This window comes from Thermobia domestica, chromosome 9 (assembly GCF_964235325.1).
Source record: "Thermobia domestica chromosome 9, izTheDome1.hap1.1, whole genome shotgun sequence".
Taxonomy (NCBI): domain Eukaryota; kingdom Metazoa; phylum Arthropoda; class Insecta; order Zygentoma; family Lepismatidae; genus Thermobia; species Thermobia domestica.
Window position 1 is genome coordinate 86,563,697 of NC_137462.1, and position 240,007 is coordinate 86,803,703.

Genomic DNA, 240,007 nt, shown 5'->3' on the forward strand with positions numbered 1-240,007 from the left:
GATACAGGTCATTCACCTTACAGGAAAATCCTCACCTACGTTTCACCCACGTACCACCTAACGGTACAACACTTTCTCTTGTAACCCATGCTACTTACTTCTGCAAGAGGCGGCTCTCCTTTGATGTATAGAAATCTATACCTTCCTAGTTTCGTCCTAATTCATCCTCTTTGATACTGGGGGATTCGGAGTTTTAACCCTTTTCTTGAGCAAGATATTCAAAAATTACCATTTAAATTTTACCATGTTAAGATATTGCCACGATTAACGCTTTCATACCCAAGGATACAGCCCTAGGATTGCTTGATAATATTTAAAATGACTACAATTTAGAGTTCGACTGACTATAACTGTTCCAGCACATTATCAGCATAATCTGTACCCCTCCCTCATGCACAAAATATTTCTTAAATCAAACACAATTACTTCTACTTTAATTTTTACACTACATTTAGACGAAGTTAGGAAATTGAAATGAAAAGAAATAAATTCTATCTTGAAGCCTTCAATGGGTTTCAGTTCAGGATAAACATACAAATAATGAAAAATATTTTTAAAAAACTCTGTATGTAATTACTTCCGAAAATTTGAATAAATCGTATTTTGATTAGTGAATTTCTGCAATAATTGGAATTTCATTGAAAGCAAAATCTCAAAAGTGACAAATACGACATCTGGGCTATTTATACAATCAATTGTTCTTTAATGTTATCATATGATCTTTATAGCAATAATATATTTTTGGATCAATATTTCGTTCACTCATTTACTAATTTACAGAAGCTTTGAAGATTCAAATAATTTTTAATTATAAAGTTAATTTTATTTTTAATGGAATTAATAAATAGATTTTCTTTAAGTCTACACCCAGGATAGTCTACACTTTTTGCCTTATCTTGGTGTCAGGAATCACCTCCCAAACGTTGTCGGTGTTGATTTGAAACTCCCTGTATATATATATAGTGAAACGGTGCACAAATGCTTCCTTTCGGAGTTACAGGATGCCGAAAACGTAAAAAAATGAACTTCCTCTGGTACTTCTGCAACAATTTTTATAGAGATAGTTGTTGAGTAGTTCCAATTAAATGAGCGTAGTCAAACTGCCTGCATAAAAATTGTTGCGTGACTACCTTAGGATTCTGAATCATGCATTTTTGGATAGGACATATATTAGTTCCTAAGTGAAGTCTTGACTAGACTACGGTAGGTCTCATAGCTTTGGAGCTATGGACCTTTAAATTTCACTTTTTCATGTTTTCGGCAGCATTTAACTACGAAAGGAAGAATTTTTGCACCCTGGTTGGTCTATACATTTGTCTTATCTTGGTGTCAGGAATCACCTCCCAAACGTTGTCGGTGTTGTTTTGAAACACCCCATATATATATATATAAGAATAGCCTGGTAAGGTGAATGTAGGGGGCGCTGAATTCTATTTCGCCCCGGGCGCTGTAATATCTAGCTACCGGTTTGATTGTTAGTGAGTAACTACATTCAGAGTTCGAAATGTGATATGCGTCAGGAATTCACAACCTGTTCATTTAATTAAATGATTTCGATGGTACTGATACGCGTACTTTTCCTAAGGCAAATTTACCTAATTTAATAGTGTTGCCACGACACGAGACGAGACGATGTAGCCTTTCTCGTCTGGTGTCGTGCAAATGGCGTCTCGTATTGAACATTTTGTCTGTCTTGTTACGAAGTCTACGCTCGTTATCGAAACGATACACGAGAAATATCTTATCTCGTGGCATCACTAGTGTTGCTACGATATGATACGAGACAGTTTAAAATCGCGACGTGTCTCGTGAGAATATAGTTTCGTCTCAAAGTGTCACTACTTAAAATGCATTATAGAACTGTCTCCTCAATAAATGTTTACATAGAAATTTAAACATTTAATAGGGTAGTCTGTTGTGAAACACGTAGCTAGAGGGGAAACTTCTATAATGCATTTAAGTACAGGGTGCGGCACGTAAAACCGGCCCGTAAAGTGAACACATAAAATGAAATGTAATGTATTGAATATGATTAACTACAACACATAAATGAAATGCAATGTATTGAATATGAGTACTCACCTTCACAGCAGGTGCTGAAAGTGTCCTCCGCCTACTTCAACACACATGTGAGCACGATTGAGGAGATTAATATATACCCTTGTCAGTTCTTGTGTTGTAATGCTATTGGTGACATCCTGGATCCTGGTCTTGAGTTCTTCAATTGTGTGTGGATTTGTTTCGTATACTCTTCCCTTTAACAGTCCCCATAAGTCAAAGTCACACGTGGACAAGTCTGGTGACCGAGGAGCAGGGGCGGACTGGCCCACCCTGCTACCCTGCAAATGCAGGGTGGGCCCCCTTTACCAATTTTAAATAGATGTGCTCAATTAAACCTACCAGCATCAAAAATATGGCAGGGTAACTCCCGCAAACTTGTGTTTTCCATAAAAAAACGTAAAGTTAAACTTTCATGAATAGATCTTATTCTTCTTCACGTTTATCGACTTGAAAAGGTTCCGTCTATGAGACAATCAGGCCCTAAAACATTGCGGGGTTTGTGATACAGCAGCTGTTAAAAACGAGCACGTTAACTATTACTTTTTTTAAATATAAGAAACACAGTAGATTTCAGGCTGTTATATGCAAGTATGATGATATTTTAAAGAACCATGTTTCAGAGGCGATTATGAAGAGTCAAAACAGAAGATTGCGCCAAGACAAGTGTGGTGAAGGAAGTTCACAAGGAAGAGGCTCACTAGTAACTTTTTTGTCGAAGATATTTTTCGAGAAGTTAGTAACCAATCTTGTTCTTCAGATTCAAACTAATAGTGTTAACGAAATAAAGCAGGCTGGTGCATTTAGTGTTGAAGTTGACTGTACCCAGGACATTAATGTTATTGAACAGTTAGCATTGTGTGTTCGGTATGTGCTCCATGGTGAAGTAAGAGTGAAACTTCTGAAACTAATTCCTGTCGACAAAGCTACTGGACTGGGTCTTTACAAACAGATTGAGGATGAACTTAGTAAGCCGAAACTGTCAACGTCACATATTGTAGGCTGTTCTTTTGATGGTGCAGCTAACATGAGTGGCCAGTATAACGATGTCCAAGCACAGCTCAAAATACTTAATCCGAATGTTCAGTATGTGCATTGTCTCGCGCATGTTCTAAATTTGGTAATGATAAGTGCAACAGAATGTTGCAAAGTCTCAAAAGACTTTCTTGGGTTACTTCAAATGACAGTTACTTTCATCTGCGATTCATATAAAAAAATGCAAGTGTGGATTAAGTACAATGAAGAAAACTCAAGTGGTAGACAGCTACTTTGCCGATTACAAAACATAAATCTGACAAGGTGGTGGAGTAAAGATCGAGCTCTAAAGTGTATCTTTGATGATTTTTCGACACCTTTGCAAGATCGGAAGAGATTCATGACGCTGCTTCAATGTCTATTCACTATTGCAAATATGAGTGATTTTCAAGCAGAAGTCACATTTAAAGCCAAGCGTTTGGTTCAGAACTGGTGTAAATTTGAAAACATTCTTGTGGCTTTTGTTTTCAGCCAACTTTTTCACCTATGTACACCTACTTCACAGTATTTGCAAAAATCTGGTTTGGATTATCTAACGGCTACAAAAATGATTTGTACGTTACAATCAGACTTAAAGCAAAAACGGAACGTGTTTTGTTCTATTGAAACTAAAGCTATGGAGTTTGCAAAGGACTTGAAAAGGCAATTGAAGGATGCAGGATACGATGTTGCAGTTGAAACTGCTCTCCTTGCAAAGAGAATACCAGTAACAACTCTTCAAGCAGACGAGCTTTCCCATGATGAGGCAAGAATTTTAGATTCTCCATCAAAAGTGTTTCAGATAAACGTTTTCAATGTTATTTTCGATACTGCAATTGAGCAATTATATTCTCGGTTTATCTGCAATGACAGTCTCATGAAGGACATTGCATGGCTGGATCCTACCCGTTTTCATGAGAAGTACTTTACAAGAACTACCTGATTCATCTCTCAATACTCTACCACATTATTGCAAAGTGGAAAGAGAACAAATTCAAGAGGAACTGCTCCAATTTGCTCGTCATTATAGGGACTATAATCCACCAATATGTAAAAATCAGGATATTTTAAGAAATCAGCATGGCAGCGAGCAATATGCTCATAATAGTGAAAAAGAGGAAAATAAAGAAGAGGAAGATAATGAAACTGAGAGTGAGAAGGAAGATGAATGGAAATGCAAACCTGCAAGACAGTGTAAAGTGTGTCTAGTTTGTCCACTGCACCTGCTTCACGAATTAAATCTTTATGGTCCATTATATCCATCGTTGTATAAAGCGTATAAGTATGTTCTAACTCTATCGTGTACCCAAGTATCATGTGAAAGAATTTTCTCGATTATGAAAGTGATCAAAAATGGGTTGCGTTCATCGCTTGAACAAGATTTGTTGGAAGACTTTATTCTTTTATACATAGAAAGATCATATACGTTTAATTACGACAAAGTGATTTACGATCTTGTATCTAGCTCCAAAGAATTAGGTAGATATTTGAAATTGTGAGTGTAACTGGGGCATAATGAAGATATTAATATTAGGATACATTTCTGGCATTCATATTAATATTATATTATATTAGGTTACAGTATGCAATTCAGTAGAAAATTTCAACCAATTTGATATTAGAGCTGATTTATGAGGAAAGAAACTTACATTATTTCTGTCAGTGCTTTAATTATTTAGTGTTTCAAAGTTGACTTGAGATTAGTTTTTACTTATTGCACATGTATATATTTTTGGTTTTCTAAAACATGACACTCATTTGTTTAAATAAATGGTTTAAATTCATTACATAAAAAACAGTAGCACTATATAAATAACTGAAAGCACCAATTCCGGTATTGTGTGTGTTTACAATAAAAAATGATAATGCCAATTACACTGTATGAGTTACGGTACTATTAAAATGTTCCTACTTCAAATTTTTTGTAATTAATGTTTTGCTTTTGTATGAATATATGGGATACTATTTATGGGTTCGAAGATGGACTTTTATATGTAATACATATGAAGAATGCCAAATACATTTTTTACATTTTTATACAGTGGGCCCTCATTTCAGTTTAGCAGGGTGGGCCCTTTGGTTGCCAGTCCGCCCCTGCCGAGGAGGCCACAAGCCTTTGCTGATTGTCCTCTCTGGTGTAAACATCTCATGCACAAGGGACAATGATGAAGCTGATGTGTGGCATGTTGCACCGTCCTGCTGAAAGTAACATAACTGACGCTCCTCTTCGGTCAAGTGTGTATAAAACTCCTCCGGGATTCCCATATACACGTCACTGTTCACTGTCGTCTCAAAGAATATGGGCCCAATAACGCGTGTGAGGGAAATGGCACACCAAACACCAATCTTCTCATCATGCAAGGGTACCTGGTGGATTGCGTGTGGATTTTCTGTCGACCAATACCGGTTGTTTTGGGAATTTACGTACCCAGACAGGTGGAACCACGCCTCGTCACTCATGATGAGCATTAGTGGATGAGTGGCAACACGCTCGGGTATCGAATACGGCATTATCACATACTGACACTCACCCGGCTTAACACAACGAGGCCTTTTTCTCAACTGGTTTCCACAAGTTTCACTGGCTGCGGCTGCACGTGACTGCTGCAGGTCACGTAAGTCGACCCGACCTCGACACGCCATCTCTTGGTAGGAAGGTAGATTATTTAAGTGTTGCCAAAAACACAATATACCACAATATTACGACGGGCCGGTTTTACGTGCCGCACCCTGTACTAATGCCATGAGACAAGACAATCATTCGTGACGATAATGTGAAAATTGATTATAAAATTCCCTAAATTACTGCTTTTAAGAAATAGAATTTATCGGAAAGCTTTCTTTATGCACCAATGACCATACAGAAATAATTACGAAACCTTTGCAAACAAAAATGAAGAATAGCAATACAGATGAAGAATAGCATTTTTCTGACTTTGATATCGAGATGAGATTTAAACGTTTTTCACACACAAAAACAATTATAATATTTAAAAAGTTCTGTAGACGAGCCTCGAACCACCTTCACTCACATTTGCTAATTGGTTTGACGTTCTCACACTAACAAACTGTGCTACTGACTTCTTATACAGGTTATAGGCCTGTTCTACTATAATACAAGACAAATTTTCATTATAATCGTGTTCCAATTCGCCCCTTTTGATAGATAATTTCCACTGTTTTTTTTTATTTATATGTAGTCTGTATGTTTTATCTGAATGTCTTATGTCCGCATGGATATAAGAAATGTTAGAAAAAATTGATTAAATGTTTTGTTTGTGGATATGAATCCGCATTGTTCTCACTGTAATGACGTAGAGGTCTCAGTTCTACGTTGAATTATAGAACTCCCTCTAGGTCTTGAAAAATACCCTTTCCAACGGAGTTGGTAATTTCCGTGTTTTCGGCCAAATTAAGGATTTTTGCTTCTAATTTCTTTATTTTAAAATAGTGTTGAATACGAATATTGAAAACATATTTGTCATTAACCTATCCTGCTGTGGAAACCTTCCAAAATTTCGAACATATAAAGAAAACGGAGATATTTTCAAAAACGTCAGATTAAAGATACGCGTTACTTATTTTGCTCACATTTGTACATTTACAACAATCGTATCACTACTGACCCTTAAAATAATACAAGAAAGCCTATCAGTAACAAAATCAACCCGTTTAATTGCTTAAATTCATTCGTGAACGAAAAACTCTGGTCCTAATTGATTTTTATTTCCTTGCCCAACATAACTTTCAGACTGCACTGTTCCTTTTTCTTGGTATCTAACTTCTGAACTCCTACTAGGTTCATCGTATATTCTCTAGCTCACCCGTTACGGATTTTAACGAGCTTGCTCTACGAAGACTTCTTATATTCCATGTTCCAAATCTCATGTCTATTCTACTTTGCTGAGGTCGTGCTAAGTTATCAGTGCTCGTCCCAGGTCTTTGTGAATGTTTCTGAACAAGTTTATAGGATGAGGCTGTTAGCCTCACGTCAAACTCCTAAGCTGGAGGTCCTTCTCTTGTTTGTACGCGACTTCTTATTCAATACATTCGCAGCTAACCTCTATATCTAGGGACTTCTTTCGATCCGAAACTTGAGGACACGCTATGTCGTGGTGATAGGAACCCACGTTACATAAAAAAATGTTCATGTTTTTTAAACAAAAAGAAAAGTTTCGTTAATTACCCTATAATGTGACGTATGCAATTTCCCTGAAAAATTCCAAAAGGGGAGCTTATCAGGAAATGATTTTTTGAGAAGCTTTACAGACGGTTTTATTCATATTCTAACAGATGACAATATTCCGTTAGTAACGGTTATCTGACAATGTGTACGGTATTTTGTTAGCAACGCTATAATATGGCATAAGGGGTACCGTAGTTTTATTCAGAGGATCTGATCAAAATCTGCTCTATCAATTTTGTTCATATTTCATACACAATTATTAAAAGCTATATGGCAGGTGTCATTCCAAGTGAAAATCAACAAAGTGTAATTACTCTTAGGATTTTATTTCAGACGGTTTTGACAAGTATTGCTCGTGTTATTTTCTTCGCATTTTATAAATAAATATTTCATTGAACAACCCTATACAACATTTCATTAATAGTCATTTCTTCAGAATATATGAACAAGTAGTTTATTTTATTTTATTTTTTTGCCGGAAGTTTTCTCGAAAACAATTCAGCCGAATTTGTTCACATTTCTTAAAAAATAAATAAATTCAATATCAATTTATCATGTTCGTTACTGAATTCTGTGTGTATGTCTATTATTTGCGGATTTTTCAATTTTGAGCCCTCCATTCAATAGAGTATAAAAAATTATTTCAAAAAAATTATGGAATTTTTCGCGTTACTCTTACCGTTCCTGAAATGTTGACCCAAAAAAAGTTCCGATTTCAGGAGATTTAAGGAGCCACATCTCGGGAACCGTAAGTCATAGAGAAATTATATTGGTGTTGATCAATACATAACAGGATGGTGGACATTTTCATACAGTCCGAAAAAAAATAAAATGCAACATGATTATGTAAGTTTATTGTGAAACTACGCCTAACACTGCAGGCAATCAACATAACGTCTAAGTGGCACGAATCACACCAGGAGAAAACTTGGCGTCCTCCCCTGCACATTTATTTTGGAACAAAAGACTTCGTCGTTTCACAATAAACTTACGTGCTCATGTTGCAGTTTGTTTGCTTCGGACTGTACCAAATAGTAACCGGTGGTCAGCGTTCCCCACATATTGACCAAAAAGGTTCGGATTTCGATAGATTTACGGAGTTATAGCCATATCTCGGGAACCGTAAATCATGGAGAGATGATATTTTGCAAATTTTTCAATTTTGAGCTCTCCATTTTGAGCATTTCTCCGTAAAACAACGTATCGTAGAACGTTTTAACAGAACTCTAAACAAAACATGTGAAAAAATTTGGTACTTAAAGAAATTATAAATGGATAGATATATTACAAGAATTATTTAATGAGTATAATAATAAAGTACATAGAACCACTGGTATAAAGCCTGTAGAAGTTAATAAGAAAATTTGACTCTTTTTAAGTTTGTTCTGGCAATGCTCTTGAAGCATTCTCAACTGGTTTCTTCTGAAAATATCCACAAGAGGTATTTATTCTTGTAGTGAGGTTTTCAGACAATTTTCTTCGTATTTTAAAAACACATTAACAACTGTACAATGCCTCATATGTCATTTCACTGAAAATCAACAAGGAGTAATCTTGTCCTTGGTGTGGAGGAGGTTTACTCTTGTGCGTGAATTTTCTTTTAAAGTTTTCCGAAAACGCCTATTACAATCCGGTTCATATTTTATAAGTAAATCTTTTTAGTGATAATTGGAACATTGCTTGATTTAATTTAATAAATAAGAGGAAGAAAGTTTAGTGGGAAATTCTGTATTTTTTTATTATTTTAATTATGCATTTTAATAGATTTCTCGGATATTATTTAAATAGTTTTAAATAGTTCTAATAATACTTATTTAATCTAATCCAATCTGTTTCCATTAAAGAACCATTAACTAACCATCTAACTCCATTACTAAAAGTAGTAATAAGGGCTCCACAGTTTTCTTACTCAGGTTAAGGAAAGAAAAGTTGAATTTATAGTAATTGTTTACTGCTTCTCAGTTCTTGGAAAAGTCTGAATAAGTGTCGAACTCAGTTACTCCTCGTAACCTTAAAATTGCGATTTGGCCTGGAAAAGTAGAAATTCTTATATACCTCGGTCAAGATAACCTCTGTTCGGGAACCTAATATGTTTAAAAAAAAAAAAAAAAAAAAAAAAAAAAAAAAATCAAAGAAACCCTAAGTAATAGGAATATTGGACACTTTTAATACTCGTAATAAAGACTGTAGACGCAAATCTTGAATACGGAGGTGGGGGTAAGATTCTCTTCAACAATGTAGGAAGTACATGAAATGTCAACAATCATATACAGGAAGTTCGAATATGTTACCTGGATACTATATATCGCCTTAAGTGTGATACTACGATTAGGGATTATTAAAACACTTAAAACTTTATTACTATTATTATGCCCATTCGTTGGTATTCTGACACTTCGTATCACTCAAACACACCGATATTTACTTCAGAAGTGGGAGAGAGTATAATTTAGGTGGAGTCATTGGCATAGAGGAATAAGTGATTATCCAAGGCTACGATGAACTCTACTCCTTGCCGTAGTGATTTTACAAGCCGTCCAAAAGGTTAAAAATAAGTGGCTAGACTATTACAATTATCTTAACAGCCCAGCAGCGATTTCACTCCGTGTAGCAGTAGCTGGCGAACAAGTAAGAAACGATTCAACTTTTCCGGTATTGAAAAAATATTAACCGACATTTCAGAGCGTCTTTACTAGATTTTCTACCAAAGACAAACGCTTATTTCACACACATTAACCTTTTTAGGACGAACGGCTCACAGCCTCAGTCAGTACTTTAAACCTCCATAGTTCGGCTCCCAATTAACCTAGAGACATGATTTAGGTGTCTGTCTCCTCAGGAAAGATGAAACTTTCTAACGGTGTGCATTTCATTTACTTCGAGGGTCTCACAGCGGAAGGGCAGGGGGAAATTTGGATGTTTTTAGTTCCCTCTCCCCCTCAGCACTTGGGAGAGGGAAAACTTGTCCCTAGTTGTCCCAGAGATATAAGCCATACCTCGTTGGAAAGTTTATGGGACACAGATTCCAACGAGGTAACTTTCGTGCTCCCCCCCCCCCCCGTGCCCATCCTCTAAAAGGAGTCAAAACAGTCGAGAAAAAATAAACTTTTTCGACGTTTGCGGCAATACTGTTATTTGTAGTATGCAAAGGAGGCACAAAAGTTACCTTATTGGAATCTGTGTCCCTTGTACTTTGCAATGAGGTAGGTGTCGTATCTCTGTGACAATTAGCAGCATTTCAAGAGCAGCGAACGTCAGGGTAGACGAGAGTCCATCGAAAAATCTACACGATAGTTTAAGTAGGTACAATGTCCCGAATTTTTTGCTCCGTTGTTATACGCCCTTCATTTTTTTTTGTACAATCGTCACCAATGTCTGAGATCTTTTTTGCTTGTGTACAACAAATAACAGTGTTGCCACAAACTTCGAAAAATGTATTTTTTTTTCAATTTTTTGATTTTCTTGTCTTTTTTTACGGGTTGGGCAAGGGGCACAAAAGTTACTCTGTGACAACTAGGGTCGTCGCTAGGGCTGCCAACGTCAGGGTAAACCAAAATATATTTCGAAAAATTTGTACAGGGTGATTCACGTAGGAAACACGTTCGGAACTTGGTATTGAACTTTCGCCTTTCATTTTTTTTACATGACTGTACCCAATGCTTGGCGTATTCGTGAAAATATTTTTTCCTAAATACGACAAGAAACAGTGCTGCCAGCCTCTCAAATTTCCAAAAATAAAAAGTCTAATTTTTTTAAAAGAAAAAAACATCTTTTTCTAGGGTTTGGCACGAGGACACAGAAGTTAGCTCGTTAGAATGTGAGTTCCATCAGCTTTCAAGCTATAGTTCGTGTCCCTGTGACAATTAGGAGGGATACCAGGGCTGCGAACGTAAAAGTGTACGATTTTCTTGAAATTCCTATCCATCCTGAAATGAAATGAAATCTTTGAGTTTTACGTCCCGCGGTTATGCCGGTTAGGCTAAAGGAGACAGTGATTATGAGAAATGAATGAAATAGTGGAATGAAGAAAGTGGGAGGAAACGGGAAAACCCCGAAAAACCCACGAGCACGGTGTTTGTCCACCACAAAGTCCACACGGCGCGAGCTGGCATTGAACCAGGGACCCCAAGCACCGGAAGTGAACGCTCTACCACTGAGCCACCGTGCCCCCCTATCCGTCCTGACTAGTAACGCTGAAATGACTAGTAACGCTCCCAATGTCGTTTTAAGTTCAAATTCAGCCCATTGACAAAAGGGCGAGGGGAGGGGATTAAAAATAAAGTATAAAAAATGACTAAGATTAATGTCGAATTCACACTTTTCAGGGTCGGGATTCTGCTACTAGTTTGAAATGAATTTTGGAACGTAGTTAATACCTAGGTCAAGCTGTTTTTAATAATATCAATTTGATTAAAGGACGTATGGTAAAGTGTTTCAAAATTTATGCCAAAAGTGGAGCGCCTTTTGTATTATCATAACACTTTCAATGAAATATTATTCATTAAGGGGGAAAGGAATTTAAATATTTTCCATAAATCTATTCTTTCAGTTTTACGTCCCACGGTTATCTCGGTTAGGCTAAAGGAGACGGTGATGATGAGAAATATGAAATGAAGAAAGTGGAAGAAAATGGGAGGACCCCGAGAAAACCCACGTATGCCGTGTTTGTCCACCACAAAGGTCACTTGGTGCGAGATATAAATCTATTCTCCCCGTGCGAAAAATGAGAATTTCAGCTAATACATATATATCCACAAAAGGGCTGCTGGAAAAGTTTTGGAACTACTAAGAGTGGCGCTACTGTTCCGTTATTATAAATTCGGAAGAATAGACTATTCTATGTTTAAATTATCTTAGTTTGTTAAACCTATTCGTTTGTTTTCCACAATAGTTCGACGAAGTAGTTTTATGAGTACAATGGAGATGTTTCGTGAGCATTTTCGTGTTTTTTTTTTTTTTTTTAATTTTTATTTCAAACGTAGTGTAACACTAAAACAATGCATCGAGGGATTTCATTTGGCTTTTGGGGATGAAGCCTTCCAATAGAGTTGTACAATTGGTTTTCCGAATTCCAGCATAGTCACACATTTCTCAGTAATGAATTTCGTGAATGTCGTCCATCCAAGTAATGCTGCTAATAGGGGAGCCAGCAAGAGAAGGTCTTTGACAGCTCGCAATGACGTTGCCACTACTCACGTGTCAAGGCTTTTTTCGGTGCATCTATAATGGTAATGTAATTAATGGTGTAAGACAGAATGGCCGTGGTTAGTAACACTAGTACCAAAGTAGGAGTTGCATTGACCCAATGTATGTAATAAGAAACGTCAGAGACCATCTCTTGTTGGCCCTGCTCTAGTAATGTTGATGCTGTGGGTGAAATGATTGAAGGATATTCCTGACATATTGAGATTGAGACATCCTTGAACACTGATATTAAAGTAATACATATGATTTTGATGGTAACTTGAACGTACGGAATCTTTCAAGCTGTTGGATCCCACATTACTTGATCGAAGCTCAAAAACAGGCTCACATCAATTGGTGTAAATAAATACACAAAAAATTCAATTGAGGTAAGTCAAATTTGATGATCTACATCGTTACAGGGGACGAAACTTAGACTTACTTACACGAACCCGAAACTAAACAGCAATTCATTGTTTGGATGTTTCAAAGTGTGCCGAAACCAATAAGAGGCGTTCATTCGAGGATTGCTGTTAAGTAAATGATTCCATGTCTCCGGTTATACCGGACAAGCGACCACCATAGCTTTAAAAATCGAAGTTACTGTAAATACCAAGTGGTAAACAATTTGTTTGTCAGAGGGCATCAATGAATTGAGTAAAACAAATCCAAATCATCGCATCTCTCTCCATCACAACAACGCTCAGTTTTCACTCAGCACACCGAATCGTTAATTTTTTGTCCTTCAAAAATGTCGAATTAATGACTCGTTATCTGTACTTAATTGATTTAATATCTAATGATTTCTTTTTGTTCACAAAAACCAACAAAGTAATTTTCAGAATTTCACATGTGTTTTTCGATATTGATTGCAGAAACTTTTCTAGCAGTTTCGTATATTATATATACGAGAGGAAAAGTCAAAAAGTAAAGGGACTTTTGTGAAAAGGTACATTTATTCTAATAGAAAATTGAAACGTACATAATTTTTCTACATAATCTCCCAGCACTTCCAACGCACTTTTCCTAACGTTTCACATTGTTTCATTCCATTAAAAAAATGTTTTTCGGTTGTACCTGTAACTAATTTGCACCGCATCAATAACTTTTGCATCGGTTGCAAATCATCTTATCCATAGTGCTTCCTTCAATCGTTCAAACATATGAAGATCGCTTAGAGCCAGGTTTGGACTGTATGGCGAGTATAACAATAATTCGAATCCCCACTTCTTTATTGTTTCGACCGTTCGTTTGGCAGAATGTGACCGAGCGTATTCCACGACGTTTAGATCTGATTGCAGATTTCAGTTTAGCAAGCAACACATAAATAGTTCTCACTGTTCAGTTTCACCTCTTGGGGTGGAATGAACGGCTACCACATCTTTTATGTCCCACAATAGTGTTAGCATAATCTTACCAGCTGATGGTTGACGTTTAAATTTCTTAACTTCTGGTGATGGTTTTTCCAAACCATGCTCGCAGCCTTACTTTCCGATTCATGATGACATACCGAAGTTTCATCTACAGTAACGATTTGCTGTAGAAATCCATCTCCCTCGCGACCATAACGGGCCAAATGTTTGCGAGAGATGTACAACCTTGTGCCTTATGCTGCGCTGACAATTCTTTCGGGACCCACCTTACACACACTTTCCGCAAATTTAGCTTGTCATGTAAGATGGGATACGCTGAATCATGACTGATATGTAACGTATTGGCGATTTCGTCTACAGTGATTCGTCTGTTTTCCATCACCACACCCTCAATGACTTTCAAATTGTCCTCAGTCGTTGACGTTGATGGCCTGTCCGATCTTTCCTCGTCACTTGACGGAGTTATTTCTTGTTTGAAACTCTTTATCCATTCGTAGATCTTGCTTCGCGATAAACAGCTGTCAACATACTCTGCTTGTATTCGATGAATAATTTCCGCAGGTGTAACACCTCCCGCAAACAAAAATCGAATCTCTACCCTCATTTCCTACTTGGTACAGATCGCCAATGGAGCTGCTATATTTAACAGTCTGCTACACTCCAATGACTAACGCGGGAATAAGTGACACGTTGCAGACGACATTAATTCAGCGATGGATACTAGCATGGTTACCAAACCCTTGTGCGGGAAATTGCCAGTCCCTTTACTTTTGACTTTCCCTTTATTTTGACTAATTGTCAGTATATATAGGGTCATATAAAAAGTCTCCGCGGATTTTCGGTTCAGTTTTGAACAAAAATATTTCTTTATTGAAAATAAATTTTAATCAAGTACATGTTGACCATTGTTATCTATGACCTTTTGCCATTTTTCGGGAAACTTCATAATTCCATTGGTGTAGAACTTCTGTGGTTTATCGTCGAAAAACTTGGCTAAGTGATTTTCAGCGGCGCTTCGGTCGGCCATTTTTTTTCTTTTACCATCAAGAGAGTTTTGCAGAGACCGAAACAATGATAGTCAGATGGTGCAAGGTCTGGGCTATACGAGAAATGCACCAAAACTTCGCAACCGAGTTCCGTCAATTTGATCCGAATCATCAAAGATGTGTGTGGCCACGCATTACAAACGCCGCAGAAACCTATAGTGCTATAATCAAGTTCAACTGTAATTGCTTCATAGTTTTTCGCACAGATTACTTCATCTTTTACGATTTTGTTCAACTTCCTGAGGTCAAAGAATGATGATGATAAGCTATAATCACCTACAGGAAATGAACTTTTGCATGGCGAATTATCCAAATTCATTGAGTTCTGCAGATTATCTCAATATTTCATATTTGTATCCTGTAGTTTCGTAACAAGGGGAAAATTTATATAATTGGGGCTTACTGCATGCATAACGTCAGAAGTCGGAAGAAGAAAAAACTATCTTTTACTTAATACCACTATTATCGATATAAAAAGGCAATCTCAAACTGATGTAACTTTAATAAATAAGTTTGAAATAACACAACAGCCACACAAGAGTCCAGGAGCAAGTGGTACAAAATCGCACCGCACATCCGTGCGATTTTAATGGTACAATTGTGAGCCATATTTTTTCTGTTTTGGTATGCATTAGCTATGACAAATTTAGATGTTGCCAAGTGAAAAAATTCCGCAGGCCAATATGGCGACCATTTCAAAATGACGGCTGTATTATACATAAAAGTGTTCGTATTTCGGTTATTTGTCATCCGATTTGGATTATCTCTTTTTTAAATTGCAAGTCTACATTGGAGTAATATTTTTAGTTATTACACTTATTGTGCTATCTGTAGTGATTTTCCAGCTTTAATAGAAAAACATTATTTTTACCTCTAAAATTCCCTTTGTATTCCCTGTCTGAGTTACTTGTCAACGTATCTTGGTAACTCTATTTTTAAAATTACGTGTATGTTTTAGAATTTATTTATTGCCACTAGGCTATACATTTCACTTTAAATATAGTTTTTTTTTTTTTTTTTTTTTTTTCGAATTTTAAAGGGTGCAATATGCACGTTTGTAAAGCAATGATCCCTAATGTAAGAAATACAAAGAAAACCCATAAAAATGATAGAATGTACAGTATGTTTTCATATTATAAATCATATATTCATTCTTTTTTAAACTCCCTACCACAGAATATTTCAGCAAGTGTACTGCACTGCTCACATATAGCTAATTTAAGATACGTTACTGAGAGGAGCTAAAACTTATTTCCTTCACTCTCATCATTTGATGAATGTTCAGCGCATTTATTGTTCTCACAAATGTAAATGTCAACATCTCCACACATGCACAAATCAGCGCACAGAAGCAAGTGTTGTCGACAGGAGCACAATTTAGTCAAACATTGACTTTTATGACACGAACATTTCACTAGTTCAACTATAGTAGATGGAGCAGGGGGAGCTGCAGTCATCAGAGGAACGAAAACACCATTCTGAATAGCTCAGCCATAACCATTGTCAGATGAAGGAAGTTTAAGATTTGCCACAGTATCATTTTGTTACAACATACATTGATAATGTGCTCGTAGTATGGCAAGATGAAGAGCTGGCTGTGTTGGAGGCATTTTCTCGGATCCAAAACACTTTCTGAAAAATAATCCATCATGCATCACTAACAGTTGAATTCTTGGCATTGGGGATGTATAACATACAAACTTTTTTAAGGTGCTGAAAATGGATTGAGATGATTTATGTTCCAATCCCATTCCGTAAAAGCACTGAACCATGTGGAATCGCACGTTTGGAGAGTCTTCCAGCAAGAGATTTTGTATTTCCCCACAAATCCACCAGTTGTATCACACGTCCGAAACCAGCCACAGAGGTTTGGGGGAGCATGAATATTTTAGGGGGGGGGAGTCATCAAACATTCTCTTACAAATATCTAAATTGTGTTGTTTGTATTGAGGTTTGGAGGGGCCACGAAAGGTTTAAGGGGACCAGGCCCCCTCTAGTTGCGGGTCTAGTATCACAGCCAGAAAGGCATGGAATCCTAGAAGGGCATTGACTTTTGCTGATTCTAGAGATTCATACATTCTTCATTTCTTCTGACCAGTTCCAACAACACACGAAGCGTCAGGATAAAGCATAGAGTAGGTCGTAGAGCAAGAATTACAACATCGGTATCAGCTGAGTAGATGTCAATAGAAGCTGCACCTCGGTTTTTTTGCATCAACAGCATGAAGTATGATTTTCGTATCTACTTCTTCGTGAGAATTAGATAGGTGCTTTACATCACAGCGTGAAGAAGCCACTTTGTTACCTCATGCAAGAATAGTTTTTAGATTGTTCTTAACGCACCATGCTACCATCGTGTGTGCTAAATACCCTTCATTTCAGATTTAGTTGTCTTCATGTGACAAGAGCATCTTCATAGGAACGCTGTTAATTCTGTCGAATCAGTAATATGGTAAGCGGTTCTCAAACCATCAGCTAAACGCTTCACCCTTGTCTGATACTTTAGTGACATTGGTAAATCGTATCTGTCAAACACAATTTGAACTTCATCATATTTGTGGAAATAGCTTTTCACACTACTGATGAAGCGATCAGCCAGATCTTTACGTGTCATGATAGATGGTTGTTTATTAAGGCTTTGCAGCAGTGCCACTCCATCGAATATTGCAACAAACATTCCAGAATGAATCACAGAAGTTGTGTGTTGATCTGCAGTCAGTCAGTCTCCAGAATGCATAAAAGATAGCTCTTGGTGGTAACAGCATTTGACTTTCTGTGATAAAGAGAGCACGTGGAACAACACCAAGTTCGTAGTTACTGATTGCATCCTTAAGGTTCACAGTTGAACCTGAACCTGATGGCTTAACATAGGGTTTATGTTCTTCGTCCAACATGGGAGGTGATATCGCACATCTATGGAGTTCCCATCTTCTTGGTTGATGGCTGTATTAATTTTTATTTGAAGTGTTTCATTTCCACTTTTCTTTATTGCATAACTGAGGTTTTTCTGAGACTGATCAGATGATAGTTTTCTGAGAGAATTTCTTCGGGTGTGAGATCCATTGCAAAAGAAACACTCACTTTTATTACATGGAACTCACTGAGAACGTGCCAACCTGGAAGTACTGGATATTTCTAATTCCATTGGCTCGGACAGAAGACAGGTTCTGTTTTTCAAATCTTTGCAAAAACGGTAAAGTTTACTGAGGTTGGTGGTGGCTTGGAAGCAATTCCTATGCCATGAAGTCTTTCGCTCAAGTAGGATGTTATTCCTCGGATCCTTCCAGCTGGAGTCACACAATGTTCGTCACAGTACTGAGCGCCTTCTCTGGTATAGTTTAGCATTTGTTCGTGTGAGATTGGATTTTCAACTAATTTTTCCTTGGTATTGGTTTGGCAAATTATGCACAAACTATACTCAGTTTATAACTTCGGAATTTTTAAAGGAAGTGTGTCTTGATCCATCGTAATTTTCTGATTTTAAGTTCCACTTCTTTTGAAGTCCCAACGATCAACGTCTTCTTGGTGTTTACCTTTATCCACAATTTTATGGTTCAACAACTTTCTCCTATTGGAAACTCCATCATTATGCACTCCACCACACGACACTGAACTGAGCTGCACTACATTACACTACACTTCAATTTCTCGCGAGTTGTTATTAAATCAAGGACTTTAATCTGAAGTCACTACAGTAACGATGATCTAGGAAGCATTTATATACACAAGATTATAAATATGAATTAACCTAAATATTATTACACCTACTAAGATCGGTTTAATACTTTAATATTCCTTTAAACTTAAACAATATAATGTAAATGTAAACTAAAACAATTAAAGAACAATATAACGTAAATGTTGGTTATTATATTTTAAATAATCAATAACTTGGAGCACATTACATCGTGCCATCTATTGTCCACATTTTTGAGAGTATGTTTTCCTTTTAAAACTGGAAAACCACTACAGATAGCGCAATTAAGTGTAATAACTAAAAATATTATTCCAATGTAGACTTCCATTTTTTTTTAAAAAAAAAGGTGATTCAAATCGGATGAAAAATAACCGATACGAACACTTTTATGTATAGGTCAGCCGCCATTTTGAAATGGTCGCCATATTGACCTGCGGAATTTTTTCACTTGGCAACATCTAAATTTGTCCTAACTCATGTACAACAAATCAGAAAAACCATGCCTCACAATTATATCATCAAAATCCCACGGGTGACCACTTGCTCCCGCACTAAAAACTGCTAAGTGAGCGTTATGTTAATCTTAGAACCAATCTCACACTTTAAGTCAACACTAAAGCTGACAGAATATGTCGAATCAAGCCATTTAATGCTTCAAACTAAAATAGATTTACCCAAAATTAAGAAATTAAAAAAAAAAAAAAAAAAAAAAAATCAAAACAAGAACGGAATCTGTTACCGTGCTGGTCAGGGGGATTACCTTTATATAATTTTTCTTAAGTTTTTTTTTTTTTTAACGAAATCGTTTTATTTCTTTCTGTATATACAAATTATATTTATAAATAACTGGAAAACTTTTTTCTGCTTACATAATAAAGTTCTGACAAAAACTTACAAAACTATCGACTGTTAACCCTTTCGAGCCTTAATCGAACAAATTATATAAAAAACAATGTCTTTTTATTTTATTTCAAATCACAGTCCCATTAAGATAGTAGCTGTGGTCACTTGTGTTTGTGTTGGTGATGAGGCTTGTCTCACACTCATTTCCCAAGTGTCCAAAAGCTGTGAAACAGAAAAGCGTGTAGGCAGCTTTCGGATTCTTGATGATAGAGCTGTTTGTACGGTCGACAGGAACTGAGTTGCACCTGTTGAACGAAGAAAGGAAAAAAACAATATATGATGATTACTGAACACTGCACCAAATTTACGTTGATCTTAAAAAGAGAATTAAAAAATTAATAAATAAATGAAGAGCTAAGCTTCAAATCTGGACGAATTCAAATAACATCTATAGAAAGCTATTTGCCAAAGTACCGTATTTGCAAGAAAAATAACCGCTTATATGTTGTATAATATCTATTCATAAGCTTACATAAGATGAAAGGGATAATGCATTAAATTGCTTAATATATTTCTAACTAGCAGCGTTCACCCCGCTTCGCTGCGGTCACCCCGGAACGCAATAAACTTTGTTACTTAGATAATTTTTACTTTTTCGCTTTCAAGTGATATGATAAAAACCATAGAAGATTGCAGTAAATGTTAACATTATATCGCCTGTCATTTATGTTAACCCGCCCCGCTTCGCTGCGGTCACCCCGGAAGTTTTCGCTTTCAAGTGATATGATAAAAACCATAGTAGATTGCAGTAAATGTTAACATTATATCGCCTGTCATTTATGTTAACCCGCCGAGTGACACGGTCATGCGGGTTGCATATAAATACGTTTATTTTTACCTATGATGAACTAACAAAGGATTTGTACGTTATGGACACTTGAATGGTCAATTATCTCAAGACACTGGTAATTAAAAATTAAAGTGATATGATAAAAACCATCTAGGGTCCAAATCCTAATAACCCCCCAAAAATAAAAGAAATTGGTTCAGCCGTATTAGCGTGATGAGGTAACAAAGGATTTGTGCGTTCTCTTTTATATATATAGATTGTTGAAAGTAGGAGCCATCACATCCAACGAGTTCATAAGTTTTCTACAGAAACATTCTACATCAATTAAGATTAGTAATCATTTACTTTACAAGTAACCAATAAAAATCGCAGTCCCACCCTTTCTAGTACACTAACTTCGTGGAAGTTGTAGATAATTTAACTCAGTACTTCCACATCTGCCTTTTTTATGTACTTTTTTAAAACTCTTCAACTTGATTTAATAAATAAATAAAACAAATTATTCATTTCTCGAATCTTCACAACTTATCGTTTGGATTCTTCACGTGAAGTAGTACGTAACAACGAAAAGCACAAGAGAAAAATTAAAATAAAGATTCCCTAATAAACTTCTTGTACACACACACACACTGCCCCTTCTTAAGGGACTTACCTACCTTCCTCACCACTTTTTCTTCTTTGATGAAATAAATAAATAAATAAATAAATAAATAAATAAATAAAATAAAATAAAATAAACAAGCAAATCACTCAATATCACAATTTCTACAAGTAATTACAAAACAAAGTAACTTTAACATTTGCAAAATATAACTAAATTAACTAACATTTGCTTTCTGGACCTTGTATATAGGACAAAAACTTGAGTGACCAACAACTATAGCGTCATAAAATACAGGTCCTGATTATATCCGATTTGCAACAAGAGAGCTGGAAACTGATATTATCTCTTTTACAGCACTTTGCAAATAGTATCTGACTTGCTTTTTAAACATTTGATTTGCAATTTCTATATCTATAAGTTATTCACTAAAATTAAAAAAATAATGGGAAGTGTGGGGCTGTTTACAATGTTCTCAACAACACCCTATATTAAGAAATAGAAGTTTGTATATACGTAGTTCATTAGGAAACCCGTATTTTAATATTATTCGTTTTACTTTCCCACAAGTGAATTCTTCATTTTTCTGGAAGACTCTCGAAGTGAAAATTTTAAACATCAGATTTTTCGTAGAACTGAAGAATTACTAAGGAGCACGGATTTAAGGCAACCCATACTGACAATATTAAGGTATGTAAAGTTTAATTTGTATTGATCCTTAACGCTTTAATATTTTTATAAAGAAGTTTAGTGAGTTTTATTTTACTGTTAACTTTTCTGCTTCTCATGTCACTTCTATATTATATATACTAGTTCTCATGAAAATTAATTCAAATTTCAAATTTCTAGGAAAAAGTATTATATTGGCTCGAATATAATACAATATTTTTTAGTATAAAAATAGTTTCCTAAGAATTTATTTGTATTATAATTGTAGCCTAGCACTTTACACTTTTAAAAGTTTATTTTATACTACACATCTAAATCACTTTCTAGCAATCGTACTGTGCCGTTGCGTGACTCAAGGTCTGATGTAAATAGGAAATAGGTAATGGTAATGCGACATATTGTGGTTCAATTTGATCTGACACCTGCAACTTGTTACTGATATATTTTTACATGCTTCACGGGATATTCAAATAAATTCGAGTATACAATCATAGTACTGAATACGGAGTGAACCACCAGAAGAAGAAGGTGCAACAAAGACTGGAATTTAAATCTTGGAAAAAGCTTTAACTTGGTTTAAGTTCTCCATTACATAATATTTTCAAAGCGTGTAAAATAATTTACGTTGGGTATTTTTATTTTTCCATTAAGGTGGATCACTAGATGTTCTCGGTGCTATGATAAACGCTGCTTGAATAGTGCGGGCTTGCCAGATAGTGTCGAGTGTTTACTGAAACGAGATAATATAGGGAGTAATAGGGAGTAATCATGGAATTCTGCCTAGATACTTACTTGCGAGCTTAGTTTTCGACCCTTACCGCGATTCCGCTTCTGGAACTGCAACTCTAGAATCCAGGAATTTTCTTATTGTGACTACTACAGTAAACGTACAAATTTGGCAACAACGTATTATGGCATTCTGCGCAATTTCATCTCAAAATCTATCTCATTAAATGTAAATTAATATTTAAATAAAATATGAAACATAACACTAAAACGGTCAAGCAATATATCTATTTCATGATAAGATTGTTACCTTATACTTTACACATACAAATAAACATTTCATAAAACGGAGCACTTCTAGTATAATCTACCAGCAAATGCTATCTTGTGTGCTTACTATAAAACGAATCAAATATTTTCTTTTATTTGTTACATTTTTCGATATCAGGAGACACAACCAAATGAATCAGTGTCTTGTGCTGTAGCTGAAACAATACTCTATCTTATAGTACAATATTTATAACATGTAACGTTTCATTGCGCAGTAGTTAATGGAATGTGCTAAAATATGTACTGACGTCGGGTAGTGATCCACCCTAAAATAAAAACATAAAAAAAAAATGGGGTCATATTTTATGCGAGATCATACTATATTCAGGTCAAAACATTTCGTATACAATCGCTGTAGTGAGTACTTCATTTATGACTTAATTTCTTTATTAATATTTTGAACATATATATTGTTTGAAATGACGTAAGGTACTTTATCGTACGACATGCCAAAAATACATATAAAAGCATTTTTATCAGTAAATATTCGAATACATTTGTAGAAATAAACTAATTTCTAATTGTGAAGAGGATAGTACTTTGTAATATGAAATACAACTAATTAATATTTATATGAAAGCAATACAATTAAACCAGTTACTTGCTGCCTATTTCATAAACTGGATTTCTCATACAAACAATAATTTAAATTCGAGGGGGCAGCACAGAACCATATTATGCTATACCAAAGAGTAATCCAACAACTTACTGTACTCCTGAGTGGTTATGTCACATTTCGGCGGACTCTTAGGATAATCCTCAGGTACAGTCACTGATATCGGAGGAACACAGGGTAAGTGGCGGTCATCAAGGTAGCAGATCAAACGGACTGAATGGGAACCATGATGCTGAGTTGGATCGAGGCTAACCTGTAAATGATATATATAGCATTTACCTTAAGTAAGAAAGAGTTTGTAAATATTGTCTAGTTTATATTTTCACCAATGATATCAATTCTCATGTGAACAGTTTTGAATTTCTTTTCGGTTATAAAGTCCTACAAATTAAGTTCTCAAAATTTTATACTATTACAGAACAAATTACCTACCTTTTACTCACGTTTATAAACTTCGTTGAATAACTTACCTGCAATATTTTCATTTTATTTACTTTCAAAATTTGATTAGCTTAAGACTTAAAATAAATAAGTAAATAAATAAAATAAAAAATAAAAGTATACATGTAAACAGAAATAAAATTATAGTAAAACCTATCTACAAATAGTACATTTCAAATAATACAGACAATATATATATATATACATATATATATATATATATATATATATATATATATATATATATATAGGGTGTAAAGAAAGGTTGTTTACAACACTTGGGAGATGATTCTACAGATGAAAAAAAATAAAAATGTCTATGTAACACAATGTCCATCTCGGCCTCCTAACCGAGTTACGGACATCCAAAAGGGTGGGAAAATGAACTTTGGAGGCTAATTCTGGCAAAACGACAAGAGATAGAAGGGCGGTGTTAGGCGGCTCACACAGACTCTCAACATGGACTATCCAAAGATACTAAGATTAGATATGTACAAGGCGAGCGCAAGGGATTCCCCAAAGGAGTTGTTGCGATTACAGTCATGGGTGCCCGCAGGGTTTTTCCGAGGAGACGAAAGCACGATGTTTCAGAAGACGGGTACAGGGAGGCAAAACTACCATTAAAAAGGTAATTGTGCACAATGAGTTCTCACATGCAGGGATAATTTAACAAAATCAGGGGCAATTGGAGGTTCCCATGTCACATTTCCAAGGGCCCCCTCCACCCACTCCCTCTAGGAGTTGATCAAGTTCATTCATTTGCACACACACACTTTAGGGATCAAAAATATTATTAGACTCATATATTTAATTTCATGCCCAGATGCGTATTTCTCAAGATATTCCACTGTCCCGACATTTCTGTTGCGTTGCTCGATAAAACAGAGATTTTGCGATTACAGTGCCATCTATCGAGCAAACAAATATGTTGCAGGTAAAGATTACGTATTTTTGTGTGTAGCATGTGAATCTGCACTACCAACTGGGGGGGTCCCATTTAAACTTTTCAAGTTGTCCCCCTCTGGCCCCTTAGAGGGCGCCAAGGAGCATTGATTTGCACACAGTTAATTAGAAATCGAACAAATATTTGACACGTATTTTGTTTCTTCATGCTCAGACGTGTATTTCTCGAGATATTTTCCTGTCCCGATCTTTCTGCTGCGTTACTCAATAAAACAGATTTTTCGCGATTACAATGCCATGTCAAAAATACACAAAAATGTTTCCAGTAAAAGTTACGTATTTTTTTGTGTGTAGCATTTGAATCTGCTAATATATATGAGAGAGAGAGAGAGATCTTTTTTGTTATTAGTTATTTTTTTATTTTTTTGTTTATAATGTATTTTACTTCTAAATTATGACGTACTATTTAACGGTGCTTAGTATGCTTTTCCAGTTGCTTACGATATGTATGTAAAACTAAAATTGTTAAAAATAGCGTGTGAAAAGGGTGTAAGTAGGCAGTAGTGATAATTTACTTAATTTTCGATCAAAAAGAAAAAAATCGCCACCTATTGAGGGAAAAAACTAACCTTGAATCGCTGATCGAGACGTGCAATCTCGCCTTGGAGAACATCAGCAATGTCATTGGATGGCTCTTCTAGCTTCTTTTTCTTTGGTAGCGGCGGAAGCATTCTAGAGTTAAGTAAAGAAAAACCATATAATAGTAATAACAAGCAAAACTAGACGTAAACCACTAAGCTTATTGGCTGTTTATAAAGAATCAACACATAAAAACTGCATTCATCATTCATAAGTGAAGAGTATTTATACGATGTTTCAAATTCAGGCGAAATTTACCAGCATCGGATATTTTATGGAACAGAAACACGGAGGAAAGGAAACTACAAGTTGAAACCTTATTGGTCTCATGTGGAAAAACTACATAAGATGTTAATTTCGAAGAGTGTGTCCATAACATTATTGTTATCCTATAATCATGCTTAAAATCACAGTTGATTGTATGAAAACCATAGCATGCCGATACCATAGCACTCCTATTTATGCGAAATAGGTCATACCATGCTTATAGTATTCGAGATTAAATTACTTTGAAAGTGCATTGGCTCATGGGCTTCAGTTGTGTTAATACTGTTGCAGAGGTCTCCAACAAAATTTAATAGTGAAGATACTCGTAATACTGTAGCCTCCTTAGTTCGTAACATTGAATGATAATGTAACATTAAGTTTTCGCTTGAAATATGCAATGTATGTCGACTTGAAATATGCAATTACCTAACGGTAGTGTCATTTGAAAAAGTATAATTTTATATTGAGTAGGCAATACTCTTCATATACAGTACATAGTACATCTACAGGGTGTCCGAGAAGTCCTTCCCTGATTACAGAAATTGATAACTCAGGCTAGAAATAAGATAGAAATATGAAACTGGTGTTGAATTGTTTACAAACTATAAAAGTTTTTGTCTGTGTTAGGTTTGTTCTATTTTACCAAGTCTCAATTTTGTTTGTTTTAGGTTTGTAGGACGTAAGTAAGAAGCCCAAGAAGCCATGCCAACCAACCAGAAGAAGGCACAGTGTGTCCTGTGGTACCATGAGACACGATCACCAACCAAGGTGTAGAGACAGTACCAGACAACATTTGGGAGGACTCCACCTGATGTCAAGAGCATTAAAGCCTGGTATGAGAAGTTCAAGAACACAGGGTCGGTTGCTGACCTTCCGAGGCTATCCGTCCGTGCCTATTTCGATAGGACATTTCCTGGGCGATGGATTGGTCGTGATGGACCAACAGCTTGGCCTCCACGCTCTCCTGACATAACCCCATTAGACTTCTTTTTATAGGGTTATGTCAAGGACACGTGTACCAGATCTTGAAACCCTGCAGCAACGAATAACCACAGTCGTTGCATCGATCCCTCCAGTGATGTTGGCTAATGTGTGGATGGAAATTGAATATCGCCTAGATGTGCTACGTGCTACCAAGGGTGCTCATGTGGAAGTGTACTGATGTGACCAAAACTTTTATAGTTTGTAAACAATTCAACACCAGTTTCATATTTCTATCTTATTTCTAGCCTGAGTTATCAATTTCTGTAATCAGGGAAGGACTTCTCGGACACCCTGTATATGGTTCTGTTTGACATTTGATGTATGAATAAGTACTGTTTCAAAAACTTACTCAGGCAAAATATTTCGTAATAATAATTTACTGAAATTAAAAACTAATAATATTTTCGGTTATAATTTTTAGTTTATAATTTTAAAAATATGTAAATAATTTGAAATTTTATTACTCTATTACATTAAAGTTCATTGATCAAGTCAGAAAACAATGACACCAATATAGGGTTTAAAGAAGTCCCTTAAAGGGTTATCAAACTAACGAGAAAAAAAAAGGCTTCCCGCATTGGTTTATCTTTATGAAGTTGCTCCTTAGTAAATTATTATTTTCATTTTGCTCCTTTTGCCCGTTCTTCTAGTTTGTATTTCGAGCCACTTTACCTGAGACATCAAGCTCATGTATTGGTGAAAATTTAAAATCAGCAATCTGTTTAACACCAGATAATTATTCAGGTACAGTTACATACTTATATGAGTTTTCAAATCTAAGCATCTAAAAGAGTGGCTATTACTAAATAATACATACTTAATTTCAGGTCCAAAAAGAGCTTCTAAAGTAGGTCCAAATGTTCTTTGAAGTGTATGGTTGATAACTGGGCTTTGCAAATTGCTACTAACAGCTTCAACCAATGGGCTAAAGATATGGTGGTCTTTTAGACCCTGAGGGGCCGGAGGAGCCACACTTCCTTCACCCTGAAAGTAAAGAAAAATCAATAAATTAAGCTCGTTTACATAAGATTTTGTTGTTGTTGTTTTAATGGTGTAAACAATCATCATAACTATTCTATTAATCAGATCTGAAAGCAAGTCTCCAAGCTATCTTGCAGTCATTGACAGTCACATAACTTTTAAAAATCCCAGGATATGGAGGTATTGCAACTAAGTTTCATCCTTTCCATTAACGTCTTAATAATAGTAAAATTTTGGAAGAGCAACAGCCAGGCAAAAAAACTGAATTGTAAACAAGAGTGTTTAATCTAGGAAAGAAATATAAGCTGTCGGCAGATATGACCATCATTCAATACAGTAAATTTCTGAAATCATGCTGAACGATTTATTTTCTTATTATTATTAGGACAGTTTCATAACATTTGCTTTCTTTCTTTACAATAGTGCAGGGTTTAAACAACCATCTTAAACTTATTTTAAAGTAATCCCCTTTCAATACCTGTAATGTCAGTAAAATAGGGCATAGTAGTATCACATACACTGATGCAAATGCGTTTAAGAACACCACATGTGCGTGGCAATATTAGAACAAAATCTCCATGCTGATCATGGTCTCTGTAGAGAGAATTGTGCTAATATTTTGAAGGTCGTCGGAGTTTAGATATGTATGTGAATCCATTGCATACATGGATCGTAACTACCTAGCATAATGTGGAAAAGTAATATTTAACTTCTGAAAAGTAACAAGACATTTAGCTACCTTGTAGGCAGGATGGTTCTGTCTCGAAATGATAGGTCTTAAAGGAACATTCGCCTTGTGGTTTTTTGAGAAACCATTTGTTATGGGCAAATACAAATCTGCAATTTTAAGTAAACTATCTGCTGGGTTATCCAATATCTGTGACGAAGCTATAGTTCGGATTTTAATTCTGACTATTTTTTTGTACAGAATTAGTTGTTAGATATGAGTAGTTATCGACAAGGACCTTGTGGGAATTAAAATCCGTGCACAGAACTCCAGGGAAGAGCAGAAATCTAGTAAGTTAATATATATATATATATATTCAGAAATTAGAATTTCAAGGAAGTAAAATTATTCTAAAACCTAACAATACATTGCATTAGTCCTCATAAAAAAAGCTTTAGTGTGAAGTTTGTTTTAAAGTAAAAAGATCTTCAAAGGGAGAGCGTTCACACGCAAGGATTTTTATCTTAAGTTTCTTGACATCTCAGTTTTTACTTTGAGGACATGAAAGAGTGAAAAATGACATTCTGAAAAATTAAAAGAGTTCCTTTCCATATGAGCTATTCAAATCTGCTCAAGGAAGTAACAGAAATAACAAAGATTACCGAAACAGTTTACTATATTTAATAGTACATTCAACTTAAGATATACTAAATGAAACGAGTAAATTACTAACTTATTTTTTTATTTTTTTTTTATTTTTTATTTATTTTTTTTTTTACTTATTATTACAAATATTGGTCTGTATACTTAAGTATGTATTTCAAATGCGAAGTGTACCGAAATGCACATCAAATTCCCAATTCTAGAATTCAATGAAACTTTCAACAAATCTTGAAAATTGACCTATATACATACTAAGGGTAGTAAAATATCACCAGGGAAATTATCCGTACACTACAATTAAACGTAAATTGACGTTGCTCAAAAGAATCTCTAAACCTCACGATATTTAATAATGAAATTTTTCCAGCTGCTTTCGGTGAACTCTCTTTTTTGGATTTAACTGCAGTAGAGCCATCAGGTTATTCGAAGACTCATTAATATTCTGTTACAAACCCTTTAGTTGAAAAAGTAAAAAACTTGGTATAGTTTTTTTCCCCCACTCAGCGAAGGAAATTAAAAATAAATTTCTAATTTAACTTCCCGAAGTTATGCTCTTTAGACTAAAAGAAAATGTGACAATGATGAACGAAATGGTGGAATGAAGAAAGAGGGAGGGAACAGGAGAAACCCGAGAAAATCCACGCTCTCGGTGTCTGTCCATCACAAAACCCATTTGATACGAGCTGGGATCGAACCAGGGATCTACTTAGCGAAGGAATCAGTCTCTACGTTGGTTCCTGCATTTTCTTTATATCCATACAGGAAGTTGCATGCCAATACAAGTCCTCCATGGAAAAGAAAATGAACTCTGAAGACAAGCAATTTAAACAACTGGAACAGTCATAACAATAATACGAGGACACTAAATTATATTTACACTATTTACTCACCCGCTTGAGATCCAACTTCTCGAGCACCACTTCACATTTCAATAATGTTTCTAATGGCATTCTTTTACTAGGATTAGAAAGAATTTCCAGTAACTTCTTCATTTTCATTAGCTTCTCGACATCTACAAGAGAAAAATTTATTGGATGATTTGAAAAACTGCATCAATCTTGAGACATATATTACAATCCATAACATAATTGACAGGTATTACATTTACTATTATCTGAAATCTCTGATTTTTTCCTTAAGGGCTACGGTAATTCGTAGAATATCTGATTCAAGACCTCATTAATCGCAATGCTGAACAGAAAAAAATAATAATTCAAGGTATTTAAAGTTCAATCATTTTATGTAAACAACGTGTTTAACGAAACGTTAGAAAACAGGTTGGTTGCCTTAAGAATTCGAGTTCACTCGACCTTCTGTCTGATGGTCTTACAAGCTACAGAAAGTAAATTCACCTAAAAGGCTAGTTTGTTCGCTCACCTGTTCACGACAATCCCTTCCTCCACCTACGGTTGTGCTCGATGTGGTGGACACGAGTCTGGACTATTGCCCTGCAACGGAATTTCCACTGAAGCACTGCTCATCGAAGGTGTGTGAGGGGAATTGTAGACCACACCGCTTGACAAGTTTTCCAGAGCCCCGCTATTGTGGTGGGATGCCTTCGCGCGAGGCCTTGTTTCAGAAGGATAAAGGCGCAGAAATCGATCGGCGATGCATCTGGTGACTTCACAGATATGGACGAGAAGGGTATAACAGACACACCAGTCTCCGTGGTCATACGCCAATAATACGCGACAGAACTGCGAGCAGTGTGACTGGATGCTTTGTCCATCTGGATCCACACTTTCCGGGTGTCCCTGCCATATAACTGTGGAATGTGCGCTGCGTATAAAGGTTCCATGATGTTCGTTTGAAAGAGGTTGCATTCACCTTGGCCTTCGAATTTCCACGAAGTATTGGCAACTTCCCACGGGTGCAGAAACCTGCCACCCCACCATGCAGCCTTTCGAAAACTTCTCGCGATATTCACGGACGAACTCGCCGCGGCCCCTCGCATCATGTGGTGAATAAAAAATGGCCCTGGGCTCATTGGTGTCATCAAGGTAGATCCAGGATTCATGAAGAGTGACAACCCATTACCATTTGTCACCTGAGAGGTACTGTTCATACAACTTTCTTGCGTTCATGAATCTCTCGTGAATGTGTCTTGGTGATAACTTATGCTCCATCGCCTTATGACGTTTTTCAGTCCCAAATTGTCCTTAATGATACCACACACTGTGCTCTGTGATATCCTGCATGAGGTGGCAAGGTTGTTTTGGGTGGGTGGGTTCTCCTTCACAACCGATGCCCTGATGTTTCTTACAACGCTGGTGTCCTGGCTGGACATGCCAGTTTCCTTTTCACTCTCACGACTTGATCTTGATATTTAGGGCCGGTGCATTTACAGCGCTGGCTTACCCTTGATACTGTACGCCTGCTGATATTGTTGCCCCTTGCCGCACATATTTTCACAATCACTGACGCATTGAATTATGCATTGGAAAGTGCACATATGTACCCTTTCCAATAAGGTGTCACTTTAACAGACATAATAGCTGTTCGCCACAACAACATCCACACAACGTTGTACGTGACTCACTACTGGATCCACGGGCTACTGACGCTGTGCTCGTCATCAGCTCTGTAGCATTGGCCACCTTAGGTGAATTGACCTTCTGTATGATGATAAAAATAATGAACCAAAACTGCATCAAACGCCTTCTAACAGCTATAACATGTCTTTGATTGATAATATAATACAGTGGTTCCCAACAGGTATGTCATGCAGTTCCATAAGTGTATCACGGAATTTTAGAATTTAAAACTCAAGAAGTATTTAATGATTAGTTAAAATCAATTTTGAAACGATGCCTCCAGCGGCAGCGATTATACTCAGTACTACGGCAATCGAGAATTTTAGTTGAATTTTATCGCTCATTCCCATACTAAGAATTTCTTTTATATTCCTCACTGCTTTCCCTCATATTCAATAGATAGTTAATTATATAATATATTATTAATATTTCTTCATTGTTATTGTAGTTTTCTCTTTTCTCAAATCACCAGCTTCCGATTCTCAGTCCGTTGACAGAAATCTAATAATCTGTATTCCGTGAAGTGACCCAAATTTTTCTACATTCTCTGTAATTTCTGAACAGAAATTGTTAAGTTTAAACTTCTTAAAATTATAAACAATGAATGCCTATTGAAAATTGAGATGTAAAGTAACTGTTGTTTTCGTTGCTTTCAACTATCTATCCCCTAAACTTTAGTAGCTTAAAGAGGTTTCCTGGTAGAACGTTTCTCTTTGATTCAAGTGGTTTTGGGCTTGATTCCCGCTAGAGACTAATGCTTTTTAACTCGCAAGGTATAAATCATAGTATGCTAAACTAAATGAATAAGTAACTAAACTATTACAGCAACAATGAAATTATAACCGCTACCAGGTTATAGAAGGAATTTTTGTGGACACACTGCATATTTCGTAAAGACAGTTATTATTATTTTCGATTTGTACTTTATTCTGCGACGCATATAAGTTCTTTCTTCGGTGGGAATTGCTTCTTTCCCACACAATTGGACAAAAAAAGTCTTTCATCGCTTTTTCATATATATATTTAAAATAATGCTTTTGGTGAGAACATTTCAGTTAGTGACAAACCATTTCAGTGTTTCTCCCTGACTTATTATATGCACAGTATATATTCTGCTGTTTTTGGAACTAAATTAAGTACTTTCTTTAATCGCTTATGAAACATTGCAATAGATTAGAGAAATACTGGCTGACCAGATGTTCAAGTGACCAAAGTGGCACCAACTGCGATGCTTTTGCAGTTCGTTATCTGTACTTTCTCACGCCAGAGTTATCGCAGTGTCTCGTGCATTGTAGGCAGTAAACTAAAATTAACATAAATTGTTTTCTATACTCTGTTTGTATGTGCATACAGGTGAGTTAACTGAGTGATTTTTGGAATGAACTGCCAACACTTCAGTCGAGCATAGCAGCCCGTACCTTGAGCTTTGGTGCTCAGGGAGTTTGACTCCGGCATTGTATGCAGCCACCACGCACGTTGCGTTGGGAATCAAGTATGATTTTGTGTTAAGGGGCATAAGCTATTAGCCGGCGAAGGATGTTTTCTTACGGCTAGCCCCCAACTAGTGAAGTCCCAGGTCCGCAGACCTTGTGCGTACATGTCAGTTATATACCGTCCTCCAACATCAGCATTCTACTTTTTTTTTTTTAATTTGCTGAAAACTCATCTTTACGCTTCAGGATTGTTTGGCGCAGCAACTGGATTCCTCGTGGAATTGTCCCGACAACTTTTCCCCAGTGCTAATCCCCCAAGTGCGTCAATGGTGTGAGAGAAGCATTTGCAGTGAAATCTGAATTATAATCTCATATATATATAAAGGGCTACATTGCATCAAAAAGGCAAAGTGTGATTTCAGTGATGAAAATCATTACACATATTCTGTGTTGTGTTGTGTTCCTTCCTCTTCGTTATTTTTTTTTTTTTTAATATATTAGTATTCTAATAAATAAGCATAGTGTTATTTAATCTAGGGTGTTTTCGTTGTTTGTGTGCGTTGTGGTCTGGATGACCGTCTGATCGTCCGTGAGGTTTTCGAAACGAGACACCCGAACCTCTCGGCGCCTAATGCTCATCTCATCATTGAGACCGACGAGCGATTTGGAAACAATTTGTAACCCTTCTTGGAGAGGTCCTTCATCGTCCTGTTCAGGTAAGTTCCAGTCTCAGGAGAATACTTATTGGTAGGACCACGAACAACGAACAGCGACCAGATTACACGAGTTGGTTACAAATAAATGTTCACCCAAATAGAGACCTCGAATTGAAATGGTTACAAAATAATCGTATTTTATCACTATGAAGTGGTTTCATATTACGCACACAATTATAGCTTCTGTTGTTGACATTTTCTACGCAATATTCTGATTTCGAAATTATGAGTAAGTTGTAATTTATATTTTGAATGAAATTACCCTAGATATCAAGAAAACGTGAAAAAATTAAGGAATAAAACTTTGATTTTATTATGTAAAATTTACTAATGGAACATTTAATATTAACTTAACACCTCTTGCGAGAACCATGAGTGAGTAGTTGCTTACCATCGTTGCCCATTTTAGCAATCATTCTTCGGAGAGGTTCAATGTATTTTCTAAGTTGTCTCACTTTATCCAGATAGGCTTGTTCTTCTTGGGTGTTACAGGGACTGGGAGTTGGTCCTCCTTGGCTTGGCGTGTTCAAAGAACTACTTGGAGAAGGAGCCATGCCTAAAAAGAAAAATAAGTGAATGTCTTAAAATACTTCATATTTAGTAGTCGAAGTATCCACCAGAAATATTACAGGTATCATATCCATTCACAGGCGAATATAACAGATTATTAAAATATTTTATTTGAAGACTGAAGCCTTATAATTTCTTTGTTAAACGTTTTAGTTCCCTCCAGTGTATAATTATGTAACCTGTCAATTGACTAATATTTTTTGACATATTACCCTGTCATTTTTATAATATTTTCATTGTTTTGAAATTGTTCTCAATAGTAGAACAGAAAGACAAATATCCAGAAATTAAACCAAGCACATTACTTAGTTTTTCATAAATACTGTCTCAAATTTTGACACCGTTTATTCAACGATAAGACGTGTAGCGGTGGGAATATGCAACGATGGAATGTGGCGATTACGATAATCGTGTTGCAGTCGTAGCTCTGCGCAAGGTGGGCATGGATTTTCGCCTTCCTGAAACTCCTGCAAATCAGTCAACAACCGGCAGCGTAATGGCAAACCGCACTCAGTGAGGACACTACAGGCAGTTAAAGCCTTAGCTGCAAGAATACGTCGAAATTCCTTCAGGATTCAATCAGTGATGTTCCGAGATATATCCATTTCGAGACCAACGAAATTAAATCTTTCAGTTTAATGTCCCACGATTATGTCATTTCGGCTAAGAGAGACGGATGATTAATGTAAATGAATGAGATGGAAGAATTGGTGGAATGAGAATACTGGTGAAAACGAGGGTACCCCCCAGGAAACCCACAGAGACAATGCTGTCCATCACAAACTTAATTGGCCGGGGATCGACCAAGAGACCCTATGCACCAGAGGTAAGTGCTCTATCCCTGAGCCACCGTGCTCTTCAAGACCAATTATGTCACAAGTGCTCAATCACGACCTGAGACTCAGAGCCTACAAACAACGTACAGATCACCTCCTGAATTACGCCAGCAGAGCGTGGTGAAAACCAAACGTCTGCTCAGGAAATGATCACAGGACAATTCTCTTTTCCGAAGAGAACCTGTTCACAGTTGAGCAGAACTGGCTACAAGTCAACGTCTCAGATTATCTCCACATCAGACCGTCCTCTAGCAGCTCTAAACACCCGCTCGACTACAAACTGTAGTCAGTGTTTCAATCAATGGTCTGCAAGAAGAGACACACCCTAATCTGGACACCCTGAAGCATGCTCTCGTAAAGATAGCCAGCCATTTCCCCATCGAGGTTGTTCGCAATTCCATTCACGAGTGGCCCACTAGACTTCGGGAATGCATCCATGCTCAAGATGGACATTTTGCAAACTGATTGGTGCTCTTCATGCTCCACACTTTTATGTATCATTTTGCAAATGGATATTAATATATCGTCAATACTATGTCTGTGTTTCATTACCAAACCTCTGACAGTATTCATGAAGTAACTAGGTACATCAGTAACTTCAAATAACATAACATTTAAAACTAATAATAATAATAATAAATAATAATAATAAATAATAATAATAATAATAATAATAATAATAATAATAAAAACAGTTATATATTATTTCCTATGAGGTTTCGCTTATGAAAATAAAACAATAGTACAAAATGACTGATGACTAAAACCTCCTATTTTCATCTACTATTACCTGACCAGGATATTAGTGCGATTTTTGGCGGTGGGCGCTGCTGTTGTGTTTACATAGGTTTCAAGACAAGCTCGGAGGGACAGGGGAGCAGACAGTGTCACTCTGTAGTGTATCCAAGGGTTTTTAAAAGTTGTACTTTAAATGTTATAGTAGTCTAATATGTTTGCGCTTAATAGAGAACGCCGAAGTTATATAATTGTTATTGAATGCAGATGTATTGTGTATAATGGTATAAACATGAAAATTAGCGGTTTAACAACATAGCACAATTGACAATTCAGTGAGTTTCTACCGTGTATTAAGCAGATTGTATAAAAAATTGATTACGTTTTATTTGATTTCATTATAAAACAGGAGCAACCCGTAACACGCAAGAATGATGATGTCAATGACAAGAAGATTAATGTAGGATTTATAGCTTAGAGACTTGCGCAATACCTTGTAACTGTAAGTTTAAGTCAAGTTAAGGTTAAGTCTCACGTTACTTGTGTTTGTTTTAATTGTATGTTTATCGGTTGACAATAAATTATTTTCTCGAGTTTTGGACGGGGAAGAATTCCAATATGTTTCCATTCGAGAACTGTGGAAGTCCTCTCCGTTGGTCAATTGGCGGGAATGCGGCGTAGGATCCCAACTGCGTACGAACAAAAAAATCAGCTCAAAACCTTTTTGGATCTTATGCAGTTTGGATCCTACGCAGTTTTGGTCCTACGCCATTCCCCTGAAATAATTGGTTTTAATCATGCGCTCAAAAAAATATTTTTTTAATTATCTCTTTAATTTGTTTAGCCTGTGCAGCTACCAATTAGGGTTATATTCATGGACTCCGCACGACCGAAACTGCGTAGGGTCAAAACTGTGTAGGATCCAAACTACGTACGATCCAAACTGTGTAGGATCCACACTGCATACGACCAGGGGCGTCGCTAAGGGCAAAAAGGGAGAACCTCTCCTCCCAAAGTCATAGACATCTGATCGAGTTGGCATTTTCTAAGTTACCTAGTTGTTGTGACAATTCTTTTACGACTTGGCAATTGGCACAATTGAAAATTTAAATAATTAGTCTAAGTTTTTGCCTAGGTGGGGCTTGGTCCCAGATTTACCAACTTCTGAACAAGTTGGCAAATTAAAATGCCTAGTTGGCAGTTATTACTTAGAAGACTGTCGTTACGTTCAATTGACTTTCTTCGCTTAGCATTTTTTTAGTTACCCAGTTGCGGTGAATTATCACTTCTTTTACGGGCTTGGCAGTTGGCACAGTTGAAGGTTTATGTAATTATACTAGTTTTAGCTAGGTGGGGCTTCGTCGCCAAATCCAAAATTTGCTCAGCCTACGATTTCGCACCTCATAAATCTACAAACATACCGAACTTCCAAGTTTTTATTCTGATTTCAAGTACGGTACCTAAAACATGAGATTTTATGTTTCCAAAAAGTATATTTAAATTTCATTTAAATTCCATTCATTTGCGACATCGCCATTTGCGGAACCTGAGAAAAACCTGTTTAAGTGCATCAGATGCGACGCTTGATGGATATCTGCAATATATAACTAACAAGGAGAAGGCAGACTTTTGTAAGTGAACTTCGGGGCCATTTTTTGCGAGGAGGTAGTGCATATTTAAAGAGTTAATATTACAAACTGGGAGAGCGCAGTGAGCAAAAATAAGGGAGAAAAACCGTCTTCAAATGTTTTCTACTCGCCACATATACTGTTCGACGCGCAAATTTATCAAGTGACGGCATGGCAGAGTGAGTAAAGTGTGCAACTCATATGCAAAGGGTCCCGGGTTCGATTCCCGTTTGAGTCAATCCTTGTTTTGTTTTTTGCTTTAACTAATAAAAAATACCACTTGTAACTATAAATAAAATATTAATTCATTATATGTTTATAATGAATAAAACAATAGAAATTTTAAAATCACTTCTAAAATCTTTCAATGTTCCATGTTAACTAGCAAGAAAATTTAATTTATTCCGTAAATATACTGATATCACGAGTTGTATTATGATTACGACAGTCAACGGCGCCGATTTCTCTGTAAATTTAGGGGGGGACATTCATAAAAAAATACATACAACAATACATGTATCAATAAAAAATACATATTCATAAAAATACATGGGACCCACATGAGCTTGGGGGGGCGGGCCCCCATGATCGGCGCCCTTTGACGACAGTCGTTGTGTAATAAATGTTCTTGACGCTTTGTGTTTACATCTGTTGACAGTGTACGATTTACAAAGGAGTTGAGGGGGCAAATTCCCTTTGCTAATACTGGATGTTGCTATAACCAAAGCAGATTTCTCCCTCATTCCCCTTGTAATTCTCACACTGTCAACAGATGTAGACACGAAGCTTCAAGAACATTTTTACAGAACGACTGCAGTAACAATAATATTTACGGAAGGGATTAAATTTTGTTCCTAGTTAACATGGAACATCAAAAGAATTTAGAAGTGATTGAAAATTTCTATTGTTTTATTCATTATAAACATATGGTGAATAAATATTTTACTTATAGTTACAAATGCCTACTTTATTGGTTGAAGCAAAAAACAAGAAAAAAAGTTTGATTCGAACGAGAATCGAACCCGGGACCCTTTGCACTTGAGTCGCTGATTCTTCTCACTCTGCCACGCCGTCACTTGATAAGTTTGTGCGTCGTACGATATATGCGTCAAGTAGTAAACTTTAAGACGGTTTTTCTCCGTCATTTTTGCCCATTGCGCTCTCCCAGTTTGTAATATTAACTCTTTAAATGTGCACTACCACCTCGCATAAAATGGCCCTGAAGTTCACTTACCAAAGTGTGCCTTCTCTTCGATTCTTTATGAATCCACCTGCGTTGGATGCTTATAATATGGATGTAAATAGTTACTTATACTCTATGATTATTAAAATATCAAAATTGAACTTACTCTAACATAAAATTTAAATTGGTTTATTGTTCGAGTACGAAAACAACTCACTAGAGTTTTAGTTGTTTTACTGTGTTTGTAATAAAAACAATTTTAATGGGTTGAATACTATTGCGCAGTACCTACAGCGTGCTTTTGAACTCATGTAAATTGCCAACACGTCGTACAGGGTGATTCATGTTCTAGAACTGCGGTCCAGGGTTCTTTGAAGTTAACATGTTCTAACTTGCGTAATAATTTCATACTTATTTTTTTTTTTTCAACACGTTTATCGTTCAATTGCATTTTTGACCATGTTTATTTGTTATGTCTTCTCCAGAGTTAATGATTGTCAACTATCGTCTCTGAATATGCAAAGTGTTTACGAATTATTTACATAAGTTTATTATATGCTGCTTCAAAAAGCAAAGTCCATTTTAATTGTTGTGTAATGGAAAGACGTTTTACAATCTACCAAATATGTAATTTCGGCTAGTAATCCTGAAACATTCTTTTTAATTTAATCTTAAGTATGCAAAACACATTTGGTTTACTTTTTTCTAAGTGTAATATTTTTAGTTCATATTTTTTATTTGTATTTTTGACAGTGCAAGGAACCCATAAGAACCATTTTAATATATATGTTTGTTTCGTTAAGAAAAATGTCTACGCTTTTGAAAATTACAACAAATGTATGGCATAAATAAATAAAGTGATAGTAAAATGATAGAGAGAGAGAGAGAGAGACGCAAATAACATGATGGAGTATATGAAGTAAATGCGACGTATATTGTAATATATGAATGAAAAAGGTGATTAAACTCATTTTTATGTAGAGGAAAGTGGGGAACCGGATAAGTAAGATTTGATGTCTTGCCAAAGTCAAGATTGGTAGCAAAATATAATGAAAATCAGTACAATTACTCTTCACTTATAATTCGTGGAGACTACAAAAATGTGATATATTCTGCCAATTGTTTTATATGTGTTCTTCACAAATAATAATAATAATAATAATAATAATAAATAAAATAAAATAAAAAAACCACCCGGAAGTACCCTAATGGTGGGGTAAAACAAGATGTACATGATAATCATATGGGAAATGAATTTTTTTTTTTTTTTTTAAATAGCCTACTCTTGTATTATACATGATTGATCATAAGGCTTATTAACAGAAGTCACACATAAAGGCATCGTCTTCTTCATCCGCACCGCAGCAGTTTTCGTATGTCCTTCTTTCAACAGAGAAGAGAAACTATATACTCTGCCACGACTCTTTTTTTCTATTTTTTTGACAAATTGTGTACTTTGTAAAAGCAATGCGCGCAAAATACATATTTTTATTGTATTTTTTTTGTTAATTATTCTTATTATCATTAGGGTTTTTCACAATATAAATATTCGTATATATAAATATTCACCACCGGGTTTCACCTACATGTATCGAGTATGAAAAACATGGCATCGCTAAACTAATACAATTTTATGGCACAGTTCATTACTGCTACGTAAGTCCGCATGAAATGTGCAACAAGGAGTAATAATTACCTATTCTGTCACTATAACAATCATTGCAATCCCGTCGACCGTTGAAAGAAAAACTACGGTAAACACAATACAAGACGCTGATGCTAGTAGCACCGGGGCGAAATGTCCGTTCCTTCTTCACTGGTTGAATATGGTTTTGCCGTTCCCCTCTAGAGAGCAGCACTCGTGCAGCAGAAAACACGGTACCCAGTTTCACCCCACTTTTCCATATTATATATATCGGGTAGACCATTTGTCTTGAAATGCACTTGTAACTTGTTAACTAATGAATAGAAAACGATGAAATTTTGCACCATGCAAATTTCGGCAGGGGGACATTTTCTCACGTACTCCTCGATACCACCAAATTAACAATGTTGCCAACCCAACACAAAATTATATTTTTCAAACGGCAGTACGTCAGGTTATTACAAATTTTAAGTCTACATTTAAAACAAAAACAAACAATATCACACTTATTGTTCTGCGTTACAAACTAAGGAAGCTACAGCATCACAAACATTCACAAATATAAAAATTTTATAGGCCTCTACAAGAGTAATAACTCAAGTGAGACGGACGGGACAATATATATCCAACGTACGTTAGTACACTATATACTGTCATGGTATGACGTATTTCGAATAAATACGAACAAAGCTACAAGGATTTGAAAATTTGACTTTAAAAAACTTTATTTCAAAAAGTCCTCAGGTAAGTATCACATCTAATTATACAGATTAGCTGCAAAACACGTAAAGATCATAATGTTGTTTACTGCAATTTGATATTTTAAGCCGTTTTAAGAATTTTTTTATTATTGTTAAAGTTGTCAACTCAGCTGAAAATCTTGTAAATGCGAGAACTTGTTGTTATTACACCTATCAGAAACTGCTGCTGAGACGTCAAAGAAAGATAGAAATTCAATAGTCATTTTCAAAATTTCTTGCAACTACGTTATTTTAATATTTCCAACTTTAACAATAACTATTATATCTCCGAAAGTTTAAAATATCGAATTCCAGTAAACGGCATTATGATCATTACGTCTTTTGTAACTAATCTATGTAATTAGATGTGATACTTATCTGAATACTTTTTCGAAATAAAACCTTTTTAAAAAGTCAAATTTTCAAATCCTTGTAGCTTTGTTTGTATTTATTCGAAATACGTCATATCATGATAGTAATATGCTGCACTAACGTACGCTGGATGCATATTGTCCCGTCCGTCTCACTTGAGTTATTACTATTATAGATGCCTATAACATTTGGATATTTTTGAATGTTTGTGATGCTGTAGCTTCTTTAGTTTGCAACACGGAACAACAAGTGTGGTATTGTTTGTTTGTTTGTTTGTTTTTGTTTTAAATATAAATTTAAAATTTGTAATATCCTGACGTAGTGCCGTTTGAAAAGAAATTACTTTGTGTTGGGTTGGCAACACTGTTAATTTGGTGGTATGGACGAGTACATGGGAAAATGTCCCCCTGCCGATATTTGCATGGTGCAAAATTTCAGCATTCTCTATTCATTAGTTTACAAGTTAGAAGTGCGTTTCAAGAAAAATGGTCCACCCTGTATATATTCCACCCCTTCCATGGGAATAACGTCATATACAATTTTTGTGACATTACTTTATCCTTTTCAATATCTTCATGCGCTGCGCAACTTGAGTTATATGAACCTAATAGTATAAAGGAGTGCTCCATAATATTATGGATTGTAAATATCCAACACGTTGTACAGAGTGATTTATATTTTAGGGATGAAGTCCAGCGTTCTTTAAAGCTCACATGTTCTAATTTGCGTAATAATTTCATACTTATTTTTTTTTTTTTTAACACGTTTATCTTTCAATTGTATTATTGTTCATGTTTATTTGTTATGTTTTGTACGGAGGTAATGCTTGTTAACTAATCTGGTATCAAATCCTTTCGAAGAACATTGTACAGTTGTTGTTACGGATACTGGTTGTGTATAAATAGGGGCGATGAATGTTTTCAAAGTCGGCACTAATCGTAGAAGAGAAGGAAGAAAACAGTATATTGTAATTTTTTGTTTGTAACATATAAGTTATGTATGGTGTTATTCTTAGTGTAGTAAGAGTAAAGAGTAAATTCACACCAATCTTATGTTAGAGACCTGCACGGGCCGGGCTTGGGCGGGCCGACTCTTGTTATTTCTTTGGGCCGGGCCGACACTGTTATTTCTTTGGGCCGGGCCGGGGCCGATCAATTGCAATTCTTTAATAATTATTGACTTTCGTTAAACGATAATTGGAATAAAGCCAAACGTTGGAGAAGTGTGTCCGTGAAAAATGTTACAAACAATGCAATAGCTATTTACAGTTTGTGTTGCTTAGCGGCTCCACTTTCACTATAGAGGATTGCAGGCATTATGCGGTAAATTGAGCTCTGATCTTGACTTTCACTGAACTCAAAATATAAAAAGAAGGGGTGGAAATGTTTTGCCTGTCGCTAAACAATATTGCCATCTTCACTTTATGCTAAAAATCAATTAAGTTAGAATTTTGTTACAGGGAATGGAGTTTTTGTTCTCTCGATGACAGGCAAAGTTCTAGGAGGCAATGGTACCATTCGGGAGGCAAGTGTCAGATTGTGAACCAGAGTTTAGAAAATGTTTCTGAGGGTTAGGTCAAATTTAGTACTAAATTTTGAGAAAGATTCGGGCTCGAGCTAATTTTTTTAAAAAAATTATCGGGCCGGGGTCGGGCCAAAAACTTTTAATATTTATCGGGCCCGGGCCGGGCTTGGGCCAAGAATTTCGAAAAACTTATCGAGCCGGGCCGGGCTCGGGCCGAAAATCTCCAAAATTTTTCGGGCCCGGGCTGGGCCGGGCTTAGGTACGTTCGGGCTGGATTGGGCTCGGGCCGAAAAATTCGGCTCGTGCAGGTCTCTATCTTATGTATTTTATTTGGTGAACTAAGAGGAATTGTTGCATTACCATTTTTTTCATTATCCATTCATTCCATCAGTTCATTTTTTGTGTTATAATCGTTTCCTTTATGTAACATACAAGTGGCAAAGAATTACTATTTTAATGCCATGATACAATATAAGCAGAAGAAAAGTAAGACTTGTAGATATAAGTAAATGACAGATAGTCATAGATACATAATCAAAAACAATATAAATAAGAATATATCTTCCCAATCTTGTGAAGTTCATGCAGGGGCCCAGGGGGGACGGACCCCCAAAGGTTTTCGACCAAGTAATTTGGTACTTTGAATTTGGTAATTTTTTTCCTCGGAATAAACACCAATTGCCTTTCATGTACTATATTTCAAACCAAAATATGTCACTAAACAGTTCCTAGACAAGCCGTGTTCGCCAACGTCATACTTATTCTTTAAAAATGTTTGCATTTTGGGGTGCGGAAATCGAGTTTTCCGAGAAATCTCTTCAATTTACTACTAGTTTATCCTAAGGTTTCCTTTGACAAGCACATTCAAACAAACAAACAAACAAACATACACACACACACACAACATCGAATTAATAGTGTTTGGGGTAGCTGAAACGATTAGTGACACTATCGTTTCAGCGAAGCTCAAGTTCAGCCGAACGGACCTGGAAACAAAGGAGCACAAGGAGGGGGGGGGGGAATCTATTTTAGCTCGGTCTACGACCTCGCACCTCATGAGTCTACAACCATACCGAATTTTAAATTCCTATTCCCATTTCAATCGCGATATTTTGTCTCAAGGAAACGTCCATTTAAATAATATGGAGTTTTTTCTCCTCCCCATTAGACTCCCTAAATACTGAAAATATTCACTTTTCGGAATTTTCCTGCGGGTTAGTCCCAGACTGCTACAATCATGCCAAAGCTGACCATTGGGACCCTACCTGAAGTGCCCAATAATTTTGGGGGCCAAATCATGTCCCATTTAAATATGATGGGAATGTTTTTTCAGTTGCCCATAAAACCTAAATAAAGTTGGATTTTCTTTTATTTTTGTTGATTTACTTGGATGATGCTATCAGAAACGTACAAGGACACCAACTTTTAAGTTTTAATTCCAATTCTAGGTACCTAAAACATAAAATTTTAGGTCGAAAAAATCTCCCATAAGAATAACATGGGAAAAAAATTTCTCCTCCCGATTAGACCTCCTAAAAATTAAAAATATTCACTTTCTCGAAGTGTCCAATAATTTGGTGGCCAAAACATTTCCCTTAAGAATAACATGGGAAATATTTTCCCCGTCCCATTAGATTCCTAAAAACACAAAATATTCACTTTTCGGAATTTTCCTGTGTGTTACTCCCGGAATGCTACAATTTTTCAGTTGCTCATAAAATCTCACTAAATTTGGAATGTTTTATTTTTGGTGATTTACACCTATGATGCTATCGGAAACGTACAAGGATACCGACTTTTAAGTTTTAATTCCAATTTTAGGTACCTAAAGCATAAGATTTTATATCCAAAAAACACCCATAAGAATAACATGGAGAAAATTTTCTCCTTCCCATTAGACCTCCTAAGAACTAAAAATGTTCACTTTTGGCACTTTTTTCGGTCGGTCATTTCCGGAAATGAACAAACATGCCAAATTTGAAGTTTCCACGTTAACCAGAAGTATGCGTTATTTTCTGTCAGTTCATATAGTTTTATATATTATATATTTATACAATTTTATGGCGTTAGCGGCATCAACAGCCTTAAGCTCGTCATGTTTGAGGAATGACGTCTCTCGGCGAGCACAGAATCCGGGGAAGGGAAGAAAGAAATGAAGACGGGAAGGAAGCGGCATGGGACCTATATGTGAGGTACCATCCTGGCATTTGCCTGGCGTGAATGAGGAAAAACCAGGAAAAACCTCATTCGGGATGGCTGGCCTGAAAAAGCTGTACACCTTTTCGACCTAGTAGTCCTACTGGGAATCGAACCCGGCACTGTTAGCGACTACGCCACAGGAACTGCAAATTGGAATTTAAAAAGCAATTAAAATTTGGTATTGTAAGGTCTGGATAGGGTTGTCTATAAAAATTACAATAAATAAATAAATAAATAGATAAATAAATAAATAAATAAATAAATAAATAAATAAAATAACAGTTTAAAACTTTAGTTGTGTTTTATGGGGAACTGAAAATCATTTCATGTTATTTCAATGTAAAGCATCCCAAGGTATTTATGGAACATTTTCTACACCCAAAAATGATTAGGCACTTCCAGTAGGACTACAATGATTAAATTTGGCAAAGTTTGTAGTCTCCTGGAACTATATAGAAAATTTCCAAAAGTGAATATATTCCATTTTTAGCAGCTTTAAAGAAAAAAATGTGTAATTTAAATAACTTTTTTGATGTATAAAATCTCATATTTCACGTACCGTAATTGAAATCGGAATAAAAACTAGGAAGTTTGGTATGCTTTTAGGTTTATGAGGTGCGAGGCCGTAGGATGAGGAAATTTTGTATCTGGCGACAAATTCCCACCTACTTAAAACTAGACTAATTACTTACCATAACATTCAACTGTGCGAGCTGCCAAGTAAGTCAATTGAAAGTAATGGCACTTTCAAGTAAATAATAACAACAACGCATTTTAATTTTCCAACTTGGTCAGAAATTAATAAATTTGGGATGAAGCCCCACCTAACAAAAACCTGCAGTAATTACATGAACCTTCAACTGTGCCACCTGCAAAGTCTACAAAAGAAGTGACAATTCACAGCAAGTAGGTAACTAAGAAAATGTTAAGCTAAGTATGCCAATTGAATGTAACGACAATCTTCTGAACAAGGCATTTGCCAACTTGATCAGAAGTTGGTGACTTTGGGGGGAGGCTCCCCCTTAAGGACGCCCCTGTTGAGACAAGACTTTCGGTTAGCTTTTCCGGCCCTCTTGAATAAGTCATAGTCCCCCAAGAAAAACTTCCTGAATACTCCCCTGTATGATTGTTTAATTATATTTGTCACTATTTTATTTGTCAGTTTCGTTTCTATGCAGTTTGGATCCTACGCAGTTTTGGTCCTACGCCGGTTTTTCCCAATATTACTTCAAAAAAATATTACTTAATATTTTGTGATTATAATTTTTTTGTTTCTGTTTGATCATATGACCATACCTGTTTTGGATCCTACGCCGGTTTCAGTTTCGGTCGTACGCAGTTTGGACCGTACGCAGTGTGGATCCTACGCATGTAACCCCAATTCGCTAGCCCATGTTCCTTTGCCGTACGTGGTTCTATATTCGATTCCCAGTGAGAGTCCAAAAATTAATTTTACAATTCTTCATTTTCACTATTATAGAAATCTAGCCCTTTGGTAAATTTGTAATAGAAGTATTGGTAAAACATCAGCGTATGGGTAGTGCAAGCGTAAGTATCATTGCTTCAGCACATAAATTCCTTTGAATTTCTCTCCAACTCTAGCTTTCAGGAGACAAAGATTTAATTCTACTAACTGTTTTCATACACAATATAATTTTGACACTTGGGAGTCTAGTTTTATCTTTGTATCTGTAATACATGATTATTTGTAGACTGACTTCAGAGGACTGAGCTTAGCCCATAAGCACAAGTTGTCTATAGGTCAAACATATCAGATGTACGGTCTTGTTTGATAAATTCCGGGCCTCCCCCTCCTTTATCTCGAAAGCCCTGTATTGCTATGAAATTCATAGACAAAGGCAATCAGTAATCGTCTTTAACCAATTACACGTGTATTTCTATTTCAAGTCTAAGTATTAAAATGTGCTACGTGTGGTTGCGAGAGGCTGCGGTTTTTTACTTTTTCTTTTCTTTTCTTTTTTTAAATACTGATCTTAGGTACCTAATATTGGCACTTATCTTCTTCATGAATTGATGTAAGAAGCGGCCGCGTGATTTCCGGTCAATTATTTCATCACCGGTATCTTTGAGCAATGAGATAACAGTGGAAGACAAACTTCGTTTTTCTCAAACCTAATACTTTGAAGAACTTTTGCAAGTCATTCTGTTATTCAAATACATATTCACTCTAATCAGTTTCCGAAGTAGCATTAACCTTATAATAACGTAATGGCTGTATGAGTTAACCTGATTTTTTTTTTTAATACGCAAGCCAGTTTTTTTTTTTTTTTTTCTGAATTTCACTGGTTGCAAGGAACCTTCAATTGTCAGGTACCCCACATTAAACTTTAATCGCTTCCCTATCGCCTCCAATGAAACATTGAGTACATTTCTTTTAAATAAAGTTTTCAAAATGTGGCAGAAATACTGGAATTTCATTATTACCAAACCATGCTAAATAATAACAGACATTAGAGAAAATTATCTACCATCTTAATCAGGTGCGGATCAAAGACTTCTTCGGAAAGGGGGTAAGGTGTGTGGAGGTGGAAGATTATCAGTTTCTCTCTCACCGGAATTTGCAGCATATTCGAATATGATCTCAATGCAAAAGAATTTTGTCACTCAAGACTGTGACAATCGATCGGAGTTCCCATGATTTGATTTGGTCGCAATTTCGAAGACATCTTATCTCAAAACTACACAACAAAACTTACTTTAAACAATGAAAGCGCAGTTGCCAAATGTATAACTTTGATTCACAAAGATGAATTTCAAGGTTTTCTTAATAGGAGGAGAAATTCCTTACACTCGAATGCTACGAAGTTCTTAGTGTTTCTCTGTACAACACTGAGGTTAGTTTATTCGCAAGTTATTGCCAAATTAATATGGAGAGTGTATGTATTTTTTTTTTCTTTCTTTCTTCTTCGCTAAAAATGTTTTGGAAATAACTTCCGTAACTTTTGAGACTTTGTTTGTCTCAACTTGAACATGCGCGTAAAGTGGTTTATTATATATATATATATATATATATATATATATATATATATATATATATATATATATATATATATATATATATATATATATATAAAGTAATTCGGTTAGAAACACTGCTGCTTGCAGTATAGTTACAAAACCGGCCGCCCGCACTCGTTCGCTGGTCAGGTAATATATTTTTCTTTTATTTAAAAATAAACGTGAAACTATGAGCACAGACAGAATAAAATTACTTACCAATTGACCTTTGACCGCCGACGCTTACCGGTTGGGAATTTGGGGAAGCTACTAATGCAGGTGATGCAGCCATTTGATTGCTATAAAAAAAAAGAATATAGATGGCACTCAAATCGTAATTAATATTAAATTGTATTTGTCATTACTAAATAAGTATAATATTTCTACGTTAAATTTGTTCGGAACTAATACGAGGTGTGATTAAAAAGTATACAAAAATCTGTGAATAATTTTATTACGAACAAAGTAATAAGCTTTTATCAAATATGAATTGATCTCCTTCGAAGTACTCCCCTTAGCTTGCGATGCATTTATTTCAACGTTGTGTCTTCTATTTGAAGCATTTCTAGAAGTCTTCTTTCTTCAAGATCTTCAACTGTGCCGTCGTCACCCTCTCAATATCGGGAAATGTCAAAACGTCTTCCTCTTAGCACGGTTTTGATTTCTGAAAGATCTAGAAGTCGTATGGTGCTCTGGAGAGTACGGTGGATGCGGACAGAGGCATATTTTTTCACCCAAAATTCACGAACTACTCCTGTTGGGCAGTCAAAAGCGGGAAACGAACTTCGCATTCACTTTTCTCATTTGCAAATTGGCGGTTAAAATGCCTCGCACGGACCTGTACAAGATGTTTAGTTCTTCGGAAAGCTCTTGGATAATCATTTGCCTGCATGAACACATCATTTGTGCCACTTTTTGCACGTTTCCACATTTTCGACGTCCCGATCGTTTCTCATCTTTAACGGATTCATTGCCGCTCTTGAATCGTTCATACCATTTGTAATCAGACTTCAGTATCACCGCTTTATCGCCATACATTGATTTTAACATTTCGAGAGCTTCTTCGGCTCTTTTTTGCAGCTTAAAATAAAACTTATGTTTACGCGTTGCTCGAAATTCATGATACGCGACACACACAATCTTAATACATCCTCACTGTTATGACTGGAATCCACCTTACATGTCACAATTCTTTCAAACTCTATACTGATTGTCCAAGTAAGTTTGTGGTGGTCAACATCGCGTCCATGAATTTTCTCGGGGTACTCTAGTTTCCTCCTATGTTTTCATTTATCAATTCTTTCATCATCGTTTACTTGTCTTAATCATAGTCTCTCTCAGCCTAAACGGCATAACTGTGGGACGTTAAACTGAAATGTTTCCTTTAGACACTGACTGTCCCAAAGGTTCAGGCTATCGAGCTTACTAATCGAAACGGATAAATGTTGATAGGTGGCGCTGTACAACTACATTCACCGTATTTTCTGATCATATCTCGTACATTAGTGCTACATAGAATTTCAAACGAGAAATACCGTATATAAACTAAAATCCTTGAGCAAGTCAAATATATACGAAATTCTGGAAAATGCTGTGTCATCGAATAAAACTGGGGTGATAACTAATGTTTTCGTCCTGACATGTCTCTTTAACGATATTGGTCAACGTTTGTCTCTGCAAGTACGGACTTTTTTTTTAAGTGTTAATTCTGAAGAGACGGAACATGTAATTGAAAGCTTTGAGTTTTATGTCCCACGGTTATGCCTTCTAGGCTAAAGACGGTGATGATGAGACATGAATGAAATGATGGAATGAAGGATGTGGGAAGAAACGGGAGAACCCCGAGGAAACCCACGCACACAGCATTTGTTCACCACAAAGTACACTTAGCGCGAGCTGGGAACATGCAATCAGGATTAAGGAATACTATATGCTGTAAATTCTCTATCAATTCTAAAACCTACTGAAAGAAAGCGAATTCAAAATAGACAGTTGAATGAATAAGTATTATTTTAAAGTTATTTTCCTCTAAAATGAACACATCTCCAAAAGTCGGCATTTATGTTTCTCCATCATAACTGTTTGTGCTCTTTAAGCTACACACAAGGGGAAGATGCTGAAACAGAAAGGCTAGCAAAGAGGGTAATGGTTCTTTTGTTTCTGGTACAGAGCTTCCAATCTTGCTGTATCTCCACTAGCTTAAAACATAGAATTCTGTGGAGTTACAGTATATCACCCATGAGAAAGGCATAAAGTATGAATCTTTAATCTTATTTCATAACTAACTGAAGTTTCATACGCACCTTGCTGATGGAAGACCCCCTGCCGGAGAAGGTGCAGACCCTTGAGTTGAGCTTGGAGTTGGACTCTGACGAAGCTGGAACTGTGTTGAACCTGCATTTCCTTGACGAGGAGCTCCAAACTGGCCTGGTTGTCCAGGACCCATTACCAATGAATCATTCTAAAACAAAATTGTCACGAAAATATATATTTGCCCTGAAGAGTATAGGCAAATTTAAAAGGTGAAACAGTATCACTATTTGAAGAACATATAAATAACAAATGGCTACACATTTATAACGCTTTACATTGAAGAAACTTATTTTACTTCAAATGCTTTAATGTTACAATACGATATTTTAATTATCCACGAATCAATAGAAAGCAAATATCAACCACCATTCTTTCATTCAGCTCCCTCTCTATACATTATATTATATACCTTGTATATATGATTAAACACCTTGTTTGCTTTCAAAACAAGTTTCATGGTAACCAATATTCCATGAAATTGATAGCTTTGATTTTCTAGTTATAAGTTTACACAATTAACTCTACTTACTTACACTATAAATTGAGTGGAATGTAATTATATGAATTAACGAACGTTACACTAAATAAATAAACAGCGAAGGATTGGTGCCTTCCTGTGCTCATTAAATGATTTAATTTGAATACACTGATAGAATTTACATTAATGTGAAAGTAAAATGTTACATGGGCTATCGGAATTTCCTTTCAATATCATCTCTAATTCTCTAGAAACATTTGAAGTATACCAAAGTAACTTCACTTCGTTAACTTAACTCCAGTTTTGTTTTGTTAACAGGAAACATAATTCCGCAGACGTAACTTTTCTTATTCCTCAGATCAAATCTAGTTTTAAACATAAAATCTAGGCATTACAAGCGCAATACGACTATAATTACTGACAATTCACTAGTGACATCATTAACTGGAACCATGTAATGTTTTTTTGGTGTGTTTGGGGGAGATGGTAAAGGAAAGGGAAAAGGGGATGAGGGTTCATACGTAAATAATATTCATTGATACAAAACTGATAATGTATTATGAAAGCACCTTGCGTAACTGCAAAACAGCTGGACAGTTAGGCTGCCAAATAGTTATTAGCAAGTTATTAATATATAATTCTATAAAACAAAGAGTTCATTTTATTGGAATATAAAGTTACGCATTTCCTTTATAATTCTTTACATAAGCTAGTTATATGATATTGTGTTTATAATTATGAACATACCAAAAATAGAAAAATGGTCTACTTTGGTAGAGATAAAAACAATACGCAACTACTAGTATCAAGAAAATAGGAAGCAATCTGTCTATAATCTTAAGAAACAGGTGACTTATGACTCGATTTTGTAAAAATCAGTGGCTGTTATAGTTACGTATCATCACGAAATATTTAGTATATCCAATATACATATAGCAATTAGCAAAACAACTAAGAACGTAAAGCCGTTATGCACATTACCAGAAAGATTATTCATAGATTTTGAAACTATATTACTCACCTTTTCAAACGTGATTAGAGTACATTTTAAAAATATTCATGTATGATTAGAAAACACACACACATATTATCTATCTATCTATCTATCTATCTATATATATATATATATATATATATATATATATATATATATATAATATACTAGTGGAAACACATTTAAGAACACCAAGTAGGAATTCAGGACTCTTGATGAAAACTGGCACACATGACAGTGACAGAAATTTCAGCAAGAAACACGTGGGACACCCCGTACAGTGGGTGGGTGTAATATTATACAGTGTGTTCAAAAACACACAGTACACACTTTAATATCACATGTAACAATTTCACGCGATAACCCAAGGACCTGTTCGTACAGGTATTCGTTGCTTACCACCAAGGGCTACGGAATTCCACCTTATTGACCCTTCTGAGTTTCTACACTTATTCACTGCTGTGAAGATTTTATAGGGTAGCCAGTTTTATATCTCACTTCGTTTCTAGAAATGACAATTCAAAGAAACGAGAGAGAGACACTTGTCAAAATAAATATTTATGATTACTTACGTAAATAGTTTCTATTACCTATTATTATTCTTATTAATATTATACTAATTTACTAAACATAAAGAGTACTGCTAACCAACACTAGAATTTGATCCCTTTATATGAAGTAATCTTTAATGGGTTACGGTTTTCGTCAGTTTTTATTTGAATTTCCAATCTCGAAAAGCTAATATCCTTAAGTAGTCATGCATTATGAACTGATTCCTTTCGAAATTATATTTGTCTTAATTTAGTTCACTTTCTTGAGCAGAGTTCATTGAAATTATTATTATTATTTTCAGTCCCTACGGAATAATAGCTGCGAGATGTGCAGTAAATTAACCTTCAAGTTGTTAGCTTTGTTTACTTGACACTTCTATCTATTTCTACTTCAAATAGTTCTCCAAAGCCATTTTGGTAAAATACTTTAATGTGCTTATGAAATTTTGATTCCAAAGCTTGCTGACATCTCAAAATTCTAAAGTACGCTGTAATTCATTTGTAGGATTTCTCGTAATTAGGCTTGTAATAAATGTCGAAGACATACACGATATTATTAATATTTTTGCAGCACATGAGTATCGAAATATTACAAGAATATGTTCGTGTGAAGTAGTTTTTATTTATTACTTGGACAACATCTCTTTAGATCCTTTCTAGGGCCTTGCAGTTAACTAAAATGAAATGAAATGATAAATGAATTACATCTCAAACACAACACAGTGACCTATAATTTTTGAACTTTCTTTCTTAGTTTTGAAATTGCGCAAGATAAAATGCCAACTGCTGGGTAACCAAGTGTTAGGAGTCACTGAAGCCTGATTTACTGCATCTTCAAAAAAGTGCGGAAGGGATGATCAGAAGCAACATTATATTTGGATATCCCCACAAACATGGATTTCATTGTACTTCTGCTAACTCAGCAAAAGTGTGCTTGTTTGGAAACTCATAAAACAATTATAACAGTTTAGAATGGGTAACAAGTGCACTCCCGTTCCCCACTTCCTCAGTAAAACTTGTAATATTATTATTATTATGAAAAGAAAGGAGAAAAATTACAGAAAAGCGCATAGATGCTGAATGTCTGACTGGAATATGGTACCCCACGCTCGCTGTTGATCTTAGCTGTAGCTGATAGATGGATGCTGTCGGCTCTGACTGGCGATCTATCATTTTCCATTAGTACTCAAAAGGGCTTAGGTTCTGATACTCAGCATGCTAAGGTTGCCTCAGCGTACGGGGATGTGCGTTATTCTACTGCAAGATGGGATCCTGTAAACTTACGAAAATGTTGGACTAAAAAAGACACGAATATAGATGTACTAATCTGATTTTCACGAAGCTTTGCACCCCTTGTAAACAACGCAGACTGCAGTGCAGAAATGTTGCCAACTAATTAAACAAAAAATGTTATATGCAATTTTGTGCTAAGAAATGAATAAACAAACTGAAGGGGGAAAACAATGAAATTAAAAACAAAATGGTATGGGCTTGTGATAGGAGAATCAGGGACCATTTTCTCTCGTTTGCAGTGGCGTACGCACTGCTCTCCTGAATCTTTGAACTACTATGTAAACGCAGACACGCACCAGGAGGAAGAAGGGCAGAACGCTGAATTTCTTCTACCAGTGTAAATTACTATTACATGATTACATGGTGATGATTACATGATGTTCCTACTAGCAGATCTATGGTTGGATGAATGGATTAAAGTTTATCGTCTCCTTCAACAATAAGGTTCTATGAGATTTGGACCTACAGCCGAACGAGTGATTCGAACTACATTAATTTCCTCCGGAAATCGAACGCGGGTCTCTCGCCCGACGACGAGTACGCGGATCACATAGCAACAAAGGAGTTAATTATCAGATTTAGAAACATGTGCAGTTGTACTCACGACTTCTATTCAAAATTGAGGTCTTGGGGGGCCGCGGTGGCTCAGTAGTAGAGCGCTCACCTCTGGCACATGGGGTTCCTGATTCGATCCCAGCTCGCACCAAGTGAACCTTGTGGTGGACAAACACCGTGTGCGTGGGTTTCCTCTAGTCCTTCAGTTTCTTCCCACTATCTTCATTCATGTTTTCATCATCACAGTCTCCTTTAGCCTATCCTGCATAACGTGGGACGTAAAACTCAAAAGATTTCATTTCATTTCATTTCAAAATTGAGCTTCTTGTACGTTTCCATTACAGGCGAGCGAATGTTTGGAACAAGCAATTGTTCATTCTGCAAGAAATTGAAAACTACTGAGTGTACTTATTTATTGAATAGAGAATTTATTATTTTATTTCCTTTGTTATATGCAACAAAATACCTATAAAATATATTTTGAATCCTCGTGACTTATCCTTTCATTTGATATCTAACAGAAAAGTTATGCCATAAACTAATATCAGTCATGAGAGTATGAAGACTCTATCGACATCCAAGAAACTTTTTAGTTTCTACATAGGAATAAAGACATATTATTTAAGATGCACATAGTACCTCCTCTTACTTTCACTGCAGCCAGAAAAAAAATAAGACTCAAAAGTTATGAATATTCCTATCCAATATTATAAAAATTCTTAAATGTTGAAGATTCCTTTATACATTATTTCATTTCTGGCACCGAATATTATGTTTTTGCATCTTATAAATGGTCATTTATTCTGATCGCATTTTAAAAAGGCGATATACAAATTATAACTGAAAAAAATAGCCTCATATTACTTCGTAATGAATCACTAACACAGGTTTTATCCTCTTTAATTTCTCTCTATCCCCCACTCTCTCTCTCTTTCTTTTTTTAATTGACTATTTCATCTCCAATGAAAGGTCAAACAAAGATCTGAAATACTATAAGGAACTTATTATCTTCAATAAGAACAGCGAGTACACATGATTTCTCTTTTTCATTTTCTTAGCCCATTTTCATGAAATGACACAACTGTTTGACAACCATCTCTTTGTGAAAAACTGAAAAATAACTATGAGTTAGCAACATTGAAAATTAGACTAATAACAGTTTATTCTTCCATGAGCAAATAGTACCCAACAAATGCAATGTATTATGGTAATTAATGTATTGTTAAGGCATAGTAAGAACATTTAGGATCCGACTCAAAGTATGTATCTATATGGGATCGAAATCTTGAACCAAAATAGAATTTGTAAGGGAAAACTGTTACAACAAATGACAAAACACAAGAAGTGCGCGCCACAATTAAAAGATGTCGCCCAAGGAAGCCGGCAGGTTACATGCTGCTCCGAGTTATTCTATTAAACATAAACAAGACAAACCCGTAAGTGCAGAAGAAAAGCAAATACTTTACCAAACGATATCAACGTTGTTCAATTCACTTGAAGAAAAGTAAGACATATAATAGCTAATTTTCATGTTCTCATAGAATATTTATTTACTTTGTAGTACTGAAGTTAGTATTTGTACATTCGCATGCTATGATATGTAAGAAAGCACATCAATAAATTGAACTTAAGGGGGAAAAGTACCATCTGTTTTTCATGGATATGGGTAACGATTTAGATAATAGATAAAAAAGAAACAATGCTTGCTGTAACATACCAGCACCATCTCTTTATCGTTCAGTTGATAATTTGACATAACTCATTGTAATTTCATCTATAATTACAGTTTGGAGGAAAATAACAATGTTCAGTTGCTCTTAAAGATATATAGTATTGCCCGGTTATATAGTATTGGGTATTTTCCCCTATATCACGGCAATGGTGTGGGAGTGAGACGAGTAATGCACATCGCAGTAGCAGAAATACATGCACGTGCTACAACAGAAATATTGCGGGAAACAGACGAAATAATTTACTCTTCACCAATCAGGAAATAGTCGTGCGCGCAGTGATACAACATCAAGTTACGCGGTTTGTTTTTGAAAGGTGCAAAGGACTGTGAAAAACGCTTTAGTCATATTCTCTTGAATGAAGATCAGAAGCGGTCCAGATGTGTGGTTTATTGTCTCCTCATTCCAGAATGCTAGGTATGGGTCCTGTATAGTGAGTACGAATATCATTGATGGATGCCAACTTCTTCCATTCGCCTCGTCTTACAGTCTGTCCTGACACTACAGAAGTTTCTCCCAATGTCAAGTAGGTGTCAAGACTAATCCTACCAGAGTAACGCGGGGACGTATAAATATATGCCTCAAACAATTGCTTGTTTAATGTTCATGTGCTTACATGTAGCGCCATGGTGGCTCTGACTCCACTGGCAGTCACCGTCCCGTCATTTAGGACGACCTGAATATACATTCTGTCCAAATCCTCCGTGGTATGTCGTGGGAATCCTCTGCATCCTTATTAGATGTATCCAGTGAACCACTGATGCGTCATAACCAATGCATAAGACAATTCTGAGGAATGATCACAAGGACATTTGTAGTTTGACTATACAGCTAGCCACCTTCAAAATCACTTAATTGCATAACAGGCGGTCGCTGACGTCATACTGGCATTGCAAAGAGACTTTGATCCACACAGAATGGATTGACATACATAACTACATTCGTCTTGTCCTATACACTCCAAATTATTAGTTGCATGCCTTCTACACATACTCCTTACAGTGAACCTAGTGCTGGAAGCCGGAAACAAAATTTAGAATGTCGTCTATAGACATACTCTGAGATGTGAATCTCGCTCGATTCGGACGATATATACGAGGTGTTCTTAAATGTGCTTTTATCAGTATATAAAATTATTTATTATAAACATTAAAAACATGGCAAATTTATCACTGGAACGGTTGTCATTAAAAATTTTAAACTAGAAACCTATTTTCTAATAAAACTGCTCTTATTAATAATTAAATTGACACTTCAAGTGCTATTTAGACAGGTAAACCTGGAAGACATATTTATCTTCTCAATACTAGAACATCTCAGGTACAGAATTAAAAAGCAAAGCACATACCAACAGAATGGAATAGCACAGATCATGCAAAAAGTTGTACATAACAAGCCTTCCCTGAATTATCTAAACAATGAACACAGCTTAAAATGCAATAGCGAACATAAAGTAAAGCACTAAACAAACCTTATTTACATACAGAGTAAAAAGAATGAGCAATCAAAAGGCTACAAAGCAATTATGCCTAAGGCTAGTCTATGGAACAATGAATTTCGTTAAAGCACGCACCTCGTTCATATTAAGAATATTCCTGCTATTACATTTCATTTAATGCTGGAAAAGTTCTATCTTTTTTATTATAGCTTTGAAAATATTCACAGTATTAATAAAATGAAACTGGCCAAAGCATCAAATATATATTAATAATACTTTAACAGTTTGGGAATGTAACATAAGTATTATTAATATATATTTGGTGCTTTGGTCAGTTTTATTAATACTGTGAAAAAGTTTTTTTTTCTTTCTTTTTAGAAAAGAATAACCTCATACTAATTTATATAAATACACAATTAATTTCGTAAGTAATTTACAGTAGTGTCAGTATTCCTTTTAATTAAAGAAAGAAATTTTTCTGTTTGAATGGATACTTAATTTCTACCTTGTTTACATAGCCTACATGACATTACATAAAAGCTTCGTTTTATTTTGATGCCTTCTGCTTTTGAGAAATAATTGCTACAGGCACCAGTTAAAACATTTGTGGTGCACCCTCAAATAACTCGCTGTTCTGAACAGATGTAAGACAAAAAGATAACAAGCAGAAGCAAATACTGACTCAGCCTTTACCATGTAAGATGATAAAATCGCACCCAAGTAACGTTAACTCAAAAGTATTCCTATTAAACCCTAATATTCGATCATTATATAAATCTATCCTCCCATGGTAAATTGATTATGGTGGATAACACATATGAAATATAATACAAAAATTGATTCCTACTATAATTTCATGAATGGTTCATTTTTATTTTTGTTTGCTAAACTACTGATCTAACCCTAAAATGCCCGCTCCATCTTCAATTGTGTTTGTACTCCTGTTTATCAACTCGATAAGGTAAGAAAATCACCTGTGGTATCAAGTAAATACGCTGAAGCAATTTGTTATTGTACATGACAAAGTAATCTCGATTATGTCTACTGGTTGACTACTTCTATTGTGCCAAATCTGCAGTAGACGTAACTACAATGAAACTTCACCATGTAAGTTTTGTCAACTTGACCTTAAAGACTTTTAGGAAAACTAAGACGCTTATATCAAAATTATTTTCAAGGAAGCAATAAAATACTTCTAGTTAAAATTCTGTAGTATAGTTTGTGAAGTGTTCTGTGTAGTAGTTTAGTACAATTTACAAATTAGCTACAATAAACTACACTCCTAATGTTTAATAACAAAAATATGTGCTTAGAAATCATACATGTTACCAAGACAAATGTTTGACTTGTAGAAATTTATAAAAGTTAAACAAACAGCACAAGCGTACTTGCAAATATTGTCTATAACATAAAATGCGTGTATAAGAAAGGAAATTATAGAAAAACCTGAACAGATACATCAATATGCATGTATATATTGATTTAACGAACCTTTAACATAAATGAGTGCTATTTACTTTTCCATTCCTAAGGATAACAAGATCTATATTCTCAATCATCTTTAGCAAATAATACGTAAAAGCACAGCAATTAGGAATTATGCAGCCGACAAGGTAACAGATAAAGCATCATTAATATGCAAGTCTAATGGAGGGGAAGATGGAGCGGTAATTGCAGCATGGTAATAATAACGCAATTCTCTTATTAAAGCACTCAAACCTAAAAATTACAATTAAATGCGACTAAACAGCGCTTTTAAAGAATACCTCCCTGAACCCATCATGCACTGTTTACCACATTTTTTTTTTTTTTAAAGAAAAAGAGGAGAAAGAATGAAAAGAAAGGAAGCACTTGTCACACAAACGTAATTGATACTTTAGCAAGTACCAAACCTTGCATACTTGGAACCGGTATTTAATTCTGAAACTACACTTTTTTTTAAAAAAAAATCAGAAACTCAACTCAACTTTTAATTTGTTAAATGTCAAATTTTGTTTAAATGTTAACGCGACAAATATTAACACGTAATTACAAAAGTAAAGTCCTGGTCATTTTACTAGTTATTAAATCATAATTACTGATTTAATGTTGAAACTTTATTTATGTTGAATATTCGAAATTACGGTTTAAAAACCTATTATGGAGTTAAGGTGTAGAATGAATATATATATATACATATATGGTGTTAATGAACTATACCGACAACATGTAAGAGGTGATTCCTCACATCAAAATAAGAAAAAAAATCATATGGACCTATGGCGAAAAGTGTATAGTTTCAGAGCTAGGGCTGTCCAAAATCGCGAAAAAGCCAAATTTTAATAGGCCCTATTTCTAATTACACAAACTGAGGATGGTAGTTCTTATCAGCGTAAAGGAAGCCACGCATACTTAATCCAAAATTGCATATTTCATCAATTGTCAATAGATGTAGAGGGTATTCCCTACAGGGTGTAATTCTCAAATATGCTCTCAATAGAGTTTTCAGATATACCCTGATTTCAAGGAGGGTCCAAAGTAGGCATGATGTACGCCTTGATAACAATGGACATCCAACGGCGGACTTCAGAGGGAAGGCGGAAGTGTTAGGTAGGAACCGGCAGCTTCATGATTTTTTGTGTTCGGAATAACATTTGATAATATGTATTTCGTCACGGTATATTTCACGTTTTCTTCACTTATAAGCGTGAAAAAAAACATCGCTGCATGCATTTTCCCGAGTACAAGAGACCGTGCTGCTGACGATCATTAACACTTCCGACATTGCGCCAAAGGAGTCCGTGTTCACTGCTGTCAAGGCATATCATCTGCCTACTTTGGACCAATCAAAGTCAGAGCATATCTCAAAATTCGGTTGATGGCATGTCTGAGAATTTCACCCTGCACGGAATACTCTGTACACCCACTAAACATTAATGAAATATGCACACGTTTATATCCTATCGATCTTCTATTATAAATATGGTGATTTTTTTCGTTTTTGTATGAACAGTGCTGTAAGAACAAAAGTAACATTTAATTGAACTGAGAAGCAGAAAGTAACGTAACCATCCATCCCCACCACTCCCTCCCAACACCTCTGACCTCTGACCTGATGAGGCTGAGTCAGCTGCTGCTGGAGAATACATGACACCAGAGGGGACTCGCCGAGGTCCTGCGGTGGCCCAAACACTGCTGTCTGCACACAGAACAAGATTCCTGTTACTTTATTTAAGATCTCGTCACAATACACACAGTTTCTAATCACTTTGCTAGATGTTATCCAGGAAAAAGCACAAAATATATTAACAGGAGAAAAACTCCAATTCTCTTTACAGGAACAAGTATATACATAGGCCATAATTATTTCCTGTGTTCATGAAACAGGTAAACACACAAACATGTTCTACATTCACATTTTACACCCTGAAAATTATTACTTTAAAAGAACAGGTACTTGAGATTAGTTTTATACCAAACGATCACTACTTCAAATAAGAACAAATTAATAATAAAGGACTAATATGATACACTGAAACAAATTAAATTGCCAGTAATTAAAAATATAATACATCCTTGCTATCTTAATTAAGGTGACACATCAGAAAGACAGTAAGATACTTAAAAATTAATTTCAAAGTGAACTCAGCATTTTGAAGTTAGGTGCAAGATGAGAAAAACTGCTAAACAAAATACGACAAGCAAACCGAGGAAAGGAATTGTGGACTGTAATATCAAACTGTGGGCTTTTCTCAAACTATTAGCTTTTCCGAGAAAATCCGAAATATGCGAATATCAATGAAGACTAGATACGCAACATACTACCCATTCGGCACCTCTGGTAAGAACAGTTGATGACATAGGATTGTATTGTTGCAGTGGCATGGATATTTGTAGCACTAATGTAGTAATTACTGTAAAACGTTTCGTGTCTTTGTATGAATAAGGTTTGAACAACAACATTCACTATTTCAAATTCGTCCAAGTCAGATCCGCAAACAGTCATCCTGCTTCTGAGCGGAAGGAATGTCAACTGTCAGATGAAGGACATCTATAGAAATGAATGCGTATCAAGGCGACTACGATAGATTGGGTAAGAATGTTTCGCACAAGTCGAACAACCACAAGCGATCCTCCCCGTCCAGGTCAGATGCATATTGTTGCAACAGACTACAACCGTACTGAGATGGGCAAGTACGTTCACCGGTCCACTGAAGAAGGCACTAAAGGGTGTCGGTTCCGCAATCATGTTGCGGTTCAGGATGCAGTCAGTGAGTGGTTCGACCATCAACTGACTGCTTTCAAGCTGGGCAGAATTCGTCGGGTAGTGGTAGAGTGGAAAATGGGCTCTGACTGCAAATACCATGGCACAGTCACTACACATGCACGATTCTCCTGTACATGTTTTATAACAATATACCGAATGAAGGTGGCTATATGGCTCCAAGCCGTTTTCACTTGATTTCTCTCCCCATACTTTTCTAATGGACGCTACAGGATACACATTTATAGATTAAAAGTAAGTACTGACTTTGTACCAGATCTGATACAATCTGGATACAAGATCAGTACTTATTTTAAATCTAAATATGCAACATTCCACTCATTTAGCATTTGAATGGAAATAAAAGGAATAATAACAAGGAAGAGTTCCCCGCAAAAAAAAAGTATCAAAAAATTTACATTTTATGTTTTAAAAACTCTCTCGCTATATTTTTAAATCGAATATATTAATATGCTTTTAGATTACATATAGCACAAGGTTGCTGCCATCCTTAACTTTGTCACATAAAAGAAGTCACCAATAAAAGTACTGCCATATAACGACAAAATGTTGGGTGTAACAGAGTCAATTGAAGAGTACTCACTACTATAATAGAATTAACATGGAGTCGTAATAAATAAGGGAACAAGGCCTTACACAGTGTCCACTAGACAGGAATAGGTTGTTCTTTCTTCCACTGTATACATATCACGTAGATAGCAGCATTTGGAAGTTATTCTCTTTCATCAGTGTATAGTAGTGGCGGTTACGGGAATATGCCGAATCGCTAAGGAGCGTAGTGTTTCAGATTTCTACGACTAAAGGGCACATCAGCAACTAAAATGCATCGTCAACTCGATATTTTCAGTGCTAACGTTGTGTCAGGCAATACGTAAAATCTTTTAAATTAACGTCCAACGGTTATATCCTGGCAAGAAAATCAATGGACACGTTGTTGTCCATAACAAACTTACAGGCTTGAGAATGAATCAGGGGCCCTTTGCACTAGCGGTTAGTGCTCTACCACTAGCCATGACGCTAATAATTTCATAGGACTTAGCAATTTTTGAATAATAATAATAAACATTATTATTATTATTATTGGAGTAGAGCGAATTCAATCGAAGAACTTCTAGGAAACCTGTACCTCATTTTGAAGTAAATTTTACTCCAATATTGTAATTTCTAGTATCTATTTCTACACAAAACTGTTAAAACTAAGAACTGCCTTCTGTATTGCAACATAAACAGCGTAGCATATTCCTTGATTTTATAAAAATCTGAAAGAACAAGGAACATTTTAGTTTGACACACATATATTAATAAGTTTCGTGCGGACTTGTGAATATATATAAATTACATGCAGCTTTTGCTTTGAAACGGAAACAAAACAGTGCTCACCCCATTTCTGGTTTAATTTTTAATAGAATTAGTTTAATTTAGGAAATATTACAGGATGGACCATTTACTTTGAAATGATTTGTAATTTTTAAAGTATTAGATTTTTTTTTTTAAACATACCTTGAGATTCTGAAATATTTTGTTTTGGCATACTCTGCAATACACCATTAGATTATTGATATATCAAATATACAAGATAACGAAAACTTACAATACCACATTAATTATACAATGTTATGAACTAAGGAGCTACAATATCACAAACATTTAAGTTTTGGAGAGCTCTGCAACAGTACGGTGCAATGTATATTTGACATACCTAAGGGTCGAACTATGATCTGCATACTACATATTTTGAAGGAATAGTAGCAAAGTTACAAGGAATTAAAATTTTGACTGTTTTCGAAAAGCTTTATTTCGAAAAATTACTTAGGTAAGTATCACACCCAATCAGGTATATGGTTTTTCATCAAGATCACAACGCTACTTACAAGCAATCTGATATCTCAAACTTTACCAGAGATATGAAAAAATATGGGTAGAGATGTCTACTGCTTAAAATGAAATATATTATTGTTTACTTTTGCTTCTACAACATTGCAGCACCAGTTTTAGTAGCTGTAATTACAAGTTCTCACAATTACATAATTTTAAGTAGTGTTGCTAACTTATGAATCCGTGTTTTTCGTTCGTATCTCAGGAACGGTTTGAGGTATCAAATTACTGTAAACGGCAATACGATCTTTATGTCTACCGAAAACTAGCTGCGTGATTGAATGAAATACTCACATAAGCAGTTTATCGAAACAGAAGCTTTTGAAAAGAAGTCAAAGTTTCAATCTCTAGTAACATGTTTTTATTCATTCCAAATATGTCATTTCATAATCATAGTATGCGATAGTACTTTGCATGTGCATTTCCCATTCCCCTCACATCCGTTATTACCGTTGTACTTGCTTTCAAAAAATTTGAATGTTCATGACACTGTAGGGTCCTTCGTATGTTACACTGAATAGTAGTTTTGGGATTGTAAGTTTTTGTTTAACATGTACAATTATGTGATAACTTGATGTAGCGCCATTTGAAAAAAATACAACTTAATGTTAGGTTGGCAGAATTGTTAATCTGATGGTATTGCATAGTATGTTAACAATGTCCTGTCGGTATTTGCATCGTACAAAATTTATTTTTATTTATTAGTTTAAGTTACTAAGGGGTCTCAAGGTTCAATCCTGTGTGTACATAGGTATAACATATCTATGCTACAAAATTAAGATCTACTTTTTAAAGTATTTAAGGTAAGACATACTAAAATAAAAATGAATAATTAAGATTGTTTTAACGCTAACCTTTCTTTGAAGCTGTTGCATTTGTCCCATATGGGGCATCTGCCCACCCATTGGTACTCCAATTTGTCCTCCCTTAAAAAAGAAAAGTAAACGTCAGAAATAAAGAATTTCAGCAAAAATGAGATGAATTTTAATAGTGAATTTCGTTTTATAAAGATAAGATTTCATAGGCGTTTTTATATTAGGCTCGCTACTCTTGGTTTACAATCTGTAAATTGTAAACAATCTGTAATCAAATTTCCCTGAATGATAAACTTGAAACGGTACACATTGACCACCAATGGTTCTATTCAAAAATGACTATATTTAAAATAAAAGAACAATTCTGACCAAAGCATATATTATCTTATAAATAACAGCGTTACAGTTTCGGCAAAGTTACTAATCTATATTAATTTTTATCTTATAAATAATATACATTAGAGCTCCTACGTGTATGGTTCGGGTTATAAGTTAAGCTATACGTTCATGTTTCATATGGCCTCAGTGTTCAAACCGACGTTAAGCTCCAAATCAACCAACCACATAATATACCGTATGCAATATAAAAACAAGGCACATAATAAATATCTATCTTAGTTTGGCAATTACACACTGTAATCTTAACATGCTAATTACCTAGAAAAAGCTACGACACATTCTTTACTCTCTTCCTCCATTCATCTATAACATCAAATCAAGGTAAGATTGTTAGTCACGAAATACTTGAAACAGCAATATTCTCTCACCCCTCTAAGCAGCAAAACACCAAAAAACTGATCCTTAGTTTTGGATTTACAAGAAGCCAGATTCATCTTGCTAGGGAGCTTTGGTCACAAAACGGTGGGAACGAGTTATGGCTATTATTTTCTTTCAAGTTTATATTTAGCACCATGAATCCAATTACTATTTTTTTAAATATAAATTTCCTACAAACTCTCCTGGAGAAAAAGGTTCCGAACACATGACGAAAACAGAAGACATTCATGGTAAATAAATTCGTGTGGACTGAATGTCTTGTATATTGAATAATAGTCAATGGGGGCTTAATGGTACTGATCTGATCATACCCTCGTAGGGTTGCCAGATTTTGTGAACGAAAAACTGGGACACCAATCTCAAGCTCTATATATAAGGTCAAGGTTCCTACTCATTTGGTCACAATCAATTAATTACGACTTTTCCAATTCATTCTATACACAGTTAACACAAATGAAGCCCCGCAAGAGATGCATAAAGAATGTGAAAAGGTAACATAAGAAGAGCAGCCTGGTGTCCCTTATTTCGAATTCCGATTTGTTGTGTTTAACAGGTCCTAAATATTGCGCCAATTACGACGCACCCTCTTATTTACGATTGAAGAGATATTTTTTTTTAAATCATCACTTGAGTCAGAAACACTACCCTAAAAAAAATACAAATTTAGTATTTAGCAAGAAAAAATACATTTACGCTAAATTCAGAACGATAAACCAAAAGTAAGTCTCTTTAAAGACATAAGCAGGCTCTGGCAGAGAAAAAAAATCCAGTATCAAAATTAAACAAGATACAGTGGCTCAATAATAAAGAAGTCAAAATACACATACTCACACATTCCAAGAGAGAATAGACATTCCATTAGTACACTTCAGAAAATAAATATATATATTAATTACTCTATATTATTTACTTAAGAAAAATAGAAAAATCAATGATATAACTCAATTTAATGACTAAACAATACAAAAAGGAAAAATATAGAGTAAATCCATGTTAAAAAAGAACTCGGACACTTAATTTTTAACAAAATTTTAGAATATTATATCTTTATTTTGTTGGCAATCCTTTATTTTCACGATGGCTTGCAATCTTTCTGGCATCGATTTTACAACTTTTTTGCAGAAGGAAGAATCAATTTTTGCCTATTTAATCTGAAGTGCTGATTCCAAGTCTTCCTTTGTTGTAATAGTATGATTTTTTAACTGGTTTTCCAAATGAGCCCACAAGTGCTCAATAACGTTAATATAAGGAGATTACGGAGGTGTTTCCAGCACATGCGGACAATTATATAGGAGCCACAAAAGCACATTGAGTGCTTTGTGCTTGGGATCGTTATCCAGGTAGTACTGGAAGTTCTCTCTTATTCCCAATGTTTCAGCACTTTGTAGCACATTTTGCTTCAGAATGTTTAAATACTTTGTTTAATCCATAATTCCGCCCATTACACAAAGTTTACCTGAACCAGCAGCGGATATACAGCCCCAAACCATTACTAAGCCACCTCCATGTTTCACAGTAGAACGTAGATTACACTCGGAGTTCTTCATTAGGTTTCGCCAGATATAACATCGACCATCTGAGCGGAACAAATTAAATTTGCTTTCATCCGCGAATAACAGTGATCTAAATAAAATAAAATTTAAAAAAAAATCTTTATTTTGATGATTTTTTGTAAAACTGAGTCTCTTTGTTTCTATTACACTTGCTTACGAACCGTTTCTTACGGGCTACTCTTCCATGTAAATTGCTTCTTCTTAAAACCAATCTCACCGTTTCGGGAATTACACTTTTATTAAGATGTTCTGATACTCCTTTGGCCAATATAAGAGCACTTATCTTGAGGTTTTGATTTACCTGTAGCGTAATTCATCGCTCGTCTGACTTTGAAAACACTCTAGGTATACGACTTTTTGGTACATTTTCCACTGATTTTGTTCATTTAAAACGTCTAACAATGTCATGAACTCTGAAGTGTGACTTATTTCTTATTTCTCCAATATCACGAACTAATTTTCCCTCTTTATATTATTTTAAAATAGGTTCTCTTACTGCTAAAGAAGTTGGACCACGTTGCAAATTTTAAACACACAGTTTCACCCACGTACAAACAGTACGGCCTCTACTCATTTCACTTGGACACCTAAAACTGTCAAGTAGACACAATCTTGGAAATTCCCCTATTAAGCTCAAAAAGAAAGAGTGCTTCTATCTGGCCGAGTTCTTTTCTGACATGGATTTTAGCTGTATTTTCACTTTCTTGTATTTTTTATAGTCATGAAATTGAGTTTTGTTATTGCTGTTTGTATTTTACATAAGTAAATAATATAGAGTAATAAAATATGTATCTTTCTCTGTGAAGTGTACTCTTGGAATGTGTGAGTAGGTATTCCGACTTCTTTATTGAGTCACTGTACATACCTTTATGTGTTTAACTGTCACTTCTTACGCTCGAGTAAGTTGTTATGGAATTTTAACCTGGAAATTACTGAAAACGGATCTAGCCCGGGGCCGGGGAGCCTAGCCCCTCGTTTTTTGAGTGGCAAAAGTGACTTAAGCTATTATTTATATGTTCTTGAAAGTTTATTTTAAACTCACGATATACCTATTATACTCTAGGTTCTGCCCCCCTCGTTTTTACTTTCTAGATCCGCCACTGCAGCAAAATTAGTGTGTGCATGCACATCATCTTCAGAAATAGCTATTTATCCATGGGAAAGTATATTAAAGACAACTCACTTTTGTAATCGTTGAAGTGAGATTTCAAATGAAACTTAGATGTAAAACTACGGATTTAAATGTGACAGATACTTAGGTAATCTTCCATATTATTCTTACAATACAAGACAGTGTAAATGCTCTTAACATTAAGCGTTTGAGATAGTATCGCCATTGTTGATTTAAGTTCCAACAACGAAGCAGTTCTGCGCTGCCGATTGAAGTATAAAATAACTAGTAGTTAAAGCCAGTCACCGGGAAAAGGATAAAGGACGTTCTTTTCTATTGAAAGTGTTATTCAAGAAATTGTTGCCTAACATACAATATATTATTGCTCTTTAATATTTTTGCTCTTTATTATAGAAATTATTGCTCTTTAATATTTTTTAAAATTCTTTTTTCCCTTCTGGAAGCTAAACAACCCATAGAACGAAAAATGGATGTGATTTTTAAACTCTTTGTTTGTTTAGTAAAGTTCATTAGCTACACAAATCTTCCGTATTTAGGTGATACATACTGGTTCTTGCAGGTTGAATTTTTTCCATCTGAAGAACGAAAACCGGGACAAACAGGCGTCCCGAAAGCCTTTTTCGGGATAGTTAATTCTTTCATTGAAAACCGGAACTGTCCCGGAAAACCAGGACGTCTGGAAACCCTATACCCTCGCCGAAAATAGACAGAAGAAGTAATAAATAGCACTATCGCCTTCTATACGTTTAAACAGACAGGTTTTCTCCCTGGATTAACTGACCTTTCCAAACATAATAACAGCAGCAGCAGAAAAGAAAGAAAAAAAAAGTTCTGCAAAGGTTGTAAGAAATGGAGAAGTTCGCAGAATCCAAGATATTGAGGTAAAGGACACCGTACAAAAAGCATTACATTTCCTTGTCTGTCCGATTTGGGTGATTGTTGGATATGTTGTAGCTGAGGACCCCCTGGTCAATTGTTTATATGGGACCACTCCCTATTACCAACTCCGTGACCTCCAGAGGTCACACTGGTTCATAAAAATAGTTGTGTGTTATATTGGGCTACGGCAAATGAGGATAGTCCATGTAACGGTGTGACTTTTGGTGACCTCTGGAGATCACAGGGTTGGTCATATGGAGTTGGCCTCATATACACAATTGATCAGGGGATTCTCAGCTACAATATACCCAAAAATCATCCAAATCGGACAGACTAGGAAATGCAATGCTTTTTGTACGGTGTCCTTCAAAATTAATAGCACACGTGTAATGCTGGTTCAATACGAGCACGTTCTAAGACAAACGGGTGGTCAACTTGCAAAGTATACTGTAAATAATGCATGTCTTATGAGAAAATACAGACTACAAAAATTAGGCCAACTTAGAGAATGGGCAAGTTAACACGTTTTACTGTATTTTAAGGTAATTTCCTCTTTTTTTTTTTTAACTAACCTAACCTAAAAATTCAAGTTCTTGTTAAATTTTACTTTTTTTTGACTAAAAAAAAAAGTCAAGGGATATTTAAAGTTAGCCTAAAAATATCTGTATGATAAAGAATTCATTGTTTGTTGCTGATCGAATAACTTATACATCTATAGCAACATGAAACTTTGCTAATAAGCATTTTACACAAATTGACAAACATTTTAGATGTACTAAAATAGCACACTCATTCCTCACATATCAGAGCAACTTTCTTCAGGTTCAATATTTGATTCAATCGCTTGTTCTTAATAACTGAGTATTATGTATTTTGCCCTAACTAAGAATATCACAATTTATTGAAAAAAAGTACATACCTGTGGTCCCTGTCCCAATCCCATTGCGTTCTGTGACATTTTATTTTGGAGCCCTTGAATAGCAGACAGACCCTGAACCCTCTGCCCTACAACTAGAAACAAACAGTGTATGTGATCATCAAATTTTATTATTAAAAAATAATAACTCTTTTACCATACATCAGTGAGTACCACATGTTTATTCGCTAAACATATGAAAGTACACTCTAAATTCACTTGAAATGACTAACTTTCTTATGAATTAACTTCAACAAGAACAAATGCAATACTGAAACTACTAATTTTGCTAAAACTGTGAAAAGCTCGATTTTTTTATTTACTACTTGAGATTGAGCAGTTTCTAATAAATTATTACAGAAATGTTGTGGGCAGGCCACTGTGCATAACATTCTTTGCGTCTTAAGTAGAATAACGTTTGTAACATACTACGCTACAGAACAAAATACTTCTTACTCTTAGTCATTTATAAAACTGCATGCAAGTTAACACATGAAATTAATATGAACGTAACAGAGAACCCAACTAGGCATTTTTAAATAAATCTACAAATATTACTACTAAATCCATGTCACTGCTATTATTCCATATTACAGAAAATTATTCTTAATGACAACTACCGTCTCGGCCAAACCGAACAAACTCCGAATACCACAGCCAGGGAAAACGAAAGCACACTTGTTCCCCTTTATATTTCGTAATCTGCATGCGCCATAAAGTGATAACATAATATGCAGCTTGATCTTGATACTAAGTATAAATAACAGAATTCTTAAAAACATTACCACATAAAGAAAAAAAATCGTGGCAACAGCTCAACTATATCATTCATACTGACTGTCGCGATACGCAAGTGCTTAAGGGAATCATATTTCTAGAGTATAATAACTGGAGGCTAAAGTTATGTAATACGGTGACACTTAAGTACGTTAGGAATATAGAAATTATACATATACCATCAAAAGCATGAGTCACATCCGCATTCTTGATATGTTGAATGCCATTAAAATATTCATCCAACACATCACTACAGTGAACACCAGTATATGACAAATAAATCTTTATGCTATACAGAATTCTATTATGTGGTCACGCGTTGTCCTGCTGAAACAGTACCTACCTCATGGCACGGAACAAAGTTATCGGAAGTGGTTGGATGGTGATCTGAACACACATATAAACAGTAAATTTCCTCTCCACGTATACGAGATTGAAAGAACATTGTGATTCATGGTTTACCACAGCAACGAGTTCCGTTAGTCGCTAATGAATATAGTATCACTCTATACATCGACGTCAAATTGTACCTACCCATCACTCGTTCTAGGCAAAAATCACTCTGACCACTACATAATTCCAGATCCCCATTTTGGTCTCTAATGAGATTCCAGACGAGAGTAGATCGAAGTTTTTCCAGATTGCAGGAATAATTTTGTCGCATAAGAAAAGTAGTTAGAACAGATATTAAAAAATAAATAAATAAATAAATAATCACAGCTTAACGGCCCGATTTGTGGGCCTCAGCCTCTCCACGTCATCTGTTAGCGATTGGTGGAACTACGTCCAGCCTAGCGACGAACGCGTGGTCAGAGCTCGGCGTATCGGGAGCTTTCTACACCTAGTGGCCGTCACGTCTTTCATTCACGTGACTTTCCAGTTTGCCTCACGACGCTGGGTGGACGCCGAAAATTTGGAAAGCACTTGCCGGGAATCGAACGCGGGACCACACGAACACGAATCCAACACTCTAACACTCTAACCACTAGACTACAATGTCCCTAGAACAGTTATTACTGCATACATTTGTTAAAAGTTCCACATTTGAACTCTAAATAACGTTACATGTTTATTATGAATAACTTATATTACTTTTAAAGAAAAGTAATGTCTCCACAATTATTCACCATGCTAAGGGGGTGGTGTTGATGAGATGGATAATAATGGCGGAATGATGACAGTGGGAGGAAACGGGAGAACTCCGAAAAAATCCATGCACACGGTGGTTGTGCCCCATAAAGCACACTTTGATAATGAAATATTCGACAATGAAAAAAGTAGAGGGTACACACAAGTACCTGAAAGGAATCGCAACAGTCTTGGTCTTTCGCTAAGTTTTATATTTCGATCCGAAATCAGACAGGATCATATACCCCAATGATAATAAATCATGACAACTACCGAAGGGTCGGAGATATTGCACAATTATAAGTAACCAGTATCTCTAGATATAGCTGAGGAGGCAAATTGAGTAATTTCTATATGGAATTCAACATTACAATTTATCAACACACTCATACTAAAATGTTTCAACGTTGAAATAATACATACGATTTCAAAAGAAGCCATGAAACTAAAGGCACTATTTAAGTGCATTAGAATATGGTATATAAAAACCGTAAGTTACAGTGTTAAAAAAAAAGATCTTAGCTTCGGCAAATTAGGCTAAATTTTCACACTACTAATACCACTTACACTGTCCAGGTGGAACTTGTTGCTGCGGTTGCTGCTGCTGCTGTTGTTGCTGCTGTTGCTGTTGAATAACTCCAGGCTGCTGTGGGCCGGTCATACCAACCATCATACCCTGTTGGTTCATCCCCGCCTGAGGACCCACCGAACTGAGCTGGGGGTTGGTAGTCCCTACAAAGAAAGGAGAAAAATAAACAGTTAAAATAATAAATATCGCAGCAACAATTGCAGACCAAATATTTACTGTACTACTACTACTAAAATGAAGATATTTTGGTCAAGATCATTACATTTTCAGGGTACAATTACATCAAATCATATCCAAACTTCATATTCTTTTCATAACGAAATAATGAAGAATTTTATTTCCCTTTTTTAAATTTAAAATTAAAACGTAGCTTTATACCATACAGTAACAAACATGCTGAATATATACCTAGGTAGTTTGATATAAACTCACTTCAATATAAATCATAAACTTACAGAAATATTTTAGATATGACACACATTCTACCCTTGTTAGCGAAAGATAAGTTTCAAAAACATATTCATATTCATTTAAACTCGTTAGTCTCTCAACCTCACACCTCAGGACAAAAGCAGAGCATTTAGACGCCCAGCCAATATGAAAACAATATAACGCATTGAATACATTAAATGCAAATTACATGGACACAAATTGTATGTATGGCACAGGATATAGTTATAATACAGAAGTTTTCTCAAAATAAAAGCAAATAAAATATATAATTTACAGACCCATGTTCAGCCATATAAAGTAAAAGAAGAATAAATATTAAGATTGACCTTAAAGTATTAAATTATTTTCTTCTATTACATCCTTACCGCATTTTACTTTTCTTATAGAATATAACATGCTTGGTAATTTCATGTCTGCTCTCTACAATTGAAGACTACTGTATAAAACAATGTAAGTACCACCTTGAAAATGTTTCATTTATTTTACTTTTTGAATACGTTTATGCTTTAGTTAGATTTTCATACTTGGTTATATGCTAGGTTGTCGTTCTAAGCAATAGTATTTTCTATTTTTTGACGCTTGGGCACAATTTACTATCTTACGTCCCTACTGTTACAGTAACTTTTGTGTTTGGCACTTACATTGTTTTCTACAGCGAGTCTTCAGTTATATTTCGTATATCACTACACGAACATAAATGGCGTTCTTGGTTCCTAGTACAAATTATTAACAATCGTACTCAAACTACATAAAAGAAAATCGCAGTGCGTAACAAGTTAAAATTTAATAAATTAAAATATTAATATCGCTATGATCTTTAAGTTTAGTTTCTTCACTGCTTTGAATAACATATTCAAAACAATTTATTTATTTAATATTCCTTTAAATAAATTCTACTGTTTACTTTCCTACATTTTCTACATATCTAAAAGTACGTAATTTTTACAATTTATGAGTAATAATCGTTTAGTCTTATAAGTTAGTAGCATTATGAAATTGTAAAGATTGATATTTTCTCATAGGTAGTTGGAGTATTCAGTTTCCACTTTAAAAGTGGCTCTGCACTTTAAAAGAACAATATATGGTATAGACAACTACAGCAAAGAATGAATATTATAATATAAAATGTAATAACATTTCTCTAGGAAGATGGTTAAAAATTAATTGAAAGATGACAAAAAAATCGCCTTCTACGTAATAACTTCTCTAGAAAGCAACCTAATCAAGGGAATGGAGACAAAGAAGAATACTTAACGTGTACAATGAAAAAAAAATGATACAAAAAAAATGATAGAGAGTTTTTTATATCATTCTGGAGTGTCAAAAGTAGAACTGATGGCACGTGATTTGTGATAAATGTTCTCAGTATCTAATGCTTGCATTTTTCATAATCCTTCGAGTGGTTGCTAAAGAAGAAGGCTCTCTACCCTTTTTGTAACCTTTTACTACTTCAACTTAAATTTTGTCATTTACATTATCCAATACTCGCTTTGTCTCCATTCCCATAGCAAGGTTTTCTCAAACACAACAATATTACTGCGCATATCAGACGATAGTCTTCTTAGTAGAGAATTTAAAACATTTTATATTATAACATTAGGTTGGTGAGAATGAAATGTTCGCTTTGATATCTAGTGAGAAACTCACCTCAGCAACACAACACAGCGATGAACTAAGGTCACGCGTCTAACGTCACAGACTTTGTAGGCATCCAACAAACAGACAGATACCCAGACAGTCGGATGGTAGTACGTTGTTAAGCAGGGTCGTATGTACAATGGAGAACACAAAACTACAAGTGATTTTTCTTTGTGAATTCAAACTGGGACAACATTCTGCACAGTAAGTCGAAAACACACACACATACTGCATTTGGGCTAGGAACGGAGAATGAACGCATTATTCGCCGTTAATTTGTCCATTTTCACTCGGGTGACACAATATTTAAAAATGAGTACTGTAGAAGCAGACCCTCGGAAAAAGCCTGCAGCATAGGATGTACGTGGTCACCTAAGATATCCACATAATCCCTGGCAGTAATGGATCCTGTGAGTGTAATCACAGGATCCAAGGAATACCAAGAAATTCCATCCCACAGTGTTAAAAGCCACCGCTATGTTTCACGATAACGAGGAGACAGGAGCATAAGATGGTAATTTATGAATGCGCGTAAGACAAGAGTTAAAGCAGTCTTATCTCGAAAATGTGTCATAGATGTGATGTCTCGTTTCATACGCTATCTAATTCTTTTGATGTCCAGCATGTGGCCTGTTGTTGGAAATAAGGTTAAACAGGGTTCATCACGTCATACTGCATGTTTCCTATCATCGATGATCCACCTTCCATGTTTTTATAGCACGTTTCTTCGCACTAAAGCATTTTTGGCTGTGATCAGCGCTCTGGAAATTGGTTTCAATTTAGAATCTCTTTTAGCAGCGAGGCTATACGAGACGTGGACCTACAACTTAACGTGGGATCCGAAACACACATGCTCCTACTGGGGATCGAGCCCGGGTCAATTCAAGTGCTGACTGAGTTCCACAGCTGTTTTTGCCGCATTCACTCTACAGCCCTTCGTGAGAATAGTCTTTGATGCTTGGCGACTTCTGTCACTGAGACTTCTCTTCACATCTCTACTAGTTTTTCTTGGTGCCATTTTGTCACGAGCTCGTAGATTGTCATCATCTTTGACACACCTAACATACTGGCCACCTTAGATACAATTGCGCCAACTAACCGCGCACCCAATAATTAACCTGTTTGAAACTCAGATATATCTACCATTTCGCATCATCGTATGCCCAATTCAACGCACGTCTCTGTTCTCTCGCCTGACGTACTACAAACAATTACCTAACACACGCATCCTCAATGTTACCGTCTCAGACATCTTACGTGTTCAAACTAAAGGTGTTTCCATTAATTTGATAACCATATAGTCTGTATGATGGATAAAATTAAGACGCGATATGCAATCACATTGATGCACTTTTTAACGTCTCACGATTATGCCAGTTAGGCTAAGGTAGAGTAAATGATGATAATTTAAAAATAGAGGAACGTTTTTGTTTGGTTTAACGTCTCATGATTATGCACAGAGACTAAAGAACACGGTGCTAATTAGATGGATGATAATGGTAGAATGAAGAAAAAAGGAAAAAAACACGGCAGTACTCCGAGAACACCTAAAATCAAGGTGTTTGTTCACCACAAAATCCAGGGATCACATGCAATAGAGGTAGAAAAAATTACAATTATATATATATATATATTATATATATAGGGTGTTTCAAAACAACACCGACAACGTTTGGGAGATAATTCCTGACACCAATATAGGACAAAAAGTATGGACCAACCTGGGTGCACAAATGCTTCCTTTCGGAGTTATACGCTGCCGAAAACTTGAAAAAATGAACTTTAAAGGTTCATATCTCCAATACTATGGGACCTACCGTAGTTGGGTCAAGACTTCACTTAGGAACTAGTATGTGTCCTATCAAAATATCCATGTTTCAGAATCCTGCGGTACTTCCGCAACAACTTTTATAGAGGTACGTTTTTCTACGGGCATATAATTTGAAGTACTCATCAACTACGTCTATAAAAGTTGTTGCGGAAGTACCGCAGGATTCTGAAACATAGATATTTTGATAGGACACATACTAGTTCCTAAGTGAAGTCTTGACCCGACTACGGTAGGTCCCATAATATTGGAGATATGAACCTTTAAAGTTTATTTTTTCAAGTTTTCGGCAGCCTATAACTCCGAAAGGAAGCATTTGTGCACCCAGGTTGGTCTATACTTTTTGTCCTATATTGGTGTCAGGAATTACGTCCCAAACGTTGTCGGTGTTGTTTTGAAACACACTATAATATATATATATATATATATATATATATATATATATATATAATCATAATTTTAAAGATTTCTTTTCATTGTGTTTTTATGTTTATTTTGAATAATAATTACAGAGCTACTTGCTGAAGGGCTTTACAGAAAAGAAATTCCAAAAGTTTTTATGTTTTCCTTAAAAAAAGAAAAAAACTTATCTTTTTAAGAACCCAGCTTGAAAAAACGGAAAGAAAGAAAAGTAACTTGTCTTATGCGGAGCAAATTGACTAAAGTTCGGTTAATTTTCTGCTAGTTTGTAATACCGACATACAAGAAAATAAGTCTTAGGCAGAGAGGAAAGAAAATGATGAGGGCTTACATGAATAGGAACACACCATGTGGCCGAAAAGTTGAAGTAGAAAGTGAAGTACGCGAGGATAATAAAAAGTTTAGTACTCTTCGGGATGAGTTTGGAAAAGCTCTACCGAGATTAGGAATAGAAAGGCAACTGGGATAGATAATATACCAATCGAATTCATTAAGAATATTGGGGACGAAGGTAAGAAAGAATTATTTCGACTCTGAAATGAAATGTATGAAACAGGAGAGTGGCCACAAGACTTCCTGAAGACGATCATGATACCGATGGCTAACAAATCGAAACCAGAGAGATGTGAGGATTATAGAATTATTAGATTCAATCGCATGCAGCAAAAATTTTGCTTCGAATACTGAACAGAAGGTTATATGGAAGAACAAATGAAAAAGTTGAGGAGGAACAGTTCATGTTTAGGAGGCAAGTGCTCAAAAGATGCAACTGGATTATTAAGGGTGATAGGTGAAAGGTTTATAGAAAAGGGGAAAGTAGGATTGTTGTTGGGAGTTCTAGAGGAGGTTCGGCTGGAATGGAAAGATTGAAGACTCATAAGAAAGTTATATATTAGGGTGGGCCGATTTTTTCTTTTTAATTTCGAGCGGAAAAGTTGCATTATGTTAATGATAGTTAACACAGAAAATTCGGGTTTTTTGGTCAACCCCTTCCTTTGCCTCATGGGACTTGAATATTTTTATAGCTGCGGCTATGCAACCTGCCCAACATTGTCTCGTAGGCTACGAATAAAATTGTTCTGCACAGCTATTTCCTTTTTTAATTTCGATTGGCCGGCTTGCGGGAAAGTTGCCTCGTGTTAGTGGTAGCCTACACAGAAAATTTGGATTTGTTTGATCAACCCCTTGCTTTGTCTCATGGGACTTGAATATTTTTACAGCTGCGGCTATGCAACCCGCACGACACTACGAAGAAAATTGTACTACACAGCTATAGCCTTTGGTTCTTTTTCACACTGAAGCATTCTGAGGCTGAAAATAAAACGCAAGAGAAAATCGATATGGTTCCTATGAGATACGGTGTTCCTATGTGGTTAAAAATTATAATCAATTAGACGAAGAAATTATCGATGTTTTCAAAACACATTATAAATGTAGATAATGACAAATTGTTAATAAACTTTCCCTTGCAGCTCGTAGTTCGTTTTGACAACATACACTTCGAAACTCCCCAGAACCCATTAGGACGAGGTAGCTGCAAATTGAGTTCCACCCACTTTCTTTAGTTTTTTTTCCTCATTTACATTTGATAGTTCTGCTTGGAGTCAAACTTTTTTTTTTTTTTTTTTTTCGAAACATACTTTGCCCAGATAAATCCATTTCTTCGATCTGCTCCATTCCGCTAATGCTGATGCTTCTGTAACTACTTTTATCATCTTCTCCACCGCTTACGTATGGCACGGAAAACAATCGAATTTCTTCAGAAGCTGTAGCCGTAGTTCTATCTTCTATCTGTCTCGAAGAAAGTTCTCTTGTTAATGGTGGCTCGGTGACGTCCGCTGAAAACCGATGTATCATTTCATGATACTTACTTGCGCCTAAGTTTACTTTCGGAACAACGAATTTACGTAGACTTGATCTCTTTCTCTACTGACACTTCTTTTCCATCCTAAAACTCGGATGTCCTGGCTTCTGTCGGTGATCACTGCCGACAAGAAGTTTTCCAGGATGGGCAAAGTAAGCGTTGGAACTAATCACAGTATACACGATCCTTCTTAATTCCTCTGGAAGAATGGATACAGATCGAGCGAATAGCCACAAATGTCGCGTCCCGTTGGTGAGAGAAAAATTTCGCTTTATTTCAAATCAAACTACAGTATTTTGCTGACATACAGTACAAGTTAACGAAGTGCTTCTTCGGGATTTTCGATGCTAATATATAATAGGAGAATGCGAGAAGCTGTCGTCAACCATCGGGACACGACAATTGGTCCAGGTTATTTCTTCAGAAGGTCTGGCGAACACCAACTTTCTGAAACGGCTCGGCAAATGTCCAAATGGTATTGCTGATCGTTACTGGACTGTATTTAAATTACAATGTTTCCGACTTCTTATTAAACAATACTTTACGTATTATTATGGTCGTGTACAATGTTGTAGGTAAATGTATATTTTCTATTATTGAAGAGCCGATTTCAAAATTACTTGATATCAGAGTACTTGATTAAAATTTTCTTTATAATATATACGGATCTAAAAGAAATTGTTCACGATATACGTCAAAACAAGCTGCAGTGTAAGGTTGACGGAAGACTTTTGCGCAACCCGCCCAATTGAAATTAAAAAAAGAAAAAGCTGTGCAGGCCAATTTTTTTTCGTAGTGTCGTGAGGCTGCATAGCCGCAGCTATAAAAATATTCAAGTCCCATGAGGCAAAGCACAGGGTTGACCAAACAAATCCAAATTTTCTGTGTTGACTCCCACTAACACAAGGCAACTTTTCCGCAACCCGGTCAATCGAAATTAAAAAAAAAAAAAAAAAAAATCAGCCCACCGTATTATATATGAATCGCCAATAAATGTTAGAATAGGAGAAGAAATGACAGAGGAGAGTGCAACTGGAAGAAGAGATTGACAGGGATGCTGTCTCACGCCAACATTATTTAATATCTGAACAGATAGTGAAAAAGAGCCTACATAATAAAGAAGGCATTACGAGGTAGAATGATTAGGTTTATATGGTGCGGCGCTTGCGGATGATGTGGCGCTAGATGTGGAAAAAATGGAAAATGAAATGAAATTTTTGAGTTTTACGTCCCACGTATATGCCCGCTAGGCTAAAGGTGACGGTAATGATGAGAAATAAATGAAATGGTGGAATGAAGAAAGTGGGAAGAAACGGGAGAACCTCGGGAAAACCCCCACATGGTGTTTGTCCACAACAAAGTTCACTTGGCGGGATCCGGCATCGAACACGGGACCCCATGCACCAGAGGTGAACGCTCTACCACTGAGCCACCGTGGCCCCGCTTGTAAGAAAATCAATGTTAGAAAACTTTGAGGAAGGGCTGTGAAGAATATGGAATGAAAATAAATGTTAGAAAGACAAAATCCATGGTGATTGGAATGAAGCGATCGGTTCAAATACAGAAGTAGGAGGGATGAAGTGGAATATATGACTAGTTTTTGATACCTGGGTAGTATCATTAGTAATGATACACAGTACGAACCTGAAATAAAAGCAAGAGTAAGAATAGCGAAAGAAGCCTTTAGGAGGAAGAAAACAATATTTTCTGGGAGCTTGAATAAAGAGCTAAGAAAAAGACTTATAAAGTGCTTTATGTGGAGTATTGTACTGTATGGATCACAATTATGGACATTACGCAAAAATGATGAAAAAGGGCTGGAAAAGAAACTAGTTGGGTCACTGGCTAGGAAGGAATTGTATCATGACAGACGTGCTAGAGGATATGGTGGCAGGAAAGACAGAGAGGGGGCGAAGGAGGCTACAATTGATGGACGATCAAAACAGGAAAACCGTATGTGAAGACGACGAGATTAGTTAGAGACAGTGGAGCATGGAGGCTTCTTAACTGCGGCAAGTGAAATGTCAATAATTGAGGCCTATTCTGGAAGAAGGGTACATAGGCCTATGTGCCCTTTTTCCGGAAATCATTGAAAACGAACCGCCATGTTATACTGTAGGTGGTGTGAAAATTTCATCTCGATATCTTTATTTTTGGCAGACTGGCGATATTGTTTTTGTAAGACTTTGCACTACTGTTTTGTCGCACAGCTGAGTTCAGACCCTAGCAGCGGTAGCTTCTTTTTTATTTGACCGTTTATAAAAGAACCTCTGTAAGTTTCAGAACTAAGAACAGTAGTATTGTTGTCAGATGTTACAGGTGGACAAAACAGAAACACTACAATAAGAAAATGTTGTTCTTGGATGGCTAAAGTTCATAAAGTGGAAATAATATTTTTATATCCTGTGCGTGGACACTCGTTTAGCCAGTGCGACCACAACTTCGGGTTTGCTCTAAACAAAATAAAAAACTTGAAGCGAATCGGATCTGCTAAGCCATAGTTAGAAGCCATCGTTACCTGTCGACAGAATCCATCTCCTTTTGAACTGACAATGGATAAAGATTTGATTAAGGAGTGGGACTCAGCTCTTGATCCTTTCTTTCGTTCCAACCCATCATCAAAAACTTCAAACTATACCATTATGTAATATGTAATGATAAAGTACACTGTATCAGGCGTTCTGCTGTGTTTTATTACGTACATGCCAACATGCCAACATCATCTTATCTTTCAAAAACTAATATCGAAGAATTGAGTGATATTGACCATAAGCCTGCCGCTTTTGTTGGAGTGAGCGAACAGAAATAGAAAGATGTTCGGTCTATAAGAAGTTCTTGTCAGCTGAAGACAACAACTCGATTGAATATATATTGAATGAGTATAAACAGGACTAAATCATAATACATCTATTGCCATGGGTAATAGCTTATATATGCTTTATTTAGAATAAAGACATTATTGTGTTGCATTAATAGTGTGCTATTTCTTCAACCAACAAGGATTTTCGGAAAAAGGGCACATAACATTTTATGCAAATATGTTTATAAATATTTAAAATAAAATAATATTTTCACTTAATACAAGCTATTTATTAGGCAAACAGATCATTTATATTAAGAAAACCTGTAACAGGTATTTGCAAGCTTATGTTATTGTTATATATTCTAATAAAATTTTTAAAGCTCTTTTTCTCCATTCACGAAAACGGTCTATGTGCCCTTCTTCCGGAATAGGCCTCAATTACGGAATACCTGCGATGATGATAAACTTGAAATCTCAATCTTTTTAGAAACAAAGACCAGTTTTCTCTCAATCTCTAATGCAAAAGACGAGTCGGATGAATCACATGTTACACCAGAAAACAGCAAAATATTTTCAAATATTCATGCTTTTATCCTGCTGTTTTCGTGGAGTTTTTCATAAATTACTCCAATTGCTCCCTAGTTTTCACTCCAATGAAAGTAACCCACAAAGGTATTTTGGGAGACATTCAAATTGGCGTTGAAACAATTAGCAAATCGCGTGAAGCAGATGGCAAATCATTGTAGTCTATTTGTAGTTACGATAATCCCCCATCGTTTTTTTTAAATCGTTCTAGATTTAAAAAATATAAATAATGTATCAAATTTGCAGCTTAAAATTACTGTAATTTCCTGTATTCTAGCTATTTCGTGTATCTACATCGAAAATTTCATATTCATACTGCAATATTATCATTCAATTTTCATCCCTGACTGTAACAAAAATGCAGGGAAAATAATCGAGACCTAAAGGGAATTAGTTATGATCTAGGGTCATTTTTCCAGACTCGGGTCTCTAGAAGGCAGTGTAGGTTTTCGTGACCAGAAATGTACAAAACAGACTCCCTCGAAATTGTTTTGAACTTAGCCCAAGTTGGGATATGTGTTGAGACTTACGGGCCCGCAACCAGGATGGCTAGCCGTTCCCTATATTTTCGTTGCCCCTCAGACCAGAATAAAATTAATTTTAATCATTTTAAGAAAATACGAAATGAAGAAAAGTAAACAGTTAGGAAGGAACGATAGATAGAAATACACACTTTTTCGGCATTTTAAAATACATATTTCTTGTCAATTTCCCAATAATATCGTAAATAAAATATAGTGAGTGGAATGACGGTAACTGAAGTGGAATGGCGCGAAACATATATGGACTTATAAAAAGCCAAACCAGGAGATTCTGACTAAAGCTGAGATGCTCTCTCCGTGTCTGAGTAGACATCTTGGAGCTACCAAGAGAGAATGAAATTGATAACAGTGAGACTCAATAAGGACGCTATGTTTTTTTTTTTTTTTTTAATTGCTAGAAGGTAGGCATATGAACACCGTAGTCTAGTGGTTTGAGCGTGAGATTCACGTCCACGTGGTCCCAGGTTAGATTTCCGACCGGTGCTTCCCAATTTTCGGCGTCCACCCAGGGTCGTGAAAGACGTGACGGCCACTAGGTCTAGAAAGCTTCTGATACGCCTGTTGAAGACAAAGCGACGCAGCGTGCTGACCACATATTAGTCGCTAAGCTGGACCTAGTTCAACGAGTCGCTAAGAGATGGCGTTGGAGTGGGCCAGGCATACAAAGGGCTCTTACGACAAGTGGTTTGGTTTTGTGTAGGAACATGGGTGTAATTGAGTTTCAAATTCAGTCTGTGCTACTATCGAACACAAGACCCAAATTTGCAAAATTTTAGATCTTTTTTGTTACCAAAAAACAGTGCTACTACACTGAAGTTGCGCAGGTTTATATGACTAATAATGCATAATTTCAGAAGGTTATGCAATATTCTGCTCTCCTTACATTATATATATATATATATATATATATAACAATTTCAATGGAAATTCCACATATCGTTTGTACTTCCGATGCTGCTCTATTGCATGCTAATTTATTTCTTCGTATTTTTACTTCCGAGCGTCGCTAAAGAAGAAAGTATGGAATTCGCGAAAATAATCGAGTTCAAGATATGAACAAATTTGCATGTTTCATGGTCACTATAGGAAAAAGTTATTTCTGAACGTCTGTCCGTCCATCTGTTTGTTCTTCCCGATGTACACACATTCGCCTAAAGGCCATAACGTTCAACGTATTCATAGAGCAAATTTTAAACTTAAAAATTTTCTAAGGTTCTCTCGAGTTTCTAAGAGCGTTTTTTGAATTTTCCACCTATCTCTAAAAAAACAGAAGTCGAAAATCAACAAGAGCTTTCTCTACAAGAGTTTATGCTTATGTTTTTGTTTATATAACATTACAACACTCAATAAGTTTTTTTTTTTTCTAGAAAATATCCAAAAGGGACGTGTTTCTCTGAACGATTGTCTGAAAAAGAGCTCTGGCAATTTTGTTCACATTTTAAAAACAAATATTTCATTAACAGTCATACGGTGTAAGTAATTTCTCCTCTAAAAAATTGACAACTGTTACTCCTGAGGTGTTTTTTCGAATGAGTTTTTCACAAATAGCCGAAGCGATTTTGTTAGTATTTCATAAATTATTCTGTCATGTGAAGTAAGTAGTCTTCTCTGAAAAATTTCGAAAGGGTTAGTTAATTTTTGAGCGAGAGATTTTTTCGAACGATTTTCACAAAAACTTCTCTGGTGATTTTGTTCATTTTTCATGAATATATTTCGTTAACAACGCCATAATGTGACGTAAGCCGTTTCTTCTGAAAAGGCCAAGGAGTACTTTACTCCTGTGGTGAATGTTAAACAAGCGATTGTTTCAAAAACAACTCAGCCGTTTTGTTCATATTTGAGAAACAAATTAACAACTCCATATTCTTCTGAGCTATTATACCTTGAGGAACAAGGGGCTGTGTAATCTTGGGATCAGTTTCTTCACACGATTTTTATCGAAAACTGCTCACGCGATTTTGTTCAAATGTTATAAATAAACATTTTACTAACAACCCTATAATGTGGCCTAAGCAGATTCTCCTGAAGATGTCCACAACGGATAGTTTATTTTTAGAAGTAAGTTTTGTCACATGTGCTTCCGCCGGGAACCTCTCCCATGCCAAAGGCACCTGGGTTGCCCTATGCGCCTTTGGAGTCGGAGAGCAGAGTTTGATTTCCGGCTGGAGTTTGTGTTTCGGATCCCTCATCAAGCTGTAGGTCCATGTCTCATATAGCCTCGCTGCTAAAAGGGACCTAAACTGAAAAAAATATATCGTTTTCAGGCGGTTTGCTCAAAAACTCTTCATTAAATTTTATTAATATTTTATAAAAAAACCCTATAATGCGATATCTTTGTTTCCTGATGGAAATATTCACAATGGGTAGTTTATTCTTGAGCTGTTTTTTTTTTAAGACAACTTCCTAATTTTAAAAAAGGCGATTTTGTTTATATTTTATAAATAAGCACAACAACAACCCTATAATATGGCACATGTCATTTTAAACAAAATAAAACAAAAAAAAAGCGTAGTTTAATTTTCCGATTTTTCTAAAAACGCCTTTCATAATTTTATTATTTCATAAATAAATAAATAGTAATTGCGACATAACTTGCTTTACTTTAATAAATGTAAAGGAGAAAGTTTAGCGGCGTGGCCCGTAATTTTATTTCATTTCTTTATAAATATCTATTTTAAGTAGGTATAGGCCTACATGATCTCTCGATTATTATTTTAAGTAGTGTTACGTGATTTACTTAGTAACAGTAGTATCAAGAACCTGCTTCCCCTCACATTTACCTTCCTTAGATTAGGAGTAAGATAGTTTATTGATATTTGGGATGAAAGAAATTGTAAAAAACTTAAATGATTGATAAAGAAAATTAAAAGTTCCATTACGCTACGGAATTACAACATACTTCAATAAATGGAATTTCGTTATAGTAAGTCTCTCAGGAACCTACAGTAGTTTTAGTTTTTGTACACGTTAAATGTTTTTGAGGGATAATGTAATTTCTATTATATTATTTTAGTGCGTAGCTTGAGTGAAAGTACATAATTAAAATTATGGTTACCACGCGTACAAAATCTCAGTAATTATTGATATAGAGCAGTTACAATTTTTTGAAGGTTTGTGCTCCCCAAACATTGAAGATTTGTGCCAGTCCCTGAAACTTTTGTGACTGATTGTGTACCTGGAGACTTCGAATGAATTTTATCTGATCATTCAAGTTTGAAATAATTATATATTTTCCATTTATATTTTAAAAATATATTTTTGTTATTTTCTCCGGGTAAACTACTTTTTCTGGGGGAACCGATGGCCGTAGAAGGATAACTTAAAGGTCGCATGTGTCCCGCGAGTTTGACATGCTTGGTTTATAACAATGGTTTGAAACTCAAATCTTAAGATTTCTATAACGTTGAATTGCGAAAGATCAGAGTGTTGGTTAAGTGTGCCACTCTGGCTTAAGTCTCTTCATCCCGGCGAAATTAAAATACCGCTACTTTTACAGTAATTATGTGATATCTTCAAATAGATAAAAGATAATTGAAATATGGAACAAGAGCACCCTAGACAATATTATTTTGCGTGAGGTACCGTTATCGCAAGTCACCTAGTGGCTTTCCGTTTTCAGCTGTTTAGAAACGCGAAAATAAATGCCGATTTTCATAATGGCTCGTAATCGAAAGCAGATAAGTGAGTCGTGATAACGGTACCTCACGCAAAATAATATTGTCTAGGGTGCTCTTGTTCCACATTTCGATTATCTTTTATCTATTTGAAGATATCACATAATTACTGTAAAATTAGCGGTATTTTAATTTCGCCGGGATGAAGACTCTGAAGACTACGTAGAGAACCAATCTAATTTTGTTTTACTCCTCCTACTTGTAGAAAACTGAACTTTACGATGATTTCTCGTATTTCTATAGTTCAGTGACAGTTCAGTACATAACTGCAGTTACTACTAAATCTTATTAACGGTAATTTATTCATATGAAAAAGGAAATAAAGAATATATAAACAGTCACCGAAACTACATAAAACGGCTATCTGTCACTACAATTACAATATACGACAAAAAGAAAAATCAGAAAAGAAAACAAGCAAACAGAACACTAAGTTTCACGACATTAGAAGACAAAGTGAGCATACGAAAGTAAATAACGAAGAATCTCAATGGGAAAATACTCAAACATTCGAAAAGCGAAAAGAAACATTAAAATGGGGCAGAAGTAATACGATAATAGATAACTGAAGACAGGGGAAAGAAAATTAAAAATAAGTTCAGTTATTAATAGACTGCTGATGATAACTAAACTTTTAAGGAAGACTTAATATTTCTTCAGAATATTTTGCGAAAGAAAAACCTAATTATGTTTGTATCTTAAATCAGTTTAATAACTTATTTCTTGTCTTTATACAGGACGTTACTGGCAAGATGGAAAATAACGAAAGAGAGAAAATCGGTTTTGAGAAAATTTACATAAATGATCTGTGAGGTGGTTTGTTAAAACACAATACCAACTCAAGATAAATGTTTGGTCAGCAACATCTATAGAGAAGCAGTGCTGAAAAGGCGATTTTCTGTGGTATGTACATTTTCGTCGGATGATCATTTTTCTGTTATTCTTGTTATTGCATTGCATGATTCAAACAATTCTGCACATTGCATCATTCACATATTCTCAAAATACATTGCACGCAATTTATCTAGAGGGTGCGTTCACAAAGTTTCAAGGCTGGTTTCAGCGAACTAAAAGTCTTCAAAATATGACCCTTCGGGATCAACATACCGCTGCCAGCGTGTTTTCCATTGTTCATACGCTCGCTGAAGGTGTTCGCGCGCAAGACAGTGAAGGGACCTCGTTGAAGCCGCCTGGACTGATGGATTCGTGTCGAATCGCTTCCCTTTCAGGTCTTGATTCGGGGGAATAAACAAAGTCGCTGGGAGCGAGGTCGGGACTGTAGGGTGGTTGCGGTAGTGTTGTTGCGTTGAATGCGCCAAAACGTTAGCGGCAGCGAGCGAAGTGTGAGAGGGCGCATTACCGTGGTGAAGAATCCAATCGGCTTTGATGTTTGGGACTCGGTGAACGATCCTTCAAGCGACGGAGCATTCCAGCGTAAAACGGACCTGTGACACACTGTCTGGCAGGAACAAACTCTTTGTGGATAAGTCCTTTGGCATCGAAGAAAACAATGAGCATGCTTTTCACGCGTGACTTGCTTATGCGAGTTTTCTTGGGCTTTGGAGATGAGGGAATGTGCCACTCCGCACTTTGTCATTTCGTTTCTGGATAGTAGTCGTAGACCCAGGTCTCATCACCAGTAACCACTTTATCCAAAAAATGGGGATCGTTTTGGAAACGTTCAAGCATTTCTTCCCAAACAGCCAGGCGCCGTGCTGTTCTGTTCATCCATTAGAACTTTGGGAACAAGTTTGGCACGCACTTTTCTCAGCTTGAAATCTTGTTACTAAATTGAACACCGCAGTCGGACACAATCCCAGTTCATCGGCAATTGATCTAACACTAAGACGACGATCAGCGTTTAAGAGTTCACGCACTTTCACCAGATCTTCCTCAGTTCGGCTTGTTGCATGTCTCCTAGAGCGATCATCGTCTTCAACGTCCTCGCGGCCTTCTTTGAACCTCTTGTACCACATGAAGACCAGCGCACGTGAAATGGCGTCTTCTTTGTAAACCTCTTGAACCATAAGAAAAGTCTCTGTAACTGTTTTGTTCTGTTTTGCACAGAACGTTACAGCATAACGCTGCTCCAAATGCTGCTTCATTTTCTCTTACTCAGGTTTCGACGGAGTGTCACTGCCACGCCACTAGCGATCTACTCACTCCCGTGTCTCGGAGGCAACTGACGCTCGTGCGGTCGGTTAGCAGACCCCCCACTGCGCGCGCGCCCCTAATCAGGTAATACTCAGTCTTGAAACTCTATGAGCGTACCCTGTATATATACACACACACTAGACTGCCTTACTGACCGGCCACCACCAAGAACTTGTTCATTTAGAGCTCATACGGAGTTAGTATGCCATATATCCGCCATTCGCTAAAACCTCAACCCTGCTAGGAAGACTTTCCATAAGGTTACGGTACACTTCCGGCAGGTATTGTTCTCTATTCTTCGTGCGAAATGGGAAAGAGCGAAGTTGTGGTACTGGGGCATTCTGGTCGGTCCTCAAACTAATCCTAAAGGTGTCAATTACAGTTTAGGTCAGGTAATTATATCTTCATCTCCTCAAAAATCACCTTTTTATGATATCCGCTCTTTTATGGCATTTGTATATTGAAACACAAAGGTCTACTACCAATCAGTTGCAAAGGATAGGTAGCGCAGAACAAATATTACTTTACTCGTACCCTGCCACATTTTGATGAAATTTGGTAGTTTACAGTTGTTAGTATTACCGGAAATGTCAAACCCTGGCATTTTAGGTTGATATGTGAACTGGTTGTAAAATTACAAGCCTCTAAAGTTCTCAAAATTTACCAAAGATTGCCTGACATTTTGCAGCTAACCTGAGCAACCTAGGATGTTGGCTAAGGTGTAATTTTAGTTTTCAGATGGTATATAACACTATATATATATATATATATATATATATATATATATATATATATATATATATATATATATATATATATATATATATATATACAGAGGTTGTTCAGTCTACATTTGGCCAATTTCGACTTAGTTAAAAAAATTAGAAGAATACATGGCGCTAGGTTCGTTAAGTGCTCTATGTGTTTCCCTTGGTTCCTAACAATAGCCCGACAGCGTAATTTCCATTGTAATAGGCTTCTCTGAAGGACTGGGAGGGGAATCTTGTCCCATTTCCTTTGCACAGCTTTCCAAAGTCCTTCCACAGTTGTCACACGCCGTTTTCCCAAAGCCCGCTTCAGCAATCCAAATCCACAATAGTCCATAGGACTTGCATCTAGAGATTTAACAGGTATCACCTGTATACCACTTGCCGCCTCCATCTCCGTGTAGAATGCGAGGGACGATCGTGAGGTATGTGATGAGGCCTTGTCCATGTGAATGCGCACCAGATTGGCGTCATTTCCGTACATTGTTGGAATCTCATGCTCGTAGATCGCCCGCATGATCTGCTCCTGAAAATACTGTGAATTTATTTTGCAGTTCTTCGCCATCCTACAAATCTTCAGTTTATCTCGGTAACAGTACCCAGTAACGAACATGAACCCTTTTGGGAAGGATTCTTTACAGACACGGACCCACCTTCTGAAGTTCTTGGCGCCTTTCTCTCGGTACATGATGGCTCTCGGTTTGCCACAGTCGGAAAGTTAAATCTATGCTTCATCGAGCGTTATGATGTACATTTATTTTGCCACATGCCGTTCGTACAGCTTCCGGGCGTTACACTTTCGTTAATTTTGGTGTGCATCCGTGAGAAGATGGCCGCGAGCTTTCATGGCTTTTTCCAGCTTGAGTTAATGGTGTAACGTCCGGCTCACAGTCCCCAAAGATACGTCAAGACGATTAGCCATACACCTTTGTGTTGGCGAATTTTCTTGCATTGTCATTTTGCGAAGTTTTCTCTGCATGGTGGAGGTGGCCTTGGTGCATTCCCGCTTCCTAGACAACTTCGTTGGTGATCCAAATGGTGAACCTTCGTTGCCCTTGTACTTTTTAATAACATTTTTATTCCACTTAAACTGATGTTGCAACCATTCTTCTTGCACTGTTTTCTAATGACAGAAACACTAAAGTGGGCGACATAAAGAGCCGCAACATAGCCTTCCCAAAACCGGCTTAGTTTGGGCGGCATTTTGGTCACAGAGCGGAAACCTACACACTTGGAAACAAATTTAACACAACTCTCACAACAATGGTCCTGTTTTGTGCGTTATTGTCGTCTGGGCGGAAAAACAACTCCGTTCCCAGGAAGCCACTGCACAACACTGCAGGACGCCACGACTAGGTCGGATAAGTCCATTCTGCTCGGGAGGGGGAAGGAACTAAATCGGCCAAACGTAGGCTGAACAACCTCTCTCTCTCTCTCTCTCTCTCTCTCTCTCTCTATATATATATATATATATATATATATATATATATATATATATATACTGAATTTGATTTTCTCAGAAAGCCAAATTTTTGGAGCTTTTCAAAAAAATATTCAAACTCTTATGAATGTGTCCACAGTTTTATTTTGGGATCATTTGTCACATGAGTTTCTACTCTCAAATGTGGAATTGAAAATCGTTTTAGTTTACAAAGGTAAGTCATAAGTTTTACAATACCTATATCCACAACTAACACACTAGGCGTGTATATATGCCGCGATCGATCGTAAGGACAAGGTCAAATTGCCCTAAGGGATAGTATGGCAAGCGAACTATTTAACACGGTAGCCACCATTCCGTCAGTATCTTAAGTCAGTTTTTAGTCGCAGTAACGATTAAAGGATTCGAACTCGAGCATAACGCTGTGGCAGCAGCCCAAAATATTTCTCATTGAAAGAGGAAGGCTCAGTGAACTACACAAAAGCAACTCGTTGGCTCCAGAAATTTCGTGCAGGTTGTGGAAATCTAGATCAGCCAAGATCCGGCAGCTGCAGGGTAACTGATTCTGAGGTCATACTACACTGCCACTGAGAAAATCCATCCACCAGCACACAACGACTGCCAAACCAACTCGACATATAAAAATGCGTCATCTTCATTGACTCGGGAAAACAGCCAGCAGCTGCTGCATTGTGCCACACGAGTTGACCCCATCTCAGACCCGGAGGAGAGTAAATGTGTACTGAGAACTGCTGCAAAATCCGCGTGACGAGCACTTCCTGGAACGATTGTCACATATGGGTGTTTTTCCGAAATCCGAGTGTGCAAAAACAGTGGTTGAGCAAGGGCCAATTTACAAAACCAGTTGTCATATAGTGCCGCTTTGAGCAAAAAGTCATGCTCTGTGTGTGGTCGACTAGGAGGGGATAATTCGCTTCGAGCTCATTCCTAACGATCGTACTGTCAATGCCAACCTGTACTCCTTACAGCCGGAGCGGTGCTGCACTATGCCAAAACCACACTCGACTCGAAAAACGCAAACAAACAGGAACATGGCGGCACTGAACTAATGCCACACCCGGTATATAGTCCTGACTTGCTTCTTCGAATTACTACTTGTTTTAGTCCATGGCGCATTTCCTGAAATCACGATACTTCATCAATAAGCAGGAGGTGGAAACAGCAATGACTAACCTCTTTACCTCTAAAGAAAGTGGAAACAGCAACGACTAACTTCTTTACCTCTAAGTACAAGACGTGGTATCAGGGACTGGCAGGAAGATTACTGCAGACAGTCCAACACGAGGGCCTACAACTTTGTTATAAATACAGGTATATTATGTAGCAGAATATTACAAGACTTATGACTCTCTTGTAAGTTCTTGTTGTAAGATGAATGGCAATAATAATTTTGACAGAGCGAGGCGCAAATCTATCACTTAACTAGTGAGAAAACTACTGTTCATCCAATTAGTCAGCGACGATGGCAGAGGGAGGCAAGGGAAGGGGCGAGCACATCGTGATGACTAAGTCTGCTCGGCATACATGTGTTATTGTATGTAGGTCAAATATATAAAAATAAACAATTTTGGTATACAAACCAGTTGCCACTGAACCCCCACCCCCCACACAAGAAATTCAAGACGGCGTCTTCACTCTGTGTAGTGTACTATAAAAGGAAACAGAAACAAAGCTTATCATTTATGTTGTAATTTTCGAGTGTCTCGAACACAATAGTAACGCTGTGTACTGCTTCCAGCAAACGCTAATTGTATTCTTTGTGAAATATACACTATTCTGATGAATGTAATGCTCAGTGCGAGAACAAAAATAGCTTTTCAAACTTACGTTTACACAAAGCTGTTTTTGGCCTAGATTAGATTTTCGAGTTTAGCGACCTCTTCAGCAACGCGGCTATATGAGACGTGAACCTACAGCTTAACGTAAGTTCGGAATCACATGAGCTCCAGCCGGGAATCGAACCTGGATCTCCTATGCCAAAAGTACGTACTCTAACCCTTCTTCACAAGGGATCTGTTTTTGGCATAGAAGCTGAATCATATTTTACTAAACAAATCATGGAAAGAACTTGTAATGGGATCTGTGGCAGTCAAGAGGTTGGCAGCCCGAGTAAGTAAACAGCATCCATTTTAACCCAATTCTTCACCCCGACAGTTTCTTGACTGGACAACGGCGAACTTTACTGGAGTGCATTTTACATTAGTCGGTGAAGAGTTCACCGAGTCTACAACATTCCTACAAGATTGCTTTAACAAAACACAAACAATTCCCGTGAAATTCATTCCTGCAGCTTCAGGTACCCCCAAACTTTTTGTCAAAAAAAGATTTTCGTATCGTCAAAGTTCATTGGAACAGACGGACACGAATCCAACAAGCTGGCAATGTCAGACATAAGTGGATACATAACTGCAATCTATAACAACAGTGGTGCTGACGTATGTTTTAAGAAAACTTAAAGCAAAAGTGACATTTCACTATTGTTGGTCCGTTCCCATCTTTTGGATATCCTGGGAAGCCAGATGTTATCTAAAATCGTGCAGTGGATGTACTGTGTAAGATGTATCCTGTAACCCCAACAGACCAACCATACATCTTGCCTGACAAAGATGTAGTGACAACCGAAAAAGCCTTTTTGTACGTTATGTCCAGAGAATACCTGAACTTCCAAATGTGGACAAAAACCTGGTCAGTGTTCTTTTTTGGCGCTGTGGTATATTATTAATTTGACTTTAATACAATCTAATTTCTTTTGTTTCTTCTTTCAATTATGAAACTAAATAAACGCGATTTTCAACTCCACGTTTAGAAGAGAAAGTCTTCTAACAAATTATCCCATGCTGACTCCAAAAATAATATTTTGGGAATACATTCATACAGTCCGAATATTGACTGTCCGAAGAAATTTTCAAAACACGGCTTGCTGAGAAAATCAAATTAAAAATATGATGATCTTGATCTTTTAAAAATTCTATAACGTTACGTAAGCTTTAAAATGACATCTTAACTAATGTCCTATGTTGTTTAGGTCAGCCGCAAATGCCAATAGACAAATGTCACTCATGCAACTTATCATAAATTTTGAAAAATTTGGGAATCTAAATCAACTCGAGCTTTTCGCTTGTTCCACACACTGATGATGGCGATCAGAATATAAAATATCACTGCAATCTGTAATGTCGTTCCGAAACCGTGTACTGATTTGATATGGATTAGCTCAGTATTAGTTTTGTATGCTAGTAGGTAGCACTCAAATGGCTTGACTTATACATCTCAAGTCAATGGTGTTTCAAAACAACACCGACAACGTTTGGGAAACGATTCCTGACGCCAAGGTAAGACGAAAAGTAAGACCAACAGGGTGTACAAATGCTTCCTTTCGGATTTACAGGCTGCCGAAAACATGGAAAAATGAACTTTAACGATCCATAGCTCTAAAACTATAGGACCTACCGCAGTCGGGTGAAGACTTCACTTAGGAACTAACATGTGTCCTATTTAGAAAGCCATGTTTCGGAATCCTAAGGTACTCATGCAACAATTTTTATAGAGGGGGTTTGGCTACGGGCATTTAATTTGAAGTACTCAACAACTACTTCTATGAAAATTGTTGCGGAAGCACTGCAGGATTCTGAAACATGGTAGTTTCTGTACTACGGACCTTTAAAATTCATTTTTTCGTGTTTTCGGTACTCTATAACTCCGAAAAAAGCATTTGTGCACCCTGGTCGGTGTATACTTTTCGTCTTATCTTGGCGTCAGGAATCACCTCCCAAACGTTTTCGGTGTTGTTTTCAAACACCTTGTATATATACACACGTCGTCGGATTGCCACAGCTTCTACTGGATTCATTCGTCACTTCACATTATGCTGGGGTGTCCTCCAGGCCACTATCCACTTGTGCATGTTTCGCACCACTGTAATCGGCGGCACTCGTTCACTTGTGTGATCTTTGGTCATGGGCAACAGCTCGCCCATTGAACTTCTGTTCTTGAGATGTATATGCTGGCAACAAGCTGCCAACTTCCGATATCGACTTTTTTTTTTTTTTTTTTTTTGCATCCACGACCGTCTAGTTTTATTACCAGGGTATTGTAAAGCTGCAGGTACGTTAGCAAAAGGTATTGGGTCCTGATGGAGATTACTTCGAAACATAACGGTACGTACCGTTCACTGTATTGTTCTTTGTTTATCACTACTCTAGAACGGCAAGAACGTTTTAATTACCTTGTAGCAGTGGATAACAACTTAGATACAGACTGGTGGTTTTCCTCTAATACTCTTCAATTTTGGTGAAACTGTTTTAATTTTTATCTGACTATACTGACTCAAGGAAATTCTGTTACATTTATGGAATTACAAAAATGATTATGAAGGCAAGAACAATATAATGTAACTAACATACATAATGAAGCAGATACAGTTTCATAATTTCTTAACCAGATACAGTTTCATAATTTTTAATCAAGAAAGCAGAATAGGAAAACAAAAATAACAGATTCATCTCTCGTTTTAACGGATAAAAAAAAGATAAAAGTGGCCAGAAGTTGCCGATTGTCTGTAAGTTCCAACACTAAGTATGCTAATGTTCAATAATGTGCTTGAACTACTAAACCGACAATTAAATACTTTCGGCGAAAGCATTTGTCTCTTTAATGGTATACCATTTATTTAATATTATAAGGGTTTGACCAAAAAAAAAAATCTAAAAACACTTCATACAGGACACGTAAGTTTGGCCCTCCACTGTACAACACGTGTTGCGGTTGCCGATCGTTTTTTGTTTTCAATGTGTCACGTGGAAAAAATTCCTCTTCCGTCAGCGTATCCAGTTCACCTGTGAGTGTTGTGGTGTGAAAGTGGTGCGGTAAAATGGGCGACCAGACAGACTTCCAAACAGCCATGATCGTTGGTGCCCGTCTGGTTGGATCTTCAGTGGCAACAGTGGCGAACATTGTGGGGGTATCGAAAGGCACTGTGTCCAATGTCACGGGGCATACACAATTCATGGGCAAACGACGTCTGCAAAGCACAACAGTGGTCGAAAGACAATCCTGTCAGATAAGAACCGGAGGGCATTGAAACGGATTGTAGCAGCTGAAAAGAAGACCACTGCAATGGAAATTACGTCTGAACTCAATTCCGGCCTACAGAACCCGGTTTCATCGAAAACAGTACAACAGGAACTTCATAAAATGAAAATTCATGGCAGGGCCGCTATCGCCAAACCCCTGGTCACAGCGAAGAGGCGTATTCAGTGGTTCAAGGACCACAAAGCGTGGACTCATGAGCAGTGGAAACACGTAATGTGGTCCGATGAATCGACCTTCACCTTGTTTCCAACAACCGGTCGTGTTTACGTATGGAGAACACCGTCGCAGGCCTTGATACAGACTCTCTGCTCCCAACTGGAAAGCATGGGTGTGGTTCTGTTACAGTATGGGCAGTGATATCGTGGTTTTCTGCAGGTTCCATCATAGCCCTGCATGGAATGATGAATGCTAAGGCGTATGAGGCCATTTTGAGGGACCAGGTTCTACTCATGGCCCAAATATTATTCCCTGATGGTGATGGCATCTACCAAGATGATTTGGCATCCTGTCACGCTGAAATCATTGGTTGAGGAGCAGGGTTGAAAAAAAACATGTTTTTTAAAAAAAAATCATAAAAAACGTTTTTTATGTTTAAAACATGTTTTTTTTTGTTTAAAACGTTTTCAACGTTTAAAACAAAGTACTTTGTTTTAAACAAGAAAAAAACATGTTTAAAACGTTTATTTTGTTTAAAACAATAATCTACATAAGCATATATATTACATTTTTACACTCTTAGGTACTGCTTGCCATCTATATTCAACCGCTAGATCAAATTTTGGGAACTTCCCTAATCTCGATCCGCTCAAATGTTCAATTCCGGAGAAAAAATCGGGATTTTCCCGATCTCCGTTCACAGAATATGTAGTTTAGTTCCTTTGTGTTACGTTCTACTGGTCGTCTGCATTCTTCATCTTTGAACTCCCATTGACGCAACTGCTGTGTCAGGGCTTTAAACCTCAATGGCTCAGTCTTAAACCTAAAATTAAGGCTGGAAGATGGTTTTGGTAGCAATTTATTCCTCAAAGATGCAACTTTCCTGGTGTGCATTTTATGTATGTGGGAGGAGGGTAAATATCGTGGTTTTTTGTTTTGTTTTCAACAGTTTTGGGGGGGCCGTTCCCCCTCTTGGGGAATAGATTCATAAAAATTGTTACATGAAGCAATGAAGTAGGTTACTACATGGTAATATCGTGTATTTGTACCAGGGTTGGCTGGTTTAAACCAAAAAACGAAAAATGTTCCTAAAGGTGTAAGTGGTTGTAAAATCTTGATGAACACACGTTTGTGGGTTATCACGTTTCACTCCCGTATATTATTCCTATTATATTCAGACCTAAATTCCCCATTCATTACTCAAAAAGATTATACTGCATTAGCAACTTGTATATATATATATATATAAAGTTTATAAATGTTTGTTTTGTGATTTTTTTGTAGTTGTTATTATTGTTTTTATTTAATTGAAATCAAAGAAAAATTCTAAATATTGTTTCGTTTCAATGTTTACTATTGATAAAATACATCGAAATGCCGTACTTTTTGTGTGGGGGGAGGGGGGGTCAGACCCCACGAGAGACATTTAGTGAAATGAGAAGTCTCTTTGGTATTTATTTATGTATAAATGAGTCTGAGCCAAAGTGGACTCAAATAATTCGTATCTTTATTCACTTTTCTTACTAATATGCAAATTAAGTCGTTGTATTTCTTTAATTTCTACCAATAAAAGTTGCTGTTAACTAACTCGAACTAAATTTGTTCTTCTGTACTCCGTAGTACTTTGAAATTGTCCATATGTAATTCTGTATAATGGTTTCACTTGTGCAACTGTTTATCTTTTTGTCCTTCTGAAACGACTCTTGACAGTTATATTAAGAAGCATGTAAAGATCAGTACAACGTATTTTTATCAGGATTCCTTCGTGAGTGAGTCGGCAGACGTATCGCATTTGTGGCCAATTAGTCCTGGTTCCGAGTTCAAATGGAGGACAATTTCTCTCGGATATAACTCGAGAAACGATTTTTATTCCGCTTTAAGCTTATGTGATCCCTTCCAGCATAAACCCGGTAGTTGCATAATAACATCAAGGCGAAACAAACTTATTTCTGTCCATATATGATATGAATATATAGAGCAAATTATTTAAACCAAAAGAACCTGGTTTAAACCAAAAAAACGTTTTTTTTTTGTTTTTTCAATAAAAACCATGGTTTTTGCCAACCCTGATTTGTACTTCTTGCTTATTATGGGAAGCAGGGAGGGGACAAAGTTAGCCAATTTTTGGAGTTTCAGTTTTTTGACGTAAATTACATTTATTTTTACAACAAACATCAATAGCTCAGTCCTTAATTAAACTAGAAAGGTGATTTGGTACCAAAGTATTTTTGAGAGATAAAGCTTTCCGTCACTTGCATTTTATGTATATACGGGGTACGTATGTACGGCCGAGAGAGGGAGGATGAAGTATTTTTTTTTTCATTAAATTTTTTTTCATCAGGTTTTGGCGGGTATTCCTCCCCTCTGTGTGGTACATCCATAAAAATTGGTATGTGAAGCAATGAAGTAGTCCCCTACATGATAGTAACCTGTATGTGTACTTGTTGTTTATAGAGGAAGAGGGGGTCAAATTTGGTTAATTTACATTTATTTTCGGGACGGTCCCGTATAACATAAGATATATTTCACTGAAGTGGTCTAGAAGCATAATTCTTGTTCGTATATATGATGTGTGCAGCAAAAATGATTTGCATATAGACGTGGTACTATAGTGGGGGAGGGGAGAGAATGTCTAATTCAATGAATGTTTTTCTGCGCATATTTTTTTAAAAAATATTTCCTACATAAAACGAATTCATTACGCAATGGCAGCAATGGCTACCATTTCTTATATTAATATATAAGAATTATTGAAGAATTATATAAGAATAATAATTATTGTCACAAGTATGTGGCCTACACATTAGCATCATTTTGTCAGCGCAGGTAACTGCAAGGGTTGCCAGGGCCCCGCAAAGTCAATATTTTCATATTTTTAATGATATTTTATGTCTCTTCTTTTTCTATGAATACTGCGGGAATTTCACGCATATTATCTCGTTGGAAGTTGTGGTCTATAAGCTTTTCAATGGTGTATATCTCATGAAATGTTCAAATGCTTCACTTGAACTTCTGTTGGTTTAGTTATAAGCACACTGATGTGCAGAATTTCGTTCAGTAATTGCTGTTATAATAAGAATATAACTCTGCTTGTAATTTACTCCATGCACAAACCCTGCGGAGGATGGGTTGTTTGTTAGAAAATTAAATTGGCTTCTTCAATCTGATATTTTAGTTGTTTTAAACATATCCAACCAGCATCGAAAAAAAAACACGTTTAAAACAATTTGTTTAAAACGTTTAAAACAAACTGAATAAAACAACAGCCCTCGTTTTAAACATGATTTAAACACTTGTTTTAAACATTTTGTTTTAAACATATCAACCCTGTTGAGGAGCATGAACAGGAGCTATCCCACCTCCCTTAGGTCCCACAATCACCAGATCTGAATATCATTGAGCCACTGTGGTCTGAGTTAGAAAGGCATGTTCAGTCTCATTATCCTCCACCAACATCCGTTAAGGAACTGGAGCATGTTTTGGAGGAACAATGGAACAAAATTCCACCACACCACGATTCAGGAGCTGTATACGTCCATTCCACGTCGGATCCAAGCTGTTTTAGACGCAAAAGGAGACACCACACCATACTAGGTATGATTTTCACACTTTTGCAAACGTTTTAATTTTTTTTGTCCAACCCCTTTATATATATATATATATATATATATATATATATATATATATATATATATATATATATATATATATTTTTCAATCTCAGATAGAATCTTTAACCGAATACTTACGGTCGGAAGAAAAATTTACCTTGAGTAATTAACCCATACATAAGCACATAAAAGTGTAGAATATAGTGTCTCATGGTTACGTTGATGTTCTATAAGCCAATAGAACCGCGATTATTCCATCAGTATTAAAACCCAGTAAAACACGGCTTTGGAATTCCGGAAAAATGAAACCATTTCTTAAGCAATTTCCACGTAAATATATTGTACTCAATGGTAAATGGTAAAAATGGTAAATATATATATTCACATATTCACAAGGAGTTACTATACTCTAGACGAAAACTACATCAAGCGATATTAGAATATTAAGTATTAGAAGGGCGTTAGCATTAAGCAAGCGCACTTTACGAACAGCTGTAGGTTTATTGGTAACCTTTTTAACAAGAATTTCAGGAATTATTTAAAAAAAAATGCATCAAAAGATCTTATAGCCAATAATTAGTATTTGGATCAGGGACCACAAAATTTTTGAACGGCCACTAAGTCGAGTTTTCTTATTTTCTACGGAAAAGCACATTCTACTGAGTTAAATGACAGGTTGATTTGGCTACACTATATGTAGTTCTCCAGATATAAGGCGTACAAGAAAATTTTTGATTTAAATATACCGGATCTTGGATCAGGGCCACAAGACTTTTGAACGGCCCCTAAATCGAGGTTTCGTATTTTCTACGGAATAAGTACATCACACTGAGTTAAGTGATAGTTTGGGTTTGGCTACACTACGTAGTTATCCAGATATAAGGTGTACAAGAAACTTTTTGATTGATATATATTGGATCTTTTGATCTAAAAATGAAAATCACTGTTTGTGACTTAATAACTCTTGAACCATGAGAGCGATTTCGATCAAATTTTCTACATAGATGAGGTTCGAGCCTGGGATGGATTTTATCATTTCACTCTGACGGTGCAACTTAGGGGAAGAGGAGGACGAGATATTTAAAAATGATCGAAAATGAAAGTGACTACGTTTGTGACTTAGTAACTCTTGAACCACCCGACCAATCTCGATCAAATTTTCAACATACTGTAGATGAGGTTCGGGTCTGAGTTGGTTTTTATCATTTCACTTTGACGGTCTAACTTGATTGAAGGGGATATATTTCAAATGATCGAAAATGACTGATATTAGAGTCGAATCCATAGTTTTCGGGCTCGCTGAGTTGAAACATCTTAAAGTTTTACGTTCCACGGTTATGCTGGCTAGGCTAAAGGAGACGGCGATGATGAGAAATCAATGAAATAGTGGAATGAATGAAGGAAGTGGGGGGAAACGGGAGAACCCCGAGAAAATACACACACACACGGTGTTTGTCCACCACAAAGTTTACTTGCCGCGAGCTGGGATCAAACCCAGGACCCCATGCACCAGAGGTGAATGCTCTTCCACTGGGCCACCGCAGCCCCCTCGCTGAGACGAACGTGACACTTCCGATGCCGGTTAAACTCTAATTTAGCCGGAGAACTTCGGGGAGGGGAAGATATATAAAAATGACCGATATTAATGCCGAATCCATAGTTTTCGGGGTCACTGAGACAAATAGTGACACTTGGAATGTCGTTTAAATCCAAATTCAGCCCTGTATGTCCAAACTGAAACGTATTATCCTAGTGCGAAGAACGGGCATTCTTCTAGTAATTACTATACCTTTTTTATCTATTGAATTAATTTGAAATGCTCTGGATCAGAGATTTTCAACTGCCTGTACGCAAAATTATTTTTACTTACTGTCACTAGGAGGGTAGTACTTTCTAATTTGTTGGTCGCCAACGTATGTGTATCTCTATATTTTGCCAGTCTGCGAGCATCGACAGGTTGAAAAGCAGTGCTTTATACAATATACTCGTTTTTAAAATCATTATTTAGAACTACGGAAGTTCTTTTATCATACTCTTCCTTTGGTTGAAAGACAAATGTTTAACCAATAAAGCCTATAATATTACACTCATTCCCCAACAAAAATATTAATAAAAAACAGTTATTTTAAATATATATATATCAAAAAAGATGAAAGTACCTACAGCTACTCCGAAATCTTGTAACATATAATATAAACATATAACTATACACAAACAAATAATAATAATAATAATTAGCTCAGAAAAATATGGATGAAGTTTTCTCACAGCGGAAGTACATGTAATTTTCTGAACTAGCAATAATAAAAAGTTTAAATTTTAGAATACTAAGATTAACCTTCAAATAGTATGGTCCAGGTCGGATCTGATGCAAACGTAACTTTTCTTTGTGTGCTGTTCTGGAAAGAGTTTAGTGTGTGACAAAAAAATCAAAAGCGTTGATTGCAGTTGTGCGATTTTTCCCATAAAGGTTGCACGTAAAGCATACCCCTGGTTCGATAACTACTGTAAAAATTTCACAGAACTATTCTCTCCATCTACTTTTTAAATCTAAAATAGTATTGGACTCCGACCGTCTCTCATAGTGCATCATACCACAGGAAGATGAATAACATTTCTTGTCGCGTTCTTAGGTTTCAATGTATTACAATTTTAAACAAATCCGAAAATTTGAAGATTATAATAAACTAATATGCTTCTTTACCAGTTTTATCACTTGTGGGATTTATGTGCAGTAAAGTACGGAATACTGATAGAATACAGTATATACGAGGTCCGACAATAAAGTAATGATAATTTTTTTCAGCTGATATTGGCAACCCTGCAGACTGAAACCACCGCTGGCGTGTGACCTTGGGCCCGCTCCACTAGCACAGCACGTGGCACTCACGAAATATTATTCATTGTGCAGTTAGAGGTTGAAGAGTACGGTCGTGTGTTGGGACTCCCGTCACAACAATGGAAGCATGTTAACACTGAGCAGCGCTACGCAATCTCCTGTGTGAAACTGCCGCGGTAACGTACCGGAAGCTTCAGCAGGCCTTTGGTAATGAAGTGTTATCCATGGCACACGTGTATCGTTGGCACAAAATGTTTGCGGAAGGCAGAACAAAAATCGAAGATGAACACTGCAGTGGGCGGCACAACAACAACACGAAGGGAAGATAACACAGGTACGGTGAGGGAACTTATGCGAACGGATAGATGATTAACTGTTAAAATGATTGCGAATGAACTGAACATGAATCGAGAAACAGTTCGTCTGATATTAAATGAAAATTTGGGAATGCGAGAAGTATGTGCCAAATTGGTTCCGAAAAATCTCACACAGCAACAAAAAGATGGCCGGAGGACTGTGGCAGTATTTGGCATCAAAATCCATTACAGTGCAACCAAATCCTCCTTATTCACCGGACATTGCCCCGTATGATATTTTTTCTGTTCCCAAACGTGAAAGCAATTCTTAAAGGACACCATTTTGAAGCAGAAACACACATTCAAACAGCTGTAACTCGGGCTTTGGCAGGCAACCCAAAAGATGACTTCCAGAGATGCTATCAATAATGGAAACGCCTATGGAGTGTGTGTGTGCAGGCACAAAGGGAGAACCTTGAAGGTGATCACATTGTGGTTGGTTAAAAATGTAAATAAAGTTTTTTTTTTTTTTAACAATTCTCATTACTTCATTGTCAGCTCTCATATATTTACTTTCTGGGAAACAGAAAAGCATGTTATCTGAAACATAATTTCACTAGGTATTGACATCCTGTAGAATATTTATGAAATTAAGTTTTTATAACACGGCTCTTGATGAGTGAATTTTATCACCTTAAGTTCGAAATACTCGCACACAACACCCTTCTTTAAGAACTCCTACACAACAATACATTATACTTTTGTGCTTTTTCTTTCTGTCTTTCGAACAAGGAAATACATCTTGCAAAATGGTAATTCTGTCTTACACATCTTAACACTAAAATTCTTACAAGTATTACAGAATACTTTTCAACAACCAATACTCCTGTGGCTTGTTCAGTCTATTTTAGTAATAACAGTGTTCTGCTTACTAAACAGTATATCTTTAGAAAACACAATGCATGGGCAATTCACGTCGACTAATTTACGACATTCAACGATGTTAAGAGCTTGGACTGCAAATGAACAAATAACCTACCAAGTGTACACAAGAGTCTGGTAAGCAAATTCAAGCAAAAATAAATAAAAATAGAAACAAAAAAGGTTGCAAACATAAAAGATTTCCCTACCACACTATGCACAGAACTGATGACAGGAAATACATCATGCTGAATTGTTTCTCCACGTCGATCATGATGGACTGAACAGAAAACCCAATGAGAGGAAAATTTTGTGTCACAATCTGTTCATTAAAAAAAGTGCATAAAACGTTAAAATACGGTGCAACATTCATTAGGATGTGTGCAGGAGCTATGAAGTAATCCACTGAAGTTTTGCTTTAAGTTCCATAATATGCTAAAGCAAGCATAGCAGATATACACATGGCAGTTATTTTATTTTCTGCGTAATTTGATTTGGAACGATTGAGTTTAACTGTCGCGAGGCTAAGAGGTAACGTTTCTATGGAAGTGCCGGTACCATTTTAGGAAAATAATTAAAGAATAAGATTTCTCTTTAAATTGAAGCATAAGGCTTGGTGCGAATGTATAAACATGAAAACCTTAAAAAGTTAATCTAAACACAAATATCTCATCTTACGGTGATGCTATGTAATATGTAATATTCTCGATCGTCAGTACTGGTAAGTTATTACCGGTACGAATAAAATTACATGATTTTCCTTTTTTTTAAATTTCTTTTTTATTATTATTATGTATGCTGTTTAATATCTATGTCTAAACAGTTACGTGTAATGGAAAGATAAATTCCGTAACTTCAGTTATTTAGAATAAATACATAAATAACACGATTGTTCTTTCATTAAATGTGTGTTCTTGCACAATGCGGCAATCTGAAATCGAAACTGGAGCTATAGGGAAAAAGAGAGTCAACATAGAAAGTTTCTTACCGTGGATCATTCAAAGTACGACTCTCCTGCATCCATATAAGGTTTGTCCAGAAGGTAATATCATACATTTTATTATAGTGTGACTGTACGTTGCAGCATGCTCTATCCCAGAATCGATGATGTAAGTCAAAATGTGTGAAAATGATCCTCACTTCTGGGACAATTTTATCACGGGTGATGAAACGTGGATATTCCAGTAGGAGCCCGAAACGAACAGGCAAAGTGCCGAGTGGTACACCTCGGCATCCTCTCGCCTCAAGGCGGCTCGGATGAGCAAATCAAAGATCAAGACCATGCTCATTGTGTTTTTGTCATCAGAGGGATTGTCCACCGTGAGTCCGTAACTCCCGGAACAACCGTTAATTCTAAGCTTTACGTAGAAGTTGCCACCCTACAGTCCCGACTTGACTCCCGCAGACTTCTTTTTGTTTTACTGTTTGAAATCCCCCTGAAAGGACATCCTTACAGAACAACTGACGACATGAAAGCAGCTTGTGAAATGGCTTTTCTGAACAAGCCTTTCAGGAAATTCCATTGGCAAAGATGTATCGATGCATAAGGACAATACTTTGAAAAATTTTAATGTGCAGGTATTATTATTATATAAATAAAAGTTTTTTTTTTCATACTTGTATACTTGGTGATAATACATTCCAGACCTTGTACATCGTTGCGCCCTGGCCGTCAGTGCATAAAAGAATTACTGGAAGTTTTTTAGTGGAATAATGTTGAAAATTCTTATCATAGCCCTCTTGAGGGCCGTTATATCATCTACGTAGAACATCTGAGTGTAGATTTAAATTTAGAAAATAAAACTCCCACAGGGCAAGATCTGGTAAGTAGAGAGGGTGGGACAACACACAATATCCCTTTTAGGGACACAAAGTCTTGTACAGCGGGGGAGACTTCTAAATGGTACACCTTAGCCGTAAATCTCCATATGGCTGTACCATTTAGAAGTGTCCCCCGCTGTACAATCACTGCCTTATGACGCCTGCCTGCCTTATCATGCAGCAGACGTCACTCAACATCACTCCGATACTCGGGCCTCACACGAGTGATATGTTGCAATAACCGCTTTAATACTTCAAGGTAAAATGAGGTATTAAGTGTCTGTCCTATAGGCACAAATTCCTTATGCACAATCCCTTTATCATCGTGTAAAAAAAATGAGCAAAACTTTATTCTGGATTCTGACTGGCGGAGGTTTTTGGTTTATGAGAGTTAGGATTCTTGCACTCCGCACTCTGACGTTTTGTCGACGGGTCATATTGAAAACTTTCTCATACCCAGTACCGATATTCAAGAGGAAGTTAGGGCCTCTATTGGCAGTAGTGGTTAGTTCTTTGCAGTAATCAACCCTGTCCCTTTGTTGGTCACTTGTTACGGAACAAGGCACTAACGGACACAAATATTCGTCTTGTTGACATCGTGGGTTATTATTTGCAGCACAGTTTCTTTATTCACGTGCAACTACTCAGCAAGGAGTTGCAGTGTCGCATTGATTTTCCGTGATCAGTGGCATCACTTTCTCCACCAATTTCTGTGTTCTCACTGTCCTTGCTGCACCCGGATGTTCATTGTTTTCAACTGACTACCATCCCTTCTTGAAACGTCTGTGCCATGCAAATACACACGAATGGGGTAAACAAGTGCCCCATATACTTGTTGCAACATTTGACAAGTTTCCGCAGCAATCCTACCCAGATGCGCACAATACTCTTTGTTCCATGTTAACTCACGACGTAGCTTAGCAACATCTGTCTACACTCATCACGCCCACATGCACTAATGAAACTTTTTTTTTTTTTGTTTGTTTGTTTGCATCACAGCTCACTTACACAGCTGTACTACAAGTTGAGAAAAAATCAGCCTCGATTTTAAATTGCCGCACTGTGTATCTTGAAAGGATCAATATGTATTTTTGCAATCAGCTCCAATACTCACTAGAATTAATGTTCTTAACTAGTTAGCTCTGAGAGACACTGAAATTATCACTAGTTTGCCCTATAGTAGTTACTATGTAGAATGGATGTCAAAACAGTCACTTTAGTATTTGAAATGAATAAAACTCAACAATGTAAACATATACGTTTTATTCGTTTAATTCCACAGAAATAACGTGAATTTAGATGCACTCTCTCTATATTCTCATAAGGCACAGACTCTGGACTCCACGCACAAAACCTCACATGGTACCTATTTCAATACATGGGAATCCATCTGACTTAATTAGTATTCAGACGTATCTGAGTAAGATACGAAAATTAAAATTTAATTTAAAAAAAATAATAAACATGTATTTCTGAAATTTCTCTTAATGTAATGTTTGATTACAAAGAAAAAAAAATATATGCCTTTGAAAACTTAACGATTATCAAGGATATCCAAATATACACATTCACATCAAAATAATAATAGTTTTATACGAAGTGTTTTTTTTTTTTCAACGCAATTATACTGAAATTAGTTAACTACAGATTTAACGATGTGCACATCATCATATTTAATGCCAAATATTTTTCAGCAATATGGAACTTAAAAGCAAAGTTCTAGATGAAGTACCAGCCCAAAAGACGGACTTCGGAATGTACATGCACACACAAAGACAATGACTCCACAGTGACATACACACCTTGCCGAGCGAGAGTCTGGAGCGCATTGATTGGGTCTGGCATGCCCTGACCCACAGCTCCAGGCGTGCCCATGCCTGTTGCTTTCTTTGTATCTGAAATTAAAATCAGCATCGGTCAAAGCTTCTCAATATTTTTGTTTTGCTTGTTTGTTTTTTAAAAAAGCACGAGAGTTCCTTGGAAAAAAGAATCGATTTCCACAAATGAACTAAGGCATCACACAAGTCAGTACATCTATAAATTTGAATAAGAAACCAATGTTAATGTAAAGACTTCAAATCAACAAATGTTTAACTGTAGAGATGTACTTTCCTGATGTATTGCAGATTTTTGTTATGATTAATTGCCGTTTTCTACAGCATCCAGCCTCTACTACAGGAACATCCAAAGAAATATTAATAGCTTCTTCATTAAGCTACAAACACTTCTGAGACATTTCACGACAAACAAGGGCGTTTCTTCTATTAGCACGGATTTCAAATCAGCCAAAAAAAAAAAAAAAAAAAAAAATGATGATGATTGTTTCTAAATACATTCAGAAGATCTTTGCATAAGGGATATAAATAATACAATAAGAAGACAAATTCTAAAAGTTCACGTAGTATTTGCAAAATATTATAAGATGTTAGCCCATCACATCTCGTGACTGAAGAAACGTCCTTGATGATTGTATAGAAACCTCTCTTCCTTTATCTGCTATTTTAAGGAATGAAAATTAATATCACTTGAACGTTAGTTGGAAATTTAATCTAAGTAAGTAATTATTACTGTGTATAAATTGTTACGATCACCACCCTTTAACTTACGTTAGACACATGTTTTAAAAATACATTTAAAGTTAGTACTACTTTAGTTTTAAACAATCCCTGCAGCTACATTTGAGCAGAATATTATTGTAAGTTTCAGTCAACACGTATTAACATGCATACACTACACATGATGCACATGCTCAAAAACTTGATTAAAAGCAGTTTAGTTAAAATTATCATCATAACTCAGAAAAGCAATCAGCTAACAAGCCAAAACAGTTAATGCGAAGGATTGTAAAGTGAACGCTCGTTATTGTTTTGCTGAGATCAAGATTATCTAAGTATCTTTATAGTGTAATTCAAGAACGGCAATATCGACAAATGCGCCCAGCAGCATGAAGATTATAATTCGAAGATTTGTGCGAAACATTCATTTCCCAATAATCTAAACATAATGGATCATAAAATGGAATCAGAAACAACAGAGAAGAAACTGTCGACTTTGTCGAGCAGATGAAGAATGACAGATTATATCGTTGGTTTTCCTTTTATATCAAATACTTCAATATCCTCGTAGTTAAAATGGAGATTCTTATGAAAAGAAAATCTTAAATGAATGTTTTGTGTCAAGATTTCAACATCTTTAGAAAATCTACTCAATATTCTCGTCTCTACGAAGAATTATCACTAAATAATGTTGATTATACTTAAGTATAGTTTCAACATTATCCACAGTAAATAAGATAATATTATTTTCGAAGCCGATAATTCTTTTTTCACTAGCTACAGTATTCTGAGAAATGAAGTTTGTCAAATTCTTATCTTTACGGTTTATTTAAATGCGAATAACATTATGGAATGTGTCCGGCTTTAAAGGACCATGAATTTTGGTCCATTACGAGGGATGATAAGGAAATGAGTTACACACCATGTAACTTTTGTTATTCACTGTAACTTAACGGATATTTATTTGTAGATTAACATGTTTGTGTTGCTGCAGGTTTGAGAAGTTCGGATTCTGACCATGCATAGCCGAGAAGTGGACATTAACAGTGACTCATGAGGTTAGTGGTGGGGTTCCTGTAGGTCAAAACTACACCTGCTGACATTCATAGGTAGATTGTGGAGGCGTATGGGGAACGCTCAATTTTAAGGCAACATGTAGCGAAACGGTGTCGTACCTTCAAAGGCGGATCAGTTTCGTTAGTAAAAACCTGGCCACAGCGATAGATTCAGTACCTCAACCACTGATGTGAATGTACTCGTGTGGATGAGTGTATTAATGTAGACAGAAGAACATTACGTTCAATATCAGCTGAGCCAGAAATACCATATGGTGTAGTGCAGGACATTGTGGGTTAATATCCTTCGGCATAAGAAAGAGAAATGGGTGAGTGCGCGAAATGGGTGGCACGGGCACTATCCGAGAACCGCAAGACAAACAGAATGAGGACGTCGTTGAACATTCTGTGGCGTTACGCAGCGCAGGGGAACAATTTTCTTCACCGGGTAGTGACTGATGAAGAAAAAACATTGTATCTGTTCACTCCATCAGGGAAGCAGCTGTCCATGGAATTGAAGCATGCATTTTCTTTACGGAAAAAGAAATTCAAGGCAATTGCTTCGTCCAGGAAAATTTTGTAGACTGTATTCTGGGACTATCACGGGTGCTACTGGTCGAGTATTTGGAACAGGGAAAGCCTGTGAATGCTGAAAGGTATTGAAGGACACTTCTGAAGTTGCTGTATCCTTCTGGATGCTAATGCAAGACCCTAGTCAGCACACGCCCAAAACAAAACTGTTGAGTGTATTTAGCGTTTACGCTGGGAACGACATAAGCACCCCTACAATCTTAACCTATCACCCAGTGATTTTCACCTTTTTCCTACTCTAAAGCAGAACATGATTGTCCACCACTATCTAACACGTGTTGACGTCAAAACCACTGTCTCACGGTGGCTACGAGAACTTGACGTTGATATCTGTGTAACCAGTATAGAAAACTTTATCTACCGTTGTGACAAGTGAACACAAAAAATATTATGTCTCACACATAAGTTCTGTAACTTTTTTTTTCTTTCTGATCATCCCTCGTAACCAGTTGTCCCAACGAGAAAAATCTAAGTGTCGATATGGAGCAATCTGAACCAAACTTGAGAGATGTAAAGGTGGAAGCATGAAATTAAAAACAGAATAAATTCCTTTTGTGTCCATATGAACTGGGAGCCCTTCTCGCTGGTCTAGGGGCTAGTACGCGCGCCTTTGGTGCGCGTGGTCCCGAGTTCGATTCCTGCTGGAAGTGCATTGAACGCGTCATGGTGGTTCAGATTTTATCTTAACCTGTAGGTCTCATATAGCCTCTAATATTAAAAGAGAGTTGGGCAATTTTGGGGTACTGTTTGTTCCCGAACCTAGTATAAGAGTTTTAGTCTATTTTCTGTACTTATCAAGATAAGGAAGTGAAAAATAATATAATATATACTTTTTCAAATGTAAAATATTGACTACTGTATCTAAACAAGTATGTACACTCATATCCAAAATTATTGTCGCATATCTATAACTGTCTTCTTGTAACAATATAATTTGATAATGATTTTGCAGGGTTTTTAAATACTGATACTATGTGTATAATCAGGAAATGTATATTTGTGGTAAATTTCATAGGAAAAGAATTATAAATACAAAAATTATAATGAATAAAATAAAGTGTTGTTAAATGGACAAGAAAGTTTTATTGTTCTTATTTACTGCTCTTTTGACATGACATTTTCCACATACATGTCTCTGCCGATTATACACATACTAACATTATAAGAAATACTGGGCGAATTCGTTATCAAATTATATTCCTACAACGTATTTATAGACATGCGACAATAATTTTGGACATGAGTGTACTTGTATATTCGATTCTGGATATTACAAGTTCTATATAGCCCTCAACAGAACCTCTTTAAGACGACGTAAAATGTTAACAGAAGTGAGTTGCAAAATGGAAAATCTTGTTCAAGGAATTTTCAACTCATTATGTAAAACTGAGATATGTGTGTAGTCTCAAGCTAAAACCCGATAAAAGACCAATCGTTCGGATCTTAATGATCTCTCCTTTATAATCTCGTGTACGATAAAGACGTAATGCAAAAATAATTGAAATGAGAGTACAGCTGTATACGGCTGTTTATGCTTGAAAATATACATGATTAAAGACGTAATCATATCGCAAATACAAACAGCACGAAAGTTCTTAAGCTCATACAAAATACCTTGCCTCGTTTTTCTATTTTTCCATTTGTCAACTGAGCGAGTATCGATTGTGGTTGACTTTTACTGTAATTTAAATGTTTGGCTAAATCTCATTATTTGTTCATTTTGTAGAAATTGTGTTTTCTAGCTAAAGGAAATTCAATTTTATTTTGCTTTGAACACAGCATATACGCAAAAGTTAAGGAAAAACAGGATGCAAATGCCTTGATACCTACCTTTAGTTTTAGGCAATGGAATGAAGAAACGAGTACGAATCCCTCCCTCCCTCCAAAAAATATCATAGCAGTAATGTACCTTTCGACTGATTGTCCTATAAAATACTTTAGCGCTAGCTGTTTACAGAAAACTCTTCCTTTCGCTCATGCGTTGATTCTAGGGATGCGCACGAGACGAGTTGAGACAGAATTTTCCTGACAAAATTCGAGTCGAGACACGCCTCTTCCAGTGCGCATCCCTAGTTGATTCTAACTAGCCAAAATTTGCGATTTAATTTAGATATGTTACTCATGTTCTTAAAACAATGGCCACCATGTTTGTACGTTATCCGTCGGTTTAGAGGAAGCTGTTTGCTCCGTTCAGTAGGAAAACGGCTTAGATAAAGATACCATGCATTTTTTTTTAATGTCTATAACGTTGTTAATAAAACTAAAAATAAGAAAGTAACAGCACGAGTAATATACGCAATATTCTGCTCCAGTGAGTGAAGCAATTTAAGGGAAACCAATCTACACTAACAAATCTTAAACTAAACAGAAGGCTTTAAATCTTCAAACGTTTGCTTTTATGATACTTTTTTTGTTTCCCTTGTGGACCTCAGGAGACGTACAAAACGCAATGCTTTTATGTTCTAATCTTTTGCAAGTGTACCACCATATACCAAAAATTACACTCAAGAGCTGACAAGAAAAAATATGCGAGGGTAAGTCAAAAATTGCTTTCTAAAAGTACTGGAGAGGTTTGAGAAAAGGCTTCGGGTGTCATCCTAAACGAAGGAAAAATCCCAACCTACACCTCCTCGCGGGAGAAAGCGGGCGTCTTTGACGGCTAACGTAGGTGGGGACCGACCGACTCCCGGGGTAAGGAGTCAGCTTTTACCAAGTACCAACGGCCTTCTCGGAGGGCGGATGAGCGGGTGGTCAGGGCACCTTTTTGTCCTTAGGAGGAGAAACTGTCCTAACAGGCGGATGAACCACTAGATGGTAAACGGCATGGAGATGTGGAAAGGAAATGGGAATACTACATTATCTTTTTCCCAGAAGGGACGAAGGAGGAGAATAAATAAATATGATGGTTCTTCCCGAGGTTAAAAAAAAAAAAAAAATCCGGAGGTAAAATAGTCCCCCGTTTGGATCTCCGGGTGGGGACTACTCCGGGAAGAATCTTCAGAGGAGAAAATAACTTTCATTTCAGCATGGGAACCTGGAACGTACGAAATCTACGACGTGAGGGAAAACTTGAAAATTTAAAAGTGAACATGGACAAATGTAAAGTGGACATAGTGGGCTTGAGTGAAGTAAGATGGCCAGGGAAAGATGAGATAGTATTGGGAAATTACAGAATATACTATTCGGGTGGTGATAAGGCCGAGAATGGTGTCGCGATAGCAATGAAGAACGAAGTAGCAAGAAGTGTAACCAAAGTGGAATACTGCAGTGACCGCTTGATGTTTGTAAAACTACATGCAAAACCAGTGGATATTGTGATAATACAAGTGTATATGCCAACAACCGACCATGATCATAATGAAATAGAAATAATGTATGATCAGATCAGTGACATACTGCATCAGGAAGGAAGAGGTAAGGTCAACGCCATAGTAATGAGAGACTTCAACATCTAGTAGGAGAAGGAGCTGCGAATAAGGTAGTGGGACCATTTGGACTAGGTAGAAGAAACGAACGAGTCAAATGCTTATCGATTTCTGTAGCAACATGATCTGGTGGTGATGAACACGTGGCTTAAGAAAAGAAAAAACAAAGTGTACACGTGGAAAAGTCCAGGAGATAAGAAACGCTACCAAATCGATTACATTCTTGTGAAGCAACGTTTCAGGAACAGTGTACGAGACGTAAAGACATTGCCAGGAGCGGACATTAATTCGGATCACAATCTACTGGTGGCGGAAGCGCAAACCTGGTTAAAATCGATCAAGAAAAATGGGAGGAGAAATCGAAAATGGAACTTAGAGCGACTAAGAAATATCGACGATGATGTGAAAGAAGAGACTGAAGAAAAATTCTGTGCAATGGGAGATATGGTTGCCAATATAGAGAATAGTTGGGGAAAAGTCAAACAAATTCTACTTGACACACTCCACAATAATATTGGTAGAATGGAAAGAGCACCGAGAAAACAAGGGATAACTAAACCAATGCTTAAGAAGATGGAGGAACGCAGAAGGGCAAAAAGCACAGACATCAATGAATACAGAAGGCTGAATAATGAATTGAGAAGAGAAACGGACAAAGCCAAAGAAATGTACATGGAGCAGATATGTGAAGAAATAATGGAACTTCAACGGCGCGACAGATATGATCTGATGTACCAGAAAGCACAAGAATTAGAATGGAGAGCTAAAAAGTATACGAACGTTCGGCATTGAAGATCAATAAGGTAATGTAACCACTGACCATCAAAGAATCCTTAGAATTTGGGAGGAATACATAAAAGATCTGTATGATCAGAAGAACCGCCCCAAAGATATTGCGATCGAAGCAGAGGAAGAGGTGGATGATGATAAAGGACCCAGTATATTGAAAAGTGAAGTAGTACAAGCAATCAAATATATGCGAAGAAGAAAGGCTACTGGAGACGACGACATACCAGTAGATTTGCTTAAGGAATTAGGAGAGAATGCAATGAAAGTACTGGCCTCACTTATTAACAAGACCTACCTGGGTGGAGAATGGCCAAAGGATTTCCTTGATGTTATAGTGATTGCATTGCCCAAGAAAAATCAAGCAAAGAAGTGCAGCGATCACAGAACCATTAGCCTGATTTCCCCACACTGGAAAGACCATTGCACGCATACTGAACAGGCAGCTGGAAAGCAAGATAGATGAGAGGTTAGAAGATCAATTTGGATTCCGGAAAGGAAAAGGCATCAGAGATGCTATTGGATTGATGGGAATTATATCAAAGAATTCTTGATGTAAAGGAAGAGTTTGTTTGTGCTTCATCGACTGGCAAAAAGCTTTCGACCGAGTCAACTGGACGAAACTTCTGAAAATACTTAAAGAAATCGGAGTCAACTGAAGAGAACGACGACTTTCTAAACCTGTACATAGGACAACGAGAGAAGATGCGCTTGAATGAAGGAGAAACCAAGAGTGTGGAAATTGGACGAGGAGTCAGACAAGGATGTAGTTTGTCGCCCAAATTATTCAACACTTACAGTGAATGTTTAATGAAGGAAGCATTAATGGGAACTGGACACTTCAGGATTGGAGGACAGATCATTAACAAGATCAGGTATGCAGATGATACGGTTATATTAGCTAAAACCGAAGAATGACTACAGGGGATGATAGACAAAGTAGTTGACACTGGAAAACTGTATGGAATGGAAATTAACATCGAAAAGTCGAAAGTCATGAGAATATCCATCCCGTGGAAACACGCCCTTACGGATCAGAGTAGAACAAAGAGAACTTGAAGAGGTCGATAATTTCAAATATCTAGGAAGTATTTTCACGATAGACGCTTACTGCACCAAAGAGATCAGGTCAAGAATTGCCATAGCTAAAGAAACATTCAACAAGAAAAGACCACTCTTAACTAGTAGGCTTAATATTGGACTTAAGAAGAAGTTGGTCAAGTGCTACATATGGAGCATTGGACTCTATGGTTCGGAGACTTGGACATTACGGAAGTTAGAGAATACATATTTGGAGAGCTTCGAAATGTGGTGTTGGAGGAAGATGAAGAAGATAAAACGGACAGAGAGAGCAACAAACGAATATGTTTTAAAACGCATAGGAGAAAAGAGGGCACTTCTAGCCACCATTCTTCGTAGAAAGGCCAATTGAATTGGACAAATCTTAAGAAGAAATTGTCTTCTTCACACCGCCATAGAAGGAAAGATGGGAGGGAAGCGAGGAATAGGAAGAACACAGCTGATCGATGATTTGAAAGATAGAAGAAAATATTGGGAGTTAAAAGAGGAAGCTGAAGATCGACAAAAGTGAAAGAAACATTTCCAGGCCCAAATCTAAAATTGAAAAAAAAAATCCTTATTAGTCTCAGGACCTGCCGAAAGGCAGAATACCTAATAGTAAGTCAAAAATTATCCGTAATCTTGACGTAACTCTTCTCACATTGTTCACACTGACCTCTGTCCTCGTTTATTTTATTTTTATGCTGCTGTGAAAGTTTGATCCTAATTCCTCCATTTGCCTCCCATTTGTTGCAAATAGATCGTGGTCGCTCTATTAGAAGTTTGTACCAAAGAGGAACAAGAACAGTGATCCGGTTTTTGTAGTCGGAAGGTATATCAGGGACCGCAATCTATCAGGCTTTCGGCATAATACGGGAACAGTGTCTTGCCGCAACGAAGTGTCTACGAATGAACTGAAAAATACAAAAAATGGTCGCACAAGTGTTACGCACAAGGAAGGAGCCGGATGACCATCTACGGCTACAAAAGATAACATTGAGCGTGCACGTGACATGGCTCTGTTAGACAGACGAGTGACTATTGATGAACTGGCACACAGTCTGAAAATTAGCCATGGATTCTGATACACCGTCCGGCCAGTATGGACAGAGGTCAGTATCAACAAAGTAAGGAGAGTTATGTCAAAATTGCGGATATTTGACATACCCATGTACACTTATGTCCAAAATTATTGTCGCATGTTTATAAATATGTTGTTGTAGAAATATAATTTGATAACGAATTCGCCCGGTATTTCTTATAATGTTAGTATGTGTATAATTGGCAAAGACTTGTATGTGGCAAATTTCATGTCAAAAGATCAGTAAATAAGAGCAATAAAACGAAAATAAAACTTTCTTGTCCATTTAGCAACATTTTGTTTTACTCATTCTAACTTTCGTATTTATAATTATTTCCCTATGAAATTTACCACAAATATACATTTCCAAATTATACACATAGTAACAGTATTAAAAGTACCCTGCAAAACAGCGCCGTAACTTAGATTTTTTCTGGGGGGCAAGCATTAATACGTGTATTTAGGCCCCCTTGAAAAAGGAGTTTTTTAATTTTTGGTCCCCCTCTTTCTACCTTTCTCTTACTCTTTATGAGCCCTCCCGCACGGCAAGTCTGTGGAGCCGTTAGTTACGACTCTGGGCCCGTTCCATACATGACAAATCTCAAAATATACGAATAAATATCATTTCTAGGGCCCCTAATAGTGCATATTTTTTTCTGAAACGGGCCTACGACTCATTTTTGTTGTATTTATCTTTTGTGTGCTGTTTTGTTTATGTAATGTAGTGGATCTGGTTGGTGCTTCATTTATAATTTCATGTTCCTATCATATATGGAGTAAGAACATTTTAAATTGGGCTCCCCTTGAACGGCGGGGAGCTTCCCTGACCCCCACAAGTTACGGCCCTGTTGCAAAATCATTATCAAATTATATTTTTACAAGACAGTTATAGATATGCGACAATCATTCTGGACACGAGTGTACATATTGTTCCTTTCGAGACAAAGGGGCGTATCTCATTTTCTTAACTTTTTCAGGATACAAGTTTAAACCTTTTCTCATTGTTTATTTTGTCTTCTTTCAAAACTTAGTTCGATCTCGTAAGTTATATACCTGAACGAAGGATATCAATCGAAATTTTAAAAGACGATGTAATAAATAATGAGAACAGGTTTAAAGTTGTCTCCTGGAAAAGTTAAGAAATTGAGATACGCACCTTTGTCTTGAGAGGGATGATATATTCGTATGCTCAGAACACTGTTTCGTGTCAGATTGTTGAAATGGGAAGTTGAACTTTTAAAGTAAACACAAGTAATACATAATGAATTTATGCTAATGTTTCTCTTATTCAGGCTCGAAATATCCCGGGCGCCAGGTAATAATGGGGACTGAAAATACGAGTCTGACGCCTAGATAATTTAAAGTCCCACGTATCCAATTGTATTTGTATTATTATGATGACTAGTTTTGAGAATTGGCAACTAGATCAGAAGAAAAAGTTTCGGGCACAGCTCTTGTTCATGACGCTCTTTTGGCAGTCTAATCATCTGTACTACTAATATGCCTCTGTTGGCTATAACTTTCTTCAGCTCCAAACCATCGCGCTGACCACGGAATGATTTTCCTTGTGAAAATATAATAAAACAATATAGATATATAAATACGAGTTCGTATGGCATTAAGATAAGAATAGTTGTAGCAATGGTGTGTAGTGATGGACTGCTAATATGTACAGTAAATGGTAGAAACAATGTGAAGGATGCAATGAGATACGGATAATTACAAGGTACTAAGAGCATTTTGGTACAGAAAGTCTTATTTGTTAGTCGTAGTATAATAAAAATTCACTACAGAAGCCGACAAATTTTCAATGTGTACAATTAAAGTGGGAGAAATGTATATATGCCAATAGAATATGGACTTCCAAAAAACTGGAAGCCAAGTTTTGAAAATAAAGAAAAGATATATTGTAGCTATAAACAGTTGCCTGAATATTCTAAATGTGCGCGTGATATAGTAGATTGATATAGTATAGTAGTTAGACTTCTAACGTTTCTGGTCTAATACAATAATAAAATAATCCTGTTGCTGATTTTATATACAGTGAAACCTCTACTAACGGACACCTCTATAAAGCGGACACCTCCCGTAACGGACATATTTTGTAATCCCCAAACAATGTAATAGGATAAAACATATTGGCAAACCTCTCTAAAGCGGACACACTCTAATACGGACACGGACAGTCTTTTCTGCCCTTTATAGGTATTATTTACCTCCGTATTACGGACACTTTCTCTATAAATAAGTTGAAAAGTATTGTAAAAATACATTTTTAGTAATTCGTACATGTGTCACCAAGAAAGCATTGTGACATTTTGTCTCCTCAACTGTCTACACAACAATCCAAACGAAGAGTCTCTGTTTAACAACACTCTCATGTCCTTTACTTGCATTCCACTCCCACCCAAGCCGTTTTAGACACAAAAATGATTGACAGTTGCCCGCCGTTTGGAATAACACGTTATTCTACTGTCCTGCTGGAATCTCTAACCAAGCAGAAGACAAGTTCGGTAGTTTTTGCTCGCGGGTACGCATATTATCACAAAAAAGACACCACTGGACTGCAATTAACCCACAAATTAAAGTGACACACTGAAAACGTAAGTGTAAAGTGCAGAGAACTATAACATCTTATTTCCATCTTGTGCCTCGAACATAGAGTATTGAACAGCAGAGGACAACACAGATACAGTAACGTTTTGGTAATATTCGTGAATACATGATTCATCCAAAAATATTGTTACTAATTGCATATTACCTTCTTTACTAATTTATGTAAGAAAATATCAAAACCTCTCTAAGACGGACACCTCTCTATAGCGGACAATTATTGATTCCCCACGGCTGTCCGCTTTAGAGAGGTTTCACTGTATATATATATAGTAATGATAAAATATTACATATGACTTTTAGTGTATTTTAAACTAGGAGAATAGGTCTTATTAACAGGTTATTTTTTATATACAGTGATTATTTTTTACGTATTTTGTCACTTTTTTTCACTATATAACTAAATGTATTTATAGGTTACAGTAAAAAAAAAACTGCAATTTCAAAACATTTCCTGAAGCCATAGCGCTTTGAAGAGAAAGTGTAAACACTCAGTTAGTTGGAGTGGTTCACCACAGAGAGGCGCTGTCGTAGTTTTACGATCTTACTTCGTATGAAACGCTACGGAAATAAATGTAAATCTCATACATTTTTCTTCCTTTTTTAACAGTTCGTTAATTCACCTACAGAAACGTAGCGTGTACTTAATTGATTTCAGTATTAAATTGTATACTTAATACATATGTAGCAGTAATTTGTAGATAAACATAAAATTTAAAAAATAACTGAAAAAGAACTTCTGCACCCACAAATTTCAAATTCGCAAATTTGATATAATATTTTTCCATCTATTAATAAAGTCTTTGTATATTTTATACATGGCATTAAGAAAAAAATCCAAGTTACATTTTAAAATATAATGAAACTTGTATAAACCGGAACTTCAATAAAGTGGAAATCTGTCATTAACGGAAACTTTTCAAATACCCGGTGTGTCTTTATATTGCTCTTCAAATTTGTATAAAACGGAAATCTGTCCAAAACGGACGAAAATGTCGGACCCATTGCTTTCCGTGCTTTATGCAAGTTTCATTATAAAAATAAATTCATAATATAGATAATATGCTATTATAAGTAGGAAATATAGGCCTACTTATAACTATACTGCAAGATTTCTTCGTTGAGCCCTGGGTCAGTAATTAGAAACTAGCAATTTTTGAAAACTTGAGTGATGATTTTGCGATTTTTGACGACGCTAACTCCTTCCGAATTTCCTTTGAGCGAAAAGAGAAACGGCATTTGATATAATGTAAAATCAATTTGGGAATTAGTTCCATGGAATGAATGTTCCTTCCTACATCCCAGCACTATGGCCTCAACTTTGATTTCATTCAAACTGTCCAAAGTATCATAAAAATATGTCACCTTACATGCTTTTATTAGATGCAGTGTTAGCGGTCACTACTTTTCTGCCTGCAATAACACGCTAAACACTTCTTGAGTTGAGTACATTAGAAATGAATTTCCAGTCTTTTAATTTAGTGAAGACAGCGCCGTTATTTTCTTTTGAAGATATTCTTCGTAATTTGCTTATACAGCACGTACATTTAGTGAATTTGGACTCTTTACTATGTAACCTGACAAACGGTAAACGAGACCTTCTTTTGCAGTATTGCATTTTGGAAGTGGTGGAGAATTACTTATCCAGTCACATGCATCTGTACCCTTTTCAACCAAAATCAACTTGAAAATATTTTGTAACGCCTTTTTCTTTAGTTATTTTTTCTTTAGTGATTTTTTGCCAATTTTCTCATTTGATTAACAAAAGTCGTGAGAGAAATATTATTTGAGGTTCGCAGTTTGAACTTGATGAAAGCACGTTTTTTATAGGAACATAGTAGAGGCACAAAGATTGCAACATATGCAAATGAAGAAGGTCAAGGGTAGAAGGGTAATCATCATATGACAATGATCTTATAATTCCGAAATGTCATTCCAGTGGATCCTGATTAAATGTTGATGTTAATATGTAGGAAAACTATTATTCCACAAATATTCGGCTATTTCCAATGTACTTTGAATGGTAACACGAAGATATTCAAGTGTTCTTTCAGATGCGAAAGTGTTGTTGACTAAATACATGTTATGCAGAGTTTTATGATGTGAGCAATTTTTAAAAAGTCCAGAGGAAGGAATCTTAGTGTTCAAAGCATCGGCAAAGTCATTCATGTCAGGGAGGAAACTACGCTCTGGTGAAATCTGAAAACGATCGCAGCGCCACCCTAGCCTTGGGGACAACAGAGGGTTGACAGTTTATATGGACTAGAGCGGGAGAATCCACACTTTCTCTTCAAAGCGCTATGCTGAAGCTTTCAATACGGCGCAGAGAGAGGCAGCCCGATGTGTGACGTCACGCCAAAACAGGTTGTTTCAGTTGCTGTGAAAGCGTACTCAGAATTTTTGTTGGGAGGAGTCCAATTTTTTCGGGAGGGGGGAATACTACAAGACATTAGTCTACGTAATATTAAGCGATGTTATTTCGCAACCGAAAACAAATATTAATTACTGCCATTTTTCCTTTCAGGAAAAATGATAGAACAATATTATTTTCATAAGAAACGAGAGTGCAGAGAGATATGAAATGAAATCTATAAGCTACACCAATCATTTCTCTGTTAAACAAGTCTAGTTGTGTTAAGAAAGTGTACAAAGGTTAATAAAGTTACGAAGTTTGGGTTAGGGGAGAGTCCAGATATGGTGGAATTCCCGCGTGGGTGTGTCCCTGGCCTGACACAAATAGCGCATTTTGTATAGTTTGAAGTTCAGTACCTCCGTAACTAAAATTTTTTCTATTAATTTTGGTATATGCTATATTGAAGACTAGTTCTACATGATGGAATAATTAAATTAAAACTTTTGGTTAGAAAGGAAATGTCCATTAGTTGATTTCAGTACTGCTTGCTAATCCTCTGGGAATTTCCAGAATTTTGTCTCTTTCGATACATTTTGTTTTTTCAGCAATAAACTTGTTAGTTTTTAAAAGCAGAAGCGCTGGTCATCCTGAGAAACTTTTAGATAAAAACATGCTTCTTCCGCAAAACCTACACGGAACAAAAGTCATCAAAGACATAGAGACAGTTAAGACGACGACATTGGTGGGTGAGTGGGCCTGTGGCTGGACCTGTACAGCTATAAAGTGTGGTCACTTGACAATGAGGTTACTAATCTCTCCATTTATGAGCCAAATCTTTAATTTTTACATATTTTATTGACTATTGACAGGGATTTCCAAACCAAATGTCGCAGTAGGGAGCTGTCTCACCATTCTCAGCCAGAGATGTCATGTCTTCATCCTTGTATAGTAAAGGACAATGCCAATCTTCACTGTTCCAATTTTCGCAGCAGCGGGTCACGAGGTATTTCTGCAGCTGTGAGAATAATAAAAACTAGCTCCATACGAGGGGGTCAACATACTATCCGTTCTACCCCATTCACCCATCTGCACGGGCATCACACTACAAATGTGGTATCTAAGGAAATCTATCAGAAAGTTTGGTAACACCTAGACTAATACATCAGGACTTCTGGGAGATTGGTAGTGGCTTCGGCACCATGGACCAACGCAGGATAATAAGTAAAATATATATCAAACGCATACTAGTAACATTGGCTGTAAACCAAAAACCCAGCAAGGCACCAACACCAAAATTTATTCCTAATTAAATCAAGACATACTCTTTGCATTGGTTTTGGTTACAAGTTGGTGCAAGGTTGGCAACATGACCATTTTTGGGTAACAAAAAGGTCCATTTTTGCATACTTTCATTTTTTTTTTCAATTTAAAGGCCACGTGTCCCTTAAACCTAATGCACTAAAGGCTAAATGTTTTATCCGTTCTAAAGTATGTATGTTATGGTTTCTCTCTTTCAAATATCAATCTAATGACTTGACTTCATACAACTTTATGCGGGTCTAAATATGGTACACATTAAACGTGCACACACTTTTTAGCCAACTATGTTAATTTATTGTAAAAATTCTGAACCCGCAAGGGAATTTGTGACCAACTGACCTTCATCTACTCTAATAGTTTTCGTAGGAAACAAATTTTGAAGGTTTGTCAGAGCTTCCAGTTCAAAATGACAAGCACTTGAAAATGGGAGAAGACGTTTGCTACTCGCTGTTGCTGAGACAGGAGCCATTTTGAAAACGCTCTACTACCACAACCAATAGAGATCTTCAACTCAATTTTCACCATTCTTCGTTGTTAGTGTCAGGTAACATTTGTGCAAAATTTGAAAAAAATCGGAGATGATGAAGTGGGGACCACTGGTCCACTTGACATGGAATGACACAACGGTTATTAAACTAATAAAAATACCTTTTAAAAAGCACAACTTACCAATTCAATATGGTGTTGGACTGCCTTTCGCCCTCAGAACATCTCTGATGCAACACAGAATAGCGTCATAGAGGTCATGAATGGTGGCAAGTGGATTATTACACTATTACGCGTACGGTGCAACACTCAATTCTGAGGCAGAGAGTGGATGTGGAAATCTGAGGCGGATTTGTGTTTGGAAAACTCGAAGCTTTGAATCGCATATCGTTGTGCCAAAATCGCGAATGTGCAAATTTTGCTATTTCCATCTAAGTGCAGTTTCATATTACTTGGGGTACACAGATTCCAATACCAAAGTCCCATTTGTGAAATATGAGCACATTAGAAGTTATCGTCAATTCCTAAAACATGTACCTAAGTCTATATACTAATTTTTCGGGATAAGTTGAATATTAAAATGCTTATAACTCAAAGTCAAATTTACCATATTCGCGGTTTTGGCACTGGATCGACGATATGTTAAATTATGTTCAGGTCCGGGGATTGAGCGGGCCAGGAGAGGTATTGAACTTCATCCCTATGTTTCTAAAATCAAAACGCGACACCTCCAGCTGTACCTGGGCACATTATCATCCTAGAATATGGCGTGATTGTCTGGAAACATTTGGACATTGGATACATATGGTTCCCTTAAAATCACGATATAATCACGGAACGTGACACGATTGGTAAGCATCAACATTGGACTCGCTGACAGGTGATGAACAACGATGGAATTATCCTAGAAAACAAGGATTCTTGCGTCGACACTGTACCGTACTGTCAAGAACAACATACACATGTGGAAAATTTTGCTAACTAGGTGCCACATCACTTAAATGAAGTGCACAAGTGGAGACACTACGAGACAGATCGCATCAATCTGGTCGGATCTCAGAAAGGACATACCTTATTGAATCGCAACGAAACTCCAGTAAAAGTCTCAGGAAAGACCACTATGAGTCACAACGAAAACACAAGGTGAAAAAAAAAATCGTCGCCCGCAAACGTTATAGCCATTCTGGTATATGACTGTCAAGGTCTTCTAGTGTGCCATCTAAGTGCGTGAGGGGCATACTATTTAAGTACAGTAGTACAGTTCATTTTTATGTCCCAATTGGTCCGTGCAGTACAGAAAAAATATCCAAAACAATTGTATGACGCCATAATAAAATACTGTTTTCCAGTCTGTATTACGCTTTTGCCCTATGAGACCTTCCTGCAGCCACAATCCATCTGGTGGCAATATTTTGAAGCGCATGCAACTCACATGAATCAACACTTATATTTGTGAAGACGGGCATACATAGGGTAGAAGAGGGGAATTGGGTGCAGGGGGTAATTGGGCGGAAAACTTTTTAAAAATGTATGTATTACATTTCAGTATTTTTTTAATGGAATTTATTTATACCCCCAAATTTTGGATGGGTAGATGTTGATCAGAGAAAAAAAGCTTAGATGAATTTTGAGAGGGTGTAATAATGACAAAAAACTAAAAATTGATTTGGTTGAGAAATGACATATTTGAAACCAAGTTTCAGGTTTGTGTTTTGGTTTGAGTCACAATAAATCGCGTATCTATTAATGTTTTGAGCCAGATTTTTTACTGCTGCTTAAAAACATCATAAGGATGGTGCCGTGAAGAGCAGCAATCGAAAATCCTCACTGTGAGACAGTTAAAATTTCTACCTCCCAATTACCCCCACGGGGTAATTGGGCGCATGATATGGGATAAATGGGTGGAATGTCTTAAGTGAACATTTTTGCTTAGAATTCATTTATATGCTGTGCTATCTTTGTCTTTTGTGGTGTATACTTTCGTTTCATAGTGCAGTGTGCTTAAGCTATTTTGTTCAACTTAGGCCTCCAGTGGCCGTTGCGTATGCCAATAATGCTGATGCTGTAAATAGGACCTGTTTATCAACCCAGAGTTCCAACAAATGTTCTATTGTAATAGTTTATGGTTATTTAGTCTTATTGCCTTCTCATATGTTTGAATATCAGAGCCTGTTCTCTCTGTTTTTCTATTTATTTATGTATTTATTTGTTTTTACGTTTTCGGCCAAAGTTTTGACCGCTTATAGCTTTTTTTTTTCTTGTATGTGATACATTTTGGATTAAGTTCGCAGGGCAATGTACTATGCTACAAACAATAACTGGAGGGCTTGCTAAGGCATTCAAATATTTTTGAGATTTAGAAATAAGTTATTCCTTATTTTGCGTAAACAAAAGGATTTTTTTTCTAGGCCACATAAAACTATTAATTTTTAAGTGGAGTACAAGTTATATACGCCCAATGAAAGCTTGAGTTTTCTTCATTTACATCCAATCACACTCACGGATTTATGTGCACCGGCAATGGTTTTATCATTTTGCACGGGTGGAAATCAGACCAACAATGAAAATGTTGCAGCATCAAAAGTAAAGATGCCGAAAGCTTGCCACTACCACAGTAGGTGCAGAAGAATCTGCAACATACAATCAGTTCTTAGAAACATTTATAACCTGTGAGGAAAAAAAAAAAAAGGTTGAAAAAACATACCTCCCAATTCCCCCCTTCTACCCTATGCTTTACTGTTCGCATCTGAGTTCTTTTAATATATCTGTTCACATCTGAGTTCTAAGTGCAATTATTACAAATATCAACGAATCAATATTCCTGTTTCTTTCTTTCTTCCTTTTAATCTTATGAAGTACACCCACAAAGTACCTTAAGAAATTATAATGGGGCTGTGTACACTTTTGTTCCACAGCACTGGAGATAAATGTGAAAAATCTAGTAGAAAGTAAAAGAGATCTCAGAGTACACTCTCAATTCGAGGTCAGATCACATCACACTTCATGTAGCTATCGCCATAAAGGATGGATCTGACCTGAATTTCTAATTCAAAATTCACTAAGTTAGAAATGACGTGAAGTTGCCTACCAAAAATATTCTTAACAAACCTCTTACGTAATCGCTGCCTTCTATTTAGATCGACGAACACTTACTGGTGCAATGAACTGCGGAACAGGGCAGCAGTATGGATCGGAAACTCGATGCAATGTTTACTTTAAATCAATTTTAGAAGTTTATACTTAATTTTTGCATAACAAATAAGCAAGGAACTTCGTTCATTCTTGCTACTAAAATAATTGTATCAACTTTATGAGTGTATATTTCACTAAAACACTGGTAACTAAAACTTTTTTTTTTTTTTTGTAAAGTCCCCGTTTTCTATAAGACATTGTTGTTAATTTATTTTCAAATATGAGTTTGGAATATTACGATTTTCTTAAGCATATTTGACAGAAATAAGGCTGTTCGAAAACTACTATTTTCTCGATTTCAAAGATGAAACACTTGTGCGAGCGTTACAACTTACAAAAGTCTTAGTTGACATTATTTCTGGATCTGGGCCTCACCGAGAAATAGTGAAGAGCAAATCATTTTTCTGACATTTGTTTTAAGTTCAGCGTCTCTTCAGCACTGAGACTATTTAAGACGTAGACCTACAGTTTAAGGTGCAATCAGCGTAATGTGTTCAATGTGCAATCAGCGTAATGCGTTCAATGTTCTCATAATGGAAATCGAACCTATGACCGCATACACAAGAGGTGCGCGCGCGCTAGCCACTAGATAATCGGAAATGGATTTTTTAAAAAGAGAATTACAGAGTCAACTAATGGAAGGTTAATATTTTTCAATGGCAGTAATTTTTCATCTAAATACAGTCTTCAATAAGAAAAGCCTTCTTAATTACGGTGAAAATGAAAAAAAAAAGAAAGTTATATAAACTGAGATAAAACTTCCCCAATCGAATCTCAATTTCAGTCGTATGACATATTTGCTAAACAAGTATACAAACTTGAGTACAGTTCTGTATAATTTACAACCACGTGACTGTTTAAAAACAGAAAACGAACAATCAATTTAACTTAAAAAAAAACAAACACTTGACATACCAGAAAAGTAGCTCACGATATCTGTAAATATTGATGACATTATCTCTCACTCAGTTTAACCTTAGTGATGTTGAAAAACTACACGATTTAGAGAAATACATTATTCATATTCCTGCACAATTACGAGTTAACAGCTTCCAGTTAACAGTTGTTTACAACTCTCAGCTACGTTAAAAATACTCTCTTTCCTTTAGATGAAATAGAAAACAATTAACAAGTTAAGAAGACATTGCAAGATTATATTACTCTATTGTATACAATTTGAGTCTCTCCCTTATCAAGGGTTAACATTATATAAAAAACTAAGTAGTAATAGTATAAATTCTTTCCTTTTAACGAACTACAATAAAAGGCACGTGTTAATTGCTTAAGGGGCAATATAGTTTTCCCGCCTTTTTCATATTTTTCCACATTACTGAAGTATTTATGTAAACAAGAAGTTACACAGTTACGTAGTTTATTCCCTAACGACAAACACCGTTACTATTAATTAAAGTCTAATAATAACTTCAGATCCGGATTTTTTGAAAACTTGGACTTTATAGAGTAGTATTTTCCTTGAATGTAATCACAGTTTTAATTACATATGGATCTGCGAAGACGTGCGTTAGCAACGAAATTTCTTTTCTAGAGGACATCCAGCTATTCTTGAGAACCTCATTATCTCATTTTATATATATATATATATATATATATATATATATATATATATATATATATATATATATATATATATAAATGATTGTTTTGTTTTGCAACAAGCTTTCAATATCTAACAAATTACTTCAGAGAATGTTATAATCCCACTGAAAACTGACTTATGAGAATGAAAACCGTATCACCATATGCATGGGCGATTAGTGCAAAATGTAAACAATGGAACGTGACAGATTGATAAACAAGTAGTGAAAAAGAAACAACTAAAGATAAATTTGGTCAAAGGTTGCGGAAATTCACTGATTACTCCAATACTTGGCATAAAGAGATAAGAAAATCTTTCTTGCTGCGGAACACACTTTAAAAACTTCTATTCAATGTTTTTTTTTTTTTTTTTTTTTTTAATATCTATATATATAAGTTAAGATATGATGTAAAGTAGAACAACACCTTTAAAGCACATGTCAAATAATGTAACTCAATATTTTACACTAAAAACCGAATTTTTTCTTCTTTATGTCTTAGTTTCAAGTACTTACAGGGTCCAAGGAAGTACATTCTAAGGTCGTGGCGCGGGCTCCTTCTCCATGTCTACTGATCCGACTTTTCATCTATCTTCCTTCTCTCGCAACACGATCAATGAAAACCCACTGCGCACAAGCCCTCTTCACCAATGACGTCTAAATTGTTTACAATGACATTCAAAGTTGCCAACTATGTTATTTTCTTTCTACAATATCCATTAACTCAACAAAAGAGGTCTGCAGTTTAAAACAAAAGATTGTTATAAAGAAGCCTCTTATCTTATACAGCGCCATCTACTACAGTTCCAAGATGAAATTTCGTGACCTTTTCTTTCCCAAAATATAAAACTTAACATTTTCAAGAGCATATTTGGGTGCGAATTGGGCCGAATTTTCATGCATGCGATAGAAGCGTGCTTTGCTTGCGACTTGGTAGCGTCTAAAGCCGACCATATATGTTTTTGGTAGTGAATTTTGACGTTTTATAGAAAAAAAATTTCCAGTCTATACTTATATTTGTTCAGATAAAAAAAATTGTGACCCAAAAGCTAAAAATCTTGACTTTCATAACCGTTTTCTGATTTCGTGACCGATAGACACCGTTATAGATCATTTGATTCCCTACGATTTAAATTAATTGTATAGCACAGAAAAAGGAACAAAAGCATCTTTTAAGTTTCAAAACTCATGGCAATTATTTTTTTCTCGAAAATGGTAAAGAATTAAAAAAAAATTCTGAAATATGCAAATGGAAGGTTAGTTCATATGTAAACATTACATGTAGGGAGATGGATGAACACACACACACCACCATAAATATACAGCACGCGAAAAAAATTTTGTCGTTCCAAAAGTGTTTCTGTCAATTGCAACTGTATATAATAGTACATTACAAACAATGTGCATTCCATGATATCAAGAGTCTTCCCAAGAATCTACAAGATGGCAGGGACTCTAAGATGTCACAGGTACGTGTTTCTGCCCTGTACTATTGTGTACTGTTGCAATTAACAGTTAAACACATTTGAAACGACAATTTTTTTCGTCTTTTTTCTCGTGCTATATCTATACGGTAGTATGTATGTTAATCCATTTCCCTACATGTAATGCTTTAGGGTGTCTACTAAAATTCCAAAATAAAATTTCGTGACCTTTTCTTTATCAAGCCATAAAATTTCGGAACATTCTCAAGAGCGAAGTTGGGATGCGAATTAGGCCAAATTTTCATGCATGTGATTTGGTAGCGATTTTGTAGCGTCTAAAGCCGACCATAGACATCTTTGGTGGTGAATTTTGATGTTTTGTAGAACAAAATTTTCCAGTCTGTACGTATATTTGTACAGATAAAAAAAAAAAAAAATCGTGACCCAAGAGCTAAATTTCGTGACTTTTCCTTGACTTTCATGACCGTTTTCTCATTTCGTGACTTTTTCGTGACATTCGTGACCTATAGACACACTGTGTTTACATATGAACTAACGTTTCATTTGCATATTTCAGAGTATTTTTATTCGTTATCATTTTCGAGGAAAAAAAATACTTGCCATGACTTTTGCAATGGCCCCCGTATATATATATATATATATATATATATATATATATATATATATATATATATATATATATATATATATCAAACGAAATCACATACACACACCTTTTTCCATTTTCGTCCTGTGTATTGCTTCCGCTCACTTCAATTAGGCTAAAACAGCTAGCTCTATGCTACTAAGCATCCGACAATAAAATTTCATGATTCCATGTGTATATTAAGACAGGAAGATAATGGTGAAACAGCAGATAGAAAGCTGCTCCCATTCATGTAGGTTTCCCTCCTTTTTCTCAGATAATTCATTTCGAAAAAAAAAAAACTATTTCTATCAAATGACTCCTTTCACAAAAAAAAAAAAAAAACTTTTATCAAACCAAACCACTATAACCATACGGTAACCACACAACCTTTACCTAGCTTTCTCCTCACCTCGATACTCAAATCTAGAAAATATTTCAACCAAGGGAAATAGATGGGTTCGGTAATTATTATCCGTTTAAAACGCACTGTTCTTCTGTTTCGAACACAGACCATTACAATTCATCCAATTCGACAGATCCATTTCGATCCATTAACATCCTTTCTTTTCGGGTATTCCTCAATATACCTTCTTCCTACGAATACTCTCATTAACTGACAATTACGACAGAATCAATATCAATGTAAATCACTACCAATTAATGTGCACAGCTTCCATAAAATTAGGTACATTTTTCTACATCTATCTGCATTAGAATATCTTATGAAATCTCTGTTTTACGTCTCAAAGATAAGACCAGCAGGATAAAACGAGACGAATTATTAATGGAAGTGAATGACAGCGAAAGAATTGACAGAATGATAATGTGGGGAAGAACAGGAGAACCCAAAGAAAACTCATGGACACGATGTTATCCACCGCAAACTCACATTGCCTGTGATCGAATCAGAGACCTCTCGCACCAATGATAAGCGCTCGACCCTAAACCACCATGCCTCCCATTCAAATAGCATGTATATTTTAAAAATGGTAAAACAAATATTTATTTCGATAAATGTACAGATTCTCCACTTACGACGTAGAATATAAATTTCAAGTGCTTATACGAGTAAAATATGACCTAAAATCAATTCGTAAGTGCTTTTAAGCTTATCTTCATTGTCGAGAAATATGGTGCAACAGTTCATGCAATTGATTTCAAACTTTTTCCTTAATAACAAATATCTGGAAAAGCACTTATTTTAGATTTTTTTTTAAAAAAAAAACTTGGCAGATAGAAACTAAAAAATAAATTTCTTTTATACAAGCAATATTTTGCTCGTACTTGCATATTTTCTAAGATGAAAAATCTAGATAATATTGTATAAAAGATATTTTATATATATTAGACACAAAGATACAAAAGCCTCGTAAGTTTTCATCCCGATTACCCATACTACGATTGTTATTAATGTCGGTACCATTAAATATATTCAAAAGACAATGAACACTTTGAGAGCTGATGGTCAAAAATACCTTTAGTTAAAGCAAATAAAGCAAAGCTATGTCATTGTAACTTTTCCATATTCATGTTTGCAACTATGACGAGGCATGCGCATGAATGAATTTTTTACTCGCTCTCACCACGAGGTGCTCTTTAACCGATTGGCCTTGCTCCCAATAGATAGTCACTCTGCTGGGAATTACGTTAGCCCCTCCCTTACATTCCGCGGGGGATGACACGAAAGATCACAAGCACACCACGCCACAAGAGAGAAGTTTCATTATTTCTTTTTTCTTTTTTTCTTTTTTTTTTTTTTTAAAAGTACACTGACTTCTGCTTTAACATGCAATGCTCACCACAAAATATCATGCGGAACATTCTTAAAGGAAAATTTAACACTAAGAACGGCCTAGTCGTAGACTACCGCACTTTAAAAATAATCAATAATTGGTAGAATAATAGTATTCCAAGTTTTATAACTCAGTGTAAATACAAGTAAAGCAGAAACCTCATGTCTCTACAATATTTACATGCCAACATCAATAGAACATCTGAATCACTTGTAACCATGAAAATCACAAACAATAGGACGCAGGAAAAGCATTCTGGGTCTCACTTCGATTAAGATTCCTTCTGATTTCTTGCGAATCACATACCATTTTGCTTCTGAAGGAACCTATTTCGAAAAACCGACGTTCTCTCGTATGTTATATTCCTATTTCATTGTTATCTTTTCAACTTTGCAATATTTTCAAATGTGAGGGTGTATCTGATACTGCAAAGGAAATCTATCCTAATTTTCTGTACGCACGATAGTTTTATCTGGAAATCTGATTATTCACCCGACGAGTGATTGCGAATTTTTAATGCACTGAAAGACAGGAAAAAATAAGCGTATTGGAGAACGAGACACCATCAAAAGTAGAGATAAAAATAAACATACAACGATGACAGTTTAAGAAAGTATTATCATTAAGCAAATATAAAAGAAAAATGTTAAATGAACAACAGAACAAGCACCGCTTTTAATGGGAACAATGATATCTATCAAAATTTCAAGTTAAAAGTAGTCTCGATTCAGGTGTATTATGGTGGCCAGCCACACTCTCCCTCATACGCATAGAATTAACAAGTGAGTTTCGTTCCATAGTGTGAAACTACAGAATGATCACAGTCTCAGTGAGTATTACATAGATGTTAATGAATTGTTGTTTCGTACAGTTGCAGGTGCTGATATACATCTAAATTATGGATGATGAGTCCACTTACACCATGGAAGAACGAATCACAATGAGTACGGGGGCTCACGAACGACCCTTTACAGTAAAATCAATGAGATATTCAGCACGATTTCACTGTCAGCTTTCAGAAATCTTCCCTCCAAAACCAACAATTTTACGGTGAGAGAAAAAAAATCTTTGTAACTGGTTGCATAAAAGATAAGCCCACTCACAATGACCACCAACACGACTGGAAAGGTGTGTGGAGGCTGCAGCGTCTGTCAAACGTTCGCCAAAAAGTCCATCCGTAAGTAGTCACAGGAATTGGGTGTTCCATACTAGACATTACAAAAACATATGACGAAGGATTGGTAGTTAAAGCATTTAAATCTTCGTTTGTAAACGAATTGAGTGACAGTGACGCGCAAAAAAGTTAGCAGGTTTGTGGATGGATGTTCGATATCTTTACAACTCTTCTTTCATGGGGGAAATTGTTTTGCTCGGACGAGGGTGCAATATATCTCAGTACAAAAGCCAGAAACTTTTATTTCTGGAGTAAAGAAAACCCACATTTTTATGAAGAACTTGAACGCAATTTACCATGAGCTTGGCTGCAGTATCTGTAACCCACTTGGTAGGTCCATATTTCTTTGACGGTGTTGTGAATCACATTACGTGTCTCACCATATTACGTGATTGGTTTATTCCATATCTGCAAGATCGGGCACTGTTCGGCCCGTGTATGGCTCCAGCAGAATGGGGCACCAGCCTATTATGTTATTGCCGTTAGAGAATATTTCAATGATTTATTTCCTGATAAATGGATTGGATGTGGTTCTGTCCGTTTGCCTGCACCTTTGAAGTGGCCACCTTGAAGTCCTGATCTGTCATCTTGCGACAAAAGGCTGATACTACACGTTACAAGACAGTTGACAAACTTAAGGATGCTGTTCGATGTGCATTTACTGCCATCACGCCAGCAATGCTGAGGAAATTTCACATCGTAAAGATAATATTTCTGTTATGAAAACGATAGTGTACACAGACGCTCTGGAATAAATAGTAAAGAATTGTCACATTACCTCAAAGTTGTCCTCTGTCATGATCCCAGATTAATACAATGTGACCATCTATGAATATGTGGACACGCGATAGGGAATAACAGGACTTTGTGATCACTCTGTACAGTAGACTTCCTAACTATAGGAATTCAATACTTAAACTCGATGTAGTGCATCTATAACTACTAGTTACAATATACAGTGAAACCTGTCTTTAGCGGAATCGAGCGGGACTTGCAAAAATTTCCGTTAAAGTCAGGTTTCCGCTTAGTGGAGGTAGACCTTTCCTTTCTTTTTTTTTTAAAAAAAATACATGCTTATAAAGGGACACACTGGGAAAATATATTGCTGTACGTACATTGTTCGATTACAGTACTTCTTTCTTCTACGAATAAATACACACAAAAAAAATTAAAATGAATACAAAATAATTTTATGCACACGTTTTCTTTATTTTTCTAATAGTCAAGCAGGGTTTTCTGTGTACATTGCTGCTTGACTGCTTGACTTTCCGCATACACTTTAGCCTGAGAAATTATACTAAGTGAATCAGAATCATTTTTTCGTAAGGCAAATTTTTGCAGTTCCTTTAAACTTCTGAGAGAATCTTGATATGTATTTATTCTACACTCTTCTTGGAACTCGGTATCGTATTCCTCTTCTTCCTCTATCTCGTTTTCTTCTTTCCAATATTCCGTATGATTCTTGATTAAGTTGCGGGGATTAAGGACAATTTGTGGGGGTCAATATGAGTAGAGGTTGGGGAAGGTCAACACTGTCCAGAAATATTTAACAAAAGAACGAACATTTTATCGCAGATAGTGTAATGTATATGTCTCACAGAATGTTTAAACATCTTTTAAACGCTGTAGTCCGGAACTCAGAATTTTCCGTTAAATGTTTATTTTTCTTTCCGTTGTCCGCGTAACACAGTTTCCGCTTAATGAAGGGAGTTTTACACGTTTTGTTCTCCAAAATTCATGGGACCGTGAAATATTTCCGTTTAAGACAGTTTTCCGTTTAATAAATGGTCCGTTGAAGACAAGTTTTACTGTATTAACATAATCAAAGACAGAACCTGTTCCTCAGATGTTGAATTCATATCAGAAAGGCATTATTCACTATGTCTTACTATCTCTGTTACCACGTTACACAATTTGCATGTTGCATATTACATGCGTTTCAATTATTTGTGCAATTTTAACTGTTATGTGCTTTTCCTACGCTTTGTTCAGTAAAAGTTTATTGGTATGGTTTAACTAAAAATTATTTATTGCTTGTTTTACAAAATTTCAAGTGCATTCTAATTTCCATTCATTATCGGGCGAAATAACGTACTGCAGAAACTGACGACACCAGAAGAGGCAAGAGCCCACTGGTTGTTACACCTGCCTATCCCAGACACGCTTGATTGTAATATACACTTAAGTGCCAAGTCATGGGATACCTACGTAATAACGTATGGGACCTCCTCGACTACGGCGAAGTGCAGTATCTCGGCGTGTCAGGAACGCGATGTCGCTGGTAGTTTGCTAGAGGAATTGCAATCATACAGCCTCCACTGCCGTCCACAATTCGGTGATGGTTTTGCAGGCGGAGGATCCTGGGCACAAAATGCCAGTTTGATAGTATTCCACAGGGCTCACGTCTAGAGATCTAGGGGACCAAGTCATGTGTTGAAAAATGGGCACAGTGTTCCTCAAACCAGTTGCGCACTATTGCGACCCGGTGACATAGCATATTGTCATTCTAGATAGTCTCATTGTTGACAGAGTGGTCACCAACTAGCTGAACAGAGATATGATCGATCAATGTTCGGTTCAAACAGATCAAAGGACAGAAACAATGCAATGCAAATACGTTCCAAACCATTACGGAGCCACCAGCAGCTTGGAAAGTGCTTTGTTGACAACTTACGTCCATGGCTTCATGAAATCTGCGCCATATCCAGCTCTACCATTCGCGCGTTATACCAACTGGAAACTTGACTCACCTGACCATTCTACACGTGCTTCCGAGCCCTCATGAGTCGCCCCAGTGAAATACGTGAGCGCGCGCGGAGTGCGAGCACGAGTGCGGTAAGTAAGTCCGAGGCCAAGTGAGCCCAAGCACTCACTACGGCTCACCACAGCTCTCGCGTGCTCACGTTGAGCCATCGCTCAATCTTCTTATTATTTGGGCTCTCGGTTCCTTGGATAAGAATCATATTCCTCATGAAAGGTTGATTTGGGTAAGTGGTCATGTAACACCTAGTATGAGTATCGGATTACATTGATTGTGTCGTATGCTTCTTTACAAGGTGTGAGTTACATGCATCCGAGCGCAAATAAAAATTATTATTATTATTATATGGAGATGTTGCGAGGTAAACCCAGTTTTCTTATCAGCAATAAAATTATCAAAAGGGCATTAGGAGTCACGCGGTCTATCAATGAGTTGGATGTTGCAACAATTACAAAAAGTTAGCCGCTTTCCATCGTCACTGAAGCGAACAACGAAGACTGATCTATTCAACTTCAGTGTTGCAAACCAACAAACAAAAACAAATAATGATTTAAAATAGGAATTTAAAAGAAAAAACACTAATTCAAGTAGTGTTCTCTTGTGTTAATATAATAATAAAATAATATACTATATACCTCTTGTGTAGACCCATTGGAGATTCTCTTCGAGATGACACACTGGCCATCCTCCCGCGGCAGGTATACTATTATTTAAACAGAGTGCTATAGTAATTACTTAAGAAGTATTAGACTAGCAGAATTTTTTATTTTATTTATTTTTTTCAAGTTTAGCATTAACTTCAATTTTAATGCTCTCTGCACGCACTCTAATGGTAACTATGTTGTATATGCTAACCTGAAACAGCTGAGAGCTCCCTCGTGACTACACGGTTTTAAGCGTACAAATTTTTGGCATGGGAGAACAGGGTTCGATTCCCGATAAGTTCTCGTGTAGTTCTCTCATTTCCCGTGTTGCAAACTAACAAACAAAAACAAGTAATGAATTAAGCTGTAAGTGCACGTGTCAAGACAGCTCGATCTTGTACAGGATGTTCCAGTAATCGATCAATGAAAAAGCTAAGAAAGTATGATTGTACAATAATTTTGTGATAAATTATATGAAATATGAACTGTCGTAACATTGGGGGCAAATGGAACATACGCATGTAAGCAGAATTCAGTTTCGATATCACTGTACTAAAAGGGGTGGTTGAATCTGTAATCCCTCTGCCTACCATCATATGGACTCCTTAGATGTCAAGTGATCATAAATTTAAAAAATGGGAAAATGTACTAATGTCTGCAGTAACTTCTAAACACTTCTAATGTAAAAATCTTATTACAGAAGAAAATAAAATATTTAGGAATACATTGGAATTACCATATGCAATACCTAACTAGAATTTTCTTAAAATTGTCATATAAATTTGTCCAACAGAGAAATGTTAATTTCTTATATACTGCGTATAGTATACCATGTTCTAGTACAGAAAATATTAAATTACGGTATATTAAGTTGGAGGGCTGCTCACTCCACACACTTAAAATCAATAATTGTACAGAAAAATAATATTTTGAGAATATGTCCTAAAACGACTAGGTAAAATAATAGCAAATTTAGAAACTCTATATAAAGAATTTTCAGTTTTATCTACTACTAACTGTATATGGAATGTTTTATTTTACCTGAGAAATAATATAAATGAATGGCAAGCAATTGATTATGTATATGCAACTAGAAGTTTTAAACACAAAAACATTTGTTATATACAATAAGAACAAATAGATTTATAACATAATATCAGACTCATTATATAGCAACAAAATTTACAATAAATTAACGATTCGGATAAAAGCCGAGAGTAATGTGAAAATCTATTAACGTTTAATTTCATAATGGGTAGGAAATATGACAAATGAACACATTGAAACATTACAGAAGTAAAATCCAACTTAAATTTACGTATTAATCAGCTGACAATACAATGTTAAATATAAATATATAAACTGTGAGTTACTGCCCGAAACAGAAAGATGGGACTTCTGGAAAAGTCCTATCATCTTTAGAATACCGCGTATGTTGAACTGCACAGGAAATCTGAAACTCTGATTTCCTTTAGACAAGGATGAAGAACAATGTAAATGAAGGAAATCTGGATTTTTGCAATTCCCATTAAATACTATTTGCTTCTTTTGGTATTTTATAACTTAGTTATACTCTCTGTATACATCTGGAAATTTCGATATATTTTTGTAATTTGTAGCTACTATCTTATTGTAATTTTCTTTTAATAAACTTTTAAGTACAAAAACTTTCCTTTATCCATACACACAAAAGTAAGAAAACAAACTCAGTAAAAGATAAGATGAAAACATTTTTTTAAAAATCTCTTGTAACATTTCAAATTCGTTACAAGAACATTTCATTCAAATCAACTAATATATATATTGAGCTTAAGTGAAACCGAGATGACCGCAAACCCATCTGAGCTCTAGGTGAGTGCGAGATCAACTCAGTTCAAAGATAAGTGCGAACCCAAGTGAAGAATTCAATCAATCCAACAGTACCACTTTTAACTCAAAGAGCCCTCTGCACTACATTATGGCCTACGATTAGAAATTGTTAAGTTCAAACGCTGGAAGTAAATAACTTTATGTTTTAATTAGAATAGGTAAATGACACAACAAGGATAAACCTATATCCATACATACAAAAGTAACAGAATAAATTCAGTAAAAGATAAGACGAGAACTTAATAAAAAAAAAATATCTTGTAACAATTCAAATTTGTTACATGACCATTTCATCTAAAACAACTGTTCATGATTGAGGGGGAAACCCCCAGGAATATTACAAGTAATGAAAAATTTACCATGAAATGTAGCGACCGATTAGTAAATTTTAAGAGCCTGGACTTATGACCAAAATTCTCAAACAAAATCTGCATGATGCTTAGTTTTTCACAGTAGATTGTGAAATATTCGATATGGCTGGCTGCTGACTTGAACAGTTATATGAAGTGTTTCCGGTAACAACTCAAAAGAAATTTTGAAGTTTATTCCTATCCGCCATATATATATGTATATATATATATATCTGAAGTGACGGCAGAATAATTTTCGTACTAGGAAAACAAAAGAAAGTGCTACAAGTTGAGACAAGACACCGATTTTCCACCAGTTCGTTTGCGATTTTCGATTACAATTGGGGAACTCCGCCATTCTTGGGGAGGTATATAGAGATGAAAATCGAAGGGGGAAAAAAACCGCAAAGCGTTATATCTGACAAATGACTTAGCAGCAATGACTTACTACTAGTCAAATATTTTAACTTAGCTGTACTACATAATGTAACACTTTTCCTTTTTCAATAAGAGCAAAAAAATGAACCGATATTCGACTTTTAAAGGAACAATACATGTAAGTATAAAAAAGACAAATAAATGAACTGCAAGACATTTTGGCTGTAAGCAACGCCACGATGATACTTTAATTACTTGCTGAATTGGATTACGATGTTATGCTCAAATGTTGACATCTCAGAGTTTAGTGATGATAAATTATTATATTTGCTTGAACCACACTATTCCTAGTTTGAAAAGGGTGTAATTCTCGAATTTCAACATTGATTTGGATTCTGTGTACTATACCCACTGTGAAAGTAAAAATAAATAAATAAATGACAGGTAGGTTTTGGATAGTTCAAAAATTGTTACGCTTTAATATGTTCAAATAGTTAAATGGATTCCGTAACATTATACATCCCTACAAAAAAAAACAAAATTTTCTATACATCAGCAGTAAACTGAGCTCAAGACGATAGTGGGTAAAGGAGAATGCAATATACAGCAAATGCCATAAAAACATAAATTAAAGTAGTTTATTGAAATTCTGAAGACCAGTACAAGTCATACATATTGTACTATATTATCACAAATCATTTTATGATATTTCCTCAACTGTGTCTTTACTTTTACTTGTTACTAGGGATAAGCTGTTCCTTCTGAATTTGTATCCTCGTTAGTTTTAGTTTCTTCAATAGCATAAGCTTTAACGGTTTGCCCTTGTCGTTAATTGCTTGGTTTCTTCAGTTTTTAGTAGTGGAAGTAGTGACGGCGGTTGGAGTTTCAGCAGTATCAACAGGCCGTTAGTCATCTTACTAGAACTTGACGGCTCATTACCTCTCCGGTACATCCGTATTAAACGTCTCAGGTACATCCTTTCTATTTCCTACGGAATCACAATTGTGAGAAATCGCATAGCATTAATGAGTTTTAATAAACATAATATGTATAAATGTCGTATCCGTTCAACTTGAGACGCTGATTAAAAAAGAGCAACTCGTAAAACAGAGAAACAAGGCATATTTATCGTTATATCATAATTCTGTTCATTGAAAGCAAAGATTATGAGACGTATAATATGAAACATTATGAATTTTATCTTAATACAGATCTATTTTGATACGACTTCGAACAGCGTCTCTTTTCTGTTATTTCAAAATTATCTTATTTCTTTACGTATTTCGCTCGGATTAGTTCTTACTGTGTTTATGTGTAATTTCTATAAATTTCTTTACTACCTTGCTATCTGAAATATAAAAGGAATCATCCAATCTGTTTCAAGATACTGCGACATTAATTGCGACATCGTTGTAACTAAGGGGCACCCTAAAATCTCAATACTACTGGTAGTGAAGATATATTCAATGATCTGCATATTACTTTCAATTCCACTCTTTTTTTCTTTTTTCTTTCTTTCTTAAGGACGCTTAATGGTGGATCTTAAATTAGTTCTGCTTTTGTTCGTGATGTGTTTAAAATTTAAGATGAGTTTTTCTTATTATTATTATAATAAATTTTCTAAGACAGTTTTGGAGTCTTTTATTAATTATTCAATAATATTCTGTAAAGTTACTTAATCTGAATCTTATTTACGAACGCATCCAATTATTTGTGTTATATTACTGCAACCTCTTTTCCTTAAGGTCGGTCTGTTTCTTACGGCAAAATAAATGTTAGTTTATAAGGGCACACAGACTACTGTAAATACGTGCAAAAAGATTAATTCTAAATATTTATGTTATGTGGTTAACTTTTAAATACCATTAGTTCACTCATTTTTTGCAGTTCAAAAAAATATCTCTAAGTGTGTACGTCGTTTCCATCTCCTTTACAGAATATCTGATAAACAGAACATTACAAGAGGATAACAGGTATAATGAAGATACGGGATCATACCAATTTTCGAGGCAGTCATTATTTAGGAAAAGTCAGTCACATAAAAATAAATTTAAAACAAATAATCCAATGAATAAGGTTTGAACTTATTTACTCTGAATGGTCTCATAACATTATTTTTGTGTTTACAGTGCTTATATCTACAATAATACTATATGTTCACTTTGGAGTATTTTCAAAATATCTCGTGAACAATTATTCATATGAGTTCCTTTTTTGTCCACCTCTTTTGCAACGCCTCCCGCTATAAGACTAGCCTCAAAAATATTTCGTGGCTGGCGACTTCAGACTTATTTCCTTAAATGATTTTTTTTTTTTTACTTTAAATTACACTTTGTAGTAAGTAGATTACCTCTTACACGAAAGCTACATTCGGTATAGCGAAAAATGTTATAATAGTTCTAACATTTGGCTGAAGTTTCTGAATTATATTGAATTTCACTTAATACATGAATATAGGAAAGATAGCGACTACAAAATTATTACCTTGAATTTCGAAAAGAGAAATTTATTACATGAATTGACTATTGAGACTGCTGAATTCTTGTATTTCAATACTAATGTCCACAAAAAGCTTGACAGCCGTTCAGAATATGTTAAAAACAAGAAAGCCCACAGTTTTTCCAACTCCCACAGGTTTACAGGAAGGCAGATCCGTATTTTCTTGCATTTTGTTATAGAGACACCTTACGTAATTCTGCCATTACTAGAAGCGAAATTGAGAAGCTTCCACGCATGCTCTTCAATTATCCTTTTCGTCCAACGTAGCAATTTTCTGTTTTAATACCGTCTATCACTTGTAGCCTCTCTCGCCCGTCCATCTATCTCCTTCCCTATCACACGGTTTAGGATACAGATCCTTCTCACTCAATGTCCTAACTAGTTTATCTTCCTCCTTGTTTCCTCCCCTACAACTTTCTCATTTCTTTTTAGTTTGACTTAACTAATTTCTCCATTCTTCTCCACATGAATATTTTGAAATTTCCCATCTTTTTTCTTTTTTGTGTAATGCTCCTGTTTGTACCATAAAGTACAATACTCCACACGAAGCGAACTTCCTTCGTAGCTATATGGTTAGCGTACTCGCCTTTGTTGCAGCAGACACAGATTTAGTTCCCGTGGGGGCTAATGTGGTTCGGATCCCATATTCAGCCTCCTACCGAAATACCGTCTTCCTTACTCAGTCTCTCCTTCCTACCTATTCTAGGTACATATTAAATAACGTTAATGAGAGGCAACATTCCTGTTCACTTCCTCTTCCAATTATACTCCTCAGCTGTAATTTCACTTCCTATAGAACCTAAATTCACGTCTCGTACAGCATCATTGATGAAACAAACGTTAAATTCTTACCTGACCAACCAATCCACACTAGGTACCGTATTTGTTTCTCTTAGCTATTTTATTCAAACACCCACCCAATATGCTTTTGTTTTTCCTAAATGGTTTGTCATTAATATTTGCTTGTTTCACGTTCACACTTCTTGTCTTCACTATTTATACTACCAAAGTACAAAAAACTAATCACCTGTTCTACATTCTCCATTCCTATTTCAATATTTAATACAGACTGTATTGTTCACTGTTACTTTTGTCTCTCAAACGTTTATTTTCATTCCTTATTCTCAGCAGTTTTTCTTACATTTTATTAACTTTCCCCTTCAAGTGATATCATCTACAAACCGTGTACACGTAATCTTTCAAATTCCTATCGAAATACTGCCTTTTCTAAACAGCCTCTCGCTCCCTACCTATTCTAGGTAGATATTATGGTGAGAAGCATCATCCCTGTCGAACTCCTCTTTCAATTACACCCTCATCTGTAATTTCACTGCCTGTTCTAACATCTATTTATCGTTTCATATGTAATTTTCTTACGAATCTTCAATTTTTCTATTCTCACCCAATCTTCTCTGTAACTTGCATTAACAACTAAAAAAAAAAAAAAATCGCAAGCTTTCTCTAGATCAAACGTACATTTCCTTCCCTCTTTCTGTAGACCTATCACCGATAACTCCTAACAAAACTCTTGAACATATTGTGCCCTTCCCTTTCCTAAACCTAAACTGTTTATCCTTGGCTTCCTCATTTATTCTTCCATACGCTTTCTGTTCAATACGTCAAGCATAATTCGTGCAATACGATGTGAGACTAAGAGTCTTCACATCTTTCTAGATTCGATTTTTTAGACCATGGTAACAATGTCGTCTTCTCAAGAAATCCCTTGACCACTCTCCCGTTTCATGTATTTCATTACAGACTCGAAACTATTCTTTCTTGTCCTCTTCTTCAATACTCTTAATGCATTTGATGGTATATTATCTATGCTTTTCTATTACTTTTATTTTTCCAACATTACGTTACGTGCTCTACCCCTACTCTCATAAGGAAGTCCTCAATATATTATTTCAATCTTACTAAGACTTCGTTCCGCTAGCTAACTCAGTGACAAAGAAAAAAAATCAAAACTGTTGTATTCCCTGATGGACGATGCAAACCTGAACGAGCTTACGAACACCAAAGAGGTAGCGTCACTGGTTTTGTAGCGCAGTGAGCAACGTAACCTGATATGTAGACGTTATTGCTTAAAAACGACTCGAATCAAATTTATGATTAAAAAAAAAAATGTAGGGACAAAGAATGTTCTTTATTGACAAGACGCACGTGTATATGAATGTAAGAAAATTATAAAATATATCATGAGCTATGGCTTGGGATTGTTGAGTTGAGTTGATTTTGAGTTTAACGTCCCGTTCAGCAGTGAGGCTATATGAGACGTGGACCTACTGATTAACGTGGAATCCGAACCACATGAGCTCCCGCCGGGAATCGAACCCGGGCCTCCCACGCCAAGGCTTGGGATTGTGGCTATGTAAAATAGTATATTAGAACATACTAATTTTTTAAACTAAATTAAAAACCTTTCCTCTTTTATCTCTAATATAGATTTGTGAAAAAGAAAGCAATATTGGAAGATGTTCATCTTCCGAACTAACACTCCAGTATTTCGCATATTAGGAGACATTACGCAGAAAAAAAAAATCGCCACTATATTACTCTACAACATTACTGCAATAGCACCTATAAAACGAATACATTTATAGATCGAAACTCCATATAGTATCACGGTTAGAACGTTAATCCTACGGCGCTAATTACATTGATTAGTTTCTACTTCTTTGAGATTTGACAGAACACACGATAAAATTTTATAAGGGATCGCAAAAAAGACAAAAGTATCCGATAACCACCCTTATATTCAGGATGGGTGGAATAAAGCATTTGTACACAGAGGTGTGAGCGACATCACTATGAAGGTCTCTGTATATGTAGATACGGTAAACATAATACCTGAAATTGGATATAAATATCTTTAGCCGCAAGATAAAAGGTAAAAGCAAAAGTGATCACGCATATAAACTGTAAGCATTGCTGTCTGCGTACAGGAACCAAGTATACTAGTATGTTCGGTATTGGTATAGTAGCTTCAACCGCGTAAAAAGACAGACTTTTAGTAATTATCCCTGTATTAAGAGATGTGTAATGTATATTATCTGAATGAATTTCAGTATATGTTTCAATGTTTTGCAAATCTTTTCTATGGGTCATAGGTTAATATTCGCGTCAGTATAATGGTAATAATTCGAATACTTCTCGGCAGTACTCTAACGTGTGCGTTCTCTCAATACACTTACGGATTAAGGAATCTGAACATTTATCGTCACGGAAACAAAATCTCTCCACTGGATGCTATATCCCATGGACGATCTTCAGATCACAATCTATTTATTTAAATGGTTTAATTCGTACTTTCCTCTTCAAATATTACATTAGATCCCATTTTTACAGCTCAAAAATATATATCTGCTAAATTTGCACAAAAAGATATTTGCACCTTTGCTTGATCGAATTTCATCTTCAAATTTCTACTGGAATGTAACGAATTAGTCAGTTCTGAAGCGGTTGGTCACGCGCGATGGAAAGTAGATAACTTATTAACAACAATATGCGAAAAAGATCGTGCTTGAAACGAGAAGTTGCAAAGTCTCTGGCAAACCCTACAATGAAGTTCAGGAGGATTAATGTGTGCGCTTAGTGGAACTGAAAGGACACTGTGCATCACGTGGTGATGCCATCGGGCACAACAATCGACTGAAACTTGCACTGTCGAATATTAGCGTGAATGCACTTAGCGCATACATCTTGAACGATCCGTCAGATGTTGAGTGAACTTAGCTGAGAGGTTTTAATATATCCACCGTTTAACCCAGATTTGGCACTATCAGACTATCGTTTGTTTCAGTCTCTCCAGAGCTCCCTGAATGGTGTCGAGTTAATTTTAAAAGAGGCCTGTGAAAACCAAGTATCACATTTTCTTTTTGACCAGAAACTCATAAATGGTACAGCGACGGGATTATGGTGTTGCACAGTGGGGCGAAATGTCGAAAACATGGACAAAAGTCCGAAAATTAAAGATTCGATTTAGTGATTTTTATCTTTTGGGTTGGCTACAGTAATGTTGGAACTACTGAAACCCGGCAATGGGATCGGTCAGCTGTTGTTTGTTGAAGGGACGCAGCAGGTCAAATGTGGAGTTCGTTTATTAGTGTCGCGTTAGGATATATCCACGAACAATAAAGTGCATGTTCAAACGTGGATACAAGTTTGCAGTCAACACTGATTCCAAATATTGAAAATGGAGGGTGTTCAGTAAGGTAGGTACTGATTTATAAATGCATAGTCACTTGTTATATGGTGTATAAATCATTGTTATTTGAATTAACAATTATATTGAAAAATAAAGAAAAAATCGTATAATTTAGTTGAAAGCAAGAGATAAGTTAAAATTTCCACGGAGTTCCACTCAGTTACCTTTTTTTTTTTTTTTTCTAAGCTAGGCTACATTAACTTAAAGATAAAACTACAAACTCCTTCTACTAGCTTCTATTCCGTCAATGAACGACAGATGGAGCCACGGCTGCAATACTTTAATTTTTCATATCTATATTTAAAAGTGCAGGAAAATTCTTAATAGTGCTCAATTTGGACGAAACTTGGTTTTGTATAGTAATTGACCTTGCTGATTACGAATATGATGTCAAAATTTGAAAATTCTAAATGTTGAGCTTAATATGAAGTAAATTGCAAAATTGATATACAGAAGTAGACATTTCTGGTGAATAATTACGCGATATTTTATTCCGTTTTCTAATGCTGTTGATTGTATGTTATGATATGATGTTAAAAACTTCATTTTCTTTTCAGGTTCTGCTAGTGACACTAATACCATTCAGTATTCCAGAAAAGAAATCTTTTTGGAAATAAAGCTGCATTTAAAGTGCGACATCAATGTCATACTTGGGAATCTGGAAAAGTCTCTAAGTGAAAAGAGTGGGCATTCTGATAAAATACCGGAAACCATGAAGTCAACTATTAAAGTGTTATGTACCAAACTAAAGACTAAATTTCGTGAGGCGAAGGGCCGGGAAGATTATTTCTTAACGAAAAACGAATCATGGCTGGATGATAAGCTAGACTTCTCTGAGACCAAGACGACTGAAAAGCGTAAAGCAACTGGACAACCACCAGCAGAATTTGATAAGATTTCAGATAAATCTAAACGCAGAAGGACGGAAGATATTCGTGCAAATTATTCCGATAAAGAATTAGCATAAGCTGCGCAAATGAGTTTTCGAGCTTCTGGGAACGTGGATGCTTCAAAAATAGTAAAATAAGTTTTATCAGCCAGTCCATCCAAAGTAACAGAGTTTAGAAAAAGGGCACGTTCATCATTGTCGGAAAAATTAGACGGTAGTGAAGCTCTTGCTCTTAGCTTTGACACCAGTATGTCGAAAGGAGGATATCAACTGATGCGAAACCGTTTTAAGGCAAAAGGAATGGATATTGTACCATCATACGCGATTGCACGTGCTCCAAAAAAGCGTGTTACCCTCATGACGATTTTCTCAGTTTCTCAGAATCGAAAGCTGAAGTTCGATTGCAAGTCTTATTGGATCACACTATTAATCGTATTTTATCACTCAAACGAAATCAAATCGCAGAAATGAGTGACTCAGAATTGGAGCACATGAAATTTATCTGCAAGTGGGGTTTCGATGGAACTTCAGGTCAGAGTATTTATAAAATGAAATTCAATGATCCTAACATATCTGATTCAAGTTTGTCATTCACGTCCCTTGTTCCACTACAACTGAAAGCTGTCAATGCAGAAAATAATGCAGAATGTATACTGTGGTCTAATTCGAAGCCTTCATCAACTCAGTTCTGCAGGCCGTTAAAACTAGAATTCGTGAAAGAAAGTAATGAAACGTCTTTAAATGAAAAATCTTATTTTGAAACTCAGATTCAACAATTAACACATTTGGAACGAGTTATCGACGCAAGAAAACTTTCAGTGGAATACAAATTAGCTATGACGATGGTGGATGGAAAAGTATGCAACGCCATTACTGGGACTAAATCTGCTCTACGGTGTTATCTGTGTGATGCAACATCGACAATATTCAACGACATTGATGAAATGTTGAAGCCAGTGAAAATTAAACATTACAAATTAGGTTTGTCAACTCTTCACGCGTGGATTCGGTGTTTTGAATGCTGCATTCATATAGGATACAAAAGTGGCACCCAAAAGTGGCAAACTCGCAAGACTGAAGAAAAAGAGGTTGTGGACAAAAGAAAACTTGCGATTCAAGACGGCTTCAGAAAAGAATGAGGACTTTTTATTGACATGCCAAAACCTGGTTTTGGTAGCACAAACGACAGTAATACCGTGCGACATTTTTTCGAAAATGCGACTACATCTGCTCGCATAACTGGAGTCGACGAAGAACTAATTAAAAGTTTCCATATCAACTTACAAACAATTTCATCTGGAAAATCAATCGACATTGAGAAATTTCGTTTATATACTATAGAAACAGCCAAATACTTCGTTGAAAAATATCCCTGGTACAAGATGCCAACTGGAGTCCATCGATTATTGATCCATGGGCGAGATATAGTAGCAGCAGCATTGTTACCCATAGGTAAACTTTCAGAAGAAGCGCAGGAAACGACAAACAAATTGATAAAGAGAAATAGAGAATATCATGCTCGGAAATGTTCTCGAGGGAAAAATATGCAGGATGTTTTCTGAAGATTGCTAGCAACTACCGATCCTGTTATTGCATCTCTGCGTCAAGAACGTTCGAAAAACTCAAAAAGCTTACTACCAGAAGCCAAAGCTCTTCTAGTCTCAAGTTCAATTACGGAAGACCGCGAAGGAGATTCAGGCGACAAAGAAAGCGATTCCGACGAAGATGAAGGTTCAAGTGGAGACATCAGCGATTTTGGACATCAGCTCAGCATAATACATTTAAATGTGATTTTTTTTATTATAAAGAAGCAAATTTTGTATTGTTTGTGTTTTATCAATGTGCCTTTCTTTAATTATAAAAACAAGATAAAATGAAATTAAAATATCATATATGACTCATTTTCTAATTTTTGTCGTATTGTATCAACTATTTACCCTTTTGAATTTTGAACATTCCCTGTACGATTCATCACCACCTCACTTATCAACATATAAACACAAATTTCGAACTTGATTGTTAATTCTTTTTCAAAATTTTGACCGCCCTATTGCATCCACCGTTTTGAATTCCCCAATTGTAAAATAAAATTCATAATCAGCATGCTCAAAAGCAAGTAAATACAAATTTTGGAATTATTTATCCGACTTTTTTGAATGTTTCTCGCCATATCAAATCCGCCATTTTGAATTTTGAAATCTGAACACCAAATTCGAAATCAGCATGCTCGAAAACATATATTTACACGTATTGGACTTATTTTCACGATTTTTCAAAAATGATGTCCGCCATATTGGTTCCGCCATTTTGAATTTTCCAATTTTGACGACATATTCGTAATTAGCACGGTCAATTACTATAGAAAAACAAGTTTCGTCCAAATTGCACAATAATTAGACTTTTGTCCACGTTTTCGACATTCCAAGCGTAAACTAGATTCGTAATTTTTTAAATGAATAATATATAATATTATAGGTTTGTTAATGGAACATTTATTTGTGAAATATGAACGAAATTGTCTTAGTCGTTGTTGAGAAAACCATCAGTAAATATATCACCCCCAAATTGTAAACTACCCCTTTTGGATCATTTTTAAGACAAACAACTTCTACTATATTACATGGTTTTTAATGAACTACTGATTTATGAAAACACAGCAAACTGTTAGAGCAGTTTTCAACAATATACGTAGGAATTATTATTATTACCCTTCACTAATCTAAACTTAATTTTGAGAGTAGAACGAAACTTGGAAACCTCCCCTGCAGAATTTCATGAAAACCTTAATTTCCTCCAGATATGTTGAATAGTATGGGCCCTAGGTGAGTGAACATCAGTACGATCGATTATTTTTTTTACGATTACCATACTTTCTTTTCTCCTATCACTACTCGAAAGTAAAAGTGACAATGAGAAAGTTATTATTATTTCTTCAGAATAGTATCTGCAACATATGTAAAAATAATAAATGCTGCTTATTAGTTATGGATAATCTTTACTATATTCACAAACATTAGTGTCTATCAGTTCGCGAACGCATTGTAGGGAGTGAATGAATTGTGTGATAATGACGAGTCTTATTGACGTCATATTGTTTTGTTCCTGGTGATCCTCGTATGAAGGAAACTGTAATAAGTAGCTGAAAGTCTATTCGAAAATTACAATAAAGATAAAATATTATTATATTTAGATCAGGACATTATTCAATGAAAAAATTCAGTAACCAAACAAACACCCATGATAAGTTGGTTTGCGGAGTAACTCAAACCTTACAAGCAAACCAACTAATGCCAATATACAAACATAATCGAGATAACAGTCCCCCCCCCACAAAAAAAAAAAAAAAAAAAAAGCCAGACACTTGGCGAGTTAAAAATAAAAACATCTTGAACCCTAATGTCTCCCGTGAGAAGTCAAGACGTAACTCTAAACCTCTTGCTGTACAAGCTATGCCGATATCCGGGGCCACAGAGCATCCTTCATGGAGCACAAGGTGGAGACCTCCAGAAGCACGCCATGACCCCACCCATGCTGGAACTGCTTCCAGTGTGATCATCTCAGCTACCCCCATGTCTACTTTTGAGGCGGAGAATCCCACAGTAAAATTTGCTATAACAAGTCAACCCACGTTTCTGTGCCACATGCAAAGCCATGAGGCACAGAAAAGATACAACTCATGTCCCAAACACACAACATGTAGTCAGAGAAGACTCCCCAACATCACAGAAGGAACAGACCCTAACAGGAACAACAAAACAGGCTCTTGTCGAGAGCAGCCCGTGGAAGAAGCAGCAGCACCTGTGCTCAATCTACACGAGCACAGTCAATGACAGAAGACCAACCCCAGACATACCAACTAATAGAAATTCTAATCCAGCAAGCAGTGAAACAAGCTACCCAGGACATCATGAAATGGGTGGATTCAATGCTAACAATGACTACTGAACCATCCAAGCAACAGAAACTTCAGAAACCAATCAAAACGTCTTCCCAAGAAATTATCTAGAACAGCATCATTAACATCACATCAATCCATGGTGATATCTGCTTAATGCACACTCAACATCATCATAAAAACAGAAGAACACATCTCCAACACTAATAAAAATCCCACAATACAGCAGGACTTAACACACACTTAAAAATGCATGCAAATACATATACACTCAAACAGAAATATGCCAGTTCTTTACTGCATTCACACAGGAGCCTCGGCGAAAACAATGAGAGGTGGAGCAATGCATCGAAACCTCCAAGACAACGCAGTATGGGAATCACGAGACACTATTCGACGGCAATTGCAAGAGCCGACAGTTGCAGGTCCCTTAATTATACATACAGTCTACTACTAAACGCTCCCCCCTCCTTCCCAGAAAGAAGTTTAAGTGGAAGCTCTGAATCAAATCCAGGATCCACAAATATTTATGCTGTAACGTACTCTTGTTAACTGTAGAATACTCTACAGGAAAGAAATTTACATATCTGATGAACACAAATTCATAAAAGAAACAGGAAAGAAGAAACTCGAAAGACAGAAAAAAAATTACAGAAAAGTATTTTACGAGAAAAACCTCCATCCTGCCTTTCTGGCAACCTTACTCAAAATACACGTGAACTTCCTCGTGGTTAATGGTTAGTATTTCAATCTTGAAAGTGAGACACGAATTTGATTCCCGGTAAGAGCTCATGATGTTTGAATTCATGTCCCATAAAGCTTTGGTACTGACAATTATGAAGATACATGCTAATTTATTCATAGCATGATCAAGACGCATAGAACGCTCCATTTCAAGTTAGATCTAACAGCGAATTATTTCCGTATGTAATGACTCCCAGTATGCTAAATACAATACAGTCTGCAAGGTGAACAGCTTGCTATATTGCTTTCTATTCATAAATACATATTAGAGACAAAAGGAAGAGGGATTATGATTTAATTTAATTAACATTTTGTACTGATCTATATCACAAAACCTACATATTTTTGTAATTTTCTTACTTTCGTACAGGGATGTTTTTTGTTAATGAAGTCTCGGTTTTTTTAAAAAAGGAATACCTAGACAAACTCATATTGAAAAAGAACATCTGAATATACCAGTATCAGACGTTGCTTATTACTGTACGAAGCCACTTTTTTGTCCCTCTCTTGATAATCATAAGCCCTCTTCACACATGGTATTATCACGCAGTACGCCAGTTTCTTTCTTTAATTTTATTACTCTTATAATTATTGTATCATTTCTTATGGCTGTTCTCTACATGTAAATTACAAATTTATTGAATGGAAGCATGCTGTCGATCAGCTAGTTCCCTTACGAACTGGGCAAAATTCAAGAAAACTGCGTTCTCCTGCAAGCTAATTTGTGGGAATTGGGAGGAATTAGTCTCCTCTCTCTTGACTTACAGCAGTGTAAGGATTTTCATCTGGGATTGTTTATACATTATTCGATGGTATATCTCAGAACGTCAAGAAAGAAAGAAAAAACAAATAATTAATGGTGTTTGTCCGATACAAATGTTTACAATTTAAGGAGTAAATTCACTTACGGGAACTGAGATCGGATATTTTATATAGAAGCATAGCGCGACATAAAACTATCACATACAAATGAGATTTATTTATTTACCATCATTTATAATAACGACTTAATTACATAAATGGTATTTCAAAACTAAGCTACTGCAAAACAGAGAACTGCAGAGTTAATGTTATACAAGTATATGCGTGTTTTTCAACATTCCAACCAATACAAATAATAGTACCAGAACTAAGAAGACAAGCTATCTCAGTTCTTTTAACATTATTTATACTTCTTGGAGCAAATCTTGAAAGATAAAAATTTGCAGTGTGATTAGAATAAACTTTCCTAACTGTACATCTTCAAACTTTGATTCTTAAGAGGAAACGTATTTACTGCAACTGTATATAATAAGGCAGATTCATCCAAAGTTATGTCACTTGTATAATTTCTTATAGTTTTAACATAAATATATTGTTCTAAACGATTATACGCATAAAAAGAAAGATACTCACTCATTTCTCGCACATGAAGAATAAGTCTGGCCACGAATCCCAAATACTCCTCCTGCAATAAAATGTATATTAATGAGAAAAACGGTTTCAAAAATTATATACTAACTTAAAACGAAAGAGAAATCCTTCAAATGAATCAATACTTGTGGCTCAACCTGTTCAAATTGAAACATTTCTGCTAAATGAACAAATTATTAATCAAATGAAATTAAATATTATGAATGACAAAGATAAAGAAGATATAAGATAACTACCATTCATTTTAAAGAGGAATGAAACAAGAAAGCCTGCGGCTGGCCTCAGAATTTCAGAACTGAATAACTTGGGTTACGATGATCTAAGGTCGACCGATTGATTTCTGAAACAATTTCGAAATTATTGACTCCATACATAAACGACTGTCGATAATCGCCAGGTTCCGCTGCACGCACAGCGTTAAGTGATTGCAATATATGAGGGTCATCCAGAAACTGAAGACCGTTTAGTTACACAAAATGAAAACAATATTTATTGGAAAAAACAATTCTATTACATACTTCTCTCATTTCTCTTCATAATCACCCCCTTTATTTAAACATTTGTCGTATTTGTTCACGAGCTTCAGAATTCCCATGTTATACTCTTCTGCCGCCAATTCATTAAGCCAGGTGGTCATTGAATCCAAACAACTGACCATACTCGCGCATTTACGCCACGTAACTCACTCCTCCTTTTCTTTTCAGGGTCAACTGGCTTTCGTAACAGTTGTGAGTGGAGGTTCCAAGAAGTCGCCCTTGTGCAGATGAGGTGCTCAAAATGAACTGTGTGATTGAAAATCCTGCCGACTGTGGGGTAAGGAGTGTTACTCGATTTTTGAACGCTCAAAAGGTGAAATCGGAAGAAATTTACCGGTAACTGAAAGCAGTGTACGGTGATAATGTAATGAACGAAATAAATTGAAAAAATGGTGTGAAATGTTCAACAATGGGATGAAACTCGACCTGGATGCCGATTACTCATCACAGAAGACCTGAAGACTGCAGTGAACAACATAATCTTGCAAGACAGCGCGTAGCTCTCGACGAATTGTACATTGTGTTTCCAGACATTTCTCATTCTTTGCTAGGTAAAACTGTGTCGCAACATCTGAGGTACAACAAAATTTGTGCATGATATGTTCCGCGGTCAACACAAATATCAAAGAATGGACTCAGCATTGACATGCTTGACACGATATCATACAGACGGAGATGCCTTCCTTGATCGGATTGTGACTGGTGATGAGTCTGGGTGTATCACTCCACCCCACACAGCAAGTGCCAATCACTTGAGTGGCATCATCTCTGATCGAGAAAAAAAAAAAAAAACTCTCAACATGAAAGGTCATGGTAACCATCTTATGTGATCGCAAAAGTATTCTTTCGGTTGATTTTATGCAAAAAGGCACTAAGATCAATGCAAATCGTTATTGTGACACTCCACAAGAAAACTACGGCGAGCCATCCAAAACAGGAGGCGAGGAATGCTTTCTGGAAGAATTGTGCTTCTTCACGACAATGCCCGTCTTCATACTGCTGCTGCAGCTCAAGAATTACTGGATCAATTAGGACGGGAAATTTTTGATCATCCACCATATAGTTCGGATCTTGATCCTGCAATTTCCATCTTTCCCTAAGCTGAAAGAGTTTCTGGGCGGTAAACGTTTTGGAAGTGATGAAGAGTTAGAGAATGCAGTGACCATGCTTATTGAACTGGCGGTAGAAGAGTGTAACATGGGAATTCTGAAGCTTGTAAACAGATACAACAAATATTTAAATGAAGGTGGCAATTATGTAGGGAAGTGAGGGATCAGGTATGTAACATTTTTTTTCAATAAATATTGTTTTTCAATTTGCGTAACTAAAGAGTTTATTTTTTGGATGACCTTCGTATATTAGTAGCCTAAACAGAGTGAACCTTTTGCGCGCGAGATGGCGCTAGTGTCATATCACAGAATAGGTCCTAATGCAATTCGACAGTTGACAGTTGAAGCTAATGGACGTACAAAAAGTGTTCGAATTCTTATAGTCAGGCGTAAGGTATTAACGCTACGAAGATAAGTTAACCTTTCCGTAAAACTGCCTATATTTTAAAATTTTATTTTGAAAGGTCCAAATGCTGCGCAGGATCGTGAAGAAACCTGTGTTGTTTATGGGCAAGGTAGGTAATCAAAAGCAACAGCCAAAAGATGATTCAGTCCCTTTCGTTCTGGAAATATCGATGTTCAAAATGCTCTTAGCAAGTGGGCAACCAATCACAGCAAAAGTGGATGATATTCTGGCAGAAGTCGAGGAAAATCGGAATGTAAGTAGTCACGAAATTGCCAATGACCTAAACATTCATCACCAAAGAATGTTAAATCATTTGAAGAGAGTTGTCTACAAAAAGACGCTCGATGTTTGGGTGGTACATGATCTGACTCAAAAACATTTACTCGATCGAATTTCTATTTGCGAATCTCTACTGAAACGTAACGAACTCGAGTCACTTTTAAAGTGGTTGGTCACGAGAAATGGAAAGTAGATAACCTACAACAACAATATCCGAAAAAGATCGCGCTTGAAGCGAGAAGAAGGTCCACGCTGTATGGTAAAGCAATACTGTGCGTTTGGAGGAATTGGAAGGGCATTGTGCACCACAAGATGCTGTCGACGGGCACAATGATCGATTCAGAACTGTACTATCGAATTTTAGCGTGAATGCAACTAAGAATTCAAAAGGAATGGCCGGAACTGCTCAACAGAAAGTGCGTCGGATACCACGTTGACAACGCCAGAACGCATACTTCTTTAACGACCTGTCAGATATTGAGAGAACTGGGCACGGAAGTTTTATTGCATCCACCGTATAAGCCCGGACCTGGCACGGTCAGGCTAACATTTGTTTCGGTCTCTGCTTAACTCGCTAAATTGTAAAAATGAAATGAAATCTTTGAGTTTTACGTCCCACGGTTATGCCGGTTAGGCTAAAGGAGACGGTGATTATGAGAAATGAGTGAAATGAAGAAAGTGGGAGGAAACGGGAGAACCCCGAGAAAACCCACGCACACGGTGTTTGTCCACCACAAAGTTCACTTGGCGGGGGCTGGGATCGAACCCGGGACCCCAAGCACCAGAGGTGAACTCGCTGAATTGTGTTAAGTTAGTTTCAAAAGAGGCTAATGAAAACCACAGTTTTTTTTTTTTTTTTTAATCAGAAACCATGGAAGTGGTACAACAACGGGATTATGGTGTTACCAGAAAAATGACGGAGGGTCATCCAGAAATGAGGCATATGTGGTATAATAATATTATTTTCAAGTCATAATAAATATATTTTCAATTTAGACCTTTAAAGACTTAACACCTTTTTGACAAACTTAATATAATACACTAAATCTACTGGAGATTTGCCTGTTTCTTGGAGAAGATTGAATCAACCTACCATCATACGTGTGTTAACTGTAACAACTCAGCTTTCACAGGAATGGGGCGCTAGCATAATTAAAATTTTACGTAGAAATATGGATCATGTGACATACTCTTTGAAAGGTTTTCTGATTCATCTTCCAAAATCATAATTTTTTTCAGTTCAACGCAATACATCTTAAGGAACGAAGTTTATTTCATTTGGTTACTAAGTTTCATTTGATCTTCCAAAAAGTACGTGGGAACAAATTTAGTTTTCATTGTTTTTGTTTTTGAAAAGAGGATCAAATGATCTTCCACTTAATGTACCATATGGCCCTTATTGTAGCTTAGTCAGAATAAGTTTTTTTTTTTTTTTTCAATAATAAAATTCATGACTGTTAGTATTTTCTTTTTATTTACATACAATGAGTGGAAACTTCCAAAAGAATTTACGCTTTATTTATAGAAACTTATTGTACCGAACTGAACGCAATGAATATTTTCGAACGAGAGCCAAAAGACTTTTCAAATCTTTACGGGTGTTTGCCCCTTCCCCATGATAATTGTATTATTATTAAGTAAGCTGCCTTTCAGCAGGTCCTGGGGCTAATGAGGATTTTTTTTTTTTTCAATTTTAGATTTGGACCTGGAAATGTTTCTTTCACTTTTGTCGATCTTCAGCTTCCTCTTTTAACTCCCAATATTTTCTCCTATCTTTCAAATCATCGATCAGCTTTGTTCTTCTTCTTCCTATTTCTCGCTTCCCTTCCATCTTTCCTTCTATGGCGGTGTGAAGAAGACAATTTCTTCGCAAGATGTGTCCAATCCAATTGGTCTTTCTACAAGGGATAGTGGCTAGAAGTGTCCTCTTCTCTCCTATCCGTTTTAAAACATGTTCGTTTGTTGCTCTCTCTGTCCATTTTATCTTCTCCATCTTGCTCCAACACCACATTTCAAAGCTCTCTAAATATTTCTTCTCTAACTTCCGTAATGTCCAAATCTCTGAACCATACAGTCCAATGCTCCATATATAGCACTTGACCAACTTCTTAAGTCCAATATTGAGCCTGCTATGGGTTAAAAACACGTTTGTGTAGCTCCTGACTCCCGAAGTTTGTATAGCACCTTGACAAAAAATTACCAATTTTCAATATTATTATTATTATTATTATTTCCCTAAGTATTTTGAAGTAAATAAGGATGTAGCTTTAATTGATTAATCTATTATCTCTGTTTGTAACATACGAAAAGCCATATAAAAGCATCTCGATATATAAAAGAAATCCTGACTGGTTGATTGACTCACTCACTCACTGATCAACGTCCAGGCTAAACCGCTTACGTTAGAAGCTTCAAAGTTGGACGGGTTATAGAATTTGTGATGTAAGTTACCATTAATGAAGAGTTTCTGGAAATTCAATGAGGAAAGGGATATAGGCATGACAATTATTATATTAAAATATCCATATCTCAAAGATTCTGAAGGTAAAAGACATGAAATTAGGTACTTGGACTTCTAATTTAAAATAATTAGATACATGTTTCAGCGTTTTTTAATATTTGATCTAGAAAAGAACAAAGGAGGGAGGGAAGGAAATGGGACAAAGATTACAATTTTTATGAGCCAATAATTCGGGGTCTCTTGATAAAATTTGATATTTGAACTTTTTATTTAAAATAACAAGGCATGTATTTCAGCGTTTTTTTATATTTGACCTAGAAATAACGAAAATGACGTATGCAGCGGAAAGGGGTGGGATTACAATTATTATAAGAGTGCCATATCTCGGAATCACTTAAAGACGTGAAATTTACTGTTTGGATTTTTTTATTTTTTTTTATTTAACAATAGTTGAACCTGCGCTCTCTACACAGCGCATCATTCACAAATGAGCGTAAATCTCTTTGTCATTCCTCACAATATCTGTACATGTACCTTTACAGACACAAGTGAAAGACGTCTTGATTAAAATTGGCAAGGGGTACCATAAAGGGAAGATTTCTTGATTATTTTCTCAATATCTCGCATCGTTTGCAAGATTTGAGCTTACTTCCTGTTGAAGTTTCTAATTCATGTATGACGAGTGTTTTCTTTCTTCTTGCATGCAGTATGTAAAAGTAAATACATTACACACACAATTAATTATAATGTCAGTGATACATGGTGTTCATTGGGCAAAACACTCCAAACAATAAAGATTCAAGTGGAGAAATGGCTATCCTTCGTTTTTCATTATCATTTGGCCATGAAACAAACACCTGAGAGGTATGCAACCGCTGTATACAATTATGTGGTGTTGGAATGTATAATGTGTAGGATATGATGCTTTATTTTTCTTTTTTAATTTTAACACTCCCGTAAAAATGTAATAAAAAAAATAATGGCCATGTTTTTTAAAATATTCAATTAGAACTGGACAATCTACATAAAATTTGCAATCGATAAGTGAAAACGTCATCTTTCTAGAGCTTGTAGTTTCCGAGATCTCATTGTCAAAAGGATTGGCTAAAAATATATAAACGCCCACAAACGTAGAGTTTAAAAGAACTCCAAAGATGGGAGCACAATTTATTTGCATTGATTTTGAAAAAGGCTTATTAAAATACAAAGGCTTTGAACAATAATTTTAAAAAATAAACTTTATATGAACACAGATCTACTTAAACATTTTATTTAAAGTACACATAGTTTAAAATATTTGTTTCTGTTAAACGTGAAATCACAAATAACCCTGAATCAAAAGTTTGAAATTAAAGTTTATAGGTTGGAGCTCAGGCGCTTTTGTTGCTATTATAGCATTTTAATAGATAGATAACTAAAAGACGTGTTTCAGTGTTTTTTGATACATGTCCAAGAAAGAAAGAAAGGAAGTACGGGGTTGCAATTATTATATAATAAGATATCCATATCTCGTAATCCTTTAAGGTTAGAGACACGAAATTCGGTGTTTGAATTTTTCGTCTAAAATAATTAAAGCTTCAGCGTTTCTAGATGTTTGGTCTAAGATGAGAGGAAAAAGGGTGAGGGTGCTTTCCTACGATGTCCATACGAGACGTTTAAATTTTGTGCGAGATTTCGATGGCTGATCTCGATGAAGATTTCAGTGTAGGACCCCTTTTAGCAGTCTGGTTATATGAGACGTGGACCTGCAGCTTAGCATGAGATCCGAACAAGAACTCTCGCCGGGAATCGAACCCATATCTCCGTGCCTTCTACGATAACCATACAACCATGAGTGAGCTCAGATGAAGTCTATATGAAAAGTACAAAAGGAATAACAGAAAATACTGCCCTAGTTGACACGTAGGGGCGTTTGTTACATATTTTATATATATATACAGTTTTGAAAGGAAAACAAATATTAGAACAATAGGTCATACCCAGAAGACGATACAATAATCGATTTCGGAGAACTTCAAGAAGTGCCCAACCACACACAGCATGATATATCACGAAAACTTTCATGACTCAAGAGGAGTAAACATTTTTCACTTTGGTACTGGGTACTCATTTTGTGCTGTGTTTTCTAGAAAGAATAACATTCATTTGTTAATACAGAATATAATTGCGTGACTCAAATTGACCTCATTTGTGATAGTGATTGTTATTGATTTAACTATTCAACTACACTATTCTTCCCTGCGTGTGACATTTAGTTAAGTTTCCGCATGGCGGAAAAAATTGTCCTTCATTGATTTTTAGCAAATATTTATTACAAGTACACCACAATACATTTACTCAACATTTAATAATTTGCTCAAAGATCGGTGGCCTGTAACTCAGGAACCGAAAGTCAATACTTCATCACATTTGGAATGGAGGTAGACCTTGACGAATTCAGTAGACATGTGAAATACTATGGTATAAAGAGGTTTGGTTCCCGTGTTATTGTGTATAAAATTTGGGATCTGAAGTAAAAAAAAAAAAAAAAAAATACATAAATAAATAAATAAAATAAAATAAAATAAAATAAATCCAAATACCAACTTTGATGGCCAATAACTTAACAGCCGAGCTCATCAAGATCTACAACCATGTTAAATTTGGTTAAGATCGGATGAGTTCCGAACTGACCTAAGTAAAATTCGAACTTTAATTGACTATAACTTAGGAATTAAATGTCTTCACTTGGAACAAAATCCGAAATGTTGGAATGAAACGTTGGTAGGCATTGATGAACTGAGTATGTATGTGAAATAATATAGTGTGCAGATGTTTGATTCCCGAGTCATTGCGTATCAAATTTGGAATTAGAACTTAATTAAAAAATAAGTCCAAATCCTAAATTTGACGGCTATTAATTTGAGAAACAAAGACCCACACCCTGGAATGTTTCATGTATGTACTAAGATTGTCAAATTTTGTGAAGATCAAATCAGTTCCATCTTTTGCGCGTAAATTGGTCTTTTTAAGAAAGAAAAAATGGACGAAAATATGCTAAAACACATTTCAATTGAAAAAGAAATACCACACAATGAGGATTAACTTACAATAAACAGTTTTACTAAACATGAAAACAGAACTGGTGTAATATACACATAATCTATAGAGTCAAATATCTTGTAAGAGTGTATGTGACCATTGTTCTGTAATGCATTTGCCTGATTTTGGGTCTCTGTTTTGGAAGAAAATCGAAAACATCACCTGAACTATAGTTGGTTTTTTTTTTTTTTTTTTTTTTTCAATTGTGATGGGTGTTCCTCATATCTCGTATTCGTTATTTTACACATTCACGCCCTAAATAGCAATAATTCCTAAATGTTATTTTTGTATGATGTTCAGCGGAATCTACCGGAGTTAATGAAACGTGGAAATGTACTTAATTTTCTTATCACACTAAAATCTCTTCCTTAACTTCTTAAATGACGTAATCATTAATACTATTTGTTCTATCCCCAACCTTTTGCCCGTTACACCGTATAGCAGCGTTTCCCAACCTCTTACAACTTGCAGCACACTATGGGTGTTACTTGGATTTTCGCGGCACACTTATACAGGGTGTCTACTAAAATTTCAAAATGAAATTTCGTGATATTTTCTTTCCCAAACCATAAAATTTAGTAACATTCTCAAGAGTAAATTTCGGTTGGAATTGGGCTGAATTTTTATGCATGCGATAGAAGGATTACTTGCTTGCTTTGCTTGCGATTTGGTAACGTCTAAAGGTGGCCACAGACATTTTTGATGGTGAATTTTGACGTTTTATAGAGCAAAAGTTTCCAGTCTGTACTTGTATTTGTACCAAAAAAAAAATCGTGACCCAAAAGGTAAATTTTGTGACTTTTTCTTGACTTTCATGACCTTTTTCTGATTTCGTGACTTTTTCAGGACTTTCGTGACCGACAGACACCCTATTATAGATATTATTATTTGTAAGTATAAAACACAGTGGTATTTTTGTGATTATTGAGCTCCTTCTCACAAAGAAGAAAGCTTTATCACTTTTTTTTTTTTCGTGGTAAATCATTATGCTTATTTCTCATTCTAATTTAAAAATAGAAAATAATTGCAATGAAGTATTGGACTCAGGTTTTTAAAAACTGTATCCAACCTTTTACTAAGAAGGAAGATCACTAAATAACGAACAAACAAACAAATATCTTTTACTTTTAAAACACAAATGTAGGTAATTTGTCGAAAGGATTGAACGAAATTTAAAATTTTAAAGTTACGAAATAGTCTGCAACAATAAAGAAGCAATAATGGTCATTTTTAACATTAGAAATGTACAGAATAGTAACCCAGTATGAAACTTAAAATTGTAGATTCATAGTAGAGTTTCATAGTAATGTGAAATACAAACATACATTTTCCCTAGGTTTTGCAATTTGATTGCTATAAAATTAATAATTTTGTTTCGATTTCTCGCGGCACACCAGCAGACCATTCACAGCACACAGGTTGGGAAACGCTGCCGTATAGGTTAAAATAGTTATTAATTATAAGATCTAATTTTTACATTTATTATTATTTTAGTTTGCTTATAACCACCCAAAACTCTATACTAATTTCTGCAATCATTCAAGAATCTCGTTATATAGACAAGTGATAGTGCAGGTAACGACGTCTATTTGCGCGACTGTTTATTATGAAGATTAGCGTGACACACAGACTGAGATGTTTATCGTTTGATACGGTAATGGGATTTGTGTTTGTATATATGAAGCAGTAATAATCACAGCGAGAGATCTCAAAATTCTATTTCTTTTTATGCTTAATCTTAGTAATAGTACAGAAGTGAAACATCAAACAAAGCAAGTGTTAGAGAAAGTGAGAACTGTTACTTTAGCTTTTCATTATTTTTGAAATGTCAGCCAATGATTCGAACTTCGTAAAAACATCTGTGACTTTTTACTGTATCAGTTTCAGCATCGCCTTTGACCTCTGGATCTGCTTGCGTCACTCGCTTACTTAACCCGCCCTGCTCCTTTTTTAATTATGTATTTCGCGGACCAATACCTGCAAAGTGACGCTCGCTCGCTGACGTAACTCCTACGTCAAACGAAACGTTATTTCGGGTAGAAGGGAACACGGAGTGGTCTTCGGTGCTCTGGTCTTATCGATCCCCTCTGCGGAGGGAGAAGAGAACTTAAAGCTGACCTCACACCACAATACGAGAAATAAAACCTGCATTTACGACATTCCCGCAGCTTACTACAATTCATACCGAGTATCAAACGTATGTGACTACAAAACACATAGTTATATGTAAATATTAATACGGTAAATCAAGTTTTCTTAGAAATCAAAATGTGTAGTTTCCGATATTGTGAAAATTAAAATATTTTAAAGCCGTCTGGAAACAACACGAATGTTGAACTAACTTTAATAACGGAAGAAAGTATTAACATCTTTACAAATCAAACAGATTCGTACACCACCCCGCACATTTCCAATGTGTGTTAACACACAACCAGTGATGATTTCAGAAGGTTCCCCGGGGAAACTTTCAATACACAGGGGGTTAAACTAGTGCTATGAAAATACTGATAACCCACGCTGAAGAGGAAATATGTTCTGTCCCCCCGCAGCGTGGAGATTACCACTGCATATCACCATAATCAAACATACTTGCAGTTTTTTCTTTCGAATACGCTTAGGGATGTGCACGAGACAAGAGTTGAGACTATCTCGTCTCGAAACTATGCTGTAAAAGTGATGTCTCGACTCGAAAAATATATATTTTTCTATTGGAAGAGCTGTGTCTCGACTCGAATTTTGTCAGGAAAATTCTGTCTCGACTCGTCTCGTGCGCATCCCTAAATACGCTGTTGTATTCTAATTGAATTATATATATTTACGAGGAGCATGGCAGAAGTTTTTAGATACTCTTTGAAAAATCAATTTACATAAAACTCTTTACAATTTCTCAAAATACCCCCCAGCATCAATACGTTTTGCATTTTTAAAAACCACGATTCAAATTTTTAAAATTCATATTCATAATTAATTTCATATTTTTCTTTGGAATATCATAATTTTCATTATTATACGCTGTGACAGCCTCTTCACTTGTTTGAAAGCGGTGTAATCGAAGCCTTTTCTTGAATTTTGAGGAGAGAGCAAAAGATGATACAAGATTGAAATTTTGCACACGCATTATGTACACTCATGTCCAAAATGATAGTCGCATATCTATAACTGTATTGTACGAATATAATTTGATAATGATTTTGCAGGCCACTTTTAATACTGATACTGTGTGTATAATCAGGAAATGTATATTTGTGGTAAATTTCATAGGAAAAAATTATAAATACGAAAATTAGAATGAGTAAAACAAAATGTTGCTAAATGGACAAGAAAGCTTTATTTTCGTTTTGTTGTTCTTATTTACTGCTCTTTTGACATAAAATTTGCCACATACATGTCTTTGCCGATTATACACATATTATTATAATACTGGGCGAATTAGTTATCAAAGTATATTAGTACAATAACATATTTATAGACATGTGACAATAATTTTGGACATGAGTGTACATAACAACGTATTTTTTAAAACAAAATCAGATCCCTACGTAAACCGAGGGTCGGGCCAGAGGGACAATGTTTTGGCGGGAATTTTATAAAAATCCGGGTTTTTCCCGAATTTTCCGGTTCAGATGGTACCGTTGGGTGGGGCTCGTTATACTGAAGAAAATGGCGTTTGAACCATGACTCTAGATCAAATAGTAATGATCCAGTACATTTTTCATGTATATATATATATATATATATATATATATGAAAAAAATGGGTTACTTTTAGACTTTCAAAAATTTCTCCCTACCTTCGTTTTCAAGATAAAAGATTGAAGTTTTGCACACGTATTATTTACATAACGTATTTTTTTTTTTTTTTAAAAAAAGAATCAGATCCCTACGTGAACCTAGGGCCGTGCCAGAGGGGTGCAAAAATTTCGATTTTTTTTTCGAAAAATCTCCCGGTTTTCTCGATTTTCCCGTTTCTGGTGTACAATACGGACAAATGAGTGGTACCGTTGGAAAGTATGCTCTATCGTGAAAAACCGAGGTACGAACCATGATACTACGATAAATAATAAGGAAGCAGTAGCTGTTTGAGTGAAAGTTAAAATTTACCTCAAAAAGTGGAAATCCTAAAAGGGTTAACGCATATCAGTTCAGGAGCTCAGATTCCGCAACAGACATTCTCCTTCATCCTAGCTAATAGAATCGAGTGTTGTGTTTCATAAAAAATTGTACAATATTGCTCCGGAAACCATTCATGACTTTTATATTTCACGATGAATTAGAATTGTTCTGCAGACTAAAAGTGGTCTGATGCCGTACTAATAATTATAATTTGAATTCTATCCGCGCTTCCAGTACTTTTGCTAACCATCTGTACATTTCAACAAAATAAAGTTTGTAACACAGAACTCGAGATTCTGCGTTTGATGAGAAGAGTTCATATTGCCAGAGACCTCCGGTTGGGCACCGCTCTCATCTAAACGTTCTTGCAATCTTCTTTTGAATTCGGGGACTGTGTTCTTACAGCACTAATCCAAAAGCTGCAAATTGCAAGTTTGTTTTGTGTTTGTAGTCCAGGTCTATCGGTTCCTATTGGTTCTGTTCACATTTTATGCTTTCGGTTTCTTGGAAAATCTGTTTTTAGTTTTGAAATCAAATTTTATATAAATAGAAAAAAAATAATTTTTGGTTTTGAAATAATAAATCGGTTTCGAAACCCACAACTACTGGTGATTTTGGTCGTCTCTCCATTAGAAAAATACTTTCACCTAAATAAGGGTGCTCGAATTAGAAGGAACGGCAATCCCTTTCTTTTCATTTCTCTGAGATTACCATTTCCTTAGTTTCGAAACATTCGCGATATAACCAGTGCTCGAAATGAGAAATGCCAAACGCCAGCGCCGGTAGTCTGTATATCTTGCATATGAATTTTACCAGTACTGTCCAATTAAGAACTTTAAAACTGTTCTCACTATGGAAGGTGGCGGTACACCCCAACAAGGGAGTTGCCACAGTGGAGTACGCTACGTGTACCCCCCTAATCAAGGACTTATTTCGAAGGATACCAGTTGAAACTTCTCCTTGTCAGAAGCCATAACACCGGACCCCCTTTGAATTAATCTGTGAATGTGGTTTCCCGGTTGGTTCTTTCGCTTTTAACAAAGAAGTATTACACCTACAGTATGTAATATAGTATCTATTGATAATTATGACATACTAATAATCGGTTTCGCCGTCATTTCAGTGACTTGCTATTCTGCATTTAAGGGCTACCTGCAAGATATTGCGTATTGCACAATGCGGGCTACATCAAGCTTCAGCATTAACGCATGAGATCAGTTCTGGAAACCACTTTAATCTTTACACATTACTTGCAGTTTAATAATGGAAGAGGGAATCAAATCAAGGTTGTGGCAGGATGGAACTCCTCTGTCCTGGACCCCGGTGCGTTGCACCTCTTGCGCCGCCGACTGTTGCGGCTCTGAACCTACTTCTACTAATGGTTAATACTAACAAAGTGGCTCAATTTCTTTTTCTTCTTGCAGATGTATACACCACAGGGAATTGAACGCACGACCACGTACAACAAAGGCGCGCGCGTACTAGCATCTAGACCAGTGGAGAGTATACGGCTGTTTTAGATAAGCGCTATTCAACCTTTTATTCTCACGTACCCATAGACACAGTTCGCCATCCAATTGTGTACTCCTGAAGCTGCTTAGAAGAAATTAAATCGAAATGAACTTATTAAACTTAATACACATGTTCTGTTGATTATAAAGGGGGACAAGTAGAGACCCAATTAAAAAGACAATCAGCGTGCCAATCAAAACACTATTTACAGGGGGATAAAGTGCTTATCCGAAAAAATTAACATGGAAAATTTCAAAATTTTCTTCAACTATGATCATTCAATAAATATTGGAAATAAGCTTATTTTAGGATTGCGTACCGCCAGAAACACCTTCGAATACCCCAGAGGGTACGCGTACCCCTGTTGAATTGCACTGTTCTAAATAATGCAAATGCATTTGCGCATAACATGCAAAAAACACAATTCTGTACTAGCAAATGGAATTTAGCGAATTGTAATTTTATGTCAGGATATCAGTATCTCGTGAGTGTACAATTACTACATAGATATTTTATAGAACCTTGTTTCTAATTTATTCCTACTATATTTGTGTAACCCAGTTCACATGAAAATACATGAAACGGAATAATCGAACCGTTAAATTACAAATGACATTTTTTAAAATTAATTTTGGAATATTGTACATATAGAACAAAACCACTTTACAAACAGAAGTGCCGCGAGGATTATTTCTAGGTGGCAGTAAGGGGGCTATTAAAATTTTGAGAGGTCATTCGTGTTTCGTACAGTTTGCTGAATAATAAAAAACACACACACTAATTATATATTAAGCAGCTGGAGTTCAGAGCATTAGGGGTTTACAGGTAAAATGACGCAGTTCAATTCTGTACCGGTATCTAGGTAGATCTACATCAACTGTTCTAAAACTCTCGTCAGTGTTAAATTGGAAAGATTGCTGAAGGTTAAACGAACACGGAAATAACACAAGACATTTAACCTTTGGACCTATATTTCGACGGTAGATCCACTAAAAATATGACGATGTGGCAAAAATCGAACAGCAGATGACAAAAAGTGTTTAAGTGCAAGGAATTCCCATTGTTCGGTTTGAAGTAAAACAATAAGTATATAATTATCAACCAGACGATCAAACCATTTTTTTTCTTTTGCTGTATTCCGTCTTTTTATGCAAGTACAATCTTACATATCGTGGTGCAGATACTGGTTGGCACCTGCAGTCATTATGATCTAATGTACAATACGAAGCAAAAAACCTGCAACATGAAAGTTTAAGTTCATTGTGAAACTACGCCAACAACATAGGCAACCAACCTAACGTCTTTGTGGCACTGATCACGCCAGGATAACCTTCGGCTTCGTCCCCCTGCACACTTCGTTTGGAGCAAGAAATGCATAGACCACGTGACTACAAACCACAAATTTCTCACAAGATGGAGTAATAGATTGAGGTTCTTCTCATTTCTCTTCTCATTTTACATCCTCAGTTTTAAAGAGAGAGAAAGAGAAAAAGGTCAACGTGATAAAAACTAAATAAAGAGGAATATGCGAAATATAAAGGAAAAGAAAACGTGCGCATATATTGACAAATGACACATGCACTTCAAAGGAGACCACCTCAAATTTTGTTATGAACCATATATAATAACTGTGAGAATCAGCAAACCACAAAGACATAATTACACACAGTAAGTGTTATATAACACATATTTATTTAAACAAATAAAAATGCTCGCAGAAAGCTAAAATGTCTTTAAAATCTCAACCATAACTGAAACAAGAGATTACTTCCCTATTGTTTTTCTTCGTAGCATCCATCTACATGGAGAAATGAGAAAGAGAGAACATCTTAAGAGATTCGCACGTATACAATATCGGAAACTGCTAAATGGAAAAAATTACAGTCTTTGGATGGGATTCGAACCCAGAACCATAGTATTAGAAATCCCACACTCTACCGATGTAGCTAGTCTGACAGTAATACCCTGTTCCTCCATCATTACCTATGAAAGATGGAATGGATTCGGCAGAAAACTACGTCTAACATGTCCACGACAGACCGCCTATAACCTATGTCTAATTGGTACTTTAAAAAGCTAGTTCTACACGTGCATAGAAAAGTAAAATCAAATGAGTAGTTAGTACACATCACTTTGTCTGTCTCACTCTATCTCTGACTATAGAAATCGAGGAAGAAGAAAAAAGTATAGAGGTGAGAACACAGGAAGAACAAGCAAAAATTGAAGGAAACTGAATATCAAGGAGAGAGAGAGAGAGAGACATAGAGACAAAGAGAAAAATAGAGGGGACGGAGCAAGTGATTTAATATACATCGGAAAAGAAGGTTCACAACTGTGCTATAAATTTAATGTATTGAATACTCTGTTTCTTCTAAATTGCTTGCTAGATGACAAATATTAATTTGTAAAAACGTAGCAAATGCCCGCGTTGTCTTGTTTTCTTACTGTTTCAGTAATAGTGGAAAATGTGGTTTATGCAACATAATAAATTACTAATTTTCCCACAACAACCATGTAGTTGTTGATGATTTTGAGTTTAACGTCCGTTCAGCAGCGAGGCTATATGAGACGTGGACCTACTTATTAACGTGGAATCCGAACCGTATGAGCTGCTGCCGGGAATCGAAGCAACCATGTACTAAGCAAAAGTAAGAAATTTCTAAGCAAAAGAAAAACTGATCAGCAAAATACATAAAACGATAGTCCTGCAAACTATTACTTAAAGAGAATTTATTGTAAAATCAATACATCCATGTGGCGGTATATAGTCGTAAAGTGGTTAGAAAACTTAATATTAAACTGTCGATCACATTGTTTTACTTATTTGAATTCAATGTCGTATAGATTCGGTTTTAGCTCTAGATTTCAGCGTTCTCACTTCGATTCTTAACTTGTTGGAAATATGCATTAATCGAAATTATAAAAGTATACGAAATTTAACTAGCTAAAAGAAGAGAATAACATAAAAATCCGGATTAGAGTATTACAATAAACATGTGTATTTTGTTTAGGGTTTGCAAGTCATAGCTTATAGGAATTATAGAAAAAACGTTCGTTGTGAAAGCACAAGAAAAAAAAAAGGAAACAGAGAATATACACAAACCTCAGGTGGGTTTGAACACGAGACGGCGGAGGTAGTAGACTACTCTACTAAACCGCTCGGCTATATCTTAATTCTCTAGTACGTTTTGATAAATATTATCTATAGTATTTGCACTTTACTTGTTTCTGTTTTGTTGTTTGTCATATAATGTATACGAGTGGCGAATAATAGGATAGAACTGTTTTAGACGAGTATGAACAATTTTCCCGGACAAGTCATAATCTTATATGTATCTAAATTGCACAAATAAATCAGATTAAATCTGTAAAGTGCTTCGGGGGTTTTGATGGAAGTTAACTGTTGCATAGTTACGAGTTTTTGTTTATGCCCACCACTCGATGGAAGTTATGTTCTTGAAAGATAGTAACTGCTACTATATTCTAATGTATTGGATTTAAAAAAAATGGAAAATATTTTGTTACTAACAGTGAGTGAGTATTTTTGCGTGCAACAACAGTTGATTACAGGCACATCTACTTCTGCGCATGTCTTTCATAATACGACGTCATGTATAGCAATATTGTGCATTATCCTATATTCAAAGACGTTTTTAGCACTTTTACTTTGGTGTGTAAGAATGGCGCAATATGATCATTCTGATGAGAGTGTTATTGAACATGCGGGATTGAGTGTTCCTGAAGCAGGCGCTCGATTAGGCGTGCATCGTGCAACAGCGTTCAGATGGTGGAAAAAATATGAGGAAACTGGAAGTCTAACTCGAAAATCTGGAAGTGGTTGGCCACGAGTGTCCTCACCGACACAAGACCAACGATTAGTTGATCAATGCTGTCGACAGCCTTCATGTGTGCCCGACAACTGCAGCAGTCTACCGCCTTTCCAGGTGATGTAACTACAGTCCGACGGCGACTTCGGGCCGCAGCCTTAATTAAGGTCCTTCCGGGCTGCTGTTAAGGAGAGATTGACAGAAGATCACAAAGTCGATAGACTGGCGTTTGCAGAGCTAAATATTACTTGTCACTGGGACACTGTTGTCTTTACAGATGAGAAAATATTTTCCACTGGAAACTTTGGGCCAACACGTATGTATCGCCCATCTGGAAGACGGTTTGATCCACAATATATGGCCCGTTCAGCGCGAATGGGTCATGTGACGATTCACTGTTGGGGATGGATATGCGAGACTGCAGGTTGAGGTGGTATCCATCGAATTATAGGCCGACTTAATGGTAAAAAAAATGTTGATCTTCTCGACTTTATGCTCCCTGAAATAAAAGCAAATATTGGCGACGACGTACTCTAATCCGGATTTTTATGTTATTCTCTTCTTTTAGCTAGTTAAATTTCGTATACTTTTATAATTTCGATTAATGCATATTTCCAACAAGTTAAGAATCGAAGTGAGAACGCTGAAATCTAGAGCTAAAACCGAATCTATACGACATTGAATTCAAATAAGTAAAACAATGTGATCGACAGTTTAATATTAAGTTTTCTAATCACTTTACGACTATATACCGCCACATGGATGTATTGATTTTACAATAAATTCTCTTCAAGTAATAGTTTGCAGGACTATCGTTTTATGTATTTTGCTGATCAGTTTTTCTTTTGCTTAGAAATTTCTTACTTTTGCTTAGTACATGGTTGCTTCGATTCCCGGCAGCAGCTCATACGGTTCGGATTCCACGTTAATAAGTAGGTCCACGTCTCATATAGTCTCGCTGCTAAACGGACGTTAAACACAAAATCATCAACAACATCTACATGGTTGTTGTGGGAAAATTAGTAATTTATTATGTAGCATAAACCACATTTTCCACTATTACTGAAACAGTAAGAAAACAAGACAACGCGGGCATTTGCTACGTTTTTACAAATTACCGTAATATTTGTTATCTAGCAAGCAATTTAGAAGAAACAGAGTATCAGGCCCGTAGCCAGCCCAAAAATTTAGGGGGGGGCGGAAGAAGTTAGGGGGAGCCCGACCCAATCATATTATACTTCATCACCATATTATAGTTCATTTGCAAGCCTATCGTGAAACCTTTATTGGGGCCAGCCAAAGTTTAGGGGGGCGGCCCCCTAGCCTCCCCATGGATACGGGCCTGCAGAGTATTCACTACATTAAATGTATAGCACAGTTGTGAACCTTCTTTTCCGATGTATATTAAATCACTTGCTCCGTCCCCTCTATTTTTCTCTTTGTCTCTATGTCTCTCTCTCTCTCTCTCCTTGATATTCAGTTTCCTTCAATTTTTGCTTGTTCTTCCTGTGTTCTCACCTCTATACTTTTTTCTTCTTCCTCGATTTCTATAGTCAGAGATAGAGTGAGACAGACAAAGTGATGTGTACTAACTACTCATTTGATTTTACTTTTCTATGCACGTGTAGAACTAGCTTTTTTAAGTACCAATTAGACATAGGTTATAGGAGGTCTGTCGTGGTCATGTTAGACGTAGTTTTCTGCCGACTCCATTCCATCTTTCATAGGTAATGATGGAGGAACAGGGTATTACTGTCAGACTAGCTACATCGGTAGAGTGTGGGATTTCTAATACTATGGTTCTGGGTTCGAATCCCATCCAAAGACTGTAATTTTTTCCATTTAGCAGTTTCCGATATTGTATACGTGCGAATCTCTTATGATGTTCTCTCTTTCTCATTTCTCCATGTAGATGGATGCTACGAAGAAAAACAATAGAGAAGTAATCTCTTGTTTCAGTTATGGTTGAGATTTTAAAGACATTTTTAGCTTTCTGCGAGCATTTTTATTTGTTTAAATAAATATGTGTTATATAACACTTACTGTGTGTAATTATGTCTTTGTGGTTTGCTGATTCTCACAGTTATTATATATGGTTCATAACAAAATTTGAGGTGGTCTCCTTTGAAGTACATGTGTCATTTGTCAATATATGCGCACGTTTTCTTTTCCTTTATATTTCGCATATTCCTCTTTATTTAGTTTTTATCACGTTGACCTTTTTCTCTTTCTCTCTCTTTAAAACTGAGGATGTAAAATGAGAAGAGAAATGAGAAGAACCTCAATCTATTACTCCATCTTGTGAGAAATTTGTGGTTTGTAGTCACGTGGTCTATGCATTTCTTGCTCCAAACGAAGTGTGCAGGGGGACGAAGCCGAAGGTTATCCTGGCGTGATCAGTGCCACAAAGACGTTAGGTTGGTTGCCTATGTTGTTAGGCGTAGTTTCACAATGAACTTAAACTTTCATGTTGCAGGTTTTTTGCTTCGTATTGTACCAACCTCGGGACTCTAACCAGCGCTCACAAGACACTGGAGGTGAGCCTTCTAGCCGCTTTTCACTCAAAAAACGCGCATAACATATGTATGTAACTTGTTTGTGTGTTGTGGAACATTACTACCGTATACCCTTTTTGTATCACAAATTCAGCACGTTCAGACATGTAAGTGTACTATTTCTGTTTCTGTACAATATTTCCACTTCGTTTCATTGCTTTCATTCACACTTTTTAACCTAAAATAACGTTTTCACAGCGAAGAGAAAAAATCAAATTTTGATTTTGAAACGTGGAACCGAAAACAGATTTTTTGAAATTTCAAATTTCTCAAAAATCGATTTGAACAGCATTAGCTCCTATGCATATAGCTCACATGGCGTATTCCCATAGCTAGAGGTCTGCGCGGATACAAAATATCGCATCCGCATCCGCAGCATCTCTATCCGCATCCGCAATATCTCTCTCCGCATCCGCAGATAATGAGGTAGCAAATATATACAACTTACATATTCTCTAATAGTCATGATTTCGAAAATAGTTTTAAACACATTTTACTAACTCTAGCCATAAATACTGTCACAAACTTTTGGCTTTGACTGTAGAACCTGTTGTGCAGGTGGCAAGGTACAATTTAGCTCAAGGTCAGCCCTGGCCAGTGTGTGTCGAACAGGGAAAGAGAACGGGTGGATCCGCTTCGCTTAAGCATGGAGTGGGGTGAGTACGAAAATAGAGTTGCAGTGATTGCCTTGCATAAGGGTGGAAATTCACCAAGTGAGATTTTCAAACTGCTGAAACATCTGCAAATCAGCAAAAGATTTGTTTACCGGACAATCCAGCCGTTTACTGAGACCGGCAGTGTATGTGACCGGCCAAGGGATGGTCGTCCTCGCAGTGTGAGAACAGTGGCAGCTGTTAAAGCACTGGCTGCTCGTGTGCGGCGAAATCCACTCCGGAAGCAATCATGGCACGGGAGCTCAACATGGCCCCAAGATCAATGTCCAGGTTACTTTCTGAAGACCTGAAGGTCAGAGCTTATCGGTGGAGCACGGGGCATTTCTTGACAGCTGAAGCAGCAGAGGAAATTGAAAGCAAGACACTTCCTACAGCGGTACGCCAACAATGGACATCGGCGAATCCTCTTTACCGACGAGAAAATCTTTACCATTGAAGAGAGCTTTAACCGCCAAAATCACAGGATATATGCGGCAAGCTCTCGAGAAGCTCGTGGGAGAGTTCCTAAGGTTCAGAGGGATCACCACCCCTCCTCAGTCATGGTTTGGTGGGGGGTGAGCTATGAAGGCCACACCAGACTTCACTTTTGTGAGCAAGGTGTAAAAACAAGTGCCAGGGTATATGTGGAAACTCTTTTGGAGCCTATTGTGAAGGGCTTGAGTGACACCATGTTTAACAAAGATCACTGGACCTTCCAGCAGGATTCTGTGCCAGCTCATAAGGCAAGAATGACACAACAGTGGTTGGAGGCCAATGAACCAGATTTCATCTCCAGTGCTGAGTGATCTTTTCGTAGCCCCGATTTAAACCCTCTGGACTACAAACTGTGGGCAGTATTAGAATACATGGTCTGCAAGAAAAGACACCCTTCACTTGAAAGTTTGAAGCGTTCCTTGATGGCAGCAGTGGCGGATTTTCCGATTGATACTCTCCGTACTGCAATAGATGATTGGCCCAAGAGACTCACAGCTTGTGTGCGTGCTAATGGTGGACATTTTGAAGTTTGATAGGTGCCAATTGTAAAGAATGTATGTGGTTATAACATATTAAAAAAGAAAATTGAAAAATCTCAAACCGTATGTCATATATTCACAAAAAAGGTGTGTGACAGAATTTATGGCTAGACAAGGTAGTTTTCTGAATCAAACGAAACAATACATTACATCAATTTCCTCGTGATCAAATAACTACGCTAAGTAAAATGCAATATAAACCGTGCAGTTACAAATTAGGAATTAATGAATGATCTATGCACTTACCCAAGGTCTTCAAATGTAGATATCGGACCAAAATAATGCCACGTAGGTGATATCCCCTCTACCAAGTGATTTTAGAGCACGTCACTAAGTTTTTAAACTTCATCAAAAAAAAAAAAAAAAAAAAGGAACATAAAACTCATAAAAAAAGGAATATTTGTTCAAAACACAAAGGTGAAATAGAAATAATCGTTGTTAAGAAATAAAAATTAATCACAGCACCGAAAACCATTCACATATCCCGAACTGACACTAACACCAGCAACTGCACTAAAAACAAACAAACAAAAAGTGACGAAACTAACAACGCAATACAATCTGCATGTTTCACGACCACGCTTTTACTGAAACTAGAAGTGAAAATAACTTCGAATACAAATAGGACGTCTATGCCTTTAATTTCAGGAAGAGGCAATAGAGGAAGTTTAGAATTTACTGCTTTTCTTTGTAGCTCCCACTCATTGTTGAATACACTTAGGGTTGGAGAAACAACGCATTGGTTGTTTTTTCTTTCTTTACCAGAGGCCCAGAATATACAGACACACACACATACACGAAAAGAGAGAGAGAAACAATTGCTGTTATAAAATTCCAATCCGTCGGAATATTCATTGAGGTTCGTGACACCTCCCCGATCTGTGGTGTCGCAAATGTGCATTCAGTATTTGCTTACTTCAAAGGAAACAGTAAAGAAGAATATTTTTAAAGAAAGAGTGAGAGAGAGAGATGAGCGTATTTTTCTAGATTTTAGCTGCTGAAGAATGTGACTTGTTTACTATTTCCGTGACCTACGCGCTTCTCCAGTTTGACACAAAAGACAAAGATAATTCTGCTGACCAGTTTTCAGTTTATGGAAGGGGATGTGGTGTGATAAATTAGGTTTTTGGTTCCTGACCTCTCAGGCTAGAAGAACTTTATTCGAAGACATTTCCTTCATATTCAAGGTGAATGGTATGAAAATTTTCAGCTTTATCAGGGGGGCTTTGGCGGCAATTCTTACTTTTTCTTTTCTTTTTATAGTAAATAAAGGGGTCTGTCGGTTTGTTCTGTTTAGGTCAGAGATGTAATTTCCCTACAAAACGCCTGCTAAAAATATTGAACAATAAAAGGACAACTCTATCATGTCACTTCTTGTCCTTTTGCTGTCACTGAGTCACAAGTTTCAAACGCTCCTATTTTGATTTTAGTTATTTTTCAACCGGCTTTAAAACTTTTAATTCAAAACAAACGTTTCTTAATGCTCTTTCCACAATCATCACAAATTTCATAGCGTTTTTTTTAGATAGGAAAAAGATGTAGGAAACCATATTCGCAACTTTATCGCTATTCGCACAAAAAAGAAATATATATCCGCAAATATCCTTTTGGTGCGGATATCCGCATCCGCGCAGACCTCTACCCATAGCTAGTCATCATAAGGCTGGTGACCCTGGGGGAAAGGGAGAGCAAGTTCTCTACGGCCAATCATCTCTCTCTCCACAGTGGTAATCAAGAAACAGTCACACTTCAATAACATTTAACCGAAAGCAGAAGGCATTAACGACATCTGGGAATTGAGTTTCGGGAGAGGCAACGCCTGCAGTATGCTAAGTTAGGTGGCGCCATTCACAGAGTCCCACATGAATAAGAATGAATCAATCAGGTAGTTCAATGAAATAGTGGAGGACACATTGACTCTGGGACTGGGGAGACACTCATAAGTCTCGAACTCGTGTGGGTTGTCAACCTCCAAATTCGCTATGTCGATTTGCTCTTTCAGACACACATGAACGTCGTTTCATCAGAGAAAACAATGAGACATTAAATTCACTAAATTCTTTGTTGATTCATAGACTACTTCTATCAGATACTGCAGAGTTGACTTTTATTTTGTCTATCTACACTTTTCCACTCCAAGCACCAGAAAACGAAACGAAAATTTTCAATTTAACGTCCCACAATTACGCCCTTTACGCTAAGGGAGACGATGATTAAGGCAAGTGCATGATGATGGAAGAATTGGTGGAATGAGAATGTAGGAAGAAAGGGGAGTACCTTGGGAAAATCCACATATAAGAAGTTCATCCCAAACACAAACTTACTTGGCCGGGAATCGAGCCAGGGACCGTACGCACAAGAGGTAAGCGCTCTATCCAAGTACCAGAGAGTGTCGTTCAAGTAATTCCATCAGATTCCTTTATACATCTCCAGCATTGCATACAGCACCCCGTTGCTTGCTCTGGACCTGCCACCGTTGTCTTGAACTTGCTATATCTTTTAATGCTTGTTTCCGTTGAAAGTGTATTTTAAACATTGCGCCTTCTTCTAACCTGTCATAGTGGAATCACGTGATTACCTACACACACATGATTTCTACTTAGAAGTGTGAACAGAACAAAATTCTGAAGATTCATCTGGATTATAAACAATATTTAGTTGAAAAATGCCTCTTATTTTTGAAGTTATATGGTTTGATTAGTAACAGACTTTTTAAAAAATACCCTTGTTCAGTCCTCAAAGAGTGGATCTGATATAGATACATGAGACTGCCAATACACAAAATTTAACTTCAAATAGCAAAACCTTACAAGGACACTAGGCGAACTGTTAGCGTTCTTGCTTCATTATCGGAATGATCCAAGTTTGAATCCAGCGACCAGCCATATTAATTAGTATTTTCAGGAGTTTCCTCAATTTCACCATATAAACGCTGGGATGCCATTAAATATATTGGTTTCTAATTCTCCCTCCTTGTCAGCGCTTTCAGTAGAAAATGATTTTAAAACATATATTTGAACTTAAATCGAATTTATTTATTTACTTAAATAAAAATGACACTAACATGGGCGTATGTGACAATAACACGAAGTAAGTTGTAAACGTATTTCCAATATGGATTTTCTTTTCCTTTCCGACAATTCTCACATAATATATTATTGATAAGACAAATTTTGTTTAAATGATACCGAATATACTTCGAATAACCAAGTGATAAAATTTCACTGCTGTATAAGGACAGAAACCGTTATCACTATCTCTCACGCACACCACCTCGAAAAAGTCTGCATTTACACGCCAACATGCATTTTGTATGCAACCAACATTACCTGAAAGTTCTGTGGGTTGTCCAACAAACAGGGCTCCACATTGGTACACAAGACAAAAAAATGTTCACTGAAATTCAATCAGTTTCTTTTTCATGAAAACAAAAATAAATGTTTCTTCTTTTAGCTTATGCTATCTTTGCACTAAACATTTAAGTTTTTCTTTTGTTGTCTTTTATTCATTTTTATTTTTAAAAATGTAGTAGAAATCCCCGCTCGTAAATCGTTTTCGTTGACATCCACTCAGCTATTGATGTACGTACCAGAAGAATAAATTCTTGTTACTGTAAAATTGCTTTGACGTATTCAAGGCTTCTCTCGCTCTCCTCGTTATTTTTTAATGAGTTTCGCCAATTGAAGCCTTCGGCCGAATTAATGGGACAAGCGTCAACCTGAGTAAAGCTGAGATTTTTAATGGAACATCGGGATATTGGTGAAAGAGAGAGATTCCCCATAGAGATGCACAGACCGTCCTATGTGGGTGAAAAATAAGCTGAATACTTTCAAAATGCCTCTCCTGCTCAATTTGCTCGGTGATGTTCGTCCTGTTGCTCTATCGCACGCCTCAATTGTATTTTATTCATTTATATCCTGAACCCATCAAATTGCCTTTCTTGCTGAAACTGCTCAGTGGAGTCTGTCCTGTTGCTCTACCACACGCCTCAACTGTATTTTATTCATTTATATTATGAAATAACGAAGTTCTAAATAATTGCTCAGAAAATAATTACGTCTGTATGTTTCACTAGTAATTGATAACTTGAAAAAGGCCGTTTTTTGGTGTTTTTAAATCGCGAAATAACGCGAATTTGGTACTTTTTTAAAAATAACACCGAAATGCACTGTATAAAGCGATAGATTCGAGAAATCGCCATGTTGGCCGGTAATGCTAATAAAATAAGTTTTCTTCGCAACAAAATGTGATTCACAGAAGAAAATCAGTCCTGTTAGTTTTGGACGGTTGGTTAGTAAGAGTTTGCCCCTGAGATTTTGCTGCCTGTGCTCTTGAAGCAATATCTTCCTAGCTTTCAACTTTGATTCTGAAATGTATCTTTCAGAATACAACTCCGTGGTTACGATAAGAAGGCAAAAGAATAAAATGTAGAAGTATTGATAATTTTGTCCTTTGAAAAATAAGAAACATTGAAGAAACTATAAATTCGCCAGTAAGTGAAAATGTGTTTTGATAATGATATGAATTGCGTTTTAAATAAGTATATTGTGAATTGAGTTTTTATTTTTTAAAAGTGAAAAAAATGTTACGAAACACTACGCTATGAATTGCGTTTTAGACAAGTGTATTGTGATTTTTTTCTTTATTTCTAACTGAAGAAAATGTTAGGCAACACTGCAGTGTGGTTTTTAGTCGATATATGTATTCAAATCATACATTAAATAAATCCGAGCCGAGAATCAAATGGTGATACTTCCATATCCAGTGGCGTAGCGGAAATATTTCCACGGGGTGTCAACTTAAAAATTTCAAATGGAAAGTGATATCAATTTCAATTTGTTTTGAAGTATTATTGAAAAAGAAACAACTTTTATAAGAAACAATTTTCGCTAAAGTCTACGGTTTGGCATCTACGAGTCTTGTTTGTTGTTGAATTGCTATTATCAAGACCACCCGTCCCAGGCATCTGGTTCACTTTCTTGAGCCTGGACAAACCATAAATTCTGGCCGCTACATCCAGACACTTTTGAAGCTCCGTCGTGCCTTGCGTGATAAGCGCCCTGGAAAGATTATCATCCTTAAATAGGATAATGCGCGTTCGCATATTTTACAGCCACTATGGAGCAGATCAGGAGATTTGGGTGGAAAACACTTCCACATTTTCCCTACAGCCCCGGCATGGCACCCTCCGACTACTATTTTTTCGGTTTTGTGAAGGAACAGATGCGAGGCTATCGATAAAGACATTGGAGGATATTCGTCAAGCAGTGCGTCAGTGTCTATGGGCAGCTGAAACGGAATTCTATCGCAAGGGTACTTTCAAACTTGGAGAACGATGGGAAAAATGTGCGTAAAAGAACGGAGACTATGTAGAGAAGGAAAGGAAAGGTCTATAGATTGAGACGATATATCTGGTTTCACTTACAAATAAAGATCACGGTTGTGAAAAAAAAATTGCTCACGACTTTCAGTGCGACCCTCGTAAAGCTTTTGTTCTGTAGTTGCAATTAAACAATAAATAAGACATAGATGCAAAATCGTAGAATTTAACGAAAAGTGTTTCCTATAGAAGTTGTTTCTTTTTCAATAATACTTCCAAACAAATTGGAATTTATACAATTTTCCATTTGAAATTTTGAAGTTGACACACCGTGGAAATATTTCCGCTACGCCGCTGGATATGGAAGTATCACCATTTGATTTTCCACATACGATTTGGTCATTAATTTTTTTGTTTGAAGTATCTGCGTGCACTACGAGCCGAGAAAAATGCCTGGGACGGGTGATCTTGATAGTAGCAATTAAACAACAAACAATACTCGTAGATGCCAAACCGTAGACTTTAACGAAAATTGTTTCCTATAAAAGTTGTTTCTTTTTCAATAATACTTCTAAACAAATTGAAATTGATACCACTTTCTATTTGAAATTTTGAAGTTGACACCCCGTGGAAATATTTCCGCTGTGCCACTGGATATGGAAGTATCATAATTTGATTCACCACATACGATTTGGTCATTCGATTTTTTTTTAAGTATCTACGTGCACTACGAGTCGAGAAAAATGCCTGGGACGGGTGGTCTGATACGCCCTGTATATACTCCTGTATATATTTCTCTGGTTGCCAATCGGCGGATCCCTGAACACTGCGGGTGTCATTTTCCTGGGAGTTCTCTTCCTGGTGCTTTTTGTGGACGACTATTTTGCCACAGGATCCTGGCTTGTGTAACGGGCCGTAATAGCTTCCCAATAATCACCCCGAATATTAACTAATTCTTCCTACACTTTCACTATGGGTATATAACAAAACGAGCACGGAAAATGGAAATTGCATGCCCTTCCCAGTAACGGTTTACTTTGGGCGTCATTAGCCGTCATTTACCTACTTATATTTCATACACACTACTACTCACAATAGCAGACGCGTCATTCTAGCGTTATTCCCCAGATGGCCGTTACGCTCCTAATTCGGTAGCTATAAATCAAACGAACTTCTTTATTTCATATCACTGTCAGATTTCTTAAAGTCGTCTCTAATACACGCCGGTGTAGAGTGAGTTTAGTAGACTATAATCTGAGATTCATTGTTCAGGAACGAAATATATTTACAACATACGAGCATATAACGAAATGAAATCCTTAAATAGCATATACATACGAGGGTAAATCAATAAGTAACTGCATTTTTTCTTATTTCTTTTCAGGTTGACTCTATGGCACTGTGTGCTCAACAGATGCTAGGTGTCACTGTTGGCTTCGCCTACGGTAGGTTGCAGCGTTATCAGTCCGCTTTGCGCTATCGCGAAGTAAAATGGCCGCGCCACATTCTGTGTGCACAAAATAAGAACAGCGTTCTGTCATCTGTTTTTTGTGGTCTATCTTACCAACCATTTTATTATCATTCACTTGGGCTTCTTTATTTTTTGAGTTCAGGCTATAGAGTACTGCTATTTAGTTAAAGATTTAATTTAAGAACTTAGGTCTTTACGTAACAGATTATCCATTATCCAACCTGGTATTTATATTCGTACCTAGGTTATGAATATTACTCCCTCGAATATTCTCTTGTACTGGTACTGAACAAGCGTACGCTAGCAGTTTGCGTCCTTACTTCCAGTTTTCCTACAGGCAAATGCCAGGATTGTATTTTTTAAATATACACCTTGATTAACTTACTTCCGCTTCCTTTTTCATTGTTCTTGTTATTGTTTGTCAAGTAAATTATACTCGACGGTTGTATATTTAAGAAATTTGTTACATTAAATAAATATATTTAACTCAAACGTATTTCGTTTCAGATTCATTGTTTTTTTCCCTATTCGTATCATACAATCTCTAATTTATCAAATGCACAGTGTCATTTCAACTATTCAATAATGGGATCCATGATTATTATTTTTACTATTTAATTATCATAATAACAATTATATTATTGATAATATCAGTTACGTCACTGTTATAAGCTAAAACCAAAAACAAAAGTGTCATATCGTCGCTGCGCCTCGAAGAACCGCTATGTGTTAAAACCATAACTTTTCAGGAGAAGCAAAAAACATTCCAAACTAAAATTTTGCGAAATACACGGAAACACTTGAAAAATGTAATAAAATTTGTTCTGCATATATTATGCACTGCACATTGTTGTAGGTTGCTTCAAAAGTATTATATTACTATTTTTGTTTTTATGTAGCACCTTTTGCGCCTTTATAAGCACATAGAGGATTTGTATACATCAATCAATGCGTACGTGATGAGAACAGAAGCCTAAAATTTCAATCTATAATGTTTCACTGTTGGGGCGAAACAATTGAATATTAACTTATGACATTATAAGGGACGCTACCTGACATATTTCTGGCTTATTTGCACGACATAACTTATTTTCGACAAAAATGTCACATAGCGGTTCTTCGAGGCACAGCGACGATATACTGTATATTATGAAAATGTTAATATTACATCGGAAAACTAGTCTTCTTGAGTTGGATTCTTCTATCTTCTGATTACATTTTTTTTTCTGTCGTATCCCTCAACACTTTGTTAACTTCCTCGTAGCTAAATGGGTCTGGAATCGACTACTGATTGCAATACATTTAATTTAGATTCCGTTTAAATTATAGGTCTACCCTCTTGGTGCCAAAAAGAGACGAACTCGAAACACATCACAAACAAATCCAATTCATCAAACTAATGTTATGCTTTTGTTAATAACTAATGTTGTAATTTAAGCAAATATTACTTTGCTTAAATGCTTGATATAATAATAATAATAATAATAATAATAATAATAACTTTACATTTTCGGGAAAGTTTATATTCGGATATCTAAGATGATGATACGGATATCTGGAAGTCGAAGAGAGATTGTCTACTCAGGTTACCCGTAGTTATACCAGATCTCCAGCTACAAAAGTTCTACAATTTCAATACCATGTTCATTTTATTAACGATAGTAGAGGATCAAATAGAAACCCACGACCAACGATGACGCCCGTTATAATCATCTGTGCTCTGAAAGACCTGGATTCCAATCCTGATACGAGTGCACATACTTCGGATATCACAATAAACTGTAGACTTACGTACCGCATAGTCTTGCTACTGGGGGGGGAAAATGTTAATTTTCACATAAATAAACAAGCTCACATATGACCAACCACTGAGCTTATGCTTCCCAACTTGCGGTCAAGTCCTTCGAGTTAAAGAAAATTACATCTGATTGACCAAAAGATCACATGTGAAATGATAACGCGGAAAATGTTTCTATGTTCAATACTTGGTAGCTAAGGCGGAGAGGACGAAATTATCAAAGATAAGTCTAATAATTTGTTATAGTCAACATATCTAAATTTGAGAGAAATTCTTGAAACTACTGTGCAGCATATGTTTGTTAGATTAAAGGTAAAATTAAAAGAAATAATGCAATTACGTTATTGAATGATAAAAGTGGTTTGTTTGTAACTAGATAAGCATGCATATTTCTATCACGATAATAGGCTATTACTAATTAATCTTGAATATGTAACATTCATCACTCTGTTAATTAAATTAATTGCTAATTAAACAAACTGAGCTGTAACATCATTTTAATACGATTTCAATCTAAGTCAACACGTAATTCTAATGAAATGTGTACAAGTAGCATAATGGAAATTAACTTTAATTTTAAAAATCTGTCCTTTTTGCTGAAAGGGCAATCTGTATTACATGACTAATTACTTACCTTAACACTTTCACAATATTTACTTGCAAAATAAAGGAAATGTAGTTATATAAAACTAACAAATGTTACCAAGTATTATTGCGGGAAATATTTTGTGTTCCTTCTCCTACGCATATTTCATACAGAACACTTCTGAATTCAGTCTCGCACGCACGAGCGAACACCTCGTATGGGCATTTTAGTGAACCACTCCCACCACTTTTTCTTCCCTTCTAGGTCAAGTATTTTAAAAAAATAAAAAAAAAACGCTTCTTAAACACTGTTTAATTATTCTAAAGGAGAAATTCAAATGCCAGTTTCATATCCATAACCTTAAGAGATTCTCAGATATAGACATCTTATTACTAACTGAAATCTCAATTCCATCCCTTTCCACGTCATTTTTTTTTTTTTAATTCTTCTTTAGTGGTATCTTCGGTTACAAATCCTATGTATAGTCCTAATTTTAACTTTCTAACTTAAGTAGTTAGTTTTTGGTGCTGATCAGTCAGCTAGCCTCAATTTCTTTAATATTGAGAGATACCTAGCAAATGTGTCCATTGATATTGAGCGCTCACTCCCCCTTACGTCCTCCACATTGAATTTGTGCACTAGAACACATATTTGTATTCTCTGAAATAATAAAGCGTCAATCTTCAAACTTTTACCAAACTGTAGAAAGACTCCCTAGCGTCACTGTCTTGTCATCCCTTTGCCTTCCATCGTGTGGCTACTGACTGACACAACTCACGCGAGCTGAAATTCTGCGAAACAACCACCTGGTCTCTCGATGTCAACCATATATACTAGAAGAGACTTAGCTGCATAACAGGTGTAGTCCTGACATGACAGATAGTGTGAGATCAACACACAACATATTTGCACACGCAATTACTGCTGTCCAACTAACTTCAAATTACTACCAGCATGTCCTCTACAGGCACTACGGTCAGCCTGTCCCCTGCGGTGGTCGGTGTGCTGGAATCTTCCAGAAAAGATAAGCATGACCTCTACATACATATTCTGTGGTGTGAATTTCATTCGAGTAGGATGATGTACATACTGTTCTTAAATGCATTTCTATCAGTGCACATTTTATTCGTAAACATCCTTATCTGTTTGAATATTCTAAGTTAAATAAATATATAATTAATTCATCTTTCTTTTATGACGACTTTTTTAAACTAACACTCAACACATGGTTTTTTCAATTATGATTTGCTCCTATGTTTCAGTTTGAGGTTAAGAGGACGCAGTTACAAAAAATGTCGATTTTCTTCCCAGTTTTACCAAATCGGATAGAACAACGGGGTTTACTTTTTGATTTGATTCAATACGACTAGATAGGCAATGAAGGGAAAAGCCACTATTGGAATCGCTACCTAACTATGGAAAACTTTTTTCGCGAATTAACTTCAACATTCACACCAGGATTTTTTGCTGATGACATAAACACGCTACCTTCATGATGACAATATGTCGATAGTGGTGGCACGCTCTTCAAGTAACTGCACTGATTCCTGCTGGATTAGGATTTGATTTGAGTTTAGCGTCCCGTTCAACAGCAAGGCTGTATGAGACATAGACATCTTAACGTGGAATCCGAACCACATAACCTCCTGCCGGAAATCGAACCCGGGTCTCCCACGCCTAATTCCTGCTGGAGATAGGCTACATGATCTTAAGTAGTGTCTCCAAATCGACACTTTCAAACTTATCCACGGAAACGTTTCTCATCATGAACTGATTCAGTTTGGGATCGAACCTAGCGCTTTTCGTATCAGAGATGCACGCTCTACCACTCAAGTTACTACGCTCGCCTTATTCTATGAAGTTATCGAAATAATCATACAGAAGAAAAAATGAAATCTTTACGTTTTACGTCTCACGATTATGTCGCTAGCTAAAGGAGACGGTGATGATGAGAGATGAGTGAAATGGTGGAATAAAAAAGTGGGAGGAGACGGGAGAACCCCGAGAAAACCCACGAACACGGTATTTGTCCATCACAAAGTCCACACGGCGCGAGCTGAGATCGAACCAGGGGCTCCAAGCACCGGAGGTGAACGCTCTACCACTAAGCCACCGCGCCCCCCATCATACAGAAGAGAAGCCCACAGATTGATTTATATCGAAATTTTTTGTTACCACCCAACATTCTCAATAGCTTTTGTCCTTTCTTTTCGATACAAAAAAAAAAAAAAAAAAAAAAAAACAAAAAAAAAACTCATATCCTGCTTAGAATATACACATTTATACTGTAACGAACAGAAATCCTACACACTTTCTCATTGGTTGTATTAGATTTAGCAACTTAAATAACACCATCTTAATCATTACTTAGAAAATACACAAACGTACGTTTCTATACGTCTAGCATCAAATTACTTTTTATTCTACCTGTATTTCCTGTTCTTTTAGTTCTCCGTGTACCTTTGACTTTTTTGCTTATATTGAGAGCGTGGCACTTAGTATCTACACGGAGTGCATTACACAAGTAATTACGAAACATGACATTCATAAATAGAACCTATATACGTAGTTTAATTGCTTTTCTCTCATGATGTCCTTAAAGAAAATTAGTTCCTGGAATGATCTTATCAATATTTAAATAATAAATAGTTTGTGATTTCCCCTCCCCCTTTAAAAGATTATGCTCTACACCATTTGCGAAAATATATTAAACTTCGAGATTATTGCCAACTTGAACTTGTTATAAAAATATAATGTAGGTTAAGAAAAATGATATTCTCTCTCTCCTCCTTGGTAATAATACACTGCAAAACAGTTTCTACGGAAAACATACATTGATCCGTAACTTTTGTTCACATAGCCCCGTGTCTGTGTATTGTTACAAAAATACTAGTAGAGAGTACTGGTGAACCGCTGCGCCTACCAGTAGGTAAAAGCATGCTCTGTAAGCGTTATTATTAAACTAACAACAGAATACAACGCAGAATAATAAAATGGTACCCACGAAATCCAGTCAGATACGGTGGGAGCCACTCTCGGTATAATACTCTTCTATAAAGTACGGATAGTACTAAGACCGAGACTAGTCACATTTTTATGACAAAAGCACAATAGCATAATTTTACGTACAAAAGAGAACAAAAAAAAAAAAAAAAAAAAAAAAAGATTTTACGTAGAATTTGTCTATTGGCTATGATCGAACAAACTGTGTGGTCAACACATCGACTCACATTGTCATTTGATGTTAAAACAATATTAATTGTTGTGTTTTGTTTTACACTATTCCCGAATTAATTGCCTGAATTCTAAGCATGTACTGTCCAGCAGAGAGAGAGAGAGAGAGAAGTCGCACAAAACAATCCCAAGTTGAAAAGAAAAACCTGGAAACACTGGAATCCATATAGATTTCCAGAACTAGATGACATCTTAGCTCAACTCGTTCTTTGTATAAAGGGCTACGAACATTTTTAGTACTATGATCTTATTTATTTATTTACTTGTATCCTTTATGCTGAAGTTGTATAACGAATTGTCTTCCTCTATTTACAGATATGTATACAAAGCAGGAGGAAGACAGCCGCACTCACTCGCCAACAGTCGGTTAAAGAATTCCTGTGCAAGATCGGCGATCACTCAGATATATTTGACGTAAATTGCTTCCTATGTATAAAAATGAGACATTGGACCGCAGCAAATTCCAGCGATGGGTACGAAGGCTCCACAGTTCTGATTTCAGTCTGCTGAACCAATTACGGTCCTGCAAACTATCAACTGCAGTGAACGACATTAACAAAGACTACATTGATAAGGAATGACAGATGTATAACCACACGACAGCTTGTTGAAGCAACCGGTTATCTATGGGTTAAATTGTTTGTCACCGGCAAAGCTGGGACGTGCTCCACAGAGAGCTCCAAAATGAAGTCATAAGACTGCACCAAGATAATGCGAGGTTCCACTCTACACAGCAGAAAATCAAAAGTATGAGATAGGAATTTCATACTAGGTGGCTCTTCAACCTTCTTATCCCGGACCTGGCCCCGTCCATTTCTTTCTGTTTGGCCGTATGAAGACACCCACCTAGTCGGCATCAGAGGTTTCACAAAAGTGCATTTACTGCACGCTGAGCTAAATCTCTCACAGCGGACGGAGGATACATCGAGTAAATATGTACACTCATGTCCAAAATGACTGTCGCTTATCTATAACTGTCTTCTCGTAAGAATATAATTTGATAATGATTTTGCCGGATACTTTTAATACTGATACTATATGTATAACCGGGAAATGTATATTTGTGGTAAAGTTCATAGGAAAAGAATTATAAATACGAAAATTAGAATGAGTAAAAGAAAATGTTGGAAAATGAACAAGAAAGTTTTATTTTCGTTTTATTGTTCTTATTTACTGCTCTTTTGACATGAAATCTGCCACATCCATGTCTTTGCCGATTATATAGATACTAACATTATAAGAAATACCAGGTGAATTCTTTATCAAATTATGTTCCTACAACAACATATTTATAAACATGCGACAATAATTTTGGACATGAGTGTACATACGAAACAAAATTTAATAGTACTAGGACCATGCACACAAAATTCCATGGTCCTAATGCTATTTAAAAAACTTATGGCCCACTGTGCAAAACATTTTCAGTGCCCTTTGTATATTGTTTCAAAAAGTAGCACACCAATTACTGATAGGAGCTCTACCGGTGACCAGCTAGACTAATTGAGGTCCTCCCAGTTCTCAAAGGTCGAGGAAAGAGCAAATATCATCAACAAAAAACACACCATAGCAACGTTTTGAAAGTTCGTAACAATGAGTAAAAACACTTGTATAGCTGGAAATATCACAAATAATTTTCCATTTTTTTTTTCAATTTACTTAATGAAATATGTGTACACTCACTGGTAACAGTAAACAGCATTCCATATATACTCAATACAGAAAATATACAGGGTGTCCACATGAAACCTCCCTGATTACAAATATTAATTGTATGGAAACTATTAGTGCCAGAGAATAACGGTTTGCGGCACCTTGAAGACCAGCTCAAACATTTTTTGTTTTGATTGTTAATTTTTGTTATTTGTTGCAGGTGTTCATGAACAAAGATGACAACAGCACAAGAGAGAGCGCAGTATGTCGTGTCGTTGGCTGATACTAAATCACCAATTATCCTGCAAACGAACTTCAGACGAAAGTACCAACGAACAGTGCTTAAAGTGACATCAGATGAGGTGACGGTATGGAAAAAAATTATGACCAGTTACACAAGTAATTTTGACAGAACTATAAACAGTATCTCTACTCCTGACATTTTTGCACCAAACAGAGAGAAAGAGAGAGAGAGAGAGAGAGAGAGAGAGAGAGAGAGAGAGGACTAATATGTAAATGTTTTACTCCTCACTATCATCAGCCTAATAGAAATAAATACGAGGGGGACCCAAAAGAAACCGGATTGAAAGAGCGCTGCCGTTCCTAGGCATAGAAGAAGAGTTCTCCTGCTAGTGGGTCTAGTAGAGACCTTCCCAGATCAGTTGGCCAAGCGGCGCCTGCGTAGGAGGTTAACGTTTGATCGTATTATTGTTTTTCTCAACTGTTCTCGTTTGCCGACTGCGAAATCGTAATGGCAGATTCAAAGGAACAAGGAGTGTGTTTGCTTCCTACTTGGAAAATCGGAAACGAAAACTTACCAAATGCTTCAACAGGCTTTCAAGAAGGATACTATGAGCCGCACACAAATTTTTGAGTGGTTTGGGCGCTTTAAGTGTGGTGAGATCAGTGTTGAAGATCATGCTCGTTCTGGGTGTTCTCCATCATTTCGAAACGACGAAACAATCGAACAAATCTGCCCCAAAATCACGAGGATCGTCGTTTCATGAACGATATTTCAAAACAGGCAGGAGTGAGTTGGAGCTCGTGCCATCATAAGGTTTTGCAAATATGAGATGTTGCCGCTAAGTTTGTTTCTCACCTGCTCACACAGGATTAAATCATTCGTCTGAATTTGAGCCAGGACTTGAAAAATCAGATTGAAAGTGATCCTAACTTTTTGACCAATATGATGACATTTTCCGAGAATTAAGCAAAATCTAAAAGAAAAATGTTTTGATGGTGCAGAGGCTGTAAAAAGACCTTCGCAGAGCGCATTGGACGATATAAAAGTTCCAGAGGTGCTTCAAACAGTGGGAAAGAAGAAGGGAGAAAGGAATCGCATTTAATGGAGAGTACTTTGAAGGAGACTGAAAGAATTTTGTAAAAAATGTAATTTATTTATTTATTTATTTTTTTAGAACGGAAGATCGGTTTCTTTTGGGTCATCCCTCGTATTTATAAAATGATTTTGCTTTCCTAAAATTTTGCTTAAGTATATCGGCGATCTATATGTGTAAGAACATGAATGGTACATTTACTGAAACATCAGATTTACAATAACATAGTGATCCAACGTGGCCTTTACGTGAATTAAAACAAGAAAAAACATATATGCCAATATGCTTTTTCGTTTCGTTTTCAAGGCTTTGTAGACACATCTTGTCTCCGGTATCTCATTTCCATTTCCAAAAGCTTCTTCTGGTCTCGTCTCCTTTCGTAGATAACACTTTTTTTTTTCAGTTGTAAACACAGAAGTTCAGACATGCCAGGGGCGGATGCAGGTTTAATATTTTAGGCGGGCGGTATGGTAGTTAGAATTTTTTTTGAGGGAGATGGAACTGCTAGCACAAATGTTGAAAAAATCAAGAGCACAAATTCTGCCATGGAATAGGGTGATAAGGAACTGTTATTTACTCTCGAAGCAGCAGCAATGAAATCTTTAAAAGTACATACATATTTATTGACTCAATGCTAACGTCATATATATGTAATACTAACGTTACGCGCAATGTACGTTTTTTCTACACACAAATTATAACTTAAATCAGTTATTTTTACCGGTATGCCATACCGGCCGATTTTCTAACTTTTGGATGCATAACCGGTTCACTTTAGGCACTGCCAACGGGATCCACCAGACGCCAAGACCATTAAAACATGGTTTCACAAGTTTTTAGCCACGAGGAGTGTCAACCGACAGCCTGGCTCCGGCAAAGCACGAACGTCTGAGGAAACTGAGAATGAGGGTAGGGAGACCTTCACTAGAAGGCCAACAAAGTCAGTTCGCAGAGCGCCACGCGAGCTGAACATCCCACGTTCAATCACACATAAGGTGCTGCATAAAAGACAGCGTTTGTATGCATATAAGGTGCAAATCGTTCACGAGCTACAGCCCGATGACCTACAAAAACGAACCAAGTTTGCAATAAAGATTCTGAAACGGATCGAAGATGTTACCGATTACTTGGAGAGGATGATTTTCTGTGATGAGGACGACCCGGATTTTAATGTGCTAAAAAAACTGAAAAATATTTACTTTTTATGTGCTGAAAAATGAAAGAATATTTGCTAAAAGAAATATTTAACAAAAAATAACAAGGAAAAGTAAAAGTATGGGAAAACGCCCAACATAAAAAAATACTGGTAATCACCAAGAGCTTCTATTAACCAGAAGTCGAAATTCCATGGGCATTGTAGTGAATAGCTCACGTCTTTTCCAAGTTGTCAATCGGAAAGCCATGCCTATTGTGACGGAATTATGCCTTATATTGAGAAAAGGAACATTCTACATCACACGATGTTATCCTCGCGTATTTGAAAAGAGGCATATCACGAATATTCACACCATCAACTTCACTTGTGTTTGAAGTACTTCAGATATTTTACACAGGGCATAGAGCCAATATTTTTCTCAAACAAATTCTTATTTTTTTCTTATGATTTCAGCTTTCGAAGGAGAAAGAATATTCAGCTTTCTTTCACTGTACTTCTTTAACCGAAGTACTTAACAAATATCTCGTAGTTTCTAGTTTCGTTAGGGCTATAGAGTAAGGCAAGAAACGGAAATTGACAGATATGAAAGTTAAGTCACATTTCAAGCCACTGTCACTTCTAAATTTTGAACAATTTGAATGGATGAAGCATCGTCTGGGTTTAGTTTAGCTACTACAGATACAAATGCTTCAAAATTCTCCGCATAAAATAGTACTGCATTAAGCCAGATGGGTGTTGGACGAAGTGAAGAACTGGGATTGGTTTCTTTGAAAAGCTCAATTCTAGTATGTGATTTTAAGGAATTTTTTCCCCCATTTGAAACTAACTTGTCCACTATGGATAAGAGGTTCGAATTTTTTTTCACACAATCGATGTAGCGCGTGTACGACACACGTCACGTGAATCATATTAGGGTAGCAAATAAAAAGGGCTTCACCAGCTTTCATCATATACGAAGCACTATCAGTCAGAAAAAGCAAAGCATTGTTATATTTCACACCATTTGGCCACAAAATGTGTTAAGATTCATTGAAAGGCCTGGCAATTGTCACACTGAGGTACAAGTTACTTCAGCGCTGACTTTTGCAGATGGGAAATTGCTTGTAAATACGTTGGATAGATTTATGTAGCTATTCTTTTCCCAGTGTTAATTTCTTCCGAGAGAAAGAAAAAGACAATTCGTTGTCAAATTTAGAATAAAATAACGGAAAATTATTTAAAATATGTATTTATTACAAAATGTTCAAAATATTTATTTACGTAACTTTTTTTCAGAAAATATGTATTTTTACGTGAAATAAAATTTGTAATTTACACTTACAGACTCTTAATTAGAATAATAAACTTGGTTTTGGACTTCCATGTGTTTGGAAAAAAAATGTTTTTACATAAAAATCCGGGCCTTAGTGATGAGACAACCTTCCACTCATCAGGCAAGGTGAATCGTCACAATGTGTGCATTTGGGGTTTCGATCTCCCATACGTTGTTCGTGAATATATAACAGAAATAGCGAGAAAGTGAATGTGAGGTGTGCTTTGAAACACGACAGAATTATCGGACCATGTTTTTTTCATGGAACACACAATAACTGGTCCGGTTTATCTGGACATGCTTGAACACTTTGCTTTTCCACAGCTACTCCCTTTGCAAGCAAACGTCATATTCTACCAGGATGGTGTCCCACAGCACTGTTGCTTAGATATTCGTAGGGCTTTAGACCGAAAGTTTCCACAGCGACGGATTGGACGCGATAGACCCACTCATTGGCCACCGCGATCTCTCGACATAACCCCTATGGATTTCTTCTTATGGAGCTATGTCAAAGTTAGAGTCTACGCTACACGGGACAGGACGTTTGGGCGCCACCATTTGGGCGCGGACTTTTCGGCGCTGCCGTTTGGGCACCGGACGTTTGGGCGCAAAGCCGTTTAGGCGCCAGACGTTTGGGCGCGAGGTACATAGTAAAAATCACAATTTACAACATATAAAGTAAGCTAGGCACTGAAAACTAAGCTCGAATCAAGATATATATATATACATTTCCTACACTTCTATCTCTATCTCACCTCATTTATCTGTATATTTTCTATCTCTATCTTATTTATTCATCTAAATGAAATAGTTTAATGCGTTTGTGGCATTTGTTGCCTAACCTCGTCATGGATTGATTTTTCGCTTGTTCACGATTCTTGTACTTCTGATCTAATGTTGATCTAATTTTTATATTATATAAGAAAGCTAGGAAATGAAGGAATCAGACGAACTGTTAATAATTTTCTTAATATTAATTAAAACATATTGATTTAATTTTTGTATTTTTCAAAAAAGTTAACAATTACATACTTATGAATATTAAAATTAGTTTCCTTTCGTATTACGTTTGCCAAACTCTTCTCTTCCTTAAGTCCAATAAAACTCTTCTCTTCCTTAAGTCCAATAAAAGATTTCCTCGCACTGGAGTTGAGGTAAGTGGCCCCGTGTAGCGTAGTCGCTAACGCTCTCGCGTTCGGTGCGAGCGGTCCCGGGTTCGATTCCCGGTGGGGGGACTCAGTCGAAAAAGTGTAACACGCTCTTTCAGGCCAGCCACCCTGAATAAGGTTTTCCTGGGTTTTCCTCATTCACACCAGCCAAATGCCGGGGTGGTACCTAATTTATAAGTCCAGGCCGCTTCCTTCCTTCCCTTTCCCTTTCCCCGGATAGTGTGCCCCTCAAACATGACGGGCTAAATGGCCTTAGATGCCGAGAGCCCAGAAATCTAAAAATCCTAAATCCTAATCGGGTTGATATTTCGCATACTGGATGTCTAAGAATACTTCGCATACAGGGTGTCTAGGACACTGAGTTTAGAAACTGCACTATGCCGTATTTCTGGTATCACTTTTTTTTTAACATTCCAATATAAAAGTCAAAACTTAACACACTTTTTTTCGTCCCATTGTGAGCATTTAATCTGCATTAAAGAAAGTGGCGAAAGAAAAAAAGAACGATTTCAAAGTGAAAAATAATAGTTAAATGTACATATATTGGTCATTTAGCCTAGAAATGTGTTTGACATTCACACTTATTGCATAACTACAGTAGAAGGCCTGCTTTAAGTTTTTTAATGGAGTAGGCTCACTATGTATGTAATGCAGTCAATCATATCTAGTCTGGTCTACTTACCTTTGGCTTGAAAAGTTATCAAATAAAAAGCACACACAACTTTGGTTGAAACTTAAATTTACAAAATGTAATTGTTAATTCAGTTTTGAATTTTTAGAATTTTGAAATTCCAGTATTTCTAATATGTAAAACAAAATCCAGTATAATTCAAGGACTTCCACTACAGTAGACACCTTGTGATATCTTGATTCGAACTTAGTACTCACCGCCTAACATAATGACTTTTTAATTTAACTCGCGCCCAAACGTCTGGCGCCCAAATGGCTTCGCGCCCAAACGTCCAGTGCCCAAACGGCGGGGCCCAAACGTCCGCGCCCAAACGGCGGCGCCGAAACGTCACGTACCCACGCTACACCTATACATGATATTCCTGCTCTTCTCACAAAATTTAAGAAGTTATCAACTCGATCACACCGGACATGCTACAGAACACATGGCGGGAGATTGAATATCGACTGGACATTCTGAGAGCTACTAACATGACCCATATAGAAGTGCACAGAGAGGAAAAAAACTGAGCTGCTCTTCAAGATGCCGCACACCATTATTCTCTGGCACTAATAATTTCCATGCAATTAATATTTGTAATCAGGGAGGTTTCATATGGATACCCTGTATATTTTGTTTTGTTAACTTACAAGGAGCCCGCAAGTTCGTTGCCGCAGAGAAAAGTAACCTATCTATTGAATTATGCCCTGTGCCAAGTCAATCCATTCTAAATTTTTACTATGTTTTATTTACAAGTCGAAAGGCCTTATTGAAATTTGAGCACTTTTTATTCTTACAAGTCCTTCCCTAACTGTCCTAAGAAATCTTCCGTCAATTCTGATTTGGAAAATACATTCAAAAATTAACGACTTTAAAATATGTGATTAATTCACGACAAAGTAATCTATTAGTTAAAAATTATCTTCATGAAATTCTTTGATTTATTTAAATGCAACTACTTTCTGTTAAATTCTATCTTCTGCCCCAAAGGTCATTATCATATATTCTTACACGTTTGCACCGAAAATGTCTTTGTTCTAATCACGTATAACCCTAATACTGATGTTTAAATGTTCAGCTGAAATACCATATTGGACTAGATGACAAAAAAACTTTGCATGGAACTGCGTCATACGAAAGTTCTTCTCTTCCTCTGCTAAAGGGCATAAGGCGAGGTGTTCCAAAGAAAATTTAATTCCTTAAAGAAGGCAGCAAGGTTAAATGTCAAATGAGATTCTCGGAAAAATGGAAATTTATATTTTAGAAAAAATATAAGTTCTTATTAAGAAATTTAGGTCTTTCTTCACCTTTACAAGTTTTATTCAAGGTTGTACACAATAAGGATAATTTTGTTCCTTTAGAAAATTACATGAACAAACCATAAAAGAAAGTAGGGAGAAGACGGAACTTCCTGCGTGATTTTTACCAGCTTTCTTTTGAAGAACCAGGAAATTGTTAGCATTCAACTAACCTATCCAATGATTTCTTTATGAAGACTGCTAAATCTTATGTTAGTTCTATGGAATCACAAAGCACTAGCACCGAAATTTTCCTCGGCCTACCATTACTTTTCGTTAACTCCCCCTGCTTTTCCCACGACGGTCGAAGTTAAAAAATAAACCTTAATTCTATATCTGTTATTGAGGCTTTACAGTCATGAAGAATCGACCTATCACTTTCCTATGTAGATTTTTCTTTACGGTACATCCTTTAAATAGATATTGATAATAATCAATTAGTTGTGACGATAGTAACAATGTTAAGCCAAATACAGCACTATTCACATTAATAATTAATACATCTCAAATATACAGATAAAATAATATTCGCTTCCTCTCTTACAATTTCGTACCAGCCAGGGAAACTGATGTTTCTCTGTTATATTGCAAATATTAACATTTTATTGAAGTAGTTGAAAATGCGATTCATGATCTACTTTATGTTGTCTTCCTTCCCCATACAACAGACATATTACAGTTGGTGATGTTTATAATTTTCTGTCTTCTTCTGAACTTGGAAATATTTACTAAAATGTTCGGAATTACAGAGTGGACGGGAATTAACTCCTTCTTGAAAACTGTTTATAACGTTTTAAATACTATACTTAACAAATTTTCATGAAACAAAAAGCACTTGTTCCCTTACAATAATAGAATTTATTACATATCTCAATTTCCATTGCACGTATTAGTGGTACAACGTCTAACCTTGTGTGGACGGTTTCAGATGGGATCCCTTTAACGTATGGCACTCCGTGGTACAAGTACAGAGATGCTAGCAAAGTGTGAAAGGATCTCGTGTCTCGGTAGATGCAAAGACAATAAGGAATTGTTATTGAAACTAATCGACACAGGTTCTGCAGCAGGTGTTATTTATTCCCAGGCATTATCGTCGGGAGACTGATCATCAGTTGAGTATAGCTTGCTTGGTATGAAAACTGGTCCGATCTCTTTGGTTGTATCCAAGGTCAGATGAAGCCGTGTTTCACGTTGGGAGGGAGAGGGGTTAACTGGCACAGTTGTTATTGGACAGGAGAGGATCCGAGAGTGGGTGTTACCAAACGCCAATATTGCCCGAAAGATCACAGTGTGGTGCGGTATCATCCAAAAATAGTTCTGAGTCTATACGTCATTCGAGACAAAATGCATGCAGAACCGTAGCTTGCTATGCTTGAAGATTATGGTATATGGACAATTACGACATAATCTTTACACAAAATATGGTCGCGACTCATTTTGTACGTCTTGTCCATGTCCCGATACCTATTTTCCAGTACGCTGGTTCGGACGCCATGGCCCCCTTGAATGGTCCAAGACTCCTGACCTAACACAATGCAACTTATTCTTCTGGAAGTGGGTGAAAGAAGAAGAGTATCACACAAAACCAAAGACTCTTGATGAACTGGAGGAGCAAAATTGTCGAGTTCTTGGAAACGTGCCGCTGGAGTAACTGCAGAAATCTGTCGCTAACATCTCTAACCGTTTACGAAAACTAGGGATAATGGCGGTGTTTATGTGAAATTTTAGCAATGCATAACAATTATACCATCGGAAGGAACTAAATGATGTTTGTCATGAAAATTGGAAACAATTTTCAATAATGAATTAATTCCCGCCCATCCTGGCAGATATCCACGTAAAACAGTAAATTCGTAATAATAGTAATTATATGAAATCTCGAAGAATCCACTAAACAGGGTAGCATTCCTTGAAAGAAAACGGGAACGTTTTGCGCGAGAAATAATTGTGAGAAGTCTAAAGCAAGCATGTCAAACTCGCAGATCGCATGCGGCCCTTAACTTACTTTTTTTTTCAGCCCACGGTTCACTCGAAGAAAATAATAAAATAAATAAATAGAAATAAAAAAAAGTAACTCTTCACATACTGCTAAGTACAAAACAAGTTCACAGGTTTAGTACGAAACGTCTCCCATGAAGCTACAGTGTTTAAAGACTGGATACGGAAAAAAATTGCATTATGTGAGATCAAATACGAGTTCTCTCTGTTTTATGTCCCTTTATCAACCAACGTTGAGAAAGTAGCACGACTCAGCTCTAAAGCAAAAATTCAGTGAAGTGAGTATTCCTAAATTTTACAATTAAGATACTTGTCTGCATGGTTCCCAGAAACCCCTTATATTTCCATTGTACGTAATTTCCATATTCGGTAGTACGTATCAGTATGAACACATGGAAAGGAACGGATTCCCAATGATATCCAGGTTAACAGACATTCATCTGACCATTTTCTGAAAATCGCTAGTGCAAGCAGTTTGTTTCCAAACATCCGAAAACTGATTGCAGGAAAAAGATGCCAGGTGTCGGGAAAAGAAACAATAGATATTCATCTACTACACACGGATTTCCTTTATTTATTTATTTATTTTTTTTTAAATACGCTACTAGGTAAGCTATTACGTATTTTTTAAATACATCATTAAGTTTTTCTTTCTTCTTTCTTGCGGATCGCTCTATTGTATACTGATGATTATTTGAGCCACTTCGAGTTTGATATTCCTGGTCTAAAATATTAGTTTGAAAGATAAGGAAAGGACTCTGTACTTGGGAATGATAGGAATAGCACACACAAATTTAAAAGGAACATTACAGAACAACATCATTACAGTTTATAAGCTGAATTTTTATTTCCCGTTTACGATTCAGAAGTTCAGATCTCCTCCTTCGAACCAGACACTGTACCATAATTTTGGATAGTTTCAAATGTGACCAATTTGAATTCTCGTGTAACTGTTCGAAAAAGTCTTTGTAATGTCTCAACCTCTTTTCTCTTCGATTTCCGACACCGTAACAGGCTGCCACTTGTTGGCTTGGTTGGAATTTAAAAGTCCCTTATCAGTACGGAGGCTACATAAAACGGAATCTACAGCTTAAAAAGGAATCCAAACCACTTCGCATCTGCACCCGAGGCTACCGGGAATTGAAACCGGCATCACACGCATAGCAAGCACGTGCGTTAATCATTTGGATAAGAATATATTGTTTGATCGATTCTATCTACATCTGCATCACTGAAATTTGGTTGTTTTTGTCTGAATTATCGAAAGAAACTCCGGAAGGAAGCACGTTCTCTCTCGTTTTCCATGTTTATGAACAAAATTTGATTGTATGTAGTAGTGTTTGTGTTGTCACACTGTATTCACTTCGGCTATCATAAGGTTATGATCAGACAAAATGTCGGCCCTGGGAAGGGTCTTTGCGATCTTCAAGTTATTCCGATATCTGTCCTGAATCATAACAGTGTATCTGATATATTCGGCCTACTATTGAGTATTCCCATGTACATCATCATCTGTTGTGCTGACTGGACCAAGTATTCCCAATTACTACAGAAATTGACCAATCCCTCTCCTCTTTCATTTCTTGCGCCTAAATTATATTTGCTTACGCCCAGTTCAATTACGCATGCATTTCTCTTCTCCCTGACCATAATTTCTTCTATTTTCTCATAATAACTTCTCTTTTAAACCCTTCCCAAGAACTATTCCCACATCATTATGACCGTCGTTTTCATTACCTGAGTAAAACACACTATATATATTTTTTGCTGTTCAACTCTCCATTACCTTCTTATCTTCCCACCAATTCCTGATTACAGTGGTCTGGTCTTTTCTGAAGAGTTGAAAAGTGATCAAAAATCTTATTAAAAAATAACTTTAAACCTTCATCACGAACTTGGGCATAAATTGAATTTGATAAGAAAAACTGGATTACTTGTGTTTAAAGGTTTATTATATTAATTACATACTATGCACGGTTTTATATTTCAACTTTGATCTGGATGGGATAAGGCCAAATTTCTATATTTTCATTATGTCCAATAATACAAAATTAAACTAATGTAATTAATACAAAGCATCTAGATTACCATTAACTGATAATTTTTTCTTGTACAATTGGCTTGTTAGAAATTTTGTCTTGTCTTGGTACTACATGATTGGCAAATATCTATTCGGCCACTGCAAAGACTTTCTGAGATATTCCCAAGTCGAAGTAACCGCCACTCATCACTCAGTAAATCCAAGTCAATACTGAAAGGAAGGACTTTTGCCAGATTTGTAACATACGTGACCCTCTTCAAATGACTTCACATTTCCGGATGAAGACAAGTATTTAAGTTCTAGAGAAATTTCGATGGTTTTCACTATGTGTTTGTATACTGCCACGTAATGAGACTATACATTCTTCCTGAAACTAAGCACATCCTTCTCCTTCCAGTTGCTGAATGCTAACCTTTCTTCTCCACACGCCCCTTCACCAATAGGTAACAGATTTTCCTATCAGCTCTTTCATTAAGTTCAGTCAAAGACGTAACAACTTCTTTCTCCATAAATCGCAACAATAAAATCTTGGTAACAGTTTGAAGTTTAGAGTACAGAACATGTACAAGGGGCTCCTCCTTCTGAAGCAGTTCTGTGATAGCCTTGAAAACGTTTGCACTTGAGATGACAAAATTTAACTGCGCTTTTGTTGATGGATCTTTCAAAATTTTGGATACTGACTTGTATTTTCCAGTAGCCATGAGGTTTGATTTCTTTAGAGGAAAAAGCTTGAGGAAATATTCCTGCAAAGCACTGACGAGTTCAAGAACTCTTTCACATGATTTTTCAAGTATAAGCCACATTGAACTCACATGTTTGGTAAATCTATGCTTAGGCAGTCCTAACTTACTTGCAATCGTAGTGAAATCTTCCCATTTTGATAGCCAACCCTTGAAAAAATAGTACACATCGATGACAAAATCACTCATTTCAATTCCAAATTCATGGAGTTCTTTTTGGGATGCGTTATGAACTTTGTGTATGTTACATGTTCCTATATTAAGCAAACTCTTTTTCCTAAATGTTTTCATGTTCTCATTTATCATTGTGTGAACCTTTTTATTGGTATTTGGTCCATCAGTACCTAGCATCAAGAGTTTCTGGAAAGGTTTGCATTGTCTATTGCTAGATTTGTGTGTTTCACAAGTTGTTGTTCTGTGGTTCTTCCTAGGTAAAATGTCTCCACATGCCCAGTTTCAATACGAAAAAATGACTTTACCTCCCCCAAAAAAGTAACTTTTAGTGACAAACTTGAAAAAAAGTAACTTTCAGTTAAAAATGTGACTCGCTATAAGCCCTGAAATTATTTTGTTTCATTTCTTGAGATTTTCGAACTTCCCTCCCTGTTACATGGCACGTACGTTCCAAGTCACTATCCTAAACATTTTATTCTTGCTTGTCTTTCTTTATCTATCTTCCCCATATTGTGGTCCTTCCAAAGACATCCTCCTTTCGGAGATCTGAATGGGGGGATATTTTACCTCAGGAAGTATATTTTGACTGCGAAAGACCATTGTACATAAGTCAGCACACTAGGGAAAATAGGGGACACAGCATTTTAGCTGTTAAAATATCTCTGTCCATGTCTGAGACTAGTGTTTAGATTGCCATGATTACTACGATTTCCGCCAACTTGGCTACTGGGGAACTGCTATCTTTCTCAAGAACATTCTTCGTCTGGCTACTCCCAAGTGCGAAAATTCTTGAATTTACGCTAAATTACCTTTAGTTCAAAACATACTTATGGTTTTTTAAAAAATCAAGTTTTAAGAGTTCACAGGTATACAAACTGTAACATCGGAAAGTTACGTATAAAATGACGTTAAGATACAGGGTAAGGCATGTATTCTTTCAGTTATAACACGTACAAAGTGTGAAAGTGGAACTAAATATGACTAGGACAGTAAAATACCATGTTACAAACAAAGCGTGAACCAAAAAACGTCCTTTAAAAAAAAAAAGTGTCATAGTCTAATAACTGCATTTGTAACAGAGAAATTTCCTTGCACATTTTTTTGTAATGCAATAGCTTCTCCCTGTGGATGTTTTCAGTTTCAAAGGTGTAAATATTCGCAATACATGTGACAAAGGACCCAGGATGCATCAGTTGACTTTAGAAATTATGTTCTTGGTCCCGCTAGTTTCTGAGTAAGTTTCTAATCTCCAACAAAACGCATACTATCTTCTATAACAATCCGAATCTTTTTAATAAAAATTCATTGAATATGTGTTGTATAAAATTGGAGAGAATGTACTTTCCATTCCAAGCGATTGAGGAGATAGGAAATCTTGAAAATATTAGACACATTCCACCAAAATCAATATTTTCACGAAAGTTATAGCAGACTTTTTTTTCGCTTTAAACCCTGGAGGAAGGGACAAATAAGTCCTTATATTAGACTGACTCAACTTCAAGCAGTGGGGAATATGTGAAAACTTCAATGAACACAAACACAAAATTGGATCAAAATAGAGTAATACTTACGAAAGTCCTTATACAACATTTTTTTTTTAAAACGTGAGGGACAGAAGAGGAGGAGGATGGCACAGTGGGGAGGACGAGGATGACCTCTTTACTCACATAGTGACGAAATGACACCTGAATATTGTACACCATTGGGAAGTAGGAGCAGCAGTCCATGCAATGGGGGCACTCTGGTTCTAAATCGAAGAGATTCAAACAAACACCATCAGTTCAAGAAACCATGAAAATAGTGTTTAGGGACCAAAAGGGTGTGCTTCTTGTGGAATTCTTGGAACCAGGACATACAACTGAAGGAGATGTGTATTCCCAAACACTGTGACGTGCCATCCAAAATCAACGGAGAGGAATGCTACGATCTGAAATTCTTCTATCCATAACAACACCCCCTCCACTCCATACACAGCTGCTCGTACTGTTGAGTCAATTCAAAGATTTCGATGGGAACTATTCAATCACCCCCTTACAGCTCCCACCTTGTCCCCTGCAATTTTCCTTTTTGTTCACTTGGAAAAAGTGGCATGCGTTGAAGCGTTTCAACGACAGCGAAGTGCTCGACATATCAGTTCTGGACTGGCTGCAGTCTCAGGCGGCAAATTTTTACACAGAGGGCATAGGGAAGCTTGTGCCAAGCTACCGGAATCATTTTCTTCTTTTTAAAAACAAATGTAGCTTTTTTTTTTTCGACATGCACCTCATATTAAAGACTGATTTTAACTCTAAACAGAGGGAGTGACTGGGAAGGCTGGAAAAAATGTAGGACATATTACACTGAAACTGATTTTTTTTTAACGAAAGTTATCGTGGAAATATTTTTCAAATTGAGGAAGACTATCCACTCCACTAAAGGGACTGAAATCACAGCTCTTTCTTAACTGAACTTAATCCCAAGTATTGGGAATTGCGGAAAAGACACATAATGTACCATTAAAACAATGAATTTTAAAAAGTTATTGTGCAATTCAAAGAAATCGGAGGGGAGGGGTAAATCCATTACTGATTTTAATTTCGTGTAGAGATGATTGGGAAGCCTTAAAGAAAATGTACGATATATTACATAAAATCCAAAACTTGATAATGAAAATTATCGAGGAGCATATCTTTTTTAAGTTCAGGGAGTGGGGTAAACCTAGTCTTTCATTCTCGGCATATTTTAACCTCACGCTGTGGGAATATTTACAGTGTCATAATAATAATAATAATAATAATAATAATAATAATAATAATAATAATAATAATAATAATAATAATAAATAAATAAATAAATATACGATGGATTTTGTCATAATCATATAATTTTTAAGTGGTTTATATTGGAAAATTATTTTGCGCGTTAATGTTCAAACCTATAACATGGGGTAATTTTATTCCTTTATTCTTGATAATTACAATCCCAAACGACAGGTTTCTTTCTGGAATCAAAGAAAGGCACATACCAAATATCATTAAAATTGGTTCAGTTTTGCGGGAGTTATCATGAAACAGACGGATACACATACAAATCACGATTGAGTCAAATAGCAGAAGCTTCGATATGCTCTCTTTAACAAAATGAAATGAAATTTCTTGTTCTACGCCCTACGTTTATGCACAGAGGATAAAAGAGAGACGACAATGATGATACTGATAAATGAAATGACAGAATGAAGAAAGTGAGAGGAAGCAGAACAACTCCAAATAGACCCACGCAAACCGTGTTTGTCCATCTCTACGCTCGCTTCAAGAATTAAATTTCAACACCGACCAACCTAGCAATAGTTAACAGTTGCCTTTTTTAATGCGATTTTCATCAATATTCTTCTTGACATCTTGAAGAAAAGTGCTTGATCAACATATTAAATAACAAGTATTTGTAGAAGTGACAAGCAATATTTCGTTAATCATTCTATATGAAAATTACTTTTTTACTAGTTTAAAACAATAAGTGCTAACAACTAAAACTTACGAAATTTACTGAAAGTGCCCGTTCAAAATACGTATGTCACAACTGACGTTCCTAATAATATATAGCACTAACAATGTACAATGAACCCTAAAATAGCATTTTTTAAAAATTAATATTCACAATCTGTAAACTTACAATCACACAAGAATTCGTATTTGCAAATAAACATAGCTACCTTGACATCTTTGCACTAGTTTGAAAAATCCAGTTTTATTATTTTTTTTTTTTTTAATCCAACCCACCTGAACCAATGTGGGTTTTTACGAGTTTTTTCGGGTTTTCTCAAGTTTCTTTAGGACAAAATCTTTAAAATGTGGCTTATATATAATGCAATTGTTCTCATTTACAACTATTTTCTATTTACTGGTAGATAAGACTTCAAGATTTTCTATTTTTCTATTCTAGTGGTTGAAGTCCATGTTTCTCTGGTGTCAGCGTTTTTGTTTATTTATTAAAATTTAGCATCCCTTTTTAGTACCGAGGAGGCTATGTGCACCTACAGTCTAAAGTGGAATCCGAACCACCGTAAAGCGTTCAAATTTCAACGCTTCCCCACCGGGAATCGAATACAGGACACTGTATACCAAAGGTGCGCCAGCCATTACGTGAAAGAGGAAAGCTGTTTTTTACTTGAGTACATAGCAAAATCAGTATATTGGTTTATAAAAAATAAGTTTACACTTCATCACCTTCCGCTGAACTCAATAGATTTAAACTTTCCATGACTAAACACCAAACTGTGTCCAGAGACTAAAAACAATCAAGCTGTTTTCATTTGATAATGTAGTGAAATCTGTTTAAGTTCGTTACATTAGTTTCATTTAAAAGTTGCCAAGTTATAGCAAATAAATGTATTTTGAAGCAATAACTATTTATTACCTTCAACATGAGTCGGGAAAAAGTCTCCTTTCAGTTATAAACAGCCGAAAATGCTTATTAAAAAAAATTCTAAACGCCCTAGCTTGAAAACTATGGCGCCTGTCGCAAGCAGTTCAAAAACTCACAAAGAAACTAATATGTTACCTAAATATCCATGTTTTACAATCCTTTGGTACCGCACACACAAATGCTCAATTAGTACTGAAAAGTGTATCTCCGTACCCGAACTCCTATTATACAATTCGTTGTACTAGTGTTGGGGAAATTCTGAAACGTGAATACTTAGATCGCATATTAGTTCCTGCGTAATTTCTTGTTCTGCTTGCAATAGATTCTCATAGTTTAAGCTAGGGCGTTTTAAAGATTTTTTTTCGGCGCTTTGAACTCTGAAGGCCTCCTGGAGTTTGGTGATGTTATTTTTTCTCGATCTGTATATTACACATCGTAACTCCCTCATCGCTATATGATTAGTGCACAGAACTTTGACAGGGGTTAGATTCCCCATGAGTGTTTATGTTGCTCTGTTTCCATGTAAAGCTGTAGGTGCGAGTTACTTATAACTTAGGTGTTGAAACGGATATTAAGCTCAGAACGCAGCAACCAAAGAGCACACAGTAAACATTATTTGTGCAATATAAAAACATTACACATAGCTTCCCATTCTGATTTAATAATTTAAATGTTGTAAATTTAACCTACAAAACGATACGGTACATTTTTGTAGTCTTCTCCCTTCCACAATAGAAGCACAACAGATTGATCGTCAGTAAAAAAAAAAAAAAAAAAAAAAAAAAAAAAAAAAAAAAAAAAAAAAAAAAAAAAAACACCGGAGCATCCCTGTAGCTTAATCACTACTGGTTCTTAGTTCTGGATTTACAAATCAATCCATCATGCTAGTGGGTTTTTACCACCAGTGAGTGGGAACGAGTTACGACTTTCTTTCTTTAAAATATATTTTTTTCCAAAAAACAGAGGGAAAGGTGTGACAAAAACAAATCGTTCAAGTCGGTTTTGTGTGATACTGTTGAATTCAAATTTTTAGTCCCTTTTTGTAAAGTAACCCATATGATTCCAGCACTGACATTAATATATGTATATGCCTATGAATACTCATAGGCCGAAGGTATTCTTGTAGTTCATAAGCCGAAGGTCTATTCTTGTACCGAGAATGTTCAAAATCGGTATATGTATTTTTATAGGAGGGAACCCTCCCTTTTACGGGCACAGGAATCTTGTTTTACCCCCAACATTTTAGAAATCTCTTTATAACGAACAGGAATTATTCTTAGTTCATACTACTTAGCCAAGAAAATACTTAATTCAACCTGAAAATAAATCTTCAATTGATCCCTCCAACCGAGTAACTCCAAGAGTTACAAGCAAATGTCAACCAGAAACTAGTGTCCATATGATTATAATGGTGACAACTGTTGCAGACATCTTCCCAAGAAATCCATAAAACGTCATGATCGGTTAGTTCTGTCTACATTTTCAGTATTTAATAAAAATTTTGCATGCTTTTATTGGTTTGCTTTTATTATTAATATAGTTAGTAAGCGAATTAAGCGACTTCTATAGATGCACGACATGTACTTGTGAAGAAAACTATCGGACAAGAACTTCTCAGTACACACTCACGTAAACATCCCTCCAGTGAATGCAGATTTCATTAGTAGTATTTCGACACTAGCTATATTTATATTTACATTTGTAATTAATATATTTAGTGCATACTGCATAAAATCATCACCTGAGCTCAGGGTAATCAAAGTTTGTATAACCCCTTTGTAGCGAACACCTCTCACTTACAGAAAAACAGTCATGTCCTACCGGGATCCGTTATTCATAGATTTCACTGTATACGTAAATTTTAAAAGGCTGAAGGACTAAACTTGTCACAAGAATCCCTTTACGTAGTCAGTCCGTTTCAGCTCTCAATCTTAGTAACAATCTAAGTTCGAATTTCAGGTCTTTTCCGTCGTGTATCCCCTTTGCTGCCGCGCCAAAATAAAACACATACAAAGCAACATTTCTAAACGTAAGATTATGCAGGGTGTCTACTGAGTTTCGTTTTCAAAATTCCAGTATATTTCCAGTACATTCAGTATAACTATCAACAAAATTCCAGTACCTATTACAATGACATTTTTAAAGTTCTTTAAGAATAATCACATTCTCGATGATTTCAGGTTTGTAATTGTCTTACCAAGTATATTTGATTTTCAATAAATTTAGTTAGCCTTGATTTTTTGAAATACAAGTGATTTTTTAACATTCTTTAAAGAGCCTCTCAACTTCCCTCACAGCCCTCCACTCCACCCATTGTTTTAAACGTCTAATTACAAAATGTACACAACTGTTGCTTTAGAAAAATTTACAATTTCAATGAATACAAAATTATTTGTAAGACTATTACAAAAAAATATTGTTGACAAATTACTAGTTTCATCATTTTTCCAGTGTGTGGATCAATATTCCAGTATTTCCAGTATCAATAGACACCCTGTTATGCTAAGAATGGTCCAAATCGATAATCCCTACATTCTAGGCCGCTATGTTTTCGAAATTTTATTATTGGCCTTCCTTTTACAGATTTTGTTTTTCTTAATGTCAATCTGCGTTTGTTTGTTGAGTTCAGTGTCTTTTTCCAGTAACGATGCTATATGAGCCATGGACCCACAATTTACGGTGGAATCCGAACCACTAAAATACGTTCAATATGGTCTCCCACTGGGAACTGAACTCAGATACAATGATGCACGTGCTAGTTATTAGACCAGTGGGAAGAGCTAACAAAGGTGTACATTTTTTTTTTCAAACAAACATATTCTATAAATTACTTTGTTCTTAATTGCCTCACACTAAGGTAACATTTTTCATTCATTCAGAATATTTATAATTTCACGATGGTCTTATAATAATCTCAGTATTTATTAAATGTTACACATAAAAGTACGTACCTAATATGTGAGTGTCTTAATTCACAAAATAAAATCCTCGCAAAATGTTGTAAAAGAAATCGCAATGTCACACAGCTTGGTTATACCAATAACATACTAAGACAAAGCTCAGAAATCTAGATAAGTTTTTTAAATGGACCCAATTCAAAGAAAAAAAAATCCACTGGGATTTTTCGGTTGAGCTTAATGGTGTTGAGTACTTACGCCATATTTGTTTTTTAATCCATTGTTTTACATGGGAAATTATTTTTCGGTTTTCTTTGAAAAAATAAAATGAAATATTCAAGTTTTACGTCCCACAGTTATGCCGGTTAGGCTAAAGGAGACGGTGATGATGAGAGATGAGTGAAATGGTGGAATGAAGAAAGTGGGAGAAAACGAGAAAACCCACAAGCACGGTGTTTGTCCACCACAAAGTCCACACGGCGCGAGCTGGAATCGAACCACGGACTCCAAGCACCGGAGGTGAATCTGTTTTCTTTGAAATAAACTAGAATTTTAAAGATGTGATTTTACTGATTTCTTCTTCAAATCTATTTAATGTCCCTTAATTCATGAAAATTAAATTTAGTTATAAATAACTTTAATAATCAAATATAACTTAAGTAACGTTAAATTTATACATTTGTAAATTCATTTTGAAAAAGCAAGGAACATTCAATGAGATTTGAATAGGAAATTCGTAAAATCAAACCATTACAATTCTAATTCAATTAAAAGGAAACAAATATAATTTCTCATATAAAAAATGGGCATTCAAAATGCAGATGGAACAGATGTTCAAACACCGTCAAATATAAAAATTTCGTATAATTAATTATCCATGCTATTTATGTTCAGTTAATTACAAAGATTATATTTTCATTGTAGCAAAAACGACTAGGTTTAAATTATTTTCATTGTTGCGCAGCAACATTTCTGATTTTGACAGCCAAAAAATTTAATAATTTAAAATTAATTTCGATGGAAACTAACTGTACAATAAACTTTTTTTTCAAATCTTAACACTTGATATAAAGAATAGTAACAAAGAGAAAGCAGATGCACCAAACACGCTAAAAATAATGCAATATATTTTCACTATACCAGTCAGTAATGCACATCTCGAACGAGTACATAGTGGAATAATAGCTTCATGGTCAGATGATAGAAACAGATTTTCAACGGAACTTGTGATGACCGAAATTTCTATTCAGATAAAGTTGACAATGGTCTGTTCAAAACTTCCACAAAACTGGAAAACATAAGTTATCTTCACACAGCAAGGAGTTCAAATAAACACATGAGTAATAAGGTAGCTACAACAGTCACTAATGTTTTGTGTTATTTTCATTTAGTTTAGTCAAGTATATAATTTCTTAGTAGTAATACTAGTGTTAGTAATAGTAATAGTATGTAAAACTCTTCAGTCTCAAATTTGTGTTCCCATTCATACAAATGTCGCTGTCTCCGGGCTCGTCTTCAGTTCAATCTGGCAATCCTGAATCCACTTTGAATTATTAGCCCTTATGTGGGAAGCTTCGAATACACTTCTGTCGTTCAACGATGAAAACATATCCATAATTTGTTCATTCCAAATGCTGTGTTATGACAACGTTAAGTGCATCGATAGTCCTCACACATAAGTATGACCATCCTTGGATCCTCTTAACACATTCTTTGATTCTAGTACCAATATTCCACTTAGTAATTTCATCACCACCATTATACGAATTCTGTCATTAATGGCAGGTCACTTGCTGCAATTGAAAAGCTTCTATGCTTTGCGGTCTTCAGCTAACCTCTTTGTCTTCACGCATGATTCTTCTGTTTTGATACCATTCATCAACTGAAGCATCCTTCGCCTCCCCTTCCGTCTCTTACATGCCACCATACCCTCTATCACGTCCCTCAGATAATTCCCTTTTTTTTTTCAATGTCCCAAACTTTTTTTTCTCTTTTCAATTACATCTAAAATTGTTCTTTCCTCCCTCACCACTTACAACACCCTTATACGTTTTCCGCTCGACCCAGCTAATCCTCTCCATTCTTCTTCACAGCCGCATTGCAAAAGCTTCCAGTTTCTTTCTCTCTTTCTCTCTCCCTCATCACTTTTGCATAATGTCCATGTTTTTGTCCCATACATTGCAATACTCCATACGAGGTATTTCATGAATTCTTTTCTCCAACTCTTTATTCAAGAACCCACAAAATAAAAGTTTTCTTCCACTTAAATGCTTTCCTTGCCATCCCTGACCTTGCTTTTATTTTATGTTTGTACTTCATAGCATCACTAATAAAACTACCCACGTATCGGAAAACTTGTCATAACTGTTTTGTTTCAATTACCATGACTTTTTCTTTACAACAGTTATTTTCATCCTTTTTTTCTTTTTTTTTTTTTTTTTTTTTGTTTTAGTACCAATATTCCTCTTAATCATACCAATGTACGAATTTTTAAACTCGCACTTCAGTTCATATACAATTTAATGAAAGTTGTTGTCAATAAAACAATTCTTGAATGAAGTATTTTGTTTCCACTGTGCTAATAGGTGATTTCAGACTAAATTTCGTATGATATTTATTTTAGAACAACAAACACAAAAAAAGAAAAGAAATCTATACTGAAACATTACTTCCTCCCCCCCGCCCCCGCAGATTTCTGCACTTAGTTACGAAGAGCCTATGTGCCAAGCCACGTACTTTTCAAGACTAATTTTAATACGCCATATTTTTCTTTCTTGCTAAAGGGTCATCCCATATCCAATCAATACAATTTTCAAACGAATTCTACCTTATGTTGCAAGATTTTGATGAAATTTGGTGTAGCTGTTGGTACCTATGGAAAATGACAAACCTTGATATTTCAGGTTGATATGCAAACTGGTTTCGAAATTACACGCCCAACTGTAATTTCAAAATTGACCAAAACTGTGTGAGAAACATTTGTTCGATTGCTTTGCAGCTGACATGAAGGACCTAGGACATTAACCACGGATAACACTATAGATCTTTTAAAGATATATATCTTTTATTTCGAAAAATTCAAAATCTTGATTTGATTTTCTGAAAAAATCCATACTTTAAAAAGATCATTTAAAAAATATTCGGATTATAAAGAATGTGTCCCCAAGTTTTATTTTGGGATCAGAATGGGATCATCTGTTATGAGTTTCCACTACCAAACATAAAGATGAAAATCACTTTAAGTTCTTGTAAAATGGATGGAAATAATTTTGTGGCAAGGATGCGACGCAAAGCTACCACTGCACTAGTCAGCAAGCCAATGTTCATCCATTTATCGACTGTAAAACGATGCCAGAGGGGAAATGAAGCAAGGGAGCGTGCAATTCCTGGTGACTGTCTATTCTCTATACATGTAATGGTCAAATGATACAGAACTATTCTTTTCGGTATACAAAAGAATAGCTTCTCCCCAAATATTACCCCCCCCCCCTCTTTCCCAAGCAAAGAAATTAAAACTCGCTTCTGTTTGTAGTGTACTATAACGGGGAAACAAAAACAAAATTTATCAGTTATGTTATACGTTTTGAGTGTCCCGAACACAACACTACCGGTGTGTACAGCTTCCAGCAGAAACTTATTATATTCTGAGAGATCAATTTAGAATAAAAATGATATACAACTACTCTGGTGGATCTAGTGTTCACTGCAGTGCTCGCTCACTGCACAAAAATAATTTTTTAAACTTGTGTTTCATAAAGCTGATTTTGGCATAGGGGCTGAATGGCATTTTGCTGGAACAATTCATGGGAAGGGCCTTGTAATGGGTTGGTTGCACAGTCAAGACTTTGACAGCCGAAGCAAGTCATGCAGCATCCATATAATAATATAATTCTTCACTGCAGCAGCGGCAAACTTTACTGGAATGCATTTTACATTTGACAGTCAAAAAAATTTCACCGAGTCAGCAACATTCCTGGAAGTCCAAATCAACCCATCCAGCCACCTGGCTGAAAATGACTTACAAGTTCGTGGCCTACTGCTGGGATTCAATATGGTGTTGGCCCACCCTTAGCCTTGATGACAGCTTTCACTCTCGCAGGCATACTTTCAATCAGGTGCTGGAAGGTTTCTTGGGGGATGGCAGCCCATTCTTCACGGAGTGCTGAACTGAAGAGAGGAATCGATGTTGGTCGGTGAGGCCTGGCATGAAGTCGGCGTTCCAAAACTTCCCAAAGGTGTTCTATAGGATTCAAGTCAGGACTCAATGCAGGCCAGTCCATTACAGGGATGTTATGGTCGTGTAACCATTCCGCTATAGACCGTGCAGTATTAACAGGTGCTCGATCGTGTTGAAAGATGCAATCGCCATCCCCGAATTGCTCTTCAACAGTGAGAAGCAAGAAGGTGCTTAAAACATCAATGTAGGCCTACGCTGAGAAAGTGCCACGCAAAACAACAAGGGGTGCAAACCCCCTCGAAGAAAAACACGACCACAACATAACACCACCACCTCTGAATTTTACTGTTGGCACTACATACACTGACAGATGACGTTCACCGGGCATTCGCCATACCCACACCCTGCCATCGGATCGCCACATTGTGTACCGTGATTCGTCACTCCACACAACGTTTTTCCACTGTTCAATCGTTCAATGTTTACGCTCCTTACACCAAGCGAGGCGTCGTTTGGCATTTACCTGCGTCATGTGTGGCTTATGAGCAGCCGCTCCACCATGGAACCCAAGTTTTCTCATCTCACGCCTAACTGTCGTAGTACTTGAAGTGGATCCTGGTGCAGTTTGGAATTCCTGTGTGATGGCCTGGATAGATGTCTGCCTATTACACTTTACGACCATCTTCAACTGTCGGCGGTCTCTGTCAGTCAACAGACGAGGTCGGCTTGTACGCTTTTGTGTTGTTCGTGTCCCTTCACGTTTCCACTTCACTATCACATCAGACACAGTGGACCTAGAGATGTTTAGGAGTGTGGAAATCTCGCGTACAGACTTCTGACACAAGTGACACCCAATCACCTGACCACGTTCGAAGTCCGTGAGTTCCGCGGAGCGCCCCATTCTGCTTTCTCACGATGTCTAATGACTACTGAGGTCGCTGATAATGAGTACCTGGCAGTAGGTGGCAGCACAATGCACCTAATATGAAAAGTGTATGTTTTGAGGGTGTCCGAATACTTTGATCACATAGTGTATATACACAAAAGCAATCAACAATAAGAATTGGTTATAGTCGAGATTAATCAGCTTCGTGTTGCCACTTCCCTCTATTTTCTATCCAATAGTTCGTGCCTAACAGGACTGCACTGAAGAAAGAAAGAAAAAAATCGTGATGCTGCTCCTGCTTGGTGTTCCTTGATTATAGAAATAAAATGCGGAAAAACAGGGGAAAAAAAATAAGCCAAAAGGTGATGACATTGAAAAAGGTATAACCAAAACACAGTTAGGAGTTTATATTTCTTTGCAAAACAAGCTCATTTGGGCATTTTAGCAAAAACTACAATTTCTAGCTCTACTCGTAATGTTCCACCATGGAAACATCAGCAGTAATCTTATTTGAAGCTCCTTTATTTGTCTTCTGAAATTATTTTAAGCCCACGCCGGACAAAAGACCAGTAAGACTGCCAACAAGATTTTAATCTCTCATTTGGTCAATATCGTACACATATGAGAAAAATAAGTCTAAGATATTATAAAAAATATGTAAACACTGCATATACAATGTATATTATAAATGCAACTGTAGCAATTTTATAGTTAAAAGTTACGAAATGTGAGATTCAAATCAATTCCTTTCAACCTTCTGTACCGAAAAAAAAAAATCCTTTTGCTTTGTAATATGCAAATAATTGGTACGAAGGCCATTATTTTGATAACCAGTCTCGTTCGAGAGCATGCCATCAAGAAATACATAATTTGCGAAAAAGCCGGCCAGTGGCGAGTTCCTTCAAGACAGTTCTCACGAAGATGAGACATTGTGGTGGGGAGCGGCCTATACTGTGGAAGTCGGTCTGTGTACTCGCCAACTGCACCGGATTCAATTTCCAGTCGTGGTTCGGAACACACGTTAATTGTAGGTTCCGTCCTTCATAACCTCAATGTTGAAGAACGCACACCACATCACATACACAATTTACGAGACACTTAAGAACGTAGAAGTCTTAACATTCAAAACTTGACTGTTATATATATATTTAATTTTTTTTCTACAATTTTTACATGACGCATCTGCATCCATCACGATATATTTTTTCCTTCAGGTTTCCAAAAATGATTACGTCGTTCCCTTCCTTCAATTGTAAAATTTAAATACTACAGATTAAGTTATACTTTAGATGATATGCAAATCTATCTATTAAAATGCTACAACAGCACTTAAGAGCGCCTGAGCTTTAACCTATAACTTTTGCTTTCAAGTCTTTCATTTACGGTTATGTGTGATTTCACGTTTAACAGAGGCAAACACTTTAAGTATTTGTACTTTAAATACTCTAAATTAGTTAACTATATCTTTTTCATAAAGTCTATGGTATAAAATTATTGTTCAAAGCCTTTGTATTTTAATAAGCCTTCTCTAAAATCAATGCATGTGAATTGTGCTTCCACCTTCCGAGTTCTTTTAAACTATATGTTGAGGACGTTTATATGTTTGTGGTCAATCCTTTCGACAATATCTCGGAAACTACAGGCTCTAGAAAAATGACGTTTTCACTGATCGATTGGAAATTTTGCGTAGATTGTCCAGTTCTAATTAAATATTTAAGAAAAAACATGGCCATTATTTCTTTATTACATTTTTTAGGGTACACTCTAAGCGTTGAAATTAAAAAAAAAAAAAAACTGAAGCAACATATCCTATGCGTTATACATTCCAACACCACATTGTTGTATATTAGGGTGGAGTGAAATAGTGGTCAAAAAAATTTTTTTGGAATTAATTTTTCTAATAGGGCGGAAAAGTTGCCTTACCATTAGAGTACTGTATCAGAAAAATATTAGTCTCGTTAATTAATTCCTTTGGGTGCCACACGGGACTTGAAATTTGGCCGAAATCCAATATTTTTATCCGTATTGGTAAAAGGGACAAAATTATTTTTTTCTGTATTATTTTTTCTAATAGAGAGAAAAAGTTGCCTTACCATTAGAGTACTTTGCCACAGAAATATTAGTCTCCTGAGTCATTTCCTTTGGGTGCTATACGGACTTGAAGTTTGGCTGAAATATGTATTTTTAACAGTATTGTGCAATGAGGCAATATCTGTTCGGAAAAGTTGTTATACAACAATATTGTATCATAGAAACCTCACTCCTCTGAGTCAGTTCCTTTTAGTGTTATAGATATAGAGGGCTCGAAAAGTTAGTTGTAACGTACTTATATTTTTTTACTTTATACTTGAATAAAAAATGAAACTAAGCATCTTACATATATGCTATATTCGAATACATTTTTATAATTATTACAAATATTACACAAGTTTCATAACATCAACTTTTTGTTTCTTATCTTAGTTTGAAAATCAGTTGGAAAATCTTTATGAACATATGTGAACAAACATAAAAAAGAACACTACCTTGTACGTAAAATTGGACTAGATTTATGTGTAGTCTGTATTACCCTACGTATATACTTGACTACAGGCATCATTGATAAATACTGTATATTAACCCGGGAAAGCCCGGTGTCCCCTACAGGGGACAGCAGTTTAAATGTCAATTATTATTAACCTGAGGGGAGTATTTCGGTTATGTTTGGAGTTTTGGAAAGTATCTAGTCTGAAGGTCACCTGGCACTATTGTGCGACTTCAGATCCACCTAGCGGCAGAGATATGAAGTACAGAATTGCGCCTTCTGCGGCCTGAGTGGCAGTTTGCCCACTTCACTGCATGAAAATGGCTGCCAAGAAAGGAAACAGATAACTATATTTTTTAAAACTCATGATTCATTATCTTGAAACATTCATGTTCACATATGAAATGTAAGGTTTGGTTACAAATGAATAAAAGTACTTATAATTTTGCAAAAAGAAGAAGGGGACACTGGGCACTGCACGTACATAATCTCTTTTTTTGTGTAATTTCCGATTTTGAGACCATAGTTTGAATATATTATGTCGTAGATTTCTGACACTGTATACAAAATAGATACTGATACTTTGCTTATTATATACTAAGTTTGATTTACGTCCAGTTTTCTTCAAAGGCGAAAAAGGCCTTTGAGAACGGTTCTTGTCTACAGAAAGGTTTTCAAGATGAATTTATCTAACTACTACATAACAATGTAAATCATTGTTGTAAGTAAAGTAAAAAGTAAACAAAAATTATAAAAATTCAATTGTATTGTTGAAGTTTACATAACCAAACCAAAACCTAATCAAATCTCCCTAGCCCAATCTGTTTGATTACGTTTTCTATGTGTAAGTAAGTTGTGGTTTGTGATAATTTATGTGAAGCTAATTGTTTTTCAGCCTAAAGCACCATGAAATTGTAGAAATCCACTCAGATTTGACTATAAACTGTGGTCTCTGCCCCCGAACAGGCTATTTGATTGCTTTTGAACCCTAGCACAGAGCTCAGTAGCGCAAGCTACCGTATCACGAAATCTGGATCTAGGTCCAATTCTTGTTTTGGGTATGGAGTCTAGGTTACCGCAAAGCCTTGGAGCTTACAATATTTATTTAGATAACATTTTCACAACATTGCCACTTATTGAAAATTTGTCAATGCATTCAATATATAGGGGAGTCGACAGATTAGATGAAAATGCACACTCAATGCGAATTGCTTTCCAAGGAAACAAATGGTGGTTCCCTCTATTCGCGTTTGGTGTGGATTCCATTCCAATAATGCATGGCTAATGCTAAAAGAATTGGCCAAGGTTAAAAAGTAACTTATCAATTTCGTAGACTGATTATTAAAATTTACTGCGGTATTTATATGGAACCACCTGTGAAGAATGTCACTTGTAGTGCACCATTAGATCAACGAGTTCCGAATGGCGTTCGCCTCAACTCTCAACAGAAGTGCGCACAAAAGAGGTGTTGTTTGTGCGAAAAACACACAAGATTAATGTGTGAAAATGTGAGATTGGGTTACATGTTCGTTGTTTGTATGATTTTCACAGCCAAAAGTAAACAGTAGAGTCACTATTGTAATTTGCGTTCTGTAATGCTATTGTTTTACCTTGCTTTTGGGCAGCGTATTGACATGTTATAACCAGAATATCCGTATTTAATATTTTGCATTTTGTATAGTTATTCTATGTATAAGTGATATTTGTGTTCATTTATATTTTATTTACAATAAAACCTGTATCTTTTAAGTCAATAGTCGTTTCAATATATGCCTATTGTATTTCTAATGCCCAGTGTTCCCTACAGGGGACACCCCTATTTCTCCGGCATTGGGTACACGTATGGAATTATTTTCCTCATAATCTCGATTTAGTGTTTATAAAGGACGCAAAAAACACGAAAATTATTCAATACCCACTTTGTAGTAAGTATGGGCTTTCCCGGGTTAATATTAGAGAAGTTACTGAGGCGATTTTTCATTCTTGTCTGTTTGAATACAAGCTAGGAAAGCTTTATAATATGATATGTGGAAAACAGATAACAAAAATACACCACCCAGTACAAACATAAGATATAGGTTTTTGTGTGTAGTGTATGTTACAATAGACATCTTCACACAATTTTTAGATTAATTGCAAATATAAGAAAAGTCATGTAATGACATGAACATTTCTGATCTCAGTTTGAAAATAACGTAGGAAATCTTAATATACAAATAATATGTGAAAACATGACAAAATACATTACTTTCTATTCTTGAAAATGAGTTAGGAAAATTTCATATCAAAATAATATGTGGAGATACATGTCAACATACATTACACTGTAGAAAACTCTTACTTTGTGTTGAAGATAGGCATACGTCTTCGGGATTCGAGTCTTGCGCTTATGTATCTATCTCGTGCACTTACACGACAAACACAAGACGATGCTTCTGTCACCAATTTTACACATCGTTCTACAGCTTGACTAAGGCATGGAATATTCGGAATTTCAATATGTGTGGTATTACCTTGAATGACTCTATGAATATTCGCAGCAATGAGATCCATAATAAGTGTGTGTGTGTGGGGGGGGGGGGGGGGAGTTATAGCCAAATCTGTCCAGTTTGAGTTCTGTACAGTCTTCAGCTTTGAGTAATAGAATGTCGTAATTTCTGGTTCCAGGCATTTGCGAGGTTTTGCCTTAAGGACTCGTCGAAACCCCAGTTCTCTGATATGTTTCTTCTCATCTGTCATCATAGAGAGAAGAGTGTTTTCAGAATGTGCAAAGTATCCATTTCTTTGAAGTACAGTGTCAATGACAGCCTTGTACTTTTCAGGAAGGAAGCGCGATAACTGAATTATTTTGAAGAAATGTCTTGATCCATCTGTGCCAAAAAGTTTCTGTTTTATGCTGAACCAAACTGGCGCATACACTTTTACAACAAACTGAGAGAACACTTTTAATTCTTCTGAAGGGTTTGGTGTAGCTACATACAATCGAGTGGTTCTGTTTGCTGTAGGAACCCACCTGACGTGCGAAATGTTTCCTGGATAGCTTTTTCCCAAAGAATCAGGAAAATGTCCATTTGAAACAGCCCTGCAAATCTCATACAAATATTTCTGATCCGCACTGAGATCATTATAATTCTCGAAAGCTGAAAGATGGCTTTCAATTACATCTTATTCCACAACTGGTTGGTTTTCACAATTTAATAATGATCTTCCAATCTGTCCAGAAAATGCATGGGGACCTGTTGTCTTACCATCAATGATTCTAGCAATTGTCTTAAAGGGAGCTCATTTAAGTGCAGCAGACAAACCAACCATTACAAAAGTCTCTGAACAGACTCTTCTAAACGTCGTATTATTCCACCCTTTCTGCCAGTATTTGTAGGTCCTTGTATTTGTAGCACGAAAATTTGACATGTTGTCAGTCTACGTATTGTAAAATGCTTTGGCAGAATGAAAACACATACTCTCCATTTCAATTCTTTTTAGTTCAAGTTTCTAAGACAATTATTTGGCAGGATATCAACCATTCCTCTAGTCTCCTTGCTCGCCAACCTAAAAGTTGGAAAATTTTGCGGAAGGAAAGGGTTAACCATGCTGGTGGCACCCAAAGGTAATATATTTCAACGAAAATAAATATTGATTTTTAAAATACTTACTAAGGAGCAATAATCCCGCACTATTAGAATACCGATGCGCAACAATTTTTCACTCCACCCTATTGTATATGTCTCAGGCGTTTGTTTCAAGGCCAAATAATAATGAAAAAAGGAAGGATAACCATTTCTCGAGTCTAAGATAAATCTGTATTTTTTGAGAGTTTTGCCCAATGAACACCATATATAACTGATATTATAATTAATTGTATATGTAATGTATTTTCTTATTACATACTGCATGCAAGAAGAAAGAAAAACACTGGTCATACATGAATTAGAAACTCCAACCGGAAGTAGGCTCAACTCTTGCAAACGGTGCGAGATATTGAAAAAAATACTCCCCTTTATGATACTCCTTGCCGATTTTTTAAAATCGTCTTTCACTTGTGTTTGTAAAGGGACATGTACATATGTTGTGAGGAATGAGAAGGAGATTTATGCTCATATGCGAATGATGCGCTGGGCAGAGAGCGCAGGTTCAGCTAGTTTCTGTATTAAATTACCTGAAAATTAGAATTCGAAAGCTAGCACAAATAAATGTTACGCAGCAACGTACTACAGAAACAGACTGTAATAAAAAAAATGAATGAAAGATTTGGATATATGAACGAATGTTGATAAATATGAAATAAATCATATTGCGGTCAATACTTAATATCTGACGTTATTGCTATAAAAATTATAAAACTAAAATTCTGCTCCATTTTTTTTCACGTTTGAGAAATGTCTTTTGACCAACAACTTATACAGTGTTATAATTTCTAGGATAAAAATCTATTATACTGAAATAACAGTACGTATACAATTTTTAGGACACATATTTTCCGTAATAAACAATTCACAAATGTAATATTTGTAATTTTATTCCTTTTTTTTGGGGGGGGGGAATACACCTCTGCTTAAATTTTGATTCTTGATATGTGAATACCACACAAATTACATCACTTACATAGAAGATAAAATACTTTGGTCATATTATTATGATCTCTCCCACATGAAAATAAAGTCGCCGTTGTTTAATATAAGATCTACACTTAAGCTGAAGAACCCTGCAAATCAATTTATTATAGCACCTTAGCGCCAATTAAATAATTTAAATAACTGAATATTCTTTGAAAATTACCCTTGATTTAGCTCTCTGAAAGACTTGATTCTCCATTTCAATGCTGTTCTTCGCATTAGACATTCCAGATGAACGGATAGCTTCATCTCTGAAATACAGAAGGATTTATTATTAACTACACAATATATACCTATGTGAAGGATTGGACTTCTTTTGCCATACATTCTTTTGGTCGCATGGAAAAAAACTATTCACTCTACTCTTGCTTTACATATAATAGTATAGTATGTTAGGCAGGTAAATTACACAACCAGCTCCCAGTTAAAACAGTAAAGGAATATAAACAATATAATCCATTAGAAGATTGAAAATCTTGACAATCTTCAAGGCAAGATTTAAAAATGTTGCAAGTACCGTAAAATATCAAAGATTTTTTTTCTTTCTTTAAAGGCAGCGAATAGTCTTAGATTCATGTTTTAACAAACATATTTCATATTCGAACTTAAACAGTTAGCTGAGATGATGAAAATTGAAACCACTGACAGGGCCGGATTTCCCAATAGGCCCGGGCCTATGGGCGCAAGCTCCCAGGGCGCGCACGGCCGAGAGGAAAAAAATAAAAAAATATCTAGAAATAAAAATAAATAGCCATGACTTAAAATAGGCCTGATATAATTTTTAATAAAGGTTTTTAGGAAAGTAACTTTAACCAGACTAGGGGGCGGAAAACACTATTGGGCCTAGGGGCACCAAAATGCCAAATCCGGCCTTGACCACTGATCCGTAAATTACATAACGGTCTGGCGTACCATATTGGTGCGATACCCACTACACTACAAAATTATTTTTCTGAACAGCCACACATCTTTCAATCTTGAGGTCTGTAGTGCTCATATATCTCAGACTACAAGCAATATACTATAACTCTTGTTATGCTTGGACCCAGTAGCTTATATACCAAGTTCAATGTTTGTTTCTCCTTTACAAATCCACAGCGATCCTTTGGTATTCTTCTAAGTAGCTCCAGGAAAGAGATCGTAGGATATTTAGAATTTCTTTTTTTTATTCATTAATTTTTTTGTAAAGGATACGTACAAGGTGAACCATGGTGGCTGTGAGGAAACATTCTAAATGGTCTTCTTGTGTCTCTGGTTGCATATCATTCAGATCATCGAATTATTTCACGGTTTACACTGAAATTGAATATCCAGGACTAAATAAGTAAATTTTCTGTAACTCGCAACACCGCGAATATTATTATTTGTGATTAGGTTTAGAAAGGATTTTTGTTTTAATTGGCCTTCACTATTCCCATAGCAGTCCTTTTTTTTTTTAATAAAGCTTTTACTTTTTTTATCGTAAATACTTATTATAAGTCGAACTTCTTATCTGAAATAATAAAACATTAGTACCAAACAATAATTATACAGTAGCGTAATATCTCTGAATGCAATTAAACATATTCGGCCTATCTCTTTATCTACAACAAACAAGCCGATCTTCTGTAGCATCTAGATTTTTCACTTAATTTGCTCTTTCAAAACTTGAAGTTTTAACACCTTTCCGTACTCCTCAAGCTTCTTTAATCCTAAAGGTAACTATTCTTTGTATACAATCTTTCTCTTTTTTTCTTTCTTCTTGTTTCGATTCTTTTAGCTGTCATTTATATCTTCTGTCAGCAGTTATAGTGCTTGTTAACATCGCTTCAGTAACAGAAACTCTCGGAATACCTTTGTAAAATCTGATTCAATTTTCCCTGACTCTTCTGTGGAACACGGCAATTTCCCTGACTCTCAACATATTTTGAAGCATTTCCCTAATTTCCTTTGACACTCTTTGACTTTTAAGATCAGGTGAACTCTGTATTTTGCATAAACTTTATTCTTCCCGTACGAAGAACTATTATGTTAGCTGGCCCGGGAATCAACAGAGGCAATGCAAAAGGCCTTATTTATTTGTTCATTTCTTTATTTTAAAATATTTTGCGTAAGTGTTCTTCTTCCCCTGTGAACCTGGGCACTTTTGTTAAGTCATATATAAATCTGAATTTAATGAAAATTCATTATGAAAAAGTGCTGAACTGAGCCAGAAATCGAATCCAGGTAGTGCAGTGGTTAGCTTAACAGCACGATAAGTGGCCCCGAGTAGCGTAGATGATGACGCTCTTTTTGGTGCGAGTGGTACCGGGTTCGACTCCCAGTGGGGACCCTAAGTCGAAAAAGTGTAAAACTTCTTGAAGCCAGCCATTCTGAGAGATTTTCCTGGATTGTTCTCATTCATACCAGACAAATGCCGGCCGGGATGGTACCTAACAAAATGGTTCCAGGCAACTTCCTTTCTTCTTCTCAATTCCCCGGGTAGTATGATCCCCGAGAGATGCCATCCCTTATACGTGACGGTTAACATAGCGTTAGACGTAGAAAGCCCAGAAATCTGATTCCTAATCCTAACCAGCTCGGTTGGACTGGATTCCCGTCTGTGTCTCACTTGTTCACGCTGAATTTGCATTGAATTCTCACCTATAGGAAATATGGTGTAAGGAACATCGATTGCTTCCTCCCATTTTCCATATAATAATCGAAAAGAGCTGAAAATATTTGATTTGATTTTCAGTTTAGCATCCCTTTTAGCAGCGAGGCTATATGAGACATGATCCTACAACTTAAGGTGGGATCCGAACCACATGCGCTCCTGCCGGGAATCGAACCTGGATCTCCCTCGCTAAGGGCGCGTACGCTAACCCCTTCGTCACGAGGGGGACCAGCTGAGAATGTGATACGTAGTCATAGCATTCATAGATGATTAAGATAGTATCCCTACAATAGAATAAACTTAAACAGATCGGAATAGAAGATACAACGGAACCGTGGATCAAACAACAATGTACTGAGTAAGAAATAGACAAGGGAAAAGTGAACGGTTCCAACTGAAGTGTGGTCTGAAACAAGGCCATATATTACCTCCTATAATAATGAACGTTGTTATGTACGACGTATAAAAGCAAAGAAGAAACAAAAAGAACGGAAACGTTTACATTCCCAGACGAAGTAATAGTTCAGGTTGATATTAATGAAGTAAAAGACAACTGGATGTTCCTTACATCGATATACATGCATAATAATACGTTTCCCGTATAAGCCAAGAAAAAAATGGAACACTGCAATAAACATACCAACAGGACAAACAAAAGAGGAGAATGACTAAAGACGGCACAAGTGCTAAATACAGCCTCAAAAGTGACAGCAGATAGTCGAACGGGAGAAGAAATGAATTGAGTCAAGCATGACGTACTTCCGCCAGTATTCTCGGCATAATTTGTTTCCAGGGAGTTACAATGAAAAGTACCATATATATCCAACTGACAATGGTTACGTTTGTGTTGACCTGTAACATTACAATGAAAGAGAGAATAGTGATCTTCGTTTAAATTTCCGAAACAAGTAATATTACAAAATAAATAGATTAAAGGTAATAAAAGCAATAAAACTATCGCATGAAAAAAATCTGACTTAAGTACCAGATATGATTTCTTTACCTAGTCGCCATACTGTTTCGAACCGAAAATGCAGCTTTTGGAAGCTTGCAATTCTCTTATAACAGAGTGACGAAATTAGTTGACTCATCCATTACTGGGAGATTACTCCGAGGACGACGATACTAACAAAGTATGGAACATCAGATAAAGATAAGAAAATATCTTAGAAAGCTCAAATATTTTGTGCCCACCAACTTACGCTACGAAAACTTACTTAATGATAACAAGTGTATGAAACAGAATCTAAGCAACAAAGATGAGATGCATAAGTATCCTTGGAAAAAAGAAAATATCAAATAAGAATTAATAAAACCAAAAGAGCACTAAACGAAAGTTAACAAATTGAGAAAACAACCTATTTTCAACACACAAATTCCTCTATTAGTGTAAATTCAGTGTTATACAAAGTGAAAAACTGCATGACTGGATCGGGACTTGAACCCTGGATCTTCAGCATATTGATCATACCGATACGTTAGCCACCACGCCCAGACCAGCCATACACTCCCATTCTTGAAACTGCCGTTCTTTTACTCACTCAGACCACTTGTCTTGTACCACAACTACGTATTGTGCTTGGACTCCAGTGTCCACATTCAGAATATCACTAACGGTTGTATTACGTTAAAAAATTGAGGAAACAACCGGCTTTTAACATACCAATTACTCTATTGGTGCGAATTCAATGTTACACAAAGAGTGAAAATGTGCCTGACTGGACCGCGATCTTGAGCATATCATATGAGATGTGAAATAACGCCAAAATTAAATTTAAGCATCTTTTTTATAATAATAGCCGTACGATCGTAACAAAATTTCCATTAAAAAAAAAAAGGTTTGCAAGGCTATTTCTTTGCTTGAACCACTTTTTTTTTTTCGTATGATTTACAGCGATTGTAGAAGTTTTATTCTTTTATAAGAGAACACAGTGCTATTTACCTCAATATATCTACGGCGCTTTGTGATATTCCTGAATATACACTGTTGTTTTGAAGATCGGGAAAAGAGAAGGGTGGAAGAATGCTTTATTCTTTTTCTTTCTTTCGCTGCAGTCATCCAGCTTAGTAGTAAACGTTTAGGACCTTGAGTTCATTATCACTGGACACGACTAGTCTATATTAAGAAGAGTAGACCGCCAGTGATTTATAAAATGAAAAGTATTCTCCAACCTGAAAAGGTCGACCACCTCTGCTCTATTGTATATATATATATATATATATATATATATATAAAGGTTTAAAATTGGCCCTTTTAGCTGCAATTCTTTCCAAAGTATACCTGGCTCTTAACAGTGGTAGCTGTTGAAGTGTTAAAAATTACTGACGTTACTCGCTTGTACTCAAATTTGTAGTCACGATGAACTCAAATTTAATATATTTCCAGATTTCGGTATAGCTTTTTAGTTCGTAGAAAAATATACAAAAACCGAAAGAAAAAATTGGAGATGCACATACGGCTTGCTGGAATACTTCTTATACATATATTTAAACAATAGTCAGCAGCCATAATTATTTGTCTTACGATGCAGGACCGGCCAGTGACTGCATGCTGTCTATATGAAGAATGTCGTTAGCAATAGCACATTAGTGCGTAAAGGAAAAACGTCTTCACATGATATTGCTCTGTACCTGCACCCAAAGAAAGATGTGATTTGTGATTCTCAGATATTCCCTTAGGCACACACCCACCCACACACACATGAGGTTAAGTTAAAAATTATCCGCAATTTTGACATAACTCTTCTTCCATTATATATACTGACGTCTGTCCTCCTGTATTTTATTGTTATGCTGTCGTGATCATGCTATGAAAGTTTGATCCTAATTCCTCCATTTGTCTTCCTTTCGTTGCAGATAAATCATGGCCGCTCCATTAGAAGTTTCACCTAAGAGGAACAACAAGTAGTGATCCTTTTTTTGTGGTCGGAAGGTGTATCAGGGGCCGCAATCCATCAAAGACTTGCGGCACAATAGTGTCTTGCCGCAACGGAGTGTCTACGAATGGATTGAAGAATTCAAATACTGTCGCACAAGAAGCAGCCGGACGACTAGTTACCCTCGTATATACATACACACGCATACATTGTTATCTCATGTGTACGTTCAATAAAATAAACATCGAACCCAAGACAAGAGATCATTTCTAAATAAACTTCCAGCTTTCTTTCTTTACTTCAGTTTTCATTGGTTAGAACTTGACTTAAGGCCTGCATTGTTCGTTGAAACATGGCGTCCGAACTTGTCTGAAACAAGGATGTATATCAGCCCTCTGGAATTTCTCTGATGTAGGACTACCTGTTATGCACTGTTGGTTATCAGTAGCACTCTACAAAATCACACGTGCCGTTGGGCCGCTATGACATTCGACAATGTACGGTGGAACACAGTCCACCTCCACAGCCTCTACCACTTATGCAGTATCTGGTTTTCGAACTGTCCACGGATATTTTTTAAGTGCATAATCCATCATGAAGTCAAGAAACGGGTACTACGCAGCCCGAGAAATGAACTATTTTTTATGACAAAAAATAACGTAATTTCTCACACAAGTGTTTACTCCCTAACTCATATTCTAGCCAAAATATGTCCGAATCAAGTTTATTTTTTCAATTTTTAAATTTATAAACTGAACACTATTTTTCTTTCGCCATTTCAGAAAGAAACAAAAGGTCATAGTAAAACAATATTTCTGGGTCAAGCTATGAAATAACTATACATTTAAAAAAAAAAAAAAAAAAAAAAAATCCTTACCACAAAGATTGATACAAGAGGAGAGGACAAGGAATATTTGGAAAACTGTGTTTTCGCTGGTTATCTAATATCAGAAAAGTAAGCTTAGATCCTGCATGTCGAATGTTCACGGAGTCGCTTTATTTTCATATGGCACAATACGTCGAAGTGCACATGGCTTCTCTGTCATAAATTCTGCGGCCAGTCTCCAGTAATACGCCGTTTAGTCCATGGTGGATTGATATGTATTATTGAGAAGCAAAAGATGTCCTTAAAGGGAAAAGTGCGGTTATCGAGAAGATTTATTACAACTACAGGAGGACGTCGATAATCCGAACGCGGTCCCTAGAAGCTTTTTACATTTTATCTTAACGCTAGAGATAAACCAACAATAGTGTGTCCATCGACGTTGTGTAGTGTGTGTTTTTCAAAAGTTCATTCATATGTAATTGTTTGTCATACATATTTTATTTTTATTTTCTCTTAGGCCTATAAGTTTTAAGTGTGACTTACAAGATCAGTGTAATTTAGTGTACGAGCAAATTATTCAGAAACATTAAATGTAAGTAGCCTTACGTACGGCATTGTAATTACTGTAAGTACTGAATAACCACTATATCGATAGTAGAGCATACCGTACAGTACATTTAAGCCTAAATGGCAGTTTCTTGGTCATTTTCGAAAATCCGAACTACCTATGGTTCCCATTAGTTCGGATTTTCGACTTCCTACTGTATATAATACCAAGAGAAAATCTCTCTATTTTGAAAGAAAAGGCTACGACGACGCTTTTCTTCTTTTACCGGATGTTTTTTCTGTCTCAATCCAGTAAGTATAGGCTTTCTCTAACTGTTCCTTCGTACATTTCGTAGGTTATTTTTGGTGGAGAAGGGGCGTATGGCGAACTACTACTCTGCTCACAACTGCTATCTTTTGGAGAATGAGTTCACGCATTCGCTACACAAGATTCTTCGCGATGGTCACTGTCACTACTCTCACTGTCAATCTCATTCTCATCTGCTAGACACTCGTCTATAACTAACGTTTGATATTCTTCGAATACCGTATCGTTATTTACTAATAAGCGTCTGATGCGTTCAAAAGCATTACGATCTTCTCGACGGGGATTATCATCGGACGTCCCAAACTCACGAACTAATAACGCTCCCAATACTTGGAGATTCATGTTCACGAACAGGACCCAAATACCTTCTACACTTCAAGCACTACAACACAAAACGTCAATTTATAACACTTATTTACCAGGAAGTGAACGACCTAGGTCACATTAAACTTCGCACTAGTCACTCTCTTGTCTCTATATTTTCATCTACTTGCTGCTAACGCACGTCAGTTATTCATATCGCGCAGTCTCTCTCTGTTAGCACAGAATGTTGTCGATGGCTCTGTACTACCTGGTCTGACCTCTATCGTTTGTAACTTCTTTTTCTTACGCACAACTAGTTTGCATCTTGCCGCAGAGTTTATAATGATGTACATTTAAATTGCAATTGAAATGTAATGCAACAAAAAGCCACATTTACAATATTTTATACTACAATATGTTATAATATTAACCAATTAAGTCTATAAGTCACAGCATTATAATATCAGTCATTTATTCCGACATTTTTTTGTGTTGTCCAGTGTTCAAACCCCTACGTGCCAAAATTCCATCATTGTAGGCTTGCAATGCAATAAACAATCCATACGAATAAGAAACTGTCGTCAGCCTCAACCTAATTACCTTTGCATTTTTTATTCTTAAGGTTTATTTCATGGGTATGTGACATTTGTTTACCCATCTCTGTGCTCTTTCCTACCTGCTCGTTTTTTGTAATTCACAAGACAGTTACAATAGTACTTTTCACACCAATGAATTTCTGGTAAAATTTCAGTCTTAATTGATATACCACATGCTCCACTTTTCATTTAACATTTTGAATTCAAATTCAAGATGGCTACTTTCAAGATGGCGCCCATGATGTCCACATCCTCCACAATATAGCACCTCTTCTTATGTTCTTTGACATGCATTTCTTTCACCATTCGGGAGCGAAACGTGTGATTCTGCATATTTCTGTGTTATTAAGTCCCACTGTAGGCCCCAATTCTTCCGCCTCGCACGCTCGTCCATGTTGCCCTCAGCCGCTACAATTTTGCATATGGACATCTTTTTACATCCTCTTTCACATGTGATGCATCTCGTCCGGCAACTCGAGTACCCCATTCATACAGTTCCCTGGTAAGGTACACAGTGAATATGAACTTTTGCGTCTAAATAAATATGCAGGCAATACATGAAATCACCAGAAAAACTAGAAAAAATTACACTTTTAAACGGGCTGTATTTTGGAATAGCATAAAGTTGGGGGTTCATAAGTTTTGTAATGAATACTATTGCATGTAAAGAGTCTGTAGAAATATCTACAGCTATGATACAACTGGCACCATAATTTATGGGGTCCGAAAGTTGAAGTTTGTGATGTTGATGCCATTTTTGGAGCGTAATATCAAAGGAGGGCAAAGTGCTAAAAATTGCTGCTTATGTCACAAAGTAATTCTGTATGTGAATAAACTATTGAAAAAAAAAAATCATGACATATTACATGGAGAAAAAAGTGAGGACATAGTAAAAACGCGAAATCACGTGCGTGACGATGGTCGTAGCCCGGGAAAATTTTAATGTTTGGATATGTTTCATGCTAGATCTCAAAAACTATGCATGGTGCAACAATTAGGTCTGCTTTTGTTTGTGTTCAGTTGTGCAAAAGCTTGCGAGAGGCGTTTGTTCCATCTTTCTAGCTTCATGATCATTGCCACGTCTATATGGTAAGGGGGTTAGCTCCTCCTTACACCCACGACACCCATCGTCGAACTGGACAGCGGTATTAAGGCACTTAATGTATCAGCAAAGTGATATTGAAATCCAATCCAAGTTACGGAAGTTAATATGTTCACTAAGTTGCGTTACATCTATCCTACCTAAGTATAAAACTACATGAACTGACATAAAATTCATATGCTTGTATGTTGCCAACAGCGTTACTTAAGTAAATGACCCAAAATAAAGATTTTCAACCGTACAGAGGTTTTGTGGGGAATTGAAAGGTCTTTCCAATGTTATTTATATGGGACAATTCTACACCCCAAAATGTTCAGGTACATCCGGCAGGATTAGATTGAAGAAATTTGGCATGATCATAGCCTTCCGGGACTAACCCACAGGAAAATTACCAAAAGTGAATATTTTTAGTTTTTAAGGAATTTAAAGGGGATGAAGAAATTCCCATGTTACTTAAATGGGTGTTTTCTAGGGATACAAAATCTTATCTCTTAGATAGTTCAAATACGAAAAGAAACTTGCAACCTTGTGAACATATTAACTTCCGGAACTTAGGTTGGATTTAAATGACACTTTGCAAATACATTAAATGCCCAAATACCGCGGTCCAGTTCGACGATGTGTGTCCTGAATGCAAGGAGGAGCTAACCCCCTTACCGTATAGACGTGGCAATGATCATGAAGCTAGAAAGATGGAACAAAAGCCTCTCGCAAGATTTTGCACAACTAAACACACACAAAAGCGGGCCTAATTACTGCACCATGCATAGTTTTTGAGATCTAGGATGAAACATATCCAAACATTAAAATTTTTCCGGGGTACAACCATTGTCACGTACGTGATTTCTTCGCGTTCTTTACCGTCTTTATTTTTTCTCCATGTAACATCAGTCATGATTTTTTTGCAATAGCTTATTTACATACAGAATTACTTTGTGGTATAAGCAGCAATTTTTAGCATTTTGCCCTCCTGAGATATTACGCCCCAAAAAATGGCATCAACATCACAAACTTCAACTTTCGGACCCCTATAAATTAATGGTGCCAGTTGTATCATAGCTATGGATATTTCTACAGACTCTTTACATGCAATAGTATTCAGCACAAAACTTATGAACCCCAACTTTATGCCATTCCAAAATACAGCCCGTTTAACAGTGTAATTCTTTCTAGTTTTTCTGGTGATTTCATGTATTGGTTTGCAACCTGCATATTTATTTAGACGCAAAAGTTTATACTCACCGTGTAGCTCAGTCTTCTTCTAAACATATGTTTTTGTTTGGTGTTCGCCTGATTCGTACATCCTGAGCAACTGGTTTTCGTGAACGCTTGCAAACGCAAAAATTGGCACTCCACCAACAACAGACATGTCGCCATTCAGGAACACTCATACATACGACAACATGAATGATGTTATTAACCTCATACACAAGGTTCATCACACTCAATTTTTTATAATTTTCGGAGATGGTCGAGCAACCACCTCCGGACCACTTCGTATGGACTGACCCAACATACAAATACCAGTATTAAAAACAAACATCAGTTACGTTTGAAGCACAGATAATTGCTACTTAGTAATTTCGACCTACCAGTGCTAGTTTGTTACACGTGTTTGACTTTGATTAAAGTTTATTTTTTTATTTATTATTATTATTATTTCCTTCGTGGTATTTCACGAAACGCTTTTAAACATAATGTGACATCACACTTTTCAAAGAACGATAATGGTCTTGAAGATGGTATTCATTATCATGACATCTTCTTTACGTCTTCCTTTCCATAATGAAGTAATACCTTCCAACGAGGCGTACATCATTAAATACATTTGAACAAGTGACCACCAAGTTTGAAAATGAAAAATGAAATGAAATATTTGAGTTTTACGTCCCACGGTTATACCGGCTAGGCTACAGGAGACGGTGATGATGAGAGATGAATGAAATGGTGGAATGAAGAAAGTGGAAGGAAACGGGAGAGCCCCGAGAAAACCCACGCAAAAGGTGTTTGTCCACAACAAAGTTTACTTGGCGCGAGCTGGGATCGAACCAGGGACTCCATGCATTAGAGGTGAACGCTCTACCACTGAGCCACCGCGGCCCCCGACCACCAAGTTTGATATATTTGACACAAATGTTGCTCTCAAATGTCAGAAGATCCATATTGGATTGAGTTGGTTTCGTAAACATAACCATGAGTTTACGATCATCATGTTAATAACTCGTGTATATATCACCCAATACACTTCTTGCCTCGCCTCTTATATCAATTCTAATTTTTTGATCTAGCAAATCGAGATGGTCGACACCTCCCATGTGGTTATTGAAGGGTATTATAACTTGAGGATTCTCAATTCTAATGTGTTCATGATGTAGTCGGCTCCACCTCTTCGTTCGCGAAACAGGATGTATGCTTTCAAAATTTGTGCCAATTACAACACGTCGATTGTCACGCCATTTGGCAATGAGAACTCACCTCCTAGTTGAGTCTGTATTCATGTGAACTCCGTGCATTTTAACTCATCTCTTTTGAATCAGTCAATACTGAGACACACGATTGCTTTGCACAGTACCGATTGCTCTGAACTCCAATTCACGAAGATGAATCAGCAGATCTCTACTTGCGAAGAAATTCTCAAAATACAACACATGACTTTTCGTATCATCTACGACATCTGGAATACTTAGAACAACTCTGGAATCTAAAGAAAAAATTTCTCCATCATTATGTATATTGTCGCTAACACTCTCCTTTATCTTCATATCATTTCCATAGTAGATATAAAATTTTCTAACAAGTTTTATTACCGCACAACAGAAAATGATGACCGTTCTTTATCTCCACACCATAACGAACTGTCTACCTCACTATAGCTATATTGCATTGTGTCACTGTTGAAAATACAATGGAATATCTCTGTAGGTGATTTGTTTACAACATTTCTCTTCCAGTTCGCTCAAGTTTCTGTCAGTTTGTACACGAACTTGGGGAAGCTTTGTGTATGATGCGTCCATTTTTCTCCAAATTTGAACATTATTGTAGAGCAATTTTCTTTCTCTACCACTTATTTCTCTACTGTAGCTATACTAAAGCTTAGATATAAATTGCATTCAATTGAGAAAAGAAAAAAATTGATGTTTTTAAGTGTTGAACAATGAATGATAAGAAGGCGAAAAAAAATCAAGGGCATTGGTCTATCTATACATTCGCTTTTATTACTTGGTAATATATTGCTTTGGACCAGCGTCCTATTTATGACACTAATGTTTCAATATCTATAGCACTGAAAGTTATAACAAAACTAAAATAACTTTCAGTCTGATTGGCGCATACCTATTGCTACCTAATACATATAAACCAAATACATTGTTTGCATTAAATAATAATAATAATAATGTTTCCCGAACCACACCCAAATAAAGTAACTTACACAGGTAAATTTAAGCGTCCGTCTTTTACAGAGGACAAGGAAAAAATGTATCAAAATATTACAGTGAATTCGGACAGGTCTTCAATTGCTCCCTGTAATTGGCAAAACCCGAAAACCTTATCATTTGTTATAAAAAAAATAAAATATCAAGTGTCTTAAAAATAGGACGCTGGTTCCAAATGGGTTAATTTCTTGTATGACCCAAAAATGTATGATAAAGTACTTGCAGCCTTAAATTTTATTTTTATTAAATACAGTTGGAAATGGCTGTATTCCAATTCTTTCCAAGGTTTCCTTTCCCAATGTTCAATAGCGGGCTATTTGTCTTTATATAGTAACTTCCAAATACGTTCCTTTCAATATTAGAAGTGGCTCAATGTGAAAACTTCTACATATTAAACTGTATGTTTTGTAGTTCGGAGATCTTTTGACAAGCATGAGACAGCTTCATTCTCATTGAAGTCTCTAATTTGTTTCTTTAATCTTGTGTCAATGTATCTTTTGGTCATTCCTATACAGCAAGCATTATACGAGCAAAGGAAATTTAAGCTGTATTAATCCACGAAACTATTTTTATAATAAGAGTCCTTTCCATGTTCCTAGAGAATTTAAAAATAATTTTAGTTATATTCTTTCTCTCTCTCTTTTTTTTTTTTTTTTTAATGAACGATATCTTTGGATACAACGAACACGAGACCCACGGGGAGGTCTTGTGTGTGCACGAATTTTTTTTAGACCCGTTTCCATCATAATGTGACTGTACCCGTTAATACACTCCACAGCTGGTATCAGTTCTTCAGCCAAATCCTCCTGGAGTGTTACAATCTGAATGCTCTAATAAACATGTCTATCCATATGTTGGTCCTCATCTCCCAAGCAAAGGTGTCCAAACTCATGAGGTCGGCGCTCACGAGTTAGGAACTCACGCTCACTCCTCAACCTCACGAAGTGAACGTGAGGTCACACCGGTGATGTGGGCGTGAGGTTAGGTCAAAGTGGTCACCTCTGCTCCCAAGTATTATGCAGTTCGTTTTAGTACTATATATTACTTGATAAAGGTATCATGTATACTTTGGATTGAAGATTATTGAACTACTTATACATTGTAACGTCAAAAAAGTAGTTACTCTCCTTTTCAATTGTAAACTTCATAAATGTATCAATACTCTCTGTTTTCCTTAAAAGGGAATTCAAAATTGTTCCCCATTTTCGTACACCCAAATTGTCACCTACAAAACGAAAATGCTTACTGTATTTTAAATCGGTGTTACTTAAAATGTTGATTTTAAGATGGTTTAACATTAGGCCAATAATGGTTATAAGAAACTTGCCATGATACGGAGATGTTTAACATTTTTAAGCCCTGTCGATTAGAAGTTCATTGTCCATTGAATAATGTTCTGATTATTGTCATTTGTTTACGTGATTCTTCATGTACTGAATCATTCGTAATCAGAGCAGTGACTTGAAACATTGAATCGTATGTTCCACAACTATAACTGCTTCTTAGTTTTCATAATAACGACACATTTTTAACAATTAGCCAACCTCAAAAAGCACAGCAATTAGTAGTTCAATTATAATTCATTAAACACATGATTCTATGCTTTCAATTTATAGTTGTTTCACAAGTCTTTTCGGATTCAAACAGATTTGTTCTAATTATAATTCGACAAACAATTCATTTCCACTTAATTTGTGTGGATGCTGCAAAATTGTTGGTTCTTTGGTGATATTTAATAGGAATTTTTACTGCTGGTCCAAAGGCAACATGTGAAATAAACATATTAACATAAGTGACCTATCCCGTTTTATGGGGGCATACTTATATTCATGAAATATGAACTTTTCTTAACAACAAATGCACTCTTACCGCCTCAGAAAGTATTTCTTAAGGTAAGAGTTATATTAATTGGTGCAGGAGTACTTTAGGAGGGCTGAGTACAAATACAGCGTGTGCACACGGATAAAAACTGCAGTACATAAAACACAACTTACATATGCACATCAACATGTGCTAGGTGGCAACTAATACATGAATGCTAACAGCGCAGGGACGTCAGTGTCAGTGGGTATACGCATAAACGAGGATAATGGAAAAACACTTTATATGTCAAAAAGACACGTGCCTTGCGACACTTCGCTTCATCATGGTTTGCTTATGGAGTACAATTTGCATTTCGTATTTCTAACTAGATATCGATTATATTAAATTGTCTACTAGATAATAATGTTTCTATTAACTGTTCAGATTCCTGTAGTTTGTTATATATTTTAGCCTCTCCGTTCTCTCTCGTTTTTTTCTTTTTTCTGTTTTTTTTGGTATTTCTCACAAAAAAGGGCAAATTTACACTTTTTCGTTTTAAAACCTATTGAAAAGGTCGTGGAATTAATTAGATAACAAGTAACCATTAGCAGCTAACAAAAAATGAAATATTTGAAAACATTACCAAAAATATATGAACGCTCAAACCTGTCACCGATAGGATTTATAATTACTCTCAGCATCGGATTCCAACTCCTTTCGTTTGCATTTTGTTACTTTTAAAAATTATTTCTTTTACAAGTAGTTTTCTTTTTACTTTCACTTTTATAGTTCTGTAGCTTTGTTCCCATTTCGTAGTGTATCTAATCACGAATCACATTTTAGTCAAATCACGAAAACACTGTACTGTACTGATGATAGCGACTCAATCTTTCATCGCCCGAAGTAGAGAGTAAAAACAGCTTACATTTGTTCTTCATAACACTTTCAGCCCCTTGCACTGTCGTCTGCGAAGTGAGGAGACCTAGGAGGAAAACAGTGCAGCTACCACATCTAATATCGCAAACGTCGTAATGACGTTGCTCAGTAATTAGACACATTGCAATATAATCACATAGCTTAGAAAATAATCATATAAATTAGGAAATGTTAGCGATTCGAAAGGTTGTTTGTACCCAATGTAAGTAAATACGGAACATTTTGGCGTCCCGGTAGAATTTTGCTGGACACCGGGAATGATAGTGAAAAAACGGGACAACCCCGTTTTTACGGGACGGATGGTCACCCTATTGCAGACGTATTCATCGGGGCGGAGAATCTGAGTATTGAATGGAATGCGCCATAAATTATTCCTCCCGAGAGTTCTTATAAGTCGTAGTTCACGAAGGTTTCTTTCGTATATGTTCGTGGTCCTTCACTCTTTGGAGCAGAATCACACAGACAAGAGTAATTGTTTTCTTGTTTCACATTTAATAATGCTTACACATTAGGATTTACTGACGCACAAACCGAGTCTTATTACTAGTTTCCGGCGATACAAAATTACACACTAATGATCAAGTAACATAAAAATTCACTTTATATACAAGTCGGCATTAAAAAAATATGTTCCTTTACAGCAATATAGAGACCTATACATTAAAATGAAGAAGAATATAGACCGGGAAAAAGCCCTATACGGGACAATAGTATTCTGCACGTCATATATACAGTATCCAAATAGTACAATATAAACACGACTAATTACAAATTCAAATTAATTACTAAAATAAAATAACTAATTTGTTATTTATAACATTACTTTTTCCTTACATTTTGGCTATTACGCTATTGCGGAACGCTGGAGTCCTCCAAGAATTATCTTCCGCTGCCATCTTGACTGACAAGACACTTATCACAATTGCCAGATAATCTGCAGTAAATTACACGGTTCATTTAAGAATCGTTTGGCAATCATCGCTCACAATTTTCTCATTTCACAACCATAAAAATTTAGTTCTTAGCTTAAGTCCACAACCATAACCATAGCAAATGACATAATTCTTAACAATTTCAATAATAAAGCTTTGATATTCTTCTTTGCAATTAGTTCAAATAACGTAACATTTACCAGGATTACTGACAAGGGAAGATCATTGGACGTACCGAAACATTATGCATCGACATTATTCGCGAAGACATACAAAATGAAACAACACGGCAAACACTTTCAGTCATGGTTTGCACCGAAGCAATACAAAATTTGCTGTTTAGTTTGCGACAATCGGAGTAACAGTTACAGTGGAGTCTGGTTAATTCGAACTTGGATAATTCGAAATATTGGATAATTCGAACAGAAGTCCATTCCCCTTGAAAACTGTATTGAAAACAATAGTAAAAAATCGTGGATAAATCGAACTTTTGAACCTATCTTTTGGATAATTCGAAGTAAATACAGTTGAAATTTTTTAATGTTGGACAGATGTAAACAGAGAAATACAGTTTTAACGTGTTTTCAGTTATCCAGATGCAGCCATAGGGAAGAGTAATACAAAAGATAAATAGAAAATCTATGTAATGATAAAGATGAATGTGAGTCGCGGAAGAAGTAAAGATAGAGAACATGTGCCAATCTCATCTTGTTTCAGAATTGGTTGAAAATTTAAGATGAGTTATTGATAAAGTCAACCAAATGTTATTAATATCATATTCCACGCAACTGACATGAAATTCAAGATTTATTGACTGTACAAAAACAATCAAATTTAAGCAAATTAGGTTTACGACTTCTTAAAAGTGAGAACAGAATATTCAAATTGTTACTGGTGTTTAATTGTTTGGGTTATTCAATGTATGTTGTAGTGTTGTACGTAAGTATATTTTCCATTGTACACGTAGTTTGAATTATGTGGAGTCAATGTCGTTTGTTAGTTTGCGATATTCGATCATGCAAATAATAAGCTGCTTTAAAGCTAAAGTCTACTCCATATGAATATGTTTTTGATGCACAATACTTTGGTTTGTTTGTTGTTATATATGTGAAAATGAATGTTGTTGGATAATTCGAATTTTGGATAATTCGAAGTTTTTTCGTGTCCCCTTGGACTTCGAATTAAAAAAAGTCCACTGTATAATGATTTTTTGCATTATTTGCATAATGTTGGTGTACGCATGATCTTGAGAAAACTGACATGGAATGACCTTGGGCCTAATTTAAGTTTTTTGCAAAATTTGCTGATCGCACCGCAAATAATTATAACTACTATGCCGACTATCGCAACTTAAAAATAAACAATTTGCGTTATGCTGGCACAAACTCCAACGGAATGAAGCATTGTGCTGATGAATATATATTGCAGCAGTACTTGAAGTATGTTTTGCTTTGCGTTGACGCAAATCCGTACGAAGTAAGAAACCTAGTAATTTCCTCTTTAGGCTGGCTATACACTATAAGATAGATCCTAGGAAATCTTACGATTTGTCCTAGAGTCATAATCTGAACGTGTATGGCATCAGATCGCATTTCATTTCCTGTTCTGAACGATCCTATGAGATTTCTCTTGTTTAGAGCACGTTCTATTTCTTGTCTTGTCGTATGACTATTATGTCAAATAGGTAGGTGCACCAGCTTACTAGTCACATGTGCTACAAATGCGAAATTGTCAAATGTGTACCTCAAACAGAGGATTTATGATTCAAAAAACAAAATATAATATAATACAGGACACAATCGGGAAAAAAGGACACAAGTCAGGAAAAGGTCAAAATCGGGAAAGAGGTTCAGACAGGGAAAGAGGGCGAAAAGCCAAGATGAACAGGGCAAAAAATTAAGGGTAAGTGGGAAGTGTAAAATGAAAAGGAAAGCGTATAAAAAGAAAGGGATGTATGTACGTGTAACAGAAAGTGTAGGTGTATAGCAGGTCCCACTTAGCCTTCTTCCTCATGGAGCACCAACAGATACGAGGAAGCCACTACAGCAGCCACTGCCGAACCCGCACTATTTCGGAAAGAAAATTCGTAAGATTTTGATTTAAGCGACATCAGGTGAGAGAAAGTGAAAACAGAACTGATGATATATCTTCTGATCGTGCAGGATTACTTTAGATGTACCACTCGAAATAATTGTTGAAAAATTATTATTTGTCACTGTTTCCTAAATGACTTGCGCTGACCGACATGAAAATATTACATAGCATAGATAAAATCCACCAAGGGGACCATCAAAAGCAATTGTTGACAAACTAAAATTCTTTTACGATTTGCGTACAAATACGGCGGCCGGATATGTAGTAGAAAAACTATAGTGCAAAAAACTCAAACCAAGTTGTGCTAGGTGGTTTCTGGAAAGTACGAATGCTATCTGAGTCAGAGAAAGGCGAAGCAGGGGCCCGAGCGTCAGCGAGGGGGTGCAAGCAAAGGAAGCAGGGGCGTCAGTGAATGTAGTGAAAACGAGTGGGTTTTGGGAATGATACGAGTTTGAATAGCACTTGTCATGGTATTGTGGTAGTAGCGTACCACTTGTAAACATAAATTATAACTTCTGTAAACTATGCAGAAATACACCTGTGGTGGAAAATAGTATCACCGGTGATCTTTCACTTAGGTAAATGTTTCGCAGAAGGGGTCCAGAAGTAGGCAACACATACAAAATTTACAGGAGAAACGGAAGATGCAAGTACTTAGACCTAACCAAATCTAACCTATTGAAATTAACTAACTTAAACTTACCTGATATTAATAAAAGTGAGCGAAATTCTATCACTTTTTGAAAATTGTGCTGGACCCATATACTAATATAATCTAACGTAACACAACCGTAACTAACCTGAACCAACCTAAACTAATGTGAATAGAAACTACCGAAATTGTAACATTTCTTAGAAAAATTAGCTGGACCGTTTCTGCCAAACATTGTCTCTCACCTATTTTATAATGACTTTGCACTAGTAAGCCTACAGTTGTAAACGTAAAATACAGCTGTATTACTTTGTATTTAATATGTTGCTTCAAAAAATGTGTCTTTTCATGCAAAGTATTAAATTTTACTTGTAAATCTTCTAAATTGTGGTGCGCGAAAAGTATACCAGCACCCTTCTGAGTTTTATGCTTTTTTTTTTTTAGAGGTATCCAATTTAACAATATAGGGCCTGATATTAATATTAGTGGGGTGTGCAGTGTGGTTAGCACAGTAATTCTTCAACTTTGTACTTTTATTAAATAGAACTATTTCACAATGTTGATAAACGTCATTCGGTCAGATAGGAAAACTCTTCACATGTATGGCACAAAAAAGGTAGGATTTCCTACAAGATATGTCATATCATTTTTCCGTAGATAAATCCTAAGATATTTCCTAGGATTGGTCTCGTAGTGTATAGCTCGCCTTACTTTCTTCACACTCCTGTAGGCTCACATGTAGTAATTTTTGAACATTAAAGCAAAGATTTAAATAAAAATAAACGCTAGCAACTACAGCTCTACATTATTCGGCGTAAGCTCTAAACTGCGATAAACAAAGCCACGTGAAACTAAATCTCGCCGATTTGCTGTTGTCCTACCGACGCTTGTACTCCTCCGCAAAATAGTTCATGTGATTGCATTATTACTTTTACTATGAAGCTTCATATAAAACTGCTATATTATTATAAATGACAAAAATATAATACGGATTATCTAATAATACTGCAATCGTGGGGGGCTAATGAAACAATAGAAATAAAGGGTTAAATTCCGAAGTTGGGCGTCCGTTTCCAGCGAAATTTTTAAAATTTACAGGAAAGATATGGATAATTTGATCGTTTGTGTGTCTGATAATATATAAAAGTCTCGAAAAATCTGTTTATTTGTTATATATAAGCGGTTATAAACATGGGACTATACGGCGAGCGGAGGGAACTACTTGGCGCAAGGTAACCGAACAGTTGCATTGTGGGAAAGAAACGAGCATTTATGTTATCAACATGGCGAATGTACAAGGGCAATGAACTAGCAGTCTTAACATTTGTGAAGCAATAGGTTGATAACGGGCAAAATCTTTTAAAAGTTTGTTAAGAGCACGGATTAATGAACCTAATAACAAATTGCAGAAAGTATGGAAAGGAGATAACAGTGAAAAAACTTGACGAAAGCGGACGCCCAACTTCGGAATAAATGCCAAATAAACACTAAGCATGCGCAGTAATTATGGCGCCAACTCAACTGTGGATGAGTTCTGCTTTTAAAGTCTGAAAGATGACTGGCATAAATCCCGGTTCCGCGAGTGTTGTGGTGAAACACCAACAAGGCAAACCTTTACTCACTAAGCAACAATTGTTTACGAGCGAAATTCAAATACTTTTTTTTTTTTTTTTTTTTTTTATCTTTCGAGTCTCTTTTCTTTCTTTTCTGCTGCTGCTGTAAGTATCTGGACAACACGAAACAGTATTGTCAAAATGCACGTGTATAATTTGCTCCTCAAAGTGGGGAGTTGGAGTGATACATCACTAGCCAATCGTATTTGTGACAAGCGGAAGGATACAAATATTTTGTTTATCGGAATTTAGAGCTTACGCTGAACAATGTATTCTTCAGAGACTTTTTATATGATTAACGTCGTTACAAGCGTGACTAACGTGTTCATTCTAATTCCGATGAAGAGACATCTGCAAGTATTCTGCATTCAAATTCGCCTGCATATCATTTTGCTCTTAAGTGTTTGTTTTGTGGTGTCTGAGAGATATGACGGTAAGTGGAAGAATCACTGCCTAATTCCACTAAAAGCTAATACTTTTCAAGAAACAATATTGAAATTATGTGAAGAATGCAATGGCGATTGGGCCATGACTGTAAAAAGTCGTATTGAATATGCCAGAGATTTGTTTGTGAAAGACGCAGTGTACCACACTACTTGCAGTGTAAACTTTAGAAAAGGAAAGGGGATTCCAGGAAAGATGAGGAAGCGGATATCAT

At 36.2% G+C, this 240,007-nt stretch overlaps 3 protein-coding genes across 5 annotated transcripts; 1 reads left to right on the plus strand and 2 right to left on the minus strand.

Annotated features, from left to right (window-relative positions):
- Positions 1 to 2,689: 2,689 nt before the first annotated feature.
- LOC145660923 (zinc finger MYM-type protein 1-like) lies at positions 2,690 to 4,015 on the plus strand. The gene has a single exon (XM_081726359.1). The coding sequence runs from the start codon at positions 2,690 to 2,692 to the stop codon at positions 4,013 to 4,015; it is 1,326 nt and encodes a 441-aa protein (XP_081582485.1).
- A 9,948-nt stretch (positions 4,016 to 13,963) lies between these two features.
- Positions 13,964 to 14,419, minus strand: LOC145660924 (protein GVQW3-like). Its single transcript, XM_081726360.1, has one exon. It carries the CDS (start codon positions 14,417 to 14,419, stop codon positions 13,964 to 13,966), a length of 456 nt encoding a protein of 151 aa, XP_081582486.1.
- Positions 14,420 to 19,342: 4,923 nt separating this feature from the next.
- Positions 19,343 to 235,048, minus strand: MED15 (mediator complex subunit 15). Of its 3 annotated transcripts, XM_081771469.1 has the most exons (16): positions 234,893 to 235,048; positions 218,837 to 218,924; positions 151,636 to 151,687; positions 106,656 to 106,748; positions 71,907 to 72,071; positions 69,438 to 69,529; positions 64,217 to 64,288; positions 60,315 to 60,401; positions 50,175 to 50,332; positions 48,091 to 48,170; positions 33,813 to 33,977; positions 29,629 to 29,750; positions 27,245 to 27,411; positions 25,167 to 25,269; positions 23,287 to 23,446; positions 19,343 to 19,706 (listed from the first exon to the last, which is right to left on the minus strand). In XM_081771469.1, the coding sequence occupies exons 1-16, from the start codon at positions 234,952 to 234,954 to the stop codon at positions 19,534 to 19,536; spliced, it is 1,839 nt and encodes a 612-aa protein (XP_081627595.1). In that variant the 5' UTR covers positions 234,955 to 235,048; the 3' UTR covers positions 19,343 to 19,533. The 3 variants fall into 3 exon arrangements, with proteins under 3 accessions (XP_081627595.1, XP_081627596.1, XP_081627597.1); XM_081771470.1 differs by lacking the exons at positions 151,636 to 151,687; positions 218,837 to 218,924; positions 234,893 to 235,048 and adding an exon at positions 127,481 to 127,537; XM_081771471.1 differs by lacking the exons at positions 106,656 to 106,748; positions 151,636 to 151,687; positions 218,837 to 218,924; positions 234,893 to 235,048 and adding an exon at positions 127,481 to 127,635 and having other exon boundaries at positions 19,344 to 19,706.
- Positions 235,049 to 240,007: the final 4,959 nt, after the last annotated feature.

Bases quoted from the DNA above. Each gene is read 5' to 3' on its own strand.
- LOC145660924 (XM_081726360.1), bottom strand. From the start codon at position 14,419: ATGAGGGTAGAGATTCGATTTTTGTTTGCGGGAGGTGTTACACCTGCG.
- MED15 (XM_081771469.1), bottom strand. From the start codon at position 234,954: ATGGCAGCGGAAGATAATTCTTGGAGGACTCCAGCGTTCCGCAATAGC. The intron at 151,688-218,836 runs GTAATTTTCAAA...ATTTTATTGCAG, and splicing joins TTCAGAGAGCTAAATCAAGG to GAGGAGTATTTGGGATTCGT. The intron at 29,751-33,812 runs GTAAGCAACTAC...TTTCTCTTGTAG, and splicing joins TGCTAAAATGGGCAACGATG to ATGTCGAGAAGCTAATGAAA.
- LOC145660923 (XM_081726359.1), top strand. From the start codon at position 2,690: ATGAAGAGTCAAAACAGAAGATTGCGCCAAGACAAGTGTGGTGAAGGA.